This window comes from Ailuropoda melanoleuca, chromosome 5 (assembly GCF_002007445.2).
Source record: "Ailuropoda melanoleuca isolate Jingjing chromosome 5, ASM200744v2, whole genome shotgun sequence".
Classification (NCBI taxonomy): Eukaryota; Metazoa; Chordata; class Mammalia; order Carnivora; family Ursidae; genus Ailuropoda; species Ailuropoda melanoleuca.
In genome coordinates, this window is record NC_048222.1 from 75,546,365 (window position 1) to 75,783,801 (window position 237,437).

Below are 237,437 nucleotides of genomic sequence, written 5' to 3' on the forward strand. Positions count from 1 at the left end.
CCGCGCCCAAGGCCCAACGCGCGGCCCCGCTGCCCCGGCCGGCGCGGCCACCTGACCTCGCGCCCCCTCCCCCCGGCAGTCGCCCGCCGAGTCTTTCCCCTTCCTCGCGAGGCCCTGGGCCCGCGCGGCCCCGCTCCGCGCGCTTCCTCTCTCCCCTCCTGCTTCCGACGGTCCGTTTTCCCTTCTGCCCAGCCTGCGCTCCCTGCAGCGGACTCCCCCTGGGCTGCTTGCCGCTGCCCCGGCCCGCAGCACCTACCACCAGCTCCTAGGTCCGGCACGGAAAGCGCCGGCGAAGCAGCGGCCATCTTGTGACCGGGCCGCCGCGACCCAGCTGCACCTCCCGGGACCGCGAACCTCCCGTCACCCTCACCCTGGGGCCACCTTGCCGGGAGCCCTTGTCTCCCCAGACCCTCCTCACGGGAGCCCTCCCTCCTTTTCTTCTGGTCTTCCACCCACTCTGTCTCTAGGGAGTCCCTGTCAATCTGACCATGCTCCTTTCCACAGTTACCCTCCCGCTACCATTCACCAAACCCATCGAAGCCCTCAATTTAGTTTTCACATTTGTTGAGTGCAGTTGGTATAGGGAGAAGTACGTTCGTGGCCATGCTAGCTCCAGTCCAGTAGTTGGCCGGCCTCAGATTCCAAGTGGCCTGAGACTTGGCCCCGTGGCCTCCCCACTTCCTCTCCATGTCCAAGAGAAGGGAGAGCAGCCGCTCCGGGGAGCCACTCGGCCAGACCTCCAATGTGCAGGGAACTGACCTTATAAGCCCTGAGTGTCACCTACTCTGCTAGAAGCAACCCCCTCGTCTTCCCCTTTGATACAGTGACATGGTACCTGCTTGCCCCGCGCATGCTTACTGTGGAACACGATGGGCAAGTCTCTAGATAGTCTTAACAATCTAGCTCATCTCTGGGTTAAAAACTGACCTTTTTCCTTAAATTTTAAGCTTAGAATAGAAACTGTCTTACTGTGACTGTCTTCCCTCACCAAGTATAGCACCTGGTAAAGTCAAAAGTATTTTGAGTTTAGCAATGATAATGTAATATTGAAACTGAGATCCAAAGAAACAGGCAATCCAGTCTTAAGAGTTACTGTGGTGGGCAATAAGTCATATGTGGTTACACACATTTAAATTAAATAGCATTAAAAATTTGAATATTCAGTTCCTGAAGTGCGCTAGCCACATTTCAAGTGCTCAGTAACTACCCGTGGCTAGTGGCTATCTTACTGGTCGTGGTAGCATAGGACATTTCCATCATAGCACAAAGTTCTTTTGGACAGCCCCTAGCTAAAAGATTAGAAGGGTTAAAGCCTAATCTCCATTAATATAGGTTTATGTATTGGGAGATCTGGGGATATATACTGGAGTCATCCCCTGAATTACACCTTGGAATTTTGACTTAAGGCCATCCATAGTAACCCCAACAAGGCAGGAGCACTTTGGGAGCTGGATTTAATTTGGTTCTGTTTTCTTGGGTTTTGACGTCAGGCTTCCACCCAAGAGAATTGTTCAGATATCCTGAAGAAATTCTAAGTTTAACAGGTAATAAGAACTCCACACTTCTGTCAAACAGAGCAAATCTCTAAAGGTCAAAAATAAACTGGTCCCTGCAGCATAATAGATGTTAAAATTCATCTGGAAGAACAGAAACAGGATAGCTAAAAATAAAAATATTAAGCAAACATTGCAAACCAATGTGAGGAGATGGATTTTTCAATAATAATAATAGCAGTGGAAAAATTACCATTTGGATCTCAAGTTGGAACCACTCCATAATGTCTACTCCTCCCCCACCCCCTCACACCTGCTCCCACATGCACGCTCTCTCTCTCTCAAATAAATAAAATCTTTTAAAAAAATTTATTTTTAAGTAATCTCCATAACATCAAAATAAAGTGAACCTTGTTTAAAGAGTTACATGTAAAAAAGAAAAAAATCTAGAAGAAAATGAAGAAGTTATCCTACTTGGTTAATTGTGGTAACTCCAGAGCTAATATATCCCAACAGATGCTGATGCTCCCTACCCCCCGCCCCGCGATCAAACACAGTTTAGTTAATTTGGATAAGGACTTCAAGGCTCAAAAATAATGAGAGCAGGGCGCCTGGGGGGGCTCAGTCAGTTAAACGTCGAACTCTTCTTGATTTTGGCTCAGGTCATGATCTCAGGGTAGTGGAATCCAGCCCCACATTGGGCTCGACACTTAGCAGAGTCTGCTTCTCTCTGTCTCCCTCTGCCCCTCCCTGTGTGCTGTCTCTGTCTCTCTGTCTCTCTCTCTCCCAAATAAATAAATCTTAAAAAAAAAAAAAAGTAATGAAAGGAATCACAAAAGAATATTGTTTGACTACTTGAAAAAAAAAAAACAAAAGGCACAAAACCAGGAAGATATTTGCATCTCTTAAGTCAGGATAAAAAACTTTCACTACAAGTATGGGCAAAGGCCATGAACAATGAATTTATAAAAGAATAAAAGGCACTAAAGAAAAAATGTTCAACTTCATGAGTAATAAAAAATTCAGATTAAAACAAGATGCCATTTTTCACATAGCGAACTGGAAAACATTTTTAAAAGGTGACACTGTTAGGGAGCACCTGACTATCTCAGTCTTCAGAGCATGCAATTCATGATCTTGGGGTTATGAGTTCAAGCCCCATGTTGGCTGTAGAGCTTACTTTAAAAAAAAAAAAAGTGACACTGTTGGTAGAATTACAAATTAACACAACTTCTCTGGAAAGGGATTTGTCAGTATCAGTCAAAGAAGAGATTAGATATGCCTGATGAAAAGATTCTCTCAACAGCATTAGTCATCAGGGAAATGCAAAATACACCATACTGAGATACCACTTCACTAGCTGAAACTAAAGATTCTCAATACCTACCGGGGTGCCTGGCCGGCTCAGTCAGCAGAGCACGTGACTTTTGATCTCAGGGTAATGAGTTCAAGCCCCTTAAAAACAAACAAACAAAAAACAAACAAAATACAGCAGTTAAAAAAAAAAAGATTATGCCAAGTGTTGGCAAGAGTGGGAGCAACTGCAACCCTACTTCCTTACTGGTGGGGGCGTAAAATGCTAAAACTACTTTGGAAAACAGTTTGGAAAGTTCTTATAAAGTTAAATATACACCTACACTAGGACCCAGTAATTCTACTCTTAGGTATTTTACCTGACAGCCTTGATTATCCAAAGAGTGAAATACTACTTAGCTAATAAAAGAGAAATAATTACTGACACAGGCAACCGTATGGGTGAATCTCAAAAACACTGTGAACGAAAGAAACAAGATACAAAATAGTACTATATGATTTCATTTGCATAGGAAAATGGTTACATGAAAAATGATATTGGATGGAGCATTATGTATTATGAAAAACCAACATATTTTTATTTGTTTTTTTAGTAATCTCTACACCCAATGTGGGGCTCCAACTCACGATTCCAAGATCAAGAGTTGCATGAGCAACTTCTGACTGAGCCAGCCAGGTGCCCCAAAAAGCAAACATATTTTAGATTACAAAGATACTCGGTATCATCAGAAAAGCCTCAGGAAATAATGAAGAGTGAAAAAGCTAGACTATAATAATGTACAGTATGGACCCCATTTGTTAACAAACAAATGTATACATAAAAAGGCTAGAAGGAAATACTAACATATTTGTACATTCAGTAAACATTAATCAGATGCCAACTGTGCTGGGCACTGCCCTAGGTGGTAGGATACAGTGATGAACTAAAATGGACACAGTTCAAACCCTCACGGAGCATCCTCTGGTGTGGGAAAGAATGTTAACAGTGGCCATCTCTGGGGGTGTGACTGAGAGTGACTTACAAATGAACAATAATTTCTATAGTTTACAAATTTTCTGTGGTGAGAAAGTATTACCTTATAACTAGGTGAAAATAAAGAAAATTTTAAAAAGTCCTCCTTTTCCCCCCAAATCTATCATCTAGGCCTATTTCCAGTATTGTTACCTATTCATTTGGGGGACTTTCTGACATCTCTGATCAAAACCACTCAATGAACAGATCACTCTAATTAAGCTCCTTCCCAAACAATTTTAAATGAATGAGACTTAACTTTATTGGTAGTAGTGATGCTTTTAGTCATGACTTTAACAGTTCCCGGCAACAATTAGATGTTCTATTTCATTGAGCTAATACACCAATCCACCTGGCCAGGGGCTATGGTATTTTTATCTAACTGGTGAATCTGATACTCTTTCTTTTTTAGTTTCTGCATTGGTCAGGATTGAATAAATATTTGAAATCACCAAGATTGATTTGTAATTGGCATTTCTACTTGTCTTTTCAAATCTAGGTTTCCATCTTACAGAGCTTGTAGATTTGATATATTTCCTTATGAAACTCCCTAAGCACTTCATAAACCTTAATTAATGACCAGCTCTTCCGAGAAATAATTATGAATGCTTTTAATTTAACAAATGCACAGGGAATCCTAGTTTCCATTGTTGTATAAAAGTAACCTGGTTTCAGTTTCTATTTGTATGAAGCCATTAAATACTAAAGCTCTGTGTTAAATGCAGGTTAAGAGAACTATAGAATATTTTTTAAGTTACAGTAAAATGAGTGTTTCTAAAATAGCTAATAGGAAATATATCTTACAGGGCGCTTGGGTAGCTCAGTCAGTTAAGCATCTGCCTTTGGCTCAGGTCATGATCCTAGAGTCCTGGGATCCTGCTTCTCCTTCTCCCTCTGCTCCTCCCTCTGCTTGTGCTCTCTCTCTCAAATAAATAAAAAATCTTTTAAAAAAATATCTTATAGCATATAATTTCTAAATTTATATGAAAAGCACTACATAATTTTTAAAAGTAATCTCTACACCCAATGTAGGGCTTGAACTTACGACCCAGAGATCGAGTCCCATGCTTTGCAGACTGAGCCAGCCAGGCGCCCCAATTAGTAATGGACATCATATGTGGTATTATATTTAATTAATATCTTCCTATGAGTACATTTTAATTGATTAAATTACCTTGGCACGGACCCTCCACAGTGTTGAGGTTTAAAAAAATTAATGAATCCAGATAAAAACACAGCCCAAAGCAACATCCTACCAATTTTAATAGCCTGATATCAAGTTAGGAATCTCTTTAGACACTTGTAAGTAAAAAATCCTCATGAAAGTCCTGCTGACTGGTTAAATATGTATTTACGTGCTGCTATTCAGGCCATTTTTGGGGCGGTGTGCAAACCTCTTAGCAGTGTGTTATCCCTTGATCTTCCTGGGAGACCCCAATACTATGAGAACTGTGATATGACAAGGAGCCCCAAAGCTGCCATCATTCCCTATTTTGTTTGCATCATTCCGAAGGAAGAGATAATGGTGACAGTCATTACTGGGTACGTAATACAATCATTTAGGAGAAGAGAATTTCATACCTCTCTCACACCTGAGCCCCAGCATTCCACAGGTAAGATGCCAAGGTGGACGGCACTGGCATTCATCAAGTTGCTTGGGCCAAAAATTTAGAAGGGGGGTGGTTGTAGAGGGAGGTACCAGCCCTCATGAGACATATCCTGTCAACTGACGCCCCCTACAGTCCATTTTCCCACACAACGGATCTTTCCAAGCAATGTAAATCTGATTTATGTCATTCCTGTGCTTAAAATCCTCAAGAGTCTCTTTCTTTCTCCAAAGTGGCCTGACTCCTGTCTACTCTGAACTCAGCTCAAACGTCTTTCAGACATGGTAGCCTTGTTTAAATTGTATAGACTAGATTTAGTACACACTGGCCTCAGAGGCCAAGCTCATTTCTGTCCCAGAGCTCTTGGATTTGCCATCTCTTTCGCTTGGAACATTCTCACAAAGCTGCCTCCTCACTACTTATGGTCAGCTCAAATGCCATCTCCTCTGATCACAGAACCAGTTAAAGCTACGACACCCCCACCACTCTCTCCCTCAATACCCTACTTTATCTGTAGCACTTGTTTCTTTGTGTCTACCCTTACTCCTTAAGGGAGCATCTTTCTCTGTCCTCCTCACTGCCATGTCACTGCCATGCCTAGCCCAAAGTTGGAGCTCGATAATTTGTTGAATGATTGAATATCTTACTCTTGTCTGAAGCAAAAGTTATTAATCTGTGGTGCAAGGGTTTCAAATCATCCCCTCCTCATCTTGCTCCTATAAATAAAATTAAGCTTTTGAGTATACTTACAAGCACTTTGGGGTGTGTGTGTGAGAAATGTTGGGAAAGCATATATTTTTCAGATTCTGAAAGGAGTCCAAACAATGGAATATTAAGTACCACCGGTGTAAAGTTTTAACTTGTAAAGCACGGTCTTATACATTTTGTTCTCATTACATTTATGGAGATAGGATAGAAATGACAATTTCCACCTCATAGATAAAGGCATTGAGGTGCAGTTCACATAGCCAGTCAATAACGGAATTGACACAAATCCATTCTTTTGGCCTGAAGATCTTGTGCTCTTTCAGGTGAAGACAAAGAATCCAGAACCATGGGCGAGTAGTTTTGTTTTCATTCTTGCTCATCTCCATTTGCTTCAAAAACCACTAAACTTAACACTTTTCTAAGGACTTTCTTATTTAAACAAGCATATAAGGGCTGCATGAAGATTTTCAATGAAAAATTATTACCATCAGCTAGATCAAGGCAGTTTTCAAGCAAAATTTTAATGTATGAACCAAAGAATGCAAAATAGTTTTGTTAGGCTAAGTAGAGCATCATTAGGAAAATCGGATTGCAAGAATATAACAAACCTTAAAACCAAATGAAAACAGTGTTGAGATCTCTAATGTTTAGATTTTATCTACCCTTTTAATTAGGATACACAATGGAACCATCTATATTGAAAAATCAATTGAATCTAATTTTTTTAAAAAAAATCAGCTTTTCCAGGGGTGCCTGGCTGGGTCAGTCGGTAGAGTGACTCTTGATCTCAGGGTCGTGAGTTCAAACCCCACGTCAGGCGTGGAGCCTACTTTAAAAAGAAAAAAAAAATCAGTTTTTCCAGAAAAGAAAAATCTAAATTTAATCTCTTTTCTGCTCACACAATTTTCAAGAGAAGGTGGGGGGGGCTGGAAACTGCATTAGCTGGAGAATTACTACAAAATGTTTAAACTATGCAAATTTGGTAGCCTAAGAGATTTCTTCTCAGGCGCCCCATCTATAGGATACAACCAGACACTGGCTTCAAAAGAGTTTGTTTTATTCACCTCAAGAAGTTATAGGAAACATGCCACTTGAAAGAATTTCCTAATCTGGAAGGGTACACTAGATCAAAGGGACTTTGTTCTCCCCCTCCTCACTAGCATCTCTTCAACTAATTAAAGACCTAAACCTTATTTTAAGCAACAACAAAAAGTCTCTATTGAATTAACTGTTTTCCTTTCCCTTAAAACCCACAGGGTTAACATCATGTTTGGAAGGAATTTCCACTTAACTGGCTTGGGTGTCATTCTTACATTTTGCTGCATTGAAAATGTTAGCCAACCAGTGCACACGTTCCTTCCCCTGGGACCTGCCACCCTCCGTGTCCGGTCCCTGCCTCCTGGGCAGCCCCGTGCGCCAGCAGGCAGACCGTGGGCTCAGCCCCAGTACAGCACAGGCCTCAGGCAGCAGGACAAGCCCACCTTCCGTGCTGGCGGTCGTGGACGGGAGAAGGGCAAATTCAGCAGCAGCAGCAGCACAACGGTAGCAGACAGCAACAACCCGATTTTGTGCAGCGAGGGCTAGGGCAAGTTTAGCTCCGGGGTTCGAGAGCGCTCACCCGGGCAGCTGCAGGGCCTGCCTTACAGCCGTGGGCAGTGGACACCAATGGAGACGGTACCGTGGCAGACTGTGACAATGATGGGGTCAGCATCTTTTGCCCTGAGGGCACGTTAAAGACCAAGAGTGGAGCTGGCCACTGCATGGGCCCCCAGAGTGGTCACATCGTTGTGGTCTGCACCTTCCAGCCCGATGGCACTTGGTAGGGCCCCACTTTGTGGCTTCAACAAGAGTGCGATTGCAGTGAAGGATTTCCATCATCATTCCGTGAAGGTGTCCAGTGCCAGTGGAGGGTTCCTTTTCAAGTTTACTCTCATGGGAGTGGCTGTGGAGTCCAGAGGAATTGTGGCTGACTGAGGCACCAGCTGCGTGCAGATATCCGACAGCTCTGGTTCCTTCCTATGCTATACCAACAGTCTGCAGAACGAGGTAGGGCCCAGAGGGACTGGCACTGGCCATGGGTGGTGGCTGATAACCAGAGATCGAAGACCGGTAACTGCCCAGGGCACTGCCTGGCTCACAGAGGCACGGATGTAAGGGTGATCAGTGAAGAGGGTCTGGCCAGGACATGGGGTCAGACCTGGCAGCCCTGAATGTGGGCTGCGGGCATGCCTGCTGCCTTCACTCTCCCCCTCCCAACACCAGGGTTGCAATTTTTGTATCCGATTCTTGCCTTGGTCACTGAGTGGGCCTGGACTGTGGTCCAAGGACCCGCGCAGAGCTTCACCTAACCCCATCTCTCCCGCCAGCCCAGGGCCAGTCTGCCTCTTACTCTAGGGCTTAAGTCCCTCCAGTTGTCCTCCTACCACTCCATACACACTGACAGAGATGGCAATACCCCACTTCTCATATTAAATGTGTACACACCCACAAAGCCAAATGCAGGACAATACATATTTTAAGAGCACATTTCACATTTACCATTACTTCATCAAAAGAGGTCTTGTCAGGGGTCTCCACTAGGAATTGCCTGATGAGCTTTCTATGACGTGTGTAGTATCTGTAAAAACCCATATGGATTATTGCCTGAGTTTATTCTTCGTGTTCCAAAAAACCTATAAGCAAACCACAGGAAAAAAAAATCCAGATCCCAGTGGATCCTTCTTGTCTTTTGACTGCTGGGGTCAGAACACGATTTCAGCTCAAGTCATGATCTCAGGGTCCTGGGGTTGAGCCCCAAGTCAGGCTCCACACTCAGCAGGGAGTCTGCTTGTCCCTCTCCCTCTGCCCCTCCCCCTGCTTTTACTCTCTCTCAGATTAGTAAAATCTTTTATTTTTTTTTAATTTTTAAGGGTTTTTTAATCTATTTATTTGAGAGATTGAGAATGAGCAAGTGAGAGAACACAAGCTGGAGGAGGGGCAGAGGGAGAGGGAGAAGCAGGCTTCTTGCTGAGCAGGGAGCCCGATGCGGGGCTCAATCCCAGAACCCTGGGATCATGACCTGAGCCGAAGGCAGTCACTTAACCGACTGAGCCACCCAGGCGCCCCTAGTAAAATCTTTTAAAAGTCATAATAACATACATGAGCATTAGGATGGGACGCCTTGCTGACTCAGTTGGTGGAGCATGGGACTCTTGATCTTGGGGTTGTGGGTTTGACCCCATGGTGGGTGTAGAGATTACTTAAAAATAAAATCATAAAAGAAAAAAAAGCCGAACATTTTGTTTTCCCACAAATCGAAAGCCCATTGTCCATGTCTTTATTATTTCTTGAAAGGGGTTTTGCTCAAATCAGATCTTAGCATCATTGAATCATAAGAGTCTGCTTTTTGAAGCAAGGTGATAGGAGAAGGGCATTCATCTTCCACCAAAATGTCCTAAGTGGCCTACTTGGTTAAGAGCATTACAAAGAATGGGCTAAGATCTTAGTCCTAACCTCCTGAAGGACTCGTTTACTTTGCTTAGCTCTGTTCTACATGCACCACAAATTCAACTCTCAAACTTGCTTCCAAGTGAAGGAGGACCAGGGGCACCCGGTTTGCTCAGCAGTCATGAGTTTGAGCCCCACATTGGGCAGAGATTACTTAAAAAAATGAAACTTAAATAAAGGAGAGCCAGGTAGCAAGCCATAAACAAAACCAACACCAAAGACAGAAAAACTCCAAACAGTTGCCAGTGGCAAAGAATTGTTTTCGCAGACCTTTGAGGCATTTCATTTGGTTTTCTTCATTCGTTCCTCCTGTGTGGCAGGTGCTGACATCCCAGCAAGAAACCAGATATGGCCTCCGTCCAGGAGGAGCTCAGTGTATGAAGGCAGATTACTGCACAAGTCCAGGACTGGACGGACGTGCAGGGAGGTGCCAATGCCAGCCTGGGAAGGCACTCCACAGGCGGCACACGCCAGAGAACGGACAGTCGTTTTAACTCCAGCAGATGGTAGCCCCACATAGTAGCTAGTTAACGCACTTTAGAAGACCGGTATGAGCTACTTAACATACTCCTCTTGAGTTCTAAATAACGGAAGGACAGCGAAAAAAGCATTTGGGAATCACTAGAGTAGTGGTAAGATCACATCAATTCTTTTCCCTTACTGCTCATTTTTGTTGTGGAAGGAAAACAACTGACCCCTGGCCCTGGGACTAAATTGAAATAAGAACAGGTTTAAAATTTTAGGTCTCCTGACAGGATTTCCCCCTGTAAGACATACAGGAGATGCGGTTCAAAGGAACTGAATGCACTCCACAAGTTTCATTCAAGTCGTGGACGTATACGGGCAGAACAGCGTGGATAGGTTCTTGCAGTGTGCGACATCACTGACGCCACAGGCTCCATCGAAGAGAAATCATTTTCTTTTCATTTTTTAAAAAAGATTTATTTTTAAGTAATCTCTACTCCCAACGTGGGGCTCAAACCCACAACCCTGAGATGAAGAGTCGCATGCTCCAACAACTGAGCCAGCCAGGTGCCCCTAAGTCATTTTAAAGTGAGCAGGTTATGATACGGAAGGCTCCGCCTAAATTCCCCTCTCCAGGGTGTGCCCGAGCAGGAAAACAGCTTTAGACGTCAGTGTGACACTATCGCCACCTTGTGTTCCCCAGGCTCCATTAGACCCGCATTCCTGTAAAAGATCACACTTGGGATTCGGCAATACAGAATATAGCTTTATTTATAGAATCTTACAAATAAAACATTTACCATCCACATAAGTTATTTTCTTTTCTAATTCATCCTCATAACACCTGAGTTATTTAAAAAAATACTGTGATGGAACTGCAGAACTGTAAAAGGAAAGATGAACAACAAAATCTAACCTCTTTTGCAAAACTCAGACAGCTTTTTGTTTTTAAGCAGACTTCCAGAATACTACCATCTCTTTGTAAGAGGACTTACTAAAGACAGGTCCTAGGATACCCAAACAGAGATGCCCTCTCTTTTAAACCCAGGGTGAAGGACCAATGAGGGAAAGCCCCACGCTGACACTAGACACAAAAGATATTAACCGCCTCTGGGGGCAAGGACAGAAGGCAACCTGCCCACCAGGGCAAGAGTAAAAAGCAGCGGAACCCCCGCTCCTGGGTCACTGCTCCTGCAGTTAGGAGCTGGTCGCCTGGGGAAAGACGTGGAAGACGCTAATGCCAGGGGTGAACAAGTTCTCAAAACTTGCTACGTCTCAGACTTCTAATATGTACCAATGCTTAAAACAGCAAATCCAATACTGAAAAGTCAAAAGGGAATCGCCACATGTTCAATGCGTGAGGCGAATCTGCCGCCAGTGGCAACAGACACTCAGCTGTACTACTCGTGTGCCTCCACCCCAACCAAGTTCCAGCCAGGACTGGCCTCTGGACCAATTACGGTTTAAAGAGAATTTCCCTTTGAGGCAGCTGTCTATGAAAGGAAAGTTCTTAATACAGATGTGCATGAAAAGGGAAAGCACCCTAGTACTTCATACTTTTTAAATTTGATAACAATTACATTTTCAAGCTCTTCTCCTAAAGCTAGGACCCACTAACTCTAACTTAGTATTCTACTCTAAGAATGGTATTGTAAGGAATGGCAGGTCTACAGGGAATGCTAAAATTATAACTTTCATATAGCCATGTGAATCAGGGAAAGAAAAGTCTTGGTAAAGTCTCAAGGTTTGAGTGTTATTTGCTACTACCTCCTGAAAGCAATGTCAGACACTGAGAAAAATAAAACAGAAAAGACAAAGAACTGTTTTAAAACAGTAACGACAATAAAAATAATGATAATATAAAAAGTTAGATTCCAACATTCAAGGAATTGGTTCTTTGGTAAAATTGGACCATAATCCTATCAGGAGTCAGTCCTGATATTTACTCTAGAATCTTGAGAACTCAAGTTTTCCTTCTTCTTCAGCCCATTCTCAAATCTATCCAAGTCAACAGGCAAGAGAAGGAGAAAAACTTATGAAGCATCGCCAGCAGTTTTCCTGCTCATACTCTATTCAAGACTATTCCTGGTTTGAGGGCCATTTCCCAAGAAGAAAAAAAACACCAAAACACAAAATAGACATGGTTTTTAATTACTGTACAGTGGAAAGTCTTCCTGTGTGAGAACAGAAAAACTCACAGGTGTTGGCCATGACCAGCACTCGTCAGTCACGCACACAAATCAGCTAGTGAACGTAGCCCCTGGGCTGCAACTGTGGGCACCACGAAGAAAGGCTTCTGGAGAGACTGGCTCCCCAAAGTGGCTAAAGAATCTCACATTATCAATATGATAATAATAAATCAATTCACCTAGTGAACCTGGAGATGAGCTCCCCTTGAAGCCACCGTTCTGAGGAGAGGGCTCCACAGTGCCTGGGGCTGGCCTACAGTCTCAAAGACAAGTCTATCAATCCATCCTCTGAAGTGGGTCAGAGCAATTAACGGTCAGTTCAGTACAGGATTCGCCCTTTCTCACTTGGGGTGAGGGAGGAAGGGCAACCTAAAACCCACTCAGCATCTCATCAGGAAGCCCCTGTCCAGCAAGCACTGCAGTGCCCATCCTCCATCTCAGACTTCCATTACTCGTACTTTTGTTTATGCAATTAACTCCTACATTGTGCCTGTACCGAGTCCGTTTCCGGCCACCTGTGTCTAAGAAGAGCCTGAACTGCACCCAATTCTGCGAGGAAATGCGCCACTTTGCGGCAGAAGTGCTGGCCGGGGCGGGGGGGGATTTGTGTAGTCTCCCCTCTGATACAAGACTGTAAATGTGCTTCTAGGGATGCAGATAAAAAGTCTCTCAGAAGATGGGAGAGGGGAGGAAGGGGAGGCGGAAATCACAGCAAAACCAACGGATTTCTTGCAGGTCTCCATTCTCCGCCTTCCATTCTGTCAGTATTAATGTGAAAGGGGAGGTGGTCCAGGCGACTGACCGTGCGGAGCGAGCAGCCCACCAGCGGGGAGCGCCGGCTCACCTGTTCGGCCACCACACACCAGCTGCAGCCACATCATCATCCAGCACTTCTGCCCCCCCGCCCCCCCGCCTGGGGTGATCCTCGCCACCTCTCTTGCCCTATAGATGTGTTCCAACTTTCAGTTCTCATTGAGAAAACAGGCAACTGGACAGACTTTGAAAAAATAGGAGGGATTGTTGTTTCCTGTACTTTTTCTCTGGAAAAATAGGTGAATTTATTTCAAAATGGGTCATCCTGAGGTCCAGGACACACATTTAGATTCATGGGCCCTGAAACAACAGACTCACCTAATAATACTGCTAACGAAGTCACGGCACTGGCAGTATTTTTGCATTGTAGGGCAAGGACGCAAAATCTGTCGGCGCTGGTTTTAAGAGAAAGAGGCCAGGGTAGCCAGAGAAGAAGTGAGGCTTGCCCGCTAAGGAAGCCGCATTCCAGTTGCAGGGTCACTCTGAGAAAGAAGGGGGACGGGAAGGAGGCACTACCTAGAGCCTGGTTGCCACGGCAGCTTATTCCTAGGACAGAGCGTGTGTAAAAACAGCTGACATTTGAATGCAAGAGTACAGTCCATGTCACAGTTTTTAATACAACCGCCTCTTCGGAGGTGCGTCGTGGGTGTCGAGTCCTCAGGCCAGGGACCAGGCGGCGGAGGGCCAACTTCCAATCCTGCCGGCTCCTGGCAGGGCCCTACCCAATCTGGATCTGTCCTGAATACATAGTGAGGACCAGCATGATGGTGAAGCCAGTCAAGAGGCCCAGGTTCTGGATGACAAAGGGGATCAAGACACTGCCGTTCCTTTCATCCTCTTGGCACACCTCATTCATCTCAGGGAACTGAGAAAGAGTAAAAACCAGAGAGCTGCAGTTCCTTTTTCAACCTGGGCAGTGTAGGACACTTCAGTGAGAGAGACGGGTCACACTGAATCATCATTATAACACCTAGCCCTAAGCACATTTAGATTAGAACTTGAACACAATAATCACCATATAATAAAGGGTTACAATGTAATGGTATAGATCATTATGTTATAATCGTTCTAGAGAGACAATATAATTAACATATATGTATATCAGACAGAACTCGTTCACAATGACAAATCAGCAGCAATAGCCTTACCAGCTGTGGTCCAAGGTGGCTACGGCTACTTTTCAACTAAGAGAGGTAAACAAGTATTTATCCGTGCATGGAGCCCTGGATAGGTGTAGATGCTAGCTAAAAATAACTGCTCTGATAAAAATCAACTTTTTTTTGTGGACTTGAAAAACACTTCAGAAGATTTTTTTTGTTACCAAAATGCCGCTGCCCTGTCTTCAGGAAATGAGCCACTATGTGGGAGCCAGAGCCTGGAGCTATGACATCACTGTGACTCAAGGACCCCAGCTGCAGGCCAGCAACGTGGGTGACCATGAGCACAGCTCCAAATTTGATTAATGCAAGCAGAAGACTACCCTCACCATGGGAGCGCTCCCCCACAGGAGGAGAGAATCTAAAATGTTTCCAGGGAGTGAGGAGGGGTCATGGTGGTCAGCACTCTCACCATTGCATCAAAAGTATTATTTCCAAAGGATATGGGAAATCATTCATGTGAACATGCCAGAGAACATGTCCTGTCAACAAACAAGAAAAGAAATCACCCTGTTCTACAAAAGATGTAACCAATCAGGTATTTCATTAGCCAATTCGAAGCTACTTAGAAGGGTTACGCGAAACGTTAGCAGGTATGAGACCACGAGCGCTGCCAGACGCTGCCGAGAACAGCAACACCTGTTACAAGCCTCAAACCTCAACGCATCCTTTTTGAGCCAGCAATTCGAGTTCTGGATAAGGTACATCGTCTCACCAAATAATACTGCCATTGAAAAGGATGCTTCTAAAGAGCATGCAACATGAAAAATGTCTAGGATATATTAAGTAAAAAAGGAAATCTGAACATAAAATTGTATGTTCAATGTCCGTTTCCTTTCCCTCCTTCCTTCTTTTATACGCATCTATTCTGTAATACTTAAGTATTTAAGGGAGGACTTTGGAGAGTTGAGGTTAATCCTTTTCTTTAATAAGACATGCTGGTAAGTTTTTTGTCCTTTAAAATATGTCCTCTTAAAAAGCACTGAACTGGGGGACGCCTCAGTGCCTCAGATGGTTAACTGTCTGCCTTTGGTTCAGGTCATGATATCCAGATCCTGGGTTTGAGCCCCAAGTGGGGCTCCCGGGATAGCGGGGAGTCTGCTTTTCCCTCTCCCTCTGCCTCTCTCCCCTACTCATGCTCTCTCTCTTGCTCTGTCTCAAATGAAAAAAAAAAAAAAAGAGCAATCTTTAAAAAAAAGCACTGAACTATACACTTAAATACATGAATTGTGTGGTATGTGATTCCTCAATAGAGCTGTTATTAAAAACAAACTCACTCATGTCCTCTCAGTTCCTCCCGTTCAATGAATAACCCGGTCCCACTTTGCCTACATGGCATGAACTATGGGAGACTTACCATATCAGCCAGAGCAATATACAAGAACATTCCTCCAGCCAGTGCAAAGATCCAGTTGGCAGAGAAGTGGCTGCCAGCCAGGATGCCAAAGGCCAGGCCCACGTAACAGCAGCAGGCAGAAAGGAAGTTGAAGAAGAGAGCCTGCTGGATACTCATCCCGGCATTGAGCAGGATGACAAAGTCTCCTAAGGTGGGACAACAAGAGGGAAGGGCGTGGAAGAGTTACGCTAGGTCACAGACAGAGAACACTGCAAGGACAAACTGCTTCCACTACACATAACCTCTGGGTGAACAATCAGGGCAACCTCGGACCTGAGATCGCAATGACAAGTCTAAGGCACCCCTCCTCTTTACGTCTAGGAGCTGTCTCATTTACAAAACTAGCCCTGAATTTCCAGCCTGACACTGAAAATAACGCACAAGATTTTCAACTCAGATAAGCCACTAGCAATAGCCTCACTGCTGTTTTGATGGATGATGAAATAGAAGGAGCTTCTTTCCTCACAACTACACTGAATGGTATTTTCAGGAAACAGAAGTGAGACTGAGAGAAGTTAAATAATTTGCCCAAAGTCACAAGCCAGTAAATAGTCAATTCCAGGACTTGACCTTGAATCTCTTGGCCTTCGGCAGTCTGGGCCTTTCACACTCTTGCTCTGATAAAACTAAGGACCTCCTAACTCCTGGTTCATCTACTTCTTCCACCCACCTGACCTCTAACAGATATCTCAACTTTTGGAAGATTAATAGGATGTAAGATATAACCTTAAAAAAAAAAAAAAGGAGAGAGAGGAAAAGAGAGAGAGAACCTATACTGAACACTTAGAATACTGTATGGCACATAGCGAGTCCTTTTCAGTTTTTGTTCCTTTAATTCTCATGAAAAAGCTACGAAACATTATTATTAACCCCATTTTAGAGGTGAGGAAACTGAGCCACAGGATATGGGGCTACAAGGAAACACCCCTATGAAAATCTCCATCATTTCTGGTGTGCTTAGGTGGCTCAGTTGGTTAAGCATCCAACTCTTGATTTTGGCTCAGGTCATGATCTCGGGGTCCTGGGATCCAGCCCCATGTTGAGCTCTGCTTGAGATTCTCTCTCTCCCTCTCCCTCTGCTCCCCCACCCCCAGCACTCTCTTTCTAAAATAAATAAATAAAATCTTAAAAATCTCCATCATTTTCAATGATCAATTTCAATTATTATTTCAACTGTTAAGAATTAGTGGTTAAGATTTCACAGAGCACACAGAATGTGTTAATCACAATAACATTCTGAAGTCCGGGGGCGGGGAGGGGGCCAGACATAGGAAGGGGTTGTGCCAACAACCATGGCAGCGCAGGTGAACCAGGGATGGCGCAGTGCCAGCACACTTACCCAGCTCATGTGGGAACTCCTCACAGAGAATGGCCACTGAGGTACTGATACCTTGGAAAACAGACACGGTGAAGGAGGCACCGATAGCCAAGCCATCGATGAAATTGTGGAGGCCGTCACTCAGGGTGATCATCCAGGCCAGAGTGCCGATATGAGAGTAGCGGATGCCTTTCAGCCAGTAACAGGCACTCTGGGAAGCCTGCAGGTCCTACAAGAGAGTCCACCCCCATGGCCCCCAAGTCAAAGAGTGGAGGATGGACCTTTCAAGGTAGACCTGAGCCATCAAGGCCCTTACTAGTTAAAGGCTCCCACCCAACAGCAGATGGCCCACTGACCTGGACGGAGAGTGAGCCCACGATGACCTTCTCATCCATCACAGGGGCCTTCCCATCCAGCTCGCTGCTGCAGTGCTGAGGAATCATGTGGTCCAGATCCCCATTCTGCAGCTTCTCAGTCACCCCCTCCTCCTGGTCCTTCTTGGAAGGAAGCGTCTCAGAGGCATAATGGCTATGTCCATGATGATGCTGGAGGGACCACCAGGAGGGATCAGCATGACACTCACCCGAACCACCAAGCTTCCTGAGCACTCACTTGGGGAAGGTGCTCCCAGCACTGGGAAGACCTCCTCATTCCCACCATCAGAGAAAACACAAACAGGCAATACACACAGAAAACTAGGGAAAGCTGTTGTAGAAAGCTGAACCAAGGTGAATGGAAGGGCTTGGTGAAGGACAGAAATCAAAGCAGTGACGACCTCAGGGCCAACACTCCTTCCAGCAAGGTGGCCCTGCCGGGAAGGTTTACAGCTGCTCCTTTGCAATGGCTAATCTGATTCCATTCCTCAGCTCTTTAGAGGATAACTGCATGCCAGGCACCAAAGACACCTTTTTGGAGCTCTACTGCAGTGAGCATCCAGCTTCTTTGTGGTGGTACTTCCTACCCAATGACTCTATGTATGGAGCCCCTCCCTCACCTCTTACAGGTACAAAAGGTATATTAAAGAACTGATCTCTAATGAAACAAGAGGAGAAATTGCTGCCTAGCAAAAGGCACACAGGCCGGATCTGGTTTCTGGTCTGTCCTCACCCTTTGCTAACATCCTCGTGAGGTGACATGGGAGATCTACTCCTGAAATCTGTCCACAGCGGGGGTGGGGGGTGGGAAGTGGGAACAGCAGGTAAGTTCACTGCACCGTTGCTCAGATAACCCCACTACCGAGACACACAAAGGTTTCTAGGATGGATGCTTCCCCTAGAAGCACCGCCTTTCCCAACAATTAGGCCTCACCTCATTTTTCTGCTTAAGAAGCATCTTCAAGATCTTCTCTGTGAAAAAGAAAAGATAAAAGCCCCCAAACACCACTGCAGACTTGGAGACATAATAATCTTCCAGAGGGTTGAAGCCAAAAGCCTGTGGACCCAGGAAAACAAAATGAGTTTAAGAAAATAAAAAAAAAAAAATTCTTCACGGGTCCCCTCTCATCTCTTAACCACTTCCTTGATTCTAGGAAAGGAAAGAGACGTACTCACTGGGATAAGCTCTGCCACCTACCACTTCCTTCCCTTTCCAGCAAAACTGAACCCCTGACTTGCCCTCATGCCACATCATCAGGCCTGTAAGGTTCTCTCTAGCTTATTTTCTGATGCAAAAGATAAATTCTCTTCAGAATTTTACTCTCAGGAAGAACAGCCTTGGATATGGTTTTCCACTTTTAGTAAAGACTCTGTCTTCATTTTTCCTGGTGCTTTGCTCCAAGGGCAGAATCTGCCCACAAACTCCATACTTAAGAAGATGCTTATGTTTATTTTCATCGTTATCTGATGTCCCTGGCTGATCTGCCTATAAACACAAAGAGAGATGGTATAATTACACTTTCTAAAATGGGAAATCCATTCCCCAATTAAATAGTAAGAATTGCGGCATCTTCCTGACCACAGACCTCCCGGTGACCACAAAGCCAAGAAAGCAGACTGTGCTACTGCACATGTCAATTTGGGGGTGGGGGTTTGTTTTGGGCTATTTCTGGAAACTTCACTGATCCTGAGGGGAAAAAAGAATCTACTGGGAAGAGGACTGGAGCAGGAATCAGGAGAATTCCACACTCCTGCTCCTGATTTGTGGTGAGGCCTTGGGAAACGGGCCGGTGACCTGCTCCATCTTCTGACAGGAAACAAGCCTCTTGAATAAATCAGCCTTCTCACGAACAGGTCAAAGATGAAAGTGATCCTAAGTACCAGGAACTCTGGGCTACTTGAAAGGTGAGTGTTTTTTCTTTCTGTTTTAAACAGGCAAATTGCATCTCTACTTGCTTGTATAGTTTCCTCAGAGATGTAAAGGTCAAGTTCTAGAGTAGTAATGAGACACACAGGCCGTCTTTCCAGGAGAGACAAATCATCTTAAGAAGAGTGGAGTGAAACCGTCAACTAACAGTTCTCCACAAAAAGCCACAAAGATGGCAGAGTACAAAAGCATGGCACTAGGCGTTATGAAACCCGGCCTCCAGCATATGTGCTCTTGTTTTCTGTTAAATGGGTAAAACATTACTTGTTCTCTAGACATCAGTTGATCTATGAATCCACTAAGAAGACACAAAACTACATCTTAGAAAACGTAAGCATCATCTTTGTGCTTCAACTCTGGCTCTGCCCAGGCCTGTAAGACCACCTACAAGGAGACGCCTCCTGCTTACTGTCATGAGTGGGACCACTGCAGGGATTAAACCAACTCAGACGAAGCTTCTCTAAGGCTGCGTGCCAGACTTGACAAACACTAAGCTACTCCTGTTCTATGGAGATTTTCTCGTTAACATAGGCAATGGGACAAAGGTGCCGTCCGTGTATGTGGAACCAGGCTGTCTTATTTAGATTACCTTTGCCCCAAGACAACCTCCCGCAGAGAACAGATCTTTTTATCGAGACCTATGGATTCTGTTGTTTTTGCTGTGTGTGCCGCAAGCTCCAAATTGGGAGCCATCAAGTGTTCTAATTACACTCTATCCTTTCACCCAGCAGTTAGAGAGCGTGTACTAGGCACCCAGGGCTTTACAAGTATTAACTCACGCAGCCCTCACAACACCATCATCTCCCCTATTTTACAGGAGGAAACAGAAGCACAGAGAGGTTCAGTGATTTGCCCAAGGTCCCTGAAACTTGTTGAAGGTGGAGCTGGGATCCCAGCCCAGTTCCCGAACCTATGCTATGTGGCCTCTCCTCAGTTGCGGCTCAATCTCAGCTTTATTTTCCAAAAGAAAAGAACCTCCTTCCTACGTATGCCTTGTGTCGAAGTGGAGGGTTCTCCCACTGTGCCCTGCAGTCCCACCCTCAGAGACTGGCATGCTCCTGTGTGAGAAAGCCCTGGCTTGTCATACCTCGGGGATGAGCTGGAAGAGGGCGTTGGAGTAGAGGGTTCCAATCGCCAGAGCTATGAAGTAGAGCAGCAGCCTCTTGTAAAAAGTCTTCTTCATGAAGGGCACCACGCTGGCCCCCATGAGGGAGCAGAGGGAGATGACGGTCACACAGAGGAGACCATATCCCCACACTGCCGTTGGGGGAGAGCCAGCCCCACCCAGGACAGGGAGAAGGGCAAGTGCCCCGTTTCACAGCAACCACCATTTAGGGGAAACATGGGGTGGGAAGGACGGGGAGGCAATGAGGGCGGTTTGGGTGGATATTAAAAAGGAAACAAAAAAGAAAAATCAGAGAGACAAGTAGGGAGGGAGAGAGAAACAGAAAATTTGTTAGTGATTCAAGTCTGATGAAATTTCCTTCAATCAGTTCAGAAGAAACGAGGAGGAATTCAAGGTGGCCTTGGAACCCCATGGCTCCTGCCCCAGTTGTTGCCTTTGGTGGCCCAAGGGACACCTGGGGGCGCACCTGCCAGCTGGTGTGGCTACAGGGCGGGGCGAGCCTCGTCACACAGCAGAGGTGTGCTCATGCCTATCCACAGGCTGCCCAGGGCAGACTTTAGACTCAAGGGCTCTGCCTTTAATAGGAAACAAGATCAGGGGGACAAAGAAAGCTCATTGTGCTGCCGTGTTTGCTTTTCACATCCAGACCACACTGTACAGACACATCCAGTACCACCTGGACTAGGCCTGGCTGGTGCAAGATTCAACACAGTCAGATGTGCAGGGCAGCGGGATGAACAGGCAAACCCAAGGCCCATCAAATTCAGTTTCTTAACTTCTCAGGGTTTTTTGTTTTGTTTTTTTCTCCCAAGTTGTTTCCATTTGCTCTGAGAGCGCTCCAGCATAGAGGACAGAGTTCCAAGGTCACCTTGTCACAAAAAAATATTTCCTCTGTCATTTCCCAGGGTCCCACACTCCAGGTAGGATGAAATGGAGCCAGGACAAGGCACGCCCCTATGAGTCACAGGGGCGGAGCACGTAGAATTATTATGTTCCCATTCAACAGGCAATACAGCATTTTATTTCAAATCTTTAAAGAATTAATAAACTCAATTTCTGGAGCTGAAAAAAAAAAAAGCCCAAGATGAGGTCTCCCGTGAGAAGTGCTTGTTAGATTCATGTGGGATTTTGAGATAACATTGAGATGGTTCTCTTAAACCAGATTTCGTCTCTCATTTAGAAGGAACAGGCAAGGCCTGGGCACCCCATCGATATCTCTTCTGGGTAAGAGTCTTTCGACTGGGAAAGGCTGGGCAGCCACTGACATGGGCTCTTTTTATGAAAGGCAGCCGCCTCTGTTCCCAAAGGAGGTCCACACACAAGTCACCCCTACTGCATGGGCATAGCCCTGTGTGAGCTGACAAAGTGGGACGACCGTCAACTTGGGTCTTATTTTTTAGCTCCTCAGTAGTCACAATTAAAAAGCAAAATTAACAAATATTTCAAAACAGTCAAGTAAGGGCGCCAGGCAGTCAGTCCTATCCCAGGAAAAAGTCAAGATGCAAGGTGGGTGCCCTTTCCTTTGTCTTGCAATTTTAGTTTCGTTTGTTTTTGTTAAATAGTTTTTGTTCTGTTTGGCTCTCTATGCTAGAGTTATGGCCTACTTGAAAAAAAAAGGATCACTTGCTTTTGAGCCTAATTCTATCAATCAGTTGGTAGCCTCTTTTCCTTCCACCTCCTTCCACATGGGTGATCTCTGGTGGCCACACCTGAGTACTGCCAGGGCCTCTGCTTCTAACAGAGTGGGTATGGAGTACCAGGGCTTGGACAGCAACCACCAGCTGCAGCGCTGCTCCTGAGCCCTGCAAGCTGGGCTCTGGGGAGGCAGGGACCGGGGAAGGGAGGCTAAGAGATCTGCGACAGGGAGGGCAAATAGGGAGAGCCTTGCATCTGACATCACCTGAAGAGGCCACAGGCCAACCTGGGTGCCCCAGGAGCAAGAAAAGACCCTTGAGATCCAGAGTTAGAAGTCATATTTGTGCCCCCTGATATGAGGGAGAAGTGAATTTTCCAGGTGGCAGCTGTCAGGTGCCTTGGGACATGGGTGGGGGCGGGGCCGTCAGGCGGGGGCGGCGCAGCAGCCAGCCGCCAGGGAGAGAGAACGCACGAGTTCTGTTCTACTGCACCTCTGGGATGAGCTGGAAGAGCGCGTTAGAGAGCAGCGTTCCAATGGACAGGGCGATGAAGTATGTGAGCACACGGCTGAAAAATGCTTTCTCCGTGCATGGCAGGACGAGGACTCCCAGGAGAGAGGCCAGGTTAATCAGTGAAACACTGAGGAAGCCAAAGCCCCACACTGTGGAGGAACAAGAACAGACGAGGGCCTCCATTACTGAGGGTGGGGGTGTTCTTGGTGCCTGGGGTGGCCCGTTCAGAATTCAGCTATGATCAGGGCAGAAAACACCAACCCGGCAGTACCGACTGGAGTCCATCTCTGTCTGGGTGCTGTGGGGAAGCCTACAAACAACACAGTGAAGTTGCTACCAAAAAAAGCTTACCTTTTCGACAGAGAGGCAGGTGAAAACAACAGGAAAGTTTAAAAACCAGGGGGGAGTGATGACAACAGGAAGCAACGAGCATCATGCAGGCCGCACATGCTAGGTACCAAGGGGTGGGCAGCGGGATTTCAGAAGGGCACTGCAGGCCCGCGGGAGTCACGGACACTCAGCCATGGGCAGTCCCTGGTGGCTGGGGCACAGGTACTGGGCAGGGCGGGGGAAAGGAGGAGGGGAGCCAAGGGCAGCCAAACTGAAACACCGAGGCATTAGTCCCTTCTAGATAAATGAGAACAAAAATGAAAAAGAGGCAAAAAAAACCACCCCAAACACATCCACGGGCTGGTTCAAAAGCCCAGCACTGAGTTCACCAGCCACGCCACCCAGTCCCACAATACGCCACAGCAGTCGTGGAAGTCGGAAAACACCAGCATCGTCACCCCTCTAATCCACTCCCCCGGTATTGATGAGCTGCTCAATGGTTAGATCTTCCGTGAACAGCACGGGTCCCAGCGTCCCTGTCCCTGCTCACCTTCAATGGCGCTTGGCTTTCCCTCTTCCGTCTGCTCATCCTCCTCGTTCTCCTGGTTCTCAGAGGAGCAGGCTCGGGAATCCAGCTGCTGGAGGATGGTAGGGCAAAACTCCTGGAGCTCAATCCTTCCAATCCGTGACTGGTTGCTCAAGTTGTGGGCAGCAAAGAGGTCTCCAGAACTAAAGCACTGAGACAAAGGGGGAGAGGCAGGAAGCCTCTCAGAACCCAAAATCACATCTCAACCCTTGCAGCAACCGACTCAGGCTTTCAAGAGGAGAAAACAAAGATGGAACCTGTCCAAATCCTGGGGGGTCTGTAGACCCATCTCTAGGGATGAGAGCAAGGTGGTCCCTAAACTTGGAAAACTGATAAATAATCTCAGCGATCAGTCACCCAGTGCAAGTCACACACCTTACACACACCCATTAGTACCTGGCTGCCCACAAGGTCTGCGAACACCTGAATTCCAGTCTTTGTGACCAGGGTGTGGTTTTGGAAAACATGCCTCTATTTGCATACCTGAAGATACAGCTTCATGCAGATACCAAATCTACCTGCACATCACAATAGCCTGAGGAGTTAGTACATTAAAATGCATATTCCAGGGGCGCCTGGGTGGCACAGTCGTTAAGCGTCTGCCTTCGGCTCAGGGCGTGATCCCGGCGTTATGGGATCGAGCCCCACATCAGGCTCCTCCACTATGAGCCTGCTTCTTCCTCTCCCACTCCCCCTGCTTGTGTTCCCTCTCTCGCTGGCTGTCTCTATCTCTGTCAAATAAATAAATAAAATCTTTAAAAAAAAAATGCATATTCCAGATACTTCTCCAGAGCTACTGAGCTCTGGCACCTAAAGAGGAACATCAGTCCCCATGACCATGTATGCAGTATTGACCCCAGGCTGAAGAATGTATTGACAGAGATTAGGCGAGGAAGGAAGGAAAATCTAAAGATTCAGTCTACCGTGGAGAATGTAAGGGCCGGTAGAGGATGTGAACGCTCAGTCCTCTTGGGAGGCGTTAGGTCAGTGGTTCTCACATACCGTTCTTATGAAACACCGCAGTTTTACTTCTAATTATACTTCATACACTGACACATCAGTCTTTATCTGGGTTGGTTTAACATGGGTCAGTCCCTAACAGCCCTTTGGGTGTGCTGACAAGTGAGAGCTTCTGGGCCTACAAAGCAGAGAGCTGGACTCCAGCGACCCCGAGATACTGCCGCTGTGCCAGGAGGCCCTCTGGGGTCACTCTGCATGAGCCTGTGAGGGCAGCCTTCTCCCCAACTCCGACATTACCGCACACCTGTGGCTCTGCACCCAGGCTGCGCGGTCCCTTGGCCACATGACCTTTCCATCCTTCAAGATGAAGTCCCTGGGCACCTATCCCACAAACCTTCCTTGCTTACTCAAGCAGACACCTCACTCCTCCCTCGTCCCTGAACCCTATGAAGACTGTCCAACCCACAGCATGTAACACTTCATTTTTTAAAAAAGATTTATTCATTTTAGAGAGAGAGAACGAGAGAGCGGGGAGAGGGGCAGAGAGGAGGAGAATCTCAATAGACTCCCCACCAAGCACGGAGCCCAAAGCAGGGCTCAAGCCCATGGCCCCTCCCATGACCCCAAGATCATGACCAAAGCAGAAAGCAAGAGTTGGACGCTCAACCGACTGAGCCACCCAGGCGCCCCTAACACTCCACTTTATTATCAGAGAACTGTGTCCTCAGTTGGGTAAGCTCTCCATCTTGACAGCAAACTCTTCACCATGACTCATTTTTCTCTATTTCTCACAGCACTCAGCACAGGAACAAAGCAGATATATAAAGACATTGCTGGCTGACTTACATTTGGCTGCCACAAATAGCCTCAAACTACGATTAGCCAAGATGACATGGAAGAACAAAGAACCAGAAGCCAAAGGACTTAGGTCTTAGTCCTACACTGTCCAGGAACTCGCTGTGGGACCCTTGGCATTTCCTTTTAAATAGACTTTCCACCTACACCTGGAGGGAGTGAGGCTTCGCCTGTGACTGCAGGCAAGGGGCTTTATAACCTGTAAACCCTGTGAGACATGCCAGCTGTCCTGGGAGCTCTGGCTTGCCTGCAGGTGATCCCAGGGCAGCTGGGAGGAAGCCCATGGAGGGCTGAAAATCCCCGCTGACTGATCTCTCCAGTCAGGACTTCAAAACAGCCATGTGGAAGGACAGGAGGCGCTGCTGGGGACCCAGACAACGGGGGAAGAAGACTTGGCCCCTCTACTCTGCCATCACGGCTCGCCTGCCCCAAGTTGCTTGGGCTCCCCATGCCTGACTAGACTGTGACCCCTCAGAGGGCAGACAGTGCTCAGCAGAGCTGAGAGCCTTACCGTCGAGAGGTTCCTCTGTCCGTGCATGGGCTGGGTGACATTGTCGCGGCCCACGCCCACATCCAGGTGGTTGAGCAGGGCCTTCAGCTGCTGCAGGGTGAGGCTGTCACCCTCCCCGTAGCGATGCAGGAGGTCCTGCAGGAAAAAGGCCGCACTGATGCCTGGTGTCCCCGTGGACACAGCGTGAGCTTCAGGAACAGCACTCCATAAGCTGACCCAGGTCAACAGGAAGCAGTTAGGGAAGGCTAGGTGGAGCAGCGTCATGGTGTCAAATAAGCCTGCAAGAAGGAAAAGCAGGTGAGTGAGAGGCTCCAGAAACCCACCCTCTCCTCCAGCTTCCCCACCAGACGCACGGGACCTGGCAGCCTCGCTCCAGACAGCCTCCTCTCCCCTCTGACTCTTCACCCTTCTCTTAACGCCTCTGCCAAGTTTTTGAGAAAAGCCCTTCTTTTCAAAGCATGGAAAAAAAAAATAATGAAAGGACAAATTCAACGGATTTGACTAAATTTAAAAATTAAAAAGTAAAACAACTGTGATTATGGTTAAAGAGTATCTTTTAGAGACACTGAAATAATCACAGATTAAAAGATATCTCATCTGGAATTTGCTTCAAAATAACAAAGGAGGGGGTATTTGCACCGGGACCATAGATAGACAAGACCAGGCATGAGTTAGGAACTCATGAAAATGCTTGATGGGTGAATGGGAATTTATTATACTATTCTAATCTTTTTAAAGTAAGCTCTACACACAACGTGGGGCTTGAACTTAACAACTCTGAGTCCCATGCTCCGCCGACTGACCCAGCCAGGCACACCTATACTATTATACTTTTCTATGTTGGAAATGCTCCAAAATAAAAAGTTGTCTTAAAAACAAACAAAAACAGGGGTTACTGGCTGGCTCAGTCAGTTAAGCGATTAAGCATCTGCCTTCGGCTCAGGTCATGATCCCAGGGTCGGGGGATGGAGACCTGGCTCCCTGCTCAGCTGAGTATCTGCTTCTCCTTCAGCCCCTCCCCCTGCTCATGCTTGTGCTCCCTTGCGTGTGCACACTTTCTCTCTCTGAAATAAATAAATAAAATCTTTAAGAAACAAACAAAGGGGCGCCTGGGTGGCTCAGATGGTTGAGCGTCTGCCTTTGGCTTGGGTCATGATCTCCAGGTCTTGGGATTGAGCCCCAGGCCTGGCTCCCAGCACAGCGGGGAGTCTGCTTCTCCCTCTCCCTCTCCCCCTGCTTGTGCTCTCTCTCTCAAATGAATAAATAAAATCTTTTAAAAAAAATTAAAATAAAAAACAAAAAACACACCAAAACCAAAAACGAAACTACAACTAAAAGAGGGGAAAAGATAGACTGGGAAAAAGTACACCATCAAACATGACAAAGGTTTATTTCTATACTACCTAAATTAGAGAACAAAAATGAAAAAATACTTGGACTCTCTGGTTTGTTAAGAATACACTTAAAGGGGTCAGGGGATGGGCAAAATGGGTCAAGGGGATTGAGAGGTGCAGACTTCCCGCTATAAAATAAGACACAGGGGGGCGCCTGGGTGGCTCAGTCGTTAAGCGTCTGCCTTCGGCTCAGGGCGTGATCCTGGCGTTATGAAATCGAGCCCCACATCAGGCTCCTCCGCTAGGAGCCTGCTTTTTCCTCTCCCACTCCCCCTGCTTGTGTTCCCTCTCTCCCTGGCTGTCTCTATCTCTGTCGAATAAATAAATAAAACCTTTAAAAAAAAATAAGACAGGGATGGAAAAGTGCAACACGGGAAACACAGTCAACACCACTGTAATAAGTTGGTGTGGCGACAGGTGGTGAATGTGCTTATCGTGGTGAGTGTGTAACGCATATAAATGTCGAATCTCTGTGCTCTACACCTGAAACTACTATATACCATGTCAACTATACTTCAATTAGAAAAAGGAATACAAACTTACAAGATGGATGGTGCTATATTGCTTATTAAAACAGCAAAACAGATTTAAAAAAAATACAAAACCAAATGTTAGCGAGGTGTGACAACAGGGGAAAGATACTGCTGGTGGCTAGATATAACCAGACTCTTGAAAAGTTGTGATAATAAAAGCGTTTCAGTCCTTTGAACTATTACATCTACTTTTAGAATTTGTACGAACAGAAGCAACCCAAAAATAAAAAAGGCTAAAGGCAGAAAGTTATGGTCAGGCAAATTATATCAATTTCATTGACTAGTACGCAGCTATAAAAATGGAGTTTAATGTTAAGGAAAGCAGAATGATTATGTAACGAAGTTAGGAAGTGAGAAGGAACAGGGAAATACAGGTCTCAGAGATAGCAGGGCTGATGATGATTTTCTTTCGTTAATCATTTCCCTCAGTATAGTTATAATTTAATTAGGGACATAAACACCAGGCTGGGTGGGGGAGGGGGGAATGAGCCTATTTAATCTAGACCCAGGAACCCAATCACTGCAGGCGTTTCCCAGGGCTCCGGCCCGCCCCACAGGGGGTCACTCCACCTCTGGGCCTTTGCTAAGACACAGGAGTTAGAACAGAGTGCTTACCAGCAGGCTTGTTTGCATCCTGGTTCTGCCACTTACAAGCAGTGCAATCTTGAGCAAGATATTTAACCAGAGTCAATATTCTGGAGTCACTCACAGTAGTGATGCAGGGGGGCCCAGCTGACTCAGTTGGTGGAGCCTACAACTCTGGATCTCGGGGCTGTGAGATCGAGCCCCAAGTTGGGTGGAGATTACTCAAAAAAATAAAATCTTAAAAAAAAAAAAAGAGGAATAGTGATGCAACTTACCCTGGCCTTTAGTGTGAGAAAGACCAGGCTTGAATTTCTTTTTCTTTCTTTCTTTCTTTTTTTTTTTTTTAAGATTTTATTTATTTATTTGACAGAGATAGAGAACCAGCGAGAGAGGGAACACAAGCAGGGGGAGTAGAAGAGGAAGAAGCAGGCCTCCTGCTGAGCAGGGAGCCCCATGTGGGGCTTGATCCCAGGTCCCCGGGGATCACACCCTGAGCCGAAGGCAGACTGAGCCACCCAGGCGCCCCCAGGATTGAATTTCTGCATCACTGCTGGACAGATAAGTGACCTTGAGCAAGTTACTTGGGCTCTCTACCTCAGTTTTCTCATCTATAAAACGGGTATACACCTCACTGGATTACTCTGCAAATTTAATGACATAAGCTACGGCAAGTCACCAAGTGCCTGATCTATAGAAAGCACTCAACCAAATGTTATAATGTGATTATAATCATCAGGGTTCCTCCACTTTGACTCCCTCCCAGCCCAGATACTGAGCTGCTACTGGAACTATCAGGAATACCCTCGTGGCTAACTTTGCTGCAGGCCTATAGCACACACATCACATAAGTCCCCCACCACAAATATACCAGGGGACGTTCCAGGCTTTAGCTTCCACACATGGGGCATGCATAGAATCTGGGGACAGAAAATCTCAAGTCTTCAACGGAATGTACTTTGAGTCACACAAAGGGTGGATTAGCCATCAGCACAAATGGCGGTTTGTAAAGTGTTACTTTGAGACTGTAACTCTCAAATCTACACTGAGAACCAGAAGTTAATATAGTGAGCAAGTGGGATCTCAGGCCCAAATGGCTAAAATCCATTGTACAAAGAAAACAGCCCTCTATCTGACCACCCTGTCATCGGTCTGAGCCATGTGTTGTACTGTCAGAGTGAAGGAGAGGAAGGCTGTGTGGATTTAGCCAAGGAGGGCAGAGAGATGAGGAGGACAGCAGCTGGCATCACCAGTGCCAACCCTGCGAAGCACCTGACAGTCATGGATTCCTTGAAGAGAAGTTGGAATGTTTACCCTCACCTAAGAGATGAGGAAACCCCATTTCGGAAATTAGGAAACATGATCCATAGCCAACAAGTCAAGTAGTGAAGCTAGAAATTAAATTCTTCATGAACTGAAGCCAGGTCTGAATGAAAGGAAAGTCAGCACACTCTGAACCACTTCCCTTCTGTATGGAGACATAAAATACAGACCCTGGCTCCCCAAGGAGGTCTGCAAAACCCTGCAGATCTCTAGGCAGGTCTTCCCAGTTTTGTTTTGTTTTTTTTTTAAGATTTTTTAAAAAAAGTAATCTCTACACCCAACATGGGGCTCAACCATACAACCCATGATCAAAAATTGAACGCACTACCGCCTAAGCCAGCTAAGCGACTCAGCTCTCCCAATTTCTATCAGCCCCAACAAGCACCCCAAATCCAGGCATAACATGCACTGAAGACCTGTGCAGGGCACCCCCCGGGTACATCTTAGAGGCCAGGCTGTGTTACAGGGTGCCTTCTTAATAAAACGAACAACGGTTCCCACTTCAGCTATATTTCTCAAATTTATCTGCAGCAACCTCAAAACATTCAGAACGAACCCAAAATCACTCCAAGTGTGAGACGCCTCACAGACCTTTTGCGGCTTTACCTGGATGGGCATTCATGTCCAAGTCAGCATTTACAAAGCATGTGGTCTTTGCCCACCCAGTGGCCCCTTGGCCCCTCCGTGTGGCTGGTCCAGCCTCCTTAAGTGCGAGAGTAGATTCAGGGAGGGGAACCCACTGCCTGACCCAACACTCAGGACATGACCCACCCCCCAGAGCACCTAAAAACAACCACAGGGCAGGAAGAAGTCCTGGTCCAGGGATCTTAGAGCTGCTGAAGACACTTCAAATCCAAGTGACCCTGGCCTTTTGGCAGACACAAAAGGGGAGCTTTCTGCTCCAAAGGAGATTTCTTTTTTCTTTAGCTACCAGTTATTCTTAGGGAAAAAAAAGCTTTACAAAAGTTTACAAAAAAAAAAAGTTTACAAAAGGTTCTTTGGAGGAAAGAAAGGAGAGAGGAAGAGAACACATACAGCTCTCGATGCAGCTGGACGGTGAAGCTGAGCAGGGGTCCTCAAGGTATGGGCCCGGCAGCAGGACGAAGCCCCAACTATTATGGCTGGGGAAATGGGCGGGCCCCAGCAGTCCTTCCAGGGAGCCAAGCCAGCTGCCCTCAAGGACACCTTCCAGAAGCAGTAAGAGAAGCACGCAGGGCAGGACACGAAAACAAGCTGGAAAGAGACAAAGGTTCGAATGTGCCCTTGGCTCAGAGGACCAGGCTCTCCCACTCAAGAGAAGTTGGAGTCTCTCCACTCCTTTGTTCACTTGGCCTGGGTTCAAATAAGTAAATTATTTTAGTGCCTTTAGGTCTGCCTCCAAGGCGCCAGACCCAGCCCTCCTAGGGGGAAGTAAAAAACCCAAGAGAAAGTCAGTGAGAGACGCTTGCTTTCAGACCCTCTGTGAAACTTCAGGTCTCCGTAGCATCTTGGGGACTCCTAAATCAGAATCTCACCTGCCTGCCATCCCTTCACTTGGTTCAGAAGTATCTCATCCTACAAATGGTACGTCTGGGCCGGGGACATGGTGTCACTGCTCTGTCTACCACGCTGCTGGTTTTCTATGCCCACCTCCCCTATCTGAGAGGGGCAAACAGGCGTCTCTCCAGGGTGACGAAGCAGCAACTCTTCCCGATGCTTACTCAATCCAGATGCTGGACCTCCGGACCGGATGAGCGTGGGAGCTGCCAGGCCTCCAAACATCCACTCCCCTCCCTGACCACCAGCTGGCCAGGTGGCCTACCATGCTCACTCTCAGGCCCCTCTGAGCTGAGGAATGAAAAAGGCAAGACCGAATGCTCCAGAGACAATTATTTCCAAGGCCACTGGTAAGCCATAGGAAATGGATGAAAGATGTTTGTAAGCACACCTACCAGGCCTATTCTGTGCCCCCTCAAAGGATGGGTTATATGGGAGTACAATGAATTTCATATAAAGCTAGAACTCAAGCTGAACCATTAGTCAGCTGCAAGTTGAAGGATAGCAGTCAGGGCAAGGGAAGTCTCAACTGGGTTTTTACAAGGCACTTTACTTAAAAATGAGAAAAGGTTGATTGTCCCTACCAAAGCAAGCAAGCAAGAATGACCGTGGGGCTGGAGAGGTGGAAGAGGAGTGTGGAGCGGGAGTGGGGGTTGGAGAGGCCACAGTGATCAATATGATGACTCCCAGAGCCGTTGGCCTCACTACTGGCAGGCCTCAATCACCTTAAGCTTTCCTTTCAACTGTCTTCTTCCCCACCTAAAATTCAAAGGATGTCAAAAGAGGTGTCTAGTTCTCTTATGTTCCTCTTGGGGACAGACAGCAGGGGCTCTCTGAGGAACCTGTGACCTCAAGACATCTAGGGCTCCAGGGCTGTAAGCACCATTGCCCCGACTAACCACAAGGCAATTCCCCATCCCTCTGGGGGTTCTTTCCTGGTCAAGAGTTCACTTCTGCAGAACACCTTCCAACAGACTGGTCTTGCTCCAGTCTCCATCCCCGCCCCATTCTAACACTGGGACCTGAGCAGCCCAATAGGACTGTCTCCCCAGGGCACACTCCCCACTAAGGCTTAACTACAGAGGGGTAAACAAATGCAGATGGCTCCAGGAGAGTCAAGGGGGCAATACTCCTGGCCTCCATTACAAAACCCTGAAATTTGCAAGACAAAGACAAAGCCAGGGGGAGGGGAGAGGGGGGAAGGTCTCGAAGAATCAAGAACCCTGGGTCCAAGTACCAAAGGAAGCGCTGGCTTTGGCAGCAGAAGGACCACCAGACCTGGTGTGAGGAGGCCAATTTGCAGTGACTCCACGCAACGCACTGACCTCATTACGTCTGTTTCCTTAGTTCAGAAAGAGGAAAAGAAACCTGCAGAGTTTTCTGAGTATTAAGAAAGATAAAGTATGTTGAAACGTTATACGAAATAAAGACTTCTGAGTTTAGATGGAGAACTGAAATGGTATTCACAATTTCCCTTCCCTTAATCATTAACATATGAGTAAAACATTAGCCAAAAAAAAGGTACCACGAGCAAGCAAACAAGGAGAGGGGCATACTGTAATATTGTAACTTCAAAACCAGAGGCAGATTAAGAAATGCAGGAGGCATCCCCCATGGCTCATCTCCTAGGCCAGGCCCAGCCCTCACAGCCAGAGTGAGGAGAGGAGGGCGGAGCCAGAATTCTCACTGATCTCCCCCAAATCTGCAGAGGCACACAGCCACCAATTCTTTTTCCTCTCAATTAAGGAGTAGTGGGCAAAGCTGCTGGGCAAACAAACAGGTGACACTGGAACAAGAACAATGAGTGACTCTCCTCTGAGGGAAACTGGGGCTCCAAGGCCACAGACTGAACTGGGGAAATGATCCACTTCCAGTGAGCATTCCTCCCCCTCCAACAGAAGTGGGACACACCTCCTAGATCTGTGGGCTGAGCACCCGCCCCCTGCAGGGGCTGCTACCCACACCCAGAATCTGGGACAGACCCACCTCCTCCACCTCGGCCCTGCACTCACACTGGTGCAGGATCCAGAAAACAGATCTTATTTTAGAGCCGGCAGCGCCCAACAGCACTAGCGTGAAGACGGTGCGAATAGCCGGCAAACCATGCAAAAGACAAAGATGTCAACCCGAAGTAAAACGTAACTCCAGAGAAGCAATTCCTCCCAACCGCTTCACCTAACTGCAGAATAACGTAATCAGAACATTAATGCAATAAAACCAGAGCTCAAAGATGAAATTACAAAACAAAATGACATCAAAGGGGATGTAGGCTTCCTAAAAAAGGAACAAAACAACATCACTAAAGAACCAATAAATAAATTATAATGAACAGAGAACAAATTTCTGCCAGTAATTTAAAATAGAAATAATGACAAAGGAGGGTCTGAGATAACCACAGTGAGTGTAAATGGAAAAGACAGATTAAAACATGTAATGAAGGGGACGCCTGGGTGGCTCAGTCGGTTAACAGGTTAACCACCTGCCTTCGGCTCAGGTCGTGATCTCAGTCCTGGGATCTAGCCCCGGAGCCGCACAAGAGAGCCTCACATCAGGCTCCCTGCTCAGTGGGGAGCCTGCTTCTCCCTCTCCCTCTGCCCCTCCCGCTGCTCATGCTCTCTCTCAAAATAAATAAATAAAATCTTAAAACAAACAAACACGTAATGAGGGATGCCTGGCTGGCTCAGTGGGTGCAGCTTGCCACTCTTGGTCTCAGGGTCGTGAGTTCAAGCCCCAGGTTGGGTGTAGAGATTACTAAAAAAATAAACTTAAAAAAAAAAAATGTAATGAGAAGACAAAGACACCAAACACAGGATAACTGGCGTTCCTAAACTAGAGAACAAGACTGGACTATGAGGTATGTTCAAAGATAAAGGACACAAGTTTTCCCTGAAACGAAAGGAGCAACAGAACCTGAAGACTGAATGCTGAACTTGAAAGATGTTTTCAGGCATCGCAAAGGAACTTTTTCCCTCCAGAATACTTTATTACAAAAATTGTGAAACATATTAAAACTTATCTTAAGTGGCAGAAAATTCAGGCTGCCCTCATATTCCCCAGAGTAAATTCAGTATCAGAAGAAACTCCAACAGTGCTTGAGAGAGAGAGAGAGAAGAACCAGAGACATTGTTCCCAGCTGAGATGTCACACAAATCTAGTAAGGACAACAGGCGGAAATTCTCAAACATGAAAGAAGTCAGAGGCTACAGTCTCCTTCCTAGAGTGAAAAAACAGGAGAATGAAATGCAGCTAATTAATAGAGAAATAAAAATAAAGGTCTCAGGAATGCAGAAACCATGGTAAAAGAACTAATGGTAAACATTAAAACCCTTTGAAAAAGAAATATAAAAAACCTTGGGGGTTATGGTTACAGGACAGAATCTAAGTGTGATAAAAATGGACAATTTACTACTAATAATCAGTGCAATCAAAAGATGAGGAGACAAAAATGTGAAAATGCTAATGTCCTCATCTCATAGCAAAGTAAATACTATCTAAAACGGGCAAGTAATTATAGATATGACTCACAAGGATTTTTTTTTAAACCTCTTTTATGAAATAATCTCTTGGTGAAAAATACATTTCTTTAAAGCTTAATTCCTTTAATTTTACTAGTTTCTTTTCTTCGGTTACATTCAGGGAAATTTTTAAATACTTCTACATAAGCTTATTTATTTCTCCATATGCATTTATCTGTGAGTATGCTGGAAAATTATCCAGAATAGTATTCACCTAATAGTAGTGAGAACTATTTGAGTGGTGGGATTTGGAGTATTCATTTTTTTTTTTTTTTACTTCAACTCATTGCTGTGTCCCAATGGGAGGTGGGGGTAGCGCAATACATGAAAACATGGGTGGTTATTTTTGTAGTCAAGGAGTTAGGGAGAACTTCCTAAGTATGGCACAAAACCTACAACCTGTAAAAGCAATGATCAGTATGTCTGACTACAAAAACTGCTCAGTGTTCTCTAAATTAGTATACTGCCAGTATTCATGCTCACTAACAATGATACAGTCATCCCTGTAAGTACCAACAGACCCAGTGAGAAAACCAGTAGCCTCACAGCCTGGCCCTCAGGTAAATACTGCCTACTGGCTTTCTGGAGTTCCAGAGAATTTTGAGAACAACTACCCAGTCTGCAGCCCTCTCCACCCACCAAATGAACCAAGTCCAAGAAACCACTCTCTTCTGGGGCAAGCTGAAACCCCCTCCAAAGTACAGTGCAAACACTGCAGCTTGAAAGCCAGCCCTCCCCCTCGCCCAAGAGACCCAGGTCTCAATGGGCCCATTCTTCTGCCCCCTCTGGGCTTCTGCTCTCTTACACACCCTAAAAGGATGTCTTCTCTTCTCCCAGTTCCCACTCTCAGAACCTTAGCCTCAAGCTTTGGCTCAACAAAAGGCCACCCAGGGTGGGAGATTTCTGCAAACAGTACAGGAGGTCTGCTGGGGGCGGGGAGGAGGGAGGAGGGTAGAGGGTGGAGGGTGGTGTTACCTAGGGGTGGTGGCCCATTTAATTTGCCCAGAAAACCCTGTCACTGGGAGGAGCAGGATGAGAAAACATTAAGAAAAAAACTAATGGGGACTCAGAAGCAGGGAACAAAATTAGAACCAGCAGCCTGCTGCTCATTGAGTAATATTTACTGAGCGCCCACTGTGTGTGTCAGTGCCTACGGGAGGGAGATTGAGAAACGCAAAGCCTACTGTCAGGGCCCAGCAGACAGCTGGGGAGGTGGGGGAGGCTGGCAGCTTGACTTAGCCACCTGCTGAGCCCTGAAAGAGGGAAATGGCAGCCAGGCCCAGGAGCTGGACCAGGAGGAGAGAGAGGGAGTGCGTCTGCCAGGCTACAACGTTCAGGCCTGGATTTGACAAAGCAGGAGTCTTCCAAAACTAACTGAGTGAGTCAGGCGGCCTGGTGAGTAGCAGCCAGTCGGGGCTTCCCCACCAGAGGCCAGGGTAAGAGTCACTGCTGTTCTCATCATTCATCCATCACCACTTCCCAGACACTCGGTTGCAAAATTCTGACCTGTTGTCCCTTAAGTCCACTCCTGTTTGTCAGACCACGGGGCCTGACATGTGGCTTGGGAAACATGGTGCTCACATCCACCACTTACGTCACCTGTTTGAAGCAAAACTCCCGGACTATTCAAGGTCCAATAAATAAGAAAAATGTGTGATCTCGTGGCTAAATCATCAGACAGCATGACAAGTTGGGCAGACCTGGGTTCAAATTTGGGGTCTGTCACTAACTTACCATGTGCCCCCACCAGCACAATGAAGCTACGAAACATCCAACCTCACAAGGGCACCTGATAAATGAGAGAGCTTAAGGGTCATAACCGTGTGCACTTTAGGACTGTTCCTTCTGTTCCATCCTCAAAGCCCTTGGGCCTATCCCTTCACCTAGAGCTGACTCCTGCCTATTCTCAGAAGGCAGCTCAATGGGGGTGCCTGGGTGGCTCAATCGGTTAACCATCTAACTTCAGCTCAGGTCATGATCTCAGAGTCCGGGGATGGAGCCCCATGTCAGGCTCCCCGTTCAGCGCAGAGTCTGCTTGTCCCTCTCCCTCTGATCTCTCTCAAATAAATAAAATCTTTAAAAAAAAAAAAAAGAGAGAGAGAGAGAGAAAACAAGCAGCTCAATGATCTCTTCTTCCAGGAAGCCTTCTTGGACCACTCTTTGGATACTCTGCTCCAACTACTTTGGATTCCTCATTATCTGGTCTCCCAGGGATCTCTCCCAACAGATTTTTGCTCCTTGAAGGCCAGGAGGGCCCTCCCTTTACCTCTCCCCAGAACACAGTGCCTGGACCAGTGCTGGGCACACAAGGAGAAGCAGCAAATTTCTGCTGGAAGATGTGAAGTTCAACGTCCCTTCTAAATGGTGTTTGCCTGCATCACCCCTACAGTTTGATGAGGAAGAGGAGCTCAGTGTCCCCTTCCAGAGACATTCTGTCCCCCCCAACCTGGGGGGCCTTCAGATATTATCTGAAGTTGGTGGCCAACACCCACTATTGCTCTCTTCTTCTCCAGACTAATCGATTTCCATTCCTTCAATTTCATTTATATTCACTGAACTAAAAGCTAGCTACACCTACCAGACTTTTAAAAACTGAGCGCAAGAGTTCATTTATTCAACAAGTACTCATTGCGTACTGGCCTCATACCAGGAATAACTCTCGGTACTGAGGATGCCTAGTAGCTGTCCTCACAGAGCAGGGAAAGCAAGCAATTCAACAACTTACAATGATGACAAGGGTCATCATGTTGTTCAGGGTTCGGTTAGGCAATTTTTTTTTTTTTAAAGATTTTATTTACTTATTTGTCAGAGAGAGAGACAGCGAGAGAGGGAACACAAGCAGAGGGAGTGGGAGAGGGAGAAGCAGGCTCCCAGCGGAGGAGCTTGATGTGGGGCTCGATCCCAGAACGCCGGGATCACGCCCTGAGAGCTGAAGGCAGACGCTTAACGACTGAGCCACCCAGGCGCCCCCGGTTAGGCAATTTAATGGCTTGGACAATCATGGGAAGAACTGAAGAAACCTACAGCACACTGCAGACTGAGGAGCTCGTCCCCAGAATCACAGTGCAGAGATGGACCACCGAGGAGCAGCTGCCCCTGCTGCCATCAGGTAGTATGGCATCAAGAAGCTGGCTGCTTCAGAATTGATGTTGCCTCTGCCATGATCTACACCAACAAAATGGATGTCTTGGGGTCCATCCTGAGAAAGAGGATATCCACCCATTTAAGACTGGATTGTGTGCAAGCTAATCGGCAAATCCAAGTCACAGTGGGAATTTTAGTGCAAGGATGTCTGGCAAGTTTTTGATTCTTTTGGTAGGTTGGACCATAATTATCCAAAGTAGTGTGCTTGATAGTGAAAGGAGGCACTGGGAATAAATACATGCGGTGAACAGGAGTAAACCACAGGGTGCCCTTGGCATGGATGCCTGGTGACTAACTCCGTGCACACCACCAGCCATAGATCATGACAAGGGGCAGTACAGGAAGCTACAGGGAACACAGTGGGGCAATCAAATCTAGCGTCAGAGGAAGCCTCCAAAAAGAAACGTTATTTTAGCAGAGACATGAAGGGCATGTAAAAGTGGGCCAGGTAAAGGTCAAGGGGGTGGGGTGGAATGTGCTAGAATGTAGCTGCGAAGATGGTGCATCTAAGAACTTCCATGTCCAGTGGGGCCAAGGCGGTAGTCCAGTAGGCCATGTTGAGGTGGCTGGACCTCGTTTTCAGTAACTATGTGATCCGATTTTAGTGTACTTGTCTGGCTACAGTCTGGAGAATGGACTTGAGGTGGGCAAGGACCGAAGCTGGGAGACCAGGACTCTCTCGTGTCTGGGTGGAAGAACACAGCACTCAGTCTGTTCTAAAGAGCAAGGCTTCTTTCTCCTTGCTTCAACCCAGACAGGGGCGCTTTCCCTGCCCCTGAAGCTACTGGCCCACATACTTTTCCATTAAAAAAACTGAATAGGCTCCTAGAGCTAGCAGCTACCAGGGAGGAACAAGCCATATCACTGTCCTCATCACCGAAAGTATCAGAGTGAGTTCAAAAAGACCAACCTACCTCCCGCCATCATTTCCTAAATCAGGTTGAAACAAGTCTGCTCAACTGTCCTGCTGTCGCAGGAGGGCCATTTATAAATGCTAACTCCAACTCCCTGGCAGCAACACTGGGGGCAGAATTTGCCACGCTGACTAGAAGTCTCTTATGTTGTCTTCTTCCCAAAATAGGTAAGAATTATCCTCTGAGCCTCAGGCTCCCTCTGGGAGGTGAGGTGGGCCTTTCCCAGACAGTGAGCCTTTCTAAGACCCTGAGCTACAGCCAGCAGAGGCGGGCTTGGTTTCCCTGGTGCAATGAACCTCTCTCTACTAGAAGCCAGGTTTGGGCAGCTCCACTGCGCTGCAGTGGAAGACTATCTTTGCCCTGAAGCCAGCTGCTCCACCCGCCCCTCCCCTTCAAAGCCCTTCCGCACACTAGCTCCCCTTTTACAACCCTCCCATCCTTAAGCCAGCTCAAGTCCCCGACTCCTCCTCAAAGACTCTGACCATGCCAATGTCTACAGCTGAGATGCTGAAGTGTGCGGAAATTTTTCTAGAAAAGTGGTTCTCAAAGTGTGCTGGACCAGCATCATCGTCACCTGGGAACTTGGAAGTGTGAATTCTCAGCGGCACCCAAACCTGATGAATCAGAAACTCTGGGGTGGGGCCCAGCAATCTGTATTAAGAAACCCTTCAGGTGATCTCAATGCATCCTAAAGTCTGAGGACCACTGACTGCTCTCAGAGGAAGATCTAGAGCTTTTCTTGGATTTCCAGATTTCTTCACCAAAGAGGGCAACCCCTTCTTACCCAGCAACTGCTCCTGCGTGTGACCGGAGGCCCCAGTAAAGGCCCAGGCTCCAGCTGGGGCCTTAGGTTTCTCAGTGGTCATCACAGTAATTCACTCTCAGCAGAGTCATAAATGAACCCTATTCTCATAAGAAAGAGGGTTATTGGGGAAAAGAAAGAAAAAGCCCATATTTCCAAATTGGGGAAAGTGACAAGAAAGGGAGGGACGCTGAGTAATTACACTTCTGAATCATAATTCCTCCATTTTCCCTCCCACTGTCCAAACTGCCCACATGGCTCATCACCGACCCAAGGTTACTGGCAGTCACCATCTGATTATTGAGGCAAAAGGCTTTCCCACATCCTGCTCCCTCACTGTGGGCCTCACCATGTGACCAGAGCACCCCTCTTCCTACGATTCCTAAAGAGAAAGCAGTGTCACCAACAGCTTCATGCTATATCTGCTTACACACTCCCTTCCCTCCCCTCTACTCTCCTGCACCATGCCATCCTACCTCCTGATAAAATGCTACCTTCCAGCACTCTCTTCTACCCAAGAGCAAGCTCAGTCCCTCCACCTGTAGTTAAGAGTCCCTGCAACTAAACCCTATGGCTTTCACCATCACCTACCTTTACTCTCTGCCTGGACCCGGTTTTTACCCAGAACGCTTCGCCCACACCCCACTTCACCCCTGCACCTCCTGTCTCTGCAACCCACAGGCCTAGAAGTCTGATTAACATCTGTTAGAAATGCCTGTCAGAAAGTCTGCATGTGTTTCAAACATTTTCTCCACAAGGTATGAAGGGCCTGGATGTGAAGGGAAGAAAAAAAAAAAGAAGGATGACCTACAAGCGAAGCCCCATCTGTGACCCACCCCAAATCCTCCCTAGCACGGGTCCCACCACGCCGGGAAGCACCCTCACCTTCCCCGGGCTCCCACCACTACTGTCTCAACTGTATCCTGTCCTAGAAGGCCAGGCTGGTTCTAATACTTTCAATTATCTTCCCAGGTTGCTTCACACAGTCCTGGGTTGGTAGAACCTAGATAAGTACTTGCTGCATGAATACATAAATACAAATGCATAGGTACTCAGATATACCCCCCACCTTTTCTAGAGATTACAGAATGGCTGTGAGAGACTTCCTGAAGATGCCCCACTTTCAGCCATGGGGTCAAGGGCAGGAGCAGACGAGTGTCCTCCCAAAGCCCCCTCTGTAAAGGGGCAAAAGGAGAGCATGAGGACCTGACCTATGAATTGTCCCTTCTTTGCCAGAGCTCGAGAGAGGCTGTCAAGAGCACACAGATGGATTCCAGAGCAAAGGCAATCAGGTTTCTGGCTTCTATCACACTTTGATACAGACCAGGGCCAACAAAAGAACCATACTGGCCAAGCTTCCCTTCCCCAGGTTAAAACACCCTCAAGACTGTGGGTACACAGCAGTGTGGACCATCGGGTGTGGAAGTGACTTCCCTAACAACACAGCTACTTATGCATGTATTTCCACTTCCCTACCTCCTCCTACAAACTGCTTGCCTATTAAAAAGGGATCAACATTCTGACCAGACTTAAAGGCTTACACCCTCTCCGGCCAACCCCAACCCCAACCCAGAGGGGCAACTGGATTACCGCCTTGGAAAGGGTTTCTGATTTTAGTTTGCAACTCAGACGTGCTGTAGTTTGGGTGACTTTCTACTCCAAACAGAGAAAAAAAGAATAACTCTAGGGCAGCACTACTCACGATAAAAAAAACCTTGGAGGCAACCCCAAAAACCCATCAGCAGGAGTGGATGAATAAACGAACCAATTCTCACAACGGAATAGCATACAACAAAAGTGAATCAATCACAGTGACATTAACACTGAGTGTACATTACAAGATGTTACCAACAACTGCCTCGTGAATACCGCTCATTCTTCAAGACCTCTTCTCCAGGAAGGTTGGGAAGGACTGTCTGAATCTGAAGACACCACACTGTAAACTCCCTGAGGACAGGAGCCCATTCCGGTTTTCCTTGTAAAGCCGATGGGGCATAGGGAATGTGAGTGGAGGATATGTGGAAATGAAACGAAACCTCTTAACCAGGCTTCCAGATTCCACTGGGCACCTAACCGCGATACTGTCAGTCTTTTCTCTCTTTTTAAAGTATAACATACAGGCATGTAAAGTGCCCAAATCTTAAGTGTACAGCTCAATGAAAGAAGTCATCCTTTTAAAGTACAAAACTGATCACAGCACGTTCTTTCCTTTAAAACCTCTTATGGCTTTCCAGTACAAGTGGAATAAAACCTACACTCCTTTCCCTGGCCTAAAACTCACTGTATTATCTGGCCCTTGCCAACCCCATTGACATTTCGGAGCTCTCGCACTCACTAGGATCCAGCCACTCTGGCCTTCTTTCTATCCCTTTACATATTATGTGCATTCTGACCTCAAGGCCTTTGCGCTTGCTGTTCCTCTGCTTAGAGTGCTTTCCCCCTAGATCTTCACAGGTCTCAGCTCAAATGTCATCTCTACAAAGGTGGATGCCCATGGGGTTCATAAGGAAAAAAAAAAAGCTCACTTCTAGTCATTCAGAACCCCAACACAGTTTTATTTTCTTCTTAGGGTATGTCACTATCTAAAATAGTCTTCTTGGGGCGCCTGGGTGGCTCAGCGGGTTAAACATCAGCCTTTGGCTCAGGTCATGATCTCAGGGTCAGGAGATCAAGCCCCAAGTGGTCAGGCTCCCTGCTCAGCGGGGAGTCTCCTTCTCCCTCTCCCCTGCTCCTACCCTCTGCTCATGCTCTCTGTCAAATAAATAAATAAAATCTTAAAAAAAAAAAAACAAATAAAAGAGTCTTCTTTCTCTTGTTCTGATTACATATTTATTTTCTCTCTTACTACTACACTGTAACACCAAAGTAGTGGAGACTCCAGGTCCATGACCCTCACAGAGCCTGCTGAATGAAAGTGTGAATTTCCCACTGCCCATTTTCAAAACTCCAGGCAGTTTAGAATTGTGTTGTTCTTTGGTCTCTATCCACAGCTGAACCGTTAGCAACCTTAGGGACTGGACCCCTTCTCCTGTAGCTTAAGTAGAGCTTAAGACCCCAGGGAGTCAGAAGGCTGTCTGGAGCTGGAATATAAAACATCAGGCAGAGAAACTAAAGAAATCTAAGCTGCAGCAGGGGATCCAAGAGCAAGGTGGTGGGAGAGAAGCAGATGCAGGCAGGCAGCCTCCCTTCCCTGCAACCCCAAAGAAGACAAATGTGCCAACGATGGGCAACCACCTGATAATCCCGCCGAAAATAACATGTGAACTTTTCCCCATGGCAGGAGAAGAAAAGGAAATCAAACCCCACAAGTACAGGTTGTTTCTAGAATTTCTCAGCTACTCATGGAAACTCTGAGTCTCGGCCTAGTTGCACATAACCTCTCAATGTGCCAACTGCACACATCCTGAAATGCAGGGGGAGGGGTTTGTGAGCGGCTGCCAAGAGGCAGTGGTATGAGAATAGTCACGGTCACAGGCATAATCTGACTAGCAGAGCTGTACACACACCTCAGTTTGCCCACGGTCAAGGCCTCTGCTGTGGGAGGCATCCTCACATAGTGTCTGCTGGATGTGGGGGGTGGCTGAGGAGGCAGGAACAGGAACTGGGACACAATCTCTGTTCCTAGGGCTGGTCAAGTTGCTCCAGAGGCCACTTTGGCTAGTGGCCCAAGTCTGGGGGAGTGGGTAACTTTGTACTTTTCGAACCTTTCTGGGAAAGGTGATAAGAACAGTAGTGGCTTGCAGCCCCTGGAAACTAACCAGGGACCTGGTATCCTGAGAATTTGCCTGGCCTCTCAAATGGAACGTCTCCAACATCGGAGAAAAATGGTCAGCACTGAAATATACAAATTCCAATTAATGTCACCTGGGCCTGGGATGGCCGAGCACAGGACATGCCATCCGTGGGCAGGGGGAGAGAACGAAAAGAGGCAGGAAGGGATTTCAGGGCCTTATACCTCTGGCTCATCTCCTGGAGGAAAAACAAGGCCAGCCCAACATGGCTCCACCTCGCCCCAAGCCTCACGTACACTGTGCTCTAAGAAAACGAGAGTCTGCAGGGCTGGCTGGAAGCCCTCTGGTTTCCAGGAAAGGACAGGAGTACCCAACAGTTCAGCTTGCACCCTGTGATTTACATGGCTTTCTCAACTAGCAGGACACATACATACCCCACCCCTTTTCCCCACAAAGCAACCTTTTAGGCTTCCAGTAAAAAAAGTGAGGAAAAAAAACAGCTGTTGGGTCTGCCTTCCTCCCTTGCCCTCCCTTTGGGAAGGTAGCTCAGCAATCCTGGGGCCAGGGAGATGATGGAGGGAAAGGCCTTTCAGGGGAGTGGGCTGCCTCCTCCCTCAATCTCCACCTGTCAACAAGGCACATGGGAGAGGCCCTAAGAGGCACAGGTCAAGGGGGTCTCTGCAGAAGGAAAGGATCAGTGAAATCCAGGAGCAAGTTGCCTGGGGGCCCATCCTGTCCCCAGAGCGGCAGTCAACAAATAGTTATTAAAAACTTAATCCAGGGGTGCCTAGGTGACTCAGTCGGTTAAAGATCTGATTGATGGTCTCAGCTCAGGCTCCAGTCATAATCTCAGGGTTGTGAGATCAAGCCCCATGTGGCTGGGCTCTGAGCTCAGCCAGCGGGGAGTCTGCTTGAGATTCTCTCTCTCCCTCTGCAGCCCCCTCTCTAAAATAAATAATAAATCTTAAACACACACACACACACACACAACTGGGACACTTGGGTGGCTCAGCCAGTTAAGCATTTGCCTTCAGGATCCCAGCATCCTGGCATCGAGTCCTGCATCCAGCTCCCTGCTTAGTGGGGAGCCTGTTTCTCCCTCTCCCTCTGCCTGCCCCCACCCAGCTCATGCTCTCTCTCAAATACATAAAATCTTTAAAAAAACCCATTTAAAAAAAAATTTACTCCACGATCTGCTAAATCACCCTTCTGAAGGTTTAACTAATTTAATACTCCGACTACCTGTGTATAAGAATGCCTGCTTCAGGGAGCCTGGGTAGCTCAGTTGGTTGCGTCTCCAACTCTTGATTTCGGCTCAGGTCGTGATCTCAGGGTTGTGAGATGGAGTGAGCCCCATGTGCGTTCTGAGCTGGGTGTAGAGCCTGCTTAAGATTCTCCCTCTCTGCCCCCCTCTCCCACTCACATGTGCATTCTCTTAAAAAAAAAAAAAAGCCCATTTCATAAGATTCTCACCAATGTTGACTATTAAAATAGTATTCCATCTTTGCCAAATAGGTTAAAAATCATTCTTTCAATTCTTTTAATTTGCATTTCTCAGATTAGCAGTGTGGCTAAACATATTTTCAGGTTTACTAACATCTGTATTTCTTCTTTCATAAATGTTACTCTCCTTTGCCCATTTTTGCAGAGATTCATTCATCTTTGTTCTTATTGGTATAGGTAGAGGAGTTCATTGTATAGTAAAAATATTAACTTCTTATCACATGTTACAAATACCTTCCTAATTAATCATTTGCCTGTTAATTTTGTTAATTAGTATTACTGACAATTTTTTAAAAAGAGGCAAAATAAACATATCACACATTTCCTTTAAGGTTACGGCTTTAAGCAGCATGCTCGTAAAATCCTCCACCCAGAAATTATAGAAATATATATCTTTATTTTCTTGGATTTAAAAATTTTAAATCTCTCATCTAAAAATTTTTTTTTAAAAGATTTTATTTATTTGTTTGACAAAGAGAGCGAGAGAGCACAAGCAAAAGGAGGAGGAGAGGGTGAGGGAGAGGGAGAAGCAGGCTACCTGCCAAGCAAGGAGCCTGACTCGGGGTTCCGTCCCAGGACCCTAGGATCATGAGCTGAGCCGAAGGCAGATGCTTAATCTACTGAGCCACCCAGGAGCCCTCTCACCTAGAATTTGATTTGGCACAGTATAAGAGAATTTAACTTAAAAAAAAAATATTAAATGATATTTGGATCATTGAGTAAAGTCTATTTTCTTTATAAACTTCAAGTGTAGAGTCTATAAAAGATAAGAAATGGAGGTAAAGTCAAATAATTCTTTGCACAGGTGGTTACTCTAGCTAATAAAATGTGGGTGCCATCTATTTCCTCTCCTCCTTCTTGCTCAGAGGTATATTAGGCTGGCAAGTAACAACTACAAGAACAAAGTCCTACTGCAAAGGATGGCAGAGCAGAAAGATACACTAAGGAGAGCCTGGGACCCTACAGGCATCACCGAGCAGGAGCATGGGCCTCACACAGCCAACTGCCAAATGTTTTACATGTTATTTGCCAAACCAGCATTAGGGGAATCTGTCATTTGCAATAAAAACCTCTGTAACTCATCCACAATCCTTCCTTCCTTGATTTTACAGTAAGAATTCCTCGGATTTACTGTTGTCTGCTAGGCACTGCAGTTAAGCAATTTGTTTTCATCCTCGTTTAATCTTCTCAACAACCTTCATTTCTACAGAGTCTACAGGACTTCCCCGTAATCGTAAAAGTACCAATGACACCTTTTTGGAGTAGGAAAAGACACTGCATGAAATGCACACATCAATGAAACAACTCTCTATTTCGGAAACATTAAAATAAAACAAAAGCACCATAAAATTGTATCATCTTCATTTTACAGATGAGGATACTGAGGCTAAGAATACTTGATCAAAATCAGACCACAACTAGTCAGAAATAATATCATTATTTGCTAAATTCCTACACATACTGAGGTCTGGTTTTGGATGTTCCTATTTTGTTCCATTCACCTATCCTGTGCCCATGTCACCATTTCCCCCCCTTGTAAAGTAAGTCTAACTTGACTACTTTCTTCTTTAAACTATTTTTGGCGATTCTTGTACATTCATTCTTTCAGAAAGAACTTTTTAAGTCCTCCTGTCCAGTCCCAATACTTCCCTTTGGGAATTCATCCTATGGAAATCATGTTGCCGTTTATCTTTTGAGTGCTGACGTTCTGGGTGTAGGGAATACAGCAATAAACAAAACAAACAAAAATCCTTACCCTCAGAGCATGCATTCTTGCAGTACTCATAATGGTTAAAAGTTGCAAGCCATAAATGCACCATCAGGGGTGCCTGGCTGGCTCAGTGGAAAGAGCGAGCAACTCTTGATCTCAGGGTTTTAAGTCTGAGCCCCACGTTGGATGTAAAGCTTGCTTAAAAATAAAATCTTAGGGTTGCCTGGGTGGCTCAGTCAGTTGAGCGTCTGGACTCTTGGTTTCAGCTCAAGTCATGATCTCAGGGTGTGGGATTGAGCCCCACTTTGGGCTCCGTGCTCGGCGCAGAGTCCGCTCAAGATTCTCTCTCCCTCCCTCGCTGGCCCTCCCTCTACTCATGCTTACAGGTGCTCATGTTCTCTCTCAAATAAATATAAAAATCTTTTTTAAAAAATCCTTAAAGGGGCGCCTGGGTGGCACAGCGGTTAAGCGTCTGCCTTCGGCTCAGGGCGTGATCCCGGCGTTGTGGGATCGAGCCACGGCAGGCTCCTCTGCTATGAGCCTGCTTCTTCCTCTCCCTCTACCCCCTGCTTGTGTTCCCTCTCTAGCTGGCTGTCTCTATCTCTGTCGAATAAATAAATAAAATCTTTAACAAAAAAAAAAAATCCTTAAAACAAATAAATGCACAATAGAATGTAACTGCTAGAGTAAGGTAATCCATATAACAAAATATGTATAATTTGTGCACAGAGATTAGGAGCTTTGGCTCTGGGTGAGACACACCTCAGTGTGAATTCTCAATCTGCTTGTATTAGCTTCAAGGCTTGGGTCAAGGAGACTTATTTTCCTTATATAGAAGAACAAAGCCTACTAATGGTCCCTCCTTAAGAGCAGGTAAATGAGATACTGAGTATAAATATAGTGCCAATACAGAGTAACTGATCAATAAATATTAGTTATTTGGGGTAAGATTAACACTGAAAGATGTTCATGATATGGTAAGTGGAAAAAAAAAAATAAAAAGAGCCTATAAAACTATAGGCACAGCAGACCATCTTTCCTTAAGTTGTATACATTCACAGAAAAAGACTAAAAATGCATAACTGTTATCTCTTGATGATGAGTTTAATGGTTACTTCTGTTAGCTTTTTATTCATCTGCATTTTTTACAATGAACATATATTACTTTAAGAAAGTTAATTCTAGGGGCGCCTGGGTGGCACAGCGGTTAAGCGTCTGCCTTCGGCTCAGGGCGTGATCCCGGCGTTATGGGATCGAGCCCCACATCAGGCTCCTCCGCTATGAGCCTGCTTCTTCCTCTCCCACTCCCCCTGCTTGTGTTCCCTCTCTCACTGGCTGTCTCTATCTCTGTCAAATAAATCAATAAAATCTTTAAAAAAAAAAAAAAAAAAAGAAAGTTAATTCTAGACTCCAGTTAGGAAATGGGAAAGGCTTAATGATGACCAAGTGGGAAGGTTTTTTCCCCTCCCCTTTTCAAAGATCTTCACTTAAGAACCAGAGGTGGACTGCAGTCCTCATCTGCCCTGAGCTGGACTAGATTTGTGCATGGTTCCTAACCTGACCACCCCAGTGAGCAGGGCCTTACCTCAGTTTTGTGAATCAGAGCTTCTTGGATGAGACCCAGGTATCTGTACATCTAGTTCTGAGACCAACCTGACTCTAGTCTGGGGCAGTGGTCTGACAGTTCAGGACTGCTGGACTAGACAGGACTAGTTATTAATATTTCTGTGATTTATCTAAACTCTCTGAAGTCAGATCACCCCTCCCCCTACCAAATGGGTCCCACCATCTCTGCCTTGCCCGTCCTACAGGGAAACCAGTGCTCAGTGAGAGCTCCATGCACACACAACTTGTTGGTACTGCAAAGTGTCTGGGTCCCAAACATGAAGGACCTCTGAGGCCAGTTTTCTAATTTCTACTTGGTTCTCAGACCTGTGTCAACATGAGGGGAGCAGGCAGGCTGAGGCTGGGCCCTTGCCTCAACAGCAAAGTCTGCTTTCTGTCTTAGATCTAAAAAGAAGCCTCCCTTTTCTTTTGCAGCTCTGTAAATGACAGTCTATACAGGACATTTCCTCCCATCAGGAATGTAGTGGGTTGAAAAATATCCCCCCCCATCCATGTCTATCCCAAACTTCAGAATATAACTTTATTTGGAAACAGGGTCTTTGTAGATATAATTAGTTAAGGATCTTGAGATGAAATCATCCTGTATTTAGGGTGGGCCCTAAATCTAATGACTGGTATCTTTACAAGATAAAGGAGAGGGAGATTTGGACAGAGGGACACAGAGAAGGATATTTGAGGATGGAGGCAGAGATTGGAGTGAGCCAAGGAACACTTAGAGCCAACAGAAGCTGTTAGAGGCAAGGAAGCACTCTCCCCTAGAGCCTTTGGAGGGAGTGTGGTACTGCTGACACCTTGATTTTGAAATTCGCCTCCAGAACTGTGAGAGGATACATTTTTGTTGTTTCAAGCTACCCGGTTTGTGATAAACTTGCTAAGGCAGCCATGGGAAACTAATATGTCAGTGCTGGATTAAGGCCTGATCATTTTTATCTGGGGTTCGTTCTCTTGCTATAGCTGGCAGAATTCTAAGATGACCCCCCATGACCCTTGCCTTTGTGTGTGGGCAGGACCTGTAAATATGAGGTATCACTCCTGCTACTATGTTACATTATCTGGCCAAAGGGATTTCGCTGGTGTTAGCTGACCAAATTCACTGACCTTTAAGATAGAGTAATTACCTTATGTGACCAGAACTAATCAGGTGAGTCCTTGAAAGAGACAGGCTCTTCCTGGCAAAAGGGATTTGAGGTATACAAGGATTTGCCATGGAAGAAAGAGCAATTTTTCCAGTGTGGAAGTCTAGCAGACACCAGTTGGACCAAGTGATCCAAGAAAACGTCACCAGTAATAAGACATATTGACATCATGAATGCCTTGATAGGATGCTCTGAGAAGGCTGCAACAGCATTTTTGTGATATTCTCGCCCAAAATGCATGACCCCGTTCTAAGGAAAGATGCAGGAACTGTTAGAAACTAGAGGAGACGAAGAAATAGCAACTAAATGCAACGTGGGATCCTGGAACAGAAAAAGGACATTAGCGAAAATACCGGTCAAATTTTAAGGCGGCCTGCAGTTTAGTTAATAATATTTGCCAATGCTGATTTCTTCTTCTTGATAATTGTACTACAGGGTGAGGGATATGAAGGCACTCTGCTATATTTTTTGCAACTTCTCCTTAAGTCTAAAATTAGTGCAAAATAAAAAGTTTAAGAGGAAATGGCTGCCTAAGTTATTATAGAGCCATAAGGCAGACTAAATGCTTCAGGAGAAATTTTGATGCCAACGTAAGGGGGGGATAGATACCCAATTGTATCATGAAGAACAATTACAAGGAAATAGGCAATTTGTGAACAGCGGTTGCCTCAGGGCCACAGGATTCCAGTCTTTTTCTCCAATACTACTTTATTCTCTACTTTACAATAAGTTGCATTACTTTTGATAATCAGAAAAAAATAAAATTTTCAGGGGCACCCAAGTGTCTCAGATGGCTGAGCGTCTGCCTTCAGCTTAGGTCGTGATCTCTGAGTCCTGGGATTGAGTCCCATGTTGGGCTCCCAGCTCGGTGGGGAGTCTGCTTCTCCCTCTCCCTCTGCTTCTGGCTCTCCCCTGCTTGTGCTCTCTCTTTCTCTCAAATGAATAAATAAAATCTTTAAAATAAAAAAAGATTTTTTTTAAATAAAAAAATAAAATAAAATGTTCAAAAATACCAAACAGTTGCTTGGGGATGCTGTGGAATATCATTAATCACAAAGTTTCTAGAAGAGGCTTTTAAGGTAGAGAGGGCTGTGTTAAGATAGGCTAGAAAGGTGTTCCCTGCCTCTGAGGGCTAAGCGGAGGCAAGAGGTGGCAGTTGAAGTGGACTGGTGCAAAGGATCTAGATTTGGGACCACAGAGTTGCTCAAGGTAAGAGCAGGCTGGACCCCAAGACAGAGGGCTGCTGAAACAGAGCAGTAAAGTCTTTGACATGGAAACAGCTAAGGGTTCTCAGAATGAGTATCAGTACCTTAGACCCCGGAGCCCTTCAAAACCCCTGGGTCCAACCTAAATTTCCAGGCATGCCTGTCACCTGCCTTCTATCAATATCAACCTCTGGCCTATGTTGATCACCCCTGCCCCAGGATCGTACATCTTTGTGCCTCCTCACCAGGACTCCTCTTCCTGCTTTCCTTTCTTCATAGCTTTCAAAATTTGGCTTAATTCCACCTCCAGGAAGCCTTTCCAGACCACTCCTGCCCTAAGCACTTCCCCTCCTTCCGGCCTGCTTAAGTATCTCACCTGCTTCACTCAACTGTAGCTTAACAAACCCACAAGATAGCATGCAACCTTCCACGTGTCCTCAGTGCACCTCTGCACGGACTTTGCAAGTATCTGCAGACCAGGCAGGTTTGCCCATCTTCACAGGGGTTTGCCTGTCTTCACAGGGTGGAAGCTCTCAGCTGAGCTCCACTGGCTTGCCCTACCCCCAACCCAGTACATCCTCCAGATAATCACCAGCAGAAGTCTGACGGGCCTATGCCCAAACCTCCTTACTCTAGTTCTATTTGTTATTGTGGTTATAATTAAATAGTAACTGAAATGTAGGTGCAGAAAAAAAGGTTGGGTTTCTATGAAAATTAAGCACTCCAGAACAGCAATTCTGAAATTCTGGTCTTAGAGGACACCTGGGGTCACTGAGAGCATTTCAGGTCTATCAGGTAAAAACTACTTTCATTATAATATTAAGATGTTAAAAGCCTCTTCACTCTCATTTTTCAGAGGCTACATGAAGTGTGGTGAATATAGCAGTCTTGAGTTTTGTACAGATTTCTAAGGTAGAAGTTTAGGGTATAAATATGCGTGTTCAGAGATTAACTCAGTTTGTTCGTTAAGACTTCAACTGAGTCTCTACCAGCAAACTATTACCATCTCTGTTATCGCATCATCTCATAAATCATTATCTTGAAATCCTGTAGATCTACAAAGATGTAAAAGCAATGCCATCCTGTTCTCCGCTTTTTTTAATCTTGGAAAACAGGTATTTTCATAAAAATACGCTTTTTAGGTTAACATGTAATGATCTTATATTTATTATTTTTAAATCTGTTTTAATTTTGGGGGGTGTGGTAGGGGGAGACGGAGAGAGAGTCTCAAGGAGGCTCCACACCTGGCTCGGAGCCAACATGGGGCTTGATCTCACAACCAAGACTCCAGCCAAAATCAAGAATCAGACGCTTAACTGAGCCACTCAGGTGCCCCAAATGTGTTTTAATTTTTAACCGAGCAAATATCAAAACATTTGGCACATAAACAAAAGACAATATTAAAGAATCCAAGGATCAAAAAGTCTGAGAACTGCTTATCTAGAAAGACATGTTACAAACGAGGGGAAAAAGGGGCACCTGGATGGCTCAGTCAGTTAAGCATCTGACTTCTGCTCAGGTCATGGTATCAGGGTCCTGGGATCCAGCCCCACATTGGGCTCCCTCTCCCTGCCACTCCCCCTGCTTGTGCGCTCTCTCAAATAAACAGAATCTTAAAAAAAAAAAAAAAAAAAAGGTAAGATTCTACATGTGGACTGACAGGCAAATGTCCTTTAAATTAAGAAAAACTAATGAACAGATGTATATGTCCTTACACAGCAATCCCACTTCTGAGAATTTCCTCTAGAGTCATAATTACACACATAGGAAATACCGTTTGTACAAAGCTATTCATTGCAGTATTGTACGTAATAACAGAATAGACAAAATAATGGAAACCACCCAAGTTTGGGGACAGAGAGAGATGACTTACGTACATTGGTTAAAATATCACTGTACTTCCATATCCTGAATATTGTATGGCTACAACAAAAGAATGACCCAAGTGTTCTCTGTGCCCATATGGAAGGATCCAATACAGTTGCTAGGTGAAAACAGCAAGCAGCTAAACAACACGTCTAAAGTGCTAACTTGAACCATCTGTAAAAAAGAGGGACAGGGGTAAGATGTTTCACTGAATACCCAGTGTGGGGGTGAATGTATACACTGTTTTTTAACCTTTTGGTTTTTCAACTGTGATTTTTCAGCCTAGTGAAAAAAATTCAATAAAATAAAAGGAAATGTGGGGGCGCCTGGGTGGCTCAGTCAGTTAAGCATCTGCCTTTGGCTCAGGTCATTATCTCAGGGTCCTGGGATCGAGGCCCAGGTGGGGCTCCCTGCTCAATAGGAAGCCTGCTTCTCTCTCTCCCTCTGCCCCTTCCCCCTGCTGTGCACGTGAGCTCTCTATCCCTCCAATAAATAAATACAATCTTTAAAAAAATAATAAAATGAAATGTGAAAAAATTGGAGGTGGTATGTATAGGTATGATTTTTATATACAATTTGCAAGTTTAATTAGCATACCCAGAAACCCAAAGAAAAGGCCTCAGCCCTAAATCAGTTTTGGTGAGTAAAAAAATACATGCATATGTTTTTAAAGCAAAATGAATTGTTTAAAACATGGATTGTTTTAAAACTCCCTAATTTAAGCTAACTTTTTATTAACTACTGAGTGCTTGCCTAAGAGCCCCTAGGGATCCAATGGTAACAAATTCAGGACTGTCACCTTCTCATTCCATCAAACCCCAACATTCTCCGGGGCCAGATGCTGGAGGAAGGTGGTTAGGAGGCCTGAGAACACAGTCAGATCTTGAGTTTCCAAGGCAGGGAATATGGTTTCCCACAGCTGGGCATGCCAGGCTCTCCCCAGGCTGATTCTGTGGCCACTCTCTCTCCTGCCTTTGTGGGGATCCAAGAGCGCCCACAGGGTGCTCTGCCTCTGGGAGGCTCAATGACCACAGTAACAGTGGGGACAAGGCAGTTGGGTCTCAGAGAGCTTGTGGCAAGGCTGCCCTGCTGGCTCCCTGGGAGGGCATGAGGCCCCTGGCTAGCAGCAGACTCTGGACTCCTTATCTGCTGGCGTTCTGCCAAGCCACCAGCCCCGAGGTCAGAAAAGTCCCAATGTAGACATTTAGTGAGTCCTGGCTGGGGCCCCAGCAGCATGACCCTGCCACATCCACTCCCTACCCTCACATGTCTCAAGGCATTCCTGCAGAAGAAACTTCTATCCACACAAGCAAAGGAACTTCCTTCCTTCTAAATAAGCACAGGGGATAACTGGCTCCTTCCTCTTCACGTTTTCAAGGAGAAGAGTAGAATTAGCAATTTCATCATCACACTTAGGAATAAAAACAGAACCCTTCTTTGGTCTTCGCCATCGAGACTCTTGGTCACTAGCAAGCAATGTGACTTGGGGATACCAATTAACCTCTCCAGATCTAGTTTCATGAGTTGTAAAACAAAGAGCCTAGACTTAAAGATTCCCCAAATCCCTGCAGTTCAAGCTCTTATTGTCTGTAGTTCTGCAAAATGCCTAAGCATTACTTTTTTCCATGCCAACAGGTTGAATTATGTAACATGGTGGGGAGAAGGCGTCCCAATTCGCAGACATACAGAGTCTATTCACAACACTACTACGTAGATCCCAAGATCCTGTGAATATTGGACATGGATTCAGGTTCCTCCTGGAATAGAGTGGGGTATAAGCAGGTAAGGAAAAAGGAAGATTGTGGGAAGGGTTTTAAAACAGAACCAGTCCAGTGACTGATATACACCCGAAGGCTCCCCCACACAATGTTAGTCGTTCTAGACTATTATCAGCCCAGAAAAGGAGTACTTCTATTACCTGAGGAAACCAGAATAGCTCCCAAAACTAAAGATGGGGAGGGAAAAAACCCTCTTTTCCCTATGCTGAGTGATTCTTGGGACAGTCCCTGGCAGGGCACAGAAAAGCAACCTACCCAGACAGGCAGGGAAATTACATCCATGTTCCCAAGAAGGAGAAGAATCAACCCTGTCTGCACTCATACCACTCCTACAACCCAACCTACCTATCAGTTTCCAGGACCCCTAAATAACACACCCCACCCCACAGAGATGATGATGATGATAATGATGGTGAGACCTCTACCACGTTCCAGGAACAACTGCAACGTGCTTCACGGCAGGGAGAACAGGCCCACAGAGGTTAGGAAACCGCTCTTCTGGAGAGTACTGGGGGCCAGGATTTGCACAGATTGATCTGGCGAGAAAGCCCACAATCTCCCACCATCTTACACCATCTCTAGTAGAGTGCGGTCTTTTCTGAAGTTCACTGAACACAACAGCATGGCCTCTCTTGCGTTGCTACCTTATTCATGTTTGGATGTTCTCTCCTCATCAATTGTCTGCAGGAGCCAAGCCTCATCCCCTCTTGGCACCTGGCAGTGGCCACTGCAGAGCTGAGCACAGACCAGGCCCTGCATATTCACGTACTGAAGAGATGAGGACTACTCGGAGAGTCCTAGAGCCTACAGTTCTTATTCTTCTCCAAATGACAAGGCCAATAATTCTGTTTGATGCCCTTTAGTCATATCTGCAAACCAAAGGCAGAAAAAGTACCACTAGTCTATCTCCTGGCTACTACACAGTTTATGAAAAGCCCACCTATGGGCCTCCAACAAGAAATGGAATATGTAGTTTTTAATTACAGCTTCTAAAAGTCACAATTCTGGGGGCGCCTGGGTGGCACAGCGGTTAAGCTTCTGCCTTTGGCTCAGGGCGTGATCCCGGCGTTCTGGGATCGAGCCCTACTTCAGGCTCCTCCGCTATGAGCCTGCTTCTTCCTCTCCCACTCCCCCTGCTTGTGTTCCCTCTCTTGCTGGCTGTCTCTATCTCTGTCGAATAAATAAATAAAATCTTAAAATAAAATAAAATAAAAGTCACAATTCTGGGCATCCTTTCTCTTGCTTCATCATCAAGTTCCTCTCAGTTTTTAGGGCTCTTGTTTTAAGAGTTAAGGATTAATCACAGATGCTGTAGATAAGAGATCTATTCTGACCTTAGCACTGACCCCTTCCCAAGGTCAAAGTTTCAATTTAAGAGCAGGGCTGGGACAGGGATCGGGATAACCAGGCCAGTCCCCAGTACATGTTACCACCATCACTTTCCAGCAGCCTACCCACGTGCCTGTGGTTCCTGGAGAAGAGCGATTCTGAAGTCAAAACCAAATCCAGGGTGGCTCCAGGAAGAAAAGTCAGGTTCAAAGTGGCTCCTGCCCCCACTGTTCCTTATGCCCCAGGTGAGCATTCTGCCCAAATCATGCCCACACAGTCCTATTGGACACCCAGACCCTGGCAGACACTAGATCTTCACAACTGAAGCCACAACTCTGAGCTGAGAAAATTTTCTTGGCTTTAATTGAATCTCAGAATCACATGATGAAACTGCTTGGATGGCTATTTTATCCCATTGCCCTAACCCACCAAGAGAGGGCAGCCTGAGCCAGATCGCCCAACTTGGTCGGTAGGACCAAAAATAGCTAAAAAACCATGCCCATGGGGTAAGCCAGGTCAGGGTTTAGCACAGTCCCTCCTTTGCCGTTCTCCAGCTCTTGCGACTAGTCAGCTGGAAGATCTGGGTCATTTTTCTTCTGCTGGTTGGTGATCCGGCGGGGGTGGGATGGGCTGGGGGACACAGCTCCCGGAAAGCAAAGTCCGGAGACCAGGGTCCCATCGGAGCCGCCCACCAGATTTGCCCATTTACTCTCTGCTTTTCCTATCCTCGTATCTATGGGCTCCAGGAAGCCTTTCGAGCTTTTAGTGCGGCTATCTACGTTATGGACACCCTTCTCTGGCTCCCACATCCCTCGATTCTCCAGCCGAAAGGACAGCAGCTGCGAACCCCTTCCTCCCCACCAAGTAACCCCTATCGGGGCACCGCGGCCAGGTGTCCCCTCCATCCAGCGTCCGGGCCCACGTGCGGGCCCTGGTCTAGCCCGAGGCTTCGGAATTCCGAGCCGAGCTCCCGGTCCTCGGCGCCGCCGGGGCCCCGCCCCCACCCGGTGACCCCGAGACCTGGAGGCGCGCCGCTTCTCAGCGCGATGCCCCACTCCTCAGCACTGCGCGGTCCCGCACACACGTACGCCCTCCGCCCTCACCTGAAGCTCCGGCGGACGCCACCTGGGCTCCGCGCAACCTCACAAGCCAGGCCCTCGGGCGGCCCACAGCGGCAGCGGCAGCGGTACCTCAGTCGGTGCGTCCACGGAGAGAGCCCGCGTGCCCTAGCCCCACCGCCTGCGTCCGTCCCCACTACCGCTGCGCATGCCCCGCTATAAGCCTGCGCGTCAGCGGTAGGGCCCACCCCGCCCTTGGCCCCGCCCCCGCCCTCGCCCCACCCTGCTCTCCCCAGGGCCTGCCACGTGGGACCCCCGCGGGCGGTAGCGCGACGTGCGCGAGCTGACAGCCGGCTGGCCGCCCGCTAGGCCCGGCCCAGCACTGGCTCCTTGCCGCTCCAGGCTGAGACCTGGCTCGGCGGGATCCTAGCCTGACCAGCTACGTCTTCCAACCCTTACGCGAATTCCGTTCTTCATTCACCGAGGCCCCATAGACTCCTCCTTCCCTGGAAACTCCCATTAAGACCTTTCTGTCTCAACGTGGGAAGCTCTTACAACCTGGCCTCCATCCCTTAGCAGTAAGACTGCTACTCACCCGATATGTATGTATATATTTTAACACTTTTGATTGATGTAAAAACCTTCTCACTTCCAGCTCAATTCTGAAATGTACCTAGAAGGGGACGCGCCTATAGACGATGTTTCTTCTGCATATTTCAACCAGCCAAAAGAACAAAAATTAACACAACAAAAACTTCCTATTCGAGTTCCAAATAAGCCATGCTATACTCCACTTTCAAACTAAATGTCGCATCGCCCCCCCNCCCCCCCCCCCCCCCCCCGCCCAACACCAAGGCTCTCTACGGGAGCTACATTTCTTAATCCCAAACTGGGAGAAATGTTAATGTGGGGGTGAGGCGTGTCCTAGGAGTCTCTTCCGGTGTGGGATAGTCCTATTGAGATGAATATCAGGACTCGGAAATGCAAATTTCTTGAGAAAATAAGCCTTTATTAAACCCCCATTGTTCTATTCTGCTGGACATCACGATTATTTCCTCTACAGCTAAACCAGCTGCCACCTGGGTCTAGGGGACCCAAAGGAAAGGTCTCGTAGCATAACTGTAGCCAGTTAGTACCCATGTCCCAGTTTTACCTCAGCGACTGGTGCCTCACTGGCACGTAGGGTGTCTGTGAATTTGCCCAGGGAAGGGGGACCATATTCCACTCTGCAGAGTTCTGGGGAGAGGAAGCCTCATGCCGGCAGTGCTAACGATAAAAGGAAAGCAGACAATCTCTGGAGCACGCAGCAGAAAGAATCCGGGGCTCAATGGCAGCTTGTTCCCGAAGTACTGGGTAGGGAGGGGAAAAGAAAGAATTGAAACAAAGCCAGAGCAGGCCAGAGTGCTTATGCCACTCCTGAAGAGACTAGCTGGGCCCTGGGTTTTTCTAAAGTTCAATTATCCTCATACTGCAATTACAGTGTTCCAGCTGGGTAAGGGGTGGGGTGATATTCCTCCCATTTTCCAAGTGATTTCAAAGTAATGGTGTCTTGCGGAATTTCCCTCAGAGCCCCTTCATCTTTGTAATAACCCTTTATATTTGTCTTTCTTGGTTAAACTGGGGAGTATTTTTCAGACATTATGTCATCCATTGGGACTCAATCCCATCTCCAATGGGCTGTCAGAAATGGCCCAGTCTATACCACTCCTTCCTTTCCTTAAAGTACGGGGAAAGGAATGAGAAACTCACCCAAAGATTAAACAAAACAAGCATGCTTCTAACACATATACGGCTCTGAAAAGTATTAAGCCCATAAATGCATATTACACAGGTGTGTTAATCTCTTCTTAAACCTGAGGTCCAAAAACAATCCCATGACTTTTCCAGGCAAGGTGTCAGTACTACACACAAGGGAACAGGCTCCTTTCAGGGAGACAGGAGGTCAGGCAGGACAAGACACCCCACCACAGGGCCTATGGCAGCATTTCGCTTGTTTGCAACCAGACCGAGGGCAGAATTGCCAAAGTCCACCAAAGCTGATAAGCTATCAGTAACCCATTAGGGGAATACAATTAATTATTAACACAGCTTAAAATCAAAAGGTTTGAACTCTCCATATCCACCCCCACACAAAATTCTGCGGCTGAACCCTAAGTCTCTCCTTGTTGCTGAGTAGTACTCAATTTTTTGTGCCTAGTGCCATGCCTGGGCCCCCAATTCTGTATTTCTTTTTACATTATATGCCCTTCTTCCTATTAGCCCTATTTCCACTTGTTCATACTCTAACTCTTCAAAGCCACTTCCCTTCAGAAAGCTTCTTGATTCTTCTACAGCACATTTGATCTACCCTTTCTTTTCTTTTCTTTTTTTTTTTAAAGATTTTTATTTATTTATTTGACAGATAGAGACAGCCAACGAGAGAGGGAACACAAGCAGGGGGAGTGGGAGAGGAAGAAGCAGGCTCATAGAGGAGGAGCCTGATGTGGGGCTCGATTCCATAACGCCGGGATCACGCCCTGAGCCGAAGGCAGACACTTAACCACGGTGCCACCCAGGCGCCCCTGATCTAACCTTTCTTGAATGTAACCCACACTAAAAAATATTTTACACTCCAGTATCAATAACTCCAGTATAAATAACAATACAGCAAACAAGTTTTTTAAAAAAATTCATTACTATATGCAATGTATTGATATTTTATATTCTATTTCAATCTTTTAAAGAGTGGTAACAAGCCCACTAAATTGATTTTAGGACCTATTATTGGGTCCTGAAATAAAACATTTTATATGGTTTATGGTACTTGCATTTTCCCCTTAAAAATTATTTCATTTTGGGGTGCCCGGGTGGCTCAGTCAGTTAAGTGTCTGCCTTCAGCTCAGGTCATGATCCCAGGGTCCTATGATAGAGCCCCCCACATTGGGCCCCTTGCTCAGTGGGAAGCCTGCTTCTCCCTCTTCCTCTGCCTGCCACTCCCCCTGCTTGTGCTCTTTCTAATAAATTTTTAAAATCTTTTAAAAAATTACTTAATTTTTATCTGTAACCTTATTAGACATTAAAGTGTCTTGATTACCAAAGATTTCTGTATATACCTGCATCCCCTAACATAACATTTTGCATGTAAAAGATTCTCAGTATTTGTTGGATGAATGAATAGGCCAGCTCACTAAAAGTTTGATGTTGGAAATATTTAAGGGAACTAAGCACAAAAACCAGGCATTTTCATGACTATTTCCCTTCTGACAAGTTAGCACAGCTACCAGCCAAAAGATACACAGCTTACCCATAGCTGAAGTGAATGGAACAGCCTTGGGAAAGAAGCCAGAGAAATGAGACCCCAGCCCTGAGTGTGTATAGGGTGGGACTGGGGACTCGGAAAATCAAACACCCCTCTGTGGTTTGTGTTGACAAGGTAGGCAACTTGATCAGCAGGTGGGGCAAAGATCCTCTTTTTGGGTTTTTTTCTTTTTTTTTTTTAAAGATTTTATTTTATTTGACAGAAACAGCCAGTGAGAGAGGGAACACAAGCAGGGGGAGTGGGAGAGGAAGAAGCAGGCTCATAGTTTAGGAGCCTGATGTGGGGCTCGATCCCAGAACGCTGGGATCACGCCCTGAGCCGAAGGCAGATGCTTAACGACTGTGCCAGCCAGGCGCCCCAAAGATCCTCTTTTTTTTTTTTTTTAAAGATTTTATTTATTTATTCAACAGAGATAGAGACAGCCAGCGAGAGAGGGAACACACAGGGGGAGTGGGAGAGGAAGAAGCAGGCTCACAATGGAGGAGCCTGATGTGGGGCTCGATCCCACAACGCCGGGATCACGCCCTGAGCCGAAGGCAGACGCTTAACCGCTGTGCCACCCAGGCGCCCCAAAGATCCTCTTTTTGATTCCCAGCCCTCAGGTCAGTTGAAAGAGACTGAAGAGAGAAATCAATGACCAGGTTTCTAAGATACTTTCAAGGGGAAAAATGAGTTTTCCATGTTTGGGCATGGTTTAAAGAATTTAAGAGGATCAGAGGGAACGTGAAGGCTCTCGTTTCCCCAAAATCATGTCGGAGGACCAGCACCTCACACTCTATTAGCCAAGAGAGTTAGAATGCCTTTAGCTTCAGTCACTTCTGTTATAATTTAATGGGTTTATTATTTTTTTTTAAAGATTTTATTTATTTGACACACAGAGAGAGAGAGAGCACAAGAGGGGCAGGGGAGCATCAGGCAGAGGGAGAGAGAGAAGCAGGCTCCCTGGTGAGCAAGGAGCCCAATGAGGAACTGGATCCCAGGACCCTGGGATCATGACCTGAGTTGAAGGCAAGCGCTTAACTGCTGAGCCACCCAGGTGCCCTATCTAATGGTTTTGGCAGACAAAACAGACAATCGGTAAAAATAACATTTGATTAAGTAGCAAATATAGGAATTTGCCCATTTAATCTAAGTTTCTTGCCATATAGAGGAGTGATAGTTGTCTCTAATTCTAACTGTTCATAGTATTCCCTTTATAATCCTTGTTATTTCTGTCAGGTCCGTAATCCCTTCTTTCATTCCTAATTTTTGTAATTTGAGTCTTTTTTTCCCCTCGGCCCATCTAGCTAAAGATTGGCCCATTTAATCTTTTAAATAACCGAATCTTGTTTTTCTATTCTCTTTCATTAATTTCTGCTCTGATCTTTATTAGAAAATACCATTATTTTTGTCCTTACCTTTGAATGAATGTTTACCTGGCAACAGAATTCCAAGTTGATGGTGCATTTTTAAGTTACTGTTCCTTTGTATTAAGCACCTGTTGTGGCTAATGACAAGTGAGCTGCTAGTTTGATGACCTTTCTTTGTCAGCAATCTTTCACCTCTAACTATTGCTAAGATTCTGTCTGTGGGGTTCTGTAGTTTTACTACAGTACATTTAGAAGTGGATGTGCTTTTCTTTAGCCTCAGGTCCTTCAGGTAAAGGACTGATATTTGTCTCTAATTCTGGAAAATTCCATCTTTATATCTTTCATATTTTGCCACTCATTCTTTCTCCTTTAACCTGCAGGAGCTCCTATTAGACAAATATTGGAGCTTCTCATTCTCTCTGATCTCTTTTGTTGCCTAGTTCCCATTCTCCGTGCTGCAATCCACTTGACAGCACTTGTTTTTCTCACCAGTCTGAGCCAATCTTCATGGTAATGTTTCAGCTTGTGGTCCTTCCACACGCTAGTAATATAAATTCAGACGTTTACCTGCATGTGCCCCAGGCTTTGGGATTTCTCATGAATGCCTTTTTACTCCAAAGTTCCTTGTGGCTGCCCCAGGATGGTTGGCAGGGTCTCTTTCAGGTTCCAGCTCTCTTCATCTGAGAGACTTCACTCCTCTGATCCAGCACCTCATAGGCTTAACTGGAACGAGAATCCTCAACACTCCTGCCCTTACTTTTGTCCATAACCATTGGAGCTGTGTTGGCACCAACTATTACCACTCTGGCTTCCCTTTCTTTCTTGTACCTTGATATTTTTTTTCCTTCTTCCTTCCCTCCCTTCCCTCATTCCATTTCCCCCAAATTCAGCTACTTAACAAAAAAATACATTTTTTTTTCTATTTTGGCCAATATTTGTCAGTATGGTCAGTTCAGTCTGCCATGTTGCCAGAGGTCTCCCTCGTTTATTCACTTAAAAACATATTTTATATTTTAGAGCAATTTTAGATTCACAGCAAAACTGAGTGGAAAGTTGAGATTTCCCATTACACACAGCTTTCCCCACTACCAACATCCCCCCACCAGAAATGGTATATATATCACAACTGATGAACCCCACACTGACACATCATAATCACTCAAAGTCCCTAGTCTACATCAGGGTTGATGCTTAGTGTTTCACATTCTACAGGTTTGGATGAATACATGACATGTATCCACCTTTACAATATCATATAGTTTCTGTATCCTAAAAATCCTCTGTGCTCTGCCTATTCATCCCTCCCTCTCCTCAACCTCTGATCTTTTCACTGTCTCCATAGTTTTTGCCTTTCCCAGACTGTCATATAATTGGAATCATACAGCATGTAGCCTTTTCAGATTGGCTTTTTATTTAGTAATAAACATTTAAGTTTCCTCCATGTCTTTTTGTGGATTGATAGTTTTTCTTTTTTTCTGAGTAGTATTCCATTATCTGGACGCACCACATTTTATTTATGCATTCACCTCCTGAAGGACATCTTGATTGCTTCCAAGTTTTGGTAATTATGAATAAAGCTGCTATAAACATCTGCATGTAGGCTTTTGTGTGGACATTTTTTTTTTAAAGATTTTATTTATTTATTCAACAGAGATAGAGACAGCCAGTGAGAGAGGGAACACAAGCAGGGGGAGTGGGAGAGGAAGAAGCAGGCTCATAACGGAGGAGCCTGATGGGGGGGCTCGATCCCATAACACCGGGATCACGCCCTGAGCCGAAGGCAGACGCTTAACTGCTGTGCCACCCAGGCGCCCCGGACATAAGTTTTCAACACATTTGACCAAATACCAAAGAATGGGATTGCCAGAGAATATGGCAAGAATAGATTTAGTCTTTGACGAGTCTGGCTAAAGGTTTATCAATTTTGTTGATATTTTCAAAGAAAGATCATGGTTTCATTGATCTTTTTTTTTTTTTAATTTCCATTTCATTTATTTCTGTTCTAGTCTTTCATATCTCCTTCCTTCTACTGGTTTTGGGTTTTGTTTGTTCTTTTTCTAGTCCTTTAGGGAAAAAGTTATGTTTATTTGACTTTTTCTTGTTTCTTGGGATAGGCCTGTATAACCTTCCATTTTAGAATAGCTTTCACTGTATCCTAAAGATTTTGGACCACTGTGTTATCATTTTCATTTGTTTCTCCAAGCATTTTTTAATTTCCTCTTTGATTTCTTGGTTGACCCATTCATTGTTTAGTAGTGTGTTATTTAACCTCCAAGTATTTATGGGTTGTTTTTATGATTTTACTTATTTCAGAGAAAGAGAGAGAGAAAGTGTGTGCGCATGCGAGAGCACGGAAGGGGCAGAGGGAGAGGGAGAGGCAGACAATCCCCACCCCACCCCCAGCAGACTCCCCACTGAGCAGGAGCTCGATGTGGGGCTTGATCTCATGACTCTGGGATCATGGTCTAAGCGGAAACCAAGAGTAGAATGCTTAACAGACTGAGCCACTCAGGTGCCCCCCATGTATTTGTGTTCTTTCCAGACTTTTTCTTTTCCAGTTTCATAGCATGGTCAGAAAAGATGCAGGGTAGGATTTTATAATCTTTTTGAGTTTGTTGAGACTTGTTTTGTGGCCTAACATGTGATCTGTTTTTTTTTTTTTTTTAAGATTTTATTTGACAGAGAGAAACAGCAAGAGAGAGAACACAAGCAGGGGAAGAGGGAGGGAGAAGCAGGCTCCCCGCCAAGGAGGGAGCCTGACATGGGGCTTGATCCCAGGACCCTGGAATCATGACCTGAGTCGAAGGCAGACGCTTAACGACTGAGCCACCCAGGCACCCCCATGTGATCTATTCTGGAGAATATTTCATGTGCACTTGAAAAGAACGTGTTATCTTGCTGGAATGTTTTGAATATAGCTGTTAGGTCCATCTGGTCCAATGTGTCATTCAAAGCCACTGTTTCCTTGTTGATTTTCTGTTTAGATGACCTATCCATAGATTGTAAGTGGGGTGTTAAAGTCCCCTGCTACCATTATATTATTATCGATTACTTCATTTATTTTTAGCAGCTTTATGTATTTGGGTGCTTCCATGTTGGGTGCACAAATATTTACAATTGTTGTATCTTCATGATGGATTTTTCCCTTTATGATTATATAGTGTCCTTTTTTGTTTAAAAAAAATTTTTTTTTTAGTAGGCTCCACACCGAGTGTGGAGCCCAATGTGGGGCTTCAACTCACAACCCGGAGATCAAGACCCAAGCTGAAACCAACAGTCAGATGCTCAATTGACTGAGCCACATGGGTGTCCCTAAAAATTTTTTTAAATTGGAGTAAAGTACATATAACCTTTGCCACTTTAACCATTTTACTATTTTAAGAAATCTCCACCCCCAAAATGGAGCTCGAACTCACGACCCTGAAATCAAGAGTCCCATGCTCTGCCAACTAGGCTAGTCAGGTGCCCCCTCCTTTATCTTTTGTTAGTCTTTCTTTTAAAGTCTACTTTGTCTGATACAAGTATTGCTACCCCAGCTTTCTTTCCACTTCCATTTGGATGGTAAATGCTTTCCATCTTTTCATTTTCAGTCTGCAGGTGTCTTTAAGGTCTGAAATTAGTCTCCTGTAGGCAGCATATAGATGGGTCCATCCAGTCACCTTACATCTTTTGGAGTGTTTGTAAAAAACTGCCCAACTGTCTTCCAAAGTGGCTGTACCATTTTTGTATTCCTACCAGCAAGCAATAGAAGTTTCTATTGCTCCACATCCTTGTTAGCATTTGATCTTGTCAGTTTCTGGATTCTGGCCATTCTAATAGGTGTGTAGTGGTATCTTGGTTTAATTTGTAATTCTGTAATGACATGTGATGCTGAATACCTTCTCAATATGCTTATTTGTCAACTGTATATCTTTGATGAGATGTCTGTTCAGGTCTTTTGCCCGATTTTCAATCAGGTTGTTTGTTTTCTTATTAAGAGTTCTTTGTTTTATTTCAGGTAAGTCTTTTATCAATTATGTTTTTGGCAAATATTTTCTCCCATTCTAATGGCTTCTTTTCTCATTCTCTTGATTTTCCTCATTTTTTAAAGAAGGAAAATAAATTCAGACAGGAAAACTTACTAAGAAACTCAGATAAAGCTAGGTTTGGAGCCACAAAGTGAAAGTAGGGTCTTCTCCAGTAATCTCAAATCACTGAGAAATTTCAGGCACAAATTTTGTTTTTAATATAGAAAGATAGCCTATTTTTAAAATTGTTTCCTTTTTCACACCATTCAACAAAATATTGCCCAAGTAAAGGGCTCTGTAACATTGTACAGAAATTAGGTTCTGTCTAGGGGTGCCTAGATGGTTTAGTCAGTGAAGACTCTTGGTTTTGGGGTCATGAGTTCAAGCCCCACATTGGGGATAGAGCTTACTTTTATTTATTTATTTGGGTCTACTTAAAAAAAAAATTAGGTTCTGGGTGCCTGGGTGGCTCAGCCGGTTAAGCGTCTGCCTTCAGCCCAGGTCATGATCCCAGGGTCCTGGGATCGAGCCCCACATCAGGCTCCCTGCTCCAAGGGGAGCCAATGCTTCTCCCTCTCCCTCTGCCTCCTGCTCCCCTTGTCTGTGCTTGCTGTCTCTCTCTCTGTGTCAAATAAATAAATAAATAAAATCCTTTTTAAAAAATTAGGTTCTATCTAGAATGAGTTCAGGGGCGCTTGGGTGGCTCAGTTGGTTGAGTGTCTGCCTTCAGCTCAGGTCATGATCCTGGAGTCCCGGGAATCGAGGGGAGTCTGCTTTTTTCCTGCCCTTCCCCCTGCTTGTGCTCTCTCTGTGTGTCTCTCAAATAAATAAAATCTTTAAAAAAAAAGAGAAAGAAACAGAATGAGTTCAAGAAGCACTGCACCGTTTCAGTGTGGAGTTTCTAAATAAATACGTGGAGTTTCTAAATAAATACAAGGAGACATAGTGGTGAAGCAAGCAGCCAGCGTGCTTTAGGAAGGTATTTTTAAGGGTTACAGAAAGAAGGGCAAGAATTATAAGAAAAAGGGGAAGAGAGAGGCCACTCTTGGAGCTGGCTCTCCCATAGGTAATAGAAACTGTCTGATGGGAAAAGAGATTTGAAAAACAAGACAACATACACACACATGCACACAGATACGTCCCTCAATTGCCACAGAAAACTGTTAGTGACAATTCCAAGAAATCTTACTACTAGGTCACAGTGAAATTACCTTGCTACTAATACTGGAGCTGCATCTTGCATATTGAATAATAAACTAATAATTCTAACAAGTGTTGCAGCTCTAGGAAGGAAAAGAACTATATCAATATATCAACAGCACTATTTCAAACACAAATTCACATTTATACAAATTTGTTTTTATTTATTTCCCACCCCACAGCCCAAATCATTTCACATTAAGACTGGAAAACAAGGCAAGAAAACAGGAATAAAAAGTGAAGAAATTTTTGTATTATATTCAAGCATCTGTCTTTTCTGATTATATAAGAGAAAATGAGTATTAGGAAATCCAACTTCAAAAGAGAAATTCAAATTTCAAAACGCTTCCAAAGAGAATCAGAAAGCTGATCAGTTACACCAGAGATCAGTGATCCAAGTTGTTTGATTCAGTGGTTTTATATTCCAGGTCTTAGCCCTATGTCCTGCACTCCAAATGAAATCAGAAGTGCACTTAAGGACTATTAACACTCCAAGTTCTTCAACAGAACTTTGAAGCAGAGGCTGGGCAACGCAATAAACTGAAAACTTGCTTGGTTTTCTTCTTCTAAGGAGTTTTTAAAGCTAAAGTTTCTCTTCTCACACAGTCATATAAAATGGGAATTTCTGCTTTGTCCTCTCCAAGCCATCACACCAAAAAATAAATACCAATTTGAAAAGGGTAAATAAAACTGGCTTTTAAAACCAGTTAAAGCAAGTTAAAACTGAATTAACCCTGAAGGGGTTAGAAGATTTTAAAACAGGGAAAAATAAACACAAAAAACCCCGCAGGCAGAGTGACAACTTTCTAAGCTGAAATGTTTGGACTTTGGCAGGAGTGTCATGTTTTCCAAAGCTGACTTCTGGAAATCTTAAGCTGGATTCAGAAAAATTCCTAACAAAATGAGCCAACAGCCAGGAATAGGTTATTGAGCAAGGGAAATGAGTGATTCCATTTACAAACACATCAACAAAAAGAAGGCCACACATCCGGAAGAAAGGTTTAAGAAAGACTCACACTCTGTCATGAACCTTCCTAGCTGTTGAATTTCACCATGTTTTGATTCTTAATTTAAAAGCTGAAACTTATTAAAGATCAGTAACAGAGCAAATGTGTGTCGGGGGTGAGGGGTATAGGAAGAAATCAACATGGGACACTGCAAAGCAACAAAAATATACAGAAAAAAAAAACTATCTGGCCTCTCTCAGGAGGCTAAGGAATGGCTAAAGGCCCCTTTCGAAAGCTTCAAAGCCAACTCATGTCACAGGTGTCATAAACTCAATCCCCAGACAAGATTAGGTCAGAGGGGCCTGTCTACGCCACCAGCTGGTTTTACTACGTGCCTTTCACACTTGCCGGCAACAGCAGTATCTTGAAAAACTTTGCCTCACAGGGCTTTTTATTACCTTTCTCAGTTGCCCAAATTAAGTAACTCTACTTTAAGAAACTTGAAATGACTTCATTCATGATCACCTCTGGCACCAGAAACGGGAAGCGCTTAATAAGCAGAACTTCTAAGGTGTAACGGCTGCTTCTGCAGGCCTCCACAGCACATGCTGGCTGTGCAGGCTCTTCCAGGTACCCCGTATTCACCTCCCCATCTATGCAGGAGCAGTACTTCCTCCACTTGCTCTACAAAGACCACAAGGCAGTTTCCAGCTGATATTTAGAATCGAACTTATTACTTGGTGCTATCAGGTATAAAAGAGAAAAAAAGAAGAAGAAATATCTTATTCTACTGGGTTGGTGAAAAAAACCCACCTAACACAAAAACCCCTTCCGTCCCTGTTGCTCCTGCAGGAGTCGCAGCTGAGTTCAGAGCTCTAACCTCCCTAACCAGCCCACATCCTGGCGGTCCAGTCACAGGAAGAACAGGTTCTCGCACAGCTGGATGGCTGGTTCATGATGCAAGATTTGTCCTGACAGGAAAGCGAGCTTGTGGGCATACTTGCAAGGAGCTGGAACTCTGATGGTGCCAGGCCAATTCCAGTACATGTGGCACAGTTTGAAAGTCAACCTGTAAGCCAAACAGAAAATAGAATCCACCTTCCATCTGGGACATGATTATGTACAAATGGGTATATGACACACAGCATACTTTTCAAAAAACTGGGGGACTGAGAAATAACATGATGCAACTTTTAGGAATCATTTTTTTTTTTTTTTTTTTAAAGATTTTATTTATTTATTCGACAGAGACAGAGACAGCCAGCGAGAGAGGACACAAGCAGGGGGAGAGGGAGAGGAAGAAGCAGGCTCATAGGCAGAGGAGCCTGACGTGGGGCTCAATCCCATCACGCCGGGATCACGCCCTGAGCCGAAGGCAGACGCTTAACCGCTGTGCCACCCAGGCGCCCCATTAGGAATCATTTTTTAAGGGGAATTGTTTCCTTTCCACTATTTGTAAGTAAAGAGGACATGGATAAAATAGGTAAATTCCCTCATTTTAGGTGCCCCCGTTTTTAGATCAAAACAGGTGGGCGCCTGGGTGGCTCCTTCGGTTAAGCGTCTGCCTTCAGCTCAGGTCATGATCCCGGGTGCTGGGACTGAGTCTCGCATCAGGCTCCCTACTCAGGGGGGAGCCAGCTTCTCCCTCTGCCTGTCACTCTGTCTGTTGGTGCTCTCTTCCCCCCAACTCTCTCTGACAAATAAATAAATAAATCTTTTTTAAAAAAGAAAGGAAACAGGGTAAACAACAGGAGAACTTTTTTTTTCCCCTCAAGAAGAGGTTGCAGAAGGGTAAGGACTGCAGAAGGGTAAGTATTCCAGCAAAGTACTGATACAAGCTGAGTCCAAGGACACTGGGTCTCAAAACTCTGTATGTCATAATCACCCAGAGCAGTTTTTTTTTTAAAGATTTTATTTATTTATTTGACAGAGAGAGAGAGAGCGAGAGAGGGAACACAAGCAGGGGGAGTGGGAGAGGGAGAACCAGGCTTCCTGCTGAGCAGGGAGCCTGATGTGGGGCTCGATCCCAGCACCCTGGGATCACGCCCTGAGCCGAAGGCATATGCTTAATGTCTGAGCCACCCAGCCGCCCCCAGAGCAGTTTTTTAAAAATAAGAATGCCTTAGAATGCTTGGGAGTAAAGCCTGGGCATCACTGTTTATTTAAAGCTCTTCAAATAATTTTAATGTGCACAAGAAATACCAATCACTCTTCAAAAAGATACCATTACCATGGACAAGAAGAAACTCAAAGGGTAAATAAAAAAAGGGTGGGGGGGTATTGACCCCATTTTAGCTAATTACAAAAGAGACAGAATAAATTATCTCTCGGTCAGCTCACCTCTGCATGTGATCAGGGCTCAGGTTTGCAGTGTTGAGAACACAGACGTAATGGGTAGGAATGCCACAACCCTGCCGGACATGATGAGCAAGAAGGTAGAAGTCCACCCTAGGAAGGAAAAAGTAAAAAGGAATGATATGGTCAGGTCTGGCTAAAGAGAACTGGAAAAGATCTTGGTGATCATTTTGGCTACTTCACCTAAGGCTCAGAGAGGTCAAATGACCGGATCAAGGACACACAGAGACCAAAACAAACCACGATGACATAAGCTTAGGATTCCAGACTCAACAGGCTATTTAAGAGCGGTAGGAGGAACTGCCAAAACTGTGTGCAGAAGGTTAAAAAAGCACGCACAACCTTAGAACGTGCATTCAGTATTTTATACTTAAGAGGTAAAAGCTTTATTGTTGGTTTCTTCCTAATCCTTTTGAAAATATTTTATAACAGTAAAATCTCTGAGGATTCCATTCCACATCTCTCTAGGCAACCTCCTCATTCCAATACCCAGGGAACAGATAACTCCTCCAACCTATTCTTGTTGAAATATAATGTTTTCCCCACTTACCACTCACAGCTTGTTATGGTATGATCTACCACAGTCCCAGGGGAAGGAGTCATAAAGTGCTCAGTAGCAGCCAGGTACAGATTGGTGCTGATTTTCTTCTGAACTACAAATACTACCATCTTGGGCTGATAATTCTCAAAAGCTTCAAAACACTTCTGTAGCTGAGGAATCTCATAGTTGGCAACCGTCTTTAGCTGGCCATCAGACACTCCATCACGGTACACCACGATCTTCTCTGGGAGACAGTGGTTCACCTGCAACGGACACCCCACTGAGGTGAACTGTGGGGTCTGGGGTTAATAACTGCAGGCAGGGAGAGGCTCACTCAGCACACAGCCTGGAGATCTGGCATCAGATCCCTCTAATAGGGGGGACCAAACCCACCATGACATAAGGGCAGGGGGGAAAGCGTCTAGCCATTTCCAGACTTCCTCAGGGTAGTAAAACAGACCTGGTACACCGAAGGTGTTATAAAATATGTAAGCAAAACTAAGCCAGTGATGAGTCACATACTATGTATGGCACATACTCAAAGTTAAAAGGGATGATAGGAAAATTATGGGGTGAATCAGTCTTCCTATGACTTGGATTTAACATGAATTACTGTCTAGGCAAAGAACAAGGTTAAATGTTAGAGAAATTCTAACATGACTGCACATCATACAGATCTACCATCTTCATATTTTTTACGTATAAGCAACATCCAAAGTTGCTAATTAGTGAAAGGGTCCTTTACTAAATATTATCCTACAATCAGGTATAATGTGAAACATTTTTACTTTAAGTAATTAATCAGTAAAAAGTCATGGTAAATTGTCTATGGATCCAAATGAAATTTGGATGCTGGCTTGAATCAGTTTGAAGAGTAATGTGTTTCCCATTTAGAGAACATAATTATGTTCTAGCTGGGTTTGATTTCAATAGTTCAAGAGAATAAGCTATTCTATTTTTAAACAAGAAGTTCCCTGAAAAGTGCTTTAGTTTGATTCACAGTAAGTAGCAGTTTGATTTTAATTGTGTGGTATAGGTTATTCACCTCAGAAACCTAAATTCCCCTCAAAAACCTAAATTATTACTGAATTCAATACACACTATACATTTCTTTACACTATTCATTCTTTATACATTCTTTATTCTTTCTAAGTTTCAATTTAAAGGATACTTTTTAAACATAAGCATTTAGAATATTTCTGAAGTTTAAGTTCAGAACTTCAAATATTTTATAAATATCCCTTTTCTTCTAGAACACCTTAAGTACTCCATTTACAAATGTGTATTCAACTTCACAGTCCCAAACTGACATTATTGTTCCAGTTCGTACTACTTTTTTTGTGTTGTCGTTGGCTGTCCAGCATCTATTCTACCTTTTTGGGTAAGAACATTTAGTTTCCTTCTACCCACAACAGGATAAGTCTGATAGGACTATTAGTCCAGGTGCCTCCCCCTCATCCAAGGGTTTTCAGCTCTCCTGATCTATGAGGCTAGATAATTCTATTTTGCAGGGGCTGACACTATAGGACAGTTAGCATTCCTGGCCTCTACCCACTAGATGCCAGTAGCAATTGCCCCCAGTTATAACTAAAAATGCCTCTAGACATTGCCCACTGGAAGGATATAACTGCCCCCAGCTGAGAACCACTGCACTAACCAAAGCACATAAAGGTGACTCAAGTCACACCAACATAACATTCTTCCTTGCTCTGGATCTTGAGCAGAGAATGAAAATCACTAGGATCTGGTTTCTGTGGTAGTGTCTCTTTAGGTCCTTGCTTCTGAAACTTTAGGAACTACTCTGACTACTGCCCATTTCCCAGCTTGATGCTAAACCTTCTCACCAATCCTGAGATGATCCATAATTTTATCAACTAATTCTAATTTTCCTGAAGTTAACACGTTTCCATGACTTCTGAAAGACCTCTTACTGATACACTGTGTTAAAAGGTGGATACCACAGGTACTGAGATCAAGAATAAAGTCTCAATTCACAGATAAGGAAACAGAGACGAAGGATACTGGATCCCGGGTCAGGAGATCTGGGACTGAGTCTGATTCTGCTGTTCCTTGGCTATGATCTTGAACACTGTTTCCTCAGTTCAAAAATGGAGATAAATGACCATCTTACCTTCTTGTCAGGGTTGTTAAGAGGAATAAAGTAAAAAATATATACAGTTGACTCTTGAACAACACAAGTTTGAATTGCATGGGTCCACTTATATATTAATTTTTTCAACGCAATACAGTACTGTAAATGCATTTTCTCTCCCTTATGATTTTAACATTTTCTTCTCTCTAGCTTACTCTGTTGTAAGAATACAGTATGTGACACATTTAACACATAAAATATGTGTTAAGTCTACTGTTTGTTATTGATAAGCCTTTTGGTCAATGGCAGGCTATTAGTAGTTGAGTTTTTGAGAAGTCAAAAGTTATACACAGATTTTTGACTGTGGGCGGGGGGGGGGGCGGTTGGTGCCCCTAACCCTTGCGTTATTCAACAGCCACCTACATTTATCTTTAAAAGCTGTTGAGAACAAGCCAGATCAAGGAAATATAGATATTTAATTACAGAGAAGAGACATAATGAGATCAATAGAGTGAAAAATAGAAACAAATTCATTTGAAGTATTCACTGACATCACCTTTTTCTTTAAAATTTGCTAACCAACCACTGACTGTGAGACACTGTACTTGGCCCTATATAAGCTGCCAAGAGAAGTGAAAGACATGATTCCTGTTATCAAGGAAGTTTAAAAATCTAATAATAGTTGGGGTGCCTGGGTGGCACAGCGGTTAAGCATCTGCCTTCGGCTCAGGGCGTGATCGTGGCATTATGGGATCGAGCCCCACATCAGGCTCTTCCGCTATGAGCCTGCTTCTTCCTCTCCCACACCCCCTGCTTGTGTTCCCTCTCTCTCTGACTGTCTCTATCTCTGTCAAACAAATAAATAAAATCTTTAAAAAAAAATCTAATAATAGTTAACAATGGCAACTTTTTTAGGTCATCTAATCCAGTCTCCTCATTTCATAAATGATGATTATGGTCCAGACAGGGGTCAGGACATAAGACAAATCACAATATATTTTTTTAAAGATTTTATTTATTTATTTGACAGAGAGAGAGCACAAGCAGGAGGAGTGGCAGGCAGAGGGAGAGGGAGAAGCAGGCTTCCCGCTGAGCAGGGAGCCCAATACAGGGCTCAATCCCAGGACCCTGGAATCATGATCTGAGCCAAAGGCAGACGCTTAACCGACTGAGCCACCAAGATACCCCAACAAATCACAATATTGAAACATAGATGTTAAATGTATATTATTAAACCACTCCAGTAATAGAATAAATACATTAAATAAATTAATGAGTACCCTGCATGCAGGACTGTTTGTTTGACTTGGTATTGCTAGTGCTGAGTATAATAACAAAGATCAAGTAGAAAATCAGTATCTGCTGAAAGTCTGAGATGTTCTTTTAGTATGTCTCCATTCATTCATGAACACTGAAAGCCACTAAAAACAAGCAATTGTGCTAGTCTCAGAAACTTAGAAATTTCTTTGATACAATCCAAATATTCATGGAGCCGAAATTAAAACTGGGGAGACAGACCCACAAAGTAAATGCTAATGATAAATTATAAATAACATTATAAAGGTGTAAGCAAAGCACTGTAAGAACAGAAAAGTATAAGACACTTGTCGTCTGGAGGGAGAAATGAACATTCTGTCTCAGGAAAAGGTGTAATGAAAGATCAGCAAACAATTCAGGCAGCAAAGAAGGATAAAAGGATTCCAGGTAGAACACAAGCAAAGGCCTAGATTATAGCTGGAGAAGGGGTAAGAAAACAACTAGAGACCACTATATGATCAGTCACACATTTGAAAAACTACTCTGGCAACCATCTAAACAATAGATCGGGGTGCCTGGGTGGCTCAGTTGTTTAAGTATCTGCCTTCAGCTCGGGACATGAGCCCAGACTCCTGGGATCAAGCTCTCAGTCAGGCTCTGTGCTCAGCAGGGAGCCTACTTCTCCCTCTCCCTCTCCCCTCCCCTGCTCGTGTTATCTCTTGCTATTTCTCTCTCTCTCTCAAATAAATAAATAAAATCCTCAAAAAAATTTTTTTTAAATAAAAAAATAGATCAAAAATGATTAAGAATGGGTATTAGGACTAGAACACTTCTAGTTCAGAATGTCAAAAGACACCAAAAACCTTCATTCTTATGGTAACATGCAAAAAAATCAAAATATAAAAATCACACTCCCAGGGGTGCCTGGGTGGCTCAGTCAGTTAGGCATCTGACTCTTGGTTTCGGCTCAGGTCATGATCTTGAAGTTGTGGAATTGAGACCCACAATGGGCTCCATACTCAGCTTGGAGTCCTTTAGGTTCTTTCTCCCTCTGCCCCTCCCCCCACTCACACGCATGCATGTGCACTCTCTTTCTCCCCCCTAAATAAATAAATAAATAAATAAAATCTTTAAAAAAAATTCACACTTCCATATGGGACTATCAAAGACCGGCAGATGCAAGAAAGCCTTGATAAACTGACTTGAACACAGAGGAGCCTTCACAGATGAGCAGTGAATCTCTAAAGATCCAAGAGACAAATGCTAAGAGTGAGTGTGGGCAGCAGAAAGAGGAGGCCTGAGGCTGGAGAAATTTTTATCAAAAACAGACCAGACTGACAGGATTTTTAAGAGATGGTGGAGGAGGAAGAACAAGGAATACACCCTACCCCCCCCCCATTACAAATACACTAGCAGAATCCACCTGATGTAAACTATTTTGGAACTCTAGAGTTTACTGAAGGCTTGCAACTTCCCTGGAAGACTTGGACAGTGAAGTGCAGGTTATTTCTACTCCCAGTACAAAAGCAGCCCTATCCCCATACTCACCCACACTGCAGGGTGCTGTCCTATAAATACTGGGATCTGTGCTCTGATTGCTGCTTCTGATCAGACATGTGCAAACGGGCAGTCAGCCATTCTTGCTACATCTACCTCTCCAGAAAAAGTGACTTCCAGAGGATTTAATGGGCAAGTGGCATCCTCCCCTGCCCTTCATTTTGCTCTTTCTCCTCTTTTGGGGGTTAGACACTGAAGACTAGACAGTCAAAAACAACTGCGTATATGTAAATAATCAGGAAGTGACAATGCATGCCCAGACAGAGAAAAACTCAAAAAAATAACTTAGAAGACCTTAAGTCCCAGCACAGTCATAATCTACAACAATCAAAAAAGAAAACAAAAACAGCAAAGCGCTGAAGAAGAGGAAGAATCTGATTTCCAAAGTTACAACATTATTAGATTCAAATGTCCAGTTTTCAATAAAACTCACAAAGCAAAAAAAGAAACAAGAAAGTACAGCCCAAAGGAAAACATTAAATCAACAGAAACTGTTGCTAACAAAGACCTCATGGCAGTTATACTGACCAAAGACCTTAAAACAATGGTTTTAAAAAATTCTCAAAGAACCAAAGGGAGACGTGGACAAAGTAAACAAGAGTGGAAATATTAATGAAGAGAACACCTAAAAAGTCACCAAAAATAACTTCTAGAGTTGAAAAGTACAATAAGTAAAATGAAAATTCCCTAGATGATTCAAATGCAGATCTGAACAGGCAGAAGAAAACCAGCAAGCTTGAAAACTGTATAATGGATATTACTGAGATTAAGGAACAGAAATAAAAAAAGACTAGAAAAAAAAGAGAATAGTGCCTAAGGGACCTATAGGACACCATCCGGCGGACCAAAATATGTATCATGGGACTCCCAGGAGAAGAGAGAAAGGGGCAGAGAGAATATTTGAAGAAATAATGGCTGAAAACTTCCTAAATCTGATGAAAAACATGAATATAAACATTCAAGAAGCTCAATGACCTCCAAGTAAGATGAATTCAAAGAGAACCACACTGACACACATAATCAAATTTTCAAAAGCTGAAGATAAAGAGTCTTAAAAACAAGATAGAAACAAGTCATCACGCACAAGAAATGCTCAGTAAGATTATCAGCAGACCGTTCATCAGAAACTATGGAGACTAGAATGTAGTGGGCTGATATATTCAAAGTACTAGAAGACAAAATCTTATGCCAGCAAATTATTTCTTGAAAAGTAAGAAAGAAATTAAGACATTCCCAGGTAAACAAAAGCTGAGTTTCTTGCCAAGAGACATGCCATGCAAGAAATACTCAAGGGAGTCCTATAGGATGAAATAAAAGAATGCCTGGGGCACCTGGGCGGCTTAGTGGGTTAAGTGTCTGCCTTTGGCTCAGGTCATGATCCCAGGGTCCTGGGATCGAGCCCCCTGACAGGCTCCCTGCTCAGTGGGGGGGTCTGCTTCTCTCTCTGCCCTTCCTTGTGCTCTCTCTCTCGGTCTCAAATAAATAAATAAAATCTTAAAAAAGAAAAAAGAATGCCTGTAGCCATGTGAAAAAATTAAGATTTCAATAAAGGTTAAGTATCATTGTAGCGATGGTTGGTACTACATTTTAAAATTTTCTACACCATTTATAAGACTAGTAAATTTAAAAAAAGGATTAGTCTAAAACTTACTATTGTTTACCTTTGGTTTGTAACTCTAAATCTTGTTTTTTATAAAATTTAAAGACATATGTATTTAAAAGGATTATAAGTCTAACTTTTTGGACACATATAATGTATAAAGATATAAAATTTTATGACATCAACAGCTAAAGAGGTAAAGATGGACCTGTAAAAGAGCAGAGTTTTTATGTTGTTGAAGTTAAACTACTACACATTCAAATTAGAGTGTTAGAATTTTAGGATGTTAAATGTAATCCCCATGCTTACCACACAGAAACTGAATATATACAAAAGGAAATGAGAGCGCCCCAAACAAAATCAACCCAAGGAGGTCCACACCAAGACACTTAATAAACCCTATCAGCTGATTTCTCAGCAGAAATGTTATAGACCAGAAGAGAGTGGCATGAGATATTCAAAGTACTGAAAGGAAAAAAACTCCATCCAAGGATACTCTACCCAGCAAGGTTATCATTCAAAATAGAAGGGGAGATACAGTTTCACAGACAAAACTTTAAAAAGTTCATCAGCATTACACCAGCCTTATAAGAAACATTAAAGGAAATTCTTTGAGTGAATAGAAAAAGTCATAACAGGAGTAAGAAAATTATAAAAAGAAAAAACTTCAAAGATAAATGCAAACATACAAAAAAATAGTAGATTAATCACTTATAAAACCTTTATGGAGGTTAAAGCACAAAAGCAATAAAATCAATTATACCTATAAAAATCAGCCAAGGGAGTCACAAAATAAAAGAATATAAAGTAAGACATCCTATCCATACACTGTGATTGGTAGAGGGGAATAAAAATTTAGTGCTTTTAAAATGAATTCAAACTTAAGCAACCCATAAGATGTTATATATGACCCTAACAGCAACCACTAACCAAAAACCTGTAATAGATACAGAAAAAATAAAGAAAATGGAATCCACGCATATCACTGAAGGCCATCAAACTATATGGCAAAGGAGCAAGGGAAGGAAGGAACAGAGAAGAACTATTAGAACAACCATAAAACAAGTAGGAGTTCCTGGGTGGCTCAGTCGGTTTTGGCTGAGGTCACAATCTCAAGGTCGTGAGATTGGGCCCTGCCAGGCTCATAAAACAAGTAACAAATGTTAGGAGTACATACCTATCAATAATTACTTTAAATTTAAATGGACTAAATGCTCTAATAAAAAAGACAACGTTACTGAATGGATAAAAAAACAAGACCCATCTATATGCTGCCTACAAGAGAATCGCTTCAGACCCAAAGACACATGCAGACTGAAAACGAAGTTATGGAGAAGCATTTACTAGGCAAACGGAAGTAAAAACCAAAAAACCAAAACACCAGAGTAGCAATACTTGTATTAGACAAAACAGACTTTAAAAAAAAAATCTTTTTATTTATTTATTTGAGAGAGAGAGAGAGCATGATTGGGGAGGAAAGGGAGAAGGAGGCCCACTGCTGAGCAGGGAGCCCAAGGCAGAACTCCATCCCAGGACCCTGGGACCACGACCTAAGCTGAAGGCAGACACTTAACCAACCCATCCACCCAGGCATCCCGAAAACAGACTTTAAAAGACTGTAACAGGTGACAAAGAAGGACACTACATAATGATAAAGGGAACAATCCAACAAGAGGACATAACAATTGTAAATAGGTATGCACCCAACATGGGAGCACCTAAATACATAAAGCAACTATTAACAGACATAAAGGAAAAAGCTGACAGTAAAACAGTAATAGTAGGGGACTAGAAAGACATTCCACGCTCATAGGTTAGAAGAACAAATATTGTTAAAAGGTCTATACTATCCAAAGCAATCTACACACTTAGCACAATCCCTATCAAAATACCAACATTATTCACAGAGCCAGAACAATCCTGAGAAATTGTATGGAACCACAACAGACCCCGAAGGGCCAAAGAAACCTTGAAAAATAAAAGTAAAGCTGAAGGCATCACAATTCTGGACTATTATAAAGTAGTAATCAGAGCAGTATGGTACAGGCACAAAAATAGACACATAGATCAAAAGAACAGAATAGAAAACCCAGAAATAAACCCACAACCATAAAGTCAATTAATCCTTGACAAAGCAGGAAAGAATATCCAATGGAAAAGGACAGTCTCTTCAACAAATGGTGTTGGGAAAACTGGACAGCAACACGTAAAAGAAAGAAACTAGACCACTTTCTTACACCATACACAAAAAATAAACTCAAAATGGATTAAAGACCTAAATGTGAGACCTGAAACCATAAAAATCCTAGAAGAGAGCACAGGGAGTAATATCTCTGACATCAATCAGAGCAACATTTTTCTAGATATATCTCTGGACACAAGGGAAACAAAGGGAAAAATAAACTATTGGGACTACATCAAAATAAAAAGCTTCTGCACAGTGAAGGAAATGATCAACAAAACTAAATGGCAACCTATGAAATGGGAGGAGATATTTGCAAATGACATATCCAATAAAGAGTTATTATCTAAATATATAAAGAACTTGTAAAACTCATAAAACTCAACACCCCCAAAATAATCCAATTAAAATGAGCAGAATATATGAACAGACATCTTTCCAAAGAAGATATACAGATGGCTGGGGCACCTGGGTGGCTTAGTTGGTTAAGCATCTGCCTTTGGCTTGGGTCATGATCCTGGGGTCCTGGGATTGAGCCACATATGGGGCTACCTACTCAGCAGGGAGCCTGCTTCTCCCTCTCTGTCTGCCTGCCACTCCCCCTGCTTGTGCTCTCTCTCTCTCAAATAAATAAAATCTTAAAAAAAAAAAAAAGACATACTGATGGCTAACAAACCCATGAAAAGATGCTCAACATCACTCATCATCAGGGAAATGCAAATCAAAACTACAATGAGATATCACCTCACACATGTCAGACTGACTAAAATCAACAACACAAGAAACAGGTGGTGGTGAAGAGGTGGAGAAAAAGGAACACGTGTACTGTTTGGTGGAAATGCAAACTGCTGCAGCCACTGTGGAAAACAGGATGGAGGTTCCTCAAAAAATTAAAAATAAAATTACCCTATGATCCAGTAATTGCACTACTGGGTATTTAAACAAAGAAAGCAAAGACACTAATTTGAAAAGATACAAGGACCCTTATGTTTATGGAAGCATTATTTACAACAGCCAAGATACAGAAGCAATCCAAGTGTCCACTGACAGATGAATGGATAAAGAAAATGTGGTATACACACACACACACACACAGGAATATTACTCAGCCATTTGCAGATCTTGCCATTTGCAACAACATGGATAGACCTAGACAGTATTATGCTAAGTGAAATAAGTCAAAGACAAAAATACCTTATAATTTCACTCATATGTGGAATTTAAGAAACCAAACAAATGAATGAAGAAAAAAGGAGAAAAACAAAAAAAAAACCAGACACTTAAATACATAGAGCAAATTGGTGGTTGCCAGAGGGAAGGTAGGTGAAGAAGATGGGTGAAATAGAAAAAAGGGATTAAGACTACACTTACTTCGATGCGCACTGTGTGATGTATAGGACTGTTGAATCATTATATTGCACGTTAATCATACATTAAAAAAGGAAATGAGAAAGGAATTTAACCATTTTACTACAAAAAATGAACTAAACACAAAGAAGATAGTAATACAGTAAATGGAGGACAGAAAAAACTATAAGGCATATATAGAAAACAAACAGAAAAGGACAGAATTTCTCCCCTAATTAGTAATTACTTTAAATGTAAATGGATTAAACTCTCCAATCAAAAAAAAAACAGATTGGCAGACTAGATTAGAAACACATGACCCATCTATATGCTATTTACAAGAGACTCACTTTATATCCAAAAGCACATATAGATTGAATGTGAAAGAATGGAAAATGATATTCTGTGCAAATAGTAATGAAAAGAAACTGGGGGAGGGCACCTGGGTGGCTCAGTCAGTTAAGCATCCAACTCTTGATTTTGGCTCAGGTCATGATCTCAGTGTTGTGAGATCAAGTCCTGCATTAGGCCCTGTGTTGAGTGTGGAGCCTACTTAAGATTCTTTCTCTCCTTCTCCCTCTGCCCCTCGCTGCCCCCACCCCTCAAAGAAAGAAAGAAAGAAACTAGGGATGTTTATAATAATACCAGACAAAATAGACTTAAAGTCAAAAACAGTTATAAGAGACAAAGGAGATTATACATTAAAAAAGGTTCCAAAACTGCAAGATGATATAACAATTCTAAACATTTATACAGCTGATAACAGAGCATCAAAATATATGAGGAGGACAGAATTGAAGGGAGAATTAGGGAAATGCAAATCAAAAGTACAATAATATACCACCTTATATCCACTAGGATGGCTAATATAAATATATATACACATACACACACACACACACAGAAAACAAGTGTTGGCAAGAATGTGGAGACACTGGAATCCTTGCACACAGTGGGACTGTTAAATGGTACATAGCTGCTGTGGAATATAGTATGGCAGTTCTTCAAAAAATTAAAAATAAGACTTATCATATGATCAAGCAATTCCACTTCTGGATATATACCCTAAAGACTGAATGCAGGATCTCGAAGAGTTGTTTGTACACTCGTGTTCACTGCAGTATTATTCACAATAGCTAAAATGCAGAAGCAACCCAAGTGTCCATAGACAGATGAATGCATAATCATAATGTAGTATATACATACAATGAAATATTATCCAGTCTCAAAAAGGGGGAAAATTCTGCAATATAACACAACATGGATGAACTTTGAAGACATTATGCTAAGGGAAAGAAGTCAGTCAAAAAAGACAAATACTATATAATTGCACTTACGTGAGGTATTTAGTCAAAATCAATAGAGAGTAGAATGGTGGTTGCTCAGGGGCTGGGTAAAGAGGAGAATGGAGATTCATTGTTTAGTGTGTGCAGGGTTTCAGTTTTACAAGATGAAAAGAATTATGGAGATTGTGGCAGTGATAACTGCAGAATATTATAAATGCATTTAAAACCATGAACCATATTAATCAAAAATGGTTAAAATAGTAAATTTTATATATATTTTACTCAATAAAAAAATTGGGGGTGGGGGGAGAAGAGAACAGGCGAACTATGGGCAATTGTGGGTGCAGGAAGGGCAGGGTGATGTCTGGAAGATCCCTCCAAATAATAATCACTAGCTGGAGTTAGCACTCCACCACAATCTCTTCCCAATTCTGCTGAGAAAAGAGAAGTGAAGGTGGAACTGAAAAGTAGAAAGAACTCATATTCACATATTCTATAGCTGCCTGCAACTTTTCATTCTAAAAGCAATACCTTGGCCCTCCCCCTCTAAAGTCAAATACTAGTCAAAACCAGTGTAGCCCTATGTAGTCACAGCCACAGTCAACCACACCAGCAGCAACAAGGGTTGATCGGAGCGGAGCTCCAGTTTCTTAAGCTCAGGCCAAATAACTGAAGAACTTAACATCTGGTGATTACTCATCATGAGAGATAAAGCTGAGGCAAGTGTCTAAAATGTAGCTTGGTTTTGATTTTCACACTTGAGTAGAAGGAAACACTGGCACTCAGACTCAAACACTAGGTTTCAGTGGTCCCTGAGGCACCCATGTAGAGAGGCCAAGCAGATAGTTGGAGATAAGTCTAGGAGCTCAGATGAACAGTACTGACTAGAGTGTGTGTCCTCTGGGGTCCCATCTTTCCCTACTCCAGAGAGTAAATGACATGTGACATCACAAAAGACTAAATGTAGAATATTTACCTGCATTTTGCTAACCCAAAAATTAAAGCCATTTGCAAAAATGTAAAACAATGGCTCTCTTCTCACTAAACATTTTGGAAGTAGTTATCTTTAATTAAAAATGTTGCTATTGGGGCATCTGGCTGGCACAGTCAGTAGAGCATGCAACTCTTGATCTCAGGGTCGTGAGTTCAAGCCCCATGCTGGGCGTAAAGCTTACTTAAAAAAAATAAAATAAAAACAGAAATGTTATTAACATGTACTGAGTTTATACTTTTTCTCATCCTATTTTTTACTGAGGATATTTGACATAGGAGATTAGTTTCAGGTGAACAACATATTTCGTATTTATACATAGTGCAAAATCATCACCAAAACCCATCTAGTTAACATCCATCACCACACATAATTACAATATTTTTTCTTGTGATAAGAACTTTTAAGATCTACTCTGTTAGCAACTTTCAAATATACAACATATGGTATTATTAACTAGAGTTGCTATGGTGTACATTACATCTTCATGACTTATATAATTTTATAATACAAGTTTGTACCTTTTGACCCCTTTCAACCATTTTGTCCACTCTCCTCACTCCCCACCTCTGACAACTACCAATCTGTTCTGTTTGGTTTTTTTCCCTTTTTTTAAAGATGACACATATAGCGGTGTCTAGATAGCTCAGCTGGTCAAGCTTCAAGCCCCACGTCGGGTTCCGTGCTTAGCAGGGAGTCTGCTTGAAGATTCCCCCCCTCTACTCATCCCCCCACTTGTGCGCATGCACTCTCTCAAATAAATACGTGTTAAAAAAAAAGATGACACATATGAATAAACTCATATGGTATTTGTCTTCCCCCAACTTGTTTCACTTAGCACAATGTCCTCAAGATCCACCCATGTTCTTGCAAATGGCAAGATATCATTCTTTTTTAAGTAATATTCCATTGTAATAAATATACCTCAGTTTCTGTATTCATCCACTGATGGATAATAGGTTGTTTCCATATCCTGGCTACTGCAAATAATGCTGCAGACACCATTTTAAGTTAGTGTTTTCATTTTTCTTCAGATAAATACCCAGAAGGGGAATTGCTGAATCATATGGTAGTTCTATTTTTAATTTTTTGAGGAACCTCCATAATGTTTTCCATAGCGGCTGCACCAATTTACATTCCCACCAACAGTGCACAAGGGTGCCCTTCTCTCCACATCCTTACCAGGACTTCTTTTCTTATTGTTATTTTAAAGTAAATTCAAAAACATAAAAATTTCCTCAGTTTTAATTTTGAATATGGTATATATTGATAGAAATATACCACTTAAACAAAAACTCACTAATGTTTAAGAATGTAAAAGGTTCCTTAGACCAAAAATTTGAGAATGGCTGGACTAAAGATATAAATCTAAATACAGACATTAAATAAAACCATGGATGAGCTTAAAGCTTGTGAGACTTCAGGTGGTGGACCAGGAATTCTGAGAAACCTTACAACCGAAAAGCTGAACAAAGTACATAAACATTTAGGTGAAGGCCTTAGATCTAGGCAACATCAGTGAAAAAGAATGGGGGCCTAGACAAATGAACCAGGCTTCTGTATCTGTTTTTCCCCTGGCATCAGTTGCTGGTTTTGCTGATACCGCAAGGGTACCTAAAAAGCTAGAAGGTTTGGAAGTGCTTTCCCCCCCTTTTTTGAACAGCTTTATTTGATTCTAGTTTGCTATATCACAGGGTCATTCTTTTAAGGTATAAAACTCAAAGGTTTTATATTTACAGAATTTTGCAACCTTCACTGTTATCTAATTTTTTAAAAGATTTTGAAGAATCCTGCTTAAACCCTGTTTAAAGAACTCTGCACTCAATCTTTAAAGATTTTATTTGAGAAAGAGAGAGTGCATGCATGCACAAGTGGGGGAGGAGCAGGGGGAGAGGGAGAAGCACTCTCTCCACTTGAGCAGCGAGCCTGGTGTGGGGCTCCATCCCAGGACCCTAGGATCATGACCTGTACATGGATCATGATGACTCCCTCTGCCCCACCCCCCACGCTCATGCTCTCCCTCTCTTCTCTCAAATAAATAAAAATCTTTTTTTTAATTTTTAATTTTTTTAAAAATTTGAGACAGAGAGAGAGAGCACAAGTGGGGAGGAGAGAGAGGGAGAGGGAGGGAGAGAGAGGGGGAGAGAGAGGTAGAGAGAGAGGGAGAAGCAGACTCTCTGAACAGGGAGCCTGATGTGGGGCTTGATCCCAGACCCTGAGATCATGACCTGAGCCGAAGGCAGACGCTTAACCAACTGAGCCACCCAGGCACCCCTCAAAGAAATAAAATCTTAAAAAAAAAAAAAAAAGACTATCTTTAGACCACTTCTAAGTTCACAAAAAAATCTGAGGCGACAATACAGAGTTCTCACATACCCTCTCCCAACCTACAGCTTTCCCCCATTACTATATTAAATTAGGGTGGTACATTTGTTACAATTAATGAGCAAATACTGACACATTGTTAGTAACTAAAGTTCATAATTTATATTAGGGCTCACACTGTGTTGTACATTCTTTAGGCTTTGAAAAATGCATAATGTCATGTATCCATCATTACAGTATCATATATAATAGTTTCACAGCCCTAAAAAAAACCCTTGTGCTCCCACTATTTATCCTTCCCTTCCTTACACTCCCAAACCTCTGGCAACCACCGATCTCTTTACTGGCTCCAGTTTTGTCTTTTCCAGAACGTACTATAGTTGGAATCATGCAGTATGTAGTCTTTCAGATTGGCCTTTTTCACTTTGTAATATGCATTGAAAGTTCCTCCAGGTCTTTTCAGGAATTAACAGCTCACTTCTTTTTATTGCTAAATAATCCTTCATTGTCTGGATATACCACAGTTTACTTTTCAATTTACCTACTAAAGGAGATCTTGGTTGCTTCTAAGTTTTGGCAATTGTGGATAAAGCTGCAATAAACACCTCTGTGGAAATTTTTGCACTGACATAAGTTTTCAACTTATTTGGGTAAATACTAAGAAGTGCTACTGCTGGATCTTATGGTGAGAGGTTTTTGTTTTGTTTTGTTTTGTTTTAAGCAGGCTCCACTCCTGATGTGGGCCTGAACTCACGACTTGGAGATCAAGAATCACATGCTCTACTGAGCCAGCCAGGTACCTCAAGAGTCCTTTTTTGGGCAGGCGCCTGGGTGGCTCAGTCAGTTAGGCATCTGCCTTTGGCTCAAGTCATGATCCCAGGTTCCTGGGATGGAGCCCCATGACAGGCTCCTTGCTCAGCGGGAGTCTGCTTCTCCCTCCCCCTGCCACTCCCCCTGCTTATGCTCTCTCTCTATCGTAAATAAGATATATTTATAGTATATAACATATATATAATATATAATCTTATAATAAATAAGATATATTTATTTGGGAAAGAGAGAGAGAGAGCATGTGCTGGTGTGCGCGTGCACGCACATGTGTGCCCTAAGGGAAGAGTAGAGGGAGAGTGAAGAGAAAATCTCAAGCAGACTCCACGCTGAATGCTGGGCCCAATGCAGGGCTTGATCCCACAACCCGAGATGATGAGCTGAGCTGAAACCAAGAGTCAGACACTTAACCACACTGGGCTCTGCGCTGGGAGTGGAGCCTGCTTTAAGATTCTCTCTCTCCCTCTTCCTCTACCCCCACCCCCCCCTTAAAAATAGAGAGTTTTGATAGAAATTGCCAAATTGTCTTTCAAAGTATCTGCACCATTTTGCATTCCTACCAGCAAAGATGAATGAGAGTTCTTGTTTCTTCACATCCTCGTTGGCATTTGGTGTCATCTCTGTTTTGGATTTTGGCCATTCTAATAGAAGTGTAATGGCATCTCATTTTAATTTACAATTCCCTGTTATATTATCTTTTCATATACTTATCTGCCATTTTTATATCTTTTTTGGTGAGATGTCTGCCAAGTCTTTTGCCCTTCTTTAAATGAGACTGTCTTCTTGAGTTTTAGGAGTTCTTTGTATATTCTGAACAATGATACTTTATCAAATAGGTGCTTTGCAAATATTTTCTCCCAGTCTGTAGCTTCTTTCCATTCTCTATCTTTCACAGAGAAGTTTTTAATTTGTTTTAAAGTTTTTTACTTAAGTAATCCCTACACCCAAACCATGAGTTTGGGGGCTCAAATCCCCAACTCCAGGATTAAGAGTTGCATGTTCTTCCAACTAAGCCACCTAGGTGCCCTGAGAAGTTTTTAATTTTAATTAAGTCCAACTTATCCTTTCTATTACGGATTGTGCTTTTGTATCTAAATAAGTTATCAATGAAACTCAAAGTCACCTAGATTTTTTTTCTGTTACCTTCCAGAAGTTTTATCATTTTGCATTTTAAATATAAACTTGTGGTACCTTTTAAGTTAATTTTAGTAAAAGATATGTTATTAGATTTTTTTTCATGCAGGTGAATAGCTGTTCCAACACCATTTGTTGAAAAGACTATCCTTTTTCCACTGATGTGTAAGTGTTCCTTTATCAAATGAGCTATTTGTGGACTCTATTTGTATAATTCTACTCCTGGGCTCTCTTACTGTTTTACTGACATCTATTCTTTTGCTAAGACCACACCACCTGGATTACTGTAGGTTTGAAGCAACCCTTTGACAAATGGCAGTCCTCCGACTTTGTTCTTCAGTATTATACTGGCTATCCTGCATCTTCTTCCTTTATGTATAAGCTTTATAGCTTGTAGATCTCCACAAAATAATTTGCTGAGATTTTGACGGGAATTGCATTGGCTCTTCAGGTCAATTTGGGAAGAACTGACAAAGATATTGAGTCTTCCTATCAATGAACATGGACCATCTCTCCATTTATTCTTTTTTATCAGAGTTTTACAGTTTTCCTCATGTAGTGTACCAACTTTGTTAGATTTATACATTAACATTTCATTTTTTGGTGCTGATATAAATATTTTTAAAATTCAAATTCCAATTGTTCACTGCTGGTATATAGAAAAGAAACTGACTTTAATATATTAACCTTGTATCCTGCCACCTTGTAATTCTTGCTTATTCCAGGTTTTTTAGTTGTTGATTCCATGAGATATTCTACATAGACAATCATCCTATCCGCACTTTCCTTTCCTCCTTTCCAATATTTATATATTTTGTTTCCTTTTCTCGTCTTTTTGCATTAGTTAGGACTTCAGTATGATGCTGAATAGGAATGGTGAGAGGGGAAAATACATGTGCCCAATCTTAGAGGAAAGTATATAGTGTCTCACAATTAAAGATAATGTTAGCTGTAGGGTTTTTGTAGACGTTCTCTATTAAGTTAATGAAGTTCTCCCTCTACTGCTAATTTTCTGGGAGTTTTTGTCATTTTTTTTTAAACCATGATTGGAAATTGAATTTCGTCAAATGCTTTTTCTGCATCTATGGATGTGATATGATTTTTATTCTTTAGCCTGTTGATGAGATGAATTATATTAATAGATCTTGAACTGTTGAACCAGCCTTGTGTAACTGGAATACAACATAGTTGTTACATTCCTTTGCAAGGGTTTCTGTAACAACCATCCACAAACTGGATGGCTTAGAACAACAGAAATTTATTCTCTCACAGTTCTGGAAGGTGGAAGTCCAAAATCAAGGTACCAACAGGATCATGCTTCCTCCAAAAGCTCTAGGAAAGAATCCTTCCTTGCCTCTTGTAGCTTCTGGCGGTTGCTGGCAATCCTTGGTGTTTCTTGGCCTGTATATACATCACTCCAACCTCTGCCTATACCTTTACAACACCTCTCCTCCCCTGTGCTGTCTGTGTCTTTGCTTCTTTACATAGCTTTCACCTATGAGTCTGTGACCAAATTTCCCTTTTATTCAGTTACTGGATTACAATCCATCCTAATTCATTCACTGCATCTTAACTTGGCTGCATCTGCAAAGACTCTATTTCCAAATAAGGTCACATTCACAAGTTCCAGGTGGACATAAATTTGGAAAGGTAATACAGAACTCAGTACAGTTAAGTTATATAATTTTTTAAATACAGTTAGATTTGCTTTGCTAATATTTTGTTGAGAATTTTTGCATTATCTATGTTCATGATAGATACTGATCTGTGGCTTTACTGTAATGCCTTTATCTGGCTTTGGTGTGAAGTCGTATCTCATTGTGATTTTGATTCCCATTTCCCTATTAGTACTTTCCATTTTTTTTTTAAAGGGGGAGGGGGGGCAGAGGGGGAAAGAGAAAATTTTTTTTTTTTTTTAGATTTTATTTATTTGACCGAGAGAGGCAGCAAGAGAGGGAACACAAGCAGGGGGAGTGGGAGAGGGAGAAGCAGGCTTCCTGCTGAGCAGGGAGCAAGATGTGGGGCTCGATCCCAGAATGCTGGGATCATGACCTGAGCCGAAGGCAGACGCCTAACGAATGAGCCACCCAGGCACCCGAGAGAGAGAATCTTGAGCAGATTCCACGCCCAGTGCATAACCCGATGTGGGGGTCGATCTCACAACCCTGAGATCATGACATGAGCTGAAATCAAGAGTCGGACACTTAAGCCAACCACGCAACCCAGGTGCCCCTCATGTGTTTGTCTATTTGTATATGCTCTTTGGAAAAATGTCTATTCAAATGTTTCCTGGTTTTAAATTGGGTAATTTGTCTCTTTGTTGTTGAGCTGTAAGAATTCTTTATATGTTCTGGAAAGCAGACCTTAACCATATATATCAGATGAATGATTCTGTTCCATTCCATGGGTTGTCTTTTTACTTTGTTGGTGTCCTTTGAAGTAAAAAAGATTTAATTTTGATGAAGTCCAATTTATCTTTTTCTTTACTTGCTTTTGCTTTGTGTCATATCTAATAAACTGTTGTCTAATATACGGTCATAAAAATTTACACCTATGTTATCATCCAGAATTTTAAATTTTTAGTTCCCACATTTGGGTGCTTCATCCTTTGGAGTTAATTTTTGTACCTTGTGTGGGGCAGGATCCAACTTCATTCTTTTGCATGTGGATATCCTGTAGTCCTTGAATCATTCCTTGAAAAGACCATTCTTTCCACCCCTGAATGGCACCCTTGCGAAAAATCAGTTTACCAAAAATCAGTTTCCAATCCATGAACAAGTGATGTCCTTCCTTTTATTTACATTTTCTTTGATTTCTTTCAGGACATTCTGCAGTTTTCAGTATGTGTCTTGCCCTTCCTTTATTAAAAATTTTTCTACATGTTTCATTTTTGATCACTTCTAGTGTATAGAAGTACAACTGATTAATGTATATTAATCTTACATCCTCAATCTGGCTGAACTAATTTATTAGCTATAATAGTTTGCGTGTATGATCTTTAAGGTTTCCTATATGTAAATTAACATTATCTAGAAAGACATAGTTTTCTTCATTTCCCTTCTAGATGCCTGCTGTGGCTTTCTTGTGATATTTTTGTTTAGCTTTAGTATCATGGTAATATTAGCCTCATAGTCTGAACTGGGAAGTGTTCCCTCCTTTCTAATATGATGGAAGAATTTAAGAAAGATGTTAATTCCTCTTTAAATGTTTAGTATAACCAAAAAGATTCAGTGGTTTGTGTCTTTCTCAGGGTCTGTCCATTTCATTTAATCTATTTTCTTGGGATATAGTTGTTTATAGTATGTTTTTATAATCCTTTTTTCCCCATTTGATCAGTAGTGAGGTCTCTTTTTTCATTCCTGATTTTAGTAATCTTATTCTTCTATATTTCATGGGTATTTTAGTTAAAGGTTTGTCAATTTTGTTGATCTTTCCAAATAACCAACTTTTGGTTTCATTGATTTTCTCTATTGTTTTTCAATTCTCCATTTATCTATGCTCTAATCTCTATTATTTCCTTACTTCCTATTATTTCCTTGCTTAAGTTTGCTCTTCTTTATTTCCTTATTCTCAAGATGGAAATTGGTTTGTTCTGAGATCGTCATTTTTAATATAGGTGTTTATAGCTGTAAATTTCCCTCCAAGCACTGTGTACTTACATGCACAAATTTTGGTATGTTGCATCTTTGTTTTTATTTATTTCAAAGTATTTTCTAACTTCCCTTTCTCCTCTTTAATGCCTTGGTTATTCGGGAGTATTAATTTCCATATACTTATGAATTTCCTGAATTTATCTCTTATTAGAATTTCTAGGGGCGCCTGGGTGGCACCGCGGTTGGGCGTCTGCCTTCGGCTCAGGGCGTGATCCCAGCGTTGTGGGATTGAGCCCCACATCAGGCTCCTCTGCTGTGAGCCTGCTTCTTCCTCTCCCACTCCCCCTGCTTGTGTTCCCTCTCTCGCTGGCTGTCTCTATCTCTGTCAAATAAATAAAATCTTTAAAAAAAAAAAAAAAGAATTTCTAATTTCATTCCATTGTGGTTTGAGAACATATTTTATACGATTTTAATCCTTCTAAATGTATTTGGTCTTGTTTTACACCCTAACATAGTGGTCTATCTTGGGAGAATGTGCCATATGCGTTAGAGAAGAATGTGTATTCTGTTGGTGGAGTGTTCTATAGATACCTGTATGTTTAGTTGGATCACAGTGTTGTTCAACTATTGTTTCCTTGTTAATCTTATTTCTTATTGTTTTATCCGTTATTGAAAGCGGAGTTTTGAAGTCTCCAACTATTACTGTTGAATTTTCTATTTATGCCTTTAATTATGTTAGTTTTAGTTTCATGTATTTTGGGGGTCTATTTTGGGTTAGGTTCACATGTATTTATATTTTAGGTCTTCCTCATGGATTGACACTTTTGCCATTATAAAATGTCCTTCCTTGTCTTTAGTAACAATTGTCATCTTAAAGTCTATTCTGTCTGATAGTACAGCCAGTCCATCTCTGTTTCGGTTACTATCTGTTATCGTATATAATTTTGTTCTATCCTTTTACTTTCAACCCACTGTGTCTTTGACACTAAAATGTGTCTCTTGCAGAAATTATAACCATGTATGTTTCACTTAATCTATTCTTTAATTTCTATCTTTTGAATGGGATATTTAGTCCATTTATAGTTAAGGTAATTACTAATAGGGTAAGATTTACATGTGCCATTTCACTGTTTTCCACATGCTTTATGTCTTTTTTTGTCCCTCTATTCTTTCACAACTACCCTATTTTCTATTAAACAGATACTGTCTAGTTACCATTTTAATTTCCTTCTTGTTCCCTTTGTTATATTTTTCAGAGTTCTTTTTTTTTTTTTTAAGATTTTACTTATTAGAGAGAGAGAACAAGCACAAGCAGGGGGAGGAGCAGAGGGAGGAGGAGAGAGAGAGGCAGGCTCCTCACTGACCAGGGACTCTGATGTGGGACTCAATCCCAGGACCCTGAGATCACGACCTAAGCCAAAAGCAGATGCTTAACCGACTAAGCCATCCAGGTGCCCCTCAGAGTTCTTTTCTTAGTGTTTTCCCTGGAGATTACAACATATTAACTTGGAACAATGTCATTTGGTTAATTAATATAAAGTTAATTTCAGTAACATTAAAAACCTTTATATATGACTCCATTCCCTCCCCTCACCTTTGTGCGTTTTTTGTCACATAAATTTAATCTTTACACCTTGTATGCACATCTACTCAGATTTACATCTATTGCTTTATCCAGTTGTTTCTTAAATCATGGAGTATGAAAAAAGTGACAAAAATACATTTTTGCTCCCTTTTATATTTATCTGTATGGTTACCTTTTCTGGTGCTACTTATTTCTTCATGTGGACACAAATTACTATCTAGTGTTATTTCATTTCCACATGAAGGACTCCCTCTAGCATTTCTCATAGGACCGGTGTGCCATTGATAAATTCTTCCAGTTTTTATCTGAAAATGCCTTAATTTTGCCTTCATTTTTTTGATCGGATTAATTACATTTTATTTGTATTTAGTCACATTTCCTAATTTTTTAAATTAATATTTTTAAATTTAAATTCAATTACTTAACATATAGTGTATTACTAGTTTCAGAGGTATAATTCAGTGATTCATTCTCTTTCATTTTTTAAAAAAAATTGACAGAAATCACATACCATAAAATTCTCCATTTCGAAGTATATATAATTCAGTGGTTTTTAATATATTCATCAAGCTATGCACTAATTTTGTAATACTTTCATCACCCCAAAAGAACCCTGCACTCATCAGCACTTACTCCCCATTCTTGCCCACATCTTCACTTTCTGGAAACCAATGACCTGTTTTCTGTCTTTATGATTTCCCTATTCTGGATAGTTAACTGAAATGGAAGAATATAAAATACAGCTTTTTTACATCTAGCTGCTTTCACTGGGCTTAATATTGTCAAGATTTCTCTCATTTTAAAATAGTTTTTCTGGATACCAAATTCTTATTCAACCTTTTTCTTTCATTATTTTGAATATGTCTTCGTACCGCCTTCTGGCCTCCATAATTTGTGAGAGATCAGGTCTTATCTTACTGAAGATGCCTTGAACATAGTAAGTTGTTTTCTCTTGGTGCTTTCAAGATGCTTTGTCTTTCAGTAGTTTTACTGTGAGGAGTCTAGGTGTGGATATCTTTGAGTTTTTACTACTTAGTATTCATTAGGGTTCTTAGATAAGTTTGCTATTGATTTTCATCAAATTTGAGAATTTGGGGCTATTGTTCCTTCCAATGTTCTTTCTTCTCCATTGTCTCTCTTTACTCCCCTTCTGAGAATCACATTATGTTTATGTTGGTATGATTAATGGTGCCCTACAGATCTCTGTGTCTCTATTTATTTTCTTCATTCCTTTTTCTTCCTTTTCCTCACACTGAATAATCTCAATTGACCTACTTTCAAGAATGCTAGTTATTTCTTCTGCCTAGTCAAATCTGATACTAATCTCTTCCAGTGAAGTGTTCATTTAATATATTTTACAACTCCAGAATTTCTGTATGGCTCTTAAAATTTTTTTAAAATCTTTTTATTAAGATATAATTCACATACCTTATAATTCACCAACTTAAAGTGTAAAATTTTTAGTATATTCACGAATACATACAACACCACATTTAGTATATTCATAGATTTGTACATCACCACCACCCTACCTACCTTTCCATCCTCTCCCCACCTCAGCCCTAAGCAAACACTGGTTTACCTTCTGTCTGTCTAGATTCCCTGTACATTTTTTATAAATGGGATCTGTGGTCTTCTGTGACTGGCTTCTTTCACATGGTGTAACATTTTCAAGATTCAAGTATTGCATGGTAGTATTTGTCTCAGCTGTTCTACATTTTTTTCTTTTTTATATTTTACTTATTTATTTGATAGAGAGAGAGGCAGTGAGAGAGAGAACACAAGAGGGGGAGTGAGAGAGGGAAAAGCAGGCTTCCCGCTGAGTGGGGAGCCTGATGCAGGGCTCGATCCCAGAACACTGAGATCATGACCTGAGCCTAAGGCAGCCACGTAAAGACTGAGCCACCCAGGCGCCCCTACATTTTTTTTCTTTCTTCCCTTTGAAAATTTTTTGTTTTATTTTCTCTTATCTTGATAGTTATATACTCTTTTATTATTTAGTGTCTAATCTAGAAATTACTACAACATAGATCTTCAGCAAATCTAAGTGTAATATAAATTGGTACTTTCATCTTTTACTCAGCAATTTAAGGAACTAACAGCATTAGAATTTCATTTACTTCTTCCTAATATATGTACTATTGTCATTAATTTGAAATTTATACACATACAAGAATATATATTCATTCATGAATTATATTCTTTTAGATGGTATGTATTCATTTGAATTTATCCCATATTTGCCACTTTTATTCCTGTAACCACTTCTATGTTTCTCTCTAGGATAATTTGCCTTCTAGGTGAAGAATGCCATTTAGTATCTTCCTTCAGTGCGAGTTTGCCAGTGACAAAGTCTGTCAAATTTCTGTTTGCCACGAAATGTTTGCCATTTCACCTTATTAGAAGTTATTTTTCATGGATACTAGATTCTACATTGGCAGTTCTTTTCTTTCCTCTTTTAAAGATTTTACTTTTTTAAGTAATCTCTCCACCCAGTATGGGGCTCAAACTCACAACCCTGAGATCAAGAGTCTCATTCTCCACTGACTGAGCCAGCCAGGCGCCCCATTAAGCACTTCGTAGTTATTATTTTATTAACTGTGGCTTAAACTTTTTCTTTTGACAAGTTAGCTATTAGTCCATTTGTTGCTCTTTTAAGGTAACCTTTCTTTTACTTTCCTTTGGTCTTAATGGGTGTGTGTGTGTGTGTGTATGTGTGTGTTCAACAGTTTTATTATAATGTACCTAAGTGTACTTTCTTTTTATACATCCAACTTGGGATTTCTCAGATTACCTTCTATCTGTGCTTTGTTTTTTTAAATCACTTTTGGAATATTCTTTACCATTGTCTTTTCATCTTTTCAGATGTTTCTTCTATTCTATACCCTCTTTAACTTCCTCTGGGCTACTTATGTATATATTATAATTTAACCCCATATCTCCCATGTCTTGGTATCTCAATGCATCAGTTTTTTTTCTTATTCAGTTGACCTTTTACTTCTTTGATTAAGTCTAAGTTACTGTTACCCATTTTTATGCATAGAGTTGTGTTTCCCCAAAATTTTTATGTTGAAGTCCTAACCCCTAATACCTCAGAATGGAACTGTATTTGGAGACAGAGCCTTTAAAAAGAGATTGTTAAGTTGAAAGGAGGTCACCAGAATAGGGTCTAATTAAATATGACTTGTGCCTTTGTAAGAAGAAGATATTAGGACACAGATACACACAGGAGGAAGACCGTGTGACAGAGAGAAGACAGTCATCTACAAGACAAGAAGAGAGGCCTCAGGAGAATCCAGCCCTTCCAACACCTTGATCTTGGACTTCTCGTCCTCCAGAACCGTGAAGAAATAAATCTTTGCTGATTAAGCCACCCAGTCTATGGTACGTTGTTATGGCAGTCCTAGCAACCTAATACACCCATCTATTGAGTATTTAATTTTGGTTGGCATACATTTCAATTCTAGAAATTCCAACTTTTTCCTCATAGCTCCCATTCTTTGCTAAAATTCTTAATGTTGTCTTTGATCTCTTTGAACACACTAAGTGTAGCTATTTTTTTTTTTAGATGGGGGTAGAGAGAGAAGTGGGTAGAGGGAGGGGGAGAGAATCTTAAGCAGGCTCCACACCCAGAACAGAGCCTAATGTAGGGCTTGATCTCACAACCCTGAGATCATGACCTGAGCTGAAATCAAAGAGTCCGATGCTTAACCGACTGAGCCACTTGCAATTTTAAATATGTAATTTTAAAATTTTTAAATTGAGATTAATATCAGATTTGACTAGGCAGTAGCAATTATAAAATGTGTCTGATTACTCAATTACCTGAATCCTATGTGGATCAGGATCAATTATCTGTTTTTTTTTTTTTCCTGTTTATAGTCCCTTCATTTTCTCTCCCTGTGTTTTTAGTTATTATTTATTGATTGGTAGGCATTGTGGAAACATTTTGATGCCTAAGGTAATGTTACCTTTCTTTCTTTTTTTTTTTAAAGATTTTATTTATTTATTTGACAGAGAGAGAGAGAGACAGCCAGCGAGAGACGGAACACAAGAAGGGGGAGTGGGAGAGGAAGAAGCAGGCTCCCAGCAGAGGAGCCTGATGTGGGGCTCAATCCCAGGACCCTGGGATCACGCCCTGAGCTGAAGGCAGATGCTTAACGACTGAGCCACCCAGGTGCCTCGATGATGTTACCTTTCTTCAGAGAATTTATATTTGCTCTGGCAAATTGGTAGTGAAACTAGCAGTCAAGTTCACCTAAATTCATATTCAGGGACTAACATGACTCAGAGTTTACTTATAGTTCTTCTTTACTCCTAGGCTGTAAACCTTTAGATTCACAACCCAAAGAGCGGAAGTACACTCAGGATCACCACTGATTTAGGGGCCCTGGCCTCCTGTTTTTGATCCGTAGAGACTTTCAAATGTGCTAAAGCTTTTCAACATTTTAGCTGCTGCTTTCAGAAACAGAATTAGCATATGCCCCTAGGGTTTCTGTCCCTTTGTATCTTGGCTTTCTTATTCTTTTTTCTTCATTAAGTCTTCAATCAAATGCAAATAGATTTTATATACACACATGTATACATGTATATGCATATATGTATGTCCATGTATATATGTGTATGTAACTCTACCTACCTCTACATACACACGTATATGTGTAGACATGTACATGTGTGTATATATAATATACATATATTCCTTTCTAAAAATTGTATGCCAAAGATAGCATTTATAAATAGTGTTAACAGAAATGAGGTGAAGTCTGGAATGATGTCTTAATATAGAGAAGATTTAAATTTGTTTCTTCAAGGAGTCTGGAGTATTAGCTCTATGAGAAACTTGAGAACACTAGCATTCTGGGTCATTGTATCTGATTTCGGGAATAGAAGTAATTCAAAGATGAGCCGTAGTTTGCTCTAAGGATTTATATACCATTCACTCACCCTTATTCCTATGATGTAGCTCTTTGGGGCACGAAACCAAAATGTTGGAGGTTGCCTAGTGTCATCTACACTTAGTGGGTTCTAGACTCTAATTACTGTCCACCTGGAAAACTACAAGACTGTCAAAAGTACTCCTCAGGAAATTGAATGGGAAAGAAAAGACCTTGAAAAACCTGCTCCTCCTAAAAGCAACAAGTACACTGCAAAAATGGTCAAAATCAAACTTTCTGGAACTGTGGATACTAGCCAGAGGTTTGCAACAATCTGAGGAGCATTTACTCAATAAAACCGGCTGAATCTCACAAGCTTTATGGTGTTTTAACTTGCTCTACTCACATCCCCCTTTCTCTGCAGTAGCTGTCCCATCTGTAGCCTCACTACTATGGTAATTGTGAAAATAATGTAGCAGTCACTGGAGGGGGGCAGAACAAGTTCGAGGCATTTAAAGAAATATTTGTCCAGTCATTAACTGATCACTAAGCTAACCAAGGGGAAATTTTCAATGCTACACATAATCTAGATTACAGAGATTATACAATCAGGCCAGAAAAGCCATCAAAGAATAACAACAACAATTCCTGGGAGTGGAAATTTAATTTGCAGAGCTGCCACATTATATTAAAAACGTCTACTTTTTAATAAAAAAATTATAAGACATGTCAAGAAATAGTAAAATATGGCCCATTCACATGAAAAAAAAAGTAGTCAATAGAAACTGCCTGGGATAAACCCAGTTGATGACTTTACTGGACAAGCACTTAAAACCAGTATTTTAAATACTGTTCAAAGAACTAAAGAAAATCACATCTAAAGACCTTAAGTATAGGAAGTATCTCAACAAAGAGACTATCAATAAACAGACAAGTTATAAGCAAGAATCAAACAGAAATTTTGGAGTTAGAACGTATAATAACTGAAACAACAAATTCCACTAGAGGGGCTTAGCAGATTTGATCAGGCAGAAAAAATAATCCATGAACTAAGAAATAGGTCCACTGAAATTATCCAGTATGAGAAAGAAGAAGGAAAAAGAAGAAAAATGAATGCAGCTTCTGAGACAGTAAGATGCCATCAAACATACCAAATTCAAATAATTGGAGTCTCAGTAGGACAGGTGAGAGAGAAAGGGTCAAAAAGAATATCTGAAGAAATAGTGGACCCCAAATTACCAAACTTGGTGAAAAATTTAACTGAACATCCAAGAAGCCTAAGGAATTCAAAGTGGGATAAACTCAAACTTGATCTGCAACATCAGCTATTCCCTGGGTCTTCAGCCTGCTGGCCCACTCTGAAGATTTTGGACTTTCCAGCCTCCATAAATTACATGATCCAATTCCTTAAAATAAATCTCTCTCCGTGTGCACACACACACAACACACACTCTTGATTCTGTTTCTCTAAAGAACCCTAAGATAGAACTAGCACACAAAAAGAGGAAGAGAATAGAACTATATAAGAACAAAGTTTTTGTATATTACTAAAATTAATTTGGTATTACTGTGAATAAGATTTTTATAAATTAATATGCAAAAAAAGCACTTGATAAAATCCAACACACCTTCAACATAAAAATGCTTATCACCTGTCCAAAAAAAAAAGAAAAGAAAAGAAAAATGCTCATCAAATTAGGAATAGAAGGAAACTTCCGTAACATGAGAAAGCAAGTTTATGAAAAACTCACAGCTAACATATACTCAACAGTGAAAGACTTACTATTCCCCTACAAACATCAGAAATAAAATAGGATGCTTTTCACCATTGCTATCAAAGTTGTACTGGAAATTCCAACTAGAGCAACTGGGCAAGAAAAAAATAAAAGACATCCAAATTGGAGGGCGCCTGGGTGGCTGAGTTAGTTAAGCGTCTGACTCTTGGTTTTGGCTCAGGTCATGATCTCAGGGTCGTGGGATGGAGCCCTGCATTGAGCTTCATGCTCGGCTCAGAGTCTGCTTGGGGTTCTCTCCCTCTCCCTCCCCCCTGACCCTCCCCCTCCTCATGTGGGTGTTCTCTCTCTCTTTCCCTCTCAAATAAATTAACAAAATCTTAAAAAAAAAAAAAAAAAAGAAAAGAAAAGAATCCAAACTGGAAAGAAAGGAGTTTAACTATCTCTATTTGGAGATGACCTGATTCCATAAATAGAAAATTCCAAGAATTTTTGAAAAAAGAAAAAGCCCTAAACCTAATAAATTAAAAAAAAGTGGTAAGGTTAAAGATTAATACATAAAAACCAGTTATGTTTCTGTACATCAGCAATGGACAATTCAAAAATGAAATTAAGAGAACAATTACATTTACAATAGCATCTAAAACAATAAAATTCCTAGGAATAAATTTAATCAGGGAGGTAAAATACTTTTACATGGATACTATATAATGTTGCTGAAAGCAATTAAAGACCTAAATAAACAGAAAAAAATATCCTCTGTCTATATATTATATAACTAAATATTATTAAAATGGCAACATGTGCAAAGAAACCTACAAATTCAATGCAATCTTTATCAAAATTCCAATGGCTTTTTTTTCAGAAGTGGAAATTTCATATAAAACTCTAAGGGGCGCTGAACAGCTAAAACAATATTCAAAAAAGCAAACAAATCTGGAAGACTCACACTTTTAGATTTCAAAACTAACTAAAAAGAAACAGTAATCAGGGGCGCCTGGGTGGCACAGCGGTTAAGCGTCTGCCTTCAGCTCAGGGTGTGATCCTGGCGTTGTGGGATCGAGCCCCACATCAGGCTCCTCCGCTATGAGCCTGCTTCTTCCTTTCCCACTCCCCCTGCTTGTGTTCCCTCTCTCGCTGGCTGTCTCTCTGTAGAATAAATAAATAAAATCTTTAAAAAAAAAAAACAAAAAAAGAAACAGTAATCAAAACCACCTTGTACTGACATTAAGAATGACATTTATCGAGGGGGGTGGGGGAATGGAGTAACTGGGTGTTCAACATTAAGGAGGGCAAATGAAGTAATGAACACGGTGTTATATAAGACTGATGAATCACTGAACTCTACCTCTGAAACTAATAATATATGTTAATTAATTGAATTTAAATTTAAAAATTAAAAAAAAAAAGAATGACATTTAGACAAGAGAATAGAATTTAGAGTTCAGAAATAAACCCTATGAAATAAACATCTATGCCCAACTGATTTTTAACAAGGATGCCAAAACCATCCTATGGAGAAAGAATACAGTCTCCTCAACATGTAGTGCTGGGATAAGTAGATAACCACATGCCAAAGAATAAAGATGGATCCCTACCTCATTCCATATACAAAATTCAACTCAAAATGGATCAAGTGTTCCAAATACAAGAGCTAAAGCTGAAAACCATTACAAGCAGGGCGCCTGGGTGGCATAGCGGTTAACCGTCTGCCTTCGGCTCAGGGCGAGATCCCCGCGTTCTGGGATCGAGCCCCACATCAGGCTCCTCCGCTGGGAGCCTGCTTCTTCCTCTCCCACTCCCCCCGCTTGTGTTCCCTCTCTCACTGGCTGTCTCTATCTCTGTCGAATAAATAAATAAAATCTTTAAAAAAAAAAAAGAAAGAAAACCATTACAAGAAAATATAGGGGTAAATCTTCATGACCTCAGATTTGGCAACAGATTCTTAGATTTGACACCAAAAAAGCACAAGAAACAAAAGAAAAAGAGATAAATTGGACTTCATAAAGATTTTAAGTTTTTATGCATCAAATTAACATTAACAAGAAAGTGAAGATATTCTACAGAATGGAACAAAATATTTGCAAATCATTTATCAGGCAAGCATTCTGTATCCAAAATATGTAAAAAAAAAAAAAACTTTACAATTCAACAACAAAAACACAAATAACTCAATTAAAAAATGGAGAAAAGATCTAAAAGGATTTCTTCAAAGAAGATATACAAATGGACAATAAGCACATGAAAAGATGTTCAACATCGTTGTTATTAAGGAAATGCAGGTTAAAACCGCAATGAGATACCACTTCACAGTGGCTATAATTAAGAATGGAAAACAAAATGTTGGCAAGGATTGGGGAAATTGAAACCTCTGTACATTGCTGGTAGGAATGAAAATGGTGTAGCCACTGTGGAAAAGAGTTTGCTGGTTCCTCAAAATTTAAACACAGAATTACCTTACAGCCCATCAATTTCACTCCTAGGTATATAACCCAAAGAAATGCAAACAGGTACTCAGATACATATGTAGGTATATTTTCAGCAGTATTCACAATAGTCAAAAGGTAGAAACAAGTCCTTATGTCCATCAATAATGGATGGATAAACCAATTGCAGAAGAAACACACAATGGAATATTATTCATCCATAAAAGAGAATAAAGTAGTGATATATGCTACAACTAGCATGAACCCTAAAAACATGCTCAACAAAAGCAGCCAGACACAAAATGTCACATATTTTATGATTATTTCTATGTAATGTATCCAAAATCAGTAAATCCATAAAGACAGAAAAACAGAGTAGACATTATCAGTAAATAGGTGAAGGGTGAATGGGGAATAATTACCTCCCTCCAGAATGAAAAAGAGGTTGGAACTAGCAAGCAGATATTTTGGTGTGCTTGCTTGAGGTGACACCTGGGCCCATGAAATGAATGGACATTGAAGGCTGCAACAACACAGAAATGGGTTGAATCTAGACATTTCTCTTGCACTCTCTGAAGTGCAAAATGCCAACAAGAATTGTTCTGCCTGACAAGAGGAGATACAGAGAATACAGATGGTTCTGGGGTAGATTTCCTGAGGGGAAGGCCCTGCACATAAGTGGCAAGTTAGACTGACCGTGATAGCTCCAGGAGGCAAGAAATAGTTCCTGACATAAACAGGTATCTACTGTAGACTGGGCTATGCATACCTGTTGGTATGCTCGAAATACTAAAAAAAAAAAAAAAAAAAAGTCTAAAACAGAAGATACTGCACCAATTTGGACTGACGACTCCCATTTCCTCAGACCAAGGAACACATTTTCATCCTCAGAGTAACAGTTTGATAGAGAATAGAATGGACAATTGAAACATTTTTGTCTAAAATGGAGGGAATAAAGGCATAAAGGGTTGACCTGCATGCTTTCACGAGTGTGTACTGACACTCGACATGAGCAGGGCCCAGAGGATGTCTGCCCTTTTCTGGGGGATCCCAGAGGAGGGGTGGAGAAAGTGCTGGTGTAACAACAATACTTTTTTTGTTTTCCCCATGTGACCTCAACACACTTTTTTCCTACTGATTCTCAGACCAGAACTGCGGATGCCATAACTGGGATGAGCTGTGTATCCGTTCACCAGGGCTGCCACAGCAAAGTACCACTAACTGAGTGGCTTCAACAACAGATATGTGTTGTTTCACAGGGCTGGAGGATAGACGTGTGAGATCAGGGTACTGGCAGGATTGGTTCCTTCTGAGGACTATGAGGGACAATCTCTTCCACGACTCCCTCCTAGCCTCTGGCAGCCTCAGGTGTTCCTTGGCTTGTAGTCGGCAATCCCCCTGTGTCTTCACATTGTCTTTCCTCTACGTATATCTGGCTCTGTATTCAAATCTCCTCCTTTCATAAGGACATAGTCATACTGGATTAGGGCCCACTCTAATGACCTCATCTTAACTCCATCATCTGCAAAGACCCTATTTCCAAATATAGTCATATTCACTAGTACTGAGGGTTAGAATGTCAATACCTTTTTTTGTGTTTGGGGGGGTATAATTCATTCTATAACAGTCTCTAAGCAAAAAACTGTAATTATATTTTTAAACCTTTATGATGAAATTCCCAAGGGCCTAATGGGGTAGATCTTGCTTTCACCTCTCTAGCAAAATTGAGGTTCACAGGAAATGCAGCTAAACCGCCTAGTGGTCAAGAGAGGTCACTAATTCTGCACCTGTGTAGCCCTTTCCTATATGAATGGGAGTGGATTAAGGGGGAAGCACCTACCAAACTAGCATTGCTATCAGCAACCTACACCACCAGCGGAGGGGCCAAACCTAACATTCCTTCCAAAGATAGAAAAGTTAGGGTATAGGGGCGCCTGGGTGACACAGTAAGCGTCTGCCTTCGGCTCAGGGCGTGATCCCATCGTTATGGGATCGAGCCCCACATCAGGCTCTTCCGCTATGAGCCTGCTTTCCTATCCCACTCCCCCTGCTTGTGTTCCCTCTCTCGCTGGCTGTCTCTATCTCTGTCAAATAAATAAAAAAAAAGGGGGCGCCTGGGTGGCACAGCGGTTAAGCGTCTGCCTTTGGCTCAGGGCGTGATCCCAGCGTTCTGGGATCGAGCCCCACATCAGGCTCCTCCACTATGAGCCTGCTTCTTCCTCTCCTACTCCCCCTGCTTGTGTTCCCTCTCTCGCTGGCTGTCTCTATCTCTATCAAATAAATAAATAAAATCTTTTTAAAAAAAATTTTAAAAAAAAAGAAAAGTTAGGGTATAAATGGAGAGAAGGAAGAATGGTAGCTGAGGATAAAGAAATGAATCAATGGTTATGCAATCAGGGAAATCCAAAATTATACTGGTATCTCAAAACAGGCTTAGAACAAGAGATAATATTATTGCCTGTTAGCTCAAGTATACCACATGCCTGAAAAAGCAGAGCCATGTTGCTGAGACTGTTCTTGCTTTTAGAATCTGACAATGTCAAATGAAAGCCTGCAAACTTAAGTGGCACAGTTTTGGGAGATATTTTGGTCATGTAGTATGACAACGAACTGGACTAATTACTCATGCCTGAGTGGAACTCTAGTAATGCCTCAGTATCTTTTGACTCGTACTTCAGGTTATATTTACTACCATACTGCAATGTGATGGGACACGAACCTCCTTGGTTAAGAATCAGTTACATTACTTAAACAAGTCTTATAATAATACTGATGTTGATAGGCAAATATATTGGGAAACTGGGTTAATGCTTCTTCAAGGTGTAATGCTGATGGAAGAATGAATGGCCTGAGAAACAACTGGAGTAATTAACCACCAGCTAAATTCTACCCTGAAGAGTTCTGCACAAATTTATTGTAAGGAATAAAGAGTGGCAAATCGAGGGGGAAAATGTAATTAAGTTACTACAAACATATGAAAATGTATGTAATAGCCTTATAGAGCAGATCCATTATTCAAATCTATCCCATCCCCACACTGGCTCCTCCAAATATGAGGCATATTCATAATGAGACTATTGGACAAATGGAATGCAGTGAAAGTGATACTGTATGACTTTCAGGTGATGGTGTAAAGGCAACATGGTTTCCACCCAGCTCTAGTTTCTTGGAATGCTCACCCCTTGAACCATATGCCACCATGCCGTGACGAAGCCCAGACTAGCTCATGTGGAAAGACCACATGAAGAGGCACCAGAGCCCACTGCACCACGTGCAACTTCTTGACTTCAGAATCATAAATGCTCACTGTATGTCACTAAGTTTTAGGGTAAATTTGTTACACGGCCATCAATAACCAAGCACTGCTCAAGTAATTCACTACTCAGAGAAAGATAAATAAGGATACAGCTAACTAATATAAGGCAAAATGCAATAGCCACTACACAGAATATAAACAAGGGGCCTTGGAAAAAATTAATAAATAAACAAGAAGCCTTGGCAGAAGAAGGAACATAAGGAAGTAAGTCTAAGGGATGGAGCAGTGGGGAGAAAATGGAAAGGGCTTCAAAGAAGCAAGCCTTGAAACACTAGAGCTTAACAGAGCTTGAAGGGAAACAATAGCATCAACAACAAAAAGAAGGAAGGTGTGGTAGGACTTAGTGACAAAGCAGCATATATATATGTGTGTGTATATATATGTATATGTATATATGTATATGTATATATATAGATATATATAGGTCTCCTTAGAGACAAAAAATACTTTTTTTTTTTTTTACATAATCTCAAATACTGAAAGGATGCTAAACTATTGAAATCAGTGTAGGAAACATTAATTTAAAAAGAAACAAGGTGGAGTTCTAGTGACTGCAATCATATGAAATTATTAAATTTCTTGCTGTTAATCTCCATGCAAAGGGCTAACTCTGACCCTAAGAAATGAAAGCCACTTATCAGCACTTCCTTTGATGTACTGGCCAAGGTAAAACCCAGTACTTTGCTTGCTCATTGTGCCAGACCCAATATCAGTTTAATGACAGCAATTCTCCATGGTTAGCATTCCTGGGAGTTCTAGGGGTGATTTACAGGGAGGTATTTGTCTTGAACCAAAATGAAAAGTGCCTAATAATAGCCATAAAAAGCTGAGTAAATTCATAAGCTGCTTTAATTGCTGAAATTTACCCCCACTTCCCTGATAAGGGCATGAAGATTATGTCTACAGGCATCAGACTGACAACCTGGGAATAATCATTACTTACCAAGCAAAATCAAAGTATTTATCTCTTTAAGCTGCTCTGTACAAGTAGAAGCCTGAAAGCAGTCCCTCTGAGCTGCCTGCTCAGCAACGACTAACTTTTCAGTCTGTTTAGGAGACACCTTCAATTTGGGATCCCTCCCACCAAATCACACTTCCTCTTAGAGTGGTCAGATAGGCAGTCCTTAAAAACTCCGAAACTTTAAAATTTCTGTCCTCCTCACCTCATAAAACTTTTTTAAGGAGGCCACCAGGCACAGCTTCAGGCTATCCACAATCTCCTGATGAGGCATCTGGAACACCACTCGTGAATACCATTTTGTGAGTGTGCTGGGGAGGAGGCAGTAAGAGAGAGAGAAAAGACAGAAAGATGAACACACACTCACAGAGGAAGGCCCACAGTCTGAATGTCAGTACAGTACAACAAGTATGCACCAGTACAACAAGTACCTAGTAAATGCATTTATGTTACAGGTAAAAACACATTGCAATATGGGGACAGATATATATATATATATATCTTTCCATATAGATATGCCACATATAGAATGTAAAAATATAGGCATAATTGTGGTATTTACTACAAAACCACTTCCAACTGAAAAAATTTAACCACCTGATATCCACCAACAGAGGACTAAAAAGTGCTGTTGCATACAATAAATTCCATGCAGCAGTTAAGAATTGGTTGAGATTTATTTGTATTGATATGAGAAAACGTCTGCAATATACAATTTAAGTACATAAAACAAGCTGAGGAATAGTATACATAGTAATATGCCATTTTGTATACATATATACACCACCTACACGTGTTACTATATGCATAAATGAGAATCTGAAAGTATATATACATCAAACCTTTGGTGCTAGTTAATAAAACATGGCCCATGAGGAACTTTCACTTTCTAAATTTCTGCAGGTATCTGCATGAGCATGCCTTGTTTTTACAATCAGAAAAAAAAAAAAATCCCTCGTTCCTGGGGGGGCAAAACCACTAAGACACAGCCCCTATTCTGAAGATTACACCACAGCCAGGGGAACAGACTTACAGATCTGACAAGTCTGGTAAATAGATTGAATAAACTAAGAGGAAGATAGAGGAGGAAAGAGTTTGGTATACTTTTGTAAAGTATACTTTTACTATAACACAAAATATTCAAATAGTATTTGCTAGATTTATAGTAAGATTAGGCATCAAAATGAGGTAACCAAACAAAACCCACTATGAGTAGTACTTACAGATTGATGCTCGCAACAAAGCCAACCACAGAGCGCATGCCTCGGCTAGGATCATGGTAAACATCCATCCCAATCACCATCAATTGTTTCTGGGTTAGAAAACAAAAAACAAACCAAAAACAACAAGCAATCCATCACCCCATCTTTTTATTATCTGCACCCCAAAAGCAACATATGAAAATAAGTTCTGGGAAAGAAAAAGACTGACATCAACTTGACATCTTTTTAAACACTATGAACAAGTCAGAGATCTAGAACAGGCTCAGCCACTTCTTCTTTGAAGGACTACACAGTCAATAACGTTGGGCTTTGTGAGGAACTATTCAATGCCATCTGTCATTATAGCACAAGAGCAGCCATAGTTAGTCTATAAAGAAGTATGGCTGTATTCCAATAAAACTGCATTTAAAGACACTGAAATAGAATTTCATTTAATTTTCATGTGTCAGGAAATACTAGTTTTATTTTTATTGGTTCCAACTATTTGAAGTTATAAAAACCATTCTCAGCACGTGGGCTATACAAAATCAGGCTATGAACCATTCAGACCACTAAGCATGGAGAATAAAGATAACTCTATGAAGAAAACCAGGAAAACAACTAGGTAGGAGTCTTTGGAGAGCTAAATTGAATGAAGACACATCTCAGCATTACTCACCAGAGGAATATCCACTCCCCAGAGCTCACCACCCAATTTACAATTAATCTGAAGTAAAATTTTCTGGGCCACACTCCGAAGCCTGGTCGGCTGACCAATGGTTCGGACATTGATGACCTATAACAAAGGGGTGTGGGGAAAGAGGACGCTATCAACCTGTCAGGCGATATAAGCAAGTCTGAAGTAAACACTACATTTGCTTAAGAAACCCCAGTTAGCAGATAATACACTTTGTGTGACTAGTTCTACTTCTAGGATATCTAGGCAGGCATGCACACACACATACACACACCCCACAAACACAAATCGAAACAAAACAAAAACAAAAACAAAAACTTTCGAAAGAATCTCATACAGAATAATTTTTTTAACTTAGTTAGGAAAAACAGCTTTCCCCTTTCAGAGTGAAGCCTATACTCTCAGAGCCCAGTCATGTGAAACCACCCAGCAGCTCATCCACTGAACCAGCACGAGTAACTCATTTGGGAACATGAAGGCAGCATTTACAAAGAGCACCTGCTTTTAACCCAGTTACCCTAATAAGGGGGACTGTTCCACCAGAAGGGTTACACATGATGGCTTCTAATAGTTACTTCAGTCTTTTTGAACACCTGTATCCCTCTTTTCAAAGCCTCAAGGGAGGCTAGAGTTTCCATCTGTGCCTCCTGCCCAGCTCCCACTCACCTGTGAGGGCACAGGAGCCTGCACACAGCACAGCTTTTTAATGGCCCCATAGAGATCGTCACGTGCGCCCATGATGATGCAAACAACCATCTGTATCTTTCCCTTGAGGAGATAAAGTACATACAAAGTCAGGCTTTGGAACTCTCAGGGGACCTTGACAGGGCTCCAGCTGGGGGCAGTCTAAGAGCCTGCAAAGTCATGGGACCTTTAAGGCAGAGGGGAACTGAAACAGAGGGTAGATATTCTAACCCCAAACAGGTCTTTGAACCTTTGTTGGGTTCAGGGCTTCTTTGCACAGATACGGAATATGATACCATAAATTCTCTAGAGCTGGTCCTGACTACCTGATGTCTTTCTTAGGAGATTTAAGCTGCCTGGAAAAGGCAGGCTTGAAAATTTGCAAGGGTTACTCAGTTGCTGCTTTCAATTCCCTGTAATGCTTTTTACCACTCTCTTCAGTAAACTAAGCACCTTATTACATTCATCCCACAAAACTGAGGAAACATGGAATACAATACCACAAGAAAGCATTCAGAGCCAAACACAAACAAATGAAGCTACTGCCAAATCCATAAGTGTCTCTTCCTAACTCTCTGGTTAGGAGATAGAATGATATTGCCAGCAGAGTATCTCACAGAAACATCCTTGACCCCTCACTGTTTAATAAGAGCTCCAACGCTGGAAACACAGGATCTTTCAAAGTCTGAATAAAGAAAAGTAGCACTCAAGTGAAATGAAGGTGCCAATCCTTGATGCCAGAAATAGCTATTAATGGTAAATCAATAGGATATTATTCCAAATCAAGATTAGTGTTAGATTAAGACCACTCCGAGGGATGCCTGGGTGGCTCAGTCAGTTAAGCGTCTGCCTTTGGCTCGGATCATGATCCCAGGGTCCTGGGATCAAGTCCCACAACCGGTTCCTTGCTCAGCGGGGAGCCTGCTTCTCCCTCTGCCTGCTCTCTCTCTCTCTCTAACAAATAAAATCTTAAAAAAAAACCCCAAACAAACACACTTCTCCGAAAACACACATTCTGGTAATCACATCAAAGAACTTCCAAAGTCACAAAGAACACAGACTGCACACTGGGAGCCTACAGGCTGGACCTATCAAACACATGTAGCTTTTTAGTCCCTACAGTGACTTACATGTGTTGTTGTTTCTTATTAATACTTTTAAATTTTTATTTTTTTATTTTTTATTTTTTATTTTTTTTTTTTTTAAAAGATTTTATTTATTTATTTGACAGAGATAGAGACAGCCAGCGCGAGAGAGAACACAAGCAGGGGGAGTGGGAGAGGAAGAAGCAGGCTCATATCGGAGGAGCCTGATGTGGGGCTCGATCCCATGACGCCGGGATCACGCCCTGAGCCGAAGGCAAACGCTTAACCGCTGTGCCACCCAGGCGCCCCTAAATTTTTATTTTTTTATTATTTTTAAGTAGGCTCTGTGCCCAACGTGGGGCCTGAACTCATGACCCTGAGATCAAGAATCACATGCTCTACCGATCGAACCAGCCAGGTGCCCGCCCTTTTTAATAAACATTTAAACATAAGGAGGGGCACATGCATACAAACCCAGATTTTTTGCTTCTACTGAAAAAGGAATAAATTAAAAATTAATTTGATAATGCTATGCTTTTATCTGCAGTCATAGGGCTTTCTTTCTTTAGTTCACTACAGTTCCCTCCTAGCCCACTTCACTTGTGTTATTCACCTGGCTCCCGCAGACATCTGAGTTTGTGACCCCTAACAAATAATAAAACAGCATGCCCTAAGGACGACAGAGATAAGACCAATATGAGTTAAGTTTGGTAATCGTGATGAATGACCCTCATATCCATGCTGCGTGAAAACTGATGGCAGTACACTCTCCTGAAGAGAACGTGGCAAGTGGTGAGATAGGGGAGCTGATGTATTACACTGGGTTATTCTTTTGAAAGCAGAGCAGAACTATCAATGATCAGGCCTAGTGGGAGGCCACTGCCAACTAGAAGCCTGGGAAACCAGGAAGAAATGACAAAGAGAGACAGAACACAAGTGTGCTGTTGTAGGTGATAACCCAGAGTGGGGGATCAGAGAGATCCTAAGAAAATCTCATTCTAGTACTGATCTCACAAGAACGGACTCTGAAGTCAAAGACTAATTACTTCTGTTCCCTTCTTAAGCTTCTTCCTCTGTTTTGTGTACAAAATAAGAACTTCAGGCCTGAACTACTGAGTTACAGGGCTATGACCCGCTCAGCTCCCGTGGTCCTGATCGACTGTCAGGACCGAGCTGATGGGCCAGGTGCCAAGTTCATTGCCAGAGCAATTCAAATCTTAAACCAGACCAGACTGTGACAGCTCAGTACTGAATCACACAAAATGGCACTGGGCCCAAAAAGTTGCTTTCTGAGCACAACATGTTCTATATAGATAACAAACTAAAGTTAAGTCAGCTATTGTCTCTGTCAATTATGTGAAAAAAGAACACAAGAATAAGGCTGCCAACACAGAATGAGAAGCAGAAATAACCAAAGGGCATAAAGACTACTTATACTTACTTCAATATTTCATGTGTACACGAGTAACACACAGATTTCTGGGTATCATAAACAGTAGACTGATAACCAAGGTAACTTAAAAACAAGTATTCAAGTATTTTAAAACAAGCATTCTGTAACTGTACTCAAATTAACTTATTACCTCAACTCCTAGCATGGATTGAATGGTTCTGACATAGGTTTCTATTCGATCGTCCTTTAGTTCGACCCAGGCTGGTGGGCTCATGCGCATACCAATGGGGCCAGCTATCTTCTCCAACATGTTAACCAGTTCTCGGGCCTGATCCATTGCTCTCTTTGGGTAAAACAGTGCCCAGAAATGCATGGGGATCTAGGAATAACCAGAAGCTATTTTTAGCACTTCCCACAACTTAGACACTCCAAAGTCACACCCAGGAGATATTACTCTAGAGAATAAATGGCTTTTAACTCTCTCTGCTTTAGTCCTTTCTGATCTAATTCCTATAACTAACACAGATGTATGTGATAAGTAAATTGGGGGCTACTTTCACAGCGAAATACTATGCAGCAATGAGAATGAAAGACCTACAACCATATCTAACAATATGGATGAAACCCACCAATGCAAGGCTAAAGAAATTAAGCCAGACATAAAAGAATATATACTGTGTGGTTTCATATATACATTAAGAACAAAAAACAACTGAAATGAATCTATGCTATTAAAAGTCAGGATAGTGGCTACTCTTGCAGTTTGTAAAGGTGAGAGGTAGGTAGTAATGAGGAGCAGGTGGGATGGCTTCTGCGGAATTGGTAAAGTTCTCTTTCTTAACTCTTGGTGCGGATTACATAGGTTTATGAACCTTTGAAAATTCACCAAACTTACACTTGCAAGTATACTTTTTCTTTAAACATATTTCAATAAAAAGTTTTAGAAACAGATGTGTATACTTCATGCACGGCCAAAAAGACCAGGTTAGCCAAAAACATTTAAAAATAATTATATACCATTTTGTTCTTCAGTTCCCTTGGTGGGGAATGTTTTAATTATACTTCTTTCATGGATAAAAACATCTTTCAGGAACCCTCAGGGAAAAGCGGGGGAAGATAAAGGAAGATAAACGCGAGAGTGGGTAATATAGGCTACCACTATATGAATTACCATAGCAATCTATTTCCTATTCCTAAGTCAATGGCCAACCAAAGTGCTTACCTCTAACGTCTCATCAATTTACTCTATTTGAGGGACCCCTGTTTAGTAGATAATTCAGGACGGGAATTCAGTTGGTACTCTCCCTCAAAAAGAAGACACTGAATCATTCCTGCTTCCTAATTTCCATACTTAATGGAATACTGGTCCTCTCATCACTTACAGTCAAGATGGAAAGGTCTCTGGTTACTTCCTTAATCCAGTTTAGTTCCTGAGATGTGATAAATGAAGTATTTCTTAAATTAATTCTTTCCATTGGCAGAACACGTCCTTCGATCTAAATACAAAACAACGTACCCATGACATGAGCCATCTGCAAACACTGTTTAGGAAAGAACAATGATACTATTCTCTCTCAGGCCTGGTCAACTCCACTATATAAACCTGTCCCTGTTATAATCTCTGAGAATGGCACAAAAATGAAACTGCAGCAGTGAGTCTAGGCCAATAAAACTCTGGACAAATACAGGTAAAATGTTTATAGGCATGGCTCTTTAATTACTGAAGCTTCCAACACGGTCTCCTAAGAAAGGGATTAGAAAGCACTACCTCTTTAGAAGTAGAGAATGCATGTAAAGTAACTATAATTTCAAGATAAATAGGAAAATAATTTTTACAAAAATATTTTAAGGGACAAATTGAAAGTAGAAAATTAAAAGTAAAATTTCTCAATAAGGCTGAACATAAACTACTACACTTTAAAAAGAAAAACAGGAAGGAAAAGGCGTAAATATAATGAAAGAACAAATTAAAGTTAGGAATAAGTCAATCAAATCTAAATATCTGAAAACGGGAAGATAAGTTGATGATATAACAACATGATGGACTATTTTGCAGTCATTAAAACCACTTTCTAATATGATCCTGTTCTTACAAAAAATAAGTAGTAATATACATATCATAAAAACTGAGTGAGTCTATACTTAGTGGTGATTATCTCTGGGGATGTGTAATTATAGAGGATTTTAACTTTCTATGATCTCTACCATTTGCTTATTAAAAAATAACAAATACTGGGGCTCCTGGGTGGCTCAGTCAGTTAAGCACCCAACTCTTGATTTTGGCTCAAGTCATGATCTTGGGGTTGTGAGATGGAGCCCCACGTGAGGTTCCCTGCTCAGCGGGCAGTCTGCTTGAGATTCTCTCCCTCTCCCTTCTGCATCTCCACTGCCCGCCCCCGCCCCACCCCACTCTTGCACAGACCTTCTTTCCCACTCTTTCTCTCTCTCGCTCTTGCTCTCTCAAATAAATCAATCTTTAAAAAAATACTTATTTTATCTATAACCAAAAAAAATTTAATTAGTTTATTAACATAAATAACAATGCCCATATTAGCAAGAGTAAGGAATCAAACTCATGATACGAAAGTAAAAAATGTTTTAACCTTTCTTGAAGGCAACTGGCAATATATAATAAAAGTACTAAAAACGTATCCCCTGACCTAATAATTCTACTTTCATTAATCTATGAAAATAAATAACGTTACAAAGACTTAGTTACAAGGCTGTTCACTGAATAACTAATTCTAATTAAAAATTACTAAATTCAGGGGCGCCTGGGTGGCACAGTCGTTAAGTGTCTGCCTTCGGCTCAGGGCGTGATCTCGGCGTTCTGGGATGGAGCCCCACATCAGGCTCCTCAACTGCAAGGCTGCTTCTTCCTCTCCCACTCCCCCTGCTTGTGTTCCCTCTCTCACTGGCTGTCTCTCTCTCTGGCAAATAAATAAATAAAATCTTAAAAAATACTAAATTCAATTTTAATGTAAAAGAATAGAAAATTGTTCATAAACTATGTGGCAGCCATTAAAATGTTTAGAAAAATATTAAATGACAGAGAAAAACATTCTAAATGTACTGAGGGGATGGGGCACCTGGGTGGCACAGCGGTTAAGCCTCTGCCTTCGGCTCAGGGCGTGATCCCAGCATTATGGGATCGAGCCCCACATCAGGCTCTTCCGCTATGAGCCTGCTTCTTCCTCTCCCACTCCCCCTGCTTGTGTTCCCTCTCTCACTGACTGTCTCTATCTCTGTCAAATAAATAAATAAATTCTTAAAAAAAAATTAAAAATAAATAAATAAATAAATGTACTGAGGGGAAAAAGGAAACTATATGAATACATGGCGTGTGTGAGTATGCATAAGCACGCAAGCATGCACACGTGCACACACACAGAAACCCACTGAAGAGTATGTACAAAAATGTTAACAGTGGTTATTTTGATATAGAAAGATGAACTTTTTTCTTCTTTGGCTTATATTTTCTACATTTTCAAATTAAGATTTAATAAGATGAAAACATGTTCAAAATACAACATTAAATGAAAAAGAAGATGCAAACCCATACACAATATAATCACAGCTTTGTAAGAAAAAGACTTATTCTCACAGGAGAATGTGCAGAGGAAGGATATATATTAAAGTATCTTTCACATGTATCTAAAATAAATCACTGCGATATCATCTTTGGATGATGAAATCACTGATGTTTTTATTTCTTTCTTTACTTTTTGTAAGGTTTCAACATTTTCCTTATTGACTATCCATTACTTTTATTTAAAAAAAAGAAATTTTTAACAGTCAATTCTGAGTGCAAGAGAATTAAAGAAAGGATAGAATTAATTATTTTGGTATAACCTCAAAAGAAAGGTGAAACGTAGTAACAGCTAATGTTTACTGAGCACTTCCTATGTGTCACATACTATGCTGAAGATGGTACCATTTAAATTTGTATAACTCAATCATTATCCTCATTTTACAGATTAAAAAACCTAAAAGATGCTAAGCAATCTGCTCAAAGTAACTAAGATGGCAAGTGGTAAAATTGAGACTCAAAGCCCAATAAGCAGACACCAAAGGACGGGACTCCACCACCATCTCACACTGCCTCTGCCCTATGGATCATGCCACACAAAATACAACACAGCAGACTCAGGCAAAATGCAGGCAGAAAGAGCCATAAGAAAATCAGATGGCGTAAGTCCAAAACTCTATGCCTGTGGAAAGAATGACAATAGTATATTCAAAGAATCACAAGTTAATTATTGGAAAAGGAAAAAAAAAAACTTGGGGGAAAAAAAAAGGACATAAAGAACCTTAAGAATTATTAGGACTGGAAAACTGAAAATGAGGTAATTTTTTTAATAAAGATTTATTTTAGGGGTGGGGAGAGTGCGTGTGAGCACGGGGAGAGGGGGGGAGAGAATGTCAAGCAGAATTCCGGCTGAGCGCAGAGCCCTGCCTGTGGCTCAATCTCCCAACCCTGAGATCATGACCTGAGCCAAAATCAAGAGTCAGACGCTTAACCAACTAAGCCAACCAGGCACCCCAAAAATGAGGTAAATTTTAAGTTAATATTCCTCTTACTATCTGACAGAAAATTACAGCTCTGATCTCTGCGAAATACAAAAGAAAAATCTCTAAGAGATACTAACAAATGAAGAGAAGGAAATTCAAATATTATGACTAGGACCCCCAAAAAAGTATAATAGTAGAGCAAAACTCCAAAATAAAGACAAGATAGGAAGCTATCACCTACTTTCACTAAGCTCTGAAAATCACGGGTCAATGCTGTTTCCTACTCGGCTACACCCAGCTTACCTTATGTACATCCCTCTGCAGATAGAGTCCCCAGCGTGCCAATTCATTGTTGGCTGCCTCATTCTTTGAAATTCTCTGCAGCAAGCATTCCAAAGCATTATGGTGCTGTTTGGGGCTCAGGTTGATCTGCTGGGTCAAATCCTAAACAGATTCAAAATGGAGATAATAAGTTATTAGTTTCTCAATATGAAGTTAAACCCCAAGATGTCTAAAACATTTCCAAAAGAAAACCTCCTTTCCACTGAAATCTGTAGGCATTTTTAAATACTCTGAAGATTTTAATAAACATCTCTCAGGAATGTGAAAGAAGTATATGGTTAAAATTTTAATCATAAAATAAAAATCTGAAATGTTATTGTTTCTTTCTCCCACATGACAGCTAAATCTTCTCTCTTTCCCAAAGCCATGTTCTGAATTTAAAGTTCCTAAGAAATTCAGGAGCACCTGGGTGGCTCAGTGAGTTAAGCATCTGCCTTCCACTTGGCTCAGGTCATGACCCCAGGATCCTGGGATCCAACCCTACACCGGGGCTCCCTGCTCAGCGGGGAGTCTGCTTCTCCCTCTCCCTCTGCCCCGCCCCCCCCATGCTCTCCCTCTTCTTCTCTCCCTCAAATGAATAAAATCTTAAAAAAAAAATTCCTAAGAAATTCTATGAAACAGGAGCAAAGGGGGCTTGATTACACCTATTTAAATTTGGGAAAAATAGGGTGGAAAAATGTTCTGTGCCAGGCAGAGCCAAACATCTGGAAAACCAGATCCAGTCTTACACTCTGTGTCATACTATTACTGTATCTAATGTCATCATAAGACACTTTTTTTGTCCAGGGTTTGGTCCCTAATTAGTGCTTTCTAAATGTTATTGTTAAATGAAGACCCAAAGGTGTATATGAGGATTCTGAATCATATATGTGAATTCTTTATTGTTCTGGGACCAAAGAACTGTACAGTTGTTCTCTGTGAGGCAGTCATTACCGCCAGTCTGCGGGGCGGTACGGTTCCTCTGTGATCATAAAGTCATTAGATGACTGAGTGTTGTAAAGAGGAGCCTTGACCTACATGTTAAACGGAGAAGGAACGAAGGTAAACATGAAAGAAATCTCTTACAGGAATGCTCAGCTTCACTTCGGGCTCTTTATGATGTTACTGAAAATAGTCTGTGGCATGGGAGACAGGCATGGGTCCAAGGGTAACAGACAAGCACTGGGAGAGTGAGGCAGCACAGCAGCTCCAGTGTGGAAAGTCCCAAGCGCTGCAGACAGAGTGGAGGTGAAGCGCCTGGGCTCCAGACTCGTGCTGCAGCCCACGTCTGTGCTTCTCAGCTATTTCCTATGGGGACTCAGCCCTATACCTCCTGGACACTCCACACCCCACAAGATAAATTTCTATCCTTTTACCTCAGCCTCTGACATGTTGATTACTTTTTGCTACATTATCTCCCCCACCCCTTTAAATAGACTGAAGACTTGTAGGAATGCTAGAAAAACTCAGTGCTATCAAAGACCCTCACTTATGATCATATGACCAGTTTACAGTCATCTATCTGATCGGTGGGGGTGAAGACAGAATTGCTTGTCTCCTTTTACCTTATAATCCAGTCACTCCACTGTTATTGTTTTTTGTTTCAACAATTTTCAAAAGGGAGCTTTGATCAGCTTTTTCACAGTGTGTGGGAAGGGACATGGAACATGTTTTACAGAGAGAACTGGAGCCTGGTGATGACACGAGCCTGCCCAGGTCTAGCTCAAGCTGTTCTTAAAAAGGCCTTCCATTCAACACAGGCATTTCTCACCTTCATGGCTCTGAAGTCCTTCTTCATCTTCTCAGGTATTCCAGTCATGAACGAAAGCTCAGGCAGCAGCAGGATTTCACCTTTTAGCAGCTTTGAGGAGAGAATGGAGAGGAAAAATAAGGCAGTAAAAGATGGTCCTGTTCCTCTGACCTCACAAGACATGCCATCCCCAGGGCTGGGCCTGCAGGGACATAACTGGTACAATAAGGAACACGAAACCCCAAAAAAGAGAGCAGTGAAACACTGTAAGTATTTTACCCTTTCCCCTCAGTCACAATACTTACAGCCTGCTGTATTAGGTAAAGGAAAAATGTTGAAATGGTCAAAAAAAGAGGAAAAACTAGAAAAAAAAACTCCCATCCCTCTTGGGCCTCCAGACAAGCTAAGGCGATACATCCCATCCAGCTGGGGCCTTCAGATCTTATCTTAGCTGGTTGATCTTCAGCCTTCTCACTTAAGACAGAAGAGTCAGTGTCAAGGCACTTTCCCCTGGCTCCAGTCCCTGTTAAATGTCTACGACTTCCCTAATGGATCCAGTGTTTTAAACTTTTGCAGAAAATTCTCCTTATTCCTTAACCTAACTTGCTCATATGGATACTTAGCTCCTCCTTATGGGGACTTCAAAAGCAAACACTCCCATGTGAAGTGACGCCTCCGGCTAGATGAGACAGCCCTGCACAGTTTTCCCCAACCACACTGTAACACTGCTCCACACAAGGCTCCCAGCACCATGGATGAAGAGCATAAGCTAGAAGTGCAAATCTGACACCCCCTCACTCACCATCCCTTGGTTATTCTGTCTCTCACTAGGCCTGTGTATCAGCAGTGGCTGGTCCTCTTCCTTAATTGTGATCCCGTAGTTTTTGCTAGAGCAGGGCAGAGGCAGGAAAACGTTTCAGAAGCAGCAACACTACTCTATGGCAACACAGTCTGGGTTTCTTAACCAGCACTGGGGTACATAATTTGCATAAAATCCTTGTCAAGGATCCACCAGAAACTCATTAGAGCATATTTATAACTGGAAAAGGCAGGCTCAACTTAACAGTGCAATTAAATGGAGGAGAAATTTCTTAACAGTCCAGGGGAAAATATACTTAAAAAATGCATCAGGTTAGGGGTCCCTGAGTGGTTTAGCCAGTTAAGCATCCAACTCTTGGTTTCAGCTTGGGTCATGATCTTGGGGTTGTGGAATCGAGCCCCAAGTCAGGCTCCATGCAGAGTCTGCTGGAGATTCTCTCTCTCTTCCCCTCACTCTTTGCCTCTCCCCCTGCTCGTGTACACTCCCCCCACACTCAAATAAATAAATAAATCCTAAAAAAACCCAAAAAACTGCATCATGCTGAAAGCCTTGGTCAACTGGAAAGGCAAAATGATAGTCAAATGATTAAAGACTTGAATTTACTCTCTCCAGCCAGACTTCTACCTAAACCACCAAAAGAAATTTAACTAAAAACCCTGGTATTAATTTATAAAGTAACTTCCAAAATTATTAAATGAAACTATAACAACAGCATATTCAAGTCAAATCCCACAAACAAGCTCATTCAATCTTAGGTGCATTACCAATCCAATTATTTAAAAGTGTCCCACTGTATGCTACTATGGAACTCAATATCTTGCTACAGAATGGTAGACTATATCCCACACCCACCCAAAGGCCCAAGCCCAGCCTCTTCTTTCCACCTGTAGTATTCCAAGAATGTGATCTCCTTCCCATCAGACATTGTGAAGCTATCTTTTGGTGTCTTATTCCAATCCACATCATCAATACGATAGGTACGATTGTTGTATCGCGTTATAACAATATTGCCAACCAGAAGCTTAGTGCACTCATCCTGGAAGTTTTCTTTGTTCTGCTGATACATGGCATGCCTTTGGAAAGAGACAAAAGACTTTTGAATCATATCTGTATACAGAGAGCACAGTAAAAAGGATGGGGGATGCAAATAAGTACTTCAGGGATATGATCATAGCTATCCAGCACCAGAAGGCTCCAGCTGTCTCTTTTAAGAGATAAGACTCTCATCTCTTTTCTTTTTGACATTACCAAAAAAACCCAAAACAATAAAAAATAGTGAAAAGAGGGGTGCCTGAGTGGCCCAGTCGGTTAAGTGTCTGCCTTCAGCTCAGGTCATGATCCCAGAGTCCTGGGATTGAGCACTGTGTCGGGGTCCTGGTTAATAGGGAGTCTGCTTCTCCCCCTCCCTTTCTCTCTGCCCCTTCCCTGCTTTCTCTCTTAAATAAATGAAGTCTTTAAAAAAAATAGTGAAAAAATAAAAGCCAAATTAAAAACAGCACCTACAAATTAAAAACATTCACAGTTTGCCTTCAAATAAGGTACTTTAATCATCAAAATAATTATTTTGTATCATTATTATTAGGATAGTCTATGGAGGAACAACAAAACATTCTTTAAACAATATTTACCCTTTTTAGCTAATGGAAGGGATTACAAATACCTATCATTAGACAGGTGACATGGTGAAGATGCTGAAGATGCAGATGAACAGACTCACCATAGATAAACATACCCTCGCGGTAACCTCTAAACAGTGCTGTGAACAAGCCAACACAGGAACCTTGCAGAAAGCATGTCTGAATATGCCCAGGGAGTCAAGGAACGTTTACACAAGCAGCTGATGCTTGAAGGAGCAATCTGCCAAGCAGAAATGCTGGGGCAGGGGAATGAGTGACACTCCAGGCAGAGGTAGCAGTAGGCAGGGGATAAGCAGGTATCTGGCGATGGGGAGGCCAAGGAGGTTGAAGAGGGATAGAAGATGGTAAGCACATGCTGAAGATAAGCAGGGACCAGATGTGAATGTCCTTATAAGTCAAGGATCAGAGCTTGGACTTTTTTCTGTGGGTCAGTGTCACCCAAGGTAGATTCTTCAGGAACATTGGTCCCTTTAGAGGTTGTGAGGAGGTGTGAAAAAGTCTCCACAATCAAAAAAGTGGAGTCCATTCTGTAAATTATGAGCACTGTTTAGAGAGTCACAACATAAATGAGGACCTCGGGCTGCTAAAGAAACATATTTACCTTTATTTACCTCCAGTGTATTTAACCATGGATTCCTCCCACCCTCTTCCTTTTAACCTCACTGAATGAATATTTATTGTCATCCTGGGCAATTAGTATCCTGCAAACTCGCCTTAAGAGAGACTGCAGTAAGTGATGAAAAACCATCTGAGAGTCCAAGCAGTTCAACCCTGACGACAGACCCTGGAGCCAATGTCTGGGTTCAAATCTGTGTCTTCCACTTACTAGCCTGTGAGACTTTGAATGAGTTATGGTTCTTTGTGCCTTGGCTTCCTCAAGTGAAAGTGGGGTCAGGGAAGCACCTAACTCATAGTGTTGAGAGAACGCAATGACTTTATCTGCATGAAGCACTGAGAACTGTGCCTAGCACACAGAAAAGAACCGTGTGTTTGCAAATATCACTTCCATCATCGTCATCAGTGCCTGATACATGCCAGATACAGAGAGAGAGAGAGAGAGAGAGAGAGAGAGAGAGAGAAAGAGTGTATGTGTGTGTGTGCGTGTGTGTGTGTGTGTGTGTGACGCCTTACTCTGCAGGTTAAATAGAAGAGATAGCTATAAAGATAGTTCACTATAGGGGCACCTTGGTGGCTCAGTAAGTTAAGACTCTGACTCTTGATTTTGGCTCAGGTCATGATCTCAGGGTCGTGAGATCAAGCCTGGTGTCAGGCTCTGTGCTGGGCATGGACCCTTAAGATTCTCCCTCTCCCTCTCTCTCTGCCCCCACCACCACTTGTGTGCTCTCTCTCTGCCTCAAAAAATGTAGGTTAACTATATATATATAGTTGTGGAAGTCAAAGGAACCACTAGGATAGAATCCATATTCCAACACTTTTTAACTTGTAATTTATTTTCAGAATTCTTAATGACAGTTTTTAATATTCTCTCACCAAATCCCTTTCCCCTAATCACTGTCTTTTGTATCAGAAAAGGTAGGAGGATGACATGGAGGAGGAAGGCACAAACAAGAAAAAAGCTAAAAAGGGACTGAAGAACACAGGAGATAAACAATATAGGCCTATGTCTTGTTACTCCAATATTCAACATTGAAAAGCAGATAAAAATCAATGTTTTTTAACTGCATCTATTTCACTTTGACTTCTATACTGGGATTGAAATAAAAAAATTTAAAAAATCATACTGAAGAGAAGCCAGACCAAACAAAAAACAAAAATGAGTATATACCATATGATTCCACATACAGAAAATTCTAGAAGATGGATACTAATCTCTAGAGGCAGAAGCAGAACAGTGTTTGCTGGGGCGCCTGGGTGGCACAGCGGTTAAGCGTCTGCCTTCGGCTCAGGGCGTGATCCCGGCGTTGCGGATCGAGCCCCACATCAGGCTCTTCCGCTGTGAGCCTGCTTCTTCCTCTCCCACTCCCCCTGCTTGTGTTCCCTCTCTCCCTGGCTGTCTCTATCTCTGTCGGATAAATAAAAAAATCTTAAAAAAAAAAAAAAGAACAGTGTTTGCTGCCTGTGGTGGAAAGAGATGAACAAATTTAGAAAGAGGTCTAAAAGAGACATGAGTAAATTTTACACGGGCAATGGATATGCTCATTATCTTCATTATGATGTTATGTTGGTATACAAGTAAGTTACAACTCATCAAATTGCATACTTTAAATGTATGAGGTTTATTTTGTCAATTGTGTCTTACTAAATCTGAAAAAAAGAAAATAAATGAACAGAATAAAAGATCTCAATGAGACTGAAATACAGATTAGGATTGAGTGTCCAATAATTACTAGTGGCATTTAAGTTAGTTGGGGAAAAGGATCATTAAAAAACGGGTAAGAGGGGCGCCTGGGTGGCTCAATCGGTTAAGTATTTGTCTTCGGCTCAGGTCATGATACCAGGGTCCTGGGATCAAGTCCCACATTGGGCTGCCTGCTCACCAGGGAGGCTGCTTCTCCATCTACCTCTGCCATTCCCCACTTTCCCTGCCCCGCTTGTACTCTCTGGCTCTATGTCTTTGTCAAATAAATAAATAAAATCTTAAAAACAATTAAAAGAGGATAAGATTTGGGCCGCCTGCGTGGTGCAGTCAGTTAAGCGTCCAACTCTTGGTTTCAGCTCAGGTTGTAATCTCAGGGTCATGGGATTGAGCCCTGCGTCAAGCTGCACACTCAGCGCGGCATCTCCTTAAGATTCTCTCTCCCTCCGCCCTTCCCCCCCTTTTGCATGTGTGCGTGTGCTCTCTAATAAATAAATCTTTAAAAAACATGTTTGGGGTGCTTGGGTGGCTCAGTCAGTTAACTGTCTTCAGCTCAGGTCATGATCCTGGAGTCCCAGGATCAAGTCCCGTATCAGGCTCCCTGCTCAGTGGGGAGTCTGCTTCTTCCTCTCCCTCTCTCTGCCCCTCCCCTGCTCTCTCTCTAATAAATAAATAAAATCTTTAAAAAAAATACATATTTAAAAAATGGATAAGAAAACTTGCTATCCATTTAAAAAGTACAATCTTCATCAATTTAACATTAACATGTAAGAAATTAAACAATAAAATCAGGTGAAAATATAAACATTCATATGTTCCTGGCATTTAAAAAATCACAAACTTTGTAAAAGATATATTGTTTTGTAGCTATGGTAACAAGTAGCCATAAAATCCAGGGTTTGTTTGTTTGTGAGATTTTATTATTTATTTGAGAGAGAGAAAGAGCAGGTGGAGGTTCAGGAGGAGAGGGAGAAGCAGAATCCCCACTGAGCAGGGAGTCCAACATGGGGCTTGATCCCAGGAGCCTGGTACCACGACGTGAGCCAAAGGCTTAACCAACTGACCACCCAGGCGCCCCCATAAAATCCAGTTTTAAACCTGCTTCTTACGTCTATATCGATTCACCTCAGCAAACATACTTTTGCAAGCTATCCAACCGGAGTCGGACCCTTGTTTCTGTAAATTGGCCAATCAGGGAACAACTTAATCCAATAAGCATCCCAGAGGAGAACTACTCAACTAACAACAGACCACCTGAGCAACCATGCTTCCGCTGCTTGCCCCTCTGCAAGACTGCTGTCCTGAACTCCATACCTCTCCAGTACTCTCCATAAGATCAGCAGTCTCTCCTCACTGCAGTAAGCAGTAAATCAGCCTTCTCTTTATTTCAGATAGAACAGAGGTCTCATCATCTTTGACAATTCTGGAGGTCTCACCATGGTCTGTGGAAGCTCTTCCTCGGCAACACACCAGGAGTTTCAGACCCACAGATGCACTAACTGGGCTCCCTGTGCTTAACTCCACTTGTCCTTCAGATCTGCTGCCAGTGAGTCAATCCTGACAACTAGCTGAGCTCAGACTAGTTTCATTAGGCTGCTTATCATTAGATAGAGCTTTCAGGTTAGAAGTCATTGTTTGGACCCAGGTCTTTGTATGGGTCTTTGGGCTTTTTGTTTTGAAGGAATACCATTCAAAAATTATTTTTGCCGGGGCGCCTGGGTGGCTCAGTCGTTAAGCGTCTGCCTTCGGCTCAGGGAGTGATCCCAGCGTTCTGGGATCGAGCCCCACGTCAGGCTCCTCCGCTGAGAGCCTGCTTCTTCCTCTCCCACTCCCCCTGCTTGTGTTCCCTCTCTCCCTGGCTGTCTCTCTCTCTGTCAAATAAATAAATAAAATCTTTAAAAAAAATTATTTTTGCCATTAACTTGATTACTCTCCATCTGCTTACTTTGCTTTTGCTGTTTTTTGTGTATATGCATAAAATCTTCTTTCATGTGTTTTTGCTTTGCCCCGAATTTCCTTCTTCCTGTTAAATGTACAAGAGAGTGTTCTATAGGCAATGCATGGAGGTATAAGCCAGATAAGTCTCTGAACCAAGCCAATCTACTCCTAAGACATCATAGCTGGAGGTCCATTTGATTAGAGACCAATTTGTAAAAAAGCAAGTGGTCGAACATCAGGAAGGCACTTCTTGTCTTGGCAATTTGTGAAAGAAGATCACTATTTATTTAGTTCAAATTCCAGGGTCAATGATAGTTGGGTCACTGATCCCATGGCCCTTCCTACCTGTGTATGGAACCTAAAATATGGTTCACAAACACACATCCTTAGACAACTTTAGTGCTTCTCCCTCTTGTTTGTCATAGACTTGCCTAAGCCAAGGTCCCAAACACCATGGGAGAATTTCTGCTTCGAATATAAAGGTGTACCATTGCTCTAATTCTGGCACTTTCCTTAGTAAAAAGCAAAAAATATTTTAGGTTAAACTTACAACATCCAAAGTGCACACAGAACATTCTCCAGTATAGATCATATGCTGGAGCATAAAACAAACCTCAATGAATATAAAAGGATAGAAATAATACAAAGTAAGTTCTCTGATCACAATGGAAGAAATTCAGGAAACTCACATACATGTGGAAAGTAAACAACACGCTCCCTTAAATCATCAAGGCATCAAATAAGAAATCACAAGGGAAACTAGAACATACTCTGAGTTAGATGTAAATGAAAACACAATATACCAGAACATATGGGATACAGCTACAGCATTACTTAGAGGGAAATTTGTAGCTGTAAAAGCCTATATAAAAATATATATATATCCCAAATAAACTAACCTTCCACCTTAAGACACTGGAAAGTGAAGAGCAAACTAAACCTTAAGTATGCAGAAGGAAGGAAATAATGAGTGTAAGAGTGGCAATTAATGAAATAGAGAACAGAAAAATACAGTCAACAAAACCAAACACCGGCTTTTTCAAAAGGCCAACGACACTGACAAACCTTCAGCTAGACCACCTATGAGAAAAGGAGACTTGGATTTCTAAAATCTGGGACGAAAGAGGGGACATTACAACTGGGCTCACTGAAATAAAAAGAACTGTAAGGGAACACTCTGAACGGCAGTATGTCAACAAATTAGATAACCTCAATGAACTAGACAAACTCCTAGAAAAACACATATTACCAAAACTGACCCAAAAATAAATAGAAAATCTGAACAAATATCTAACAATATAGGAACTGAATTAGTAATTTAAAAACTGCACACCAAGAAAAACCAAAACCCAGATCACTTCTCTGTAAAATTTCTACCAAGCATTCAAAGGAAAACGAATTCCAATCCTTCATAAACTCTCTCAAAAAACAGAAGAGGAAGGGAATACTTCCCAACTCTTTCTATTAGGCCAATATTACCCAGATATCAATACCAGACAAAAGTATCATAAGAGAAATACAGATATCGCTTAGGAATATAGAAAAAAAAAAACACCTCAACAAAATAGAAGCAAACCAAAACCAGCAACATATACAAAAAATTACACACCATGAACAAGTGGGATTTATCCCGGGAACGCAAGGTTGATTTAATATCAAAAAAATCAATTTAAAAAGCAGGATGTTTTGGGGCACCTGGGTAGCGCAGTCGTTAGACATCTGCCTTCGGCTCAGGGTGTGGTCCCAGCATTCCGGGATCGAGTCTCACCTCGGGCTCCTCTGCTGGGAGCCCGCTTCTTCCTCTCCCACTCCCCCTGCTTGTGTTCCCTCTCTCACTGGCTGTCTATCTCTGTCAAATAAATAAATTAAAAAAAAAAAATCTTAGAGACAAAAAAAAAAAGCAGGATGTTTTGTTTTTTAAATGATCAAAACCCAATTTCCTTTCATGATAAGAACACTCAATAAACTAGGAATAAAATGGAATTTCCTCAATCTGAAAAAGGGCATCTACAAAAAACTCACAGCTAATATACTTAATAGTGAAAGACTGGATGGATATTTTCTTCCTAAGATTAGGAAAAGGACAAGGATGTCCATTCTAACCACTTTTTTTTTTTTTTTTCTGGTTGAACTGTCTTTATTAACAAAGGGAATATCCAAGGCCACTACATTGAGGTGGGGCGGGGCCAGGGCTTTTTTTTTCCCCCCTCACTTTCACCACTCCTATTCAACATTTTACTAGAGGTTCTAGCAGGATAATTCAGCAAGAAAAAGAAAAGAGATCCAGATTGCAAAGGAAGAAGTAAAAGTATCTTTATTTGCAGATGACATGATCGCCTAAATAGAGAATCCCAAAGAATCCACGAATAAACCATTTTAACTAATAAATGACTCCATGGGTTTTGTGGGATACAAGACTGATATAAAAAAAATCAGTCATTTTTCTATACACTTGCTATGAACAAACCGAAAATGAAATTTAAAAAAAAATCCATTTACAAATGCATCAAAAAGAATAAAATACTTAGGAATAATTGCAAAATTTATACTCTGAAATCTACAAAACACTGCTGAATTAGTGGTAAATACATATAAAATTTTGTACTTAGAAAATGAAAAGATGGGGCGCCCGGGTAGCTCAGTCCTTAAGCGTCTGACTTCAGCTCAGGTCATGATCCCAGGATCCTGGGATCAAGCCCCACATCAGGCTTCCTGCTAAGCGGGTAGCCTGCTTCTCCCTCTACTACTCCTCCTCCAGCTGTCTCCCTCTGTGTTGAAAAAAAAAAAATCTTAAAAAAAAAAAAATGAAAAGGTAATTTTTATATCCAAAATAGGGAATTGTGCAGAAAACAAAACTAATCCTACATATACTATATAATTCACCTATAAATAGCTTTTGTATAGTTATAATAAAATATGACTAACTTTTATGAAAGTAAAACTCTAATAAAAATAAATTTCAATAAATGGAAAAACACGCCATATTTGTGAATAGGAAGATTCACTGAACATTCTCCCCAGTTGACGCCAATCAAAATGCCAACTGACTTTTTTTCTTATTTTCATTAAATTATTCAAAGAATCACATGCGAGGATAAATGAGTGGCATTTACTATGAAAATTCTGAAAACAGGATTCCCTGACAAATATTAAAAGCTAATAAAATTACAACAACTAAAACACAGTATCACATTGATTTTAACCACTGGATCAAAATGAAATATTCAGAAATAAATCCAAGTATTTTAACATACGATAAAGACAGCGATTTAAATCTAAAAAAAAATGTTTTCCAATAAACTGTGTGATAGTCCCAAGGCAATCATGATGATCCCAACATCACACCAAGATAAATTCCAGAAGGTTTAAAACATTAGAAAAAATAAAACATAAAATAAGTTAGATCTAAGAAGAAAAGTAACTCAGAGGCCATAAAGAAAGAAACAGTGCATTTGAAGACATCTACGCTTATTGAAGAAATATTCTTGAACACTTACTACATGCTAGGAACCAACTAGAGCTGGATGTGCTGTGAGAAAAAGACATGGCCCCCACCATCAAGGAGAGACAGTCTAGGAAAGATAGAATACATAACTACAAATTCACCCCGAAAGAGTGACCATCCTCAACCTCTCATTCTCACACCCCACATCAAGCCAGGACACCGACTGAGCACCACTTTCAAAATATATCAAGGGTTCTCACCACCTCCACTGCTATTGTCTTCATGCCTCCACTGGATTCCTGGTTGGTCTCCCCAACCCTACTCCCACCCTCCCAACTCTCTCCCCCACGCAGCAATGGGAAGGATCCTTTTACAACTGAAGCCGCATCACGTCACTCCTTGGCCATAAATCCTATGCTTCACTCAAAGTAAAAGCTAAAATCCTTACAATAGCCTTTCAAAGCTTTATACTGTCATCTCCTCCATCTTCTCCATACTTCCCTGCTCTAGCCACCCTGACTTCCCTGCCACTCCTTGAATGAGCCAGGCATATTTGTGTCTTTTAAAGGCCTTTACCCTGGCTGTCCCTCTGCCAACAAGTCCCTTCACCCATATATTCACCTGGGTAACTCAACTCCTGCAAGTGTTGGCTTGAATGAACTTGACCACTCTACTTAAAATTACAGCTCTTCACCCTCCCCCACCCCACCCCTGGTACTCCCAATCTCTGCTACTCTTGTGTTCCACTTTTTCTTCCTTCCAAAGCTCTCAACACTTCTAGTATACTATACAATTCACTTACCATGTTTATTATTTATTGCTCATGGACCTGACTACAATGTAAACTCCCTGAGGAGAGGGATCCTTGTTATTTAACTGATATGTCCTAAGACTCTGGTATACAACGGAAGCTCAATAAATGTATGTTGAAGGAGTCAATTTATCAGATAAGCAAAGATTTATAAGACTGATAACACCTAGTAGTTGTACACAGCTGGTGGAAAAATGAATGGAATAAGTGTTCTAGAGGGTAATCTGTCAATGTATATTTAAGTATCTTTTTTTTTTTTAAAGATTTTATTTATTTGAAAGAGAGAGTGTGTGTGAGAGAGAGAGAGGGCGCGCATGAGCGGGGGGGGGNTTGCTTAACTGACTGAAACACCCAGGCGCCCCTATATTTAAGTATCTTACTATAGCAAATATTTTCTTAAAGTCTTTAAAGTGTTCAGCCTTTTCATTAAGTAATTCCACTTCTAAGTACATAGCCTTAAAAAAAGAATCTGTGATGGACACAGATTTATCTATAAAATGCGATTTCATGAAGCCATTACAAATTAATCACACCTGTATTTACTTTAGTAAGTGGTTTACTATAGTAACACATTTTTTTTAGATTTATTTGTTTATTCCAGAGAGAGAGAGAGAGAGAGAGAGAGAGAGAGAGAAATCCTCAAGCAGACTCCCCCTGAGCACAAAGCCTGAAGCGGGGCTCAAGTCCACAACCCTGAGATCATGACCTGAGCTGAAACCAAGAGTCAAACGCTTAACCTACTGAGTCACCCAGGCGCCCCTATAGTAATGCATTTAAACAAAAATTCAGGGTGTGTGTGTACTAAACCAAGCCTTCTTAACCAGAGATTTAAATACAAGTCCTCCTCAGGGCACCTGGGTGGCACGGTTTGTTAAACATCCGACTCTTGGTTTCAGCTCAGGTCATGATCTCAGGGTTGTAAGACTGAGCACCGAGTTGGGTTCCACACTCAGCATGGAGTCTGCTTGAGGATTCCTCTCTCCCTCTCCCTCTGCCCCTCCGGCTTGTAAAGCTCTCTCTCTTTCAATGAAATAAAATAAAGAAATCTTTAAAAAAAAATACAATTCCTCCTCAAAGGTACAGCAAGTCTCTATTCAAATGCCTATCTCAGCAAGACTTACATACATTTAGTACTCTTGATCTGTTCTACAATTTAAAACCTAAACAGAACAATGGCCCATCTGTATTCAGCTATTACTGAGCTTTTCAGAAAATTATTACCTACTTAAAAGTAAATCCCACCATTCACTCACATGACATCCAGTACCGAATCATTCCGAATGACCTTATGGGAGACATCAGCTAGGAGAAAAAGACCTCCATCTGTCCTTCGGATGCTAGCTGCATAGCCTGGCCAGATCTGCAACCTGAAGACACAAGTGAGCTTTACCTCAGAGTTCTAAAAAAAACACAGATACTTCCACGCCCCCATTTGAAACAGTTGAGCAAATACCGCCTGCCCCCCTCCCCAGTAACAGTGAGAAAGCACCATGAAACAAAGTAAATCAACATCATTGTGAGCTTACTAAAAAATTAAACTATGGAACAGATTTAACCGATAAACTGTATTCACAATTGTAAAATACTGTTGAGATTTCTGTACTACATATGGTAATCACAATGAAAAATTTCTTTCCAGAACATTCAAAAGTGAGGAAAAAACCACCACTGACCTGTGTTGCTGTAGTACCATAGCACTTGTAGGGTCATAGAAGTTTCTCCCCACAAGCTTCATATCTAAAAGTTTCATTACCCTGAAATGAAGAGCAAAAATGGGTCTTCTAGAGAAGAATCAAAAAAATTCAAGCTCTACTACTCTTAATTATATTTTCCTTTTGAAGCCTAAAGTGTCAAAATTGTTGGTGCCCTTTGCACAATGTAGCTTTTATGCTGAGAACACCGTTGCCAAAAGAAAGAAAAATTGTCAATGCATTTATCCTGAGGTATATACAACTGACAACAGCTTGTCCTACATACTTGGTGACCAAAAACTGAGTTGATTTCCCAGGTTCAATTTACATTATTTTTCACCATTAACTAAAAAGAATGCAAGAGAGTCAATTTCTGTTTGTAAAGATCAGTCTGACATAGGAAGCTATGTTTGTCCTGGCAGTTTAGCTTACTAGGTAGAAATTAGGTTCTGTGTTTCATTCAAAAAGAGGTGGTATAGAAATAAGTTTTATGAAAATTTGGGTCTTACAAAAAGTAAAAAAAATTATGAGCTGTCTGAATCCAAAAATCAAACATGGAAAAAAATTCTTCCAGCAAAAATTTTTGCATGCTACCACTTTGAGTAGCCCCATCAGCGACACCATGAAATTATGCAATATAAACATCTGCTTTTAAAGTTCCTGAATGATTCCAAAGGAACCCAACCAGCCACCTCAAACCTACCTTCATTATACCCAAATCTGGCTAATCACTTGACATAATTTTTCAATAAGTTACCCTCAATACCATCCATTTATTTCATGTTTCCAAACTCATCTTTATATGCGCGTGGTATAATACCATCCAAGCTTCTTGAAGAGAACTATTACAAATATAAGACTGAGATTAAAGAAAATAAGCTGTTTTCTCACCGACGGAAAACAACATTGTAGAAGGGAATGCATAAGTCAGAACAGGGCTCCAGGATCTTTGTCAACTGAATCTTAATGCTGATATCTGCACCATCGGTTTTCCTTTGACTTTTTACCTCAAGAACCTAACAAATAAATATATTCAAGTTAAAAAAAAATGACAAAACTACCAAGCCCTAATCTAATCCAACTGTGTTCTAGCAAACACTAAAATGTCTTAAATATGTGTTCTACTTTCCCCTCATTTTGCTGTCCACACTGGGCCAAATCATAATATGACAACAAGGGTTTAAGAAAAGATTTGGTAAGAGGACTGACTAGCAATAGATGCCTTACCATTTAAAATCTTAAACCACTCTCTGTCACTGAGGTCAAAGGCTTCCAACCACTCCTCTAAATGTGAGAAGAACTTGAAGAATTTAAGAAAAAGTTTCTTAGTCTGACATTTCTTTGTTATGGAAAAGCCTGTCTTTCCTCTAAGAATAGGAAAATACAACTCAAACATCAGGATGTCTACGATTTCCTACCACTCAAAGCACCAGAACTACCTTAGGTTTCACTCCAAAATATATTTCCTATCTGGTCTTACTTGTTGAAGCTTAACAGGCAGATAGAGAATAGATCCATCAAAAGCAGTAACATTTCCAGTGACAGCTTGGTGGTCCTTCAACATGCCAAACCTCATGCTTTTGCACTCCACACTGGGGCTAGAAAACAATAAAGAGGATTTTACTTCAATTTGCTCAAACGGCAGGCAGTCTTTACTACCCCTGTGTAATTGGTTTGGTAGAGAACCAATCACTTGTAACTACTGCTCCATCTAGTGGTCATATTAAAATCCAAATATATCTGACTACGAAAAGAATTTCAACCCAAGAATACCTGCCCACAGGAAAAAAAACCATAATTCCACCACCCAAAGACAACTGCTTTAATATGTGAGCGTATGTTCTTTTCAATTTTAGATAAGAGTTCAGAAAACTTTCTCAATAAAGGGCGGCCTGATAGCAAATATTTTAGGCTTTACAGGCCATATAGTCTCTACTCAACTTGGCCAACATGCACAAAAGCATCATGGACAATACGTAAACCAATGAGCCTGGTGATGTTCCAGTAAAGTTTTATTACAAAACGGGCAGCAGGCCAGATTTGCCCTGCAGGCCAGCCGTAGTTTGCCAATCCCTGCTCTAGAGTCTGTAGAAATACACACTTTAAAAATAACTTTTCAAAAACAGGATTTTTTTTTTTAAGAATTTATCTATTTTTTTGACAGAGAGAGCACAATGGGGGGGGGAGGCGCACAGGCTGAGGGAGAAGCAGATTCCCTGCTGAGCAGGGAACCTGATGGGGGGATCGATCCCAGGACCCTGGGATCATGACCTGAGCCGAAGGCAGACACTTAACCAACTGAACCACCCAGGCGCCCCCAAAACAGGATTTTACTCCAACTCTTTTTCACTTGTGGCAACTTCTACTTTTTATTGATTCATTGTCACAAATCTTACAGCTTTGAAAAGCTCCAGTAGCTACTTGGTACAATGGCTATCCCATTTCATATCAATAACACACACCCTTGTTGTACAACTGGAAAGTTTAAATAAATCTAAGGTTAAAAAGCATTAAATACGTTCAAGTACATGATGAAAGATTAAAAAGTCAAGCAGTAATCCAATATAGCCGTCCCCAAAACTAAACACTCACATGCTATTATCACATTTCAAAATGCTTCTCCAAAAATTCATCTACATGAATGGCACTATGCCCTAAACACAGTATTTAAAATTGTCTCTCTGGATTTCCTTCACATAATACAACGAAGCCATAGGATAACCAGTCCACTGCAATACATCTTCTCAGTATCCTCTCAACAGTCTGACATGCTCTTTACATTGTGGCTTCAAAGGTCCAGATCTACCATCTCGAAATTTATAGAAACCATGTCTTCTCTACTGTCCAGTCAATGCAGAGACCTGTAAAGACTCACACTTCTTTCTGCTTCATTAACATTTGTCAATCCATTTCCAGAGAAAGGGCTCTTCCCTCTCATTAATGGTCATCTGTTTCTTTTGTGTTCCAGAGCAGGTCCATTTCCACTATCCCCCTTCTCAGGGGTTCAATTTCACCCTCTTTTTTAGCTCCTTCTCTCCACCTGCCACATGTGCTCAGCTTTAAAGCAATCCGGCTACTCTCTTCAATTATCATTCTTTTTTTTTTTTTAAAGATTTTATTTATTTATGTGACAGAGAAACAGTCAGCGAGAGAGGGAACACAGCAAGGGGAGTGGGAGAGGAAGAAGCAGGCTCCCAGCGAGGAGCCCGATGTGGGAGTCGATCCCGGAACGCCGGGATCACGCCCTGAGCCAAAGGCAGACGCTTAACGACTGCGCTACCCTGGCGTCCCCAATTACCATTCTATTTCTCATTCCTCTTACATACTTTTTAAATATGAGGCCAATTGACTGGCTATTTCCCATTGCCTGCGCTCTCCTTGGTTCTTTTAGTCAAGTTTTTTTTCCCCATAACTCTAACAAAGCTACTAGAAAAGCAACAAGGGTGTTCTTCAGAGTAAATTCAGTAACTTTTTTTTCCTGTGGCCAAAGTCAACCACCCCCTCCTCAAAGGAGCCCTTCCTTTGGTCTTTATAATCTGTCTTCAGGGTATTTCCATCTAACTGTTCCTTTCTTTTCTCTTTCACTCCACTTACTCCTCTTATACCAATTAGCATCTATCTGTGATTCAAAAATTCAGTCTTCCATCTTCCTATTTTCTCTCCATAATACTCCAAAATACACATTCATTTTCACAATTCTAGCTAATATCCTCCAGCTAATGACTTTCCTGAGATTTTAAGCAGGTTCCTTGCCCAGCGTGGAGCCCAAAGCAGGGCTTGAACTCATAGCACTGAGATCAAGACCTGAGCTGAGATCAAGAGTTGGATGCTTAACCAATTGAGCCACCCAAGTATTCCCTTCCTGAGATTTGAAAAGAGAAAACAAACTAACATGAATTCTTAATTTTTAAGAAGTATGAGAAACCCTGAAGTTATTGATGTAAGGTTAAAGTTATTCTGATTTTCTTACCCTCAAATTTCACCCTAGACTGCCATTGGAGAGCCACCATGGTATGAGACTTATGCAAGGAGGATCCAGGTTTTGTGGGGTGCGGGTCTTATACTGGGGTAGGGGGGAGGAGTCTCTCTTTAAGAAGAGGAACACAAAATTACAGATAAAAAATAAATTAAAAGATTATGGAAGGGGTCTATGCAAATGAAAGGCCCTGACCTTAAGCTTCATCAACTGCACAGTAAATCTACCTTACAGGTGTATAAAATGGCACCTATTAAATTAAAATCTGAAATGGTAACATAGCTAAACACAAATTATGTCAACCTTAAATTTACCACAAGGATCTGAGTTCATGCATTATTGTGGAGGGATGTTCATCAGGAATCACACAGAAAAATATTCAGTTATTCCAGGGAAACGATTTCATTACTGTTCTTTAAAAAGTGAACACAGAGAAAAAAAGTTGTGAATACCTGAAAGTCACATGATATTGATAAACTGCTTCATTATGACACTGTATTTTAATAAGGTTCAATCCCAAAGATTGAGGTGTTCCTTTTGAGCCTTGCTTCACAAAAAGCTCTCTGGAAAATAAACAAAAGCACACATATATACCAAAAACAAAAACGCAAACAACTCACGCCACAAAAAAATCTAAAAAGAGAAAAAAACATTGAGAGAAGTAATATTTTACACTTAGCTTACACAAGTTACACAAAAGCAACCTCTGAAGGCTAGAAGCTAAATTCTTAGCAATCTCTAATTAGAGAAGCAAGATCACCCTCTGCCCTGGTAATGTCAATGGAATAACTGAGGCCAGCTAACAAAGAACACAAGTATTAGTTCCACCGAGAAAGACAAACTGCTGCAATATCTTTCCTAGATGATTTCCTAATCTTCGTTGTGACAAAGAACTGGCTGTGTCTGAATTGAAAAGGAAATGAAAAATCATTTGAGTCTACTCTCTGGTACATACTATCTAAACCATCAACCCCATTTCACTTCATCAGGAATTGTCCCACCTCTTTGTCATTCTCCCTACTGGCAAAACCCCAAAAGAACAAAATAAACAACGCTGCAGTACCTACCACCCACAAAGGCTTTTAGACACAACAGAAACAGTGCTTACAATATTATGAGAAGGCCTCTTCCCACATCACTATCGAGCAGAGAAGGCGTTGCTACAGACTTACTTTTCCTTGTGTTCTACGGTCCCAAGTAGAGGGTGATCCAGAGGGTGCAGTGAGGATGACGGCAGAGGTGATGGTGATGACAGCTGGGTAAGATCCCGAGAAGTCAGGCTGAGAGCACCAGGAGCCTTGTACACTCCTCTGCCTATACCACCAGCTGCTCTTCCCAAAGGTAATAAAGACATACCCGAATTCCCTCTTCCAAGCATTCTGAAATGTTTAAAAGAGAAGCAAATCAGGACTTTCTCAACCATGCTCCTATCTATACCTCATTTAAATGATTCCTTCAAGTCTACATTCTTTTCCTGAAGGAGTCAGCAAAAGGGACCCAAACCTTGGGATTCTCTCCAGATCCAAATACACCTACACGACTCATTCACTAATTGCTATTAAAACTGACTCTCAAAGACAATTTCTATGGCAGACTCATTTGCTAATTGCTGTTAATACTGATTCTCAGGGCCAATTTCCATGGTAGAATTGAGGTGAAGAGTGAATCAGCCAGGTTAAAGAACCACTACAATCAGTTTAACTTAACAGGGCAAATGGAGGTGTAAACTGCTCAGTGAAGAACTACTTTTTACCCTTTTCCAGTGACTGACTGGATCAGTGGCTGCTGATTATTCTTGGAAAATATCCATTCTTTAATATAAAACCATGCATTATTTATAAGATAATACGATCCTTTTCAGAGTTTCTCTTTGGGCTCATTATGAGATCTTTCATCTGAATTTGACACTTACCCTTGAAGGCAACTTTACCCACCTATTCCAACCAACGGAGGCCTCTGCTATCTTGCTATCCCCAGCTGCCAACACGGAAGGATCCGGAAAAGTGGGATAGGGTTCTTCTTTGTCCTTGCGCACCATACTGGTAGACAAGCCTCGACCTAAAATGCCTCTACCTGAATGGAAGGGCCAAAACCCAACTATAACTCTGAGTTGAAGGTGTTGTAAAGTACAATTATTTTTCTGAAGATAAACTGTATGTATTTAAGAACAAAGCAATCATACATATACACTACCATACTTTTTTTTCAAGTTAGTTTTCCACATACCTAATGGAGGCATTTCCCGTTTCAGAGGGGTCCGGGACACTGTCTCAACGCCCAGTCCTCGGAACATAGAGACCAAACCTACAGATTCCTATGGAAGGTTAATAAGTAGAGTTATTTGAAAATATATTTCGACAGTTATTCTAAGATGTAGAATGTATTTCATTTCTAAGATGAAATAACAGTGTTATTTCAATGACTGCAAGTGACACACATTCTCTAATGCACATAGTGAAGTGTTTAAGAAAACATAATAAGGATATTTCTAACAACAAGGCACGCAGAAACATTGATGGTCTTCTTAAAGTCTTGGTAAATAATAAAAATCATCTTTGAATTCTATACATGATAAAAGAATAAAGAATAAAAATACCTCATAAAAATTATTTAAGTAGTTTTTTTAGAGGGGGGAGGGGCAAATGCAGAGAGAGAGACACTGTCAAGCAGATTCCACGCCCAGCATGGAGCCCAACACCGCCTGATCTCACAACCCTGAGATCATGGCCTGAGCTGAAATCAAGAGTTGGAGCTTAACCAACTGAGCCACCCAGGTGCCTCTTTAAGTAGTTTTAATAAACACTTTTAATAAACACTTTCAATACTTATAACTATGTCATCTTAGGTTTTTAAGTATAAATGCAGGTATAGTCCATGATTTGATGTACAGAATAACAAAGTGCAATTTTTCTAGTTTGTTTCCTATATACCCAAGGTAAGAGGAAACATGTGTACTAGTTAATAAATTTTCAGAAAAAAACAGGACCATTTAAGAGTACCTGAGATCTGGGTTTTTTAAAACAACCTCCCAACAAAACTTGCTACTGTTTTTCTGTGGCAGTTCTGAAAGTTAAGTGGTGTTATACCAATTAGAGCTGCCACATATAGACTCAGGCAAGTCACTGGAGAAAAAATACAACATAATGTCATCTTTTCTTCTGCTTATAGAACATTACATTTGACACCGTCCACTCTACTTAAAATTGTCATAACTGCATTATCAGGTTCTTCTATATTTGTTAACTCTTTATTCTTTGAGATTTCTAAATGATAGTCAAACGCCATTCTTAAAATGACTATATAATTAGAAGATTAAGAACACACATACATACAATTGTACACACATTAGAAGCAATAGCTAAGGACCTTTTTCTTTAAGATTTGGGCAAAGAGCCCTCTAAAAGGAACCTTCTTAATAATTATTACCTCAGAAGCAGGAGTGGCTGCTAATACCATAGAGCCAAACCCAATGCAAAAATCTAAACACTTAAAAGCCGTATCTTCAAACCTGTCATTTATGTATGTATGTGTATCTGTATCTATAGAAGCTAGAGGACTGAGATCTATACCCAAGTCTATCTAGCATTCTTTATGAGGCACTTTTTCTTTTTTTTTTTTTTTTAAAGATTTTATTTATTTATTCGACAGAGATAGAGACAGCCAGCGAGAGAGGGAACACAAGCAGGGGGAGTGGGAGAGGAAGAAGCAGGCTCACAGCAGAGGAGCCTGATGTGGGGCTCGATCCCATAACGCCAGGATCACGCCCTGAGCCGAAGGCAGACGCTCAACCGCTGTGCCACCCAGGCGCCCCATATGAGGCACTTTTTCTAAATTCGAAACTCTAGCATTTGAAATATATGCTCAGAATGCAACTAAGAAAAAAATAAACACAACCAACCAACCAATGAAACCCAAATCTTTTTTTTTTTTCATATAGGGCTTCATAGTTATTTGAAATCTGTTATTTCCTCTGATGATAAGCTGTAAGCTGCTACCTTGCATCCAGACGTGGTCTTACCCTTTGTGCTGGCCCACTCCGCGGGCTTGGTTCCCCTGGCTTTCCAAACACATGGCCTCTGCCTGCAGGTCCTGCCCTGCCCAGAGCTGAGTCCAAAGGTTTAGGAGCTTGCGGCCAAGAGCCCGGCATCCGTACACACTGAGATGGGTGCACAGAAGAGCCCCTGAAGGGTGGTCGGACAGGATCCATTGAAAGGCTGCAGAGGATACGGGTGTCGATCCTGTTCTGATCAACTACCTGCTGGCATTTCATAAATTAAAGATCCCCAATTGTTTTCCTTTTCCTTCAAGACAGACTCGCAAACCATTAAAAACATAGTTTCCTTAGGTCAGACCAGTAATACAATCAACCTCCTATATCATATTCACTTCAAAAGCTCTATTTAACAGGAATGTTCTAAACACTCTCCATCAGCAAGCCCTTAAAAGTCAAGCTCTCATCAAAGTTACTTATATTTTCTACCCAAACAGCCTCTCAGAGAACTCAGTCCTGTAAATTATTTACCTGTTGTACAAGGAAACACTTTTTATGTATGAATATGATTTTGGTTTATGAGCAAGTTCACAGTTACCATAGCCGTATTACAAAATTATTCTGTCAGTAAATATTTAAGGAATTTGCTGTTTTGAGCCTATCTTTCCTCTACTAGAGTCCTAATTTTTTTTCTCAATCTATTTGCACATTAAACTATTCCATCTCCCCCCTGATCTCCGTAGTTGCTTCTCTGAATCCTTATCCAATTCCTCTCTATAAACTCTTCTCTCAAACTCTATCATAACTGAAGTTTCTAGGATGTAGACCCTTTCGCTTTGAGCTTGCAATACCTGCTGAGTCTCACGGTTGACCTTTAACACCCTTTTCTCACTCAGGTAACTAGGGATGAGGCCCTTCCTGCTCCTCAATTCTCAGGACCACTAGGCCTCCTCAAAATCACTTTATAATCTATAGAATTCAGGAGTCCTTCTTTAAAGAGCTCCCTTCGTCGCCCTGACCCACTCGTGATCCCCAAAGAATCCTTAACTGACACTTTCTTAACTTTTGCAAAACCTGCCTTAAGCATTTGCTACAAAAAAAATTAGACCATCTATACGAAGACTGACAGAATTCCTAGGTGGAAGCAGTTCAGGATCTGGCAAAAACATTTTTTAAAAATTTTAACTAGACTATCCTCTTTTACACAAAAATGTCAGGAAATGCCTCCCTTCCCTAAAGCCTACCAAAGTTCTCTCCTTTAATTGCTTAAACTCTTTTTCAGCTAGCCAGGCATCTTTGCTCCATCTTCCCAGCACCACCCAAAAATCAGTTGCCTAACTGGTACACACTGAGGGGCGCTATAACACCTACAAATTACCAGATCTCTGGCATCCTCCTTTCCCCAATCCTCCCTCACCTCCATCATCACTTCTATGGATTCTGGCCCCTCCTCCAGAAGGCCCTCCCTTAAAGTGGACTTTCTCCTTTGATTAGTTAGCAGAGGGTTAGCTAACTAGAATGTGCAACAGGGAAGGGCCCAGGGCCAGGCCTGCCTTCCCCACCTCTCCAGGTGCCAGCTCTGGGCTGGGGTACTATGACTGGGGGCCTAACCAGAAGGGAAGCCCCCTGATGGCAAATCTACCTCCCCCCTCCACCCCAGAGGAAAATCCCCAAACCAACAGCTTTACTGGGGTTTCCACCCACTGTTTCCATCCAAGTAACTCTCCTGTTCACTCAGACCCAGCAGAAGTCCCCTCTCCCCTTGGGCCACAACCTTAATACCTTCTCTAGGTATTGCGTTCATCCTCCACACCCAGCGTCAAATAACGACTTACCCCCCTGGCCCGGCCCCACCCGGGGCCCACAGTCTCTCGCGCCTGCGGTGGGGGTAGGGGTGGGGGGTGGGGAAGCAGAGGGTCCCCACTGGGCCGGAAAGACCCCCGCTAGCTACCACAGCCTTGAGCAAAAGCCCACCCGGCCTGCAGCGGGGCTACCTGGGCCTCCCTGGCCTTCCAAACCTCCGTTCTTTCCACACAGCAGGCTCGAGCCGTCGCCAGGCTCCCTTGAGACTCAGGAGAACACCACGCTCAACGCACCAACACGCCGAAAGGCCCACATGCTCCAGACCAATTTCCGGTCCTCTCGCGGGGCCTCAGGGGCTGATCCCATTGGCCAAACGACGTGCCACTCACAGGGTGCATCCATCTCATTGGCTCGTCTGTGAAAAGAACTTCTCCCTTTCTAGCAGCTTCGTTCTACAGAAGGTTCATCCCCAAAAGGGTGTTAGAAATGCGGATCTGGATGTTAGGCGTAAGCCTAAGCATTACAAGTATTATGTTTCTAAGATCTGGACTCTGTTCTGTGGGCAACTCCGTAAAAAAAAAAAAAAAAAAATTGCTCAGGGACGCCTGGGTGGCTCAGTCGATTAAGTGTCTGCCTTCGGCTCAGGTCATGAACCCGGGACGCTGGGATCAGTCTCTGCATGGGGCTCCTTGCTCGGTAGGGAGTCTGCTTCTCCCTCTGCCTGCTGCTCTTCCTGCTTGTGCACGCATGGTCTCTCTCTCTCTCCCTCTGACAAATAAATAAAATCTTTAAAAAAAAATTGCACATAATGAAGTTGACTTGCCCCATCCTTCCCAGTTAGAGGATATAGGAATATAGGCTAGGGTAAGTTTGAGTTTACATTCAAATACCTAATTATGTGATCTCTGCGCCTCACTTTCTTTATAAAATAGTTATAAAAGCATCCATTCATAGGGTGTATGGAAATGTAAGGAAATGTACATACATTAATGAGATGATGTTAATAAATTACTTACCACGATGAGAAGATTGCTTGCAATAAATGTTGCCTACTATTAATATTTATAGATGTCTGAATCTGTAGGCCAAGAAAAGCTTTCTCTAAACTATATAAAAGTATTGGTGGTTAATTTTGTAATTACAGAATATTCCCACCCAAAGAAATAAAGATTTCTCACCCTTTCCAACCATTTTGGCAAATAACCACACCCCTTGCCAACCCCAGGTTTTAGGAGGTGGTTGGGGTCAAGTTTCAAGACACCTTAGCTGATGCTATAGCACTGGAGGCTTTTCCAAACCTCAGATATCTCATACCTTGTTCTAATCAATACATTCAAGGACTCTCCTCAAATCAGAATAGAATTTGATCAGGAAGATTTACAAAGCAGGGATCTAATTGGCAAGATACCCCTTTGGTCTTTGTAGATGTTATTTGTTAAACATTGTTGTTTTCTATTAACACATATAGCAGCCAGAATTTTGTTGCCCGTTCAAATATTAGTAGCAAGTGGCCTCAAAAACAGTAATGCAAATTGTTTTGTAACCTTGGTAAAGTCCCAGCTCCCTGTCCTTTTAGGTACTTTGACCAAATATTGCATGAAAGATTCATTCCATGCCCAGGAAACAGTATCTTAGGGGGAGGATTCAGAAGAGCTTCACAACAGCAATTTTCAGATAATGTTCTAAAGCTGTCAGTTTTAGAATATAAACCAAGAGCTCCATTACAAAGAGTAATGGTAATATGCGGTACGAAGGGAGCATCTAGGGCTCCCTAGTTTTCCATATCTTGTCATGCAAGAGTAGGTGGCCTCTGTCCAGTGTTTCTACTCGATCTGTACGTTATAAACACTACTTATTTCTCCAAAGAAAAATCCTGTGGTCTCGGCGTTGAGTGGAGATAAAGATGGTCAAAGCTCTTTAAAGTGTGGACTTCTGCTTAGAATCTTTCAAAAGCTAATCAACCTCTGCTGGAGTCTATACTCCCCATCAGGGTACTTCAGCTGCTAATTAACCATTCCTAGGATATTGATTAAAAACAGCACACATACATCATACTGTTTTAAGTATTTAAAATTAAATCACCAATGATATTTTCATAATGCCAAATTCTGTCCACTTGGCCCTGCCAGGCTCTAAAGCTCAGGGTGAGGATGACCCCGTAACTACAAGCAATCTGGATTTTCCCGGGCAATCATGACTTCAAATACTCTGGCCCTTTGTCCCTATAACTACTTCCATTCTGACCACATTTCCAGATTAGTTTTGTTCAGAAAATAAAGTCACCACAGTCACAGCAAGATCAAGGGCAGAAAATTACATTGCCTGTGTGGCCTAGAAACTACAGGGAGGATTTATTTTTTTATTATAATTTTTTTAAAGATTTTGTTTATTTATTTGACAGAGAGAGAGACAGCCAGCGAGAGAGGGAACACAAGCAGGGGGAGTGGGAGAGGAAGAAGCAGGCTCATAGCAGAGGAGCCTGTTGTGGGGCTTGATCCCACAACGCCGGGATCACGCCCTGAGCCAAAGGCAGACGCCTAACCGCTGTGCCACCCAGGCGCCCCTACAGGGAGGATTTAATTGGAAGTAGACCTATGTCTATAGTACCTCTGGGTTCCAGGTAGAGGTAAATACAGATCCCCCCTGGAGACATACAGCTTCAACCTGGCCCCAAAACTCCCATAAGAAGTGTCAATAGATATGAGCTCATAAGAAAAATAAATAAATCACAAATCATAAAATGGGCAAACTGTTCTTTTGTTATTTGTAACATAAATTTAAAATACACATGAGTGCACATTTAAATACACACAAACACTAGGCTCAATTAGGAGACAAAACACCCCAGTAAGTAAGTGGGGTGTGGGGTGCCTGGATGGCTCAGTTAAGTGTCTGCCTTTGGCTCAGGTCATGATCCCAGGCTCAGCGGGGAGCCTGCTTCTCCCTATGCCTCCCAAGACCCCAGCTCCTGCTCTCTCTCTCTCTCTAATAAATAAATAAAATCTTCAAAAAAAAAAAAAGTGGGGGGATGGGGCGCCTGGGTGGCTCAGTCGTTAAGCGTCTGCCTTTGGCTCAGGGCTGATCCTGGCGTTCTGGGATCGGGTCCCACATCAGGCTCCTCCGCTGGAAGCCTGCTACTTCCTCTCCCACTCCCCTTGCTTGTGTTCCCTCTCTCGCTGGCGGTCTCTCTCTCTCTGTTAATAAATAAATAAATAAATAAATAAATCTTAAAAAAAAAGTGGGGGGTTAAGTGATTGAACTGATCTTTCACCAAAGATATACAAATGGCTAATAAGCACATGAAAATATGCTCAATATCATTAATCATTAGGGATATGCAAACTAAAACCACAATGAGATATCATTTCATACCCACTAGAATGGCTATAATAAGTAAAACAGTTAATACCTGGCATGGTTAATTTTATGAATCAATATGACTACGCCATCTCTGGAATGCCTAAAGATTTGGCCAAACATTATTCTGTGTTTTGGATGGGCTTAACATTTGAACTGAGATCTGAATAAAACAGAATGCCCTCTGTAATATAAGTGGGCCTCATCCAATCAGGCCTGAATAGGACAAGAAGGCTATTATCTATAGAATAATAGAATTCCTCTTACCTGACTGCTTTTGAACTGAGACAGCTGCTCCCCCCCTCCCCTTTCAGACTCAAACTAAGATACTGACTCTTTCTGGGTCTTGAGCCTTCAGACTGGAACGACACCATATATGTATCCTAATGGTTCTGTTTCCCGAGGGAACTCTGACTAATAACAGAGTTTGGAACCATGAAGTGGGATGCTGATGTAACAACATAAAAATGTGTAAGTGGCTTTGGAACTGGGTGGTTGATATAGACTGGAAGAGTCTTGAGGTACATGCTTGAAAAAGCCTAGATTGCCCTGAAAAAAATATTGGTAGAAATACAGATGTTAAAGGTGCTTCTGGGAGAGCTCAGCCTGAAATGAGGACCATGTTATTGGAAACTGGAGGAAAAGTGATTCTTGTTATAAAGTGGCAAAGAACCTGGCTGAATTGTGGTCTAGTGATTTGTAGAAGGTTGAACGCATAAGCAATGAACTTGGATATTTAGTTGAGGTTTCTAAGCAACATGTTGAAAGTGACACCTGGCTTCTCCTTCCTGCTTCTAGTAAACTGTGAGAGGAGAGAGATAAATTGAAGGAAAATTTAAGCAAAAAGGAATTAGAACTTGAAGATTTGGAAAGTTCTCAACCTATCCATGCTGCAAAAATGAGAAAACTTGTGGCGCCTGGGTAGCGCAGTCGTTAAGCGTCTGCCTTCGACTCAGGGCATGATCCCAGTGTTCCAGGATCGAGTCCCACATTGGGCTCCTCCGCCTGGAGCCTGTTTCTTCCTCTCCCACTCCCCTGCTGTGTTCCCTCTCTCGCTTGGCTGTCTCTCTGTCACATAAATAAATAAAATCTTTAAAAAAAAGAAAAAAAGAGAGAGAGAGAGAAAACTTGTTCTGGAGAGAACACCAAGGGTGTGGCTAGACAATCTACCCCATTAGGAGATTATCCATGATTAACTGTGAAGATAATCAGCTATCCCAGCAGAAGCTAGGAGTAAAGATGGGATTATACCCGCGGAGACACTGCCAGTTTGGACCAAAAGGAACAGAGACTGGATGAAAGAAAAGGAAGGCTTTTGGACTTCTGCGACTCTAGAGGACAGGACAATAGAGCTATTCATCGTGCTTTATCCTTTAAGAAGAGGGAAGAATAACCCCAAAGGTGACTCAGAGATCATCAGGGCTGGCACTCCTACCCCAAGCCTGGGAGGCAAAGCTGTTTCTTCTTTACAGGTTCTCAGCTGGAGAGGAATATTGCCTCAGGATGAATCAAACCTCAATTTCACCCATACCTGATTTAGGTGATATCCAGATGAGACTTTGGACTGGGGTTAAAGCTGGAATGGGTTAAACTTTGGGGGGGGGTGTATTGGGTTGGGGTGAATGTGTTTTGCATGCGAGAAGGACATGAATTTTGGGAATCCATAGGGCAGGAAGTTATGGACTGGATTTAGCCCTCGCTAAATTCATATGTTGAAGCCTGACTCCATTTGGAGACCGGACAGAGGTAATTTAGGTTAAATGAAGCCATAGGGTAGGGGCCCTATTCTGATAGGATTAAGAGGAAGAGACACCAGAGATCTCTCTTTCTTTCCATTTGAGCAAAGAGGAAAAAGGCCCTGTGAGGACACAGCAAGTGGTGTCTACAAGCCAAGGGAGGCTCTCACCAGAAATGAGTTTGCCAGCACCTTGATCATGGAGTTCTCCTCCTCCTTTCTTCTTTCTTCTTCTTCTTCTTTTTTTTAAGATTTATTTATTTGAGGGACACCGGGCTGGCTCAGTTGGTTAAGCGTCTGCCTTCAGCTCAGGTTGTGATCTTGGAGTCCCCATGTTGGGCTCTCTGTTCAGTGGGGAGTCTGCTGCTCCCTCTCCCTCTTCCTCTGTGTGCTCTCTCTCTCCCTCTCAAATAAATAAAATTTTTTAAAAAATTTAAAAAGATTGCGAGAGAGAGAGCGTGTGCGCATGCACAAGAGCGGTGGGGAGAGACAGAGGGAGAGGGAGAGGGAGACTGCAGCAGACTCCCTGCTGAGCGCAGAGCTGGCTCCGGGCTCAATCCCAGGACCCTGAAATCATGACCTGAGCTGAAATCAGGAGTCAGCCGCTTAACCAACTGAGCCACCCAGGCGCCCCTTGATCGCAGACTTCTATGCCTCCAGAACTGCCAGAAATGTAATAAACGTCTGTTGTTTAAGCACCACCTTTACCACCCGTCACATCTGTGGTATTTTGTTAAGACAGGCCCAGCTGACTAATACAATAAACTGTCACCAAGGATGTTGAAGTGTAAATATCTGACATTAAGCTTTGATTGCTGGGGCGCCCATTTCAAACACATGCATCACAAACAAACTTATTGCCAGATAAACAACTAGATAAGGAGCCAGGCTGTCTACACCATGAAGTTCCCCTTTAGAAAGCCTTCCGGAACTCCGACTCCTTGAGTGCCCCTGCTTTTCCCTTCCCACCCCCTACTTCCTGCTCTTGTTTTTGTTTAGGATTTTTTTTTTAAAGATTTTATTTATTTATTTGGGAGAGAGAACAGCGGGGGGGGGGGTGTGTGGAGGAGGCAGAGGGTGAGGGAGAAGCAGACTCCCTCCCACGCGGGGCTGGATCCCAGCACCCTGGGATCATGCCCTGAGCCGAAGGCAGACGCTTAACCAACTGAGCCACCCAGACATCCCTAAGATTTTATTTTTAAGTAATCTGTACATCCAGTGTGAAGATCAAACTCAAAACCCTGAGATCAAGAGTCACACGCTCCACTGACTGAGCCAGTCAGGCACCCCATGTTCTTATGTTTCAAATTCACCAAATAAAGAGTAAACCCACAAAAACCCACCCTTGATCCCAATAAAGCAGAACCCCAGGCCCCCCCCCCACACACCCCAACTCTCTCCTTCCTCTCTCTCCCCTAGACCTTGTTGTGTGGCCCTCAGGCATGCTGTGTACCCTCCAAGACTTGCGGGTAATAAACTGGGGTTTTTTTCGCAGTCCCCTAATGGTTGTTGCTGGGATGGGTCTTGCAATCCTAAGAACTGCGAAATATCTGTGGGGGCTTGCCACAAGCAGTACAGTGAATGCCAGGTGAGTGCCCCCAGGCATTCCTAGCTGATAGCATCACTATCAATACGTTGAGACTGACACAAAACAGATGTGGCAAAACCAGAACCCTAATACGTTGCTGCTGGGAATGTAAAATGGTGCCTCCACTTTGGAAAACATTTGGCAGTTTCTCAAAAAGTTAAACAAAAAATTACTGTAGGAACCAAAAATTCCACTTCTTGGTAACTACCTAAGAGAAGTGAAAACATATGTCCACATAAAGCATGCATGCAAATGTTCATAGCAGCATTACTGATTAGTGCCAGAGCTTAAAAACAATCTAAATGTCCATCAGCTGGTGAATGGATAAACAAAATGTGATGTATCTAAACAATGTCTAAATTCAGCAGTAAAAAGGAACAAACTATGCCACATGCCATGGGTGAACCTCAAAAACATTATGTTAAGTGAATGAAGCCAGACACATACTACATATTACATGATTCCATTTATATGAAAAGTCTAGAAAAGACAAATAGGTAGAAACAGAGTGTAGAATAGCAGTTGCCTGGGTCTGGGAGTAAGAATGAGGAGGAAATATTAATGAACCAAGGGATCTTATTAGTGTGATGAAAATGTTCTAAAATTGATTTATGGTGATATCTGTATCACTCAATAAATTTACCAAAGATTATTGAATTGCACACTTGAATAGGGTCAATTTCATGATATGTAACATATAACTTAATAATTTGTTTTAAAATTCACACATTAGGAAACAAACAGAAACGGCAATGAACAGAATCAGACCCACAAATATCTTAAAACAACGATCACTGGAAACAATGTACATAAATCTGTAATATGTTTTAAGAAATAAAAATGGCAATTAAAATCACAAGTAAAGAGCAAAGGCTATCAAAATAGACTAGGCAGACTTGAAAAGAACCAACAGAGAGCTTCTAAAAAGGAAGAATATAAAAACTGAAATGAAATACCTATGGGAAAAAATTACACAAGAGAGCAGACATGGCTGAGGGGGGCCCATCATGAATTGCAAGAATAATCTAAAGTAATTACCCAGAATGCAGCACTGATGGAAAATATGAGAGGTTGGGGGGCGCCTGGGTGGCGTAGTTGTTAAGCGTCTGCCTTTGGCTCAGGGCATGATCCCAGCGTTCTGGGATCGAGCCCCACATCAGGCTCCTGCTAGGAGCCTGCTTCTTCCTCTCCCACTCCCCCTGCTTGTGTTCCCTCTCTCGCTGGCTGTGTCTATCTCTGTCAAATAAATAAATAAAATCTTTAAAAAAAAAGAAAGAAAATATGAGCGGTTGAAACACATGGAGAACAAAGTTAGAAGATTCAACAGAGTTTGAGAAGGAGGTAATATAGAGAAAAGAGGAAAGACAATATTAAAGAGTTAATGGCTGAGAATTCTTAGAATTGATGACAAGATACAAATCTCTAGAATCAGAAAGCCCAAGGAACTCAAACAGAAAAGTAAAAAGAAATCTACGCTTAGCATCACAGTTGTATTGCAATATATCAAAGGCAAAGAAAAGATCTAAGAAGAAACACATTCCCTACAAATGAAAGAAAATTGGCTCAATAGAAAAAGCCTGGAAGACGGTGGTATAATATACCCACAGGCCCGAAAGGTTAAGGAAAAAACAACAGCAAATTGCTGTCAACCTAGAAATTGCATATCTAGTGAAATTTTCTTTCCAGAACAAGAGTAAAATAAAAGATTTTGAGAGAAACACAAAAGAGAGATTTACCTCCAACAAACCCTATCTAAAAGGATTTAAATACTAAAATGAAGAAAAATGAAAAATCTGAGATGAAAAAAGGAGTCATAGTAGTTGGCTGAATAAAGTAGTAATAATAATGTTTAATAGGTGGTAGCTTAGCAGGGATTCCTCAGAAGGCAGAGCCTGAGATAAAAGTTTAAGCACAAGGATTTTATTGGTGTGTGTGATCCCAGGGAATAAGAGTGAGAGATAGAGGAATGAGGGAGGGCAGGAGCGCTCATTCAAGGGTACATGATGAATTTCGCCACTGCTGCAAAGGTCTGGTTGCTCCATCATTCAGGATCATTTGAGAAACCATATGAAGTATGTATCAAGACTACTCATCCTGGGGGATGTTCCCAGGGAGAGTAAGTGGGATGTGTGTATCCATTGATTCTTTCCTTTCCCTTGGTCAAAGGCTTACCTCAAGGAGTGTTAACCCTTTATATTTTCTAGGTGCACCATGGTGTCCCAGTGCTCTTCTATGCCTTGGCATCAACATAGATGCCTCAGGACAGAAGGCGGGAGATGCACAGGGCAAGCCTGAAGCTGGGCATAATCAGATTCCTTCTGTGTAGACCTGGTGAGTGCCCACAGAGACGTTCACCACAGAGCTGGCTATATAAAGAGAGGTAAAGCTGAGAGGACCTGTAATGAGGCATAGAGGTGTCCAATACAGTAAAATTAAAAAAAAAAAGGTAGAGCCAGAAGGTTAAGAAAAATAACATATAGGGGTACATGGGTGACTAAGTTGGTTAAGTGTCTGCCTTTGGCTCGGATCATGATCCAAGGGTCCTGGGATTGAACCCTGGATCAGGCTCCTTGTTCTCTGGGGAGCCCGCTTCTCCCTCTGCCCACCCCCTGTTCTCTCTCTCTCTCAAATAAATAAATAAATAAATAAATAAATAAATATAAATAAAATCTTTTTTTAAAAAAGAAAAATAACATGAGTCAAGAGGGAGGTAATTAGAATTAAAGCATTATAAAGTTCTGGGGGAGGGTAATAATAAACAACTCTACACTGTGTATGTACGCATATTAAAATTTTCAAAAACAATTTTTATGGGGGGTGCCTGGTGGCTCAGTCAGTTAACTGCCTGAGTCTTGATTTCGGCTCAGGGTCATGAGATTGAGCCCTGTGCGGGGCTCCATGCTCAATGAGGAGTCTGCTGCAGATTCTCTCTCTCCCACTACCTCTCCTTCTGTGCTCTCTCTCGCAAATAAATAAATAAATCTTTAAAAAAATAATAGTAATTTTTATTGGGGGTGCCTGGGTGGCTCAGTCAGTTAAGTGTCTGACTCTTGATTTTGCCTCAAGTCATGACCCTATTAGGGTCGTGAGACTGAGCCCTGCATGGTGTCTACTTAAGATTCTCTCTCTCTCCCTCTGCCCCTTCCCTCTACCCTGGCTCAGGCTCTTTCCCTCATTCTAAAAATGTATAATAATAATTTTTATTGGAGTATAATTAGCATACAATTTAAATTTTTAATTAAAAACCAAGGTATAATTAAAATAAAACTTTATATTAGTTTCAGGTGTAGAATAAAATTATTTGATATTTGAATACACTGTGAAATGATCACACAATATATCTGTCTAGTTAACATTTTTCACCTTACATAATCACAGAAAAATAATTTCTTTCTTTTTTTTTTTTTTAAAGATTTTATTTACTTATTTGGCAGAGAAAGAGACAGCCAGTGAGAGAGGGAACACAAGCAGGGGGAGTGAGAGAGGAAGAAGCAGGCTCCTAGCAGAAGAGCCTGATGTGGGGCTCGATCCCAGAACGCTGGGATCACGCCCTGAGCTGAAGGCAGACGCTCAACCGCTGTGCCACCCAGGCCGCCCCAATAATTTCTTTTTCTTGTGATGAGAACTTAAGATTTACTCTCTCAGCAACTTTCAAATATGAAATACAGTATTATTAACTATAATCAGCATGCTGTGCATTACATCCCATGACTTATTTATTTGATAACTGGAAGTTTGTACATTTTGACGCCCTTCATCCATTTCTCTCCCAACCACACCCCCTTCCCCACTTCTGGCAATCACCAGTCTGTTCTCTACATCTATGAGCCCTTTTTTTTTTGAGATTTTATTTATTTATTTGAGAGAGACTGAGCACAAGCAGGGGGAGCAGCAGGCAGAGGGAGAGGGAGAAGGAGCCTCCCCGCTGAGCAGCGAGCCCAATGACTCAGGGCTCAATTCCAGGACCCCGGTATCATGACCTGAGCCGAAGGCAGACACTTAACTGACTGAGCCACCCAGGCGCCCCTTGTTTCTTAGATTATGTATGTAAGTGAGATCATATGGTATTTGTCTTTCTCTGTCTGACTTATTTCACTTAGCATAATACCCTCCTGTTCCATTCGTGTTGTCACAAATGGCAGGACTTCCTTATTTTTTATGGCTGAATAATATATATGTATGTATATGGAATTGCTGGATCATATGGATCATGTGTTAGTCCTATTTTAAGAAACGTTTAAAGAAATAAAATGCATATATTTCCAATCAGTATGAGGAAAAATGAGAAAAAACTCAATCAATCCAAACAAAAAGGCAAGAAAGAAGAACAATAGATCACAGAAAAATCTGGACAAAGAGAAAGCACAAATTAAGCGGTAGAATTAAATCAAACAGTATTAGTAATTACGATAAATATAAATGGACTGAACTTTTCAAGTAAAAGGCAAGGGTTATCAGGCTAAATTAGAAAAACAAAATCCAATGATATGGCATTTAATTAAATAGAGATAGACTTAAAACATAATAATAGAGAAAGGTTGAAAGGGAAATGCTAAAAAAAGAAAAGAAAAAAGCTCGTGCTGCTTTCAATTTCAAACAAAATAACTTTATTTTTTTTTTAAGATTTTATTTATTTATTTGACAGAGACAGCCAGCGAGAGAGGGAACACAGCAGGGGAGTGGGAGAGGAAGAAGCAGGCTCCCAGCAGAGGAGCCCGATGTGGGACTCGATCCTGGAACACCGGGATCACGCCCTGAGCAGAAGGCAGACGCTTAACGACTGCGCTACCCAGGCGCCCCTGGACAAAATAACTTTAAAGTAAAAGTATTATTAGGGAAAAAGTGGGTCAATTAATAATGATGGAGGATTCGAGGAGTTTTAACTCAAAAGTTATATGCTTCTAATAACATAGCATCGAAATATGTAAAACAGAAACTGATGAATACAAAAAGATACAGAAAAATCCACTGACAAACTGGAAGTTGACAACATACATCTCCCAGCAATTGATTGATCAAGCGAACCAAAAAAATGAGTAAGGTTAGGGAAGACCTAAATAACACAGATTACAGGCTTTATTGGTTTTATTTATGTGCTTGTTGTTTAACAAATACTCTTTATTATATAGCAGGTGCTAGTCTAAAAGAACTTTTGTCAAGAACCGGAAAGAAAGGGTTCTGATCTGAGTGCCTTCCAGAGTCAAGGTGTGTCATTAAACACTTCAGCTAAATTCAGGGACAAGTTTCATAGTACTTTTTCTAATAGGACAGCTCCTATCATGAAGATTAGTGCACAAGAATAACAAGACAGTTATCTCCAAGTAATAAAGGACAGCCTCTTTTGAAGAGATCTCTGCAGTAGTCTAAGAGCCACATAATCTACTGGTGGTGTTCTTATGGTCTCGTATTACTCATCATTAAGTGCAAGTCACCATGATTTGCGGAGGCAGGCAAGTTAACCCCTGGCTTCCATGTACCAAAGGTGTTCATGGTGCTCCTGGTATCTCCAATGTGGTCTCCCAGCAGGATTATAATCCTTACGGTTCTTAGTGTTGTTCAAAGAATTGAGCCTAGCATTTGTTTTTGGAGGGACTGCTAGGGGGCGGTCAGTTCACCCTCCTCTGCCTGTCCACACCACCAGCCAAGTGGCATTCATCCATCCACCCAACGGGATGACTGATCAATGGTTGGGGGAATGATGGTGAGATCCAGAGGTGCTGATGGGTGTTTTGTGTGGAAAGGGCAGAGCTAGAATAGGCTTCTGCTTTTTCTGATAGACCCTAGCTAAGATTAAGAGTGGTGATCCAACAGAAGGCCAACTCAGCAGTCAGTTCAGTGTCAAGGGCTTGCAACAGGTGGAGAGAAGCAGGGTGCTTTCCTTTGTGGGGAAGCTCTAGAGGCAGTTCTGGAGAACAAAGATCATTAACGTCCTACCCTCTCCCACGCCTTCCAGGGGACTGAAGTGGTTCTTCCCCGGTGCCTAATTCATTATTCTCCCCCTACTGTATTCCATTCCAGGAACTATAAACCTACTATTTGTCTCACACAGACCATTTGTCCAGAAGGATCAGATACAATAGGGACAAGGGTATTTTTATAAAATTTAATCAGTTGTGTTCCTAGTGTCTGAGTAATTTCTTTCACAGCAACTCAGGACAAAAAAAAAATTAAAAAAATTAAAAAAAAAAACCCTAAAAATCCTACTATCAATTTGTCAGGTACAAATATCTTTTTTTTTTAAGATTTTATTTATTTGTTTGACCAAGAGAGACAGCGAGAGAGGGAACAGAAGGGGAGTGTGAGAGGGAGCAGCAGGCTTCCCACCAAGCATGGAGCCCGATGCGGGGCTCGATCCCAGGACCCTGGGATCATGACCTGAGCCAAAGGCAGATGCTTAACAGCTGAGCCACCCAGGCGCTCCAGGTCCAAATATCTTAATACATATTTATGTTGTCACCGCTTTGTAGCCATTTGAAAAAATAATGCATATAAATTGAAAGACAAAAAATACTTTTATTCTATTTTTAAGGAACCATAATTACTTGCTAAGGGGATGGACTGGGTGCTGTACAAGTCCTCAAGCCTTGGCATCAGATTGGGTATCTCCATGCTCATGGCCTGTTCCACACTGATATTCACACAGTAGTGCTTTTTATCATAGCAACTGCAGGAAACCCAACTTTGCAAAGATATGACATTATTAAGAGCATAATAATCCAATGTCCGAACTGCGATCTACCTTATACTAGTGGTTCACACAGTTTCCCACAGATGTCGAGAGTCACTGTGCTTCCCTTGAACATTTAAAATATTCTCTGGTGGTCCGTGGGCTTACTGTGGCAGCACCCCAGCATGCATGATACAGTTTGGGAACTGTGGGTCTCACACAGAATTGTTTAGTTTGGGGCAGAAAATTCTTGGGGGGAAAATTCAAAATCAGATTGCCACACTTGATATTCCTTAATAGTGTGAATGTTAACAAACTGTATAACAATATTTTAAAACTCGATAGTGAGCATTAAACTTGAATCCCCTCGGCCTCCTTCTGGCTGGACAGCCACCAGAGGACGAAGCTACCAGGTCTGCCGGGGTTGCCTTCAGGAGAAACATCACGCGCATCAGGGAATCTCAAATTCTCAAAATAGGTCTGTATAACATCCGACATTTCACCTGATTAGTACGAGGGAGTGGCCAAGAAGAAATGATTGCTTTCTAAAACAGTCCAATTTGGGGAGCACATTGCCCTACTAACATGCCCCGACTAGGAGGAGGTGATGGAGGTAGGGTCAGAAATCGTCCTGAGTTGATTTTTGAAGAATCAGTTCCTATGCTCCACAATCCCAGATGCCTGCGGTCGATGGATGGCACCGAAGTTCCGTCAAATACCTTGAGGAGCTTGAGAGCCCACTGCAAAGGTGCATCGTGGCCAGACCGCAAATGTCTGAAAAGCCAGAAATATAACAAGTATCAGTTTCAAGGGCTACAAGGAGCTAGCCAGAGTCAGCTGATCGGACTCCACACTGCAGCAACATTGCAACCCGACAAATGATCAACAGCGGGGAGCCACCACCAGGAGCCCCAGGAGGGGACCCAATGTTCCACGGACTCAACTGCCTCATCCTGCGCGAAGGCCTCCCTCTCCGAGAGACACACAGTTAAATTTTATTATGAGCCGCAGGCCTGGCATGCAGCAACGGCTGGTGCTTCTGAAACACAGAGTCTTCACTCGGTGCCCAGTCTATGCTGGTGGGGTGCTGCGTGTCTGCTCTAATGTTGGGTCCAGGCGGTGAACATGGCTGTGCCAGCAGGGCAAGCTCCCTCTGTGGCTTCATTCTGGTCGGTCTCAGAGGATGGACCCTCTCCATGAGCCCCTACCCGAGTGACCCAAACAGTTCCATCAGCAGCCATGATTTGTTTCCATGGTTCATGACCCCAAAGAGGGAAGAATCTGCCAGTCTGTAGTTTTCCAAGTGGCAGACAAAACATCTAGGCCATTGTCAACAGCCAAGAGGCAGTAAAAATGTAACAAGATTCATCAGGGAGCACTGGCTGGAGCTGTGACGATGGCTTCGAGTTCTGCCCACTGAGAGGAGTGAGCACATCTGTTTTCCATTCCACACAGCTGGCACGACGCTGACCATCCGCAGTGGCCCGGCGGACATCATGGGTTTCAGCAGAGCCAGACCATCAGTGAACCAGGCCCAGGCCTTCAGGAAAACCTCTGTGGATTGACAGCCCCACTGAACAAGTGGCTTTGCTTCAGCTACGGAGTGGAGGATAACCTTTCCCCCAAAGGGAGAGCTGCCTTTTCTTCATGTAAAGCTGAAAATGCCACCGAGCCAGGTAGCTGTAGATGGAAATACACCATTTCCATCAGGCAAGTGAGGCTTCTCAGGCCCTTTCCCACATTATTCGTTGTTGAGTCTGAGCTAACCTACCCACCCCCACAAGATAACAGTCACAAGGTCTCCATGGCTGTGTGTTTTAGCCCTGTCAAAGTGTTCAGCTTTGACAAGAGCCCAATAGAAGCTAAGAGCTGCTTTTCAAAAGAGGTGTAATGCTTAGCAACACGAGGGAGGCAACTCCCTTTCCCCCCACCCTTGCCCCACAAAAAGGGGTGCCTCCTGGGAGAGGCAGCCACCCTGGAAAATGATCAATCAGGAAAATGATGAATCAGAGAGATTTTTAGCTTAAAGGGGTCATAAGGTTGCGGAGTCCCAAAAACACTAGCATTTCTCTAATGCAGAATTCCAGATTGATCTAATCCCTTCAGGCATTTATGAGCATTCACAGTGCGTTCATGGAAAACACCAATGCCAATTACACACTCAGCAGTGAAAGCCACTAGAACAGTACATTGACTTGGCCCAAGGCCCTGCCCACAAGGTCAACGAAATCCTTTCTTCTCTCTGGAAAAGTGTGGGACATTCTTCCCTGGGGAGGAAGCGAGGAGAGTTGCAAAGTCCTTTTTTGCAATTGCTCAGAAATGTGGAGCAATTCTTTAGCACACACCTACAACCTACACAAGAATAGTCATTCCTTCATTCTTTCAACAAATACTCATTTGGTGCCTATTATGTGCAAGGAACTATTTCAAGTTCTGGGGAAACAGTAATGAGCAAAAATCTCTACTGTCATATAGCTTATGTTCTAAGAGGAATATCAGGGGGAAAAAAGGAAATAAAAAATATGTCAGATGGTGGTAGATGCTATGGGAAAAAGGCAGCAGGAAAAGGGGCACTAGGAGTGTGGGGGATGGGGCCTCACTAACTTATATAGTGTGGTCAGGCTATATAGTCTCAGAAACCTGAAAGAGTGAGGAAACAAGACGTGAAGAGATCCGAGGAAATGGGTTTGAGGCAGGGGGGATATAACACCAAAACCCTAAAGCTGGAGTCTGCCTGCTTTGATTCCAAAGTATTAAGGCCTGTGCCACTGGAGTTGAGTGACCCAGGAGGGTAGGACACGAGATCACAGAGGATACACGAGGATCCGTGAAGTCTTGGTAGATTGAACAGACTTGGCTTTTACTCTGAGGGAGGTGGCAAGTGGCATGGTATGGCACATCTTTTTTTTTTTTTTTTAAAGATTTTTTTTTTTTTTGACAGAGAATGAGAACACAAGCAAGGGGAGCAGCAGGCAGAGGCAGAGGGAAAGGGAGAAGCAAGCTCNTAGCGGAAGAGCCTGACGTGGGGCTCGATCCCATAACACCGGGATCACGCCCTGAGCCGAAGGCAGACGCTTAACCGCTGTGCCACCCAGGCGCCCCATGGTATGGCACATCTGACTAGGATCTCTCTGGCCGTGTGTGGAGAACACACTGGTGACCGGAGTGGGGGGCGGTGGCATTGTAGAGGCAGGCAGATTGTTTAATAGGCAATCATAAGTCCCACGAGAGAGGATGCTGGTTTGGTCGAGAGTGATAATGCTAAAAGTGTGGTGAGAACTGATAACATTTCAGATAAATCCTTTTTAATTATAATTTTGAAAAATAGAACCACAACACCGTTATCACAGCTTTAAAAAACTAACAATAAATATTTAATATTATCAAATATCTAGTCAATATACAGATATACAAGATTACCTCCTGAGTTTTTTTACATTTGTTAGAAATGTCAAAGATAAGGCTGGGTATTTGTCTGATCTGTGAAGAGGCAACAGGGCATTTTAAACGGAGAATGAAGAGCAGGGCCTCACGCTAAAAATTATAAAGGGTTGGTCCCTGTAAACTAGCTAGCTAGTATCTGCTAGCTGGCAATTAGGGAAGTTAGGAATATCCACCCGGAGACAGGGAGACCAGCGACCTCTCCTTCCTGATTATACCTCAAAGGAATGGCTTTCAGGTCCTTGAGACAGACCTTTGGGAGTTCTAGAAGATACACCTACATCTCAAAGGGACAGAGGAAGGATTCACAGTTGCAAGCCCTTTTTAGTGAATGCTCTAAGAAAACGAGTTGGGGCCGATGTCAGGTAATAGCTACAGCAAAGAGCAATTGTTTTTGACAGCTCTGAGCTTTTTCAGACAGGAACTCCAAAGGGGCTGGGTTGTCCCAGGGAGGAGGCCTTAAGCTGCTAGAAGCCATGTTGAAGTTTGGTCAAGCCTCTTAGGGCGGGGGTTTGAAGGGAGTCTTCATGTTGAGAGGTTTTTGCAGTTCTCAGAATCTGTATCAGATAAGGTCCACATATTGTAACTGGTTGACATTCTGTCTTAAATTTCTTTTAACCTATAGGGTCCTCCTTCTTCTCTTTTATCCCTTAAAACTTGTTTGTTGAAGAAATGGAGTCATTTGTCCTGTAGACGCAACCAAGATTTTGCTGACTGGACTCTCAAGGCTTATTTTAATATGTTTCTTGGTCCCTATATTTCCCCAAAATTGGTACTTAGGGTTGAGTTGCCTAGTAGACATACAAAAAGAGATGGGAGGGTAGGCAGTTGGATATAAGACTGGGAGACAGGAGAGATCCAACTGGCAAAAATAAATTGAAAGTCATGGGCACAGAGAGTTTAAAGCCAATTACAGATGTGATTGCTGAGGGAATGAGAGGATAGGAAAAACCCTCTAAGGGTTTAGAGGTGCAAAGATGGGGCAGTACCAGGAAGAATGAGGAGCACATCCAATGTGAGGGAAGTGACCCCGAAGACAAGAAAAGGAGGTACTTAAAGAAGGACGGAGTGCTCAACTGTGTCAAATGTGGTAACAGAGTCCAACAAGTAAGGATTGCACATTTTTATTGTTCAGTAAAGATGTCACTGGTGACCTTGAGAAGAGCTGTTTGGAATGGGTTCAAGAGGGAATGAATGAGAGCACATGGAGACATGTAAAGACAACTCTCTCAAGAAGTTTTACTGCAAAGGGAAGCAGAGGAAAAAAGGTTAACTGGAGGCCAACACAACCTCGAAGGAAAACTTGTTTTCCAGATGGATCCTTAAGAGCCTGTTTGTATCCTGTGAAACTGATCTAATAGAGGGGAAACTCGGGGTATTGTGTAGGGGGTTTGCTGGAGCAATATCCTTGGAATAGGGAAGAGGGGATGGAATCTAGTGCCCCAGGGAAGGGTCTGGTCTCGGGGAGGAGCAAGACTGTCCATCCACAGTAACAGAAGGTGAGGCCGTGCATCTGGACACAGATGCAAACAGACCGGTCGATGCCGTAGAGAGAACATGTGTTCTGAGTGCTTCTAATTTCTTAGTGCAGTAGGAAGCAGGGTTGTCAGCTAAGACTGAGAAGTGGAGAGGTGTTGGAAGTTTGAGGACACAGGAACGGGGGTTAGCTGGTACTCTCTGGGGTGTGAAGAAAATAAACGGACAAAGAAAATGTAGATTATTGATCTTAAAGTGAGATTGGCCGGGTGCTTCCCCAGCCAAGTTTAAACTCTCAGAGGAAATGCAGAGTAAGCAGAGGTCTAGATTTACCTAAAAGTGGGATTTTTTCCAATGAGTAAGATAGAAGGGCAAGGGCACTGACAGTGTATGTAAGGAAGTGGTTATATGGACCACGCATGATATCTACAGAGGAAACTGAGGGTTTGCTTATGTAAGTGATGTGCCTTGGAAACTCTTCCCTGTCACAACTGGGACCAGCAGTCGTTCAGTTATTTTTGTTGTTGTTGTTGTTAAGAAGGCTCCATACACCCAGCATGGAGCCCAGTGGAGGGCTTGAACTCACAACCATGAGATCAAGACCTGAGCGGAGATCAAGAGTCACTGCTTAACTGACTGAGCCACCCAGGCGCTCCTGTTCAGTTATTGTTAAAATAAGTTAAATAGATGTGACAGAGGTCGCTCGTTGTTCCACAATATCCTGTTTCCTTCTCCCATGATCATGAACCTTGACTCTTAGGAGGGTATATGTTGATTCAAGACAAAGACCATATTTGTCAGCCTCCTTCAAGGCCAGGGGTGACTATGTCTCCACTTTCTGGACAAAGATACATCACCATCAATATTATGAGACAGCTCCCAGGAACCTCCCTAAACGGAGATATGGTACACACCCTGTCCTTTGGCAAGGTGGAGGGCTATGAACCTTTCCTTTATCTGGCTGCCTGGGGTGGGGATGCAATGATGAGAGCTCTGGTCTTCCACTGAGAACATGAGGATGAGGTCCATGCCTGGACACCATAGGGAGATAAGCTGGAGGAACCCGAGGACCTTGGGTCTTTGTGGTGCAGAGTTGCCATACCAGCTGACTGTGCATCTTTTGGGTTTTACAAGAGAGAAACAAAATTCTATTTGTTTAAAGCACTGTTTTTGGAGGGCTCCATTTTTCATAGATGAATCTAATTTAAACTGGTATTTTGGGAAACATTTTTAATGAAAGATACATAGCTATTTTAAATATTTTAACTTGACACTTATTAATGGACATTGACCTACTGGTCTTTCGGTGTAGGGACAAGTCCTTTTCTTTGAGTAGGGTTCCACTAATTAGCATTCCACAGAAACTACACGTGCCCATAATGCACCACTAAGATCTCCAGTTTCCATTTCTTCAAAAACAGAATGCAAAGGCAAAGCCTTAGGGAACTTGTGAAGCCATGTGAATGCAATAACCTGAATGTTTACAATTACCCCCATCTTTACATCTTCCTTGCCTACACTTAATTCAACAGTATTTTTTATTGACTCACTTTTATTAAGTCTTTCCACAGCATTTGCTTTGGTTTAGGCGAACTTTGTTTTAGCACTCACCACTCTTCAGTTTATATATTTAATTACATATATACCTTATTTTCATCAGAAATACTTTCTCTTAACCCTCATATTTTGTTTATGCAGTGTTTAATTGAATTCCACAATTACACCAGTGAACACAACTGGCGGAAATGAGCTGGGGAAAACATAACTGACTTTTGGGAAGCATATAACCCAACTGAGGGAGCAGTGCATTCTTCCCACATCAGCCCTCTCTGACGTCTGACGGAGGGAAGAGAGGGAATGTTAGTTATCTGTCCATTTGAGTACAGGTCAGAGCTTCTATCCAGCATCTTTTTACATTTGCATAATTTAAAAGAATCTTGATTGTACATTTAACTTTACAAGTGCAAGAGCAACTCTTAACACACGGTTGATGGGCATGAATGAATAGGTATGAGCATTCTGGAGGCAGTATCTAACAAAGCCTTAAAAATGTCATAGAACTGACTCGGCAAAACCAGTTTTAATAAAGAATCCTAAGAAAATAATTGAGACATTTCCAAAAGAATGTCCAAAAGACATTTCTAAAAGATTATCCTAAAGATAATCCAAAAGATTACCTTGCCCTGGGGAAAGGTTTAAGAGCCACATGGAGTATGGCTAGTTTTACGTACCGACTGTGTTTTCATTTGGAATATACTGTTTTGAAGGAATGTATCAGAGAGAACTTTAACTTTGGATTGACAGCATGACATGGTCCCAGAAAGCTTTTATTAAAATTTTGGATCCTTAAGCCGACTGTGGTGAATACGGCTTATGGGCACTCAAGTACCACCTAATTACTGGGGTTAGAAAGGGAATACCACCAAAAAAATTAAAAATAAAAAAAAAATTAAAAAAAGAAAGGGAATACCACATTTCCCCAGATCTCTTGTGCTGGGGTTCTGGATGTGAATTAGGTTCCACTAATTGAGATCTGAAGGTGGAAGGCAGGCCATCTTCCTACCACGTTAGCTGTTTTCTGCCGCCAAAGCTGTAGAGTCTGATTCTTCTCTTTCTCTCACACCCACCGCGACTGTATCAGCAGAACACACTGGCTCTACCTTTGAAATAACTACCTAGAATCCATGCACTTCCCAGCACCTCCGCTCTTCCCACCCTGGTCCGCAGCACAACCATCTGTCACCTGGATGACTGTAGCAGCCTTCAAACCGGTATCTCTGCTTCTACCTTTGCCTCCACCTGCCAGCTAAAGTGAGCCTTTTCAAACCCAGGGAGCACTTGCGACAATGAACCCTTTCACTTAGAAGACAGCCCAACTCCGCTTAGTGGCCTAAAGCCCTGGCTGACCCGGACCGCCCGCCCCACACCTCCTCTGCTACCCTTCTCCCTCCTGCTTTCAGCTCCAGCCAGTCACCTTTGCTGTTCCCGATTCTAGCTGCCTTCACGCCCTACCGATCCTGCCAGTTCACTTCCTCCAATGGCACTTTCTCAACTGTGACACACCGAGCCACCACCTGTAGATCTCCCCTACCCTTTAAAAAAAATTCCCAAGCACGTCACCTTCTACAACTTATTTATGCTGTTGTCTGTCTCCCTCACTAAAATGAAAGTTCTGTCAGGACAGACATCTTCCTTTTTTGTCACTGATGTATCGTAAGCTACGATGTGCCTCGCACCCAGGAGGCACTCTGTCTGTGGGGTTTTTCTTCAGGTGTCCCAGGGTCCAGCCTTTAGCTCTGCGGTTCTCCAGAGCAGCTGAGGCTGTGGGGATTTCGGGATCACTGGACCGCAGCTACGCGGTGCCCTGTAACTCAACAGCTCCACAGCCGGACTCTCCACCCTCCCGACTACGGTAGAGGTTGTGGCACCCCTGGTGGGAGTTCTCTGGTGTTTGGATTCCTGCAGGCTCAGCCTATTACTCACTCCTTCAGCTTTCCGATGAGTCTATAAACACTTATTTTCCTGTATTAGACTCTTCTGCTTAGAATAACTGGAATGGCTTTTATTTTTCCACGGAACCCTGACAAATACACAAGATAGAGTTGGTTGGATCAATGACGATCAGGACTGCGTTTTTTTCTGACTGGGTCTTAGATGGAAATGAGCCAAATAGAAGAAAGCCCAGCCCCTACCTCAGTCCTTGGGGAGCTGGATCAGTGACCGCTCCAATACAAGGGAACAAGAGAAATGCTTCAGAAGAGCTGAGGCAGAAGTTGGCCACACAGAGAGCTACCAGAGTTGGCATTCTCTCTCCATTTTTTTCAGGAGATACCTGAGACCCAACTGCACTCCAGTCCCTACCCTCTATTGGTAAAATTCTGGCAGCAGAACCATATCCACGAGGAGCTGTAAATACCACATCTGTCACTAGCTACAGCCATCTGAAGAGGGGAATGCCCCAACTGTGAATGTCCTGCTCTAGGATGGGGGTGGGGGCACAGAATGAACAGGCAGTGGATGTCATTTTTCACATAATACCTAAGAAATAAGCCTCTTTTCCTTTAAAGAGCCAAGTGTTAAGTGGCCTATTTAATTGGACCACGGGGGTAGGCCTCGGATTAAAAGACCCTGTCTTTAATTCGTTCGGCTAGCTCAGACACGTCTGAAGTACAAGATGCTCATTTACAAAGAGCTGCACGTATTTTTAAGACAAAGCACATGAAGAGACAATGTAATATTTATATCATCATATATAATATATACAATTTTAGAGTCTGAAAAAGAATATGTACAAAAATGTTAAATACATTTAGAAGAAAAGGTAATTGAACATTTAAAAAGCTCTACCTAGATATACCTCGACTCTTGTCATTCCTGCTTCTTCCCCACTAACAAAACTCTGTCTCACATAACTGGTTGCCAAAGGCCCGGGGACAAACTGCTCCACCCACCTCTTTGGCAGCATCCCATCCAAGGGTGAGTATGTGACCCGGCTCTGTCAGAGACACAGGGGGCAGGTCTCTTCGTGCTCCCGAAGGAACAGTCCTCCCTAAGAGCACAGTGAAGAGAAAGTTCCTTTACCGTTGTCCACTTCGCTTCCTGCTGTGGCTTTGGCCCCTCATTTGAAGAAATGACGCTGAGCTGTAGCAGCCATTTTGCAACTCGGAGGCTAGCAGAACAAATGAGTCTAAGGAAACCCTGATGACTGGCTGGCTGCCACCGAACTCTGGAGCCATTTATCTCTAGACTTCCCGTGACAGGTGATAACTAAACATCCTATTGCTTATGCCACAGTCAGCCCAGCCTCCTGCTACACTTGTGCTGCTCCTCGCTCTGCAGAAGCACTTTTCTGTCTGGCACCAAACGAATGCTTTATGTTCACTCTAATTTACAAACAACCCTATCAAACGGCTGCTATTACCTCACTTTTATAGAAGACAAATAAAACCAAGCTTAGCGAGGGTAAGTAATTTTCCCCAAAGTTACTGGTGGAGTGGATTCAAACCCAACCCTGACTCTAGTGTCACTCTACTCACACAGTTAAAAAATGAACAAGTCTGTAGTTCTCTCTTTTAGAATCCTAACAAAATGGCTACACACAGATGCAGGTAGTAATAAATTTGCATACATTTGCACTCACACATACGAATTTTGACTTTAGGCTTTTTCCTCCCGTTATTTGCATTTATTTGTTGGTAGAAACATATGCTTCGGAGGCTTGGTCAAGAAAGCAGACTTGTTTCATAATTTTTCCACGCTTTCACTGATGACATCCGATCAGTGTATCGGGGTTAGAGGTAGGTCATGGGGACTCTGCCACAGGGTCCTACCAGTCAATTCCCAAGACACCTGAAATGGAGAATGTGAAAGTGGTACATGCCCGTCCTCAAGCTTTCTTGGGAGACCTAAAGACTGCAAAATACCAAAGAGCTAACAAGGCAGGGCCTTTGAGTTCGACCAGAAAAGCAGAAGTGTTTCTGAACCAAAGAAACAGAAGAGAAACAGAGGACTGCACTAGGGGCCCAGTGCCAGTGCATCAGCTATCTAAAAGCAAGCACTGGAGGCAGGCGAACAAAGCTCAGCCTTTGACCAAATAGAACTTTCATGGTTCACGTGTCCACAGAGGCCTTCTGGCCTTTACAAGACACCAGAACACTACTACGCTTGAAGCTCACGTGAGCTCTTAGCTACAGAAGGGGCAACGTTCAATCCCTCCTCAGAGCTGCTGACTAGGGAGCTTGAGGGGCTCGGCATAGGAAAACCCCAGTCGCCATGAATAAAAAACAGACTCCTGGGACAGAAATGTGAGACTAAAGGAAGGCCTATCTATCCCAAACCTCTGGGGCCACCTCGAAGTCGGGAGGAGGCGCTCTTACTGAGCCTGTGTGGTCATCACTGTTCCAGAGGCAGGTGGCTTCAGCTCACACCAAAGGGAGCTCTGACATCGCTGTCTAATGACCAGACACCGCTGCAGGCAGTCTTCCCTAACCCTTAAGATGTCTCCCACCACCGAGCCAGGGAAAAGACCCAGCTCTGTGGACAGAGGATGAGGGAAGGGAAGCTGCTCCTCCACGAGCAACATGCTTGAAGGATCAAGAGCATGACGACCTGGTAAAAGGAACAAGGTCAGAGACCCATGAACTAAAAGGCCATTGTGGCCAGCAGGGACTGGGATGCAGACCTGCTGATGGTAGGACAGGAGGTGGGGGGGGCTCTCAAATTCAAAGCTTTTGAAGTTGGAGGTCATCTGTCAAGCGTCAAAGAAGCCGCTACGCAATGAATCTCTCCTTGCCGTCTTACCAAGGTTGTTTTTCGGCAGTATTTGAGTGCGGTTATAATTCTGAGTGCTCACAGGATTGTCGGGAAATATTTAAATGGAAGCCAAGAGTACTGCTAGTCATTGCAGGGCTTATGGGTGGGGGATGAGTCCTGGGACCCCAATGTCACCCAAAGGCAAGTGTAGGGTGCTGGGAGGAGTCTCTGACTTCACATCTGGTAGAACCCACAGCTAACACCTCACCGCACGCAACAGGCAGCATGTGGCTAGGTGCTCTCAGGACAGACGGCAGGGAAGGGCCTGAACCTGTACCTTCAGAGCTTCCGGCCTAGGGGATGGCACGTGCAGTCAGGGGGCAGGGAGACAGCAGCTCTAGTCACGTCTCCCGAGAGATTCTTGGAATCTCTATGTTGTTTGAAAACACACTCAGGCAAAGGGAAGGGAAACTAACATTTATTGAGTGCCCACTGTATTTATCTGGCCTTGTGCAAGGAGTTTTCGTCTACGACATTCCATTTCATCCTCACACCAACCCTGTGAGGTAGGTATTATCCTCATTTTTGTCCCATGAGGAATATGAGGCTCAGAAAGGTTAGGTAGTTTGTCCAAGGTCACACAACTAGTAACTGATGGCGCTGGGACTGAGCACCAAGTCCCAGACTCAAAAATTCCCCGCTCTCTCTCCAACACTGCTTCTTGGTAAGAAGGGAGAAAAAGCAGCAACAGTCCTTACGCTTCCTATCCTGAGAACAAGATAGTCAGCAAGAGGAGGAGCCTGGACTCTCCCGCAGACCCTCCCCTCTCCACCTGGGAAGGGTACAGTCACTCGAAGGATAAGACATAAATATAAAAATAAATAGAAGGGACAAGTGCCCAGCAGCGAGGATGTGCAGGATCCATGCTGTGGGAAGGCCACTGTGCCATGCACAGCTGCCGTGGGAGGGAGCCACGTGGGCCCTGTGGGGAAAACTGGGACAAAGGCTGACAAAGGCTGCCAAAGCCTGGAGTGGGTGGGCTAAACAGGCCCCTTCTGGGTCGCACAGATTGGAGAACAAAACGTCTGGAGCAGGCAGCAGCCGTGGGCACAGTCACCATCATCCTCCATCTGCTCATTTTACCGGTGTTTGTGATCCAAAAGGGACTCGAAATCGGGGGAACATACAAGTTTGTGCTTTATGTGTCCCAGGACCGTCATCTCACCGGTCCTACTGTCTCCAAGGCCCACGGACACCAGCTCCTGCCAACCAACAGAGACAAGGATGAGAACTGAAAACACACGGCCCATTCCTCAGTCCTATGTTTTTCAGGTGATAATCCCAAGAACACTTCTTTCTCAGCTAGCACTGACTCCTCAACACTCCTTACTTCTTAAGGAGCCCTACTGTCACCCTACAGGCTCTCACCTGCAGAAAGGAGCAGGCAGTTCCCATCGTTACATCCAGAGTCACCTTGCCCAGGAGGAGCTGCACCTTTCCTGACTTGCGGATGAGCAGCTTGCCAACCTGACCCTCTGTCAGGTCAGCCAGGGTGCAAGCATTCTCTGCCAGCCTGGCTTCCTGTGGGGAGAATCAGAAGATGGAAACTGGGTAAGGAGCCGCTTCCTCCATCCTTCGTGAGTGACACCGCTCCCAAAGGAAGGATCAGCAGCAGAGGTTAGCATGAGCTTCTCCAGAGGGCCTTTCTCCAAGGCTCCCTGCTGTTGGCTAAACGACAAAACCCAAAGCAAACAAATGAACAAATGAACAAAATACTGCTAACTGCTGAAGATAAGTGATGGGACATGAGAATTTATGTTCTCTCATTTGTGTATGTTCAAAATATTTCATTGTCAAAAGTAAACACACGTAATAGGGGTTGAAGTACAAAGCCCCAAGTCCCTTGTGGGTAGAGAGAACAAATGTGTATTATTCGGACATTTCGGCTTGGGTGGCACACCTCGGCTTCCCTAACAGCTGTTTCCCTTCCTGGTCCCCCCAGCATTTTCACAGGACTCATTCCTGAGCATACCCGGTCTTTTTCCTGCTTTATAACCACCATCTGTCCATCCTCGCTCTGCACCTCTGTCTTGATAGGCTTGATGTCCTGAGTAGGCGGCTGGCCAGGGAGCGTGTCTGGCAGCTGAAGGAACAGCAGCTCTTCTTCCTGGGTGAGGCTCAGCTCCCTGAGCAGCTCTGCCACAGACACGTCCTTTGGGAGGCCCGGGGTCTTTCTGGCTGTCCTGGGAGGAGCCTTCATCTTGGCCTCCTCCTCCTCATCTCGGGGCTCCTCTTTCACTGCCCAAGGTAACACAAATGGAAGAGCTATGAAGCGGCCACCTTGCTGTACCCATTCCTTCATCCCCCTCTGCTTCCCTGTCACTCAGCCACGAAGTGGGAGGGATTCGCTGGTTATGAAGAGGGATTCGGGAGTTGTGTGACTTATCTAACAAGGAGTATCTCAGTCTAGCCCCACAGATCCATGCCAGCATGAACTTTCTGAGAGTGAGAATTTGCTGTCCCTGTTCAGGTCATGTATGTTACAGCTGGAGCTGGGGAGGGCCTACTTCTGAGTCTGGGAGGCTCATTCCTCGGGAGGATTCCTCGGGGGGCAGCCACAGGGAAGGAGAGGAGACGTTAAAGGACACAGAGTACCTTTCACAACAGGTACCTCCACCTCCATGTCCTCTTCCTTGGGGCCAGCCAGCCAAGGTTTAACATCTGGCTCTTCATTCTCTTCCTTAAAAAGCCACCCTGAGTGAGCCAGCGGCAGCTGCACAGGCATGTTTCGAGTGTCATTCCTCAGCCCAGGGTCATCGATGAACTACCAGGGAAGAGTCAGGGGGTCACACGGTCTGGCTAGCATGCACACATACCTGGACCACAGCCCCCCTCCGTCTTTTCTAACTGAAGATTCCTGCTGTTCACAGGCTTCCAGGATATCAGAGGGCTCTTCTTCCCCCCAGGCCCGGCTCCCCAGAAGCCCATTCCTCCCGGCCTAGTGGTACCTACATCATCCTTCTCCAGCATGCGCAGGATCTGTTTCGTTTCTTCATCTGTCTCCCTCTTCTCTTTTTTGATGTTGATGATATGAGAGGGCCCCATGTCTGACACATCCACTGTCTTATCCCAGCTCCCTGTGGAAAATCACTAGGCTCACCAGGGGTATGGAAGAGGCCAACAGCAAAGAAAACTAAACTGGGAGCAGAGGAATTTTACTGCCCTTGCCCTTCTCTTGGGCAGTCTGGCCCGAAATCCACTGATTCCTTCCTCCCAGAACCCCAGAATCTTTGTACCCTTTTTCTTCATCATTTCAGCTGGACCCTGCTCAAAGATGGAGTGGGACTGGATCACTTCTGGGCGGCCCCGGCCCCGTCCATGCCCCTCTCGCTGTCGGTCTCTATCCCTGTCACGCTTCTCCTTCTTGATGGTTACTTCTTCCTTGGGCCTGGAAAAGAGGATGGAATTCTCTGCCTCAGAGAACTGGTCTTACTCTCCCACATCACTCTACTTCACCTGAGTGGAGAATTAATGAGACAATAACTGTATCACAAGAAGCAGAACCCAATCCAAAGTCTAGCACCTCTTCTCCTTCCTTGATGGGACAGTGTCCCTTCAATTTGCTTTACTTTACCTTCTTGCTTGAGAGTATATGTTAGAACTACAACTCAAAAGTTGAATTACAGAGACTGCCCCAAAATGTGGACTTTTTAGTATTGCTTGAAAGCAAGAAGGGTGTAATAAAAAAGAACATAAGTGAAAACCTGACATGTTTTTGTCTAAACTAGTGGCTCTTGACTCCAGCTGTAAAAGATAATCACTGTTGCACTGCAAGAAAGTTAAATCACCATTTCTAGAGATGGACTTCCAGGCACCAGTATTTTTTTAAACTTGCACATTAGAATCACCTGGCAGCCAGGGTCCCAAATCACTAGTGAAACAAATTAATACACAAATTTAGATTTCTGAGCCCCATACCTAGTTATTTCCAAAAAGACCCAAATTCAGAGCAGTAAGGGGAATCTTTTAGAAGGCCCAGCTACTTACTCTTCCTTGATTTTCCGACTGATGATATTTGGGGTGAAGGTTTTCTGAAAGTAAAATATGGGAATCACTGATTTGGTAAGTTCTGATCCCAAAGTACAGAGAAAAATGAAAACTCTCAAAGGGCACCTTGTATGGACCAAGATCACCATTCTACATTCCCGACTATGGTCAATGATATACAGAGATAGACGTACTTAAAAGGGACGAACATCCTATCATGATAGCAGTGGACTTACACACAGAACGGGGCACAAAACCTATTTAAGCTAGCAGCCTCAGCTTCTACCCTCTGAAAGGAGAGCCCTCAGGACTTTGAGAACTTATTTGTCTAATCTCACTTCCTGTCATCAAACTGCTGTAGAAACCAGAGTAGCATAAGAAAGAGCTCTAGCAGCAAGGCTCAAGTAGGAAGTCCGCCAGCGCTCACAAACAGATGATACAGCTAGACTGCCACCAGCATTTCCCAAGGCAAACAAGTCTTTGAGAATTGGCTGCTTTCTGCTTCTACTACAACCCCTCCCCCACTAAATTTCAGGGCTAGCCTTACATCTACAGTCATGAACACAACAGAAAAGGACACAGGGCCTCCAATGCCCTGCCTAGGATTCATTACACTCTAGATCACAGTCTGCAACTTTAATCCATGGCAAATACAGAACTCTCTAAAATTGCAACCCTGCTAGCTCTAATGGGTTTCTTAAAGGTGTCCAAAACACATAAAAAAGGTAAATAAGTACTGCTCAAGTTGCTTGGGAAGTAATTAGGATTCTCTGCCCTTCAGCCATCTCTGAGAACCACATCAACATATTGTACCGGGTATCTAGAGCTGAAGGTAGGCAGACTCCCTAGAATTTGTCAGCAGAAGTCTGGCGGGCGGGTTTCGTTAGGCCCAATACCAAGCCTGGCACACGGCAGGCCCTACGTGAACATCAGCTGAACCCCAGGGTCCTGGAATTCAAAATAGTAGGGTTGCTTTAGAAAGGTGCCATCCGGTACCTTCTTGACTCCTCCGAGGGTGAGGTCCCTGGAGCGGATGGAGGGAAGGCGACCTGGAGTGAGTGGAGGCGCCGGCCGCCGCCCGATAAGCCCCCGTCCCCCAGAGAGGAGGGGGCGGGGACCTCCCGGAGCACTCGGCTCGCCCGCGGCATTTCCTTGAGACATTTTGCCTGGGAGAAAATAAGGAAAGGGGCAACAAAGTCACTCGAGGGGGCGGACACACGGACCCTGGGCGGAACCCCACCCACGTGGCCTCCCGCCCCCCAGTCAGACCGTCCCTCCCTTTCCACGTGGCAAGACTCCCGGACCACCCAGTTAGAGCACTTGGCTCGCTCTCTGCCCAGGCCCCCGGCCAGGCACGAGGCAGAGACGCACCCCAGCGTACCCGGGCTGTGGATCCACACCACGCGCGTCCCGACTTCACCTCCGACGCAGCCCGCAGACGGCCCTGGGTCTCTGCGCCCGGCGGAAGTCTGCGTGGCAGGGCCCGGGCGCCGCCATCTTGCCGCGGGGCGGAAGTGAGGTCGGTGGGCGGGGCCGGGCCACAGTATTTATCCGGCGACTCCTCGCTCCCCTCCGCCTTCTCTTCCCGGTTCTTCCCGGAGTCGGGAAAAGCTGGGTTGAGAGGGCGAAAAAGGCAGAGGGGTCTGGTCTAGGTTACGCTGCGGTGCAGCGCTCAGGGATCTTGGCCCGGGCCGAGGGGATAGAGGCGCCCAGCTCTGGGTCCGGGGGCCGTGGCGGCCCCCAAGAACTGGCATGGGGATTCGCCGTGGTGGAGCCTCTGGGAGCAGTGGGGTCGCGGCGCGGCTCGGGACGGGGCGAGGGGCGCGGGGATGAGATCAAGACCGGGACTCAGAGTTGGGGTGCCCTGGGCCGGGCCGAGCCGCGGCTGTGGGCTCGATGATGACCTTGGAGTGGTCACTGTACTCTGGGCTGCGGCCTCGCCCTCGCTTGGGGGTCCCTTCCCTGGACTGCTGGTGGGATCCTGGGGTGCGGCTCTAGGCGCAGCGCTAGGGCAGCGGCAGCGGACTAATTGGGTGCTTGAGGGCACCCGCCTTGGGCTCCTGACTGCGGACCCTTGTGTGAGCTCTCTGGGCTCCTGACTGCGGACCCTTGTGTTCACTCTCGTTCCGACCCCGGAACCCGTAAAACGAAGTTTGCTCGATTGGGAGGAACGAATTTAAAGAACTTTTATGGTGATTCCGGCATTTGTAATTTAACATATAAAATGCCTTTACAGTTCTCCCCACCCTCAAACCGTGTAAAAACCACGTAGCATTGCAGAAAATTTGAGGGGAGGAAAACATTTCTGCTACAATTCTATCTAGAATACTACTATTAAAACTTTTGTAATATATTGCAGTCCCCTTGTAGAGCTGTCATACTGTGCCACAATTTTGAATTCTCCCTTTTGAAATAGCAATTCTTTGTTGCTGCATCAAATGCGTAATTCTTGGGTCTGTATCATGACACCCCCCCCCCGTTGTAAATAACGCTGTAGTGAACATCTGGTGCATTTAACATTTTTTCATCTTTTGGATTGTATCCCTAGGACAACTTTTCAGACTTGTGATACTTTCTTTTTTAAGTAAAATTTTTGAGGTAACAGATACACATGCAGGTTTTTTGTTTTTTGTTTTAAGATTTATTTATTTATTTTAGAGGGAGAGGAAGGGAGAGAGAGAACGAGCAGGGAGGGAGAGGGAGAGAGAATCTCAAGCAGATTCCACACTGAGCGCACTGACCCCCACGCTGGGCTTTATCTCATGATCTTGAGATCATGACCTGAGCGGAAACCAAGAGTCAGATGCTTAACAGACTGAGCCAGCCAGGTGCCCCAGATGTAGTTTCACACATGTAGTTTTAAGAAATAATACAGATATCTCAAGTTTTTCCCAATAGAAACATATCCTAAAACTGTATAGTACAATTATCACAACCAGAATATTGACCTTGATATAGTAGAAATATAAAACATTTCCATCAATGCAAGGATCCCTTTTAGTTGCCTTTTTATAGCCACACCTCCCTCCCTTTGGCCCACCCCCGGCAACCACTAATCTATTCTTCACTTTCATACTTTCATTATTTCAAAAATGGAATTCATTCAAAAAAGGCATCATATAGTATGTGACTTCTTGGGGTGGCTTTTTTCACTCAGCATAATTCCGTGGAGATCATCCTGGAGATTGTTGTATGTATCACTAATTCATTCCTTTTTATTACAAGTATCCATGGTTTGTTTAACCATTTGTTCTTTGAGGGACATCTGGGTTGTTCCCAGTTTTTGGCTATTGCAAATAAAGCTGCTATGAGCATACATGTACTGGTTTTTGTATAGATGTTAAGTTTTCATTTCTGAGATAAATGCCCATGAGTGCAATTGTTGGGTTGAATGGTAGTTGTATGCTTAGTTTTATAAGGAACTGCCAAACTATTTCCACAATGGCTATACCATTTTGAACATGTACATTTTATAGTTCTTCATCTGTATTGCTAAATTGCTTTCAAAAAGGGCCATCCTAGCATGCATCACCACTAGGAATATATGTAGTATATAAAATATGTAATATTTGGCCATATCCTTTTGAGAATGGGCTCTTAAAATTTTAAACTTTTTTGCCAATTCCATAATATGTAAATACTAAATTAATATTTGTTGTGTTGGTTTCTAACCAGACTTCTTTCAACTTCTTTTCTCCATATTGGTTTTATGGTAACCAAACCTAACCAAAGGAAAACGATTCCTGTTCCCTACACAGCTGTACACAGTAGCCCTGATCTTCTGACTGGAGTACTAGATGAAATTGCTTTGATTTCTTTGGGGTTTGAGGTCACAGACCTTTTAGTATCTCTAGGTTTTTGTTTTGTTTTTTACAAAGATACTTATTCATTGTAGAAAATTTGGAAAATTTTAACAAACACCAAGAAGAAAATGAAAGTCATCCATTGCATACTTGCAGTTGTTTTTCTATGCATGTGGCTTTTAAAAATTGAGGAGTTTTACATATGGTTCTATAATCTGCTTTTATTTCTCTTAGCAGTATACTATAAACATTTTTTGAGTTATTGAATATTCTTCTAAACTATAATTTTTAATGGCCAAATAGTACTCTACATTGTTGCCTTGCACCATAATTTCTTTATCCTGTTTCCTGTTAACCAGGAAACCAGTTTCTTTCCTGCAATGCTGATTGGATTTCTGCAAAATATTTCACCCCAACAGGACAAGAGGAGAGAAGACTTAAATCAAGACTTCTATAACATTCTGGGGCTTGCTTCCTAACAACAATTACTATAATTTCTCATTAAGAATATTCTCCAGTGTTCCCTCTAATTAGGCTAATACACTTTTGGCACCATTCTCCTTTCTTATTTCTTCCTTTTTTTTTTTTTTTTTGAGAGAGAGAGAGAGTGTGCACCCACTCGGGGGTGGGGAGGTGAGGTTGGGGAGGGAGAGAGAATCTCCAGCGGACTCCCTGCTAAGAGCAGAGCTGCAGGCTTGGCACAGGGCTCAATCTCAGGACCCTGAGATCATGACCTGAGCTGAAATCAAGAGTCAGAGGTTTATCTGACTGAGCCACCCAGATGCCCTACACCATTCTCCTTTCTTCCTTTATTTGCTCTAACACCTCCCTCTCTGTTTTCTTCCAAAGGATGTATATTCTTTTATCTAGCCTCAAAAGAAACTAGCAAATCTTTACCAGCTGAACCCCATGTCATCCCATCTGTGATTCTAGCCGATCTTAATTGTTATTAATAACCTTTTATTTCTACGTATTTCACAGTAAAGGTGATAATCTCATTGCTGTCTGATAACTTACTGAAATTAATAATCAAACTCTTAAATATAGTTTTTTTATTCTAAATGCAGACTTCAGAAGGTGTAAACAGATTCTGTCAGAAGACTGTTTCTGTGAACTCTTGTCGGGCATTGGGAATACTAAATGAATAAGGAACTGTTTTGAATATGTATCAGTAGAAGAAAAGGAATGTGTGGTATGAAAATGCTATCCAAGTTCAAGCCATTACATGTTCTCTGTGAGTAATTTGTCCTGATTTGTTTGCATCATTTTGCAGGCCATTATTTGCTGGTTCTTCCTCATCTCCTTGACCTCGAAACATTGGAGAGCCCTAGGATTCAGTTCTCAGAACTCTCCCTTTTTTCTTTCTACTTTACTCCTTTGGCACTGGTTCAGTTTCTCAGCTTCAAACCCTGTGCTGAATGCTGATGACTCCTCGGCGCTTATCTCAATATGGACCTCTCTGAGCACCGGATGTGTATTTCTGCCTATCCCGCCCTCCCACTTGGATGACTACAAGGCATCTCAAACCTACACCCACATCCAAACTTTGGATCTCCCTCCTCATACTACTTTGAAATGTTCCCCATTACAGTACGTGGCAACCCCATCCCTCCAGCCTTTCAAGTCCAAATTTTGCAGTTATTCTTCACTCCTGTCTTTCTCTCATGTGATGTGTCCAGTACATCAGCTTTTCCAGATATATCCAGAATCTTACCACTTCTCACCACATTTACTGATATGCCACCCTGCCTGGCCATCATTGGTTATTTTTTTTCCCTGTGATTATTTTAATAGCCTCCTAACTGGCCTCCCTGCTTCCACCTGGGTCCCGTCAGTTTAGTTGCAACATAGCATAATCAACATACTGCACATCAGGTCACGTCTCCACTCTTAATTTCCCAGAGGCTTCCCATTTCCGAATAAAAACCAGATAATTTAGACTGGTCTGCACAGCCCTACATAATCCGTCCCTCCACCCACCATCTCTCTGTCCTTAACTCCTACCACATACCCCTCACTCGTTCTGCCCAGCTGCTCTGGTCCCTTGCTGTATCTGGAGCAATCTGGCATGCTCCCTCTTCAGGGCCTCTGCACCTGCTACCTGGAATGCCCTTCCCCCATGTAATTCTGCATGGCTCTCCTCCACTCTTCAATCAGGTTTGTGTGTGTGTGTGTGTGTGTGTGTTTTAATTCCAAAGTCACTTTTTCAAGGAGGCCTTCTCTGATGGCATTATTAAAAATTGTAACTCCCCCATAATATTCCCTCTCCCTATTTACTGACTTCTTTTTCTCTACAGCACTGTCACCTAATAGACTCTAGAGTTTGTTTGTCTCTCCATCTTCCCCCCACCAGAAAGAAAGCCCCATAAGAGCAGGGACTTATTTTCCTCCTCCACTACAGTATCCTCACTGCTTGAAACAATACCCAACACAGAGTAAGCACCCAGTAAATTTTTGTTGAATGAACGAATGAATTCCAGTTTGTGTGGAGACCAAGTAGCAAATTGGATGTGCATTAGAGAAATAAAAGGGTGGATTGTTTCCAGGTGGACTGTATGAGTGATTTCACTTCAGCGCCACTGATGTAAGAGCCATCCTTGCATTGCATGTCCGTATGTCTTCTCTATAGGTTGTCTGTATGCAAGTTGCTTAAAACAGTAAGTAAGTAGCAAATACTGAGCGGGTGGAGGGAAGGCTTTGCGGCATGCCACTGTTTGTGTATCCGCTCCGTCTAAGTCTTGTCCCTGGTGTCTTGCCAGGAAGCGCCCAGTGCTATTCCATAGCTTTTGCATTGTGCTCTTCCGCTTCGGGCAGAGCTCGGTGACCATTCCAGTGCCGTGGATTCATCCTATCAGTCCTTCCACTTCTCCATGAGCTTGGGATTCTTTCTTCATTGTTCTTAGTCTTTGTCCCTTGAAGTTTCTTTTTGCTCCAACATTTCCTTAGTGTCTCTTCTGTAGCTTTTGTGTGTGCTTAAATATAATTCAGGATTTTTCCAGTCTTAAAATTATTAAATATTTAAGTAAAAAACAGCTAAAAAAACACTTTAAATATTCAAAGTAGTGAGGGTTGTTAGAGGAATAAACAAAATTTCAAAACAATAAAGCAAATAAGCACTGAGAAATCCATACAGTTCTTCACTGCCCATTGCTATCATTGGCAACACGCGTAAATGAACAAAGTGGGTTTTTGAGCTGTCTGGATGTGTCTGTATTCATTGGCCCTTGAGATCCCCTCATTTAGCTCAATCATGAGGAGGTACACGTAAACATTTTGAGTCTATAAAATTCACAAACAATATTAAGACTGTAGGTCTTTTTCTCTTACAGCCCCTATCTATTGCCTCATACTCTATATTTGCTCTATGTCCTTCTACCATGAAGGACCCAGTCCTTATACTCAGACTTGAATTTGAATCTAGTTTTACCTCTCATGGGCTGAGTCTCATTTCCCACTACCAACCCTTTTAAGATAAGGTTGATGGATCCACCTCTCAAGGCTGTGGTGAGAATCCCATGCCTAGGGTCTTGGGGTTTAATAATAAAATAATAAAATTAATAATAATAATAACAATAAATAGCTTTTGTTATTATTGTAATCATACCCTAGATATAATATTAAATATGGAAATTTCCAAGCATGCACAAAAATGCAGACAATAGCTTATTGGATCCTCAAGTTCCCAGCTTCAACAATTACCTACCCATGCCAATCTTGTTTCACCTATCCATTCCATGCCCCTCCAGATTATTTTTAAATAGGTCACAGATATCATGTCATTCACCCATAAATATTATAGTATGTTTCTCTGAAGGATATTCTTTTTAAAAATAACCATAAAATATCATTATCAGGGTAGCATTCTTAAATACTATCAAATACCCTCTTAATATTCAAATTGCCCAATTGTCACATAGGGTTTTCTTTTTTTAACAGTTTAAGTCAGTATCCAAATAAGGTCTATACCCTTGAATATTTTTTTAAAGGTTTTATTTATTTATTTGACAGAGATAGAGACAGCCAGCGAGAGAGGGAACACAAGCAGGGGGAGTGGGAGAGGAAGAAACAGGCTCATAGCGGAGGAGCCTGACGTGGGGCTCGATCCCACAACACCGGGATCACGCCCTGAGCCGAAGGCAGACGCTTAACCGCTGTGCCACCCAGGCGCCCCTATACCCTTGAATATTTTATTGGAGATATAATTAAGGTGGGGGCAGAGTTTTGCTGTAAGAATGTCCATTGCAGTGTCGTTTAGAATGGAGAAAAAGTAAAATAATCACAGTAAAGTAGAGGATTGGCGTATGACCTGACAATAGAACACTCACAGCTATTTAAAACAATACTGTAGAAAGACTAGGTAATGAGCAGAAAAGGTATTGGTAAGTGAAAAAAAGCAGGTTATAAAACAGTATTTTCACTTTCTATTTTTGTTAATTATATATATATATATATGAATGGTGGGGGGAAATGGATGATTTTAATTCTCTTTTCAATTTTAGAATTAAAATTTCTCATCTTTCTATAGTGATCATGTATTCCTTGTGTAATAAAAAGGTATTAAAAATAAAAATGCAGCAGAAGGGCATCTTGGCGGTTGTCTGGTTTCATACAGAGTTAGCTCTATTTGGCTTGTTAAGCGTTCTTCTTACCATGTGTTATCTCATGTGATCTGAAGAGAAGTCTTCAGAGGCAGGAAGCAGCCGCAGCCCTGAGAAGGTCTGTGCCTTCACCTGAGGCTATCACACAGTCCACAAAAGCACATTCAGATGGCTACTGTTCACCCTTGGGACACATGATCTCATGCACGCTCCACGTGCTATCCTGGGAAGGTGGGAGGCAGAGGTGTGCTGGGACACGTCTTCCTTCTAAGGGGGGAACCAAGTCCCAGAGAGCCTGCCTTTTCCTCACACCACCCCTCAGGTTAGTTGTAAGGCCAGGTTTTGGTCCAGATGTCTGGTGCTGGCCATAACCATGAGATTACGTTTTGCGTCTCTTCAGAATTGCAACATCTCAGTGTAGGTGTTCCAGGGGAGGGATCTGCTTATGTTTGGCCAAGGGCGTGCTTAATGCTGTCTCTGTGTAACACACCACACTGCATTCTGTGGTTCAGGATCTGACCAAACTTGCTTGGGTTCTCCACACCCATTTAGGGAAGGATTGGCTTCTGCTTGTCTTTGCTTTCTGTAAAATATTCACGTTCTGTCCACTGTCACCTCTAACCTTTGCTGCCTGCTGATGTCTGCAGCCCCCAAGTCCCTCTCGGTGAGTGTCCCTTGCACTCAGCTCCTGCCTTCTATGGCACTCTGAGCCCTCAGCCAGGACCTGAGAGGTCCGTCTGCTGCCCCTGCACCAAGACCTCCCCACCCCCACCCCCCCGCCCACCATGCTCCTGCTTCCACAGTCCCCTCGTGGCTGTGCTCTGCCTGTACTCAGGTTGGTTCTGACTCCTCCTTCTCTGAATCCTTATCTGTACCCTGCAACTTAGTTGTATATTTCTTGTTCTTTATGTCCATCTTTTCCCCCCACAAAAGACCATGGGCTCCTTGCCGGTAGACGCTATTAACGATGGCAATGACAACAGTTCTGATGGGTCACTGGGCCCTTCTGTGTACCAGGCCCACAGCTGAGTGATTTACATAATTTCTCATTCAGTATTTATTATCTCACTCGAGGGATGAAGAAGTCGAAGCTCTGAGAGGTTGAGTAACTTATCCAAGATCACCCAGCTAGAAAGCGATAGAACAGGAATTTTAAACGTATCTGTCTGGCTGTAAAGCCCATGCTTTTCCACACTGTGCATACTCTTTGTCACTGTTTGTTGTTTGATTCGAATTTCCTTGAGTGCCCTTCACAGTGGCGTCCCTGGGGTTTTCATTTGGTGGTAGAAAAGCTGCCTGTCAATAAGAGAGCAGATAATATTCTACCTAGCCCAGATGGTTGGTTGGGATAAGAACACTCCAAGCTCTCTGTGTGTTCTTCCCACCCCCACTTTCCTGCCTCTGCACACCCTTCACTGCCGCACAACCTCTCTCTTTCTCATTCCTTTCCCTGGGGACACCCGAGCAGCCCGAGGACTCTCCCTAGACGATCGGGGATCATCTGCAGGTCTAATATCTTTTGATAGAGTTGGTAAGAAAATGGAGCCATGGATCAGCCAAAGTAACCGAGGAGAGAATCCGGACTGAAGAATCCGGACGGAACCCCCCCATACCCCGTCTGGACCCTTTCTCCTCACAGCTCCCCTTACCTTTCCCCAGTCAGCCCCACCCCTCTCCCAGCATTCTAAAGTTTGGGGGCTGCATTCAAGTGAGAGATTTCTGAGTAGAGGTGTGTTGGAGGGACTTCTGAGGGTAGCTTGTCCTGGAAGAATGGGGGGAAAAGTGGCAGCCACCGCCACTGTCTCTGAGGACATTAGTGGAGCTTCCTGGGAGACCCTCTGCCCTTTCCCCTCCCACCAGCCCAGGCGAGCAGGGACCAAGCTTGCTTATTGTCACCTGACGCTGGGCAGCCACTGATCCCATTGGTGGAGCCAGATTCGGTCTGGCTCTCTCGTTCTTTCTCGCCTTCTCTGCCTCTCTCTCTCCTCCACGCTGCTTTGATTTCGCTCTTGCCTCTCCTTGCGCTCGGCTGGGAACATCGCCTCTCTGGGGGCAGCAGCGGTGCGCTGCAAAGCCAGGCAGGAGCTGCCTGCGGGGCATGGAAGAAGCCTCTTTGGCAGCCTCAAGAGGAGCGAGAGGAGCGAGAGGAGCCAGCGAGCGCCGCTGCCTGTGACCCAGGCGTCGTCGCCGCTGCCCCTCTCCCTGGGGAGAGCACATCCACACAGAGGTCTCTCCCTTCCCTCCCTTCCAGGTCTTCCTCTGCAGAGCCCAGTGGAGCCAGGTGAGTGCCCTTCCTCCCCAGAGCATCCTGCTGTCAATTCTGAGAGGGACTCAGGTGGTAAGGGGCTAGGAGCTGGGGGGACTAGGGGCCTGCCACTGCCCACGGTGCCCACCTGGCTTGCCAGGGCCGACGACCTTGTCCCCTGTCCCCCAGGGCCTTGACAAAGGGATGAACAGCTGGATCCAGTCCCCAGGGACACCACAGTTAGTCACCCCGTGACCATTCTGCTGCAGTCAGCGATGCCAACAGGGACAGCGGGGTGGGGGAAGACTTCCCCCTGGCTCGCGGGTGGCTTTCCTGAAGGGGCACGGGCAAGGGGTATCGGTGTGTACGGCACGTATGCATGCCTGCGAGGAAACTGGAGGTTTGCTTGCGTAGATCCCCTGTATGCACGCACTTATGCTCTTGTGTGGGTTTCCACTGCCGGGCGGCATGTTTAGGGACATATGTTTCTTGTACACGTGAGCTGCGTGGGGGGGGGATCGCTTATCTGAGTAGCCTCTGGGTTATGTGGGTGGGGGCAGTGTGAGGCAGTATCTTTATGGGGTGGACATATCACTTGTCATGTGTGTGGGAGTACATGTTGAGGGAGGGAGTGCATGTAACCGAAGGGTTTCTATGTGGGGAGGGGCAACTCCAGAGCAGAAAGGGGTAGGTAGGTGGGGAGTGTGGGCAGAAGCCACTGTCTGTGGGCAGACCCACGTAGGTGTGCAAACCTGTTGGCATGTGGAGGACCAGGGCTGGCAGAGTGTGGCTAGGACAAACCACATTTTCAAAGTCTGGCTCTTTGAGCCTGGAGAAGATTTGAGAGAGAATACCAGAATCTGGGCAGGGGTTGACGTGTGTGTGAGTGTACATGTGTGTGCAAGCCGGCGTATGGGTGGCATGCCTTCTGTGGAGGTAGCACACGTGCATGTTGGCGCCTGTGGCTTTCTTTTTTCCCCAAATATGGCTTGCGAGAAGGTGTGCATGCGTATGTGTGTGCGTGATCCTGTGGACTTCCACATGTGTGGGTCTGTGTGGAGGTGAGAGCTTGTAGAGGGAAAACTGTGGGACATTCTTGGAATGTGGAAGGTGCTAGAGGCACTGGAGTGCGAGGGTGAGTGCGTGGGACCAAGAATGTCTGAGGAGGTGTGTGCAGCCCTTGTGTGGCAGGTGTGGGTGGGCACATTCGGTGCATGTGTGCGTGTACGTGTGTGTGTGTGCATGTGCACTCATGTGCCTGCCTGTGTGTGGGTGTGTAAATGCTTGTCTTAGCAGTGTGGGTGTTTCTCAGGTGCTGTCTCAACCTGTCCCTTACACCCGGACCTTCCCCAGTCACCTGGACTTGGAGCACTGGGGCTCACACCCACCCGTGGTCCACCGTGGCTTTGCTGTTCTCACAAGTGTCACTCATGGCCACTCTCCCGAGCTAGCATGGGGGAGTAATCTCAGCTCTTCTAGAACTGCAGAAAGGAAAGGATGAGCCAGGTCCTGGAGTCCCCCCACCAACATGGCTGTCCCTGTCTGTGGGGGAGAGTCTGAGGAGAGGAGTACTGAGGCAGGAACAGGTGCCCACCTGTGGAGTAGGCATAGACCAAATCTGCTGTGGGTGGGAGGTGGTCACTCAGGCCCTCCCTGGGGTGGGAGTGTGTCTGTGTTGGTGTGTCATGTTGGTGCGTGTGTGTGCGTGTGTGTGTGTGTGTGTGTGTGTGTGTGTGTCTCCCTGGGGAGCTCCTCACCGGGAGCCCAGAGGATGGCAACTCCCCAAGTCTCCACATCTGTCCCCATGAATTATAAACTGGTTTATTATCATACAGTTTTTTCCCAGTCCTATTTTGCTTTATTTTGGAATGGACCTTGTAGCACCCCTATGCTTGTTTACCATGGGATTCCCTGCGCACAAGCCACTGACATTGGGCTGAACTTCACGACTGGCAGGCTCATACTTTAGTAGAAAGCCAAGGTGAAACACAGACTCAGGGGGCACCCTGGAACAGGTAAAGGTCATCACCCGTATCCCTCCCCCTGTGCCTGCCACATAGGGTAAAGGTCATCACCCGTATCCCTCCCCCTGTGCCTGCCACGTAGGCAGCCCACAGATGAATTTAGAGGTACCAGGCTCCACAACAGGCTTAACTGACAGGCAAGTGTGGGTTGGATCTTCTGGAAGCTATAAATAGAAGTACCTGCTTTCAAAGGCACAAGGTACCCTCACCCTTCGTGCCTGGGAAAAGAGAGGAGAAGAAGCAGAAGGGGGAGAAGAGGAAACAACATTCCAGAAAGCTGAGGTGTGCTGGGACGGGGCTTGAGAATGAACTGGGAAAGCACGAGCTCCACTGGGCACTAAGCAAATGCCCGGGAGCAAGTCCAACCCACGTTCATGTTCTTGACCCAGAGACAGTCCCGCCCCCCTCCCTCTCCCTCTCCCTTCCCACTCTGTTCCCCAGAGCTCTGAGCTGGAAGAGTCAGCTCTTCCTAGCTAAAGCACAGGTGAGTGCCGATGATGTGGTCCTTTCATACCTGGAACAGCAGCCCCGGGGGGAAGCGAAGGGATGAGAGAACAGGAAGGTGAGAGAATATGTAGCTACTTGAAAGGCAAGGATAGAAGGAAGAAAAAGAAATAGCAACAAAACCATGTGCACCTACGCATATACACGTGCCACACGTCACACGTACCCCGCACACACTCACACACATACACGCTCACAAGAGGGGACACAACGTTTGCTTAATGATAACGAGTTTGGGCTCTAGTCAGATGTGAGCTCAAATCACTTCCTCGCTGCATGACCTTTGGCACCCTAGTACCCCCCAGACCTCAGTGAACTCATCTGTGAAGTGGGGATAACAGTAGTACCTACCTATGGTGAGGCCTGCATGAGGTGAGGCCTGGGCAATTATCATCACATACTGGCCTGGGTAGTTGTCAGGGGTAAAACAAACTATTCAAATGAGTCAAGCCACAGAGGATCAGCTGAAAGGAAAGAGTGATGGCTGAAAAGTTAGGGGTGGAAGAAGAGCTGTGGCCCATGCTGCCCCCTCCTGCCACCGGTGTATCCACGTGCATCTCCGTGGTGCTTGGACTCCCAGCCTTGCATCTCAGCGACCCTCCCTGAGTCACCCCGGGGGAGGAGGGAGGCCTGAGCCTGAGCGACCTGGCACCCTTGGCCTCTTGGCAGCCGGGGCCCTCTGCCTGCCTCAACCCTCACACCGGTCTCCTCAGTGGGTGCTTCCTGTCTCTCCTACACGCCTCGTACAGTTATATCCACCCCCACCCCTTTCTCTTTTCACGCCTGCTGGCTGAGGGCCCCCCTCCTCGTCTCCATCTGCTGCGAATCTGTCCTGCCCGGGGTTTGCAGCATTCCCACTGCCTCTGCCACCTGTCAGGTGCCGCCTGCTCTGCAGACCCCTCTGAGGAGAGCCAAGACCCTGCAGGGGGGACACCCCATCCCACCTTTGGTCTTACCCCTCCATCTTCCCATGCACTCTGCCCATCTGATTTGATGAGGCAGGTGCAATCAGTGGATCCCCAAGGTTCCAATTTGCGAGGGAGGTTGGGAGCAAGACATTCCAGAAATCTCTGGTGGGGAGGAAGAGGCTAAATCTTCCTCTCCCCTCAGTCCCCACAGGAGCCAAGCCAGAAGGGAGCATGGAGCTGCTGTCCACGCCCCACAGCATCGAAGTCAACAACATCACCTGTGACTCCTTCCGCATCTCCTGGGCCATGGAGAACAGTGACCTGGAGAGGGTCACCCATTACTTCATCGATCTTAACAAGAAAGAGAACAAGAACTCCAACAAGTTCAAGCACCGAGTGAGTGGAGGGTGCCCAGCGGGCCTCTTGCTCAGACCCCTCCTTGAAGGAGGCAGGGTAGTGGCGCAGTGGTGGCGATCGTCGGGAGTCAGACAGGCCTGGTTCAAACCCAGGCTCTTCTCACTGTGTAATCTCAGGAAAGTTATTTAGCCTCACTGAGTCCGAGTTCCTTCAATGGTAAAAAGGGAATAATAATGCCAGCCCCCGCAGGCTTGTGAGAAGCTTCAGTGAGGTAATGTTTGCGTGCTGTCTGGCTTGGGGCCCAGCCACCGTGAACACCATTATCGGCGTCATGACTGGGGCTTCAGAGGGGGTGGGAGAACCTGAGGGGGGTCACAGACATCACACCTGGGGCTGGCGTCTCAGGGTATGACAAAGCCCCCGACTCACGAAGCAGCTCTGTTGCTGACCGCGTGGGCAACATGGGCCATGGGAGGCCTAGGGCCCTTTGCTTGGTCCTCATTGACCCCTCTTAGGCTGTTGTGATCCTCTCTGCCCCTGGCCCTCTGGCCTAATGGTGGCTGGATTTAGGAAAGCAACATGGGAGAGTCCTCTGCTGGCTGGGGTGTCCTTTCCCTGGGTTAAAGCCGGTGTGGGGGTGGGTGGGAAGAAGGCTCCCAGCTCCTCAAGCTGGCAGAGAGGAAGGGGGAAGAGTGAGGTGGGAAGGAGCTGGTTCCCACGACGACTGCATCCTGTGGGTTACTCACCCTCTCTCTCTGGAACTGGCTCTCCCGATCTGGGTGTCTTTTGGCAGGCCAGTTGCCACGGTGACGTGAATGTTCAACACCACCCCCTTAACCCTCCCCCCCAAAGAATAAGGCATATTTTCCCTTTTCCTCCCTGGCTCTCAGCATTTGCCGTTGCCGTGGAGACGGCACTGCAGTGTGCAGAGCTCTCGAAGTCTCCCTCGAAAACGGAGGTCTCGCTGCCCTCAACTTTTCAGCCTCCACCCCCGTGGCCTTTCTCCTTAGTTCCCAAGAGAACGGGCATCAGGGGGCGTTACAGAGGGCCGGACGCTGGGGGGTATCTGTATGGCCTTCCCAATGGCCACCGCTTGCTTCCGCAGGAAAATGGTGGCCAGGGCACCGAGCCACTGAATCTTTGAGTTTTTGGCCCTCCTCAGGCAGCCTAGGGACCATCTGGGGAGCGTGAGGTCTGGCGGAATGCCAAGATTGGGCATGACCCCCGGTTTGACTCTTGGCTCTCTGCATCCCGTTTCTCAGGATGTCCCCACCAAGCTTGTGGCCAAGGCCGTGCCACTGCCCATGACGGTGAGAGGCCACTGGTTCCTGAGCCCCCGCACGGAGTACAGTGTGGCTGTGCAGACGGCCGTGAAGCAGAGTGACGGGGAGTACCTGGTGTCTGGCTGGAGCGAGACGGTCGAGTTCTGCACGGGCGGTGAGGCCCTGCTGTCCTGCTGCTTTGACACATCTGGCTTAGCTAGGGTCGGGAGGGGGCTTTGTCTTAAGCCAGCTGCGGAACTCAGGCACCAGGCTACAGCTGTCAGGGAGGCGCCCCTGCCCCCGGCAAGCCTGCAGTCTGACACAGGAGGCAGACGTCAGCCCCGCTAGTCCTGTTGGCAGCACCACTTCCAAACAGTGATGCGCTTACTTTTCTGGCTTGGGGCAAGCGCACTGTTTTGTCATGTAAAATATACATGACACAAAATTTCCCATCGTCACCAGTTAAGTGTACGGGTCACTAGTATTAAGTACATTCGCAGTGGTTGTGCAACCAATCTCCAGAACTTTTTTATCTTCCCAAACTGAAACTCCATACCCACTACATGACAGCTCCCCTTCCCTCCTCACTTCAGCCCCGGGCAAACACCACTTCACTCTCTGTCTCTGTAACTTTGGTATCTCCTGTGAGGGGAATCCCGCGGCACGGTCCTTCTGTGACTGGAGCATGAGCTCCGTTATTTCACTCAGCATCATGTCCTCAAGGTTCATCTGTGTGGGGCATGTGTCAGAACGTCCTCCCTTTTTAAGGCTCAATAAGATCCCACTGTATGTTGTAGACCGCACTTTGTTTATCCATCGTCGGTCAATGGATAGTCGGTCAGTAATAATAATAATAATAATAATCCCACTTGCTCCTCTTGAGCCTCCAAGTAGCCTGGGACATGACCCCTATTCAGGGGTCCCGCAAACCCTCTTAGCAGAGTTTAGTCGGCAAATTCCAGCACGAACAAGCACCAGGCTTATGTGTACCTGGTCATGGACGACCTAGGATCTGCCCCACAAATAGTCCACTCTTTTGGTGCCCACGGTGAGAACTGCTCCAGATCTCTCTCTGTTACGAGGAAGGCACAGGGAACGTTCTTAGCCCCCGGCCTCTGAGGCTGCCGGCTCCATCCCCTGCCAAGGCCATGCCCTAAGTCTCCTTGAGTTGCCATTCTTTTTCGAGCGGTGCTTTGTCTTAGCTCAGCTGCAGAGCCCCACTCTGGAGGTGCTCCCACTCCTTGTGGGGAAAGCCTCTTGGTTTGCCCCAGAACTCCACCCATAGTGGGAGTTTAATTCAAACTGGGGAGCTGGGGATGGCTGCAGTCCAGTCCCCACTACTCTTGCCAAACCCAGCACCCTGGCCAGGACTGCATCAGCAAGGAGGAAAGGGCACCTTTTTCTAATTTGTACAAAGGCCCTGTCTTGGCTGGCAGCAGCCCTGCCTGGGCCCCAGGACCCCAGACTCTGGCCCTAGCCCTGGGAGGTGTCCGGTCTCACCATCCCGTCTCCGGCCCTCCCTGCTTCTCCCGGGGTGCCGAAGCGGTTACTGTCTCGGACCTCACTCTGGCTACCCAGTCACGTCATGCTCCGCAGGCTCCTCACGAGCCCCCACCTATAATGACAACTGGCTTCTGTGTGGGGGCTACGGACAGCCTCCTACCTGCTGGATTTGGGACGCTCGCCCTAGGGGACCTCAAATTCTCCCCTCTCAATCCTTCTTTTGCTTGCTGGTCTTCTTCACATGAGGATGGCCAGGGATCACAGCTCCCGGGGCCCCTGGCATGATTGTCTAACTGGGCAGCGCCTGCCCCTTTCTGACTCAGAGAGCCCGAGCCTCTGGCGGTGAGAGTGCAGAGGTGATGAGGACAAACAGCACCTGGCTGTCCATGTTCCCAGCTGGGCTACCTGGCTTGCTCCCGTGTGGCCCAAGCTGCTGTGACTTCTGGTGTCGCCTCTCGCTCTGAGGACGGAGGCGGGCTGACGTACTCCGTGTGCAGTGGGTGAGTGTGGGGGGATGAGGCTGTGATGCCCGGCCTGGCCCTGGGCTTACCGGCCTGGACTCTTGCAGATTATGCCAAGGAGCACCTGGCCCAGCTTCAGGAGAAGGCCGAGCAGATCGCAGGCCGCATGCTCCGCTTCTCTGTCTTCTACCGCAACCACCACAAGGAGTACTTCCAGCACGCCAGGTACAGCATGGCCCCCGCACCGCCTGGGTCTCATGTCCTTCCCCGGCTCTGCTTTGCCTGGACGGCCCTGGCCGTCTGACGTCCCGCCCACCTTGTCCACTGCCAGACCCCCTTACGGAGTCCCTATGGCCTCTATCACAGGCTGGCTCTGGGGGGACAGCTGGCTGCTTGGGATTGGGCTCCAGCGAAGCAGAGGGCTCTTGGGATGGGGCTGCCTTGGGGAACCATGCTGACTGGCCTGGGTGAACAAGATCTTGGGTTTGCTCCTCCTTTGGGACAGTTCTTTTCACTGTAATGCCAAGGGCCAGCTGTCTCTCCAGTTCAGGCCCTGGGCCCCAGGGGGAGGTGGTGAGGGGAGCACAGGGTGAGAGGATTCTGTACAGGGAGGGTCACAGTTTTCAAACGGTGTGCTGCAGAGACTGGAGGTTCCAGGGAGGTGTCTCAGGGCATTTTGGGGGGATATTGAGGGCTTGTCAAGGAAATTAGGGTGAGGCTTTGCGGACCCCACACCTATCATTCAACTGGAGCAGCTTCAATTTCATTGCCTATCGACTGCCTGTGTATAATATCCTTTGGGGAAGAAAGAGAGGGGCTCTGTAATCCCAAAATACTTCATCTAGCCGATGATCTGCTCCAACCCGCCCAGCCTACAGATGGGCAGCCTGAGGCACAGAGAGCCAGTAAGTCACCAGTCACCCGGGACATGCAGGATGTGGCAAGGCTGAAGCTGGGGCTGGGGCTGCCCATCCTCCCCCGGGCCTGCTGACACCGCCCCAAGTCCATACCCTTCTAAGGCTGGGCTGGGGCAACCTGCTAGTCTTACTGTCTTTGTCACTGCATCCAGCTGGGGTTGGATCCTCCCACCCTGCCGCCGGGGGCAGGGAACTAGTGGGGTCTTCGGTTTTTGTACTAAAGAGAGGCAGCCAGGTGAGTGGTGAGCACCCTGGCCCAGTTCCAGCTCCTCTAACAGCAAGCAAGCAAGAGACAAAAGCACCCATATGTGCCAGGATATAAAGATGAATAAAGGGGGGAGTCCCCCCTCTTGAGAACTTCAGAGTCTATCAGCCAGACAGTACAGACAGATGGAATGTAAGAAGCACATGTGATTGTTGGGTAAAATTCAGTGTCTGCACACAGTAGGCAGTCAAAGTTTTGTTGAATACAAGTGCCTGATGTTCCTGGAAGATTTTGGAGAGGAGGGGACACCTGTGCTGGGCCTGGAAGGATGATTAGGAGTTTGCCAGGCCAGGGGGAGAGAGGTGGGAAAGGCAGTCCGGGCAGAGAGAAGAGCACTGGAAAGGCACAGAGGCAAGAAAGTTGGGGTTCACGTGTGGCTGGAGGATGTTACTTGTGGGTGTGGGGATGGGGGGAGGTGGGGTCAGAAAGACCAGATCTTGATGGCCTTGCTTTTCATGAAAGCTCCATCAAAGCGTTTTAAGAAGGGGAGTGGTCGGTTCAGACCTCTCCTCTGTGAAGGAGTGGGTTGCATCATCCCATCTCCAGGGCTCTCCCTGCTCTCACATTCTGGAATGTTCTATTTGAGACTCATGGAGGCGGCAGCTGGTGGGAGAGCTGGGAGCTGCGCTGGCTCCTTTCTCAACCTCACACAGCAGCCAAGCCTCAGCCCAGCTAACCAGCGGCATTTTCTCTTCCCTTTGGCATTTTTCCCCTGGGGTGGGTAGGACCCACTGCGGGAACATGCTGCAGCCCTACCTGAAGGACAACAGCGGCAGCCATGGCTCCCCGACCAGCGGCATGCTCCATGGAGTCTTCTTCAGCTGCAACACGGAGTTCAACACAGGCCAGCCTCCTCAGGACTCCCCCTATGGCCGCTGGCGCTTCCAGATCCCTGCCCAGCGCCTTTTCAACCCCAGCACCAACCTCTACTTTGCGGACTTCTACTGTATGTACACAGCTTACCACTATGCCATCCTGGTGCTGGCCCCCAAGGGCTCCCTGGGAGACCGCTTCTGCCGTGACCGCCTGCCCCTCCTGGACATTGCGTGCAACAAGTTCCTGACCTGCAGTGTGGAGGACGGGGAGCTGATCTTCCGCCATGCCCAGGACCTCATCCTGGAGATCATCTACACCGAGCCCGTTGACCTGTCCCTGGGCACCCTGGGGGAGATCAGCGGGCACCAGCTCATGAGCCTGTCCACTGCTGACGCCAAGAAAGACCCCAGCTGCAAGACCTGTAACATCAGTGTGGGCCGCTAGGGACTCCTGGGGGGCCGAGGGGCTAGGGAGAGGTGACAGGCGGGGTGGCGATGGGCGGCATAGGTTCAGGGAGCTGGCTTTCTCTCCCCTGCCCCCCCCTGCTCCCTCCACCCACGGCCTCCCCCTTTCCCACCCCTTGGCCATAGGGGCAGCAGAGGGTGTCCCCTTGGTAGGCGTGGCCTATTCACGCTGGTGGACTTGGTAAGCTTCTTAGCCTCCGTAGGTTGGTGGAAGGAGGGTAGATTTCTGGAGATTTCCCCAATCCTGTCTTCCCTGTCCTGCTGTTTCTTGTTTCATCCTGGCCTCCTCTTCATGGAAACTTACAGCCTGGGGACCATCGCTGAGCCGCCTCCAGAGCCCAAGTGTTGCTTGCCCGCCCCCAGAGGCGCTGCGGAGAGCTGAGGGGTGCTGCTCTTTAGCCCCGCCCACCCCACTCAGGGCCAACCACAGAATACCCCTCCCCTCTGTGCCGGCCCCCCCGGGGCGGGGGGCTTCCCACTCCAGGCCTAGCCCTTTCCCTCTATACATAGTCTCCTGCACCGCTCTGACCCCCAGCTGCTCCTTGACCCCCAGCACCCTCTTCCTGCATGGGGAGTGCTGTCCCTCCCCTTCTCCACCTGCCCTCTAGAAAGGGGACCTCTTTTTCCTCTTGGCTTTGGGGGCTCTGGGCTGTTGGGACTTTTCCTTTCTCGTCTGGAGATGATGTATACCCCAGCGTCCCTTCTCCCTTGCTCAGAGCACTGAGGTCTGCAGTGGCAGCCACTGGGGTCGAGGAGGGGGACAGAGACCCCTGAGACCCAGAGGTCCACCTTCTCAACCGGAAGTGGGCCACCTCCTGCTCCGAGGGGACCCAGTGTGGAACTAAAATCGAGGGCTCTCCAAAGAGCCCTGGCACCCTGCCTGACTGTGCGCTTTGCTCGCTCTCTCTGCCATGGCACCGTGACTGCACTGTGCCTGCGTGTGATCTGGACTGTGGCTTCCCTGCCACCGCACCTCACGCCCTGCCCACTGGCACTGTCTGCTCCCCACTGCGAGCCTGTTGGCGGAGAGCCCCTTTCCTGGGGAGTTCTTGGAGAAGTCTTCCTGGGCCTCCCAGCGTTTTCGCCTGTTTCCTACTTTGGTACGGGTCATGAGGGTGGTGAGGGTGGACTCCTGGGATAAGCAAACCAGGTCGGTGGGTGGGTGGAGGTGTGGATGGAGGCAGCTGGCTGTTCCGGGGGGGTTGGTGGAGGTGATGTCAGGCAGAGGACAGCAGCCCCCACAGTGACAGCCAGATTTCCGTAGTGAAGTACAGAAGGGGCCAGAAGGCCAACAAGGCCATATCTCAGTAAGGGCGCAGGTGGGACAGCTGGTCGCCTCTTGTGTAGCCACAGGGAGCGGTGTGGTCAGATGTCTCTGTGGCACAGAGCAGGTCTGGGGTCCCTGGGAGATGCATGGAGGGGAGGACATGGGCCCCTAGGCCTTTTCCACCTCTGCTGACTGCGTTGCTGTGGGGGGTGGCCCACTGCTCTCCCCTGGCCCTGTGTCTGCCCTGAGCTGGGGGCACACCCGCCTGTGTTGTGCTTGCAACGTGCATCAATAAACCACCATGGCCTGAGAGCCCTGACTCTCTTTGAGCTCTAGGTCGGTCGGGGTAGGCAAGTTGTACAATCACAGAGGAACTCAATGGGGATGTCCCCCAGGAGCAGACATCTGGAACTGTCTCCAAGGGCCTTCCAAATCTGGCTGTGGGAGGGAGGGCTCAGAAAGCAGAACCGTATCTCTAGCTTGGAAGGGACTTTGGAGGTCTCTTGGTATTACCCTGCACTTTGCAGAAGGGGAAACTGAGGCCTCTGAGAAGGGAAACTGTGGCAATCAGGAGACCTAACCAAGGTCCCCTGTTTGGAGCCCTTCCCAATGCAGCAGCCTGCCACTGCGTCAGACCCAGATGCTGCTGAATTTCCTCCCCCAGAGCCCAACTGTCCCCTCCCCAGCTGGGCTTCTCATTTGCAGATCTGAGTCACCTCTGCGTCTATTATTATGGACTTATTAAAAGGATCCTCTGCTGGAGTAGAAAAGCTCCAGAAAAATTAGAGTCACCTCACTGACATTGCCTGGCTCAGGATCAAATGAACATGTGTCATCCAGAGCTTGGGGCACAGCCTCCTTGGGCTAGGGGAAAGCTGAAGGGCAAATGACCGCTTCCTGAGGGCCTACTATGGGCCAGGCATTTGACCAGGTGCTTTCACACACATCAGCTCATGTAGGCTTCACAATGGCCCTGTGCTGTAGTATTCCCATTTAACAGATGAAGAAACTGAGGCACAAAAAAGTTAAAAGGCTTGCCCATTTCTTACAGCTGGTAGGCAACAGTGCCTGGATTTGATTCAAAAGCTGGAATCTTGGGGCGCCTGGGTGGCACAGTGGTTAAGCGTCTGCCTTCGGCTCAGGGCGTGATCCCGGCGTTATGGGATCGAGCCCCACATCAGGCTCCTCTGCTATGAGCCTGCTTCTTCCTCTCCCACTCCCCCTGCTTGTGTTCCCTCTCTCGCTGGCTGTCTCTATCTCTGTCGAATAAAAAAATCTTTAAAAAAAAAAAAAAGCTGGAATCTTCCCATTCCACTGCCCTGTCTCCCCGAGCGTATGCCAGGCCACCTGAGCAGTAAGACATTGGCAGGCGGATCTCAACACGCAGCCCTCTCTCTCAAAGGTCTCCCCTCATCTCTTCTGGCTGACCAAGGCTGCGCCTTGATCCTGAATAACACCAGGGGGGGCTGTGGAGTCATAAATGCCAAGGAGCTTTCTTTTAAAGAATAGTGGGCAACACTGGGTGTCCAGAATTCCCCAGATGGGGAATGACCTCTAGGGCCCATCCTTTCACCTCTGGTCAGGACACCCCCACCCCACCCCACCCCAGAGGGGCTTTCAGAATCCTTCAGAGGTGCAGGCTTTAGTCTTCCTTTTGTGAACCCTCTGGGTTTCTTGGGGAAAGATTGGCTCCCAGTGTCCTCTTTGTGGGGGATGTCGGCAGCGAACTGATGTGGGGGTGGGGGTGGGGCCGCATACAGGTTTCTCCAGAGAGCCTGCTTCTCCTTGCTCTCTCCAGATGGCCGCTCTGCTCTCCGGTTGCTGGAGGCGTTTGTCAGAGCTGGGTCAGGGCACCGGCTGGAATCTGCCCTGAGGTCCCTTCTGGCCTGTGTCCCTCTAATCTGACCTGGTGGAGGGAGAGAGGTCTACGTGCGAGTGAGCTCGTGCGCACGTGCGCACGTGCGCACGAGCACAAGCACACACACACAAACACACATACACCACCTCCCTAGACTGGATTTAGAAGACACACTTGGCTGCCACAGCCACGAGAGCCACAAGGTGAGAGACAACCCTGGGTTGAAGCTGCCACTGTCCAGCCAAGGGGCCCTGAATTAGCCCTGCTCCAGTGCAGGCAGGGAGGGAGATGAGGCAGCGGCCACCAAGGGGTGCTTCCAGGTGGGGTGTTCTGTGTGGGCACAAATACACAGACACACAACACATACACACGGCTACATGCCCTCATGCCCCCAACAGTCTGTCTCTGTCTCTCTGCTCTGCCCATTCCTTCCCATTGGGCCAGCAACTTTCTTTTCACCTTGGATGGATGACAGTCTCCCCAAGGTAGTGGGCAGGGAGGTGCCAGCTCTGAGGACCCTCACAGTTTTGCATGGTTTTGGCATGTGTCTCTTCTCCATGTTAGGAAAAAAGGTGGCTGGGGTCCCAAAAAAGGCATGAGGAGGGACCATTCCCCCAAATGGAGGGAGGCCTTCAGGAAGCTGAGCTGAGGTGATTGGCCATAAAACAGCTTGGCCACAGCATCTGGAGGAGATTGGAACCAGATGTTCCTGAGATGGGGGAGGGGAGGCTGTGGGGCTGGGAGGAGGCTGGAGCAGAAGAAGCAGGCTGGTCAGTTGGAGGCTGGGTTTCGGGGGGCTGACTCGTGGCTCTCTGGGGAAAACATCTGGCTGCCCTCTCCCCACTCCCCAAGTCAGACACTACTATTTTTGCAAACTGGAGCAGCAAATCTTTTCACGGATTCTGGAATCAGCCCTGTGTGTAGGGACAGTCAAGCACAGGGTGTGACTTGGGAGATGCCCAGAAAGGCAATCAGCTAGCCAGAAATGTCTCCTGCTGCCCTGCAAGCCCCGCCTTGCTGTGGGCTAAGCATGGCCTTCTCTGGCAGGAATGCTTCTGCCCCAAGCTCCGAATGCTCGACTGGAAACTAGTGTACCCAGAAGTTTCCTTTTTGCATAGAAAGAGAGTATTCCAGGAACTGGAAAACTGTCTGGCAGAGGAAAGGAAAAGAAGGCCCATTTATGGAGAGCCTCCTATTTGCCAGGCACCGTATCAGGATCTCTTCAAAGAGCATCTCACTGCTTCCTTGAAACCCATAAGGTGTTGTCATTCCATGTGTCTAGATGAAGAAACTGAGCGGCTCAGAGAAGTTAAATGACTCACTCAGGGGCACACAGCCACCAAATGGTAGAGCTTGTGTTCGAAACCGGCTGTGTTTGCATGCAAGCTTTTGACCTTTTCATGACAGAGAAGTATATAGGGTTAGGGGGAGGAGAAGGGAAAAGGAGGAAAGAGAAGGAGGAAAGTGGTGGGGCAGAGCATGTGACTTTCCTTCTACTACAGTTGAGCCACACTTGCCCCCCCATGCTGAGGAACCCTGCCCTCTGGCTGCTTGGAGACGGGACCCTGGGTTTTGTTGTCCACCTCAGCGGTGGCCGGAGGGGTTGCCAGGGACAGGGGAGAGGCTTGGGGAGCAGAGGCCCAGGAAGGAGTCAGCTGGCCGGCGCCACTGGACAATGGACGGCAGAGCTGTGTCTCCTGCCTGCTGGGCTAATGCTGTTGTGCCGACCTCTGTGGGCTAGAAAGGTGCTCCCTGAGGCAGGAGTCTGAAGCTCTAGGGTGTGCACTTCTCTCAACCTGCACGCACAGTCTGGGGCAGGTCCATCCCAGCTCTTCCACTCCTGGCCATGCACGTAGGACCTCAGGGGCTTGCGGACGGTTGTAGGAGCAAGGGTCCCTTCCTCTGATGTGGAATCAGCTGAGCCGCTGGGCAGTGAGCCGCACTGCAGTTCGTCTAGCCTAGAACCCTGAAGCAGCCAGAAGGCGAAGGTGGGTGGGGCTCTGAGAGCACCTGCACTGATTAAGTTCTAGAATATGTTATCAGTGGCCTGCACCCAGCTCCTGGGCAGCCTCCATCACCCAGAGGCAGCCTCTGAAGATGGGCCCAAGGCAGACAAGGGGTGGCCCACCAGCACAGTCCCTGCATCATTAGAGGGCTCTGAGCCTACGGTGGGGATGGAGTCTTGGGACAAGAGCCTGGGGTGGCTGCATGAGCTGCCTCTGGCTGTGGCATTGTTGTTCATAGTGCCCTGATTCGGGGTGGAGGACCGGCTACTCTCTGTGGGCTGGAGCCCTTAAGTCTGCATGGGGTTAGGATCCTGGCCCCTTCTGGACATGTGGCTCATAACTGGGAGTATGGTCCTCTGAGCCTCGGAGGAAGCTGGAGGGCTGGTGAGCAGAGCCGTGACCACTGACTGCAAATTCTGCTGTGGAGAAGCGATGCCAAGTTGGCTGGCAAAGTGTCTGGGTGAGATGCCCAGGCAGCTCCAATGGTTTGGGGGCCTTTCCATTCAGCTCATGGCCTCCAGGCTGTCCTGAGCACCGAGGTCAGAGGAGGTGGAGGCAGGGAGCGGTGGCTATGACGTCACAGCCTGTGACCTCACTGGAGTAATAGGCAATAACCCCTCAGGCCATCACCCCCTTCCTTGCAGGACCTCAAGGGCTCATCTGGCATCAGGACCAGACAAGAAAGCTGCAGCCTGACAGTGGGAGCAGGCTGGCTTCCTGGAAGGAGAGGGTCCTGCCTACACATCAGATGCCAGCCATGTGTCTGGTCTCCATGGCTGCATTCTGCTTAAGGGCCCATCTGGGGCGCACCATGCTCTGTGGCTGCCTGGGGGAGGTCCCCTCCTACCATCCAGATAGCATCTGGCACAACACGCGCCTCTGCAATGGGGAGGGGCTCGAGGCCAGTGAAGGACCCACAGACCCACTGATGGATCTCAGGGAGCCCCAGGGCTGGGAGCAGGATGCCTGGCTCTCTCTGAAATATGGGAGTGGCCAGCCCAGGCAGAAGAACCCAGGTCCTCTCTCTGCTCTCTCTCCCCTGAGATCCATGAAGAGAAAGGGGGGAGAGAGGCTCCTCTGAATGGAGGGAGCAGGGATGTGACTTCTCTCCTCCCGGCCTCTAGGAAACAGGTCTGGGCCTCACTGCTGGCCGGGAAGGGAGGAGGCAATGGCAGGAAGGAGGAGGCCAGACAAGACACAGCCTTGGGAGAGGGGGCCAGGGCTGGAATGTTTGCTCAGTGGCTGCTGGGTGTCTGGCTCTTGTCTCCATGAGAAGAGAACGACCCATAGGGGGCCAGCACTCAGTGTTTGACGTTCAGGAAGGCAGACTTTCAGGGCTGGTTTGTGAATCTGTCGCTGCTGATGCCAGTTTTCTGGCTTATGGTGGGCTCCCCGGGACACCCTCCAGCCCACCCGCTCCTTTCCCCAGACAGAGACAGAAAACCCGGATGGACACCAGCTGGACAGACACATGCCTATCCCCTTTTACATACCTCCCCCTCCCCGCCCCCAAACAGCCTCTTTACAGAATGTTCCGCTCCTCACGTTGTGTGGGAGGGCTATGAGCACTGCGTGTATGCTGTACGCCTACAGGCTGAAGTGTGCGAGGCGGCTGTGTTTGTGTGTGCCCGAGTGTGAAATCACACCCTCAGGGGTCCTGGAATTGAGGGATGGAAGGGCAGCCAGCGAGGCCAGGTGTCCTGGCTGTGGGCCGGTCCCAGACACAGCAAGCCTGCACATCTGGAACGAGATGCCCACCCCCCCACCCCACCCCCATGTCCCAGAAAGCATCTGGCACGAGATACTGGCTGTAACACTTTCCGTTTATTGGCTGGGGTGCCCTGGTGTGGCTGACCAGCCGCTGGGCCTGAGAGAAGCCCTGTCTTGTTTCCCCACCCCCTCCCCTGCATCTCCCCACTGTGGCTCCTGTGGGACTCATATGGAAACTCACGCCCCAGGATGTGGGGAAGTGGGGGCTTAAGAAAATCGAATCGAGGTTGGAGAAGGGGTGGGAAACGTACATTTCAATGAAGATATGCCACCGGCTATACACAATACAGCGCATAGAGAGGGCAGGGGAGATGGGCGGGTCTGCTGACAGACGCTCTCCCCACCGGGCCAGGCCCCCAGAGAGGAATGGCCACTTCAAGTGTCTCAGTGAAAGCTCTGGCTCCCTGGCCCTGGCCCCCTGCTCTGGTGGGGGCAAGGAGGAAGGGATCATGAAGGAGTCCGGTTCCCCTGCCTCCTGAGGACAGCCTCACCTGGACCATCGGCCTGCAGGTCCTGGCGCCTGGGGGACCGGGACAGGGTGCCCACCTCCTGCCCACCTCCCGCTGTGCAGTCCAAGTGACTGAGGGCAGCAGGCCTCCCGTCCCGCCCCCATGCGAGGGCAGTGGTCATTTCCTGCTGTGCAGTGTGTCCTGGAACTTGGTGCTGGTGTACCGCAGGTGAAAGCCTTTTTTGGTGATGGTGTCGTCTGAGTGGAATTTCACCAGGACAGAATCTCCCGCCGAGTACACCTCTTCAGGAGGCTGACGGAGGAAAGGGACGGCATGAGGCTGAGGCCGCTGCCTTTCCTCCCCAGGATGCCCTGCTCTGAGGAAGGCGGGTGGCTCCCAGGCATTCACCACATTCCCCAGCCCCTTGAAGCAGGGGAAAGACTAATGCCAGCAGGAGTTTAAGGGGGTGCCTGGAGGAAGGAAGAAAGCAGGCGATAGAGGAGCTCGTCTTTAAGCTCAGAGTCACACTTCATTCTAAACCCAGTGCTGCAATCAACTAGCTAGTTGGCAAGGCACTGCGCCTCTCTGGGCCTCGCTTCCCTCAAGGGCAAATGGGAGTAAATGCTCCCTGCTCTCCAAGCCTAGAAGGGCTGGGGGGAGGTTGGGGGGGACACATGACAGGATGGCTGTGAAAGGGTTTTGCAAAGGGAGAGGGTTCTCTGAGAGGCTGCCTTCTCACTGTCTCAGCTGTCTCCTGGAGAAGACAGGATTGGGTCCCCCAGGCATAGATGTGGCCATTCCCCTCCTGTCCTCCCCCAGTTCTGGCCATGGTCAGCTTCGGGTGATGCCCCTTCCTAGGCTCCTGCAAGCCTCTCCTCACCTCTGCGTGCGGGCCCTCGGAGTGAGAGCTACCCGCAGAGAATCGGCACACAGATGCCCTGGCTCTCAGGCCATAGAAAGCATCATTTCCGAGAACCTTGGGGACATTTCCAGCAACCTTGCCAGGAAGCCCTGACGGGATTGGGTTCCTTCCCCAGGTTCCCTCCCGTTGGCTCCAGCCTGGTGGAAGTCTCTGGAAGAAGCCACCTGGGGACACCGGATTCGATGTGCGGCTCTCTGGAATGTGCCAGATCGAGGCAGTTACAGAGGGCAAAGTGATGAGGAGGTGCCGGCTTAGCAGCCAGGGCATTCCAGAGTGGTGAGCCAGGCAGGCGACAGGCCTGTGTGCTCTGTTCCTGCCTCACCTCCCCACCTCCCCACCCTGTCCCAGACCTACAGAGGTTGAAGTTCTGCCTTACGGGTGCATTCAGGGTGCTAATGCTGGTCCAGCAGATGCTGCAGGTCTGGGAAGTTTAACCTTTCCTAGGGTGCCCAGGCTGCCCCGGAGCATGGCCACAAGAGAGGTGAGGGCCAGGGAGGTGATGGGAGGGTGGGCGTGTGTGTGTGTGTGTGTGTGTGTGTGTGTGTATGCATGTGCCTGTGTGTAATGGTATGTGTGTGCGTGCGCACCCATGTATAATGGCGAGGGGAAGATGATGTTCTCTGAAGGGGGAAAGGATTCATACAAACAAAAGAAAAAAACAAAAGAAGCCACAAGCTCTGACTGAGAGGAAAATCCATCTTTGTGGTTTTCCTGTGGCCTCAGTTAAGATCCCATTGAGCAAACTTTTGCCCACTGCCTCCGAAAGCGCCATTTTTATGGAGCGAGAAGCAGCACTCAGCATCTGCTGGGACAGTAGCACCAAGGGCTTTGGGAGCAGCTGGCCTCCCACCAGAAGAGAAGCTGGCAGTGGACGAGATGAGGGTGTTTTTATGGCTCAGCCAGAACGACTGGTTAGCACAGTTCGGCTCAGGCCCCAGCTTCCTGGCTCTTGCCCCAGCCTCTGCCCCTGACCCTCAGTCCTGGTAAGCTACCTTGGGCCTGGAACAAGGGATGAGGGGGGCAGAGGGAATTCCATCCTCCTCCCCAGATGCAAGCTACCCTGTAGGTCCAACTAAACTAGTGCTGAGCAGGCTTGGGTCAGGGCAGGGCTTGTCCCAGAGGCCGCAGAAACCACAGTGTGGGCCAAAAAAGGACCGAATTTCCTGGGTGGGAATGGCCTGGGGCAGGGCGGGCCTCCGTGAGCAGCTGCCCACCAGGCCGGGTCTCCGGGCTCCTGCGAAGGGCCGGGCCTGTGCTACCACCCACACTGGCACCCCACACCTGCTGAGGCACGGCCACATGGGCGCTGGGGGGGGGTCTCACCCCTGAGCCGCAGTAGCGCCCCAGTCTGGGGGCTGTGCTGTCATAGCCATCGAAGAGCTCCATGTAGTCGTAGCCACAGTCTGTCTCCTCCTCCACCTCAAAGGTCTGGAACACCAGCTCCACGCCATAGCCTTCCTCTGCCACGATGACCCACTCGCAGTCCACCCCCCCAGGGTAGTTGTTGTCGCCAAACTGCGCGTGGGAGTAGAGATCCTTTGTCTTCACCTCTGCCCGCACCTGGCCTCCACACTCTGTGGGAGGACAACAAGCTCAGCCAGCACTCCCCGAGCACGGCCGAGGGCCCCGAGCTGCACCTCACCACGCCGAGCCCTCGCGGCTGGATGGAGGTCCCGGGGGAGGGCCGCAGGGCCGGTGGTGGGCAGGTGTGGACCTGGCCCAGGACGCGGCCCACGACAAGGGCTTTGCTGCCCCGTCTCTGGATCGATGCCCACAGAAGCCCGGGGACACACGGGGCTGGCAGGCAACCCTGAGCAAAGGCACTGGGGAGGGCACGCTTGTCAAAAGAAGACATTGCTAATTTGCTCCAACTGACGGCTGATGTGGAAGAATGTGGGCCCTGCGTTGCCAGAGCTTCCATTCTTCAGACAGAACTACATCTGGATTTTCTGCGAAAACTCTTGATTTTTAAATGTTGGCTCACATTTTCAAAAAACACAGTGTGGACCAAACAGAGCAGGTCTGAGGGCCAGAGAGAGTTCCGGGCCTCCAGTCTGTGACCCTCTCCTGGGGGGGGGCAAATGAGAGCATGCAGGACAGGGCCATCAGTGTCCATCCTCCTCGGGAAGCCCTCTGGCCTCTAGGACGCCTGGTGCTTATGTTTCCTTGGGGGGTGGGGAGGGGGTGGGATGGGACCTGGGGCAGGAACTGAATTGCAAGGGAAGAGGGGAAGCTGTGCACCCGTCGGCCCTGGGGATGCCCCAACAGGGGGCTCAAGACCCACAAGGAGCCTGTGAAGCCCCCATCTGCTCTGACGTTCCAGGCCTCCGCAGCCTGGGCTCCGGCCTTTCTCTGCCGCTGTTTTGTTTCTGCTTCACGGCTGTCCTCACACACCCGTTGCTCAAGCCAAACGAAATGACCTGCAGTCATCTGTATATACCCTGAGTTATCCTGGGGTTGTGGTTGTGCCTGGGCTCCTCCCCCGGCTGGAATGACCCCACCAACTCCCATTCGGAGCTAGAGCTTATCGTGTTTTGTCTCATGCTCTGGTTATCTGTGCACGTCCCAGCTCACCTCTGGACTGGGAGTTCCTGGGTGGGGGGGGGGAAGGGCTCCTGCCTGATTCATCGCCATGTGCCCCTCTGAGGCTTGCATGGGGCCACAGCTCAGTAAAGGGCTGCTGAATAAACAGACAAGGGATCACTAAGGAAGCCCCTCCAGGGCCGAGATGTTTGCTTCATTTTTGGGACCAGCACTTAAAACACTGCCTCAAACATGTCATGTGTTAATAAATATCTGTAGAATGAATGAACGAGTGACTTTTGGGGGTTGGAATGTGGGTGGGCTGCTGCGCGGTCAAGTGTCCTACCGCTGGGAACTCTGGGGCTTCCTTCCCCATCCCCGGCTTCCCCACCCACTGTCGTCACTGCCCTCTGTTTTCCAACTTCACAGCCCCTAATCCGGACCTCCCCCACTCTCCCTTCAGTGCTCCCTCTCTGCTCCCCTGCCCGGTCCTCGGAACAGTCTCTCTCCACCCAGGCCGCAGGCTTGGTCCAACTGTGCCTTCACATGCTCTTCATCACCCCGCATGGGCCTCCCGAGCCTGGGCCTGCCTTTGGGACCAGCACCAGCAGATGCTTGCAGAACAAGACAGCACGAGGGCACTGGCTGCCCAGCGCCCTGGCCTGAGGCGGCCTCACCTGTGGAGTGGGACGCCTGGAAGCCCTTCCTCTGGACGGAGTTGTCCGAGTAGAAGCGCAGGAACATGCGGCTACCCGTGGCCAGGACGGGCTCAGGCTTTTTGCTCCCACAGAAGCGGCCGAGGGCAGGGGCCTTGGCATCACGCCCGTCGTACACCTCCAGGTGGTCATAGGCACACTCAGGCTGGGACTCGATGTCCATCTCCACGAAGGTCTGGAGGGCACAAGGCAGGGCAGCAAATTCAAAAAGGGCTGAGGGGGCAGCAGGTGGCCCCAGATCTAGGCCTCCGGACCCCAGCTCCTGGAGACCCAAGGAAGTGGTCACCGCCAGTGGCACGGCTGGAAGCAAGGAGAGGACCTGGGTGGTGGGGCAACGACAGGCAGGGCCTCTCTCCAGACCAGACGGGGGTCTCACTAGGATCCTCAGAGGGTGACAGCCCTGTGGGCTCAGCCAGGCCAACAGCCTGTAGTCCGCATCGCTCTGAGTCACCCAGGGCTTTGGAGCCGACAGGAAATAGGCGGCGGCCAGATGGCACAGAGGAGCGGGGCGTCCATGCAGGCTGGGGTGTGGGCACCTTACCAGCTTGACCCGGTGGCCGGGGGTGCTGGAGATAGCCCAGGTGCACTCCTTCTTGCTGGGATATTTGTCGGGCCAGTTGGGGCTGGTGATGGTGCCACTGGTAGATGTCACCTTGTGGTCACAGCCGGCTGTGGGGAAGTGAGGGGAAGGAGGTCAGCAAGGACCCTGGTGCTCCAGTGCCCCTGTGAAGAAAGGAACAAAGCCCTTCCCTCCTGCCCTCCTTGCTTCTTTCTCTTGTTCCTCACCTGCCAAGGGATGGAAGGCTTACACGAGTTCTTTTCTGTTCCATTACGCACAGCTGGGGAAATCTAGCTGCTGGCTTCCATGCGGGGCCCTGCCTGGCAGTGTCCATGGAAGCCACCCTCACAGCTGCCCCTGAGCAGATCCCTGGATTTGTGAGGCCATCTGGTCCCCCCCCCCACACGATGCTGTCATCCTCTGGTCTCCTGCCACACCTCCACATTCACAGAAGACTTTGGCACCTGACTCAGTTCTCTACCCACTCCTGTTGCCATCCTAGGTGATATCAGCAAACATGCTGGCCTCTCTGTCCTGCTCAGCTCTATTGGTGCTTATCTTCTTCCTCTCGAGGTGGTCTTGCTTATGACCTTACCCTGGGCCTTGCCATTACCCACCATTTCCTCATGCTACAAATATCACCTCTTTGTGACCACCTCCTTTTCTTCCAGGGTGCTCAGGCTCTCACTGTCCCCACACTGCTTCTTCAGCTTTGGAGAGCCCTCCATGGCCTCAATCCTCCTGGTTTCTTCCACTATTTCCTCCTTGGTTGACTTAACTTACTTCCCTATCTGGCTGGACCACGCGGCCAATCACCCCTGCTACTCAACACACTGTCCTACTCTGCCGTCTTGGAGATCCCCATCTGCGGCCCCAACCACTGGAGACCCAAACCACTTGATACTCTTGGATCTGTCTTTGACCAGCTCCACCTCTCACCTCCTCAACAATGTTTCCAAACCCTCAGCCCTCTCAACTCCCAACCCCTCGCCGCCAGAAGACCAGCTCCCCTCCTGCCTCCCTGAGAAAATCAGGGCCTCAGATAGGAACAACTTCAACTTCCTGGTAAACTCACCTTCCCCTTTCCTTGTCTCTAAGAAGGTGTCTCTGCTTCTGTGAGCTGGAGCTCATTGCCACCCACCAGCTGGGGACCCTTGTACCTCAGATTACCCACCCTCACTCTCTGTGCAGGCTCGGACAGCCTGTGGACCTTACTAAGCTTTGCCCCATCCTAAAATAGCTCTCCCACGGCCCTGTGTTCCCCTCCAGCTGCTGCCCGTCCTCTCTCCTTTCCTTCTCAGTTGACCTTCAAGAAAATGTGCTGTCACCCCATTCTCACTACTTATGGCTCTCGATCCATTGCAATCTGCCTTCTGCTTCTGAAAGCACGGCCTCCCAAACAAATTTAAGAGCTGATGCTCATTATTTATTATCATCCAATCTGACAGATCCCTCCAGGAAAAACGGGCAGCTGGTGCACTGTGGGCTGGGGAAGAGAAAGGGACGGGTGGCTGCCTGTGGTCAGCAGCTCAGGACGAACGCACAGCCACGAGGCCCTGAGAGCAGCGGGCGGGCTGTGCAGAGGCCCCCGTGGAGGCAGGTGGAGGCCCTGGCTCGCCACGTGGGTCCTGTGCGCTGTGTTCGTCATCCTTCTGTGGCTCCCCACTGCCACGCTTACTGCCGTTCCCCATTTCCACACTGGTCTTCCCTCCAACTTCTGTGGGCACGCCCATGTCTCTCCCAGCTAGACTGCAACCTCCTCGGGGGCAGAGGGACCCCCTTTTTGAGCCCCCCGCTGAACTCCGCACAGCACCGCACCCTCTGCAGGGAGTCAGGAAATCCTGACTTGTAATTCGCCCAGCATGTGAGTGAGGCACGGGGGTGCTTCTAAAGGGACTCGGTGTGACGTACCGGCCGGCCGCCCAGAAGTGTAAACTCTCTCCCAGCTACCTTGCTAGTGTTGATGTGCTCTTTTTCACACGGTACAGAGACAGAGAGTGCACTTTGGACAACCTTGAAATAAGACATGGAGGCCCTGTGAGTCAGGAACTCCCTATTTGGGAGCCTGAAGGGATGGGGTCGGAAGCTCTTGAGTGTCCGCTGGGTCACTGCTGAGCGCCTCAATTCCGTTTATTTTAGCCGGAAGTTTATTTGTTTGTACCCCAGTTGTCCACCTCCTAACAGTGAGAAGAGGCATTTGCCAGGCGTTGTGCGAGGTGGTCAAGCGAGATCTGTACAGCCCAGCCTGCGGCGAGGTAGGCCCCCTGTTTATCACCTCATGAATGAGGACCCTGGAGCTCAGAGAGGTGAAGTGACCCGCCCGAAGTCACACAGACATTCAGTGGCAGAGCCTACGCTGTGCTGCTGGGATAGTATGTCCCCCGCAGGCCGAAGACACAACAGAATTACTGACTTGGAAGGAGTGTTGTATCATGTCCACGGAGGTACTGGATGATATTGGAGAGGATATGAGAACTGCTTTCAAATATCTGCAGGGCTTTAGTGTCTGGGAGGCAGTGACCCTCTTCTGAGTGTCCCTGGGGGTCAGACATGTGACCCGTACGGTTGATATACACGATTGTGCTTGCTATGAGCCCCGTGCCCTGATGAGGTGGGCCTGTGACCACCTAGGTGTCCCGCAGCAGCAAACGGAGGCACTCGAGGGCATGCAACTGGCCAAGTGGCAGGGCTGGGTCAGGCAGCCCATACTCTTAACCGCCGTGCCATCCCACCTCTGCCACAGGACGGTCATTAGGGGGAGAAGGACTCAGCCGTGGATTTTAAGAACTAACTACCAGACCCGTCTCAAGACGGAGGTCGGGACAGATGTGAGCCCCTCCTCTCCTCATGGGCACAAGGAGAGATGGAAGTGTGTGGGGGGAGTCTGTGGACCTGGTGGGAGGCCGAACAAGGTGACCTGAGGCCACTCATGTCCTTGAGTCTACACAGAGCCAGATAGCAGTGGCACCCCCGGCCTCCCGGGCCTCGGGCTCCAGTCCTTGGCGCCCCAGGGAGGCCCTGCCTTGGGGGCTCTGGGGGGGCCACCCCGGCAGTGCTCACCTTCCTTGCAGTCATGCTTGTTGTCATGGAGGACGAAGCCACTGCGACACTGGCACTCGTAGCTGCCGAACGTGTTGACGCAGTCTTGCTGGCAGCCGCCGTTATCCTTGGAGCACTCGTCCTTGTCTGCAGGGAAGCAAACAAGGCGGGGCCCGGGTCTGTGCGGGGCTGAGGGCTGGGTGGTGGCCCCAGGAGCAGCGGGAGGCTGGCTGGGCTTCCTCCCCCCGGGGGTCCCAGGCATGGTGGTGGTGGTGGTGGTGGGGTCCGGGGTGGTGCCTCCAGCGGAGCCAGCAGAGCGGCCCAGCTGTGGGGAGAGAGAGTAGAAGTGGGGTGGATGGAGGGCTGGGGGCTGGAGCTGACCAATGTGGGCACCCTCTACCATTACCTGCTTACTGGACAGACGGACAAGTGGAAAAACAGACACACGGACAAGCAGACTGCAAGAGAAAGGAGCAGGACGCAGGGGTCCCTCTTTTACTTCACAACAGGAAATGTCACAGACACCATCAAAATGGGAGGGGGTGGGGGCGGGGAAGGTCCCCTGTCCACGGGAGGGGGGACAAGGGGAGAGGAGAGCACCAGTTCTGTCCGGCCAGAAGGAGGGCAGGCCGGAATGGCAGAGCGGAGGTGGGGGGTGGGCGGGCACTGAAGCCCCCATCCCATTCCGTCCAAGGTGAGGTTCCTGAGTAACAAAGGGTCCGGGAGGCCTGGCAGGCCTCACTGGGGGGTCCGGTTTCTTTTCTGCACTCGGAATTTGAGCTGGTGGGGGCGTCCCCGAGGGGGCTGTAGAGCAGGCCTCTTTTCTGAAACGAGAGAGAGAAGGAGAAAAGGGACCAAGGGGTGGGGGTGGAGGGCAGGGACCAGGGAGGGAGAGCAGTGAAAACCAGCCCGGGCCTCTGAGGCAGAGTCACAGGGCAGTGCGGGGAAGGCAGTGGGAGATGCATGCGGGATGGCCATGTCCGGCGCAGCCAGCTCAAAGAGGAACAGCAGGTGGGAAGAGGCACAGCGAGAGGGGACAGGTGGGGAGAAAGTCTGGGGCAGGAAGAAGGCCTGGAGGGGTTTGGAGCCGTTGTTGAGGAGGTGAGAGGTGGAGCTTGTGAAGGACAGATCCAAGAGTATCAAGTGGTTTTTGTCCCCAGTGGTTGGGGCCGCAGATGGGCACGAGGCCCGCACATGGAGGAAAGAGAGGGACAGATCTCCGCTAGAGGGGAGCAGCCCATGGAAACGGGGGGCCTGGCTGGGAGCTCAGAGCTCTCATTCTGGCTGCTGCAGCTTTAGCTGCACACGCCCACCAACATGCCCACAGACACAGGACCCCCCAGGGATGTACTGTTGTCCAGTGTGGCAGCAGAGACACCGATCCACAGGGACATGCACACACATGCACAGGATACGCAGGCAGGCGCCGCTACTCGGGGCACGCATACCACCAGCACCCACCATCTGTGCACGCGTGCACGTAGCAGAGCCACACTCCTCGCCCCCACACCTGTGTGAGGAGGCGTGCACAGGTGCAAACACACAGGCACGGCTGTATCTGCAGGTGCTCAGGGGCCAACACCCGGGTTCGAAGACACACACGCGTGCAGAGACCACAGGCCCTTCAACAGACTGGTGGACTCCGGTGTGTTCACACATGTGGCTGCTCAAGCTTGGGTCAACACAAACACACACGCACACACGCACGCGGTCCCCCACGAGCACACCCACATGCGCACTGACACACAGAGAAACACATGGTTCCAGGCACGCGTGTGTCACATCCACATATTCTCCAGTCTGTCTGTGCTCACTTTGGGGACTGTGTGCCTGGCACAGAGGCAGGCATTCAGGGAAGATGTGTAGATTGGATGGACACCCAGAATTCCAGAGGGGAACCTCGAGGTAGAAAGATGCCCTCTGGCATTCAAATGGCCAGGTGGGGTCCTTGACAAAGGGAGCCCTGTTCCTGGTCTCCATGAGCAGAGGGGCTGAGGACTGGAGCCCTGCTTCTCTACTCCATTCTCAGGTGGGCCAGACCCTTTGGGGCCTGTGGGAACTCAGGGTCAAGAGGTGGAGTCCCCAAGTCCCTCCCAGGGCTCCTTGTCAGTCAGAACCTCACAAGGAACCCAGGCTGAGGGCCCTGCAGGAAGGTAGGGTGAGGGGCACCCTATGACTTATATTGGGGGTTTGCCCAGAAACTTGCCCGTGACTATGCTGGGAGCTTCAGGGGGTCTCAGCTCACGAACTAAGAAAAGGTTTCCTGGAAACATTTTGATCTTCACGCCTTCCTCATATTTGTACCCTGAGTACCTAGTACAGTGCCTGGCACACGGGAGCAGTAAAGGAGATAGTTGCCGTGAACGACTGCTTGGGTAAGTGGGTGGCTGAATGGACGAGTGACAGAAAGGTGAGTCCTGAGGAAGGCCTGCTGCAGCGTCCCGGGCGGGGCTCGGGCACGGGTGGGGGCGGGAGTGGCAGCCTCACCTCGGAGCCAGGGGAGCAGGTTGCAGGAGGGGCAGGAGCAGGGAGGGTGGACACGGGCCCGGAGAAGGAGATGGCACTCACCCTCCAGTGCCAAATGCCCCGGAAGGTGGCTGGGGTCAGACTGAAGGTCTTCAGGCTCTTTCTTCTCCTTCTTGGCTTAGGGTCTCCTCGCTGGGTGTCCCAAAAGTCCAAAGAGCCCCCCTCCTGGGGGGCCGAGTCAGATGCCCCATGCCCTGAGGGCTCAACCTTGATGCCCACCGGTGAGGGTCCTCTGCAGGTTTCTTGTGCCGCAGGGCATCACGTGTGTGTGTGTGCAGGTGTGTGTGTGTGTCTGTGTGGGGCTGAGGGGCGGTTGGCCCAGTGTCATGCCAGGGCAGGGCAGTACCCCAGGGGTGGAGAGCCCTGGGCTCTAGGCCTGACAGATGTGGTGTTGGTCCCCCTCCCCTCTCCAAGACTGGAGCAACAGAAGGGCAGGAGGAGACGAGAGTAAGCAGGTAATGGTTTCCCCAGGACCAGGCCCACCCCCAAGTAGTCGTTATATCCCCTCAGCCCTCTGGTGAGCACCCTGTAGGATTTCCTGGCGGGCACAGGGAAGAAAAGGATTCGCGATGCATGGGGAGGGGTCTCAGCAAGCAGTGGGGCAGGGGCTGGGGGAGACTGTAAGCAGAGCAGGAGGGCTGGTAGTGCCAAGCGGGGACCAGTGCACAGGGGCAGTGCATGGCATCCGGGGGGGGGTAGGCAGGGGTGCAGGGCCACAACATAGGGGGCTCGAGGATACAGGACCCTGGGCAAAGGAGGGGAGAAGGAAGGCAGCATGGACTCGGCCATGGGCTTCCTGCCTTCCTGCCACCCCATGCCTGGCCCACCAGGCCTGCTGGGGATCAGGACCCCTGGGCCACTCCCCCAGAAAACCAGCCGCTCCAGTCACTCCCTCTGCCTCCCACTCCCCCCACTCAATTTCATGGAGTCCCCACCCCACACTATCTATGAACCAGGTCCAGTTGCCTCTGAAAGACCACCAGCCTTGCCCCAGGATGAAGGATAGAGTGATGGCTAAAGCAGGGGAAAGGTCTCCTGGGACCCCTGGAGGCCTAGCTCAGAGAGGCTGACTACCTTTCAGGTCACCCAAAGATGAGGCCATCAAAGGGACTTGATCCCAAGCCTTATGTGGGGCAGCTCTCACTAAACATGCTGGTTGGCTCTGAGTCCCCCACCCGCGGGCTGAGGGCGAGGGGGAAGGCTTCGGGGTTGAAGAGAGGGAGGCTCCCCATCTTTTCTGAAGGCCTGGCCATGAGCCTGTTGGGCACGCGGAGGCTCGGATTGGAGATGCGGCCACGGCCAGATCATCTGTCCCACACAGTCCAAGGCAAACGCCTTCCTCCTCTGCATGTACCCCGCATTCTCTGGCCACGATGAACTCCCTGTTCCCAGGGCCTGCCCCCTCTGGGGCCTTGGCACTATGGCTCCTGATACCTGGAAAGCCCTCTCCTTTCGTTTCTGCGTGCCTATGTCCTGCCCATCCTCAGGCTGGCTCCCATGTAGCCCAGAGGATTCGGGAGTAATGGGGTTCAGGAATGGAGGGGCTGGCCTGGTGGTGGAGGGCTAGCAGGGGGAGCAGGGTACAGAGCCTGCTGGCCTGGCAACAGGGACGGCTAGGAAGTGCAGGGGTACGGTGGCAGGGAGGAGGGGAGGTGGGCTCAGAGCTGGGGAGTCCGGGTTACCTGAGAAGAAGTGGGCCTTGAAGCCCTTTTTGGAGACTGTGTTGTCGGACTTGAACTCCACACGCATGTTGTTGTACTGAGACGTGATGACCTCGGGCTTCTCGGAGCCACAGAACTTGCCGTGTAGCTTGGAGTCAGCTGTGAGCCCACTGCGTACTTCCACGAAGTCATACTTGCACACCTGCAGGGCAGTGCAGCTCCAGGCCTGCCTCCTCCAGGAAGTCTCTCCTGACCACCCCTACCTGGGAAAGCTCCCTGTTCTGTTTGTCTTTAGTCACCCACATTACTGAATCTAATAACTCAAAAAGGTGCCAAGTCAACCCCAGTGGATCCTCTCGTGCTCTCCACACAAGCCCCAAATCTTGCTTCGCTCCACATCGCCACATGTGCAGGCCTCCTCCCCGATCCTTCCCTGCTTCCTGGAATTGGGAGCAGTCTCTCCTCCTCTACATTCTTTGGGTATTTCTTTTACAGGGAAGGAAGCCGGCTCCCACGCCTCAGACCTTCCTGCGTCTCCTCAGCCCAGTAGGTACTTACGTCATTGCCCTCGGTCTCGAAGAAGTCGAACTGCAGGGAGATACGATACTGGGTGGGGGCCACCAACTGCCAGATGCAGTTTTTGTTAGGGGGGTACTCCTTGGGCCAGCCCGGGCTGGTGATGGAGCCATTGAGTTTGGTGAGGAATCCACCACAGGCAGCTGAGGGGACAAGAGAGGTGCCATCACCCGCCAGGAGCCCCCACTCTAGGTAAGGGCCAGAGACAGGCCCTGGGTGCATTAGGGAGATGGGGATGATCCTGGATTCCCTGTAGCCCTGGGGCTTGTGTCTCATCTCTCAGGAACGGGAGGGAAGCAGGCAGGGTGAGGGGGTATCTTCAGAGTGTGAGGAACTGAGGAGTCGTATGTGTGAACACTTCTACTTTGCCTGCAAAAGAACCGCCAGGACATCTGCTGAGAGGGAGGAGGGGGTGAGGGGCTCAGGGAAGGCTGGGCCGGTGGGCAGGGAGGACTGGAAGCTTGGAGAGGCGGGTAGAGAGACGCTGCCCAGCCAGACCGGGCTGAGCTGGAGGCTGCTGGCAGGGAGTGCTCTCACCAGCTTTCACCTTCGGCCTGGGTATCAGGAAAGGCCAAAAAACCAGTGCGTGTCTAAGGACAGTGGTTTCCAAACTGGGGATCATGACCTTCTGGACAGTGACGAAATCAATCAGCTGGTCAAGATCAGCATTTTAAGTGAATAAAAATGAAAAAAAAAAAAAGAAAAAAAACAACCCAGAGCGCATTGCACTTGCTAAGTGCATTCTGGGGGACTGCAGGGTAGAACGTATTCCTTGTCCACTGGTAGTGAAGAGCGTGCTAGGGAGTCCCAGCCTCTCTAGGGAGGGGAGTGTCGAAGAGCAGGAGAGGACTTGGCGAGAGGGCTTGGGTCCCAGGCCAGTTTGGGGGGCACTCACCCTCACAGCGGCGCTTGTCCGGAGCTAGCTCGTACCCGGGGTCACAGCTACACTTATAGCTGCCCAACGTGTTGAGACACCGCTGCTCACAGCCCCCACGGTTGGGCCGTGAGCACTCGTCCACCTCTGCCAGTTGGAAGGAAAGGGGATCAATGACCACCAGGCCGGGGCCTGGGTCTCTCCCACTGCCCTCTGCTTGGCAGTCAAGTCTAGGGTCCCTGTGACCACCTCCAGCCCCATTGCAGGGGCAGTAGTTGGCTGTGGACCACTCAGAGCTTTGAGGCTGTGGACCTTCCTGCCCCACCCAGCCCCCACTCAGTCCCCAGGGGATCCTACTCCTGAGAGCCCCGAAGGGACAGCTCCTGAAAGGGGACAAGTGGACCCCACAGAGCCTTCCTGTGACCACAACGGCTGGGCTGGTGGCCACCACCAGGGACTGGTTCCTCTTATGTGCCATTCCCTAGCTAAGTACTATTTCTTCCTTTCTCCTTTAATCCTGACATGACCTGTGATGGAGGGACTGTTACTATCCCCACTTCAGAGATGAGGAAATGAGGTTCAGACAGATTACCTGCCTACCGTGATACCAGTAAAAAAAAAATCCGCACTGTCTGGCTTCCTCTCCAAGTTTCTACAGCATTTCCTGCCTCTGTGCCTCATTGGCATTTCTTCTACACAAACTTTTGGACTTTAAGGCAACTCTTGAATTATTATTTCAATTCATAGTTGAGCACCTACCATGTGTCAGCAACTTTTACATAAGTTTATCATTTACTCAATGAGATATGCAGTTTTTCAGTGGAATTGATCTTTTCTTCCCAGTTAGGCCATAAATTCAAGGACAGGGCACCAGGGTCCATGCATCCCTCTTAGAGCCTCTGTGTTAAATGGCTGAATAAAGAAGGTGAGGTCACTGCAGCAATATCACAATAGCCAAGACGTAGAAACAGCCTAAATGTCTACCAACAGATGGGGATAAAGAAAATGTGGCATAGGATGGGAAGAATTAATACCGTTAAAATGTCCTTACCACCCAAAGCAATCTACAGATCCGATGCAATCCCCATCAAAATACCATTTTTCACAGAGCTAGAACACATGATCCTGAAATCTGTTCAGAACCACAAAAGATTCTGAACAGCCAAAGAAATCTTGAGAAAGAACAAAGCTGGAGGTAGCACGCTCCCATATTCCAAACTGCACTACAAAGCTATAATCAAAAACAAATAAATCAAAACATTATGGTACTGGCACAAAAATAGAAAAATAGATCAATGGAAGAGAATAGAGTCCAGAAAAAACCCCATGATTACATGGTCAATTATCCTATGACAAAGGAGGCAAGAATATACAATGGGGAAAAAACAGTCTCTCTCTCTCTCTTTGTTTTTTTTAAAGGTTTTATTTATTCCTCTGAGAGAGTGATCGAGAGAGAGAGAGAGAGAGAGAGAGCACAAGCAGGGGGAGTGGCAGGCAGAGGTAAAGGGAGAAGCAGGCTCCCCCCTGAGCAGGGAACCCGACGTGGGGCTCCACCACAGGACCCCGGAATCATGACCTGAGCCGAAGGCAGATATGTAATCGACACAGCCACCCAGGAGCCCCGGCAGCCTCTTTAACAAACAGACAGACTGGACAGCTACATGCCAAAGAATGCAACTGGACCACTTACTGACACTGTACACAGGAAGAAGCTAAAAATGGGTAAAAGACTTAAATATAAGACCTGAAACCATAAAACTCCTAGAAAAAACACAGGCAGTAAGCTCTTTGACACCGGTCATAGTGACATTTTTTTTGGATCCGTCTCTTCAGGCAAGGACAACAAAAGCAAAACAAACAGACGGGACGATGTCAAACTAAAAAGCTTTTGTGCGGTGAAAGAAACCATCAATAAAATGAAAAGGCAACTTAATGGGAGAAGATATGTACCAATGTTATATGCAATAAGTGGTTAACATCCAAAATATATAAAGAACTCATAAAACTCAATATTAAAAAATGGTCAGAAGATCTGAACAGACATTTCTCCGAAGAAGACATCCAGATGCCAACAGACACATGAAAAGATGCTCAGCATCACTCATCGTCAGGGAAACTCAAATCAAGACCACAGTGAGCTATATCCCCTCACGCCTGTCAGAATGGATAGTATCAGAAAGATAAGAATAACACATGTTGGTGGAGGAGTGGAGGAACGAGAACCCTTCTGCACTGTGGGTGGGAATGCAAATTGTGCAGCCACTGTGGAAGACAGTATGGAGGTTCCTCAAGAAGTTTAAAATAGAGCTACCCTATATACTTTCGGGTATTTATCCAAAGAAAATGAAACACCAATTTGAAGAGATATACGCGCCCCTGTCCATTGCGGCATTATTTATAACAGCCAAGATATGGAAGCACCCGAGGTGTCCATCGATAAATGGGTAGAGAAGATGTGCGACAGCCGCACAGCGGAATATTATTCAGCCACAGAAAAGAATGAAATCTTGCCAATTGTGGCACCATGAAGTAAGTGAATTCACACTAAGTGAAATAAGCTAGACAGAGAAAGACAAATGCCATATGCTTTCACTTAGATGTGGACTCTCAAAACAAAACAAATGAACCAACAAAACAAAACAGAGACAGACTCACAGATACAGAGAACAAATTGAGGGTGCCAGAGGGGAGGGGCTGCAGAGATGAACAAGATAGGTGAAGGGGATTAGGACGTATGATTTTCCAGTTATAAAATAAGTAAGATGGAGGATAACGGATAGCGTAGGGAATGTAGTCAATAAGATGGTAACAATTTGTAAGGCGACAGATGGTAACTAGACTCACTGTGGTGACCAGTTAGTAACCTACATAAATGTTGAATCACTATGCTGTATGCTTGAAACCAATAGGATATTGTACGTCAGTTGTCCTTCAATTTAAAAAATATGTTCTGTACACACAGTGGAGTACTATTAAGCCTTAAAAAAGAAGGAAATTCTGCCATATGCAGTATGGATGAATCTAAAGGGCATTATGGGTTTTTTTTAAAGATTATTTGAGAAAGAGGGAGAGAGAGAGAACAAGTAGGGGGAAGGGCAGAAGGAGAGGGAGAGAGAGAATCTGAAGCAGACTCCCTACGGAGTGCAGAGCCTGACATGGGGCTCGATCCCAGGACCCTAAGATCGTGTCCTGAGCTGAAATCAAGACAGAAGCGTAACCAACTGAGCCACCCAGGTGCCCCTTAAGGACATTATGTCAGTTACAATAAGCCAGTCACAGACAGACAACTACTGCAGGGTTCCACTTACACGAGCTACCTAAAAGAGTCAAATCCAAGAACTAAGTAAAATCAAGTTCAAAGAAATAGAGTGGAATGACGGTTGCCAGGGGTTGGAGGAGGGGAAATGGGAGTTGCTAAGCAACAGGCCCAACGTGTCAGTAGAGCCAGGTGAGCAAGCCCTAGAGCTGTGCCGTCCGAGGACTGTGTCTACTGTCGGCGATACTGTCAGTTCACTTACACGTGCATCCACAGGCCGGATCTCATGCTACGTGGTCTGACCTCAATACAATACAGCTTTAAAAACTAGAAAAAGGAATGAAGGAGATGGATTGGCCGTGGCAGGTAGGTTGAGTGGGAAACGGGAAAGAGCACCTTTGAAGAAGTTGACAGCGAAGCCGGCTTTGTTGATGGATCCATCAGAGACGAACTTGAGCCAGAGGCGGCTGGATGTGCTCTTGATGTCATCAGGCTTCTCGTAGCCACAGTAGCGTCCGATGAGGGCGCTGCTCTCACTGTGCCCGTCACGCACCTCCAGGTAGTCGTAGGCACAGCTGTCGTGGCGCTCGATCTGCGGGTCGGGCGCTCGGTCAGCTGGAAGGGCTCTGGCTGCCAGGGCCCCACACTAGGGAGCCCACGAAGAGCTGACTGAAGGGGCTCCGACCTACCTCAAAGGACTGGAAGGTGAGGCCCACGTGGAAGCCTTCCGACACCTGGATCCTCCAGACGCAGACTTTGCTGGGCCGGTAATCGTCAGGGTAATTGGGCGACTGGATGTGGCCATTGTCCTTTTTCACATCACCCCCACAGATGGCTTTGAGGACACAGAGTGAGGTCAGTTCGGATGCTCTGCCCAGCTCAAGCGCCCCTCTCTCTCCCCTCCTCCAGACCTTTCCACGTGCCCCCCAGCTTCTTAGTGTCCCCGGAGCTGGCCAACCCACTGGGATCTCTGCTTCCTCCCTCATGGGCCCTCAACCTTGCCCCTAAGGTGCCGGGAGCAAGCGGTTCTAGGATGCCCGGGGACCCCATATCTGAGTGCTCCCTGTCACTCTTCCTCAGTACCTTCATAGACGGCAAAGAAGCCCTTCCCGACCCAGTTGCTGCTGCTGCGGAACTCCACCCAGAGGCGGCTGTCGGTGGAGACAATAGGTTCGGGGAGTTTGCCCCCACAGAAGCGGCCTGTGCAGACAGTGTGGACAGAGGGTGGTGAGGCCTGAAGCAGGTGGCTCTCCCCTCCCTGCACCAGGCCTGTCCCCCCAGAAAGCCCATCCTGCCGCTCAAGGGCTCTGGCCCTGCTCCGTCCTTGGCACGCAATCCCAAGAGCCTGCAGGTGGCCTGAGTCTGGCCTTGAAGAGCCAGAGAGTACTAGACTTCAAGAGGGTTCTGTGCACTTGAGGGGTGGAATCTGAGTTCAGGGAGGAAAGGGGGCTCCTCATAATAACCAGCTGTATCTGTGTGTCATTTACTTTTTGTTAAAGGAGCGTTACTGCCATCATTCCTTTCTCCACGCAAACAAGTAATGACCAAGAATGAACACAGCTTCCTTTGCACATTACAAATGCTTTCATTGGACCAAATGCAAGAGATGCCAGAGGACCCCAAGTAAATCGTAGCATCTAGGGACTGGGTCAGAAAATGTCCCCTTTGAAATAAACCCCGACAAGAATCTGTGTCAGCAGACGAGGCTGGCCATTTGTGGAATTCTTTGTAGTCAAGAATCAACGAGGGATGACTTGTGGGTTGCAAGTAAGACTGGGTGTTTCGCAACGTTCGGCGAGGCACAGAGGGTGCTGACCTACGATGTAAGCTACGGAAAAGAAAGTAGAATCTTGGAAAGGCTACCACGTCTGCAGGAGGAAGTGTTGTAATGACAGCTGCTTTGGGTGACTAATAAGAAATATTCAAATATCAGAAAGAGATGGTTGGGTACGATTTGTCAGCCTGCGTCAGGTCCAGGCTGTGGAACAAAAGTTCTAATGCTAATGAGCGCTCCTGGGCTCCTTAGGGGTCTGTCCAGATTGGGGGAGGAGAATTCACACAACTCCTCAGGCTTGAAGCAAAAGCCTCTCTCAGCCCTAATGCTATGCCATTAAAGCACCTTCTGTCCCGTGCTTCTGAGCCCTCAGCCCCCACTTACTCACCACTGCCTTCACCACCAAGAGACAAAGTATCCTGTGCAAAGAGGTTGGGGTCACTGTGCCGGGTAGGGAGCCCTCCATGGTGTGCCAGGCTACGCTGTGGGCACCCTTAAGCCAGACATTGCAGAGAGAGAAAATGGGGCCTCTGAAAGTGCCCAGATGAAGAAGAGAGTCTGGAGCCGTGGCAGTGTGGCCGTCTGCCTCCCTCTATCCACTTGCATGATTCCTGTGACCCACACACTGAGCACCACCTCTGCGGGGGGCCCAGCAGCCCGTACCAAGGACCCTGGGGTGCAGATAGGGGAGGGGACTTAGTGATGGAGCTCGAAGGCATGAATTCTACCGGGACTCTTGGCTCCCAAACTAGGGTGGCCAGATCACCCTTGGCCAGGCTTTGGGTTTCAGGGGACAATGAAGAGACTGTGATATAAGCAGTTCTAAAAAGGAATTAGCCACATCAGACTGAAAAGCTTTTCCATGGTGAGGGAAACTGTCAACAAAACAAAAAAGCAATTTACTGAATGGGAGAAGATATTTGCAAATTGTACATTGGATAAGGGATTAATATCCAAAATGTATAAAGAATTTACACAACTTTGGGGCGCCTGGGTGGCACAGCGGTTGAGCGTCTGCCTTCGGCTCAGGGCGTGATCCCGGCGTTGTGGGATTGAGCCCCACATCAGGCTCCTCTGCTATGAGCCTGCTTCTTCCTCTCCCACTCCCCCTGCTTGTGTTCCCTCTCTCTCTGGCTGTCTCTATCTCTGTCGAATAAATAAATAAAATCTTTAAAAAAAAAAAAAAGAATTTACACAACTTAGTATCAAAAAACCAAACAACGCAAAAAAAAAAAAAAAATGGAGAGAGGACTTGAATAGGTATTTCTCCAAAAAAGCCATACGGGGGCGCCTGGGTGGCTTAGTCGTTAAGCATCTGCCTTCAGCTCAGGGCGTGATCCTGGGGTCCTGGGATCGAGCCCTGCATCGAGCCCCGCATCGGGCTCCCTGCTCGGCTGGGAGCCTGCTTCTTCCTCTCCCACTCCCCCTGCTTGAGTTCCCTCTCTCGCTGTGTCTCTCTCTGTCCAATAAATGAATAAAATCTTTAAAAAAAAAAAAAAAGAAGCCATACAGATGGCCAATGGGCACACGAAAAGAGGCTCAACATCACTCATCATCAGGGAAATGCAAATCAAAACCACAAGAGATGTCACCCCACACCTGTCGGATTGGCCAGTATCTAGAAGACAAGTGAACACAGGTTTGAGGAAGTGGTGATAAGGGAGCCCTTGTGCACTGCTGGTGGGAATGTCAATTGGTGTAGCCATTGTGGAAAACTGTATGGATGTTCCCCCCAAATTAAAAATAGAACTACCCTACGATCCAGCAATCCCTCTTTTGGGTATTTATCCGAAGAACATGAAAACACCAATTCAAAGAGCTATGTGCAGCCTCCCGCTCATACGGAAGCAGGAGATGAACAGATAACTAAGATCGGGAAAGCCATACAGTGCAATATTACTCAGCACAGAAAAGGATGAAATCTTGCCATTTGTGACAACATGGATGGCCCTAGAGGGTATTATGCTAAATGAAATAAAGACAAATATCGTATGATTTCACTTATATGTGGAGTCTAAAAACAAAACAAATGAACAAACAAAACAGACTCATAGATACAGAGAACAAGCTGATGGGGGCCAGAGGGAAGGGGTGGGGGGTAGACAGAATCGGTGTTAAGGGATTAGGAGACACAAGGTTCTAGCGATACACTTGATCGTAGCCAGAAGGCCAAGAAGGGATACAAGCTTCCAGTTATAAAAATACGTAAGGCACGGGGGACGTCAGGGACAGCACAGAGAATATAATCAATAACATTGTAATAACATCGTACGGTGACAGATGGCAGCTATCTCCATCCTGGGGATCATTCGGTGACGTTTACAAATACCAATCACTATGCTGTCCGCTCGGAACTAAGAGGATATCAGACTTCAATTTAAAAAACCCAAAGGGCTCAGCCATGGGGGGGTGCCAGTGCCGTTACCTCGGAGGGGTGCCTTCCTCCAGAAGCCGTCCCGGACCTCCACGTAGTCGTACCAGCACAGGCGGCTGCGATACAGATCCATGGACGTGAAGTTCAGAATGATCTAGGGGACATGGGAAGAGGAAGAGGGTTATGCAGCCCTGCACCCCTCGCCGGACTCGTCTGCCAGCCCCGGACGTGGCCTGCCTTCCCCCTGTGAATAGCGAAGGGGTCCCGGAAATGAGCGCCGGGCACAGAAACGTCACTCCTGTCTCCAGCTGTCTGCCGGTGACGGCCAGCATTCTTCTCAGACGAACCGGTGTGCACCTAACACACGTGGCCTTGTGGAATCTAGGTAAAACGTCTCATTCTACCGATCCCCTTCGTGAGGAGCCACTGCTTCCGCCTGCACCCAGCTGTCCTCGCGGTCGATTTAAGAACACGAATCCAGCACCTTTAGAGGGAGGAGGTCTCGGTGGGAGCAACGGCCCAGGGTGGCACTGAAATGGGAACAAAGGGTCCAGAGAGGAGAGGCAGAGAAGAAGGGCCAAGCTACCGGTGGTCACATATTTACTGAATGCTGATTCCAGGCAGGAGGCCGTGCTAGCGGCTGGGGGGAATACCGGATCCGGTCCTTCCTGTGAATAGGTTTAAGGTCTGTCCCTGTCAAGGGGCTTAGGATTCAGAAGGCTATATACACCCAAAAAGCTCACTTAGTGAAGAAGTTCTAGACTCCACACACACAGGCCTGAGTTGGAAGGTCACCCAACCTCTGTGACCTCAGCGGCCTCGAGGATGACATGAGGAAAGAGCACCGCCCCCCTCACATGGGAGCTCATGGCCACAGGCGTTGCCCTGAGTACCCCCTGGGCGCTGAACTCAAATTGGTCACGTAATACTGGAAGAGCGCTGCACACTGTGGTTAAGTACCAACTCTCTCCAGCAGGTGGGCATATTAACGGGTGGAGAAGCACACTTTCCAGGAGGGAAATTGCTTTAGTAGTTTCTAGAATGCGTCCCAAAACCTCTTGTGTATTTAGCATCCAACAAGCAAGGACTCCAGGGAACGCTTCGCTGTGACACCCCTAAGAGGGGTGTAGAGAGGACACACGATGGACCAAAGGGCCCACCTGTTAGACCTAGTTGGCTTCCCTGCCGGAGGAAAAGAGGATATGGAGATCTGTCTCCCCTCTGGCACACTGCAGAGTTAGAGGCCGTCAGAGTGGAGGCGAGAATGAAAACGATCCCAAAGCAGGCACCGGTGACTGCGGTCCATAGCCCGTGTCAGTGCCGCGATGGTCAAGGTTCAGGGAAGAGTTCTGGCTCGCGGTCACTCCCCGACGCGGACCCCTTCAGAATGTTTGGTGATTTCCACATCCACCCAGACGACCCTTCCCGTTTCCTGGTCTCTCTGCCATGACCTCCTCTCTCCACCTCTTCTCCACCACACAGGGCATACCCTGCCCTAGACCTTGTTATCACCAATAACTGTGCACCCCCCCCCACATAATCTCAGGTTCGAGGGCCCCACTGTCCAACCACTTGCCCCCCTCTCTCCTTGCTCACCGATCTATACGGAGTCCAACAACCCTTCCAATTCACCCTGACCATCCACCTAAGCCTACGGGGTTTTCCTGCCTTTTACCTTCTTGGACTCACATCTCTCCTTGCCTAGCTGGAACCCACAGCCCATCCTGCTTCTTTTCTTTTGATGCATTCGTACACGGGCTGCAATGTGTCTGTGTTTGGGAAGTGTTTCTTAGTTGTGGCACTCTGAGATGTAATCGCGTAAGACCACGTTTTGAAAAGTGCACTGTTACCCTTGATGATTATTGGTCATCACTGAGAACTACTGTTATTTCCAAGATAAAAGTCCTCATATTTTGAAAAACTGACATTGAAAGGCTGTTCTCGTTCTTGATCTGGAGACACACAGTGTGCCCAATATTTCATCGTTCTACAAAATGCCCAAAGTAGGACACAGAGGAAGTGGCAAAGGCTGGGGGCAGTCAACTCACTTCAAAGCAAATCCACGGCCTATGTTTATCATCACCTCCTTGCATAGGAACTCAAGTCTCTCTCTCCTCTTTCTGAAAACTGCATCCCTGGTTAAGTCTGACTTTTTACCTCCTCTGTGCCTCTTCCCAGAGGTCAAATGTCATGGTTAGAGAAAATACAGGTACGTTGACTGTCTCACTCGAAACGGGAGACCACTGACCTCACCTGAAATGTGAGACCGACCGGTCCCTTTGAGCTGCCAGGCACACCTTTTACATCCTCCCCTTCTCTCCTCAAACCATCTGTTTCCCTTCTTGACTCTCAGTCCTGGCCCTGCCATCATCTTTTTCCAAGATTACTTCAATAGTCGCTACTCTTGATCCTACCTATCACCACAGAAGACGTTTCATGATATAATCGTATCTTATCTCCCCACTGCTCAAAATCCTTTAATGCATGACTCAGAGTCAAATCCGAAGACTTCACCATGTCCTCTAAGGCCATTTGTGGTCTAACCCCCTGCTATCTCTCTGACCCCGTCTCCACCAATTTCCTCCTTGCTTACTTGGCTCTGGCCACATTGGCTTTGCTGGTCCTCAAACACACCAAGCCAGCTCCTGCCTCAGGGCCTTTGCATTGCTGCCTAGAAGTTCTTCCCAGCTATCTGCCCAAAGTGTTTCCTCATTTCCTGTCCATTTCTACTCCAACTCACCTGATGTGAATGAGGCCTTCCCACATGGAACAGTAACCCCCTCCCCGCTCCTTTATCTCCTACTGCTGATTTCCTCCATGACATTTATCACCATCTAACCTATTGCACTTACTTTTTGTTTGCTTGTCCGTCCCCCAGCCCTGCCAAAATATAAGCCCTATGAGGACAGGAATTGTGTTTAATTCACTACGGAATCTTTAATATTTCTTGAATAGAATTTTGGTTTTAGGAATCTATTTTACAGATATACTTGCCCAAGTATATTAAGCGCTAAGTCTTGAGATATTTATTGTAGCGTTTTTGGTAATACTACAAACTTAGAAAAAACTTAAATGAAACACCCATCCATAGAGACCTGCAGGGGATGGCCGAGCAGTGAAGAGAAATGGAGGTGACAGCATACGAAGCAGCCATGAGCATGTCTGCGGTAGAACTTGATTTGTGGACATGGAACCCTGACCACAATTAACTGCTGAGTGAAAGGCAAGTGACCTAAGACCATATAGCCATACACACATGCACACACACACACACACACACACACACACACACACGGAAGGGTCTGGAAGGACATCGCAAGGGTTACTCATGCCTAGTCACCTCTGAAGAATGGGATTTGGAGAAGGATCCAGGGCAGAATATTCACATTTTACCTTATGGATTTCTCTATTTTTCAAAATTCTTACAACACGGATACGTCATCTTTGTATCTGACAAACGGCAAAACGACCTTTTAAGGAGTTTCAGGACAGAAGAAGGAATGCAGAGGGCCCGGGGAGAGCACTCCGGCTCCACAGCTTATGCCCTTACCACTATTCCGTGTGGCCTCCCGGGGGCTGGCCATCAATTTGCTCAGCAGCTGCGCTAAGAACAGCAGCAACTTTCCCTTCGTCCTCGGAGACAGCTCTGGCTCTGTCTCGGGCACATGAATTCACACCCTCGGAAGAGACCCCGCCCAGCCGGCGCAACCCCATAGGGCCCACCCGAGACCTCCTACGGGCCAGGAGGAACCAGCGGTCACATCACTCAGGAGGAAGAGACCTGGGCGGGTGGTGAGGGGCACTCTCCAGGGAGGCACAGCCGTGGCTATATTGAGACCAGAGAGGTCTAAGTTAGCGTTGTAACAACTTCTGTCATGTGGGAACAGCTGTGCTCTGGTGGCAGGGGCACTGCCCTTTGCCAAAGAAAACCTGACCAGCTCCACCACTTCCTGGCTGGTGACGGGGCCCGTGGCCTGATTTCTTTGTGCCTCAGTGTCTTTGTCTAAGACACGGAGGCGATCCTAAGGAGCTAGGGGATTGAATGAGATACAGCATGTGGAGTCTCTAAGTGCCCCCGCGTACGGGAAGTACCCCTCACATCTGTTGGCTGCCATCAGGGAGCAATTGGAACAATATGCCAACCTCCGGGGACCCACAGCCTGGCTTCCACCTGCCTTTGCTAGACCACCCGAGGTTCATCATTTCACACCTCTGTGCCTCCACCTCCTTATCTGTAGGACGGCGATGGTAATAGTACCCACGCTTGGACTCAGGGAGTTCACACAGGTAAAGTTTGTAACACTGACACGTGTGAGTCACACATACAACATAACACACGCCACACATAGATACCACGGCGTGTGCCACGCAAAAAAAGTTAATTTCACTATCGGAGCTGAGTTTGCTTAAGCTTTTGAAATTGGAAATGGTTCATACCAGATTCCGGAAGTAGAGGGAGGCAGATGAGGGCTGGGGGACCCGGGGAGGTTGACTAGGGACTACTCTGCTAATAGATTAAGACTGCAGAATGATAATAACCGCCAGCCTTGATTGAACCCCCACCGCACGCTAGGTGCTGCGCTAAGCACTTCACGTACATTAACTTGTCTAATGCTCGTTATCATCAGCCCCATGAGGGAGGCACTACCGCCAGGCCCGCGTCACAAATGAGGCCCAGAGTGGTGAGGCAACCTCCCCAAGATCCTACATCCGGTAAACAGCACGGCAGACCTGAGGCAGACCCAGGCACTCTGGCTCTTAAACTCACAGCCCGAACCGCTACTCCATGTGGCCTCCCCAGGCCTGCCGCTCAGTTTGGCCTAACAGCTGCGCAATGAATGAGGGTCAGCTTTCCCTTCACCCTCAGAGCCCCACGCCCTTCAGCACGGGGAAGCAGGGACTCGGGGGAGGGTCCAGCACGGGCCTTGTGGAGGAGGGAGGGCTCATCTCTGCCCAGCCGGGGGACGGGAGGTGGGGGTCACGGAAGACATTACACAGGAGGTGGTATTCGTGTTGGAACTGGAAGGACAGGAGGGCTATCACAAGGCAGGGACGGGAATGGGGGTGCACGCGGCCCAATCCAAAAGACATTTTCAGTGCTTACCTTCCTGGCTCCTCTGCGACACTAGACCGTGGTCTCCTAAAACCACTTTCCTGCTCATAAGGAGCGGGCTTCGTCGCTTGGGAAACACCGTAAGTCCTCTTTGGGGCAGCTGCTCGCGACGCGCAGCGTGGAGACTCGGGGGCCCTTTGGAAGGCTTTCCAAAGTGGCTCCTTCTTGTCTGACACATCCCTGACTCGCATAACCGTATAAAATTTACGTATCACTTGCACTTCTGGCAATAATCAGAGAAGGGCAGAGCGAGTGAAAACAACCTCTCAGCACAGGAGAGACATCAAAGTCCACCCACGAATGCAGGCGGGTTTACTCCAGGGTGACTGCTGAAAGAGCGTAGACTTTGGAGTCCGACAGTCCTGGAAACAAATGCTGGTTCCACCACGACTGCCTGTGTAAACCTGGGCAGAGTTCCTCACACCCTCTGAGCTCTAACTCCCTCGTCTATACAGAAGGGATGACAGCACCTGCACCACGAAACTGATGGGAAGAATAACGGGTCCTGAACACAAGATGCCCACTGCTCTGCCTGGCACATAACGGGTGCACAGCAAAGAATGGCTGCTGTGATGTTACGACGCATCCTCCCTGGCTCCCCAGCCTCCGTAAGCCCTTCCAGGGCTCCTGTCCCCCGGGCGCCCAGCTCTGGCTCACCCACAACTCTACAGTCGCATCCAGGACCGTGAGTGAGTTTTACTTTTTCTATCTCTGCAACCATGCACTGATGAATCTGGAATTTTTCTCTGCAGCCTCCTTCTCTCCCTGGAGCTTCAGGCAGGCCTCTGAAAAAGGATGGGGAGTCTCCTGGGAGTTGTGGAGGCAACAGGCCCAAGGCACAGAGAGGCTCCTGGGGTCCGGCCATGTGTCTACTAGAGACTAGGGCCAGCCCATGCCGGCTTGGAACCACAGGGAAGGAGACTGATCCTAACCAAGTTGCCATATCCCTGCTGACCGAGCGAATCTTCTGAACAGGAAAGACAGCACCGCTCTACCCTACTCTATGTTCCTCGGGGCCGGGAACATCCCCCAGTGCCTCTTTCTACCCCCCAGTGCTGGGTGACTAGTGGAAACAGTGACCGTGGAAGGGCGCTTTAGCAATTGTTGATATGGGATGGGGCTTTAGAATACACAGTATTGCAATCATGGATTTTTGTGTCATAATCCAGTTTCTTGGGCCAGTTACTTAATTTTTCCAAGTTTGTTCTCTCATATGCAAAATGGGGATAACATTAGCACCAGCCTAGAATGTCACTGTGTTAATTACAAGACATAACACATAAAGAATTTAACACATGCCTGGCCGATCATGCGTTCAATAATCGTTAGTTGTTTTTATTGTTATCCGCTGTGAGATCTCCAAAAGCTGCAGGAGAGGAGACCTTTGGCAGAAGGATAAAGGAAGCCAGGGCATGGTCAGAACAAGGCAGCAAAAAGGACAGCAATTTTTAAGTTCAATTCAGAATTAAAAAAAAAAAAAAAAAAAGAACAAGGAGGGGATGGGTTCACTTTTGAGGGAAGGTGACAGAATGTTAACTGAGAGAGGGGATGAAATTACTCAACCCTCAACAGAAGTCTGGCACAAATGAAAACGATCTTTAAATTGCAAAAAATAAGATAAGCATAGTTTGGAAAGGAAATGGGAACCGAATCATATTGGAGGAGAGTCAGTGAGCACCTCTTTAAACTGGCTTTTGCCTCTAGGCTCAAAAATGACATCAGAGGACCCTCAAATAACTTACAGATGTGATCAGTGTCTGTAATCTTGAGAACTCAGAACAAAAGCTTTGCCAGTTTTCAAAAGGGGCGTGTGTGCGTGCACGCGTGTGTGTGTTGGCAGGAGGGTTTGGAGTGAATTCTGGGAATTGCAAACCACTGAGTCGAACGTCAATCCCCAATTAAACAGACAGTCTGCTGCCATTTAGAAAGGAGACACTTGACTGCTAGGAGCCAGTTCAGGTTCACTTGAAACAAAGCATATCAGACAAATGTCATTTCCTTTTTAAAAGGCATTTTGCCAGCTGGTGGAATAGTAGGTTTGATTTGGTAAGGCAGCCCATCTACATACTCAGCATTTATCAACTACTTCCGGTGCCAGGGACATAGAGATGACAAAGGCATGGTCTGAGAAGCTCACTTCCCAGTCAACAAGGTAGTGACTCATGGCTGATTGGTAGCGACATTAAGTAGTATCATAGCCAGTGGAATAACTCTGCCCAAAGTCTGCAGTTGAACCATGTCAGTTCAGAAAGAGATCTTGGATCTGCTTTGATTTGGGTCATGGCTACCTCTGAATGGTGGACTTGGACTCCACATGGTCTTGAGAGCCGTGGACTAGACAACATGACCAGGAATAAGATCTAGCTGGGCTCCAGACCGCACTAGTACGTTAAGTGCCATGCTCCAATCAAGGGAAACAAAGTCTTAAAGCTGACTCTTGGAAACAATCAAAATGTATGGAAGGACATGGAAAGTGCAGGGTGGGTGAGGGGTCCAGATTCCACATGAAAACCCTGTGGGTGAATCTGAGCAGCGCCTGGGAGAGTGCCTCTTGTGCGGCAAGCGCTCTCTGCCAGCCAGCCTTTATTTACAACGACTGCTCCAAGCCCCTCCTTGAGGCAGTACTTCACTTCTCGTGGGGTGAATGGGTCTACGTTTCCCAGGTAGGTCATTCATAGCCACAATCGACTATGCTCTCCTACTCTGGGTCCTGGCAGAGGAGGGGATGCTCGGTTACCTTCTCCCCAGGTGTGACTGAGATGCGCCATACGCAGTGCATGTGGGCGGAGTAGCCATTGGGGTACTCAGGGGAGGAGAAGTTGCCTGTGCTGTCTTGTAGGGTCTCTCCGCAGGCTGTCAAGGAAAGGAAAGGACTGAACTGCCGGCTGCAGACGCCCAACCCCCCCAGCCTTCTGGCTTCCCACCCTGGACTCTGGCATCCTTTGGGGGAGTGAACAGCTGAGGAGAGGAGGGAGTCTGGGATGGTCCTGTCCCTCTAAGATCCGCTCCCTCTCCTCACATACAAGCTCGCACCATCTGACCTCTTCAGCCTAGTGCTACAGGATGCCCTGTGGTCAAGGCAACATGGTTTCCAGATTTAAGGTCAAGCTCCTTTGGTGGGCCTCACTCTACCTCCCTCCCTGAGAATTGCTCCGCTAGCCCTCTTTACTGCTCCCACTGCCCTACTGTCCCAGAGCCCTGGAAGTTGTGGGGCTCAACATCTCACCACCGCCCGATCCCAGCCCCAGTTTGTTTCCTTAACTTGAACAATGCCCCTGCCGGGGTGCCCCCACCCCCAACACCAGGCAGCCTCTGGCCTTCTCTGAGACTTACAGCTTTAACCTCCTCAGCCCCAAGCCCTGGCCACTGGCTGCCTCAGGCTGTCTTCCACCCCTCCCTGGCCCGTCCCTCCCTGCCCCGACCTGGGCACTTGTAGAGCTTGCGGGCCTGGGCGATGTCCCCCTTGCTGAGCCGGGTCCTTTGGCCGATGGGAGGTTTCACCCCATTGACCTCGTACTTGGGAACAATGGTGTCCAGGAAGATGCCCCTGAGGAGGAAAAGCCCGACCTGGGTGAGAGTCTGGTGAAAGGAGGGGTGGCGTGCCTGTGTGCACCCAAGGTCACGACCCTGCCAGAGCCCAGACATTCCTCCGTAGGGTCAGGGACGGGTGGAGAGAGCTCACCCTGTCATTATGCTGCCCACTGACCAGCAGCCACCCTGCTCCGTGGCAGCCACACAGCTGGAGCCTGGGGGAGCCCCAGGAGTACTCTGGGAGGTCAGGGACCTTTCGGTGCTCTGGCTCAGCCTGGGCCCAGTCCCCAGCCTCAGGAGAACTTTGGGTCCCTAGTGCTCATGTGTCCCGCTTCTCCCAGCCCCTGCTCCTACGGCCCATCGTGCTGAACCTCTCCTAGGGCTACCGGGGCCAGCGCTGATCCTGCTGCCACAGGCCGCTCTTGACAAGTCCCACCGCAGCCACATGAGACCCTGGGGACAGCCCCACGACTCCTGATCCATCAGTGCCTCCTGTCTCCCGAGTTCCTGCCTGAGAAGTCCTGGGTGTTTCCATCTGGGAGGAGCTGGATGAAGGGAAGCAGGCAGCCCTCCACCTCCCCAGGGCCCCTGACTCACACCCGACTGGGTGGAACTTGGCAGGGGGTAGGGTGGGATGTGGTGGGAAATGTCCAGGGGAGGTCTGTGGTCATGGGGGGCAGGATGACCTCACCACCCTTTTTCGGTCTCTGTTCCCTCAGGTCTGGAGGCAGGGAGACTGAGGAGGGGCACTGTGTGTGGGACAGAGCGGGAGACAGACAGAGGATGAGGAAAGAGCTAGACATGGGAAAGGCCAGGCCGGGAAGGGGGGCCTGGGGAGGAGGAGGGAGGGGCCGTTTCCCACACTCTGCCAAGGAGAAGCTGTGGGTGTGGAGGCTGGGCCACCACCTCTGGGGGTTCTGGCTGTGATTTCTGGGAACGTGGACCCAGGAAAGGGAGTAGGTGTGCACGTGCTTGTGAGCAAGGGAGAGAGGCTAGTTCAGGGCAGGAGGGAGCCTTTGTACAAATCAGCCAGTTCGAAAAAGGCAGACTGATTAGAAAGGAAGCCCCCAGTTAGAAAAATCTGCCTCTTCTGGCTGACAGATGAGGGTAAAGCTCGGCTCCCTTGGGCTGATACAGACATGTATATATACGTGGCAGGTAGAGTGGCTGGATTTTCAGCCTCCTGGGCCAGGTGCCCTCAGGGTACACACACTAGGCTTTGTGAGCCCTGGCCAGACCATGGACCCACCATGGAACAGGACAGCAGGGCAGGTGGCTCCTACGGGTCCTCTGCTTGGGGGCTCCGGCCACCCAGAAGTCCACTCTTTTCCTTGGTGACTGCCCCAGCAGGGCAGCCTAGTGCAAAGGGAAAGGCCCAAAGAGAATGGCCTACAGAGGGTGGGACTGGGCTGCCCCAGAGGAGGCCAGGCCCCATCTCTCACCTGGAGAACGTGTTCCGGGCATAGTGCATGATACTGTCAAAATCATAGGTCTCCCCCAGGGACTCCACCTCCTGGAGCTCCATCTTCAAGAAGTTATACTCCTGCCCTGCGAAGACCAGGAAAATGGTGTGGGGGGTGGGAGGGGAAGGGTCTGTGAGGGATGCAGTGCCACCTTTTCAGGGTGGGGAGTGGGGTCCTCCCTGCACTTGAGAGGTGCCCCCCTACCTGAAGGTCCAGGGAGCAGCCAAGGGAAGCCTGGGGGTAGGGGTGGGTCTCTAGAAGAGTCTGTCCAGCAGAGGGGCAGGGCCAATGAAGACTGCTGGAGGGAAGGCTCAGGGAGTATGGAAAGGAAGCACCCAATTCTAGAACCACAGGGAGATGAAAGCAGGGAAGGGTGGAGGAGGCCTGGGGAGGGAGGAAGGAAGCAGTAAGGGAGGGGAGGGAGGTAGCCAGGAGAAACAAGAGAGAAAAACCCTTAAAGGAGAGATCAGGCCTGAGGGCAGAAGACTGGGGAAAAGTGAAGAGAAAGGCTGAGATGGCATGGGGGATGTGCCAATGTCCCCCACAAACTACCCCCCACCCCAGGGCAGCTGGGCTCTGGCTGCTCCCGATGACCTCTGTGTCCAGGACCAGGATCTCTCCCAGCCCCTCCACGCAGCTCTACAACTGATCAATGGTCTCAGAGCTGCTACAGCAGGGAACAGATGCCTCAGGGCTGGGTCTGGACCGACCTGGGCCCTAGACAAGGGCTGCCCAGTAAGTTGACCGAAAGCGATGGCTCCAGGCAGCAGCTCCCACCCCCACCAGAGGCCCTGGAGCAGGTGCTGGGGCTTGACACCGCTAGGCGCCAAGGTCAAGGTGCTACCTGGCTGGATGTTTTCGCGGATGATGGAGACGTGGCGGTCCCGGTCTGGCCGCGTGTGCTCATGCCAGAAGCCAATGACATGGCCCAGCTCGTGGACAACGATGCCAAACTTGTCACAGTTCTTGCCGATTGAGATGGCCTGTGGGCCCCCGCCACGGCGACCCACGTAGGAGCAGCACCTGGAGGGCGGGGCCAGCTCAGGGGGGCGGTCCCGAGCTGGGGGAGTGCATCCACTCAGGGGCCGGGCGAGGCTGCCAGGGGGGCGGGGGAGCGAAGCGCGGGGGAGGGGCCTGAGCGCGGGATGCCCAGGCTATGTGCAGGGGTCATAGCCACATCCGGGCAGCTCCCGGGGCGATGTCCCAGGGCGGGGGAGACAGATGACGCAGTGTCAGGCACCACTGGGGCAGCAGCAGTGCCCAGGGCAGAATATGGGTTGGGGTGATGGCCGAGGGTGCGGTGCCCAGGGGCCCCTGCTCACCCGCAGGGCCTATAGGTGAATACAATATAGCTGTCCTCGTCTGTGCGCTCCAGGAAGGTGACACAGGTATGCTTCTCCCAGTGCCTCATGGCTTGCCGGAAGACTGCCCTCTGGCTGCCTGCCAGGATGAAGGGGGCCAGGTTGTCACAGTGTCCAGCTGGGCCCATTGCTAGAGTGTCAGCCTCTTGTTGGACAGGTACACAGAAGGTGCCGCTCCCACAACTACACAAGACCCGGCTGCCCCACCGCCCAGACCAGGCTGCTCCCCTGGCCTCCCCACATCACACTCACCTGTGAAGTTTCCCCCAATGACAAAGGGGATGACCCCATCGGGCCACACACGCTCCGGTCGGGATGTTGCCGCCCGCCGGCTCCGGGACCTGCCTCTCCATCTCCCACAGCTTCTCCTCTGCAGCTGCCCATTCGTGCTCTGGCAGTCGAAGGTAGAAGAATTCCCTGGGGTTGGAAGAGGAAGACATTGATAGCAAATGAATGAAGGGGTGGAGGGGGAAACAAATTATATAATCTAACCTCATTTGGGGGGATTCCATATTTGCCCACTCCCTAAAATTTATTTCTAACCCCCAAATCGACACCCTCAGCTCTCTCGTGGTTATCAGCGGACATGCACAGAGCAGGGAAGAGTGTGAGCCAACTGAGGAGGAACAAGGTGACGCTCTGCCTTCTCGTTGCAGCTCTCATACTGTCAATAATATCTTTTTCACAGCCTATTCAGGGCTACTTTTTTTGCATTTGGGGGCTTTTTATTGGTGATTTTGCTGTTTAAATGCCTCCCATCTGCCCTGATGGCGCTAAAGCATTGCCGTGCTGTGTTCCCGAGAGCTAGAGGAGTTTGACGGGCCTTATGGAGAACACGCATGTGTGTTCACGAGCTCCGTTCGGCCACGAGTCACAGTGCTGCTGGCCATGGCTCAATGTTAATGAGTCAACTATGTATTAAGTCAGGGGTCTTGAAACAGAAACACACACAAGACAGGGTCACATATTGATCAGTTGATGAAAATGATAGGACAAGAGGCTAGCAGGAACCGTACATTGTATTTCTCCTAGGAGTGATGAGTGGCTTAGGATTTGTGAATTCAGTGTCCGCAGTGACTTTATGGAAGAAGGTTATCCTATAGCTCTATGCATAACTACCACAGATAGCGAGCATTCACCATAACTGGAAAAGAAAACCATGGTGTACTAATTTCCTAGGAACTGTAGAGGGCTTGAGACTAGGAAATGTTCCCTTCTCCCCTAATAAAACTTCTTCCTTGTGGAGCATACAGAACTTAATGTCTTTTAGCGTTCCCAAATACACATTCTCCCGTGACACAGTAGCTCTCTGGGATGCACTGGGCAAGTGTCACTGTGTACATTTGACGGATGAGGAAACTAAGGCCAAAGATTTGCCCAAAGTCACCTGGTGGGTTCGTGGCGGGCCTAGGCGCTCCGACCCCTCCATTCTGCCTGTACCCTGTCTGCTGGTCCCCTCTCAGGCCAAGGAAGCCTTGCTAGTTATCGGGCCACCAAGTCACCCTCCAGTGCCAGCTGCTCTCTGGGGTTAGTTTGACCTTTACTCTGCAGCGGCCCGTACCACAGTCCTCCCTTATGCTGGACAGGGCAACTGCCTGGCCCCAGCAGAGCATGTGCAGAATGGACTCCAGGTGAGAATCCCCATCCCCGGCAGTGGGAGAGCACCCTGGAGGCAGCGCCATGTTCCAGAGCAGCGACAAGGCTGGACGGATCTGAAGCAGCCCGTGCCCTGACTCCTCCTCTTCTCTCACCCATTCACAAGGGCCAGGAGGGCGGCTAGTTGCTTGGGCCACACCCAGGAGTGAGAAGGACCCATCCCTTACCTTGAAAAGCTTTTGAGTCCAGGAGGGAAGATAGATGTATCAAAAAAACCCCAAAAAAACAAACACAAGCCACTGAAATATGGTTCACTGAGTGAGATACTAACGTGGTCAACAGAGAGCAGAGAGAGAGCAAATGGAGGTACAAGCATGCTGGGGGGACGGTCAGGGAAGGTTTCACCAGAGAAGCTCCGGAGATGGGCTTGGAAAGATGCGTAAAAGCTTGCAATGTGGGAGCACGAGGAGAAGCCAAGAGGGATTGGGGTGTTGAGCACAGAGCCTCAGATGTGGAGTGGGAAGGCTTGGGACCCTGTCCTAACTCTGTCACTGACCAGCTCTATGATCTTGAATAAGTCACGTTACCCCCGCGAGTCTTAGTTTCTGTATCTGCAAGGCAGGAGCTGTCCTGACACCTACCTTTGAAGGTGGCCGAAGACAGTTAAATTAGATAATGCTTTTGAAAGTCCTTTGTAAACTAAGCAAAAAGCATGTCAGTTCTTAGCTCCTGGGTTTGTCTATATTTGCTGCTCCTCTGGGGAAGGGATAAAGATATCCCAAGGGGAGACAAGCCATATGCTGGGTTCAAGCTCACAGACTCTGTCCTGAGAGGGCCTGGCTGGGAAACAGGGAGGTGCCTCGTTTCTCCAATTCTGGAATCCATTTCTGGGACATAGGAAGGCCAGCCTGTACCCAGTGTACCTGCGGTTTTGATGGAAGCCCTGTGGGTTGCCCGCTGCCTGAGATCCACAGCCTGCTGCTCCTGGAAGGCCCTCAGGTCCTCCTCATCCAGGGCGATGTCCCCAAGGAAGGCAGCTAGAGAGAAAAGAAGAGGCCAGGGGAGTTAATCCTTCTACCCAGCACTGACAGCCCCAACCCCAGGAGCTCCCCTATAGCAACTTTAGTCCTCAAATGTCTTCTGAGGAGGAAGGCAGTGGGGGACTGGCTTCGAGGATGCTTTGGGAGACTATGCTCACTTTGGAGCTGGGAATCCAGCGAAGCTGATACCCACCCCCCACCAGAGGAGGACTCGGTCATGTCACTTTTCCCATCACTCTGTAGCGAATACGTAGCAAGCACCTTCTGTGCACCAGGCACCACTGGAGTGATGAGCAAGATAGAAGAGGTCCCTGCTTGTGTAGAGCTAACCTTTTACAGTACACAAGTAAACAAACACTAAACTTGAGAATTCCCGATGGTGATGAGTGCTATGGAGAAAGCAGAAGGGAGTCAGGTAACAGAGCGTGACCCCGCGGGCCCATGACCTTGGCGCGCACTGCGCAGACGGTAGTCACTCAACCACTGCCCTTTCAGTTCAACGCAGGGGAGGATGTGAACAGGAACGGAGCCGGGAGGCATATTAGGGAAACCAGGACACATAGCGGGAGCTGCCCAGCTAGCGGGGAGAAGTTTAACCATTCTCAAGTGACTCCTATTCTGAGTCTCAGGGTCCCTTCTCTGCAGGAAGAAAGGCGGGGGGGACAGATCCCCTGAATAGGCCATTTTGATTTCTGGACCTGGGGAGAGATGTTGTTGGAGAGATGGGCTAACCGATCCGATCCGCCTGCCTTTTGAGAAGTTGGGAGCAGGGGGAAGCTGTAGAGCTGAGTGCTCTGGAAGAAGAGCCAGGAGCCCACGCTGGGCTAGGGGCGGGGGTGGGGTGGGGCGGAGGCTGNTCCCAAGTGCTACACAGGCCTCACGGCAGCATTACACAAATTGTTTTAACCTTGAGGCCTTGCACACAGGTTTCTCCACCCCAGATGGCCCGCTGGGTGGACACGCGTGTGCACACACACACACGCACACACACACTTCATCATACACAGGATCAGACACATGGTTGCATCCACAGCCATGCCCTCAAACACAGAGCTATGTGAGGCGCAGAGATATGCTCCCCCCACCAAGCGGTGCCTGCACCACCCTTGCAGGTGGAAGGCACTCCAGAATGTTTGTTCAAGTGAAGTATCACATCGATGTTCTTCCGGCCTGCAAACACATGCCCATAGACACACACTCTGATGCAACCTAGACCTGGATCGACAGAATGTGGGAGTCCCTCTAGCAGTTATCCAGGCCAACATTCCATTTTACAGATATGGAAACTGAGGCCTGGAAGGGAAATGGTCTCCCACACTGCTAGTCATTGGAGAGGCTGGATTTGTAACTCCGGCCTCCTGACTCTCCGGTCTAGCACTCATTGTATTCAAGTGCATGAGTGTCGTAGAGCCCATATTGTAAATACCTATACATGAAAACACTCACGTAGACACACACAGCCACACACACATGAAACACACAGTCACAGACAGTTCTAAAAAACACACACACACAAGCTCCAACGCACACAGACTAGCTGCAAGCCCTGAACCCAGTGAGCCGGTAATGGCAGCCATGATGACACCGCATGTAAAGGCTGAAATCTATGTGGTGCTTCCCAGTTGACAAAGTGCTCTCGCATTAACGAATTCATTGAATCCTGGCCCACTCAGGGCACGCCCCTTAAATCATGCTCCACCTGTGCATTTGCCTAGGCGTGTGCAAGTACAAACTCTTCGAGAGATAACCTTGTGGCTAGATTCCAGCCCACCTCCCTGACTTCAGAGATCAGAACACTTGGGCCTAAGAAGGGAAATGACTTGCCCAAGGTCACCAGCTGGTAAGTGGCCCAGAATCTCTTCTACCACGTGAGAAAGATTCTTTTCCATAAAACGTCACCACCGGTGGCCTTGGCTCAGCAATTGGTGGGCCGGCAACGGGAGACGTTTCTCAGCTGACACGCAAAGGGCATGGGATGAGAGATGCACTCCGGGAAGGCAATGCCAACATTCGTACAGGCGCACACATGCCACACGAATACCCTCACACCTTTACACGCTTTGCACCTCTGCACAGACACTGGCACCTCCAGGCCCACATGCCCATACCCACGGGCATCATCGTATACACATGTGGATGGACATTTGGACTCATCTTTGGATATCTTTGGACATCACAGCAAAAAGCAAAGTCTTTGTAGGCAGACAGACCTGTCTTTGAATCCCAGCTTGGCTCCTATTAGCTGACAAGTCACATAAACTCTTCTAAACCTCAATTTTCTCCTACATAAAAAGGAGCTAACAATAGAATCTGTCTCCCAGGATGACTGCATGAAATAACGCATGTAAATAAAGCACCAAGCACAGAGCCTGGAGCACAGGAAGCACCCACTAAATGGCCACTGTTAATATTACCCCCAAAACAGCCCCGTAAGCTCAAGATCAACTCTCTGCTTTCCAAGGGCATATCGGTTCACCCCCACTGGTCTCTGGGCTGAGTGAAGCCCCAAAGGGCTCAGAAGCAGAACCTCGAATTCCAAGTACAGAGGCCTCGGAACCATGCTGGCCTGTGAGACCAGGGCAGTGTGGGGGGCAGGGCAAGTGGAAGGCGGGACAGGCCGTAGGCTGGCCACAGAGCTCTTCTGCAGAGCGGGCGTCCTGTGGTGGGGATGTCATGGCTGAAGAATGTGTGGGAACAGAGGGGGGTGGGGAGACATGGGGTGGGCAGGGGAGCCTTCTGGCCAGGAGTTGAGTGCGAAGGCCCTGTCCATTTGGGATTCCCCCAGGGGGCAGCTAGGGAATCTGGATGCTGGAGAGTCCAGGACATCCCCCTTACCCGGAAGGAAGCCCTGGGGTCAGGGTCAGGGTAGTAGTTGTTTTCAGCACAGGATCAAAAGTTTGTTTTGTTTTCTGGCTGTAAAGCAGCCTGGAGCACTCACAGTCACTCCACAGCCAGGCTGGAGCAGGAGGGGAAAGAAGAGTAAGGTGGGCCTCACTTGCCCATCCTCTAGGGGGGCCTCTTGACTCCAGCGTCTCCTCCCCTGGGGCCGTGGCAAGGCATCCCCATCTGGGGAGAGGGAGAGGAGCTCACGGGGGTGATGGCGCCCCAATGCCATGTGTACAGGGCATATGCATGTCCTGTCACACAAATGCAAACTTCTAGCTGGGGGAGAACATACTCCAGCTCCCACAGACACACGCGTGTCCTTAATCACAGCTGTACGCTGCTCCACACGTGCGTATTTGTGCGAACCCTGACGTGTACTCAGGAGTACCCATGGGCACAGCTGAATGGACTCGCCCATAAAGCAGGGGTACACCCACAAATGTGCCCGAACACTCTCTTGACTGCTTCCCGGCGCAAGCCCTAGTGTTTGAACACACAAATAATTGCACGTACACATTTCACAGGCCATACCCCCCAAAGGAGAAGGGCACCCTTAGAAATGAATGGGGGGTTGGAGAGAGAGCCAGAGAGCCAGAAAGATTAGCTGATTCCCCTTGATATCCTTAGGAGGCCCTTAGTGGCCTGAGTGACACATTCTACACCTCCCTGTCATCCCCCAATATCTTCTCCCAAAATCTCTGGAGAAACTAGAATTATTGAGAATTCCTTCTTTCTGGGGAGTCCCATTGGTCCCCCTCCATCTGGAGCCCAGGGAGATTCTAAGTCTTTTCCTCCTCCCTTGGGGCACCTAAAAGAGAAGGTGACTCAGGGAGCAGGGGCGTAGATGGCTGGGTGACTCCTTCAGAGTGTCTGGAGGGGAATGTGGTCTGCCAAGGGAAGGGATGGCTTCTCAACCTTCAGAGCTTGTGACTGAGGCCCCTGGAAGTCCAAACCTGGGCCACAAGGCCCTTGGGGTGGGGACAGTGATGGGGGTTGGTGAGCTCTTCTAAGAGCAAACCTCTGAGCTGCCTGCTGGGGCGGAAGTAAGGTCCTCACTGGCTCAAGGGCTGTCACCATGTGCTTCTCTGCCTATGGGAGCAACTGTGTCTGGATTCCTGCCTTCTGGGTCTCTCCCAGAGCCCCGAGGGTCACTGCCAAGAGCTGGGAATCTCAGGAAAGGTCCCCCTTGATGGTTGGGCATCCTAACATACAAGAAATCAGGGCTGACTCGCAATCTCCCTGGGCGAGGGGGAGAGGAGACAGAGAGAGCTCATATGTGCACATAAGAGCCTGCACACCAGAGCATGAGCTTGCTGGAACCAACTCTTAGGACACACGTAGACCAACTCTGCTTCCCGCCTATTGTTCTAGTGTTGCCCAGAAGATCCAGGAAACTCTCCGGGGTATCAAGGGTCTTAAGTTTGCCTTCCTGCCCTCAATTTTGCCCTAACTCTGACAGCAACTGCAGGAAGAGGTAATCACAAATGAAGGGACCTGGTCATCCTGAACGGTGACCTAGGGGAGTTAACAGGGCTTCCATTCTTGGTCCTCCGTGTGCAAGGAGAAGAGGAGAGAGCTGGAAAGGGTCAAGGGAGCAGAGGTAAGCAGGCCTATCAGGTGCATCCAAGGAGGTAAAGCCAGGTGCTCCTGCCACCATCACGTCTAGCACCTGGATGGCAGGGCTCAGAGCGGGCAAGAGGACACAGCACCATGAACAGAGAAAAGAGCTTGGGGACCTGAGGAGTGAGGCTGCTGGTGTGGGGTCTTAGGGAGTCAGGGCGGAGGTAGGCAAGGCTGCACCAGTCACACCCAGGAGGGAGGCCTGATCTGACCCTGACTCTTGGCTTTGTCAGGCTCTCGGGCCCTCTCGGCCACCCCCAGGCCTGGCCCAGCTCCCCACCAGCCTCACTTCACCCTGGTGCACAGCCTTCTCCAGAGCCCTTGTTTGAAGTTCCAACTCAGCCAGCCCCACCCTAACATGAAATCTGAGACTGGGGATAGAGCCCTCAGCCTCCTGCTGCCTCCTCCGAAAATCACTCCAAATCCATCCAGGAGTAAAATACATCAGCTTGACTTCCTACCCATTCTTCAAGGCCTTCCCTCCTCCATGAAGAAGCCCCAAATCTTCTATGACCCCTGGTTCTCTGCCCCCCACCCCACCAGGACTGCAGAGGGGCAAGAAGCTCCTTGAGCCTTTAAACCCTTTCCTTCAAGGAGGCACAGAACACATCCTGGCTGGTGCGGTTGGTTACATCTGCACTCGTCTTGTCCCCTCCCGGACTGGAAGCCCTTTGAGGGCCGGGGCCACATCTTAGACTTCTCTGTATCTCCCCCAACATCAAGACCAGGGCCTGGCCCGTATTATTAGCATTCTGTCCATGTAGAACAGCTGAATGAGTAAGTGACACAAGCACAGGGACAAGGAGACACTCCCCTTTCCTGCAAACCCAGACTATTCCCTCAGAAAATAAAAATAAAAATAAAGTGAGAGTGTGAGGCACAGAAAACAGGGGAGTAGGCAGCAAACATTTATTAAGTGCTTACTGTGTGTTAATCTCTAGTAAGTGTTTTATATATGTTCTCATATTTAATCCTTACCACCAACTCTACAGAAAGACATATTATCAGTTCCATTTTACAGGTGAGAAAAGCAAAGTTCAGAGATGATAATTAACATTCCCCAGGCAGTAGAGCTAATGAGTTGTGGGTCCAGGATTGACAGCTTAGGTCTGCCTGCCTCCAAAGCCCAAGCTGCATCCACTTAGCCTCATGCCCACTCCAAGCCCAGGGAGAAAGATGATGGCTAATGTCTGGTTCTCCCACAGCCCAGCAAGGGTGAAGGAAGGCTGAGAGATATGACTTCTCCTCCCCCCACTGGAAGAAGGGTCTACCTTTCCTGTAGCTCGCTGTGATCCATCCACCCAAAGTGGGAGCCCAGAGTCAGGACTAGAGGGACCCAACCCCTTATGCCACAATACAGGCACTTCCAGAACTCTAGGGACTGGGCCACTACCCCTGACCCTGGCTGTTTGGAGACAGGCTGAAATCAGAGGCAGGAAGTTGAGGAAAGATTTTTGATGATATCTTATGGCCTGTGTGTTCTCTTGTCTCAGGCAGCCTGCTCAGGGTCATCTGATTAGGCAAATGGCCTGAGTGTCTGGCCATCTGGTCACTCCAGGGGCAAGACCCCTCTGGGCCCAGCAGGAGTGAAGGGGTTACATGGGGTCTTCATGGACAAAGAACACACACACACACCCACACACACACACACACTCCGGGGGCCCTGACCTCAGCTAATTAGCCTCCAGTGTTTGTGGAGTAAGAGAGCTGATACACGGTGTTTGAGTTCTCTGTGTTTTTCCCCTTCCCACCCCAACTTGGCCTTGGTAGGTAACTCTGGCACCTAAGGGCAGAGGCAATAATCCCCTCCCTGGCTGGCTTCTCGAACTTTGACAGCTGTCTCCTCTGTCCCAGAAGGCTGCTGTGTTTGATGGGGGGAACATGGGATACCCAGGGAGCATGACATCAGAGGATCCCTTGAAAAACTTTCTTTCACTTGGGCTGGGTGGGGGCCTCAGGAGACTTGCTCCTCGGAGATGCAGGCCTCCCACACCCCCTGGGCAGACAGATGTGCAGCCTGGGGGCAGCCCAGACAGGCTGGAAAACAGCAACGTCCTGGAGCCAGAGATGGGGGAGAAGGGAAAACTACACACACACACACACACACACACACACACACACACACACACACACACACACGAGTGTGGCCAGTAAAGTTTCCTGCAGGAGGAAAAGCCTCCTTGGCCGCAGGTTTTCCCCTGGACCCAGGGAGCTTTCCCCAGGAACCCTCTGGGAAGAGAAGGCAGCGGCAGCAGCTTCCACAAATAGCTGCAAAACTTCAGTCCTAAAAGTCCCCCAAACTCCCCCCTCCCTCTCTCCCTCTTTCTTTTGTTCCCCACTGCATTGCCAACCAGGCAGCTCCCGGCTTCCCACACTGGACTGTCCTCCCCCAACCCCAAACCCTAAGCAGCCCGCGCCTCCCCGCCGGGCCCGCCCGCGCCCCGGCCCCGGCTCCCCGGCCGGTCGGTGAGGTGGGGGGCGCCTACCCGCCTTGCAGGGGTCTTTGTAGTTGACGGGCTCCGAGTCGTCCTCCTCCCCCAGGTCATAGGTGTAGTCGGCCAAGTCCAGCGGCCGGCCCGGGCGCGGGAGCAGCAGCAGCCAGAGCAGCAGCGGCAGCGGCAGGCGGGCCACGCCGGGCATGCTGGAGGGCGCGGCGGCGGCGGCGGCGGC

The 237,437-nt window shown here is 45.9% G+C and overlaps 6 protein-coding genes across 15 annotated transcripts in view; 1 reads left to right on the top strand and 5 right to left on the bottom strand.

The window, feature by feature from the left end:
* Window positions 1-321, bottom strand: part of PPP3CC (protein phosphatase 3 catalytic subunit gamma) — a 104,021-nt gene extending 103,700 nt beyond the window's left edge. The window contains exon 1 of the mRNA XM_034661279.1: window positions 257-321. Within this exon, the coding sequence (XP_034517170.1) occupies window positions 257-305 (49 nt within the window). The 5' untranslated portion in view covers window positions 306-321. The remainder of the gene's footprint in view (window positions 1-256) is intronic.
* Window positions 322-10,830: 10,509 nt separating this feature from the next.
* On the bottom strand, window positions 10,831-56,680 carry SLC39A14 (solute carrier family 39 member 14). 4 transcript variants are annotated; one of them, XM_034661285.1, is made up of 9 exons: window positions 56,506-56,680; window positions 25,775-26,052; window positions 23,413-23,599; window positions 22,512-22,681; window positions 18,267-18,389; window positions 17,315-17,503; window positions 16,980-17,187; window positions 15,602-15,786; window positions 10,831-13,952 (listed from the first exon to the last, which is right to left on the bottom strand). In XM_034661285.1, exons 2-9 carry the CDS (start codon window positions 26,036-26,038, stop codon window positions 13,806-13,808), a joined length of 1,473 nt encoding a protein of 490 aa, XP_034517176.1. In that variant the 5' UTR covers window positions 26,039-26,052; window positions 56,506-56,680; the 3' UTR covers window positions 10,831-13,805. The 4 variants fall into 4 exon arrangements, with proteins under 4 accessions (XP_034517176.1, XP_034517177.1, XP_002914820.1 ...); XM_034661286.1 differs by lacking the exon at window positions 22,512-22,681 and adding an exon at window positions 20,347-20,516 and having other exon boundaries at window positions 25,775-25,909; window positions 56,506-56,679; XM_002914774.4 differs by lacking the exon at window positions 22,512-22,681 and adding an exon at window positions 20,347-20,516 and having other exon boundaries at window positions 56,506-56,678.
* Window positions 56,681-66,590: 9,910 nt separating this feature from the next.
* On the bottom strand, window positions 66,591-139,536 carry PIWIL2 (piwi like RNA-mediated gene silencing 2). Of its 2 annotated transcripts, XM_002914775.4 has the most exons (23): window positions 139,509-139,536; window positions 137,542-137,781; window positions 135,750-135,837; window positions 135,458-135,596; window positions 134,696-134,902; window positions 133,976-134,086; window positions 131,028-131,145; window positions 130,439-130,563; window positions 129,530-129,610; window positions 129,110-129,223; window positions 118,593-118,781; window positions 117,691-117,775; window positions 116,910-116,999; window positions 115,121-115,261; window positions 111,688-111,801; window positions 110,496-110,684; window positions 107,810-107,911; window positions 107,126-107,242; window positions 106,468-106,556; window positions 105,450-105,555; window positions 70,167-70,420; window positions 69,602-69,709; window positions 66,591-68,330 (listed from the first exon to the last, which is right to left on the bottom strand). In XM_002914775.4, exons 2-23 carry the CDS (start codon window positions 137,728-137,730, stop codon window positions 68,174-68,176), a joined length of 2,913 nt encoding a protein of 970 aa, XP_002914821.1. In that variant the 5' UTR covers window positions 137,731-137,781; window positions 139,509-139,536; the 3' UTR covers window positions 66,591-68,173. The 2 variants fall into 2 exon arrangements, with proteins under 2 accessions (XP_002914821.1, XP_019650296.1); XM_019794737.2 differs by lacking the exons at window positions 69,602-69,709; window positions 139,509-139,536 and having other exon boundaries at window positions 137,542-137,734.
* A 24,759-nt stretch (window positions 139,537-164,295) lies between these two features.
* POLR3D (RNA polymerase III subunit D) lies at window positions 164,296-169,393 on the bottom strand. Its single transcript, XM_002914776.4, has 9 exons — window positions 169,262-169,393; window positions 168,877-169,046; window positions 167,881-167,924; window positions 167,130-167,281; window positions 166,846-166,970; window positions 166,489-166,657; window positions 165,866-166,131; window positions 165,262-165,414; window positions 164,296-165,095 (listed from the first exon to the last, which is right to left on the bottom strand). Exons 2-9 carry the CDS (start codon window positions 169,039-169,041, stop codon window positions 164,973-164,975), a joined length of 1,197 nt encoding a protein of 398 aa, XP_002914822.1. The 5' UTR covers window positions 169,042-169,046; window positions 169,262-169,393; the 3' UTR covers window positions 164,296-164,972.
* Window positions 169,394-176,886: 7,493 nt separating this feature from the next.
* PHYHIP (phytanoyl-CoA 2-hydroxylase interacting protein) lies at window positions 176,887-190,446 on the top strand. Of its 3 annotated transcripts, none has more exons than XM_019794724.2 (6): window positions 176,887-176,945; window positions 178,533-178,562; window positions 182,165-182,358; window positions 183,582-183,756; window positions 185,653-185,770; window positions 187,453-190,446. In XM_019794724.2, exons 3-6 carry the CDS (start codon window positions 182,194-182,196, stop codon window positions 187,985-187,987), a joined length of 993 nt encoding a protein of 330 aa, XP_019650283.1. In that variant the 5' UTR covers window positions 176,887-176,945; window positions 178,533-178,562; window positions 182,165-182,193; the 3' UTR covers window positions 187,988-190,446. The 3 variants fall into 3 exon arrangements, with proteins under 3 accessions (XP_019650283.1, XP_002914823.1, XP_019650282.1); XM_002914777.4 differs by lacking the exon at window positions 176,887-176,945 and adding an exon at window positions 177,740-177,812; XM_019794723.2 differs by lacking the exon at window positions 176,887-176,945 and adding an exon at window positions 177,744-177,788.
* Window positions 190,447-194,948: 4,502 nt separating this feature from the next.
* Window positions 194,949-237,431, bottom strand: BMP1 (bone morphogenetic protein 1). 4 transcript variants are annotated; one of them, XM_019794734.2, is made up of 20 exons: window positions 237,254-237,431; window positions 230,145-230,258; window positions 227,878-228,042; window positions 227,587-227,704; window positions 227,109-227,287; window positions 226,244-226,349; window positions 224,693-224,817; window positions 224,008-224,123; window positions 216,209-216,311; window positions 213,093-213,209; window positions 212,699-212,844; window positions 212,406-212,601; window positions 208,775-208,900; window positions 207,862-208,022; window positions 207,325-207,505; window positions 203,138-203,263; window positions 200,060-200,187; window positions 199,480-199,693; window positions 197,603-197,853; window positions 194,949-195,669 (listed from the first exon to the last, which is right to left on the bottom strand). In XM_019794734.2, the coding sequence occupies exons 1-20, from the start codon at window positions 237,405-237,407 to the stop codon at window positions 195,535-195,537; spliced, it is 2,961 nt and encodes a 986-aa protein (XP_019650293.2). In that variant the 5' UTR covers window positions 237,408-237,431; the 3' UTR covers window positions 194,949-195,534. The 4 variants fall into 4 exon arrangements, 3 of the variants coding, with proteins under 3 accessions (XP_019650293.2, XP_034517179.1, XP_034517178.1); XM_034661287.1 differs by lacking the exon at window positions 194,949-195,669 and adding an exon at window positions 195,688-195,827; XM_034661288.1 differs by lacking the exon at window positions 197,603-197,853 and having other exon boundaries at window positions 195,528-195,669.
* Window positions 237,432-237,437: the final 6 nt, after the last annotated feature.

Bases quoted from the DNA above. Each gene is read 5' to 3' on its own strand.
- SLC39A14 (XM_034661285.1), bottom strand. From the start codon at position 26,038: ATGACGCTGCTCCACCTAGCCTTCCCTAACTGCTTCCTGTTGACCTGG. The intron at 22,682-23,412 runs GTGAGCAGGGAC...GTTCCTCCACAG, and splicing joins AAAGCCAAGCGCCATTGAAG to TGTGGGGCTTTGGCTTCCTC. The intron at 17,188-17,314 runs GTCAGTGGGCCA...ACTCTCTTGTAG, and splicing joins TGGGCTCACTCTCCGTCCAG to GACCTGCAGGCTTCCCAGAG.
- POLR3D (XM_002914776.4), bottom strand. From the start codon at position 169,041: ATGTCTCAAGGAAATGCCGCGGGCGAGCCGAGTGCTCCGGGAGGTCCC. The intron at 167,925-168,876 runs GTACCGGATGGC...TTTTACTTTCAG, and splicing joins CCCTCGGAGGAGTCAAGAAG to AAAACCTTCACCCCAAATAT. The intron at 166,658-166,845 runs GTAGGTACCACT...CTTCCCTGGTAG, and splicing joins GCATGCTGGAGAAGGATGAT to TTCATCGATGACCCTGGGCT.
- BMP1 (XM_019794734.2), bottom strand. From the start codon at position 237,407: ATGCCCGGCGTGGCCCGCCTGCCGCTGCCGCTGCTGCTCTGGCTGCTG. The intron at 212,845-213,092 runs GTACTGAGGAAG...GTGTCCTCAAAG, and splicing joins CTTCTTTGCCGTCTATGAAG to CCATCTGTGGGGGTGATGTG. The intron at 197,854-199,479 runs GTGAGGCCGCCT...GTCCTCCCACAG, and splicing joins CCAGGCGTCCCACTCCACAG to AGTGTGGAGGCCAGGTGCGG.
- PIWIL2 (XM_002914775.4), bottom strand. From the start codon at position 137,730: ATGGATCCTGTCCGACCACCCTTCAGGGGCTCTTCTGTGCACCCATCT. The intron at 117,000-117,690 runs GTGAGTGAGGGG...CTCTCCTCAAAG, and splicing joins GACAGAATAACCAAGGGATG to CTGCTAAAAGGTGAAATCCT. The intron at 107,243-107,809 runs GTGAGTGGGAGC...CCTTTGTTATAG, and splicing joins AGGCTCCTGTGCCCTCACAG to GTCATCAATGTCCGAACCAT.
- PHYHIP (XM_019794724.2), top strand. From the start codon at position 182,194: ATGGAGCTGCTGTCCACGCCCCACAGCATCGAAGTCAACAACATCACC. The intron at 182,359-183,581 runs GTGAGTGGAGGG...CCCGTTTCTCAG, and splicing joins CCAACAAGTTCAAGCACCGA to GATGTCCCCACCAAGCTTGT. The intron at 185,771-187,452 runs GTACAGCATGGC...TGGGGTGGGTAG, and splicing joins GAGTACTTCCAGCACGCCAG to GACCCACTGCGGGAACATGC.